The sequence below is a fragment of the Topomyia yanbarensis genome, chromosome 3 (genome assembly GCF_030247195.1).
Source record: "Topomyia yanbarensis strain Yona2022 chromosome 3, ASM3024719v1, whole genome shotgun sequence".
Classification (NCBI taxonomy): domain Eukaryota; kingdom Metazoa; phylum Arthropoda; class Insecta; order Diptera; family Culicidae; genus Topomyia; species Topomyia yanbarensis.
This window is the reverse complement of record NC_080672.1, coordinates 299049825-299268600: the sequence shown is the minus strand read 5'-3', so window position 1 is coordinate 299268600 and position 218776 is coordinate 299049825. Positions and strand designations below refer to the sequence as shown.

Here is a 218776-nt window from a genome sequence, read left to right as displayed (position 1 = left end):
TGCGATGTTAATTTGGAACTATTAATTGAAAAACTATCTTAAAAAGTGATCATCAAGATATTAAAAAAATAAATGTTCTAGACCAACCGAAAGAATATTTCAAAGTAATTCTCAGATGAAAGTGGAGCATCTGATCTTTCGATTACGGAGTACTTGAGTGATAATCATTTTTATGTGAAAATATTGTTCTATCAGAGACACAGTACGTTGAATGAGAAAGTTTACATCGAAACACAATATGCGAATTGACTTAGTGATTTTCACCGTCGATTTTAGTTACTGTTAGTGAACACCAAAATCATATCACAGGTAGATCAAATGTTTTCGGATACTGACATTAAGGCTCTCTCTACAATGCAAGAGTTCTTTATTTTATTAACTCAACTTTCTTACGTCTGTTTATACATCGGTTGCCATTGTTTTTTTTTTCTTTTCAAATAACCAAAGATATTGAACTGATATTTGAAGCGTAAAAATAAAGCATCCTATTCTCCGCGATGTCAGCAATGCGATTCCTTAAATAATTTCCCTTCTTCTAGTACTCTCATTCTAAACAACTTCAATTTATCCTTCGTCTTCTGCAATATTGGGCTTAAATAAAATTTAAATAAAAACGTATTTTTTACAATTTATCACACACAAAACTTTTTGGACATATGTTCTTTTCCTCTACTCTCCGCTTGTCGGTTAAACCAAGAAGTAGTAGCGAGACTTAAGTATTTTTTACATAGTTGGTTGTAAATAATGTTCCTCTTTTTGTCTAAAGTTACAAAACTTTCCGTGTTAAACAGTTTCTGTTGTTTTGTTGCTAAAATTTAAATAGCTGCTTTTGAATTTGATAACGAAGAAAAAGTGCGCAGACACTTTTGCATTCCTACATACGTTTCAAATAAAATAAAATAAATGATATCATCTCTTCTGTTTACTCTTATACGCATACTTAGAATAAATTTTCTTTAGATTAGTCGAATAAAATTGTAGCTTGACTGATTACCTAAAGTATTCATTTCCCACGCATGCTGAAAGATTTCAGAAGGCAACTAAGTCTTCTGAAATGTTTCAAGATCGCCATGCTTTCAATAATTGCATAGCAGTGTGGATGACGATGTGGGATTCAAGTTTCTCTCAGCTACTAGCAGCGCCAAACACTGTGAACTTTACATGCGGTCAACATAATGAAACGCTGAAAGCTTTTATGCTTTCCTGCGGAAAGCATGTTGCGGTGTACCTCTCTCTCTTTCTCTTTCTTCTATTCTCTCCCTTTATGCACACTTTTTTCAACTTTAGTGAATGATGTTGCTCTAAATTGAAAGCTGCGTATCGTTAGTGTTTTTGATGGGGGTTATGATTTTTGTTTATGAATGAGATATTTATCTGGATTCCAATGATGAATGACTGTCAACTGCCAGGACTCGGGTGCGAGCGTGTGCGTGCGTTGTTTTTGTGAAGAATTTTTGGTTTCGAACATGTTAATGATTGATGAAAACTTCTCGCCATTCGCGCTGTGATTCTCGAGTTTTGTTATAAAACTATATAGATATAGCAATCGAAAATAAAGAAGTTATGTGCAACAGATAAAAACTTAAAGGAAAAACAGTTGACCCTTCTTATGCACTTTTGTCAACCATCCGGGAGAGTGGACCCTTTTAGCGAGCGTGGTTTTTACAGAATGGACGTCCACCCTTAGCGAAAAAGCTTTGTCCTTCGAGGTTCTTCTTGCAGCTCTGGAAATAAATGACAAAAAAATAGTTTTGTACTTGATCAACTGATGTTCCGGTAAACAACAAAAGAACTTACGGTGCAGTTGAAGCACTGACTGTGGTAGTTGTTGTTCAGGGCTTCCACCCATTTATCGCCGGCTTCCACGGGGAATCCACAGGCAAAGCACTTGGTCGTGAACAGTTCATTCCAATCGTTCTCACAGTAGGGATCGCCTTCCTCCAGGAAGAACGGACTATTGCCGAACTGTCTACCGCAGTAGGTGCACTTGAAACACTCGGGGTGGAACTGTTTGCCGATCGCGTTCAGACAATCACCCTGAAAATTTGTTAGGAAATATTTCCACTTTTAGTAATTGTTCATTAATTAAGTCTTTGAAGTGAAACAAACCTTCACTCTGATGTTACACTTGCTACACACTGGGGCCAGGAACTCTTCAAAACAGTACTCGCAGTACAGATCGCCCTTCTCCTCGACGAATCCAATATCCGCCAGTGCACGTTTGCAGTTGGCGTTGTGGCAGATGAAGTGGTCCGGGCACCAGATACGGCCAAGAGCGGTGATAAATGGACCCCTGGAGGAAGGTCGGTTATAGATCGGTTAGCTTGCAAATAGTGATAGATTTCTAAGGTGGTTCACAACGAAGGTGGATAAGAAACAGTGTTTGTGCAGTGATTTAAACGGTGTTTGTTCTTTGTACCAGAATATCAATCATTGAGTTTGGAAAATTAAGCAACATATCAATATTTTTTCAAGTTTGGAATTTATGCAGAAATTTTTATGAAATAGAGAATTTTTTATTTTGAGATTTTTAATAAAATAATAATTTTTTAAATAAAATAAGTATTTAACTCAATTTCAGCGTGACGTAGTAGAACCTATAGGATACTTAATTACATTATATCAAATGCACTAAATGGAAGGGAACCTTCAGATTAAAGTCAAATGTTCTGAAAACCATTATTCGTCAACGCAAGTTTATGCGACTTGCGGTACAACATCTGTAACATAGAATAACCAGACGCCTTGGTTTCCCAGCACACGTCCTGGTGTTTAACTGACTGTCTTGGTGTCCTCGTAAATTGAGAAGAAATGGTTGATTTGGCCAAGTTTTTCGCCTCTGCGCCTATTTTTTAACTATTCTTTCGTTTAATACACTCTGATCTTGGCCGCAGTTACGGCAGACCGTAACTCCAATTAACCTTCGTTCCAATATTATTGGTTGCGAGAGGTTCTGGCAGTTCTTTGTCTGCCTCTTTCTGAATGGTCCTTCGAATTTTCAAGTTCATAATACTATTTTATAACAATTGGTTACATTAACATAAACCGATTCAAGTTAAACTTTCTGCATTTGTTTATAATGCACCAAGGTCTCAAAAGAGCAGATATGATCATTACTGCATCTTTTAAAATTGAGGACTACACTAAGACAAAAAGTATGGGTAATTTTTTCCTACTCTACATAATATCATGTACTCTAGGCAGGGAAGCGAATGAGCAACAGAGAATAAAATTCCGGTACTACGGGAAAAAACAATTTCGATGGATTAGAAATGGCATGGTGATAAAGTCGTATTGGACATACAGTGTAGACGAAGTAGAACTAAAAATGAAAATGGGGCATAATCTTAACGTAGTCACCTACATACATCTACATCACGTCCATAATTATGTACTGATAACGTTCAGAAGTTTAACTCAGATAGAAAACTTTATTGCAAAAACAACATGCAGCACAGCGTTGAATCTTTTTTTCCTTGGATTTCATTTGATTAATGAGTCGGAGTAGTGTCGAGTATGACAATGTTGAAACCAAGATCCCTGCCTATATGGATGACGGTAAAGTCAAAGTACGTCCGCATGACCTAGCACAGGTTGGTAAGTTACACAATATTAAAAATGGTGTCGCAATACGGAGAAACGCAATCCGTTACGAAGGGTGCTTGGAGAAAGTTTTTCCTTCTCATTCCCAACGACGCACAGTGGTTTTTTTTCGCCAAAACCGTGCGAAAAATTATTCACGAGAAAACGTTAAAGCTTACAGCAATGATATCTTCTTGTGATGTTTTAGGATGATCCAAGACCTTTATTTTGACGATATAGTTATAGTGATTAATTCCCCTTGAAGTGAGATATTTGCTACAAAGTATTCATAAATGTCGAAGAACTTGTTTTTGCGAGCATCTTTAATGAAGACTAAAAATCTCTATTTATAGTACACTCGAAGTTATTGACCGTTGTTTGTGAATGACCCCATAAAAGCTTTTATTCAACATGATTTCTTAAATATCGTAGATAAAGCTTCAGCGCGTTCAAGAAACTTGTTCATCTTATTAAGATACATATCTTTCCAGAAGATATCATTGGTCATTGATCTCTTGTGAATTAGAAGTTATTGGGTAATTTTTGGAAAAATTACCAAAAGTTTTAAAAGCAATAACTTTTGAACGAAAAAAACGGGCAGCCAGCTCTAACTGCAACTAGAAATGCTATATCAGCACTATAAAATAAATTCACCACAGTTCACTTGTCTCTCGTTGTCTCCTCTGCTGGATTGATGATTTAAAAAAAACTATTTTTTTTCAAAAAATGTCAAATATCTTCGAAAACACTCGAGATCAGAAAAATTATGCGTTAATAAAAATTATACATTTTGACCATTGAAATAACTTTGCAGAATATATGAAACCCGTAGGAATGATAATAGAAAAGATATTTAAAAAAATATTTTTGGGGGTCATCCAAATATAACGAGCCATAACTTCTTAAGTACATAAGATACTTCTTGTATTCTGCAAAGATATTCGTAAAAGCAATCTACACAACTTTTCCAAAGACGTTGGAGCATTTCTTCTTCTTCAAAAAAAAATTGTTGGGAGTATCACTGATAGGAGGATTAATCGCGAAAATCATAGCAGCAAATGACAAACTTTGCTGTTTTTGATGAGTAGTCCGAAAACGCTGTTGACGTAATTTCAGCCGTGTTAGATACAACCCTCTGCTCTAACAGTATAAGGTAAGCTGGTTCGTATACAATAAGCTCGAACCGTCATTATCTGACCATAAGTACATCGTCATTCACCATTTAAACGTCTCACTAGATATCGTAACACATCGTAATCCCAAATATGCGAACTGGGACCTCTACGAAGCAGGATTGGCAATTAGGTTTTATGGGTATTTTCCAACGTTTGAATTTCCATGTGCTTTGATAAGATATAATAAAATAAAACAAACTCACTCATAGTAACATCATACCAAGAGGCTTGTCCGCTTCGAGTTATGCGCGCTTCTAGAGGAACCCTTTTGTAGAATGCCGAACTTGCTGGACTCAAAAAGTTATGCAGAAGAGCTTAGAATCACAGACGCCGAGTTAAGTTGGAGCCATTTCAGTTTCAGTGAAAACATGGAATCATTCCAGTTCCAATTGAATGAGAATATGAACATTTCAAGTATATTTTGAAAATTGACTTGCAGCTTTGCAACAGGATACATTCCATTAGCGTGGCGTAAAATGGTTGTAAAATTCATTCTCAAACGTGGCCACATACCTACTCTTTCCTTCTAAAATCAGCGGATTGTTCAATAGACTACTACATTCGGGATGTTGGTCTGAGTCGTCGACCGCTTCATGTAATACCACATGCATATGAAATGAGGAAGTGTTACCTACTTGTTAAACAATGTTTCCTATAATATTGAAAAGTTTGGCAAAATCACGTTTATTTTTTTGTGACATTGAAGCATTGTTTGATAGCGAATCCATTTTGGAAACTGGACGAGATTATAGAGTACCTGTATATATCACGAACTGAATACACGCAATGCTTAGCAATCGACATCAGCTGTCTTCATCGTTAAGACAGTAGATATTCGGAAACTGGGGATCTGTGGATGCCCTCAAGGTCTACTCATCTATTCAGTACATTTTATATCAAGGATAAGTATACTGAGGAGAAAAATTTTAGGAGCTGTGATCTGGTTGATGGATTGTTGATTACGGTGCATATTATTAGTTTCGAATTAGCAATCGTAATGCTGTCACGACATTTCTTTTGCACAAGTGAACAAAACAACGATGCTTTTATGATCTGTAGCATCCTGCTATATATCGAGAAAAGAAAGGCGACGACTTTTTGGCTTTACTATCCATTGACTGGTCTTACAATTTCTTATATCTCCCGTAATTTCTGCACCTTCCTTCTCATTTTAAAGTTTTTCGCGTTCCGATGGGCTTCAGGTACATGCATAAATAATTCCTCGTGAAAATGACCCAGGTGATGGTAAAATGGAGATTCGTCATTGAAGACTCAGATTTCTTATTGAAGACAGTTGGTCAATATCTGATCTTCTTTCGGTTCAAAAATAATCCGCTAAGTATTCTAAAGAGTTCGAAAGAAAGGTAAACCGTGACAGATATCTCGAAAGTTCGCCCGAATAAGCTCAGCACTGTGATATCGAATCTAAATCAAGCAAATGATATTACTGGTGTCAAGTATTCCGTAAGGGACTACTGCGTCTAAATACCTGCTCACTAACTTGAGATCGACAGCGTCCTCAGCGATTCGAGTTTGTCTGGCATAGATATACTGAAGTACAGGGTTTGCTGTTTTAAGGACATCTCGCACCGGTGTGCAAAGATTTTGAATGGCAAGATCACAGAGTAGCGAGTGCCCAGAGAATATTTTGTATTTTATGTTGAAAAGCGTACCAATTGTTGGGAGAGTTTACATGATCTATTACCATGGCCCGCGCACAAAAAGTGCCAGGAGAATCTGAAGAGTTGCCTTAAAAGACGCTCTCGGTACACTTTGGAAAAAACTGAAGAGTGCTACACCATTAATCACTTTTAAAATTTTATACTCACTTGTTTCAGGAAAAAGGTTCCTTGGCCTTTTGAGAGGCCACCACATATAGTCGCTCGAAACAGCGATGATACAAAACCTAAGCAAATCTTAGAACAATCTGACCGGGGACGTTCCGCCTTGCAGCGATGCTCCCCCGGCGGCTGCTGGTGCTGGAGGCCCGGGCACATCCCGGGTAAGTTCATATCACCATTCTAACCGACAAGAACAATTCAGCGCCACAAAATCTTTTTCAAGGAATGATCGAACTGCCGACGTTTGGCTGACCACACGCTTCAGAAAATGATACCAAAACCTACCCGCAACGCAACGCACAAAAACCACCGACACAACGCCTGCGGACCCCTTGCTCTACCTCCCGCGGTCATTGGAAGGGACGTACGCCAGACCACCCATCAACAACTGCAACAAAAATTACCCCCTCAACACAAAAAAAGCGCACGAAATCGATAGCTTCCTATCAAGGGAGAAAGCCTCTTCCCGGCCCTCACTGACGAGCCTTTGGCGGCTGCTGGTGCAGGGGGTCCGGATCACCACCCGGTAAGTCTAACCACACCCTACTCCCACCAAGACCAGTCGTACGGCTCCGAATCATTTCCAGGTAGCCCACCGCGCAGTCTCAACAGCGTCTCGATGACCAACAGCACCGGCTCAGAATATTCCACGCTAGCCGTCCAGTGGAACATCAACGGCCTAAGGAACAACCTAGAGGACCTACAGAACATAATCGCCGGCACCGAACCACTTTGCCTCGCCATTCAGGAAACCCACTTGCACACCGGCGTTGACCCCACCCCATGGTTCGGAAACAGATACGAATGGGAGACGGCCAGAGGAGACAACAACCACCAAACCATCGGATTGGGCATCAAGGTGGAACTCCTGTCGGTGCACCTCCCCCTCAACACGGAACTAATAGCGGTCGCCAGGAGGATATCAACCACCATCCGCTGCTCCATTGTATCCATCTACCTACCACAAGGGGTTACCAACATACGAAGCCAACTAACCAGCCTGATCAACCAGGTCCCCGCCCCACTCATCGTCATGGGGGACCTCAACACACACCATCCGGCCTGGGGCTCGGACAAGTGCTGCCACCGAGGTAACGAGATCGTCAAACTCATCGAGGAAATCGACGCCGTGATACTAAACGACGGCAGTACCACGTTCATCCGTGGCAACGCCTCCTCCGCCCTCGACGTCACCATCGCCTCCAGTTCCATGGTCCACGTCCAACGATACCGCCGGGAGTGACCACTTCCTCATCGTGCTACGCATAAATCGCCTCCAACTTAAAACCACCCGACGAAGACGTTGGCGATACGAAAACGCCGACTGGGATGCCTACGACGCTGCCATACAGTTCCACCTTGATCGAGACCGTACGTACTCACTGGTCGAACTCTCAGAAACTATTGTCAACGCAGCGAAAGAAACCATACCCCGAACAAGCGGGGTACCACCACACCGTGCCGTGCACTGGTGGAATCCGAAAGTGGCCGCTGCCGTCAAAGCTCGCCAGAAAGCACTCCGCACCTTACAAAAAACACCGCCCAATCACCCCCTTCGGGACCAAAGAGCGGACAACTTTAGAACGCTCCGAAACGCTGCGAGGAAAACAATCCAAGCGGCTAAAGGAACCAGATGGAGAAACTTCGTGGACGGTATCCAACGGTCAACGCGCTCAGTGGCAAACGTCGACAAAATGGATACTCTTTAGCGGTTTACCACCATTATTGATCCCGAGGAAATCGCGAACAAGATAGGCTGCCACTTCGAATCGTTATCCGCCGACAAAGCCCTGCCAGCCGCATTCGCTCAGAAAAAAGCAGACTCGAAGCCTCCCCTACGACCTTCACGCCAGACTCCGCAGCCACCTACAACAGACGTTTTGCCGGAGCTGAACTTGCCGTCGCTCTCACTAACGCACGAGGAAAGTCCGGCGGCCCTGACAGGATTGGTTACCCGATGCGTAGGCATCTTCCGCCCGGATGCGAAAGAGCTTTCCTAGACTCTTTTAACACTATCTGAGAACGCGGGTCCTTCCCAGAGGAATGGAAACTGGCCCACGTAGTCCCTATTCCTAAAAAATGCCAGGGTACCCGTGACCCGAGCGACTTCAGGCCAATCAGCCTGCTGTCATGCACCGCTAAGACACTGGAGAGGATGGTCAACCGGCGACTGACCACGTGGCTGGAAGACGAGAATCTACTCGACCCACGCCAATTCGCTTTCCGGAAGGGATTCGGCATCGGAGCCCACCTGGGCTCACTCGGCGAGGTATTAGACTGAGCAAGGTCCGAAGGCATCCACGCCGATATTGCCATACTCGACATAGCAAAAGTTTACAACACAGTCTGGCGCGAAGGCGTCCTTCAACAACTCCAACGATGGGGCATACAGGGGAACCTAGGCGTCTTCATCCAAAACTTCCTAACCAACCGCGGCTTCCGGGTATGCATAGGTGGCACACTCTCCGACGAATTCCGCGAGGCCAACGGAGTGCCACAAGGATCGATACCAGCCGTGACCCTCTTCTTAGTGAGGATGAATTCGCTCTTCACCGCGCTATCCGGGGGCGTCTATGTCTTCGTGTACGCGGACGACATCATATTGGTGGCCCTCGGGAAGACGATCCCGCGCACAAGAATATCTCTGCAGGCCGCCGTCAACGCAGTCGGCCGATGGGCACTCGCCACTGGATTCAACATCGCCGCCACCAAGTGCGCCATTACACACTGCTGCAGCACATATCACCCAGCCAACGCCCCAGTAATACCGTTCCGAAAGGAACCGGTCGTCCTCGGTATCACCCTCGACCGGAAACTGACAATGATACCACACTTTCGGCGACTGAAAAAAGACTGCCAGAGCAGAAAGCGATTAGTCCAAACCATTTGCGCCCACCACCCAAAAAACAACCGCCGAGCAGCGCTGAACGTCGGACGATCTCTTATCCACAGCAGAACTTTCTACGGGATCGAGATGACTTGCCGGAACCTAGACGGACTCTCCGACATCCTCGGGCCTTTATACCACGGAGCGGTGCGGCTAGCCTCCGGTCTACTACCGAGTACCCCGGCCGAAGCTGCCTGTGTAGAGGCAGGAGTACTACCCTGCCGCTGGGAAACAGCCAGGGTGGCCTTCAGAAGAGCACTAACTTCCTGGAGAAAACTTCGGGCGACGGGTGCCCCCTTCTCACCACCGCCACCACCAGCAACGACCTCCCACCCATCGCTCGTCTACACCGGGTGAGACCGCGGGCCTGGTACGACCCCGGACCCAACACCGACGACAGCCTTGCTCGTACTATAAAAGTTGGCGACCACCCCAGCAGCATACTAGTTAAATATAGACAGCTAATTAACCGAAGATATTCACATCACACTAAAATCTTTACCGACGGTTCGAAAGCGAACGACGGTGTAGGAGCGAGGATCAGCGGCTTGGGGAACGGGATCTCCTTCCGCCTACCGCCCTCCTGCTCAGTTTTCTCGGCGGAAGCGGCCGCCATTGCAGTGGGAATGATCAAAAGACCCACCGATACACCGACGGTCTTCTTTACAGACTCGCTCTCGGTCCTGAGGGACGTTGCTGGCGGGACCTCCAAATATCCCTTCGTTCAGGCCATCGAGACAGTTCGAGACCCACTGGTTACCATCTGCTGGGTTCCGGGTCACAGCGGCATCAAGGGTAACACAGATGCCGACCGATTAGCCCTCATCGGCAGACGGGCCCGGACCCGGCTCCCTAATGAGACTCCAACCATTGACATCATCAGGGAATTCAACACCAGTTTGCAGAACGGATTCACCACCAGCTTGCAGAACGGATTCACCAACCACTGGCGGAGTTCTCGAAATCACACCCAAAAATTCAAAGGCTCAGCCGACACCTGAACCGACCGAGATAGCCAAAGGGGACAAAAAGTACTCTCCCGACTCCGCGTGGGGCACACACGAGTAACCCACGCACACACCGTGTCCAGCGAGCCCGTCCGAGAATGTGCCTCCTGCAACACCCGGCTCACCGTTGAACACCTGCTGTGCAACTGCCGAGAACTGGAGGACCTACGGCGTCAGTACGGCCTGACTGGTCCTATACGGGACACCCTATCCAACGACCCGGTTCGGGAGAAGGCACTCCTCCTCTTCCTAAAGGACGCCGGCCTATACGACAGCATTTAAACAATAAAATGGATAACGCAAACCCTCCGCAAACAAAATGAAATGTAACATTTATTAATTGTAATCCCGCTTTATTTCATGGGCGAATGACCTATAGATTAAAGCCCCAATAAACAATAATAATAATAATAACTTCGCAGACCTCTAGTTACTCACACGCGATGATCTGCTGGTGATATTGGTCATTCAGGATGTCCATCACATCACATAAGCGCAGAAAGTGCGCGAACGCTATAGGAATGTTTCAACTCCCTTTCACTTAGATTGAAATAAACACGAACCTATCAATTGTTGGGGTCAGTATTGAGCAATCTTTTCCCATATAATATATATATATAATATATATATATATATATATATATATATATATATATATATATATATATATATATATATATATATATATATATATATATATATATATATATATATATATATATATATATATATATATATATATATATATATATATATATATATATATATATATATATATATATATATATATATATATATATATATATATATATATATATATATATATATATATATATATATATATATATATATGTAGTATGGTTTATCAATGATCAGTAACCATTTAAGAACCCAGGTTGGTCCTTGATGATGTCAATGGCCACCACCCTGATTGGGACCACAAATACATGGCATAGCTTCCATGCATTATTGCTTTATTACTACAGGGCCGACTTGCAGAAGGTCTACTTTGCTTCGTTGTCTGCTCTCGAAGCCTACGATAGCAATTTCGTACGCCATAACAATGCATCAACAAACTCTTTGGCTATATTTATATGTAAGAGGACGGCATCTCATTAGAAACCAACAAACCTTTCCGGCATGCAGAGGTAAAGCATTATCTGTCGTGGATCACGATGACATTGAGTATGCGATCCCTCTGAGTTGGTTCCACAGCCTAGTGATCCCATATCCCGAAGCGTCACACGACAACTCCTGTCTACCTCGGAAGATTTCCGTCCAATCTCCCCCGTCCCGTCCGTCCAATCTCCCTGTATTGACAAGTTCATGGAGAGAATAATAAATCATCGACTCGTTCATTATCCCGAAGGCAATAAAAACCTAGATCAAGGCCAGCATACTTTTTGACTTGGCTACGGAACCGATACATAGTTTGCAACGCAGGCCCAAGCTCTCCGGCAACAGGAGTGTGACAACGCGGAGAAAGGAACTCATCCCAAATGTATCGGCCTGGGTACATAGTAAGCATGGAGACTTCCATTTGACGCAGTTTTTGTCCGGACACGGGTGCTTCCGGAAGTACTTGCATCGGTTTGGACATGCTTCATCACCCCTTGGCCCGGAGTGTGCGACTGTGTAGGAGACACCGGAACACGTGGTCTTCCAATGCCCTAGATTCGAAGAAGTTCGTAGGGCTATACCTGGTATGACAGTGGACAATAACGTCGAAGAGATGTGCCGTGACGAACATACCTGGGACGCTGTCAACAGAGTGGTCTCGAGAATAATCTCCGAGCTGCAGAGGAAGTGGCGAAGAGACCAACAAGAAGCCGCAAATCGGGTTTCGAGAGAAATTCCGCCGCTGGGGAACTCTCCAACTGTGTAGATTAGGTCCACCGCCGGGGACCAGTTGAGTAGTACGTGACGTAGCACCGAGTTGGGTCGTCGGGGCGCCTGGGAACCAAACGTTAAGTTTCATTGGAATCACTGAACCGACCTCGACATCCTACCGGGTAGCTCGTGAGTAGGCTAGATTCACCGCCGGGGATTAGACCGAGTAGACCGCGTCGCAGAGCTAGCAGTAGGTCGTTGGGGCGCTGGTGAAGCTGAAGTTCCGCTCCAACCAGAATCGCCGGATAGACCTCAGCACCTACTGTATGGCCCGTTGAGTAGGCTAGATCCATCGCCGGGGACTAGATCGAGTAGATCGGGACGACGCGGAGAGCTAAATGGTTCACAAAAACGAACATCGGAATCAGGAGAAATCTACCGCTCGGTTTCAGGAGAATAGGCTAGATCCATTGTTGGGGACTAGACTGAGTAGTTCGCGAACAAGTGAGGGCGGGAGCTGAATGGCTCATCGGGAAAGTAGAGCGAAACGGAACGAGCGGAAGCCAAAGGGCTCAAGAAATTGTGGTGCTAAAACAAAAAAAGAATCGGTATCGGGAGAGCCTCCTTCGCCGGGAAACTCTCCGTCGGCGTAAGCTAGATCCACCACCGAGGACTAGACTGAGTAGACCGCGACGAAATACCTCCAGTCGCAGGTCATTGGGGCATCAGCGAACCGGACGCCCTGCTCCACCGGAATCGCCGAACTGACCTCGACATCTGATTGGTTGGCTCGGTTCCGGGAGAACTTCTCTCACCGGGGAATACTCCGTCGGAGTAGGCTAGGTACATCGTCGGGGACTAGACCGAGTAGTTCGCGAACAAGTCTGGTGCTCAGCGAGTAAACGGCGCTGAATGGTGCGAGAAGGTAGTTGCGGTGCTAACTGGCACAAGGGAGCCGAAGGGCTCGGTGAATTAGACAGTCTGAAGTTTGCCGCCCAGACTGTATTCGTAGGGGAGGAGTACTAAGCCTCGACTCACAGCCAGCTTTCCGACAGCCATGCAGAACTTGCCAGTCTGTGTGGATGGTAGAGAATTGGTGTTGTGTAGAGGAGTGGGGCTGTAACCCTGCGGAAGAAACGAACTAGTAAGTAGTTGAATTAGAGTGTATGCTGTGCACATAAAAACCCCTCCCCGAAGTAATGCCGTATGGTAGTGCCGGGGAGGAATCAGGTTCTGGGCAAGAGCAGTCGTTTTTTAGCGGGTCGGGTGATGGCAGTCCAAACCCGTTCCCTGAGACATTGGGGTTTTTACATTTTCCCTCAGGTCTAGGGTTTTCCTGGAAAGTTTTTTACTGCTCTCAAAAAAAAAAAAAACAAAAAAAAGCCCATGCTCTACACGATGTTAAACATTCCGGTCAGAATACCGAGATTGCTACTCTAGATCTCTCTGAGGCATTAAATCGCACGTTTCTCTTAGACATTCAACTCACCTGGCCATTCCCGGACAGGTCTACAAACAGGCTGTCAGAATCACATCAACTATTTCTACTCCCATCGCCTGCGGCTAACGTGACCTGTGCCGAATCTGGCAAACTTTCTTTAGACTACTTCATGGCAGAAACTCTCACTAAAAGATAAGTAAGCTTCGCTGAGAAGAGTTTCGGGGACGGTAAAGGGATTGCTCGTCTAGAGAAGGCAAAGAATCACTTTCAACCAACAGCTTCTCGTGGTGTCCACGGTATACTAAGACGAGGCCAGCTATTGGATTGTCCCGACTTTCTTTTGGCATGACCATTAAAAATAATTTCAAAGCGGAAGCGAAATCAGTGATCCTTATAACGTCGGTAATAGAACTTTAGAAACCTAATATAGAAGACGTACCCTCCGCGTACAGCGACAGCGACTCCAGAACCCTGGAATGCGTCGGCATCGGAATCACTGACATGGAAACCTGCATGTTTAATCGGTTACCAGTTCTCTGCTTCGTATTCTCCGCCGCAGCAGCTGCAGTTTTCTTAGCTGCCACAAATCCGGCCTTAAAACCTTACGGTATTCGTACCAATTTGGCCAGCGGAATCACATCACTACAACCTACAACTTGTGATATCCTTGGATTCAAGTTATACAGGCCCAAGCTGAACAAAACACCGCCATCATTTGGATTCCGGGACATTGTAGAATCCTCGGAAACGAGTAAGCGGTTCGAGTACCATTGCGACTGAACGGCTCTTTTTACGCAAAGGAAATCCGGGAAACCTATTCTCGGCTTGCCTTACGTACTGAAGTGGCGCTTACACGCTTTAAACATTAATTTTCTTTTGAAATGTAAGACATAATTTTACCAGCTTTTATGAAAACCAGAACAAATTTCAGTCTTCAAATTTAATGGATTGTTTATTTACTTATAGACCATGAAAAGTTTGAAACTTTTCGCATGTTTTGAGATATTCTATATAAAAAAATTCAAACCAAACAAAATTAAAACTGTTTCTTATCCACTATAATAATAACAAACAAACAATAAAAGCAAAAACAATCATTCGGTCAAACGTCAAACAGCAAAATACTTACGTGACAATCTTGTGGTTACACTTGTTACAGACCGGCACTTTGTCGACCAGAGCCAGGGGTTTGGTAGGCTCAGCAGGCGGAACATCCTTCCCATCGCGGACATCCGCGGTCGGCACGGGCTGACAATTGTTATTCTTTTCCACGTAGGAACGTCTATCACGCGCATGCGAGGTTAGTTCGGAACTTACTTTCCGGCGGTTTACCTGCCCAAGGCTTTCGTCCTGGCCGGTGAATCCGTTGAGTCCGGAGTGGTTGTTATTCTTCGGTCGCAAAACAACACTGCTCACATTCACCGTAGGAAGAGGTTGGAGATCTTTCGGAACTGGTTGGACGTACGGTGGGACACTTTTTGGGAGAGGCGGTGGAGTGGGTATCGAAGCATCGCACATGTCGATAATTCTGGACATGGGATGGGATGGGTTGAGGAGGCGTTTGGGCAAGGTGTCTCCGTTATTCAGGAGGTTTTCTTTGTTTTTAGAAAGGATATCCAACGTAGTTGGGGAGGGTTTGCTAGCAGCTTCGTGCTTTTTCAGTCTAGCTTCAAGCATTTCTTTTAGAACACCGGAAGCTTGCTTGCGGTAGTCGCTATTACCGTTAATGGAAGCCAGCTTGCTTACCGAGTTATCCAGTAGGGTTGTTGCCATTCCAGGTTCGTAGTTGGATTGTTTGATCGGAGATTTCTTCTGGTGGATTGATTCTGTAGGGAAAATAAGTTAGTTCGGACACAAACATTCGTTAGTCGATAACGTCAAACTGCATGCAAAACGTGAGTAACAATAGAAACAACACTCAAAAAAGTACAACAATTATACGACTATAGGATTTGTGGTAGGGTGGTTCTCACACCTGATTTGCTGATTGCAGCAGCCACACAGTGGAACTCGGCCGCCAGGTCCGACGGCCTTGTTCAAGACACCACGTCCACGGGTTGGAGCACTGGTAGAACAGGCAGCCCGTCCCTTGTTCAATAAACCGGAACCTGCGCTAGCATCAGATCGATCAGTATTATTGCTTCGACTGCTGCCAAGGTTATTACTGAAGCCCATGCTGCTGTTGTTAATAGAAGGCCTGTGACCATTGAGTGTTGCCGGAGCCACGTGTGCAGGGGCTGATGGCAACGGTGGCTTCATAGAGGACTGCGCTCCGACGGTTGGGTTAGTGTTAGATAGATAGGATGGTAGTTGCGGTGGCCACGACTGGGTTAGTTCTTTGGTACTGTCCTCTCGCTGCGGTGGCAGTGGAAGCAGTGTACCCTCACCAACCATGAACTCATTGAATTGAGCTTTGAATCCGGTACCCTGATTGGAGGTCGGAGTTGGTGATCGCGGTGCTTTTATGGTAGGCAAAAGAATGCTCGCTTTGCGGGAACTTTTAGTTGGGAATTTATCTACCACAGGCTCGGGAAAGAGTGCTACCGACGGAAAGGCGCCAGTCGTTTTTGGGACGCTCGGTGGGAAAGATTGTACGGCCTGCTGTTGTTGTTGATGTTGTACTGGTGCCTCTGGTACGGTAGATTGCTCCTGAAGTTGTGGTGGCACGTTCAATGCATCATCTTGCCCCGAGAACCTTCTGGTTTGCTGGGCTACATATCCTTTCGGAGGGGCCTCATCTTCCTTGATTTTCGTAGAGAATTTAGCGATTTCAACGGTACTGGCCGCTTGGGTATGCTCGTGCTCTTCAACTACTCTAGTGCGCTTTTGGATTAAAGCATTCCCTACCTGACATGCACTTGCTGTTGTTCTTTCGGATGATGCCTGGTCCCTCATTGCGCTCTCCTGGGAACGGGTCTGAACGGTCGTATCGCCATGCTGCTCAGTAAATGTTGTCATCGGTTTGTCCTGATAGCTAACGTTCCTATGCTGACGAGTGACGTCATACCCTCCGCCAAGGCCATGCTGCTGCTGTTGCATCTTTTGCTGAATATCTGCCGGAATATGATCTTTATTGGTGTACCAAGGAACACCGTGTAGCTTACCCATCGATAGATACAATCCCGACTCGACGGGAATGCCTTCGCGCGAAGGAGGCACATATGCCTTCAGCGGATTCGGAGGTGGTCCGAAGGCTGGTGATTTACGAACCACTTGCGGAGTACGACGCCCGTCAAACTCTTTAGATTCTGCAAAGTACTCTTCGAATCCCAGCTGGTGCTGATAGTACGGTATCGTTGTCGGATGTTTCGAAAGAATTAACGACGGAGTAAATGATTGACCACGGTCGACTACTCCCTTGGCTTGGAGCCTTGAGTGGGCATAGTTGTACTGTGCCAACTCGGCATCTTCCTCCAGGGGCGTCTGTATGACTGGGATGGTACGGTTTTGAATGGTTGTGAATGCATGCATTTTTTTCGGCGTAGCTTGATCTTTGATATTTACAGGTTGAGCGATTGGCTTTGCAAGATGGGACCTAGAATGAGTATCTACAAATGCCACCGGGACGTTCTGACGGAGTTCTTCCGGCTCCGGCGTGCGCGGGGGATTTTGAGTCGGAAGGTTGTACCACTTGCGCTGGTAAGTTGGGATTTCTGCTGGATGATTGAGTGGTGACTTGACCTCTCTGCGCGCAGCGAGCGAATAGTGTTCGGATCCAGCGTCTTTCTTCGGGTATGGGGGTTTCTTATTTTTAAGTTTTTCCGGTTTCTGTTCTATGACAGGTTCGGGTTTCGGTTCGGGTTCTGGTTTGGATTCAGGTTCCGGTTCCTGCTGTGGTTGTTCGTTCGGTTCATCACGGATCTCCGATATGATCGGTTTGAACGGTACTGGCGATCGATTTCCTGCTACACTGGCAAACGCCGAATAGTTTTGCCCCGGGTCAACCTGGATCGAAGGTTGCTCGTGTAACAACTTTTGATACATATCCGAACGCTCGAACTGCACTTCGGTAAACGGTGTATAGGGCCGTTCCGGGGCCGTTGACAGAGCATCCGTCATCGATATTCGACCAGTCGGCACCGGCATATTCTCCATTTGTGAAGGTATTTCATGACCAAATTTCTGAAACGGAGTATAAGGGGCTGTAGTCAATGCTTCCAGGAAGGGTGATACGCGCATGGATGATATTTTTTCGCTTCGGATCGGCTCCATCGTGTGTGGTGGTGGGAAGTATGGAGTCGAATCGGCAGGAAGTGGAACGACCGGTGCGGGGAGATATTTAGGAAATCGTTCCGATTTGGTGGTTGAGCTCGCAAGTACTTTGGCCATTATTGAACCTTTTCGTGGGATGTCGAGTGGAGGGTACGGTTGAGGTTCCGGTTCAGGTTCTACTTTATTCTTAGCCATGCGGCGTTCCAAGGCATCGACCTGCCTCTTCAAAGCCTCCAGCTGACGTAACTTATTCTCCTCCTGTTCCCTTGCGTACGCTTCGTTGCGAGATTTCATGAAGTTTGCTTCCTCAATTTGTTCATTGGTAAAGTGTAGCGGCTCATTAGGAGCAGTACACAAGGCCTGTACAAGCTTGCTCTGCCACTGTTTGGGAACTGGGTTTGGAACGATTTTCTTTGGTAAATTGATCATGGGATTGGGTGATTTGATTAATGGTAGTTCGTAATGTGGAATTGTGAATTCTTCGGCGACTTCCTCAATTTCTACCTGACTCTGTTGCTCTGCCGCTCGCTTAGCGTCTTCAGCTCTCAGGTAATTGGCGAGTTCTTTGCTATAATCAAGAAATTCGACACGTTTCTGTTGTTTGGATGAATAGCGCCCTTGAGGAGATTTCGTTCGTTCTATAGTCGGTTCCGGTTCGACAGACGGTTCCATAGATGGTTCAACGGATTCTATTAGCGGAGTGTCGCGGAACACAAAATGAGTGTACGAAGCATCCGACATGGCGCCGGTACTTGCTTGGTTACTTCTCTGACCAGACGAGAATGGGAAGTCCATCTCGATTACGGGGGTGTCGTAGTACGTAACAATTGGTTGCGACGTCTGCGTGGTATACATTCGATACTCTTCCGATGAGGCAGACGTTGATGTGGTAGTCGTGGCGTAGGTCTCGTAACATTCTTCTTCCTGATCCTGTTGTTGATGTTGATAGTGTGCATCACTTTGTCTTCTATTGAGCTCCGGTGCGGATTTGCTTTGAGCCATCGTAGCTTTCGGTGGAGATTTGTTTTTGTCTTTGGACTGCGGCGGCGGTGGTACTACAATCGGTTCTTTTGCGACCACTCGCTGGGTTTCCGGAGGCGGGATGTAAATGGGGGATGCGGTTGGGATAGTTTCATCAACGATGCGCTTCGGAGGCCAGGTGAAACTTGGGACGGGAGATTCGGTTGGTTTCTGTACCTGTTCTTCATCGCATTCCTCCTGGGTTCCGTTTTGCAGCACATCGCCTGATCGGTTTAGTGGTTTTTGGCACAACGCAAGGGTTCGGTGGTTTACGGCAGGATAGATTTGCGCCGTTTTTATTTGGTGGTTAGTTGGTGAAAAAGCGAGAAGCAGAAAAAAGTAAAATGAAGCAATAAAAGCATGATTAAAAGCGTTAACTTGAGACCGTTTAGTTGTGCTTGAGCTAAAAGTGTTGATCGAGTTAATCAATTGCGTGGGACGACGAGAAAAGCGTGTTCAGGTGACATTTAGCGACTAGCTTGTTTTGTTCAGCACAGCTAAATATCGTACCTCTAAAATTAAATTTAGGTGGATGAACGGGCTTTTTATTGTAAAAGTAGTAGTTTCCTGTGAGTGGTGGTTCGATTATGGTACAGTTGCAGTATATCGATGGAAAGAAAACATTTCAGTGTCGGTTTTGGTGTCGAACAGTGTCGTTGATGGGAAAGATATTTTAGGAACCATTCGAAAAAAAGATTAAACAAAATGACATCTTGAAAATGAATAATGAGTATAACTACAAACGAAACAAATCATATTTTTGAGTGTTGTTGGTTGAAGTAAGGTCATAGCAAAACGGATTCGGTTTTAGTACGAGTCGATGGCAAATGAATAACAACCTTGTTGAGTTGGCACAGCAGCAGCTGGAGTCGGAGCGAATGGACTGGCCGCAGCCGGAGCTGGTGCCGGCGAAACCGGTGGATAGGAAGCTGGCAGCGATGCTACAGCAGCGGGAGCCGGAGCCTGACCGGTTATAGCGGCTGCGAATGGAGTTGGTACGCTTCCGGTCACCGGTGGATAAGATGCCGGATGTTGAGCCAGAGAGCTAACCGGCAGCGGTGCCCCGAATGGTTTCGGGGTTATGTTGTTTTGATTCTGGTGGGGGAAAAGAAAAAAAAGAAATACCATTAGAGGACGCTTTTAAAAGTCGTTTGACAAGTATTGATTTTTTGCAGCCGGCACAGGTTGGCGTCATGACGTCCGTTATGTTATTTTCTGAAGAGCTAGCCAGAAATAGAAATTACTGTGATAAGAATTTGTGACGCATCTTTTGCTGACACAGTCAAAGTAGGAAATCATTGTACCCTCTTGTTTACTACGGTTATCGAGTAATAAAACTAATCAAAAAAACTGGCCAGACTGAAGCCCAAAAAGTATTTAACTCAAAGAAACTGCTACTTAAAAAGCGTGAAGTTGATCTTACTGAGGCTTTAAAAATACTGTATTATTTTAATATATCGCAAATAAGAATCGTCATCATAACAATCCGGATAGTGCTTCGATTCATTACCGAACGCATGGCAGACAGAGCTACAAAATATTGGCATCTTCGTTCAAGGTCATGTTCCCGTTGTGTGCAGTTCGGGTGAAATCATACTTCATTTGAGACATCGAAAATAAAAGTCGCATGAACCGATTAAGCTTCGTGAAACCCGCTTAAAAAAGCAGGATCGGAAAATAGGAATTTGGCGTCCCATTTAACCAATAAGCATTGTAACGTAGCCTTATATCTGCTTTACAACTGCATATAGAGCAATATTTATGTGTTGTCAAGCCCTCTATGCAGATTTAATACTTTTATCATGCTGGAAAAGATGAAATATTGTGATTTAAAAGTGCAGAGATTGCCAGCCCGTTTTTTGCAATACTAACGCTATTATAGAGCATGGGTTATGGATCCCACACGGTATTTATAATGTTATACGAATATTATCTTTACAGACCCAATTCGGCTCGGCAATTTCCCAACAACTGTGTAGTCAGCAAATTTAGAAACTGATATATCAGTAAAGTGAGATTAGTTTGCTGATTTTCGGTGAAATGTTTTCCGAGTCTCAGCACTCAAACGTCACTTTTACTGAGATCTCTGCAAAACATAATGTTTGCTGAATCTCAGGTGTTGAGATTTCGACAAAAGATGCAAAAAAGCTGAGATTCGGCAGAAAAAATGAAGTGTGTAGTGAGTCTCGAGTAGAGGTACCTTGCATTGATATTCACGATAAGGGCACTACTGTTGCTGCATAGTATATATTGATTTTGAATGCAATGAAATATGTCGAATATAATCAACCAATAAGCTCTCACAACCTGTACCAAGACAATGGAAAGTTTTGAAAGGATATCAGTTGATTTCAACAACAATACGGCCAATCAATTGATAGGTTATAATGATCAACAAAATTCAAAGAGTTTGACGTGGATCTTATTTTAAGTAGTAGAAACTACTAGTTGAAATCGATTATGGGCTCCACAGAGGATCCGATAGAAACACTGAGTAAATCTGGGATATACGAAATATCGTTTTCTCACTGCGAAAATGACAACACAATACAATATTAACAGAAAATAGTAAACAGGTTGGATTCTTTACTCCAGAATGAATGACGCTCTTTCCCACACTGGGTTAAGAAACAATAACATATATCAGTCTGTTTTCAACCATCAAAGGCATCGGTCACGATACTCAGTGTGCTCCTGCTTCTGTACGAGCCAGTTCAAAGCGAACGAAAAAAAAACAGTTCCTTGTGTGTATTGTCTGAGCAACAAAGGATACCGTTATTTTTTTTCTTACGTGATCTATCCAGCTGACAGAGTCTCATCAACAAAACGTGATTACTCGGCCTAACACAGTGGCCATTGATTTCCAGTCTTTTCGCATAAGACCAAGTATTCGTGAAGTGGAACATCTGATGAAGGTGAAAATGCAGCTTCGGTTTTCGGAAGTCACCTGCATACAGCTTGAACACGTCAGGCATACGGTGCTGATAATCGTCAACAAATTCGCCCATGCGAAAAAAATTCATTTCGCAGAACAACTTAAAACACGTGCTTGTTTGTGACAACACTGAAATCAAGATCCCTATATACATGGATAATGGAAATATTGAAGTTAAATTACATGATTTATCTCCACTTACTTGTATAGCGGCAATCAAAAGATTAATGTCGCATTTCGGAGCAGTGGAATCTATCTTTACACATGGAGAAAATACTTCCCAAGTATTTCAAATGGTGTTTTTGAAGTGAGAATGCGGGTAGACCAACCCATTCCCTCTTACCTTACCCTGCAGTACAACACAGAAGGGGGTGATACAATTACACAGCGAACTCTCTGTACATATCACTACAAACTAATACGTGCCAGTTCTGTGAACAAACGGCACATTACGGACAACCCTGCCCAGAAACAGCTGAGGAAAGATCATCTCCTGAAAGATATGCCAACACACAGGCTCCAATATCCTTTACCTGAACCACAAACGGTTGCCAAATTTGTGGCTGCAGTTAAGGAAATAATGACAACTACAAAAGCTTCAAACTTAACAACTAATACCACCAGTGAAGAAGCTACCGCCAAGGATGGAGTATTCACATTCGTGACCCGCAAGGAAAGAAGCCAGGAAAAACATCTGATAGCGAGTATCATGGCAGTAATCAAGATGATCAACGAGACAGACATGAATAACCCCGAAGTTTGCGAAAGAAGGAACATCTTCCCGATGCGAAAAAGATCTCCGCTCGCAATAGCAAGTTGCGCGCACGGGGTCTTACAGGCTCAAAATAAATTTTTATTTTTATTTTTACTTCATGTAAATATATAAAAGACCCATGGCTCCTCTAAGCTAACGCATTGAGCCGTGTCAAATAAACGAATTTTAAAAAAATAACATATAAGTGAGTTTTAGCTCCCCGCACGTAGGTTCATCTATGTACGGAGAATCAATAATTCGTCTACGCAATTGCATTACTGCAGGGCAGTTACATATCAAATGATGTGGAGCTCCGTAATCGGATTCACAAAGATCACACGAATAATACTCAGCGCACTGAATAGTAGACAGGTGAGTTTGCAATGTCCAGTCAGTACCTAGAATACTGCAATTGTGCTTGAAAAATGCAACAAATTCTTTGATATTTTCAGACTCACGTCCTAGGCAACCGCCCCCCCCCACTCCGAGATGCCCGTGAGCCGGCTAGTTCAACCGCCAGGGACTAGATCTAGTAGGGCTCGTACAGCGGTGCATCGTCGGGACGCCAGAGAACCGAAAGGTACGCTCCGGAATATCCGAACCTACCTCGAAACCTACTGGTTGTAGTCATTAAGTAGAATAGGTCGATCTCTGAGGAATATTCACAAGGATCACATCCAAACTGTGAGCAAACGGTGTATGCAACGGGTATCAGTATCGGGAGAAATTCCGCTACCGAAAGAATTTCAGTCGGAGTAGGGTAGACCCACGGCCGGGCACTATACGAGTAGATCGCGACAAAACTGGGAACTAAATGGCTCACAAAAACAGGAGATGAATGGAACATTGTAATGGGAGCCAATTGGCTCACGAAAGTTCATCGGTCACGCTATCCGAGTATATGTTCAGAGCTAAATGGCTCCAATTTATGCAAAAACTGATGGAGTCGGGCGGAGTGAGTCGAATGGTATATGACACTTGGCACTCCTGGTCTCAGTTGAAAAGTCCAGTTTCAGAATGAATGTATAGTCTTTCCTTATATGAGAAAGACAAAAATGCACTGACGATTCCTATACGCTTCATAATTCGGTAAGATTATCAGATGGCGCGTTTCAATCTATTGCTCGGATCTCTATGAAAATTTGAGAATATGTACAAAAGGAGTTGCACTAAACATTTCTTTTCGATTTTTTATTTGAAAAGGTATGTAACCTCTAAAACTTTAATGGAATTTGAAAGGTTCCTAAACCGCTATTGGACATGGCACTGTTAAAGGGTGTCCAACATCAAATTGCATCACGGAAAACGGTCTAGAAAATTACATAGCGGACTGATACTTTTCAAACTTCCAGACAATAAAATATAACCCATTAGTAAGCTTTTGGCATATTTATTTCATTCAACTTTAATACCAATACCGTACGTTCGCACCATATCCATTAGGTTCTGTACAACATCTGGATGCATGTTCTTCTGTGCGGAAATACACTTTTTATTCATGCCTTCCTCAGATTTGACTCCTTGGGATGCTTCCGTAGTGCCTTCTTCATAATTGCACTGTATTTTTCGATAAGCCTTACTTCCGGTACGTTGGGGGGGGGGGGGGGGGGGTACACAGTATCAACAATACATTCTAAACTATTTCTACCTAAATTTTCAGGAAAAATACCCAATGGTAACCCATTTTCTACAGCGTTTTTCGTGATGCAATTTGGTGTGGGACACCATTTAGGAAAGGTACTAGAAACGAGATGTTTGAGCAGCTCTCTCTTATACAAACTTTTGATTGAGAGGGTATTATTTTGCAAGAATTGCAGTCACTCGGTCAAAGTAATTTATTTTGTTTAACCCTTCATAAGGCAGTGGCAACTATATTGCCACCTTTTCGTTTCGTTTAAAACGCTGGAATATGAAGTGAGAAGTGTTTCAATCTTATGCAATCTACTTGTTAGGAGTCCGGCAACTCTTCTTAATACATTTTATTGAGATACAGTGATAAGTGTCAGATTGGTGAAGTTCCCTGTTAAAATCCATAGTACCTATTATAGTCAAAAAAGTTCTGGCCGAGATTAAATTCACGATTTTCAAATGAAAAAAGCAATGTGTCCATAGAACTAAGTCCAAAAAGTCCCTATTCAAAAAAGAGATTTTTTCTCGAGATTAAATCAAATCTCGATGTTTCATGCATTTTAAAGCCATTTGGCATAAACAATTAATTTAAATTTTGAAATTTTTATAAGTTTTTCATTATTTTAACATCATGGTTGTACCAGTTTATATTGCTGTGTGACCAAACTCTTCAACCCAAAACTCTGGAATCGGGACTCCGATCGACAAAAAATTCAATAGCAGCTGATAGGAAGGTACACTAAAGGTACAACCTTTTATTTGAGACTAAGTTTGTGAAAATCGGTCCAGCCATCTTCCACGTACACACATACATGCACACTCAGGCATTGTCATATAGAGTGAACGCTGAGCCGTGGAAACCGCCGTGAAACTACAAATCGGGTTCGGAAAAATTTCGCCAGGGAACTCTCTACCGGAGTGGACTGGACACTTGAGTAGTACGCGACGCAGCACCCTATTCCGGTCATCGGGGCACCAGCAAACCGGATGCCCGGTTCTACCGGACCGACCTCGACACGCTATCGGGTTACTCTTAAATATTTAAACTAGACTAGATCGACTAGATCGTGTCGAACAGCCACAGTCTGAAGCGGATCGTCGGAAGGCCAGTGAACCGGAAGCTATGGTCAGTACCGTCTTTATGCATGGTTACGCTGGACCCGGGCCTGGGCCCCTGTGTTTTAGTGGCCCCGCGTTGAGGATGGGCGCATAAAATCATACTAGCTGTCTGCACTGCTGGTTGCTTGAAAACTTCAAAAGAAAAGAATTTTGATGAGCATTCTTGGATTATTATTCCGATCCTTCTTGAGTTTCTGATTTCAGTTTTGCTTAAACCGGTTTAACTTCAATTGTAAAGATAAATTATGGGTCACGGCGAGAGACACTAAACCAACCAAAGAATCGTTATTACTTATCCTATTCCTTAGGAAGAAACGCGAGGCTTGAAAATGAATCATCCTGATTCTGAATCATCTGAAGGGGACACAACAACAAAATATTGATTGATTTAACAGCCTTCCAGTTTCATCACATAAGGAACGTAGTACTGCTCACGTTCAATATGTTAATAAAGATCAATTTTTGTGAAATACATTAATTCAAAGACATCTTCGTGATTAGATCGCAACCAAGAAATATTTGGAAAAATTAAATTTTATTGGCATATTGTTACTTGAGTTTCGTCTTAGTGTTAGATCGGTCGTATTATAATCCATGGTCAAATGGAACAAACAAACGAACCATCGATATGCGCACTTCTGATTTTAATTAGCTCAGTCCGAAGTAAAACGCATCAAACTGAGCGGTATTGGTGTAGTTTATTTTATGTGTACTTCTATAGATTAAAAATATTTAGCTTTAGAATGAAAGGTTATCCACGAAATTATTTCTCTACGTAGAATCCGTGGCCAAAAATTTGATCGTTATTCAAATTAAGAAAAGGATTCAGTTTGTCATAAACAATAGTTAAAAACAGTTTTGCACTCGTAAATTTTTACCTAGTAATATATGTAACTTATCTCCCAGTTTTCTTCTACTTTCATTACATTTTCATTTCATTTTTAGTAACATCTGAATTCTTTAGCTGCTGCTTCGTAATTACACAAAATGTATTTTGATAACTCTAGAACTGATTTTGCATAACGGCACGATGTCAAACCAGGCCAAAACATCGAAGAACCACATTCTAGTTCAAAAGAAGTAGTCGACGTTTTTGAAGGCACTTTTTGTGATAAATTCTCTGCCCTGGTTCCCGGTTGTGACCGAAATCTGACTTCGCTTGCTGCAACTGCAGATTGCTTGCCAGACCAAAAACATCCTGGACAATTTCGAATTAATGTTTGTTTGTATTTTTCTCTGGCTGTATATATCAACCACGCTCGAAACTGTGGCGTTTACTACCTCGAGTCGTTTCTAAGTTTGTGATGGGATCTCGAATTTTTGCGATTTCATAGCTTATTTTTTACGTTTATCTAGGTAAATTTTATGGCCATGTTAATATACAGAAAAAAAATCTATTAAAGTTTACCAAACTATGCAATGGAATGTCATCAAATTTACAGAATACGTGTTAAGCTGTATTTCAACAAGATTAGGTAATTCTGCGTCGTTCGGAGAAGAACTTGTGGTGCAATATTTTCGAGGATAGAGTTAAGAGTAAGGAATCCAATAATCTGATGAAAGTAAGAAACAACAGAAATCAAATTCAACAATTATGATTTGTTCCCGAATTCTGTTCGCACTTAATGTTTCAAAAAGGGTTATACTCCAGCAATAAATTCAAAGAGAGAAATATCAGAGCGGGGAGCGAAATGGCTCAATAAACGAGTATCCGTGTCGGGAGAAATTCCTCCGTCGAGGAACTCTCAGTCGAATTAGGGTGAGTTCACTGTCTGAAGCTATCCGAGTAGATCGTAATAAAGCTGGGAGCTGAAATACTCACGGAAACTTAAAGGTTAATGAAATCAGTAGTTAAAAGGCTCACTGAGACGAGATCTTAATCATAACGTAATAGATGGAAAAGATCAGCAGGAGAAGAGTCGAAAGCTAAATGGCTCAAAGGTCGAGCCATTTCATGGATCAGCTGAAGCTGAGGGATAGCTGTGGAAGACTCGCGAGCAAAAGAAAGACAATACCGCCTCCCTCTATGAAGTAATACCTTAATGTAGTTTCGTTGGAAAGAGAGAAAAAAGAGAAGAGTGTTTTTAGTGGTTAGTCACGAAAGAAGGTCGTGAATCCCACACAGTGCCCTATAGGCCAGGTTTTTGAATGTTTTGACATCGTAGATAAAGCTTCAAAATGTTGAGATTGTTTACTTTGCCAAAAATATACACATCTAGAGCTTTTGATTTCAAAACGCCATATCTAACAATGAGAGACTCTCTTGTTTTAAAACAAAGCAATTTCTTCAAACAAAAGTTTGCGATAGAGTTGGGGCAATGAAAATACCGGTGATATAAGCGCACTTGATACATATACAAACATGCATACTTAAATATATGCCAAGTTGGGTTCGAAACCTAAATTAAGTGCAACAAGCGATAACACCAGGTTCGAAACTATCTGCAAATAAACAACAGATAGGTTCAGAACTGAGTCAGCTTCGGCACCCAACAAAAGCAACATTAGTCATTTCATCCGATACACCTGCCAGTAGCACCTGTAGTAAGTCAGCTGATCAAAACCCGTCTCTAGAACTATTCCACAACATCAGCGTTATGTGCTGATTGTGATTAATACCTCCACTGAAAATAGAAATCATTGTTCACTCGAGGAAGAAAGAAAATCACAATTCAATACTCTAGACTTTCAGTGGATCTGTATGTTGGTGGGGGGTCTAATCTAAAACCAATTATATTTTTGCTATTCCACTCGATTGACCCACTATTTACCACTTAAACTCGTTCACGCCCTCATAGTTTGAGTTTCTGACCCGAGTCGCAATTATTTTAGTTTAGTTTGATTATGTTCGACTTGTCAAGCTGTCGCTCGCGATTGTCGCTCCCATTGCGCAGGCTGTAATCAACATGAAGGACGCGTTCGTGCAGTTTCTACATCGGTGTATCTACGCACTTCCTGTACTACCCGTTCGGTTCATGAATTCAGCCCTGACAGTGGTGGATGGACAATGACTCCCAACCGAAGCCGCACTCAACAGAGCTAGAAAAGAAAAAAAACACTACGTCTGAGTCTGAGACACAGCTCTCAGTTGACCAAAATTCCGCTGGCACCCAGCCAGGAGGCGGAGGAAAACTCGTCGACACTTATGTAAAAAGTGCGGAAGATCGAGCCGTTACGTATCCTCTCGAAGGCTCTACTTCAGCAGAATATTAATGCAATCTAACAAAAATCATGCAAGCCATGCACCGGGCACTTACCTTGTATCGCGAGCTGGTTGAAGGCGGAAATACACTCCGGATGACGGATCCACCCATGGTTTTGTAGAAAAATCCGAAGTCGTTTTGCGTAACAGCTCCATTGGTAGCAGCATCCGTTGAATCGGCGGGCTGTTCCTGGGGCACGGCTAGTCCATTGGGACCAAACGAGCTCGGATCGACCACCTCAACTGGAGGCTGCTGCCGCTGAAGCATTTCAACGGGACCATCCGGATTTTCCATCCTACGGTACGGTTTGGCAAGGGCTGCTGCTGCTAGCGGGGGCGGTGGCGGTGGTGGAAAATTTAATTCACACTGCGTTGTATAGATGGTCTTTGCCGGGGTCGTTCCACCGTTGGACGATGGTTCGAGGATCAGTTCGTTCTCACTACTGGTGCGCGAGTGCCTCGGGGACACTTTGTTCGACTGGACCGGCGAAAGGGAACTCGAGTTGCAGTATCCGCTCGACGATGTCGTACTGCTCGATCGGGAGTGTGACGGAGACTGAGCACTGCTGCCACCGCTGCTCGTTGATTGCTGCTGCTGCTGCTGTTATCGTTCGGTCGGTTGGCACACGCAAACACACAAAAACACATAGGCGGGTGGGTGAGCGAGCGAGCGGGTTAGACATGCAAGTATTAAACGCAACACCGACACATGGTAATGATTGATAAAGAAAAGATAAAAATGCATTTTGTGAGACTTTGTGTAGGTGGTTATTTGCCGATTAGGTGTGTGACAGATTCGTGGGTGTAAACAGTTGACGCTTTTTCGTCGAAGTGCATAGAAAGAAAGTTGGGTTGATTTACGAAAAAATGATTTCGTTCGTTAATAAATATTATTGTGACTTTGGCTAAGCAATGTTTTAATTCGTTTCAGTGTTTAAAAGTATACAATGGAATATAAAAATGAACATATATACATTATTTATTGCTTCTACTAACTTATACTGATACACATTTAATAACTAATTTGTTGGAATGTAGTGTTAATGTTAGTCCTTTAAAACAAATTTAAAACAACGAATATCACTAATGGTTGACCATACTTTGAAGGCATAAAGCAAAACTTTGGTAGTATACATAATCTCTTCGCAGAATTTCTGCATTCTCTTCCAACAGATTTTACAGTCTATTGTTTGCGTTCAGGAAAATTACATGGCTTGCACTATAATCTAACTGAGCATCCTTCCTGGTCGAACATACGATTATCGTTCATGAGATCAGCCGCCGAAACAGAGCCCAAATAAAGGTACTGATCACTAAACTGAAAACACTACCATTGCACAAATAATAGTGACCCAAATAACGATAGATCCACACTGAAAGTTTCGAGAATGGCGTGTCTCAGGTCCTCGTTGAATATCCCTCCAATACATCTATAGCAACCATCAAACTTAAAATTGCACGATTGGGTTTCGCAAAAAACCATATGTTTGGGGAAGATGAATGAAAATCAGTCATCTTTACGAACGAAAAGAAGTTTAAACTTGATGGCCTTGGAAGGATATTCCTGATGTATTGGAGGGATGTTAAACGAGAACCAGAGACACGCCATTCACAAAACATTCAGAGTGGCCCTATCGTTGCATATTTGGGCTACATTTGAACGTCGCGGCAAGACTCAAATTTTCATGATATCACAAGATGATTTCAGAAATACATATAAAACTCATTGGAAATGTCCTGATTGATTTTGGCGATAACTCGTTGGATTTGTCTGCATGGTAATAACACATTAATTCAATGTAACAAAGTTTAGCAGAAGGTATTGGAGAGGGATCAATAAAGTGCTAATTTCTCAATTGAAATCTGAGTTTTGAAATAAAGGTTGATTTGGTTTTGTTCGATATAATTATTTTTTATGAATTGTTTTTAAATTTATTCAAGTAAAGATATAAAGCATACCAATATAGTCAGAATGTGATCCGTGTAACATGTTTCGGTCCAAATTACCACACGATTTCACTTTGATTTGGGTCGAAAAACTTTTATTTTAAGATGTTTGTTGACGATGTCTCAATTGGTGGTGTAGACCAAGAGGATCACCACCGGAATCTTGTGAAAGTTCTCCGTCGACTACAAGAATATGGATTCACCATCAAAGCGGAGAAGTGTTCGTTTGGCCAACAGCAAATCAAATACGTTGGTCACCTTATCGATAAACATGGCCTACGCCCGGATCCGGCCAAAATAAAAGCGGTCCGTGACATGCCAGCTCCAACGGACGTTTCAGGAGTGCGTTCTTTCCTAGGGGCAATTAATTATTATGGCAAGTTTGTCACTAGCATGTGAACTCTTAGGTATCCACTCGATGAGCTGCTCAAGAATGGAAAGAAGTTCGTCTGGTCGTCCGATTGTCAACAAGCCTTCGAGAACTTCAAAAATATTTTGTCATCCGATTTGCTACTTACGCACTATAATCCGGCACTCGAAATCATCGTTTCGGCGGATGCATCTTCCATCGGAGTCGGTTCCACGATAAGCCACAAATTCCCGGACGGATCTATCAAAGTTGTCCAGCATGCATCCAGAGCATTAACATCGGTCGAAAATTTACGTTGCAGACGGATCATGCTCCGTTACTTCGGATCTTCTGATCGAAAAAAGGAATTCCCGTCTACACAGCTAATCGATTACAACGCTGGGCGTTACAGTTGCTGATGTATGACTTCAAGATCGTCTACGTCAACACAGATAAATTCGGAAATGCAGATGTATTGTCGCGGCTGATTGAGCACCACGTTAAGCCGGAAGAGGACTTTGTGGTGGCTAGCGTTGTGCTGGAAAAGGACGTCATGGCTCTAGCAATAAGTTCAATCGATGCGCTCCCACTAAGCTTCAAGATGATTCAACATGCAACACATTACGATCCAGACCTCGGGAAAATCTACTGCTGCATCCAAGAAGGTTGGCCCCGATCAAAATCCACTATCACACGCCGAGAGATCAAATGCTTCTACGATCGCCGAGATTCCCTATCGACCGTACAAGGTTGCATCATGTTCGGTGAGCGACTGGTGATCCCATCGAGTTTCCGAAATCGTTGTCTGCATTATCTTCACCGAGGTCATCCAGGAAGCAGCGTATGAAAGCAATTGCGCGTAGCTATGTCTATTGGCCGTCGCTGGATGTGGACATCGTGGCTCACGTCAGTTCCAGCCATCATTGCGCAGCAGTAGCTAAAAGCCCACCAAGGTCCGCACCGCTGTCGTGGCCAAAACCAACATATCCGTGGCAGCGCGTGCACATAGACTATGCTGGACCGATTGAAGGAGAATATTTTCTACTGAGCGTCGATGCCTACTCCAAGTGGGTTGAAATAGTCAAAACCAAATCAACTACTGCTTTTACTACCATCAACATGCTTCGCAGCTTGTTTGCCCGTCTCGGTATGCCTGAAACATTGGTTAGCGACAATGGTCCACAGTTCGCCAGTGCCGAATTCGACAAGTTCTGCTTAGAGAATGGTGTCAACTACATTACTACAGCACCGTATCACCCACAATCAAACGGGCAAGCGGAAAGATTTGTGGACACCTTTAAAAGATCAGTGAAGAAAATTAGAGAGGGGAAAGGAGCCATCCAGGAAGCATTAGACATATTCCTGATAACCTACCGAACAACGCCGAATCCAGCTACACCGGAAGGTAAATCGCCATCGGAAGCAATGTTTGGGCGCGAGATTCGCACCAGACTAGACTTGCTGCGCCCGTCAACCATTCCGGCCGTTGAATCCACTATAGAAGCAAAGATTCACCGGAGATTCAAAAATGGTGATTGTGCATATGCGAAGGTTTACTCTAACAACCAGTGGCGATGGACACCCGGAGTTGTTTTGGAATCGATTAGGCGTGTTATGTTCAACGTGTGGGTGGAAGATAAGCGCATGATTCGTTTACATCTCAACAAACTACGAACTCGTGCCATCGGTGACAAGCCGACAGCGAAGCCATCCTCCAGTTCAAGCTCTGTACCGTCATCGTCATCAGAGTTCCTATCAGCCAATGGAACCCCTACAGCTGTCCGGGAATCTCGTCGCTCTTCTCGCTCTAGAAGACCGCCGATTCGGTTTGATCCCTACCAGTTGTATTGAGGAGGGAGATGTTGTGGAGAAATGGACATCCCTACCAACTACTCACCAACACTACCGCTGAGCTCACTGGTGGCAGTGCAGCTGTCACCCGTCGATGCTAGAACAGCGGAAACACATAACCTGTCAATTAGTTAGTACGAGACCGCGTATAATGCGGTTAGTCTTTAATGTTTAATAAATTTTAATTCGTTATTTTATACATTACGTCGCGTGTTTTATTAGTCAGACATGTATCTCGGTCACCGAAAACCGCGACCGTAAAATTTGTTGTGTTCAGTTTATCTATTTCGCGCGCTCGCTGTATTGGGTTAGGATACTAGGCGCTTATTTGAGGTGCGGAATGCTCGTTGAGGAGCTGAGAGTAAGACGGACAATTTAAGAATATGCTCAAATATAATACAGAAGAAGCATTCAAAAGTTAATATTTTAAATGATTGTTTCACAAATTGTTTTTCGAGTGTGCAGATGAATTATGTTTCGAGAACCTCTACGTATGTATCTTCTATTAAATATATACAGATAGCGAATGTCTATATCTGAACATTTTAGGACTGTGGGTGAAAGGGACTGGTGGTGGGAGTACGCTGGACAAGTTGGAGATATGAAGACCACTCCAATAAATATCACAATTTACTACAGGTGCACGGAAAAAATCCGTTCATAAATTCATGAACAAAAAGTCACGATTTCATGAATTGGACGATTTACGAAAACCGTGACAAAGTTCCTGAAATTATGAATAATAAACCTCGTATTCATGAAACTATTTGTGTTTTCTAAAAACCAGTTCGCCCCGAATATATACATGGCGTTACATTAGAATGTTTGGTTGGGTTACTGTTGTTGTTTAGTTTATGTTGTGATTCATGTTCATGATTTGGGAATACACAGGCGACAGTCAAACGTTGTTCATGATTTCCAGGGCGTATTCGCGATTCTTGTGAATTCTCATGACGTTAGCGGAATTAAAATTCATAATTGCAAGATTTTAGTCGCGATGTTCGTAATTTTCATTCACGTTATCGTTATATTTTAGTCATAGGTAGAGTGATTCATGTTCATGAGTTCATGATCTTTGTCACGATTTTAAATATTTTGTCTTGAGTTGTGTAATTTGTGCTCATGATTTCAGGATCTTAGTCGCGATTTTTGAAACTTCTGTTCATGTTCTCGTGATATTTTAGTCATGAACAGAGCAATTCATGTTCATGATTTCAGGATCTTGGTCACGATTTTAGATATTTTTGTCACTAGTTGTGTGATTTGTGTTCATGATTACAGGATCTTAATCGCGATTTTCGTAATTTCTGTTCATGTTATCATGATATTTTATTTGAGAGCATACTTTCAAAGAGTAATGTAACTAATGTTCATGATATCAGCGGTTTTATCATGGTACTCGTAAATTCTCTTCGCCTTATCGTGATCTATTATTTTTTGGTTACTAATGGTTTTTTTACTCGGAATAACGTGACAATATGAACTAGATGATTAAAATAAGTCTCATTTGCGATATCTGGTTTGTATCTGGTTTTGTGAATTATATCACGCACACTATTTGAGGTTCTCAGTGCAGTTTTTGTTTTCTGTCCGGGCATCACAATGAACCTTATCAAATGAATAACGATGTTCGAGGTTCTAATAATTTTTTATATCTACTGCTCGTACCTATTACTGGTCGCTAGCAACTGGGTATTTCATTAAAAAGTGCATGGAACAAAAATGATTGCACGAATAATACTCCAACTTTTGTGATAGAGTTCACGTAAAAATTTCATTACCATGTTGCGTGAAATTGTAAATGATTAGGGATATTCGTAAATCATGTACTAGGAATCATGAACCAGTTCACGAATACATGAATAATATTTTATGATTTCGTGAACTTTTTCACGAAAACAAATGATAAGTTGTGACTATTGAACTAGCTATCATGAACCAGTTCACGAATTTCACGAATACATGAATAATATTTCATGATTTCGTGAACTATTTCACGAGCACAGATATTGGATCATAACTAACACATTAGAAATCATGAACCAGTTCACGAATACATGAATAATACTTCATGATTTTGTGAACTACTTCATGAGAACAGATATTGTATCGTGACTAGTATGTCAGGAATCATGAACCAGTTCACGAATACATGAATAATATTTTATGATTTGGAGAACTATTTCACGAAGACGAATGGTAAGTTGTGACTATTATACTAGGTATCATGAACCGGTTCACAAATACATGAATAATATTTCATGATGTCGTGAACTATTTTACGAGCACGGATATTGAATCGTAACTAATATATTAGGTATCATGAACCGGTTCACAAATACATGAATAATATTTCATGATGTCGTGAACTATTTTACGAGCACGGATATTGAATCGTAACTAATATATTAGGAATCATGAATTAGTTCACGAGAATTTAATGGGTTCATGAACCAAATTCCGAATTTTGTGAAATAGCTCACGAAAAAATAACTAGAATATTTCGATGTTGTGAACTATTATTCCTATAACTATGAAAAAAATCATGAGTCAATCTTTGGTTTTATGAATAATGTTCATAAAGTTGTGAACTAGTTCTTGGCGGAAACCGTGACTGAAGTTTACAAAACAAAATCAAATATTTCCACAAATGAAAGCGTTATGCGGGCGTTACTGAAGAGAAATTGAACATAATTATAAAAGTCATGATTTTTGGTCATGATCCTGTTTTCGTAACGTAAAAACGTGATTGTTCCAGAATTCATTATTCACGATTTTGGGAACAATTTTTTTTTATAATACTCAAAACATACATTAACATAATCGACGTAATCTATGATCCATGGTAGCGTTTTTGTCCCTTTAAGGAGAAAATTGGATTAATATATTTTTGCACGATGTACACAATACCTTAGTTTAGATTGTTGCTAACATTGCTTCTGTGTCCCTCCTTCATCTACATTAAGCCATTACCGAAGCCGACATCGCTAAACAAACACCTGTGCTTACTAGCAGTCGAATAGTGAACTTGTATCTTGCATCATTATCATGTATTGATTTTCTGTGAAATTCTAGAATGTGTCCAGTCCATCCATAATGAAGTTTTTTTTTTGGAAACCGTCCAACGGAAAAATACACTGAGAAATTCACCTATTTTATTGAATATTGAATATTGCTGTGGAAACCTTCAAAGCTCAATAGGTTCATAAAATGCTATTAATAGATTCTACAATTTTAATTGAGAAAAGGTGATATTTGAATATTTTTTTCAGAAGGTTTCCATCAATACTACAACAGGTTCTGTTTAAAATAATTTGGAAAGTTTAGCAAATAAACGCTGGTTTTTATGACGAAGTGGATTCCAATGTGTTATCCTCTAGTTTTAAGAAATTTAAATTGTAAAACAAACAAATTGGCACCTTCAAGCTAACGCAAACGTATCTCATTAAATAAACGAAATGAATAAATAAAAAAAACTTGCTTTGATTTTTTTTTATATTTTCTAAATAAACCTGATAGTCTTATTCGAGCATTGTGGATCAAGGGTAATTCAGTGTACAGTCCAACAGATAACTATTTTTTACAATAATCCTTATGGGATTTTTATGCTTTAATGGGCAGTGTATCTGGAAATTGAGTTTGTTCCATGGGTAGTACAACGATTCTGGTTGGTTTGGCTGTAGGCCCGTCGCCGCAGCCATTGTTTCATCTTGATCGCCACAAATAAAGAAACAACATGAACATGTGCGCGAGAAAATAATTTATTGATATTCTGTCCAAAACCACTGGTCGTTGTGAGCCGATGCAATCGTTCAATCATTGCCACAGACGGCAGTGATCTTTTCTCCCAAACTGAACCTTCGTTTTCCTTCTATGCAACCATATGACGAGTACGTTTGCACATTCAACCATCACCCGCACCAGTGCTGTTGGCAAATCGATTGCGTCAGTACAAAAAAGACTTAATTTTAGCTAAAACTAAATTCACTTCTAAACTTAATTGTTATTGTTGTTGTTCTTTCAGTGGCACGGGGTTGCCTCCAACTGACACACGTCAGTTCTATCCACTCTCTATCACGCAATGACGACGACGATCGACATTTGCCACAATCAGTGGTTTGGTGGTTGGTCAAATGGCGCACGGTTCGCGGTTTTGTTTGCCAAACTTCGACGACTTTAGCTCGTTCTGTCTACACACCGAAATCATGTCAATTTGGTGAATCTTTTTTTGTTAAAAATAGAGTCACTCAACCACGTAACACACTCACGGAACAAATAGTCGTACGGTACAAATTGAAGAAAAAAAATATCTTGTAATACTTACGTTATTGGCGTACGGCGACAGGGAACGACCGTTCAGATTGGCGTGAGCGTTGAGAGCTGCTGAGATTGCTTGGACTCCAGATTTTTGTCCGCTAATTTGTAGATGCGTAGAAAGGAGATAAAAACAACATTAGTATCGTGAGAATTTGATACTGATAAGAACAAGTGTACACATTACTCGGATAAAAAGGGGGCAACTAAGCGGGAAGAAGAAAATAAGAACACATTCATTTGACATGCTAAAAGTGGTGGCGACAGAAAAATAAAATAAACACGATAGGCCAATCTATCGACCTGTTTGCGATGAGAACGATTCAAATTGTTACTTACAATGTATTGTACGGTAAAGTAGCTAACTTATATGGATGGGTGCTGACTCGAGCACCGGTACTGAGAATTGATGTACAACATCGATTGTCGATTGAGGTAAGCAGGAAATATGGCGGTGTCAGTCTGAACCGGTCAGTGATGACACAGCGAAGGAGTCGCGATCGGTGACTAATATGTTGACTATGAACAATGAATCATTGTTTTGTTAAAATTCCCATTGGGCTCTTTGCTGATAGGCTTGATAAAAGCCATAAGATACTTATGGTAACGCGGAAGCAGTTCCCTTGAACATTTAAAAAAATTTAAAATTATGCAATGCCAAATTTAATTTGGTTTGAATGAATATTGAACAAATATCAGAACAAGATTTTTTGTAAATTTGAAACCAACTCAGAATTACTCCAAAATCAGGAATCAGTTTACAATATCATTATTAAAATTCCAAAAAATAGTATTATAGACCATTTTGTTACTTATTTCCTGATCAAACAGCAAAGTTTAGTTTTCCTCGTTCATACTTTATGTAAAAATTAATGAGCTAAAGACAAAGATGGTATTGCAAGGGGTGAGTCACTTAGAACAACTTGCCATACACACAATATCAACTACGATCACATGATATAAATCATTCAATCTTCACAATCATTTCACTCGTTATTACAATATCTGGAACATTAAAGAACCTCTTCTGTCAACTCAAAACAGTCAACAAAGGGCTGTTAAATAATCATAGTAATCCAAGTCTTTAGACAATTTTGTAACTTGAACTAACTCTACTAAAAATAGTAACCGGCAATAATATAAATATTTAAATTTTCAGTTCTACCTTAACACATCTTAGGCAAATCCCGAGAGTATTAAAATCTTTAAATGCGTTTTTTTAAACCACTTCATTGGATTGGCTGGAAACTCAACTCGGACAAATCCGTCGGTTATAAATTTTCGCTGAGTATTACAAATGGCCTTCTCTTGTAATATACGTAGGATTTTATGTTTTATTGTGTAGATTCTTCGTAGATTACCAAATATCGAAAAAAATCCTAAGTACGTCGCTTGCTATTTTTCAAAAGGGGAAACGAAAAAACTTTGGTTTTTGGCTCTGGGTAAAAAATCAATGAAGATAGATGAATTTCAAGAAAAAACTCAGGAAAATACTGCACAGGTGGAACAATAATTTTTTGTGCTTCTCAATTAATATTGTGATTACTATTTTGCAGCCACGCGATTGGAACACTGAAAACCATTCGATGACGAAAATAACAAAACAAATTTTTGTTTTCCTAATTAGTTGATTTTAACAGAACAATGAAAAACATAACAAAATTTTTCCTTAATTTTGCGAGATTCTCAAATAATAGTTATTGAAAATTATTATTGATTTTGATTCAAGACGCGCATCATACGAGATCACCAGTACACAAATAACAGAAATTCAACTGGCCTCATTTTGGTTTTACCTAGTTTTTCTTTAAAAACATTTCAATAAATAAAAGATTTTGAATGACATTTTTTTTTCAATACATGTATACTGAAAGTTGAAAGTATCGAAAATTGTCAAAATCATTCCATTTCGGATTAAGTCCATTATATAGTCAAATTTCAATTAATAGCAAATTTTGTAATATGCAATATGATAATTATTTTTCATCTTTTGAGATTCCAAACTGTTAGCCATAGAAAAGAAATAAAAATTATACCTTTCATCTGAAATTGAAATCATCAATCAATTACCACCAATTCTCAAATACCTTTGGCAATTTCGTCTTATTTAAGAGTGCAGTTCATAAAAAGATAACATTACGAGAAACATAACACTAAATCATAATTACGTGTGAATTACTGGTATACGGAGTATTTCCACAATTTAATTCCCTACCTTCATCCATCGGTCGGTGTAACAAAACGTTTGAAATATCCTATGTTGTATTTTACGATGAATCAGTTTAATACAACAATGAGATTAGTTGAATCCCAGTCGTTTGTGTCTTGGCTGAAATGGTAGTATAACGGCATATGCAAATTGTGTCTGGACTAAAACAAGCGTTACAAGCTGAGACAAGCGTTTCAAGCTTTAGCTCAGGTAAGCTTTTCAAGATTTGTGCTAGGCTTAAATCTTCTTGTCTAGACTGAAACTGACAGCATCAAACCAACAACGTTGGATTATTGCTTTCAACAAAAATTAAGTTCGCCCAAATATTAACAAGACGAAACCAAAAACTCAACTAATTTTTTAGTTGAAATTGTGATGAGTCGATTTTCCGTGAATGTGTATAGATTAGTGATCATTAGAACCTCCATTTACGAACCAAAACGGTGGTTTGTAAATTAAAATACTCCGTAAAACAGTTTTCGTTATTTAAGATTTATTTCTTAAAAAAACATGTTAACATTTTTATTAAAATTTCTTCCGTCAAAGCAGTTTCCAAAATGGAATAATTGTTTTAACAAATAGGAACGTAGGTATGGTTATATTTACGCATTTTCCAGGTATTTCAAGAACTTCCTGGAGTAAAGGTTTCAAGATCTACAAGCATAACCAAATATCTTTCGGTTGTTTATGAATGCAGTACGGGTTCATAGAGGGTCAAAAAGCAACGTTGAATTCAAAAACTTTCTCTGAAATACAATAATAAGAAATATGATAATAAGATAACTCATGACATCAAGTTCAAAATAGGATAAAATTCAACGGATATCCCAGGTCAATCAAGAACGTCTTTAAGCGCAGGTCTGAAGATCTACCAACGTTGTCACTGTTCAGCAATTGTTTAGTGTGGAAGTTTACCGTGACTTACCTTTTTGTCGGTTCCGACAGCATGAAGCAACAAGTTACTTTACGCTTTTCCGGACATGCCGTAGACTCGGGTGATTCGCATTTCTAATGCCAAAAGAACTTCTACGGTAGCAGACAAAGGGTTAAGCCGCCGGTAAACTCTAAGCTTGTTCATATGACCCTTCCACGCTTTTCTAAACTTTCTCCCTTCAACTCCTTGCTCTCCCTTGAGTACTATGGCTCTTAATATTGAAAAATATACTTAATTTTCCAGTCCCTTGCCAATTAAATGCCGTAGCAACAGTTGACTTTATTTTTTTCCCAAGTGAAAAAAATGGAGTAATAAATTTGCGCATAAAAGCGTAAGACGTAATTTTGAAAAGTTGGATTTTAATGTTGCGTGTTCCACAGTGTTTTAAAACGTCGTTTTCGTGTTTAAAATTAATAGGGTCTAAGCCGTTAAATTTAGAAGTATAGTTTGTTCGGAGTAGTTCTTGCCGTTATGATTGCACATTTACAGGAATATATCGTTCAGTAATTAATTCACCTATAAGTGACATCCGAAATTAGTTTTCTGAATTAAATGCGATAGTTTTATTGTAGTGCGCTTGAATTTTTCATTTTATACCACTGCGATGGCATTTTGTTTTGAATATAACACTTGGGAACATTTGGTTGGACAAACAATTCAGCCATTATATTAAAGTAGAAAACTAGTACTTTCAGTATCTTATAATGTGGTTTGCTCCTAAACCCGTATTTAAGATGAAAGTTATCCTAACAATATCGAAAAGTATTATATTTTCTTTCTTAAAATCCAACAGATAGGAAGTTACTTTGTTTCACAAAAATATGTGTTTCGATATCACAAGCAAATTAGTGAAAGAATTACAAGAACGCAGGAAAATGGCTAAAAAATAATCATGAAATAGCCAATTTCAAGGGGTCATTTATATAAAATGTTCCATAACTTGAAAACTATTAAAGTTAGATATAAAGTCTCTTCAGCAATTTCTTTTGCAGTAATAATTACTACCATTTTACCGAAAACACAAAATCTATATCTATATTAATTAGTATAATTAATAAATAAATATTATATTAATTAGTTCAGTAATTAAATTTCGTGTATCACTTGTAAGTTAATCAATTTCTGAATGATATATTTTTATGAATGCGCCATTACAAAGGCAATAACTGCTCCGAACACTTATACTTCTAAATTTAACGGCTTAGACACTTTTAAGCACGAAAACGACGTTTTAAAACACTGTGCACTCGTCAGTAACTGACACAAACTTGCTACCAGTTATACGATGTATCCAAACCAACACCAAATTGGCGCCAGTCAGACACTAAATCCAAACAGCTCTCACAAGGTGTGTGAAAAAGCAGCTGTCTGGTGATGTCTCGATAGCTATGATGATGGAAACCGACTTTATTTTTCCTCGGACTTAATCAGCCTCGATGCAGTACCACCAGATACTTTACGCATGGGTATACTGCGCTCCGGGATTTTGAGTGACCGCCCTCAGTATTGATTTAAATCAATACTAAAGACTGTTTTCGAAAATTTATCAATGGATCGGTAGCAGAGCTGCTCGGAATAGAACATTGATTCGTATCTCATGTGACCAAATCGTTCGAAGAGCATCAGATAACCAAACGAAACGATAGTAGCGGTAGGAAATGCGGCACAGCAGACCAGGGTGGTATTGACCCAGTACAAGCGTGGATCCAACATTCTGATTCAGTTTCTACTTGAGTTTGAGGTCCCACGAGGGACTGAAACTGTTTTGATCGAATTAAGCATCTTCCGATATGCCAGGACAATCCTAGACTAGTACGGAACCAACAATGTTGTTTTTGGAACTAAGGAATTCCATGAGAAACCGGCTGACCGCAATATATGATCATCGTCGATTCGAACGAAACTTTGCAGTTGCGTTCGGTTCACGAATCTCCATGATTTTCTCTGCCAAATGCAATATTTTGACACAAGAGCAATTTTTCAAAACGTCTGTTCCTATGTGCATTAATTTCTATTTTTTTCTGTTCAATTACTATATTTAGACAGCAAAACCATCCAAGAACGAGTTCCAGAGAATGAATACTTCTGTATGACAAAATATACACTGAAAAAAAATTTGGTCATTTTTCACAAAAACTAAAATTTATGATAAAAATTTAAAGCATAGCATAGCATATACGATTGCACAAATCGTGGGTGGCTGTACAATAAACTAAAAAAAAATTGTAATAAAAATTTAAACTGTAAAAAACCCATTTTTAAGGTTTCGTTTAAAGACGTAACAGAAACTTTTTCAGTATATTGGGATCATGGAAAAGCTTTCAATAATAAAGTTTCCTAACAACTTAATACATATTTTTATAATTCATACTACTTATAGTCAAAAATACGATTCTAAATGCCATTTCAAATAAAAATGCTAACAAAAGATTTCTGATGGTAGTTCTCGAAATATTTTAACTTTTGTTTTAATAACACATATATTTTATTTTATTATGACCTTCTTGTAAGTTATTCGCGTTTCTCCATCTACATTGATTTAAAATGGCATTTGGAATCGTATTCAAAATGAAAACTGTATTTCTGACTGCCAATAGTATGAATTATGAAAATATGTCTAAAGTTGTCAAGAAAACTTTTGTATTAAAAGTTTCTCCATGATTCAAATACACTGAAAAAGTTTCTTTTACGTCTTTAAAACGATAAACATTAGATTGTTGACATTTTATGATGGGGCAACGCGACTAACTTTAAAAAAGGGAATAATTACACGAATTAATTGCTTTTTGTTGGATTAAAATTCCAAATATCTCTAAAAAGCATTTTGATTTAATATGATACTTAGATTTATATTCTGTAATAAAATTACAGTTTTGTATGTCAAATAGTATGAAATAATATGAATAATATGAAATTTAAAAACATGTAGAAAGTTATTGCTAGAAAAACTTTTTTACCGATAAGTTCTCCATCATGCAATTGCATTTAAAATGTTTCTTTTCTTTTTAGGTTTCTGTTGACAAAAGATAAAAAATTAACAAAATGGGTTTTTTTTGCAATTTAAATTTTTAACATAAACTTTTGTTTTTGTGAAAAATGACACAACAATTTTGTCAGTTTATATTATTATTATTTTTATTATGTTTATTAAGGCTTTAACCACTGTGGGTCATTCACCTATGTCAGTTTATACTTTTTTCTTGAAGAAGTATTCATTCCCTGTAACTAGTTCTCAGATAGTTTTGCTGTAGAAAATACAATTTTTTTAAATTATTTCCCTTAGAAACGTCTACGCCCTTTTGAAAAATTGCTCTTGCATTAAAAATTACCAGAGAAAATCATTAGGATTCATAAACCGAACACAACCCGTCGCTGTTGTGCTATCTTATGACAAATGACGCCATTTTGGAGTAAACTGAGTTGGAAATGCCACATGATTTGTCGAAAAATATTCTACAAAGTAGCGTTTTCAGAATTTTGACATTCTGCTTGGTTACTGAGATATAGCGAGAAACGTGCTGAGAAATTTTCAATTTTTTGCTTCAAATCACTGTGTCTGGGGATTGGCTCAATTTATCGTGATGCATAAGATGTTTTTATGTGTAAAACTATCTGAGAAACACAATGGCATAATCATTTTCAAAACAAAAATACACGAAGTGTGAGAAAGATGCTGTTTTAGTTTTACACTGGAAATATAGCGCATGAAAAATCGTTTTTCTCGAAATGTGCTAAGTGCCGCTTGTCATAAGATAGCACAACAGTGACGTGCTGTAAAGTTTCATTCGATTCGGCGAGGGTCATATTTTGAGGTCGACCGGTTTCTCATGGAATTCCTCGTCTTTCTTAAAATGTACGAACTAGCTTTCTTCGTCTCCCCGAACCAGGGAATAGACGAATGTCGGAATATACAACAAAGACTTTCCCCTCCAAAACACGTGCAAAAAGAAAAGAAAGTTCCATTCCTGCGCCAAGGAATAGGGGAGACTGAGGAGACTTGATCCCCTTTTTCATTTTTCACTCCAACTCCGTGAAATGATAAAAAAAGTATTTTTTGTAGTTTTAAATTGTTTCTAGGGATGACTGATAATCATAAAAACACATGGAAATATTACACTGGACAAGAGCTATGAGCATTTCTGGAAAACAACAAAAAATAGTAAATTCTTAGATTAGTGGAGACTCGATTCCTAATTTGTGGACACTTGATTCCACTTTGAAAACGTGTTTTAAAGAGCATGTAGGGTACTAAGCCTATTTTTGCCTGGTTTCTATCATCACCCGTCATCTAAAAACTTTGGTTAGAGCAGCGTCTGCCATATTTGCTCAATGCATTGGCTCAAATGGTATTGCGATCATTGGGGTACTCGATTAGTTTTTGCTGCGCACAAACAGAAGATTTTCATCATTCTCAAGACAATTTTGTTATTATATTGGCTCTTAACAGGAGCGGATCCAGAAAAAAAGTTTCAGGAGGGATCCGAAATTTTGATTTTGGAACGAACATTGCACAATACGTTGTACATCAAAACCTCATTTGACGAAAACCAATTTCGGTGGTCAAATTTGGTTTTAAATAAATTTAAGTTTGAAACTAATACAAAATTAAAGTTAAAATTTCTCAAAAAAATCGGAGGAGGTCTGAACCCCCAGGACCCTTCTCTGGAGCTGCCACTGGCTCTCAATAACAAAGCAAAGAAGCTGAAATAATAAAATTAATAATGAAATAATGTGGTACCCTCTCTAATAGGGAAAAAATAGGTACATTACCCCATTCAAGGTTATAAATGGATTGCGCTATTGATTATACTGTTGTGGTCAGATATTGTTATTTCTGTTGCTACCTATTACGCATATCTCACCTGTTTTTTACGAATCTCCAAATCTCCGTGCAATTATTTGAAAGATGTCAGTTATTATGGTTTAGGAACGTCAAATGTGGGATGCATGAGTGCTACGTATACTGTAGTAAACAATTACAGTTAAGTTTCCGTACGATGGCGCGTATATTTTTGACAAATTGTTTGTTACTTTATGGCAACAATGACTTAAATTGTTCTGGTGTGAATTTGGTTACGTTCAGTGGTATGTATAAAGCATGGCGAAGGGAATCAAATCTCCACGAATTTGAAGGGATCAAGTGAACCCATAGCATCTATTTATGCAAACTTTAGTAAAAATATAGTTGAACGAAAAAATCACTCAAATCATAACGTACAATTGACATTCTCCTGTAATTCTCTGTATGCAAAAGTATAGTATGTAGTGGGTGATTTTATCAATTGTATAAAAGATTGAAAATTTAGAAATTAAATCTTCTTCAGTTCTTCTGAGTTTTTTTTATTTAAATCGGCAAAAATTCGGTTACAAATGCTCAATTTCTTTTTTTGTGTTAAACAAATTTATGTTTAGATAAAACTACGCAACTTTCTAGTATATCCGATTAATGTATTCGGATCCGCCTTTCAGTAACGATGATGGGATCAAGTCTACCCGGGGATCAAATCTCCTCAGTCTCCCCTACAAATATCGAAAACGGACGAATCTCAAGGTGAATCGCGTGCTTAGATTCAGCATAATGTCGATTGCTTTCGAATGGTTGAAATATTCTGTAAATGGAGTGGAATATCGATTTGAAGAAAAAATGTGGCATTTTCTAAAGATGGACATCGGTTTTGTTTAACAGAAGTCGGGCAAGCTTTGGTACGTTTATATTTTTTGTTATACTGAATGGAATAAATCAATTTCTTTACCATTTTGTCGAGAATGTGTTTTGCAATGTTCGATTAAATTTTGGAACATGTATGACATGTATTAATAACGAAAAACTGTGTTTTGAACAATCTTTCGGCTCAAAAAAGATGGGTGGGTAATGTCTGCGACATAACCGGAGAGATGTAGAATACATAAGGAACACGTTCTTCAAATATGTTGATACTCATTAGGATTTTATTGTGACCACGACACCCCATTTCAATATTTCTGAATGAACAGAAGGTCGAGTTTGGAAAGTTTGTAACTTTCATTGTACTTAACCAAATTACACAATGTTCGCACTAATGATTCAGAAATATGATCAGGAATCTTCTGTTAGATTTGTAAGTATGTATAATTTACATGAATAAAGAAAAATTGATTTTCAGGAATCAATTATTATCTGTTCTTCCATTGGCCAGTACTACGCGACTTCCTCATGCTAACAATTAATTTCATCGTTAGCCATCTCCCTCACCAAGGCCAACAACGCCAACAAAACCGGTCCTTTTCAGGACCACCATCATTTTTGTAAAGAATAATTTGAAATATTCCTCGCCCAAATCAGCTTTTGTCCGAAAATCCTAATGAGTATCAACATATTTGAAGAACGTGTTCCTTATGTATTCTACATCTCTCCGGTTATGTCGCAGACATTACCCACCCATCTTTTTTTATTGTGACCACGACACCCCATTTCAATATTTCTGAATGAACAGAAGGTCGAGTTTGGAAAGTTTGTAACTTTCATTGTACTTAACCAAATTACACAATGTTCGCACTAATGATTCAGAAATATGATCAGGAATCTTCTGTTAGATTTGTAAGTATGTATAATTTACATGAATAAAGAAAAATTGATTTTCAGGAATCAATTATTATCTGTTCTTCCATTGGCCAGTACTACGCGACTTCCTCATGCTAACAATTAATTTCATCGTTAGCCATCTCCCTCACCAAGGCCAACAACGCCAACAAAACCGGTCCTTTTCAGGACCACCATCATTTTTGTAAAGAATAATTTGAAATATTCCTCGCCCAAATCACCTTTTGTCCGAAAATTCCAATGAGTATCAACATATTTGAAGAACGTGTTCCTTATGTGTTCTACATCTCTCCGGTTATGTCGCAGACATTACCCACCCATCTTTTTCAATAACAACATTCCAACAATATTTTCAAAGAATGTTGCAGATTTGAAAAGAAGGAAGGAAAAGATTTTCACAAATTTAAATTCTTTTGTCTTATTTGTTAGCGGTGATACTGGCCATGGGATGGTGGGGAACACCCACATTCGTTTGTTATGATAGTATTAGCAGCAGAAAGGAATGGAAAAGCAGTGCACGAAAACGAGCGAGAGAGGATAATTTAAATTCTCTTTCTTTCTTTCCACACATCGTATTTCTTATATAGCTTTCTGAAAATTATTTGTTATACACCATAAAATGTAAATTTCAGTTTAACTCTTATTAGAACACAATTAATTGGTCCTGCAAAGAACCGTTTATTGTTTTATTGCGGGAGCATAATTCAGACGCACTCCCCGCGGACACGGTGAGCCAGTTTAACTCTTATTAGAACACAGATTAGTTTCTCTGTTGCCCTTTAGTTGGGGCGAAATTCTTGCAGGGCGACAGTTCCTGATCGGGTTGTGATGAGTCACCAGTAGCTGGGGCACTTTTTCCGACCGTCGTCATCGCCAACTGCTTTCCTTCGGTGGACTGGCTGCTTGCTAGTGCTTGAACTTGAACGAATACGAATGATGAGAAAAACCGACCGACAGATATTTTTATAATCGCGCTAATATGCACTACTATCGCTTTCGCGCTCGTTCTCGTGCCGTGCATGAGCCTTTCCTTTCCGTCCGGCTTCTAATGGCCTAACCAAAGGAATATGCCGTCTTTCCCCCACCAACTGCTCTCGTCAAGCAACCCAATGCGAATAATCATAGGAACAAACATGTAGTGGACCTATATATAAACTTTTCATTATTTTATTGTTCGGTTGGCCTACCAAAGTGACGGCTGTGTGCGGGATGGGCTGAAAACTTTCACTTTTCCGAGTCGTTTTCGAAAGATTTTTCAACACACAATTTTTTGTTATTAGTGCATGTTATACATACTTCAAATTTTAATACAGCATAGAGGAACATATTTTCAACAAATTGGCCTAAAAATCAAATCATTCTGTTAAGTATAATAAAAGTTATTAACGTTCAAAATCTGACGCGGCGCCGCAGCCGATATTTTGAAACGGGACCCCTATATTGAAAGCTTAAATGTATTCTACATTAAAAAAAGTTAAAATTTCCAGTCCATCTCGGTCCGAGCCGTCAACATGTTGCACCAACTGAATACCAAAATGATGAAAAATTTTAAATATAGGTCTCCAACAGATTTTTTTTTATTATCATTCGTATTGAGCTGCTTTAGGCGAACGTAGCATCTGCTCGAAGGCCTGTACAATACCGAGAAGGAAATAAATGCGATTCTCTTTAAACACCCCTACCGAAGCTCGTAAACCAATCAAAGTGATTGGTTTACGCTAATTTCATGCATCGAGCCGCAAATCTTGAACATACTGTATATCACCACCGAGAGAGAATTCCATTAATAGTAAACGGACGTCTCGATGGACAGTCGTCTTTAGTTTTTCTAGTTCCGTACTAGTGGCAATGCCAATTGGATGAAATCAGGCATGTATTAATAGTTGCTATTTTTATAATTAGGCGGACACAAGAGCCAGTGAATTGGTAGCTCTTATTACAGAAAACTCTGGTATCCCAAGTAAATGTGAAAGCTCTTGCCGAGTACTTTTATTGTTAACATCGTGAGCAAGGTTTTACATGTACGTATAGCGAAATGAAATCGAAGAAATGAGTTTCACGAATATCTCTCGGAGTTATATAAAAATATTCATTATTTTTCATATCTCTATGCTCGATAACACAAGAAAAGAGTAAAATAATTATCATCATAAACGCAATAGGATCTATATAGAAAACGTTATTTGACGTCATGTTCGGTTGACATTTGATATGTTCAATTGGCCCCACTTAGTGTCTCCCTTTAACTATGAATGTAGGAACTATAATCTATACCAGGAGATAAGACGATTGTTTGAATGATTCCGTTGAATATCATTAGAGTTGAGTTAACAGCCCGAAGTGAACTCACGACAATCCGACTATGTCGCAGACAATACCCACAAATGTTTTAAAATAATTTCAACATAGTTTTCTGATTAGGCTCAAATTTGGAATAAAAATACGCTCCGTCATGCTGTAGATCATTTTGCGATCGTCCTACTCTATAGCAGTCTATACTAGTTCATTGCTAATAGTATCCTGGGTCCCCGAATTGTCTTGAGACGGTCCTAAAAGTATGTTGATTAGGTAGGTCAAAGAGTGCTCATTGCTATAGATATTATGGTATTTTAGATAAGCAGTATTAGGTCCACAAAAAGTGTCACTTCCAGAGAAGTTATAGTCATTTGGGAAAAAACTAAGAAAGGCCCAATAAGAGTCAATATTCACTCAAAAAGAACGGTATCCATAACACTAGCTTCCAAAAAACAAAACGGAAAAACGGATTTTCTAGGCTCATTTTGGGTAGTTGAGCACTGAAACAATATTCGTTGTTGCTATTTTCATCAAAAAAGCGCTTTAGAGCTTTCTGAAAACAACTTCTTCTATTAGTTATTTGTCAATATCTCGTGAGAAAATCAACAGATCAATATATTCATATCCATTTAGAAGGGTGTTGGCTCTTTCTGTGTGGATCTGAAATATATTATCAGAGTTACAAGCGACCAAAGTCGAAATAAAAAAAAAGTATTTAAAAAAATTTCGAATCCTATACTTGTTAAACTTTGGTCGCTTGAAACCTCAATAATTTATATTTGAATTACACATATTGCTCATTTTTGAAAAGGGCAGATCATTACCTTTCGAACTGTAAGTTTGTTACGTTGGTTGGATGTTTATACGAGACATTGACAACTTACTAACTGCAAAGAGTATCCAAACCATCTTTTTCAAAAGAATCTCTAATATGCTTCGTTGAAGAAACAAAGTAAGTATTGTTTTCGTGTTTAATGGCGCCTAATTGATTTTGACTTTTTTTAACTAAACGTGATTATCCCAAATTTCATCAAACTCATAGCCTCTTCTTTAAATTATTAGATCTTCAATTTTTTATCACTTTCTTTTAATTTTGAATATGTATTGAGTGTTTAAGTAGTCGAACATATATCTGACATGACAAATAACTGATAATGCTTGAATGCTGCTACGCATGCACGATGATGCTTCACGATCTTAAAGATTTGTAGTAACGATACAATGAACCAAAACATGTTACACTTATTTCATTCCTCAAACTTACTCCATTCCGTCTTCCGGACTAATCATCCAAATATACTAAATATAATTCAAACGATTATGTACAGCATCGAAGTAAAATGGTATCACATTCTTACGAATACTTATTCGTCGAATCACTTATCATTAAACAACTTGAATCGTCATCGTCGCGTGTTTTTTTTTTCTTTTTCATCTTCGGTTCTTACGAGCTATCACTAAACACTACTGTTTTCTTTAGCGTACTGTCAAATGAGTATTTTACAGCTATCTTATCCACTATCAAACACTTTAAAGGTCCTCGCTTTCTAAAACGGTTTTCTGTAATAGACTGGGCGCGCTAACAGGCCGGAGAAACGGCAATGAAGGAAAAGAGAAAAAAGAAAAGAAGAAAGAAAGAAGGATAGCGGGAAATAGCAACGACAGATCATGCGTTCACATAGAATTTTTTTGTATATGTATACATCCTAGGAATCTGGATCTTGTGCCGCAGTCGGACAATGAATAGTAATACGTACGGTTTGATGGTGGTTACCGGAACCATTCCGTTGGTACCGGGCGGGGGGCTCTGGAGTGCCGCCAACCGAGCGTGGATATCGCAATACAGTTTGTTGTTCAGATTGAAATATCCCTGATTTTTGAGTGACGATCCACAGGTGGCGCACTTGAAGCAATCGGCGTGGAGATTTTTGTCCTTGATGCGCACGAACACGCCACTGTGGTTGATCGGGTGGGTGGTGTTTGTGGGTTTTGAGTGGGTGTTTTTTTGGTGATCGATGTTTGATTGGTGTTGTCGGTTGAATTTGGTTTGTTTGACAGGTGTGAATTTTCGTTTGGCACAAAAAATCAAATTCAACACAACAACCGATACGGAATCGGAAAAATAAAACAAAACATTAACGTCATGCAGTTTTTTTATCGCTGGTAACAGTCTGGAAGTAACCATCAAAATAAGAACAGATTTTTCCTCACTCATTCAATTAACAGTTGCACACGCATGCCAGAATAAAACAAGGTCAGCGGTCGTCGATGGAAGGAGCAAAAAAAGGTATGTATAATACAAAAATGAACTTCTCTCTGTGATCGGCGGACCAGAAGACTTGGAAAAAGTTCAAAAGCTGCAAGACGGATTGAGGATAATCTTACTCTTGATGGATCCGGGGTGGAATGCCAGCCCTCGGCATGGTCTGTGGAGCTGGTCGCTGAGCCTGTGGGGCCACTGGTGCTGGAGCTGGAGCTGCATGAGAAGCATGCGCTGGAGCGGCTGCCGGACGTGGATGCTGCTGCAGCAGCTGAGGTGGCACCTGATGCATCTGGGGTGGAACCGGAGACCTCGGTTTGTTCAATGATCCTACCGGGAGGCGACCCGCAGTGGCGTAGCCACCGATTGCGTGACTTTGCGTTGCATAGAAATGTGAAGATGCTGATTCCAGTTTGTGAATTGAATAATTAGTTTTGTTTGAGTAGACGCTTTCTGCTGTTTTCACAAAAGAAGGTAGTCACGGAGCAAAAGTTTTTTTTTTGTTTTGCAAAAATTGTTTATATTTACAGCACAGTGATACCGAACGGCAACGAAGATAGAGAAAAAAAGAATACACGGGGAATTATTATTTACAACTAGGCTGAAATAGAATATCTCTTGATAAATTGGCGTGGCAATAGAGCAAAATGGTGGCGATCCTGTAGCTGCAATTTCGGTGGGTCTGTTGTGGGTTAGTCGAGTCTGTAGCTGAAAGAGAAAATCACATTCATCCTTCACACACACATACACTCCTTTTCAACAACAAATTCCTAATTTTGGTGGTTTTTACCAGGGTCGAGACCATAATTGTATCTCCTAACGGTGGTAGAATCACACTTACACAATAAGACGTTCACACGAGTTGCAAATGTTTTGACCAGCTGGAATACCGTTTGTGGCCACCGGTGGTTTATCAACCGGTGCAGTGACGTGCTTTGTGACGCTGTTGGTTTGTTGGTACTGCTGTTGTTGATGCTGCTGTTGTTGATAATTCTGCTGAACTTGTTGCTGTGGATACTGTTGCTTTTGCTGATGGTTGACTGATGTAGGCGAGGTTGGTGGATCGACTGAAGTGATTAGTATTTGTGATTTTGGAAATATTTTCCACATTAGTGAAGCATTCTAGCTACTGGAGAATTTCTTTGTATTAGTGCGTGATGTGAATGTGTATGTTCATGAACCAATGAAATCAAATGTCAACTGAACAGGTCGTTGAATTACTTAAATTTCGCGCTCTTCACAAAATTCATCATAATAATTAAATATAAAAGTTTAGTTAAAATGATTACATTATTTAATTAATAAAATCAAATATTTTTCAAATTTGATTAAGTTCACGAAAATCATAAAAATTAATAATTAATAGATTGCGATTAACATATAAAAAAATTGCATATATTTAATGTATCAAAGATTGACATGATGAATATTCTTTGCGCAATATAAACATACAACCTATGTCGCCGAAGACCAACCTGACTCACGATTCGTGACATTGTGACATTCGGCCCGTGATGGGGATTTGCAAAAGTCCATGAACGAAATTGAGTGTTAGCCAGGAAAACTACGTCTACATGTGTATTACTAATGCAGGCAGCATTTCCATCCGTGAAGGACATTCAAAACTACCCAAATTTTCGTAGTCGACCTGATAGCCATTGGATTTGGCGAGTTAACTATGTAAACTCGAACAGTGATGTGACGAACGGGTTAGTTACTTGATTAAAAGCCAAACCAATTTCTCATTCACACGAGCAGTAACGAGATTGAGAATAAATGTTTCGGAATGCGCGAACCCGAGCAGCGAGAAATGAATGAAGTTGATTGGGAGGGCAGAAAGGAGAGAGGTTGTGTTTGGGGTACATCTTATAAATAGTTTACTGTAGCTGTCATAGCATTACGAGCGCATGTTTTTGAGTTAAATTTTTAAGGAATGGCAGCGTGCAGTTTCGATGTATGTGCCTACCGAAAGTGTTCTCAGATGAAAATTCTCGTTTTATGAATCATGATTTTGCTAGACCAAATAACAGCAATAGGATGTATAGACTAGATCTAATCTAATCGATCAGCTGATCGGACGCAAAAATGTTTCCACCACCATTCAGTAGCTTCAACATGCAAGCCAGTGTGTAGTAGTGGGAGAACAGATCCTCATTACCTGGTTCTGGTTCGTTGCCCTGCTCATGTAGCAGCTTGTAAACCTCGGAGTTGGCTGGCGAATATACCCGTTCGTTTTTCTTAAAGTTGACACTACAATGTAAGAGCATGGCTTAAGATTTGAACAATTTTGTCTCTCGTCTACTACAAAGTTACCCCAAAACACCACCAGCAAGAACCTCAGCCTGGGAGGAGAGGGTTTCCGCAATAGTTTCGTCACTGTACATGGCGACCGGTGTGTTATACTGCTTATTTACGATGCTCTTGATTGGACCTTCACCACCGTTGACTTGTTGCTGTTGTTGCTGCAAAGAGTGGATGATCAATAGATGTAAATGGGTTGAAAAAAAAAATTGACATATATCTTGACTCACTGGAGCAGGAGAAAGGGCTGTCGCGGGGAACGGTTTGGCGGCTTGGTTGTGTCCACTGCCGATGTGCTGCGCGGGTTGTGGAGTGGCAGCCAGAGATGTTTTCGTAACTGGGGTTATATTGCCGGCAAGCGTTGGCGATGGCGATGGGAGTGAGCCAGTTGGGGTTACCGAGGGTTTCCAGGCGGTCCCTCTGTGGAAGAGATGGAATGGAAAGTGTCATATTAGTAAACTTGTCAAACGTATGAAATCAAATTTAAAAAGTTTTGAAGATGTTTTTTTTAATTTACGGTTGAACAATTTGGTAATTAAGATCGGAACCCGGAAATCGAAAATTTATTTGTGATGCTATAATTGTAATCAAATTATAGTATAACATGTACGAATTTTGCCATGATCAGAGCAGTAGCGTGGTTCTCTGGCACTCTTGGCATTTATTATCGCCTGACTCGTCTTTCAATTTCTTATATCTCTCGTAATTTCTGTCTCACCATTCGTATTCTTCAAGTTCTGCACTTTGCTCCCGACTCTGGACCCGCGTATAAATGAGTTCTCTTGTAAAAGCACCCAGTGGGTGAAATAGATGTCGAACAAGATTCGTCATCGACGACTTCTATTACCATTCAAAATCATACGCATTGAACTCGGTCGGACCAAACCTGATCTTTTTTTAAGATTTTAAAGACTTTGAAAGAAACATTCATCCGTTAAAGATATCACCAAAGAATTGTGATCTCTTGACTAAAGCATGCAAATGACATTACTGGCAACAAGCCTTTTACCAAGGACTACCTTGTTTACATGTCCGTTCACGTAGTTGAGATTAATGGTGTGGTTACCGATTCGATTTGGTCATGCGGGGAGTTTATGGGATTGGCTGTTTCAGGGACCCCTTCTCCAGGGAGTGAACATTTTAAAAGACACAGCGTAGGACATAATCCCTTCAAACTAGTATCGGGTGACCTTTAGCGCGATTGTTCTCCGGCGTCTGCGTGTTTGCATTGCGCGTTATGTTTTTGCACTGAATACAAACAATTGTAGCAATATGATCCGAGTCATGTTTTTTTCCTTTTTCCAAAGTTTTTAGGATTTTAGATCGATGGGTCCATTAGTAAGTATTGGAGCTATGGTGGTGATCGCGATACATTTCGTCCCGATACTGTTTGGAATGTGTGATGACATCATCACAGTTCCTCGAAAGCGGAGTAATTAATGAACCCGACTGAAGACTGAGAGATCGCAGGTTCGATTCCTGCTTGAGGATATATCTTTTCACAGTGTGTCCAATAAAAAGGTCAATTTACACCATATCTTCATTCTCACCGTTCCGGGCATTCTTTCTCAGTATTTTTCACATTGGACACGTTCCAAAAAACATTAAAAAATGGAAAAGAACATGACTCACGTCAAAACAAAGAAAATGGGTTAGTAATGATTTTCGGATATTTTCTTCGTGTTATTGTGATAAGTTATTTGGGAATTCGCTCTTGGATTTTTCGCGTTTCATGTTCACGATTAGTTGAGCTTAGTCGCGATTTTCGTAATTTCTATATACGGTATCGTAATATTTTAGTCTTATCATGAACAAGTGCAGAGTTTCATAAAAGTAAAAATGATCTTCTAAATTTGTGAACATATTCTAAACCACACAAGAACCAGTTCACGAATCCGTGAATAACAGTCTGAGTTCCGTGAAATTAATCAAGTAAAAATATCAAGATCATGCTCAAAATTTCACATTTCATGAACTAAATCAAAATTGTTAAAACGCATTTTATGGTTCTAAGAATTTTTTCACGATCGCAAATCATGGAACAGTTCATGAATAACAGTCCGGGTCTCGTGAAATAGTTCATGGGAAAACATCAACATTGTATAAGTTTTATGCTCTATTTCAAAGCCACGATAAAGATGCCATGAATCAATCACGTCGTGTAGTTAGACCGTAAGCAATGCAGATTTATGAATAAAATCACAAGTTAACATTTGGTTTATGAATAATATTCATAAACTAGTTCACGGACCGAGAAACGATTTGGTAATGACATAGCAGAAACCGTAAATGAAGTTCGCATAAAACCGATAATCTCCACAAGTAGAAGTATTATACAAGCGTTACAGAAGGAAATTGAGCACAATTATAAAGCAAATGAGTTTTGTTAACGGTTCGTTACGTAAAAGTTAATCATAGTTCATGGTACTTTATTCACGAATCTGGGAACATTTTTTTCCAGATGCTGTCTTCAACTTTTTTTTTGTCTATAGAGCTGAAAGTTTTTTTCAAGTTTTTAGTATTTTTACAATCGTTTTATTTTTGTTTTATATGTTTATCTTGTTTATCGGTTGTACGAGTGCATTGAAATTTAGTGGCTTCAAGCACGATATTATCTAGTTGTGCTGATTCGTGAAAGTGCAAGTTTTGCAGGGTTGTTAATACGATACATTTTTCGCGATAATTTATCGGCGCTACTCGTTAACGATAATGTATCGTCATCGAAAAAACCGTTAACGATAATGTATCGTCGCCTTCATCGTCATCGTCGATAATTGTATCGTCGTATTCATCGTCATCGTCGGTTCATCGGTTATCGCGATACATTTTGCGTTACTTTCCCGTTTATTGGAGTTGAAGTTGATGCGGTTAATTTTCAGTTGTTTAGAAATAAATACCTATTGAAGGACATGTTGTTGGCAGTTGAAAATCAATAGTTTTGGACATTTTCTATGCACAGCGGAGATTTTTTTTTTCAACTTTTCGGGAAAGTGTATCATACTGAAGGAAAAGTTGTTGGCAGTTGAAAATCAATAATTTTGGACATTTTCAATACGCAGAAGGGTCCGACGATGTGTCAAAATGGATTTTTTTTTAACTTTTCGAGTAAGTTGGTGCACAGAAGAGTCCCAGGTGCACAGTGCGGCAAAACGGTGATCAAAATTGTTTTGACCATGAAGAAAACAAATTTTGAGCTATTGTGTGATTAGTAATTTTTATCACGCAAAGACATATATTGAAAAAACTACTAAACCACTATTATTAGGCCATTCACAAATTATACTACACATTTAAGTGGTGTGGTGATTAACAGATTTATTATAATTTTAATTTAAACTAGAAGATTTTGAATTTTGAAAAGGATAATATACATATTTCCAATGTATATTTTTTTTCTAGTTGGGAAGCTTTTAGCCCCTCCTTCGTTTCTTCTCTCCACTATGTAACAAGATGCTTCATGCTTCCTTCTTTTACCGTCAAATATGTAGTATAATTTATGAACGGCCTCATAATAGAGTTTCAGTAGTTTTTGAATACAGTGAAGACCCGTTTTTATCAGCCCCTTGGTGAATTGACATTGATAAAATCGGCACATATTTTTTCTGGTTCTGAAGAGACGATGTCGAAACGCAAACACCAAGACCAATATATTTTTTCCTTTCTTTTTAATAAACCGCAGTAGTTAAAATAATCTTCTTTAGTCCCTCGACAAATCCTCATAACCCGTTCTGATTATTTAGTAAAAATTTCCCTTAGGAGGTCCGAGAGGTCTTACAGTACAGTAGTATTATTTTTGCATCTCTCAGATAAGAAATATATGCTAAAGAAGGAATTTACTGGAATTTGACTTGAACGTAGACTAGAGACCACCAAACGGTTTTGATAGTTTGTTTTACAGATTCGCCTTGGTGAAGCTATACCTGCGGAAATTTGTGGCTTCCATATCAAAACATTGCTTTTTGGACACGAAATCATTCGATAACTTCTAAGTTGTAAGAGATACAAATAAACTAACATTACAAAAATTCTGTATTTTCTTATGCTGAACGAAATCTTGGAACATTTTGAAATTCTACAAAATTACCAGGAAAAGTATTTTGAAATAAGCAATTTTTTGGGGTATATCAAAGAAACCTTCACAAACGTATAATTAAATCGACAGATAGACACATAGTCTCTTCAGCGAAGTTAATACTAAAGGTATTCTCAACAACTTTGCCAAAAAAAGTTTTTTTTTATTTTCATAAATGACCAAACAAAAACTTGCTTCTCAGCTTTAGAGGGATTAATCACCCAACTAATACTTTTTAAATGCAAAAAAAAAAATATAAATAAACTTTGCTGAAGACACTATAGCCAAAAATGTTTTTCGTGGTTCAAAGAATTTCTTTCGCCTTTTTGCCATTTTGAAAACACTGTGCACTGGTGGATTCTCCTGTGAATTGAAAATGTCCAAAACTATCGATTTTCAACTGCCAACAACCTGCCCTTCAATATAAAAAGTTTGCAAAAAGTTGAAAAAAATTCTATTTTGACGCACCGACGGTACATGCCCATAACTATTGATTTTCACTTATTAATAACTTCTTCAATATAATAAATTTTCTCTAAAAGTTGAAAAAATCCATTTTGACACATCGTCGAACCGCCTGTGTATTGAAAATGTTCAAAACTATTGATTGTCAACTGCCAATAACTTTCCCTTCAATATAAAACACTCCCGAAAAGTTGACAAAAAATTCCATTTTGACACATCGTCGAACCACCCCTGTGCATAGAAAATGTCCAATACTATTGATTTTCAACTGTCAACAACATGTCCTTTAATAGTTATTTATTTCTAAACAATTGAAAGTTAACCACATCAACTTCAACTCCAATAAACGGGAAAGTAACGCAAAATGTATCGCGATAACCACCGATGAATTATCGACGATGACGATGAATTTGACGATACATTATCGTCAACGGAGTTTCCGATGACGTTGACGGGTGGTTAACGTTATCGACGATGACGATTAATTATCGATTAACAACCCTGAAGTTTTGTTTGCGATTTTTGTTGACGTTATCACTGCGCACTACGTCACACTCAATTTTTCCGCCAAAAGCGACATCTTCTGGTAGATAGCTGAGATCACACATTGCGTGCAAGTTCGCTTGGATTGACGCACGTTATCATACCCGTTAGTTACTTTGCGCATATTGCATGCCCGTTAGGCGTTATTTCTACACCAAAAGCATGGCTTGTACCAACTGCTCGAAAGTGGTTAATGATTCTGATCGAATCACATGTCGTGGCTACTGCGGAAATTCGTTCCACATGATTTGCGTCAAGATGGATTATGATGTTCGTGACGTCCTGGGAACCCACCCACGGAACCTATTCTGGATGTGCAACGGCTGTGCTGACTTATTTTCGAATGATAATTTCCGTAGAATGGCTTCGCGTTGTTGCGGCATAGTAGTCCTTGAAATCTATAAAGAATGACATAGCTGATTTGAAAGATGTCGTCAAAGCTCTCTCGGTTAAAATTGACTCGAAACCGCTATCCCCAATCGTAAGCACGCCTTGGAAAGGGATTGCTGCATATAATCCAGTTTCAAACACGCCCAAGCGCAAACCTGAAGATGATCCGCTCTGTTTTGATCCCTAATATTCGTGGATCCAAAGCTGCGTTTGAAACGATAAAAACAATTTCACCACCTGAGGAGTTGTTATGGGTTTACTTGTCAGCATTCGATCCCAGCACGACGGATGATGAAATTTCTAAGCTTGTAAAAGACTGTCTGGTGGTGAATCTGCAACCGAGAATAGTGCGCCTAGTTCCTAAGGACAAGGATCTCACGTCTCTGATCTTCATAACCTTTAAAGTTGGTGTTAGCAAATCATACAGGGATAAGGCTCTGTCCAAAGACTCTTGGCCGGAGAACATCTACTTCCGTGAATTTGTGACCAATTCAAAAATTCAACGACCTATCATCAGGATTGCTGCGGAGAAGAATCCATCTGGTGGTGGACAGTAGCGCCAAGTTATTCTGGATAAACTCGTCTGTCCAACTTCTTGTACCCCGGCGAGCGATCTCGGTCTACCTGACGAATCGGCGACTTCTTCTGTGTCAGGTAAAGCCAAGAAGGGTATATGTCCTTCCGAAGCACTTCCAGATACTGCACATCCTCAATGTAAATTTCACTTACAGTCTGATGATGAACACAACTTAATGGACTCTACCGCTGCACCGAATCTTCAATGTCAAAATGAAAATTTCGATCGCATCGCATCTGTCCGCTCAGGTAAACATTTGAAGAATATATGTCCTTCCGAAGCTACACGTGATACTGCGCACCCTCAAGTACGCCTCCCATTGCAGTCAGCCGCTGGACACAACAGTCATAACTCGGACATTCCCTCCGCACCGCTGCTTGCTCCCCTTCTGGACAACAGTACATCCTGCTCTCCCCGCGTCACTCGCGGTTATGCTGATCATCGAACTCGCAGTCCTGGTATGCAGCACGACACCTCTCACATGACGCTGATCGTTTGCGGATCTACTATCAGAACGCGAGAGAGCTTAAGACGAAAATTGATGACGTGTATTTAGCTGCTGTGGACGGTGACTACGATGTTTGCGTCTTCACCGAAACATGGCTTGATGCGAGGATAACATCGGTGCAGCTTTTCGGCGATACTTACACCGTGTACCGTGCGGACCGAAATAGTGGCAACAGTATTCGCAGTCGTGGAGGAGGAGTTTTGATTGCTGTTCCACCGCATTTGCCTCATGTGAGATTGATGTAGGTAGTTTAACCAGTATTGAGGCTGTTTGGGTTAGAGTTACAACTCCATCGAGGAACTTTTATATTGGTGCTGTCTATATTCCTCCTGAAAAGCGACTCGACTGCAATGTCATGCTACTTTACATTGATGCTGTGAATAACGCTTCTTCACAAGCTGGCGCGGATGGCGTGATGATTGTCCTTGGTGATTTCAATCAGCCAGGGCTCATTTGGGTTCCGTCACGACACGGATACCTTAACCCTGACCCGATTGCTTCGATAACCAACATCGCCAATCGTATGCTACTGGACAGATTTGCTTTCAACGGATTAAGTCAAGTAAGCATGATTCCCAATCACCAGTCACGCTTTCTGGATCTCGTCTTTGTTAGTGAGACTATTATACCTGTATGTTCCGTCAATGAAGCATCCAGCGTGATTGTTCCACTTGACAACTTTCATCCCGCGCTTGAAATCTCAATTGGCACTATTCGCTCAGTTCAGTACGTAGAAACTGTTTCTGTCGACCGTCTCAACTTTCGCAAAACTGATTTTGTAAAGATACGCAGTTCTCTGTCGCAAATTAATTGGAGTGTACTGTATGCCCAAAGGAGTGTTAATGCTGCAGTTGCCCTCTACAAGCGACTACTACTGAACTGTGTTGAGACCTCAGTGCCTAAATGTCAGCCTCCTAGCAAGCCGCCCTGGTCAAGCAGCACTCTTCGAAAGCTAAAACGTACTTGAGCAAAAACTCTACGTGCGTTCACAAATCTACGGTGTCCTCTTTCTAAGCGCATGTTCACTTTTGCCAGTAATGAGTATCGTTGTTACAACAAGCTTCTGTATAAACACTATGTAAACCGCATGCAGAATAATCTACGCCGAAACCCGAAGGGCTTTTGGTCATTTGTCAACACGAAGCGAAAAGAAACTGGACTTCCATCAAGGATGCTTTACGACGGCGAAGAAGCTACGACAACTGTGGCGAAATGTACGCTGTTTGCCAGATTCTTCTCAAGTGTTTTTTCAGCTGACTCGCCAACCGCAATCGAACTCGAAAATGCTTCTCGTGACGTTCCTGCTTGTGCTGTTGATATGGATGTGTTTACTGTCTCCGAACAAATAGTTATATCTGCAATCCGGAAAACCAAGTCATCTTATGCATCCGGCCTCAGTGCTATACCTTCAACTGTATTGAAAAAATATTCGGACTTACTTGTAACACCACTTGCATATATTTTTAACCTATCGCTTCAGCAGCAAACGTTTCCTGAGGATTGGAAATGCTCAGTTATGTTCCCGGTATTCAAGAAAGGTGACAAACGCAACATAGCGAACTATCGCGGAATCACTTCGCTAGGAGTCGAATCTAAAGTGTTTGAATCAATTATCAACGAGGCGTTATTTTCTGCTTGTCGACACTACATTAGTACATCTCAGCACGGATTTTTCCCAGGACGTTCAGTCGAGACGAATCTCGTCTGCTTCACGTCATTTTGCATGGAAGAATTGTCTAAGAAATTGCAGGTGGATACTATCTACACTGATCTAAAGGCAGCTTTTGATAGAGTTAATCATGAGATACTGATAACAAAGCTTGATAAAGTAGAGTGTTCTACTAGATTCTGCCATTGGCTTCGATCCTACCTTGTACACCGTGAAGTCGTTGTTCAAATTGGCGATATTGTTTCAGAATCCTTTATCAACACTTTCGGAGTTCCTCAAGGTAGTACGCTGGGTCCACTGCTTTTTTCACTGTTCGTGAATGATGCAGTTTTCGTTCTAAGGCGTGGAGGAAAGCTGTTTTTTACCAACGACTTAAATTTTTTTCTTGTTATACGAAATGAAGCCGATTGCCGTGAGCTACAGCATCTTATCGACACCTTTTATAGCTGGTGTGTAAGAAACATGATGGTCCTTAGTGTTGCCAAATGTTTTGTCATCAGCTATTTTCGAACGAGAAATATGCTTACCTTCAACTATAACATCGCAGGAACTCTGCTGCAACGCGTTGACCACGTGAAGGATCTAGGAGTCATTCTTGATGAAAAGCTAACGTATACTCATCACGTCTCTGCGTCCATCGACAAAACCAATCGATTACTGGGATTTATTTTTAAAATTTCTAGTGAATTTCGGGATCCTCTGTGTTTCAAGGCTCTTTATTGCTCATTGGTGTGCCCGCAGTTGGAATTTGCAAACGTCGTTTGGTGCCCCTATCAAGCAACGTGGAGCCTTAGGATCGAAGCAGTCCAGCGTAAATTCATACGATATGCGTTACGTGGATTGCCGTGGAACGATCCATTAAACCTGCCACCGTACGAGGACCGTTGTCGTCTTTTAGGACTTTATACTTTAACGCATCGGAGACATGCAGCGCAGGCTGCTTTCGTGTCAAAGATTCTGCTGGCTGAATATGATGATCCGGAGCTACTAGCGCAAATCAGCCTCTACGCGCCTACCCGTTCTCTTCGCCCACGAGCCCTGCTGCATTCTGAAATGCGCAGCACTAACTACGCTGCCAACAGTCCGATTTTAGCAATGAGTCGTCGCTTCAACGAATTTGCTGAAATTTTCGACTTCGTCGTGAATTATTCGCAGTTTCGTCGTCGTGTATTGTCACTAGTTTAATTGTGTTTAGTTTAACTTAGTTTAGTTTAGTTCATTTAGACAAATGGTCAGTTGGACTTTTTTATACAAATACAAATACAAACATAAATACAAACAGAATAAAAGCAAGTAATCGGAAACAAAGCGAATTTATAAACCTCAAAAAGTTATGTTCGAAATATTGATATTTTATATTTTTAATAAATTTCTTATGTATTGAATGATATATAGTAAAAGTTTTATGATCATTGGATTAGAACAGGATTTTTAACAGCAGTTTTAACGTAGCGATGTCCGGACTTTTTAATGATTTTTATTTCCGAAATCACAATATCTATATTCACTTCAAATGAATGTTGTTTTTTTGGTTAAGGTGCGATATAAGCACAACTAGTTTCATTTTATACGGTAACAAAAGAACTTGGTTTGCGATTACAATATATTTACTAAGTTTGCTTGGAACTATGACTTTTTCGTTTAATTATGTTTGAGGGAGATCAAAAATATTGTACAATCAGACGAAACATTTCGGAACGGTCACATATTATACATTCTGTAGGAAATTACTTCTACTTTTCGAATAGCATGGTCTCCTTTTGCGCCTAGGTGGCAAACGGGTTTAGAGATTTTTAAAAGTTTTGTTGCTGCTTTGGAGATGCATGGTGTTTTGTGCAAGATAATAAGAAAATCTATAGTAAACCAACACGTTACAAAATGGATTTCAAGTTCAAGTTCAATTATACTATATGGAAAAATGCGTTTAATATTTTAGGACTTTTGATATCAAAAATGAATTCGGCACCTCAAAATTAGCTTAAGTTGTGATTTTTAGCCAAATTAGACAACTTTTTAGGTTTTGTCCGTTAGGTTTTGTTTGTTAGAAGATTCGCCACTGTGCGACGGCGGCGTGGCGCAGCAGCACACATGCCGGAAGTTGCCTTCTTGGTTTTCAAAATGGCATCAATGGTCCATTTCTGTCTTTTACTCACCCCCTTTCAAATGACACCCATATTGATGATGCTTTTCACTGTTTTGTGTTAACCGGAAGCCGCCATCTTGGTTTTCAAAATGGTGTCAATCACCAATTTCTGTCTTCTGTTGACCACCCGGTTTACAATGACACGATTATTGATGGTAGTTTTCACTATTTTGAGGTAATTTGATTCCATCTGGAACCGGTGTCGAAATGGCAATACCGAGGTTGAGGGAACTGTGGGATTGTATGATTGGAATAACTTATATTAAATATGAATTCCAAAAGCTAGAGTGATAGAAAAGTATATACAAGGTTTCTGAGGTTTTCCCGGAACAGTTTTTCAGTAGCCAAGATTAGTCTAATTCCTGTTCATTGTGAAGGATCTATGGAAAACAGTGATATGTAGGCCAAGTCAAAAAATTCTACTTACATTTATGAGATGTTTCTTCAAAATCCCACTTGGATGCCGGATATTCCCCGCGGGGTTTCAGAATAATTTCGAAATCGGCCAACGAATTCGAACGCCAGTAGGGACACAGAAACTGGACTTAATTCCAGATCTCTTAAATCCGTTCCATCCAAATCAGTCAAAAATTGACGTAACGAGAATGAAAATAAAATCAAATTTTCAGAAAAGTTATAACCTGGTACTGTAAAGGTTACGATATAAAACATCTATAATTTGACGATCCCCAAAAATTGACGATGGTGTTCGTGTGACGATTAGTAAGGGACCAGTCATAAATTACCAAGTCCCGTTAAGCTTATGCATCGAACCATGTCACAGATGAATAATGAAAAATAAAGAAAAAGTTTTGACCTACTGTCCATTTGAACGAAATTGTATATACCATACCTGGAAACTGTGAGCTCGAACGAATTCCCGGCGGCAATAATCACGTCCTGTGCTTCCTTGTGTCTGAGATTGAATACCTCGGTGTTGTTAACCTTAACTAGTGCATCGCCGGGCAACAGACCAGCCTGATCAGCAACGCTTCCGCCATTTACCTGTAAGTGGAAAAGAAAACGAATTTTAGACTCTTCCGTTAATTTGCCATATATTTATCTGTCAACAATTGGCCTAATTGAACTTTGCTGATCTGCCACATTTGGAACCGAAATTCAATCCACGGTCTATTTTTGGTAACCATCCGGTACGATATTGTTTTTAATTTACCACGTCCGTGCGGCACGACCAGAATTCACCGGTAGGTACTGAGCTAGGTCGGCTGCCGTGGTGGGTCGTGCGCAAATAAATCATTTATCAGAAATAGATTCTATTCCTGGGGTGGCAGCAAATTTCACTTTCTTCCCAAAGCGCGGGGGTCACTTATTTGTTGGGATATGTGTGTAAAATAAATTCCACCCAGGTTTGTGGGGAGATTTAAGCTGAACAGTCGAGCAAACCATCGCCGGTGTCCTCTCGGCACACATAGCTTTAATCCGGATAACCTCCGGGGACACGTTTCCATGCCATTAATTCGTTTTAGTTTTGTCTCGTTCGGGTAGCTCCCCGTATCTTGCCTAGAGCGATTTTCATTGCTAATGAAGCTATTAGCAACGTGACTGTATAGGCGAGTGCCATTTTTTACTTTCGATTTTGTTGTCGTCGTCGTCGTTAAGCACATGGGAAGTTAATCGACGATGGTACAGCTTCAAATCGGGTAAAAAATCGTGTCGGTCATATTTTTAATTATGAAAATTGATTGAATTTCCTGGTTCTATTAATTGGCTGAAAATACAATGTATGCATAACAAATAAAATGTCTCAACTTCGATTAGTTTATGCTGTGCTTCGCAAGTATACGTTTGAAGGGGTAAAATATATTTGTTGTTAGAAGGTGTTGTATGTGGCAATTATCTCATCAGAAACAAATGGAATCTGTTGAACAATTATCAAACTTACTTATGATTCAGTAATTATTGAATATTGAATAAAATAGTTCTGTGTCTAATATTTATTGAGGAGGTGAGCCTTGATAGGTTTGAATTTCGTCGCTTTCTATAAGCCTAATTATATTTCTACAAACAGATTGTAAACATGCACTTTTCTACCGCTGCTAACAACAAAGCACACCTAACTAGCTTCCTGTAGGTCTCCATTTTGCCAGTCGATACAAATTGGCCTGTCAACGAAGTAAGAATAACGCACTGCCCACCAACCACCGTCGGTAGCAATGGCAGCAGACTCGCGGACCTCAGCACGCCAGTTGATTAATTTATGACCCAGGCACGCTGTAGGTACTAAGCCCAAACAAACACGCGTCAGCACTTACCATTTTTCGCGCATGAGTTTGAAAAGTTCGACCATAAGCACTTTTCTAATCGATAGAATTCTTCTACATTTGATAATCCCCTTCTGGGCTTAAGGATCGTTGGTGGTGAGTCATTCCAGGTGGTCGGATGCGATGAAACTGAGAGCGGTCTAAGACCCAATCCATCTCGGGCGCAAAAAAAGCTCTCGAACCGGAATTTTGTAAATGAACGACGTGACCAGTTATTGAACTTTAATACACCGTATACGTATCTACAGCCTGAAAAGTGGTTCTTGATCGATGAAGGCAAGTGATAAATTGCACCAGAAAGCCCGAGAAATATATGACCTAGCAACCCCCTTTGGGGAGTAATATGACATAATCACGAGTTCTAGTTTTTTTTCACTTTCGATCTGTCGATTGTCACCTAGCTCAATAGCTCTGGGTGAGACCTGGTTGTTGGGAAAAGCCGCATTCATAAAGTAGAAAATAAACAACACATCAAAACTTAGAATGCAAACAATAAATTCACTGTCGAACACACCCTGTGCCTCGCTGCAGACTATGGCGGTGAACAATAATTTCATTTCAGATAGCATTACCTGGATAAATTGGTCTATGATTTGTGCAGTGTTCTGGCTTAGATCGGCACTTGCATGTTAGGGTGCGATTGTTGGATGTTTACTCGATACGTCTAACTAGCCGGTCGTCGGTGCCGGGGCGACATTCTCAGAAACTCATGCGCCACGGAACCGTATAGGAAAGTGCAAAACGGTAATTGAGGACCACTTTGAGTGTAGATTGATTGATTTATGCCGCGTGTCAACCGGTCGGGGTTTACACTTTTTTTTTGCAACGGATTCGGTAGGTGAGGCTGTTGTGAGATTTTCAAGCTTTATAAGGGGTTGACGAAAACGATTCAAGCGCCACCAACTTATTGACTATCATGAACGATTGAAGGAGAGTTTCGAGAAAATTCATTTTTTGAACGAAAGTGGGGCTGTAAGAATAGTTACATATATATTGCATAGTTAGCATTTATCGCTGTTTGTCTGAAAAATGGGACCCAACCTCTATAATAGATTCCTTATAGAATATTTCACACGCGATTATAAAGGGTGAGTCGATAATTATTGCGACACTTCAGGTTGATTGCTAAATCAGCTATAATTATCGAAATGGAACAAAGGTTTTACAGTAGTATATGTACGTATTTTAGCTTACATTCGTCAATTAAATATTAGCTAACGTTTTTAGAGAGTGTCGGGTTCCAATTCTTTCGAACACGATCCCAACCCGAATCCGAGAGTTTGAAAATTGAAAAACCCAAACCCGACTCGAGCCCGAGAATGGAAATTTTGTAAAACTGGATCCAAGGCTCATCTAAGAATTATAGAATCACTCGAACCTGAAGTTAGAATTGTATCTCTAGTTTCAAGATAACTGTGAAATTTCTCATAAAAACTTACTTCCCCTTTGTTTATCAAACTATATTTTTAGTTTTAAGATAACTGTGAAATATTTCGTAAAGAACTATTCCTCCCCCTTCTGAATATCAAACTGGATTCCTTGTTTTAAAATTTTGCATAAAAAAATTACTGGCGAGTGGAATTCGCATTTATATATACTATTATTGAATGCCTAATTATTAATGTTCTGAGAAACTTACAAATCATCGATATCTTAACCGAAAAGTAGGATAAACGGGGCGGTAAATGCATGTGGAAACAAAAGGCGTAATGATGACAGATTCAAACAACCTTGCCCGTCGTACTTAACCAAAAACCATTCCTGCAAGAGTAGTTTTGTATAACTTATTACATGTATTAAATAAGGCTATGTCAATTGGTAATTCGTATTCGACAGTTTACACGACGTCACCCACGAAACTGGTTGGTTCGATCAAACTTGTGTCGAAGGGTGTCAATCAAGATTCTCTGACGCGTTCTTGATGTCACATCATTAGCTAGCTCGGTAGAGATGCTTCGAAATTTCTAATGAAGTTCTCGGAACGACTGCAAACTTCTATAGATCCGCTAATTGCTTGAACAGAACGCACAATTTTTACGATCAATCCCTTGAGATCGTGGAAATTCGTGTATTTTCAAGAAGGAATCTGGATCATGCAACGGCCCAGCCAATCTGGCAGAAAGTGCTTGTTTCATATATGTACTTCTGATTTGATAGTGGCGCTAGTATACCATTACCATATGAGTATCGTCGTTGATAAGCTGTCTCTACTTCCCGTAAATTTTAATCTATTATATTCTTACCCTTACAAAGCCAGTATTGAAAAGCATCCTGGAAAACACTGCAGTTATTCTTTAGTGTTTTTCTTGTCAACATGAATATTTGAAGCATATTATAATATATCGCAAATATTAAAACGGCCAGGCCTACTGTGCAGAGTTATGTTTGAAGATGTTTCAATATTATACGGCAATTGAATTATTCACTTAATGAACAATTCAACCAACGAATCGTTTTGAAACTTGAATGAGAAAGAAACGAGGACAACCGTACCGACCGTTTCAGATTATAGGGGGTTAGGATAAAACGTTGGGAGTGACTTGGCTAAGAAGGTTAATGTCACTCCTTTGGTCCTTTGGGATGGGACAGAGGTATTTACACCTTGCCCTGGCTAAAGAGCCTAGGTTAAAGCACCTTTACTCGCTCTAGAAATATTAGCAATAACTACATAATTCCTAAGAATTAGGAAGTCATTGCAAATATTATTATCTTCTGACTAGAGACAGCAATCTACGTACCCTAATCTGTGTGATATTTATTGCCTGCGACAATGCTACTGCTGCTACTGAAAAACTGAATAGTGATCTAGGAAGTTTGAGTTCTTGGCTAAAATTGAAACGGAACGTGACGAAAACAAAATACATATTGATTGAGAAAAACCCAATGAAAATCCCGTAGATTTTTACTCGCTTAAATCAATATTATCCGACAAATTTTATTTGACTTAGATTATTGACGATTATCATGAAAAATAAATCGCGTAGAGATTTTAGACACGAAACACTTATTTTCGAATGCTCTCTCATGAGTGCTTGCTTAACCCTCCGGCACTCGCGCGAATGGCTCCCCGAATAAGAAGCTGCTGGTGCTGAAACAAGATTTCGCTAGAGTTTCTGGTGGTGTTGCACTAAATACAACGGCGCGAGTACCGGAGGGTTCAAAAATAAAATAGTTTAGGCAGTTTGCAAATGTTAAAACCTGAGCCCGACCCGAATCCAAAAATATTTCGTAATAAATTCGTAAAACCCGAACCCGACCCGAACCCGAAAGCTTAAAATTTCAAAAACCCGGACCCGACCCGAAGCCGAGAAATTCAATATCCGTCGGGTCCGGGTTTCGGGTCCAAAATTCCGAACCCGATCATCTCTAGTGTTTTCCACTTGTTAATTATTTGCTTTTCATCTGGCAAGGGATGGTTGGTCTTCCGAAGTCCCAATATAGCTCAATGTGTTTCAATATGGCGGTATTCAGGACAGTTTGGTTGGTTCATATCCATCGGCACAAAATTCACAGATCTAGTCGCATACCACTTCTGCATGGCTTTGGAGTAGTGGCATGGCGCCAAATTGGGCTAAATCAAGGTCTTTTGAGCCTGTCCAATCAAAAACGACAAACGACAATGCATCTGCTTGAAATCTGCTTTGAAGTTAATGTAGGTATTTATTGAGAGCGAAAATGGAGCTTAGGCTTACGATCACCTTTATCCAGCTCCATCATATTAGAATGCAGGGTGCATTGTTCTCATATATATATTCAATGAGCGATGAAATTCAATGGATTCGTCTTTTCATTTCCTCTTTGGATACTAATCACATACAAAACAAAACAATGAAGCCAAAGCCCCTTCTACTTTCGATTATACGAAAACGAGTAGCATAATTAGTGACTTTCTTTTCCTTATGGCAATCCTAATAATCAGTCTTTATTTATTTACACTTACAGTAATTGCAGATTTCAGATTTGAATTTTCATAAAATGAAAATAAGGCAATGCTCATCATAAAACACAACTAGAATGCAGTAAATACGGGAAATATGTACATCTATCATATTTCAGTCTTTCAATACCATCGCTAGCTTAAAAATCCATGAAATCGAACAGCGACAAATAAATATCACTATGTTAGTGTCGCTCTTTCGTCATTTTCGCCTGATAATGGATATCATTTGAAAGGGGGTAATCAGTAGATTTCGAAAATTGATGATAACCGCCATTTTGAAATCCAAGTTTTACCACAAAATAGTATGAACCATCAACAAAATGGATGTCATTTGAAGGGGGTGCTCAGTAGACAACAGTAATTGATGATTAGCGCCATTTTGAAATCCAAGCCGGCGACTTCTGGTTACCACAAAATAGCAAGAGCCATCATCAATATGGATGTCATTTGCAAGGGGGTGGTTCGTAGACATCCGAAATTGATGATTAGTGCCATTTTGAAGTTCAAGATGGCGACTTCCGCTTACCACAAAATGGTTAGAGACATCATCAATATGGATCTCATTTAAAAGGGTAGAATAGTCAATTTGATATCCAAAATGGCGACTTACGGTTGCTATTAAACTATCATAATGAATAATGAATAATGAATCGAATGCGAATAAATTAAAAAAAAAATTGCGGATAACGGAACTAATTTTACGCTAGCTGCATTAGAGTAGCTTGATGTGAAGCAAACAATTTGATACTTGATAATATTGATATTCTTTCAAATTATAAATGGAAAGCTGCCTCGATATTTATATGACCGATTTAAAAAAGAAGTGATATACATAGGTACCATACCAGAAAAACGCATGTCATGCAAGAAAAATACATTTTTAGTTCATCACAAAGTTCCTTGCTGTACGAAGATTAAGTTTTTCAATTCGATGCCTAGATAGATTAAACGTGCGATGCCATTGGCGGAGTTCAAAACACTATTTATTACACACATAAAATCTGTCTTGTAGACAAATTTTTTGGATTTTTATATTTTAAGGTTATTTGAATAGTTATGTAATACCATGATAATTGTAGTTTTTTTAATTGCATCTCGATACGTTACATTTTATTGCATTTTTGTTACTTATTTATTTAAGTTATTAAAACACGTTAAAAAATGTCCACAGAACTTAGAGCCACGCGAGTGAAACTAATCTCAAAATATTTTTTAAGTACCTAGGGCGACGAGGCTATATTTCTACTTATATTTTAATGGCACACACGTTTCATATTTCGGGTATACGTGATGCATTTTTATCACTAAAACATCTGGCAACATGCTCCTGTAGGTATTTCTAAAGAACGGGTAGACTCAAGTGAGTTTTCACCTACTGAAAAGGTGAGGGGTTAATCGGGGTTTTTTGGTGGATGAGAAGATTGGGTAATGTTGGTGAAGTTGCAGTTTTGTTTTGCGATCCTTGTCAGTTAAACAAAACGAAATGCCATCTGACAAAAGAAAAAAATGATTGGTATTAATTTTTATCGCATGTTTGCAAGCAATAATATTTTATATCTACCAAATTCCTCAGGGGATATTCAGTAGCGTAGTATTTTATATAGGAGTACAAATATTTCGAACAGTTTTTATCGAACTTAAGAAATGGTATATGCTGTCATTCTCTTTGTTGTCTCATTCGAAACAGGTTTAAAACTGTGTTTTGAATAAAAAACATTCAGCGCATACACTCAAGTTCGCTCAGGTTATAGATTCATAATTTAAAAAAATTTAAAAATGAGTCAAATAGCGATATTTTTATTTTCGGCATTATTTCCCATTTATTGTTTATAAAAAATTTCTTTTAAATTTTTACAATCGTTGCTGGGTTATTTTTTTACATTTTAACGACATTCAATTAGCTAGAGATTACTGAGTAGGGAAAGTTATGAAAATTAGAGCCATAGTACTCAAGTAAGAGCAAGGATGTGAAGTATACAGATCGGTAAACTAGAAGTGGCAAGCTCATTAAAACAGGCTTAATATCTTACGGGCTCAACTTTTGTCTTCTGCTGATGATGGTCCAGCTTAGGCAGCATAACTAGAATCACTCGAGTTCACCAGCAGGTCTCTTGGCTTAGACAGACTCACTAGAGTAATATGGCTCTAATTCTCATAACTTTCCCTACCCAGTAATCTCTAGTTAAATCAATGTCGTTAAAATGTAAAAAAGAAAATGTGACATAGTCGAAATAAAAAAGGAAAATAGGTTGTTGGGTTATCCACATAGACTTTTGATTTCACATAGCCCTATGGAAGAAAGTCTATAGATGTGATATCCCCCGATCTAGGCAGCGAACTGACAGGTCCACGGAGAGAAATTGAACATTCACCAAATTTCTCACGCAATCATTTCACTACTATATTATTTGTGCGGCACATGGCGTCGTCTTGTTGAAACCAAATGTTGTCAAGACTACTGGAATCGTGATCGGGCAGTAACCAGTCTGTTAACATGCTTTTAAACCAAGACTCTTCTGTAAAATACGCCATGTTGTTACGACAAGCTAAGTTGTCGAATCGATTATTCGCGATCAGCGTGTACACTCTCGGCCAACGCCGCTATGTTTGCTTTACTGCATACTGAATGTGGTCGATTTGGTTGCTATCATCCTATACCGTGAACTGCGACACTAACTTTTCGATTGTTTGGCGATTGGTGAACTCAGGTCGCCGATGTCAACCATAGTATGGCACGAAACACATTGCTCACAGAGCCCTGATTTTGGTAATACCATTGAACAACAATATCATGATAGTTTGTTTTTGTTGTTAATCACTAGAAAACCTCACGTTGAATCATAATATAACATCAAACTGAAAATTTTAACACTTGAACTTATTCTACACAGCAGCGGTTAGAGCTGGTGTTATTGAAAGTTACACAAATGCAAATAAAAAAGATAATATGATTATTAGGATTATTAGGATTATTATTAGGACAGCGAAGTGAAAGAAGATGGGGTTTTTTTATATACGTGACTTTAATTTCTTTTCATTTGTGAATTATGTTTTCGAAAAAGTGGCTATGATATTTTGTCGCACTACCACACTGATCTGGGACACGAAACGTTATCTATTCATATCATATCGTGTCATCATATGACCGAGTCCCAATCAGGGAAGAGCGGTCGTGTTGGTAGGATCGAAACGCTAGCCTTGTAACTTCCTGTATACTAGAAATCGCAACGTACTGACCACCCTATTTCAAATGATTCTTATATTCTCACTATTTTGTGGTAACCGGAAGTCGCTATCTTGGATATCAAAATGACACTAATCATATTCCGATGTCTACTAACCAGCCCTTTTCAAATGGCACCCCTACCGATAATGGTTCCTCACTATTTTGTGATAACCGCAAGTCGCCATCTTAGATTTAAAAATGGTGCTAATCGTCAAGTTTCGATGTCTACTAAGCAGCCCTTTTCTAATGAAACCCCTACCGATTATGGTTCTCACTATTTTTAACTATTTAACCGACATTCGTCATCTTGGATTTCAAAATGGCCCTAAACATCGATTTCCGATGTCCACTGAGCACCCTCTTTCAAAGACATCCATATTAATAATAGTTCTCACATCCATATTAATGATTTTATGGTACCCGGAAGAATTGGCGCTAAGTATCAATTTCAGATGCCTACTGATCACTCCCAATCAAATGACAGCCATATTGCTTATAATTCCCACTATTTTGTGGGAACCGGAAGTCACCATCTTAGATTTAAACTAGTGGTCAATTTTTGATGTCTGCTAACCACTTCTTTTTAAATGACACCCATATTGATGATGGTTCTCACTACTTTGTGATAATCGGAAATAGCCATCTTGAATTTTAACAAATGCGCTTATCATTAATTTCCGATGCCTATTGATCACCCCCTTTCAAATGACATCCATATTAATGATGGTACTCATCAGGGCCGGCGGAAAGCGTGGGTAGTATGGGTAGTACTACCCACTCGAAAATACCCGAGTGGGTAATTACCCACACGAAATTTTGAACCATTCAAAAAATTTAGATGTGCAACGCATGTATCTCGCACTACACACATTTGAAAACATCGATGTGCCACAATTCGATTTGCATAAACGAACGTGAATTAATGTGAATGTAATGTAAGCGTGTGCATTGCGAAAAGGGAAAAATCCTTACTAATGGACCCCTCACCCTATGCTTTCTACTCACTCGGGCGTAAAGTGTTTCGCCGCTCCTGGTTCTCATTATTTTGTGATAATCGGAAGTCGCCATGTTGGTTTTCAAAACGGCGGTGATCATAAATTTTCGATGTCTGCTGACCGCTTCCTTTCAAATAACACCCATATTTTATTTATTTATTTATTTCGTCTTCGGCATATACCGTACAGATAACTCTTAATTGTTAACGTCAATATTAAAAATTTTTAATTGCGAATTTATAACTAGATTTAGTGGTATGGAGGTCGTAAACTAGAGAAGTTTCGTTGAATTTGCTATAACATCTGTTTACCGGATTATTCTGGCCATAAGCTGTACGATATCTAGGAATCCACAAAGGCGGATGATTTCTTATACCACAGCGCGTAGAAATCCACAAAATCAACTGTATTCCGTTTCAGAAAACCCAGTGTTGCAAAGACCTTCGCTGTTGTTTCAGTGATGTAGTCGGCGAAACGAAGTTTTCTGTCGAACAACACTTCCAAGTCACGGATAGAATCCACTCTCTCTATGACACAGGCTAGAAGGGTATATTCGTAATACCTTACTATTGGCGAGCGCCCGAAACTTATCACCTTACATTTATCGACGTTGATCTGTTTAGTAAGCACCATTCCTCTATATTGTCTATATCATCTTGAAGCACAGCAGAGTCGAGTCCTGAGGCAATGGAGCGAAAGATTTTCAGATCATCAGCGTAGAATAGTTTTCCAGACTTGAAGCGGGCGTCGATGAATAAGAGAAAGATAAGTGGCCTTAGGTGGCTTCCTTGAGGCACACCGGTTGGCGTTTTGAACGTGCTTGAACGTGTGGTACTGATTCTAACGAAAGCGGATCGCTCGGAGAGGTAGGAATGTAGCCATCTGGTAACCCATCCAGGAAAACCGAATCGTTCCAGCTTCAAAACAGCAATGTTGTGGGGCACCTTGTCGAATGCTTTTGTCAAATCAAAATATATTGCGTCCACTTGTTGAGGCTTCTCGACAGCTGGAACCAGAAAACTTGTGTACGTCATCAAGTTCGAAGTGGCGGAACGTTTTTTTATAAATCCGTGTTGACGTTCGTCGATTATGTTGGAAGAAGCAGGGCACATCGGATTGTAGATAAATATTTCCAGAACTTTAGCTAGACAGCTCAGCAGCGAGATTCCTCTGTAGTTTTCGATATTGTGGATGTTTCCAGCTTTATGGATGGGAACTATGGCAGCTTCTTTCCATACACTTGGGGAAAATATTTTCCGAGATTGAGAGCTGGAAAATTATGCTTACCGGTGCAGAGAGAGCTTGGGCACAATGTTTTATAAACGCAGGATGCAAGCAATCCGGACCAGGCCCTTTCAACGGATCAAGGCTCAAGACAGTGCGCTGAATACATCCGCATCATTTACGTTAGGACGAGGTAGGTTGACAGTATACGTTGGTTATGTTTCAAGGTACTGTTGCGATGAATAGACAGGAGGCCTGGTAAATACATCTTGGAAGTGCTCTGCAAATAGGTCCGCCGACTGTGAATTTTTGTTTCGAATATAGACATTTTCTGGTATACCCTCGGAACGTTTTCTGGTATTTATAAACGTCCAGAATGTCGAGGGATTGTTACGAAGGTTGCGTTGGACTTGGTGCAGATAGTCAACGAATGCACTGTTACGGGCTATTTCATGTTGCAGTTGCATTTAATGAAGAATAGTTTTTTGTCGTCGGTCCCACGACGCAAGTATCACTTTCGTAGTTTCCGGAGTACGTTGCGTAGGTGACAAAGCTTGGAATTTCACCACGGAAACTTATAATCTGCTTTTCTGCTGATACGTTTTTTAGGAACATAGCGGTGAAGAATCTCATATATTGCTTCGTAGAACGCCGCAACTGCCTGATCCAAATCGTTTTCATCCAGCATATCACGCCAATTGAATGCACCAATGGCCATTGAGACTTCATCGAGGCATCGAGTAAAGTCAGAGTTGAGATCGTCGTTGATTGTATCTAAAGCGTCACTACCATCAGAACGCGTATCAAATCTCAAAACGAAGGGTTTATGGTGAGGGTCTACCTTCAGTATAGATGTTGGAGGCTCAATCAGTTCGAACAGGTCCGTGTCGTTGACGATGGATAAATCGAGGGTCCGTCCATTCACGTTGCTAAGAGAGCAGATTTGACACCAACCACCAGCGACCACAGCGTTTCTGTGATAGCCATCTCTTGTTCCGACGTTGCATTTTCAGGCATGTAGCACTTTAGGTCGTCATCGAAGATCCACCGAAGACGAGAGAGATTGTAAGCGTCTACAACAAGTACATTGTCTTGTCGGTTGGTCCTCTTGAGAATATTCTGGACCGCAGGAGTGAAAGTTATACATGTCAAGATTGCTGTTCGGTCTCAGATAAATGCAGCAAACATATAAAGATCGGCCTGGCAGTGAAACACGTAAAACAACTTGTTCCAAATGTTCACATCCAGGTAACTGTAGTACAGTTTCAGTTGGATTTTTCTCTATCGCTATAAGAGCACCACCTCCTCGGTTTAGATGACTAGTAGAAGAGTTGCGAGAGGGAGTTCGGAAGTTAATTTAGTGTTATAATCGGCTATTGATGTGCTGCTACTTCTGTGATAACATGAAATTGCCATCTTGAATTTCAAAATTACGCTTATCATCTGTTTGTGCCTACTTCTAATCTATCGTCGTTAGAATAATAGGGTTTCACTGTACATATAGCATACGTGCAATCGGCATACCATTAAGATTAGATTCATTTTGTGTAGTTGTAGTGAAGATAATTTACGCTTCTGTTGGCAGTATTGCCAAGTCAGTGCATCGTCGCTGTTGTGCTATCTTATAACAAGCGCCATTTAGCACATTACGAGAAAAACGATTTTTAAATTTTCAATGTCTTAAAACTTATAATTGGTAGAAACAATTCAGAGAGGACAATCTATGCTCCTCTCTGTTCTGTATTAATCTCTCAAATATTTCGAAGATCCGTTGACTATGTTGAGAGTTTTTGCTAAAAAATGTAAACAAAAGTCGCACTCACACGTGTCAGGTGTGTATTGATGACAAAATTTGTATGACGAGTCGTAATTCTGCATGGAAAATTTTTTATTCAAATAAATCAACAATTTTTAACTTTTATTCATATATTCGGCTTAATTCGGTCTAGAAACAATCGGTGAGATGCATTTAAAAGGAAATTGATCAAGGAATCTAGAAAAATAATAGTAAATTTTTGTTTACAGTGTTGCCCAATATGCAATTTTTCAATTTAAAAGTAAAACTATATATTTCTCGCAATACATGAATTTTCATTTTAAAAATCATTATGCCAGCGTGTTCCTTGGACATTTTTACACATAAAGTCATCTGAAACTTCAATATAACTTGAGTCAATCCTAATATACATCTATTTGAAACAAAAAACCATTTATCATCACGTTTCTTACTATATTTCAGTAACAATTTCAGAATTTCAAAAATTCTGAAAACCATTTTGTAGAGATTTTTCTGGCAAGTAATGTGGCATATCTAACTCAGTTTACCCCAAAATGGCGTTTGTCATAAGATAGCACAACTGCGATGAATCATTAAATTGCGATAAATAATTTCAGGAACCATTCTTAGTATAAAAATGAAATATTCTTCCTCTCTTTTTAGCCCATTTTTGCGCAAAGGTTTTTTTTATATCCTATTTTTGCTCTTACAGGTATTTAAACCGGTTTTGTTCTTAATAAAAACGTATACCGTTTGTCTCGCATTGAATTTTCAACCAACTCTTGCTCTCAGCTTTTCATATGTTCATTGGATTCATTTTTTCGGAAGTTAGACTTCACTTCGATGACGCACATTTTCTAACAAAGAAACTAGTGTCGGTCGTGTCAGAATACATTAAATTTATTTCTATAAATATCTTCGCTTATAAATCTTTCGTTTTAGGTCCAGAAGAATCAGATTGAAAAATATTCTGATTGTTTTTATGATTTAGTATTTAATTTGGGGATTGAAATTTTGGTTACAGTCCAAATTATTGTCTAGATCAATCTCAACCGCAACCGATAAATGAAACTCCACATTTGTTCCCACTGTATTTTGAACTCAATTTCCGCTTATATTCTCAGTGATCCATGCTAGCAGTTATTAATTCTCCTAGCCAGTGATTTATAAATTACTTCACGCGCATAAAATGTATCCTCGCTTCAGCCGGATCGTAAAAAAAGATGCATCGATCCCGCACGATGACCTTCACAAAAGCATTCGTATGGACGGGAACGAATTCGATTTATTTACATTTTTTTACTCCTCAGAGTCTGACTGATTGCTGATTGCGCGCACCTCAAGGTTATAAAAGCTGCCATTCCCACCAGGAAACGATATAATGGGCCGGGCATCCGTGCGTCGTTCAATAAAGAGTGTGTGTCGAAAAGGGGTTTTCCTTGTAGCGCAGAAATATGATGGTGGTTCCGGTAGTTATATTTTATGTTGGACATAAATTTGCTAATAATTGTTAATCAGAAATATTTCGTATTCGTCAATAATTTTTAAGCACACGGCGTGTTCGATTTCTTAAGTGATTTCTTTTTTACTGATGATTGATGAGCACCCGGTGTTATCTTAAGCCCTAAAATGTCTCCCTCCGGCAAACACCAAATTTGTTCAACAAATAATCCTCACCCGAAAGCAGCAAAACACACTCAACTAAACCGCTTTTCTGGAAATAACTGATAATTTACTATACAAATTTGACCGATCATCACTTTTCTTGCCTCCGTCGAATGCGTGACGGAGAGATGGTGAATGTATAGACGAAAAAAACCACCAAGTGACGCGATTACATTTTAGCCGGAAAGTGCTGCTCGATTTGACGAAACCCTAAGCCGCTGATCAACGATGACGTCTGGTGCGATAGTGAGTAGCGATCGCCGAGATCTACTAGTGTTTACAAACGCATCTGTGTATCCCCCACCAACCAGCAGCACCATGAATTCCATTCGAAATCGGTTGGTATGCACTACAGTGTCTCCGATCGGCCGACCGAATGGCTGACTGACGGACACGACGACCGAGGCCCCGCCGCGACGGTCGAAATATGGGCATAAACAAATCTGGTAACAGTTTGGTTTCAAATTAATGGGACGCGCGTGTTTGAGTGGTGATTCATATAGTGTTGACATTTTTTTTGGTTGGAAATGTGGTAAAAAAACTACCAATCTCGGTTATAGCCCATAATGGATAAATTTAGGAGAGAGAGAGCACCTGATCGGATGCAACGCCGTGCCAGTGTGATTGAGGGATATACATCTAAAACGAAGTCGTTTCATTGAAATTATCAGAAAATGGTTACCAATTGATACAGGCTTTATTTATTTAAGAGTTAACTTATTTTCTGACGGGAACACCAAGTTACAACACTGCGTTAACTAACTCTCACAAAACAAAAGCTTGAGCTGCCTTCCAGCCAAACTGGAACTTTAGCCTTATCGGCAATTTTCAAGACCATTGAAAAATTTCCAGTTCTAGCGCCTAGGCCCGATAGCACAAAGCGAAGAAGGCAAACTATAGCTACTACCGACAGCGTGACGATGGGAACCCACCGTGTATGCATAAAAACCGATATCGAATGCAAAACCTTCCCGAGGAACGGAGCAGTAATTTATGACCTAGAATAAAATAGCGCGATAAAACACGCGTTCGGTGCAGTCTCAAGTCATGCTCTGGCCTCCGTAGAGTAGGAATCAACCACTTGCAAGTTGAAGCGGACCATGCCTACGCTGCTCCGGTCGGAGAGGGGGACATTCAACTGTTCTGCTTCACAGAGCTCTGCAAACCGGAAAGGCGATCATCGGTGGTTCGCCATTGGCCATAACTTTTTCAGGTTTTTTTTCTGTTCTGCCGTAATCTCGCGAAGTGACGCAAACATACAGGTTTGCGCCAGCTTTTGCGTCACTGTTGCGAAATGGACGTCCCCCCGAGTTCGGTGGTGTAATAGAGGCGATCCAGCACATAAATATGAGATCGAGAGTGAGGGGAAAAAACTGCCCAGCTAAATGAAAATTCAGACAATCAGCTGGTGTAAAAACGCGACATAAATCAAACTTCGTAGATGAAGGTTGGTGCAGAGCGGAAGCTTTAGGACGGAGCGGTATGGACGGAATTTAGTGAAGTTGTTCTTGGCGAGTTCTAATACCACTCCATATGCTGATCTAGAATGCATTGTTGAACTGTTGTGTTACGGAGCTTGATCTTATGTTCGGATCACATTCGATACACAGCGAAAATTGTTATGCCAATGCATATATGCTAGTGGCACTAAGATCGTTTCCGGGTCGTGGTATCATTTTTAAGGCTACGACCATTGATCTGAGGGGTTCCGGCCTAAAATATTCGAATTACTTCTAATAAAAGTATATACACGACTTTCTTTTTTCGTTGGTCTGCTTTAGGATGAATAAAGAAGTTGTTTATCGTGTTTTTAAGTGAAAAAAGATCGAGTTGGACATAATTTTAGATTTAGTTGAGAAAAAACCTACTGACGAATTTACTGAATATTAATTAGATTATACATTTTTTTTGTGTTACTGTATCTGAAACAAGCAGATCCTAACTGTTGCAAACTTTAATACGATTTGCTATTGAAGGGATAGCACATAAGTGGTTTGAAAACTATTTGTGTGATAGAACTCAGAACAGTGTTTTTAACCATTTGTATCTAGTTGTCTCGACAATCTTCCACGTGGACCACAAGGTAGTATCATAGGTCCTATTTTATTCATGATGTACAACCCGCCCTGATTATTGCGAGTAAGAGTTCGGGTTGGGTCCTGGGGTTGAAACACCCGTGCCTGCCCATCTCTACTTTTATTTCAAAATCGTACAGGAGTACGATGCAATTCTATTGAACTATGCAGGAGCGTTAACTTCGAAAGACCAAAGCAGTTGCGAAGGACGAAAAAGAAATGATGCGGAAGTACAAATAAACAGAGAAAACGTACCAGAAATAATTGTACAAGCTTTAATGCAGTGCGTCAATCGCAAATGTCAAGTATTTTACTCAAACTTTTTCTAAAGCTAAACCGATATATGTAAGCTGAAATAAATACCTATACTGAATTACTGTAAACATTTGGTTCTATTTCGATATCTGTGGCCAATTTACCAATCAAACTAAAGTGTCGCAATAATTAACGACTCACCCTTTAGGTTCGTCTATGTGTGGATAACCAAAAATCAGGATACGCAATTTAATTAATGCAGGACACTTACACATCAGATGAAATAAAATTTCATAATAAGATTCGCAAAGATCCAACGAATAATACTCAGCACTCTGAATATTAGCCATGTGATAATTGAGGTTGCAATGTCCAGTCATTGCCGTGACTAGAATGCAGCAATCGCGCTCGGGTAAATGCATCAAATTCTTTAATAAATTCGGACTTAGTTTTTGTTTAAACGCAAGTTTGCCATCTACGCCAACAGTTGGCATGTATCATGTGCTCTGCGCAACGAATCGAATATGGCACAACTGATGCTAGTCCAAAGAAGTCAGCGGAATCGCCTGTTCTACACAATTCGTCCGCCAAGCAACCCAAGCAACCAAATGGGGGCCACAATCTGGTGTTACTAGTGGCGCGATCTATTGAATTACTATTCCAGAGCCTAGTAACCTGAGGACGGTATGCACAAGAAAGTGCTCCTTGTTTCAGAAACACGTACAGTGATCTTATGCTCAAGGGTGCTTTTCAAGAAGCAGTAGATGTTGTCGTCAATGCACCGGTCATCGCCATCCAGAATTTGCCTACATTGTTGGGACATCTCCCTTCTGTCTCAACACAATGCACTCGTATGTCAGTATTGTTCTAACAACTGTTGCCTAAATTCAATGAATGTAGGGAAAACCGAGGAGATATGAAACAGAGGAGAGTTCAAACAAAGCCCATTTCTAGCAAAACCATACCATTAGGAATTCTGCAAAAATGCTTTTGTTAAACATATAGGAAAGATGTACAACAAAAGTACTTTGACCAGATTTTTAACGGCATGGTTTCGCAAGTAATAGGCGTTGTTTGAACTCTCCTCTGTTTCAACTCTCCTTGGTTTCCTCTACTTTGATTTGCAGAAATCTCGTCTGCAATGACCATTGGACATGCAAGTTCTCTAAAGTCTGAAATCGATGTGAGCAGATCAATTAAGTATTTTTTTATGAATTACCCCTAACGTGCTTAGCTTAATCGGCGCCAATAATTTCAAAATCAAAAAGCTGCAGCGGGCAAATTTTTGTTCTAACTCTTCGTTGCATGAAAAGCATAATTGATGTTTTATTTGGATTAACTGATAGTCCAACATGAAGATACCCTTGCTCAACAACACAAAGGGCTTACAGCATCAAATCAAAAAGTATGTTGATTGTGATAATTATACGATAGTCATCGAAGAGACCATATGTCGGAGATCCAAGCTCATTATGTTTCCTCAAAATGCAATCGGCGACATAAAAGTATCCATAAAAGTGGTGACAGCACACCACCTTGAAGACATCCGCCGACACTCAGTTTTAGGGTCTGCGTCAAAATATGGAATGCGACAATAACATGTATAAATAATAAAAACATCATTTTGGCCGCTGTGCCTAGTATATGCATCCTGAACATTTTGAAAACTTTAAACGTGGTTTCGAAACCACTTTATTCAGCTGGCTGGAAATGTAATTATTAATTAATTGTATTTTAAGAATTATTCCTACCTGTGACGTACGTAGGATTTTATTTTTTCATCGCGTAATTTTTTTAATAAGCAGTTTTGTGTCTATTTTTAACACATTTTCAGTTTTTTTTCTATTAAAAAGTGTACTATTTCGTGAAAAATTTAAACATCCAAAAATACGAACTTCGCTTGCTATCATTCTAAGGAATCGAACAAACTTTGGTTTTAGGCTCTAGCTAAAAAATGACTGGAGATAGAATTCCGGCCATGAACCCTTTCCAAAAAAAACTCGGCGGCGGCAAAAAGCTGCACAGCCGCTACCTTGTGATGAAATTACTTGTAAACATCACCTTTTGTACATCACAGCATTATATTATCCCATTTTGAAGGATCTCAATTCATCTCTTCATTGAGTTAAGAAAAAATTTCGACATATGCCGATTTTTCATGGTCTACAGTTGGTGTAACCCCTAATGATGAACAAAGATGTCGCTTGCTAAGCATTGCGTAGATCCAGTTTATGATATATAGATACCTTCGTACAGCGTCCGAAATTGATTGGAAAACACGTTATCAAAAACGTCTTTAATATAAGAAAATACCCTAAACATGAATGCTTTTGCAAACACGTTTTTTCAATGTTATAGAAAACATTGTGTAACAGAGTGGTTATAGATTTCCTACACTTATGTACATATTGCTTTGTATGAAATGAGTGTTTGCCCAAGAGAACATCTCGAATGCAGTGGTAGACCAAACGTTGCACTGAGAAGGAAGAAGATCAGATTGATCGGTCTAAAGCTCTTTGCCTCATCAAAAGTTATGTGGTTGACCCATAGGAATGAATTTAACAATTATTTCACACCATACCAATGAAATGCATCCTGTTTCAAGGCTACAAAACTAAATCTGAGAACAGAATATGCTTGAATTGGAGTAGAACTGGGATGATTCCATCTTTTCCGAGAGATAAATACGGAGCAAAACTTCCTGGTGCCCATTTGACCGGTTCGATTGACAATTAGTACAATTCTACGAGCAAATACCCGAGAATCAAAACTGCATGAGAGGAGCTGAGATGGCAGTCGTTGGAACAGCCGAGAAAGTGTGTACCAAAAAGACAGTTTAGTACTTCATGTAAGTCAGAGGAGTATTCACCATCAGCAGTTCTAATTGAACTAACTTTACATAGATTTCGAAAATAGCTAATTTAATCTACTAACCTTAACGAGACTTGAGAGAATTGTGCAAAGGCTTTCCCAACCAATTCACTCAGAGGAACGATCAATGAGCATTTCTGTACTTAAATGCCTCCGACCCGTCTTTGCGTCTGCGATTCTAAGCGCTTCTACACAATTTTTTGAGTCTAGAAAATGAGACAAGGAATTCTTCTAAAAGTACGCAATACTCGAAGCGGATAAGCTTCTTGGTTAACGATATCCAATGATATGTTTAAATGATTGAATGTAATGATGATGTATCATTGAATAACGGCGGTTCGAACTCGTTCGCTACAAGCTAGTTTGCCAAATCATAATACTTTCAAAGCAAAGAGTTATATCTAACACCTTTTCCCTGCCAGATTATATAAATATTGGCCGATTTATTTCATTGAATGTATAATGATTTGTGCTGCTTAGCTATTCCATGAATTCAGAGCCTTTCGAACTGATATCTGAGCTGCCCCAAATTAGGTGGTGGGCATTCGCATCATTGCCTGTTGTGAGTGGAAACCCATTTCTGTCAATATTATTCATTTGTTTTGATATCTTCAATCAAAGGTAATAATATAATTCATTAAGCGGTAAATATTCCGAACAATAGACGTATTCCCTGTCTATGTTATGACTGTTACAGCACAAAATTTGCGAGTTGTGAGGTAGGATTAAAGTTATGTGTAAATTATATTCGCAAGAGTACATATAAGGCTTTTTACGAACATTTGTCGTGCCATTTTGGCTGAAAGATACGAAAACGAAGTTTATGCAGAAATTCGGCTCAAGAATCAAAGTTATGGAAGCTTTTACGTCCTACCCAAGGCGTGACAGATTCATAGTTACAGTCTATGTTGAAAATTAATTTGTACTACTCTAACGATGGTCGATTAAAGCATTGCACATTTCACCACTACCGCCTGTTCTACAGCAACTAGAAGATATCAAAAATGTTGGCTCATAGTCGCCTATAGTGAACCGAAAAATAGGTATCTAATAAACCTTGACCATTATTTGAAACCCTTTGAAAAATTTGCGAAGATGAAAACGTACACTGCACTGATTTGACACGGCAAGGATAAGGCCCAAGAAACTCCGTGTGCTACTGACACATTTTAGTACAGCCATGCAGTTCTTGGCATGCAGATAAAACTTGACTTAGCGACTTCTGTTTTCAGTCTGCAACTCGACAAATGTCGCTCGGCTTTTAGGCCCGCTTTGTCCTGACAAGGTTAATAGACTGCCTCTTCCACTGCTCTGCGATCAACTCCAATGATTTCGATGTCGTCCGTGAAGCCAAGACACATGTGGTATCTCGTAATAATGTATCCATCCCCTAAACTAACATGCGATCGTTTTAAGGAGGTGTCTGTTTCGCAACTACGAAGCATCTGGGATGTGGAACTGCTTGTGATATATGAATATACCGAGGTAGCAGTACGACGCATCATACACGATTTTCTAACCAATCCGTACCGTCGTTCCACAATGACGGATCCAAGTTTGGCAATACTGTTGGAGCTGGAGTTGTATTTAGCGACAATCACTATGAGTTAAGTTAAGACTTGGCGCACTGCAGTATTCGTTTTGCGGCGCGCATCTGGACCATTAAGTCTACTCTCGATTTCCAATTCCAAATCCCAAACAAATTGATCATAATATCAGACTCGAGTGATTGCTTTTCGGCTTAGAGACCGATAATCCGAAATATATGTGAATTTGTTCAAAATTACGAAACCGACATTTTCTTATAGGACTCAAATAAATTCTTTCAGTGTAAACTGTCGCAAAGAATTAAAAAACTACCGGTAGACTGCCCAGAAAAATAATGAATTTTTGACAACTCAGTCGGCCCACCCCTGTGTCAATTTCTAGTCCCACCAGGAGTACTTGCACCAATTTTGAAGCTAATCGGACAACTCTAGCAACCGGACCAACGGGTCTGAAGTTTGTAAAGGATTTTTCGGCAATTTACATGCATTGTATTATCACTGCAAGTGAAAATAAGAAAGATAATTTAATTGTCCACAACTTTGTCGAAAACTGCTAATCAATCCGGCTTTGTTAAAGGGAGTTATTAAACTTTCAACAAAATGATGTCCGAGTCAGTTTTGCATGGGGCCTAGCAGGGCATGTTTGTGTATCAGTACTCGATTCCCACGAACTACACATTTTTTTCTGAAATAATAAATAGAGTTAGGTCAATAGTATGTTCAGAAGAGTTGTAGTACATAATACGAATTATGCTTTGGTTAAAAGAATTTAGTTCCACCTGTGGTCGCATAGGACGGCACCGGTGGTTGAGTGGTAAGCGTGACCGCTACTAATTTTAATTTGCCTGGGTTCAATTCCAGCCGAGGTCGTTGAGATTTTTCTGAGGTGAAAAAATCTGTGGTCACGTCTTCCTTCGGAAGGAAAGTAAAGCCGTTAGACCCCAGTCTATGAGTTTGGTGGATCGATATCGAGTCCAGATAGTGAAGTCACCTCTCTGGCGTCGGTAAAGAAGAAGTGATCCGACTTCTATACTCTTATTAACAAAAATATCCTCCTCCTGTGATACTTGTGGAGTGCGCAGTAGTATATACGGCCTCTAGCAAAAGCAAGTATCGGACTAACCATTCCTTCCCTTTCCTTCCGCGATCTACGTTCGGGCCTGGCCGGCGCCGGTAGTGATCAATACTTTGGGATTACTAGGAGTTGCACATTGAAAGATGTTTTGCTACTCCCAAGCACAATTATCTACTGATTCCCTGTGCAACTTCAGCTAGTCCCGATCGATAACGGAGTAGCAGCCAGGGATGGTCGCATAAGCTCAAGCTCAAGCTTAGTTCCACCTGTGGTCGCATAGAGGTCGCCAACACAAACTTTTCATAGAAGAGAGATAGAATATCAAAATGTTCAGAAAAATTATTGCAAAATGTCTGATCTACAACTTTGTGGAAAACACCTAATTTCCATCTCTCTCCGTTGAAAAGTTAGTGTACACGGTAACATGTGGAACTAAAATTTTCTAACCAATATATGACTCCTATTATGTACTGCGATTGTTCTACACATACTTTTGAGCTAAACCTAACTATTATTTTTCAAAACCGTTTAGTTCGTGGACATCTAGTACTAATATACAACTATGCACTGCTATGCCCCATGCAAAACAGACTCAGACATCACTTCGCTAAAAGTTAAAAAACTTCTCTTAACAAAGCCGGATTGACTTGCAGTCTTCGACATAGATGTAGACAATTAAATTATCTTTTCACTTACAGTAATAATACGATTCATACAGTGTCACCTAGCAGCGAAAATGCAAGCTAGTGGGTATTCTCCATGTAAATTATTGAAAAATCCCATACAAACTTCAGGCCCGTTGGTCCGGTAGCTAGATTTGTCCGATTTGCTTCAAATTTGTTGCAAGTGCTGCTGTTTGGACCCAGAGGTGGGCCGATAGGGGTCATCTTTTTCTTGTCACTCTAGTGTGCAGTCTGTTTACAGTACCAGCACGTACCAATCTGATTTTCCTACATACACAGTGTGGTCTGAGCATAAGACGTTCCACTATTCAAGATCGTAAAGAGATACTGGGCAAACTGATCGAATTCTCTCATAATTATAAATAATTTTCATATCTGCACTAAACAAGCCTTAGAAACAGTCTTTTTTAAATAAATGTGTTAAAAGCGCATTGCAAGATGGCACTTTAGGTTATGTTTTCTTTTGCGTTTAGTTTTAACATTTTCTGGAATAAATGGCGGAATCATAAAATTAGAAACAAAAATATTATATTGTTTATTTATTTATTTATTTATTTATTTTTTATTTATTTATTTATTTATTTATTTATTTATTTATTTATTTATTTATTTATTTATGTATTTATTTATTTATTTATTTATTTATTTATTTATTTATTTATTTATTTATTTATTTATTTATTTATTTATTTTTCATCTGACCAAGTTGGTCTTAATGAATATGAAGGGATTGAGAAAAGCCAATTTGAGTGAAACATTAAATATACTCAAATTGGCATAAAAACCCCATATATTTTTAAATAAATACACAATTCAGAACTTATCAAAAACTACAGAAATAAATTTAACAAAAACAAACTAATACAATATGTATGTAATGTAAAAAATATAAACAAAAGCAGCAAATAAAAATACAGATTAAAATGTCGTCAGGAAATATCTGATAGGTCAGAAACTACTTAATAGCCCGTTTTTGAAGGTAGTAGATGATACGTTGAAATCGAAATCCGCAAACACTTCGTTGAATGTGGGACACATGAAGCGAATCGGATCATGGCTACCATACAGGGAGTTCCTGTGTTCCAACAGCAAAAAGCTTCGTTGACGGAGTACACATTCCGGTGCATGGATGTGGAGTTGACCCAACAATTCCGGCCTATCTAACTCTCCTAGAAGAATCTTAGCGACGAAAACAGCTTGGGCTACTCTCCTTCTCGCTTCAAGCGTGTGTAGATCAAATAATCTACAGCGGTTTTCGTATGGCGGAAGATTAATAGGGTCCTGCCACGGAAGGCGTCTTAGTGCATAACGAACGAATTTTCTTTGAATTGCTTCAATTCTTGCTATCCATGTTGCTTGATACGAAAACCATATTATGGAGACAGAGAGGGTCATTGAATTCATTAGTAATTTTAAACATGAATCCCATCTGGCGGTTTGCCTTGTTAATAATATAGTCGAAATGAGGTCGGAAAGTGAGTGCTGAATCCAAAGTGACTCCAAGGTCACACACTTGTAGTACACGCTCAAGATTCTGTTCTCCATTACAGTAATCGTATGAAATTGGTTTGTGCTTGCGATGATACGATATTACACTGCAATTATAAATACTAATTGTAAGCGAGTTTCAAGAGCAACAGTCATTGAAAGTGTCCAAGAGCTGTTGTAAAGCTAAGCAATCCCTGATACACTTGGCGATCATGTATAATTTAACATCATCAGCGTAGAATGTACGACAACCCGGTGGTAATACTGTAGCTAGATCGTTGATAAAGAGTATGAATAAGAGGGGGCCCAAATTGCTTCCTTGAGGAACACCCGAGCTGTTCGAAAATGGGGCAGAGAACACACATCCAATTTTTACTACAAGTGTTCGATCTCTCAGATATGATTAGAGCCAATGAATCAGATCAAAAGACACTCCTATTAATTTCAACCGTTCCAGAAGTATTGCGTGATCAACTCTGCCACATGCTGATTTCAAGTCGGTATATACAGTGTCGATGTTTATGCAAATTTATGTATTGAAATGTATTGAAATTAGTTAAAAATCAAATACCCCGGAGCTTGCAGATCTTATTACCGCTAGACAGACAACAACGCTAACAACAACAACATGGCCCCCAAGAATCATGTGATTAAGTACTCATATATTATGAGTATGAGCTGGCACACTACACATCCAAGTAGCCAATAAGCTTTACAACGCTTTAGATCTAATTACAGGGCAGCCTTAAAGAGCCGTTAAGTCTTATGTTCTGATATAATGCTGCTATTACGCCAGAAAAGGCGAAATATTGTGCTATTACCATGCACAGATTGACAGCCCATTTTTGATGATAAGGGCTGTCAGATCAACACACCAGTTAATTGTTTGCTATACGAGACATTTTTTGGTGAATTTTGACATTTTTTGCAAAGGATCTCAGGAAAAACGAAATTGATAATGGAGATGAAATATTACTGTCGCTTCATCAGATGGAAGTCTCAAGGAAGGTTTTAAAGCGCTGGATGTCACTCTGTTCAACTCACTATTACTCTTAAGTTAAAAATGTCAAACGGCTTTCTAAACCCCATCGAGGTCACATTACTACATTACAGTTGACGGAGGTGAGCAACACTGAATCAATTGAGCAAGAAATGCAAAGCAAATCATTTCTGGTACCGAAGGTCAAGAAAATCAAAACCAATCTCAAATTCTCATAATGCTTCTACAATTTTCTTCCCAATTTATTTTACAATCATCAAGACTCATTCGACTTAAATACCTGTCGCCACCAGGGTTGCCCATACACGATCGCTACGGCACATCCTATTGCCTAGCAGACTAGCATGCATGCGATGATCGTAAAACAAAACCCTCAAAGTTAGAACCACAATTTGCGGTAAACGAACATTCTACCCGGAGGAGAAACCTAGGGCAATCCACACCGGCTGGAGAGGAACGGCAGACCACAAAGATTGACCGCGTGCCCCGAGTAGTACCTAGCCAGTCTTGAATTGTAGAAAAAATAGCAGATAAGATAAAGTCAACTTTCTTCTGGCAGTGTGACAAAGGACCAAATAAGCACAACCTGGTCGTCTGTCTGCGCAAGCTCGTTATCCTAGCTATCAACTGCAGGCGGTGGGAGCAACTGAACTCTGTCGGTTTGTAAAAAAATGACATCGCTCAAGACTGTGCTGTTGTGGTGATCCGGTCTGGTAGAGTGATTATTTATGATCTGTCGGAATCTGTTTGATATTTCGTTCTTTCCGACGTGAGTCGCCATTCAATATTGCTGTTGTTGTTTTTGCTGCTTGTCCTCTACAGGGGGTAGAAGTTATTAAAAAGGAGCTTGTTTTACAACAGGGGTACAATTTCCTGTTGCGATCTTAAAAGGACACATGAAATAGCGGAAGTTATGCAATTTTTGGTAAACCTTATTATTATTAAAATATTGTTAGCTTGTATACGTTACACGTTTTTGTTAATTTACTAATTTTGAATTTATAAACAATTTTCAACAACAAAACTACCATTTGACTTCAATTCTCATGGTAATGTCCAGTGCCAACGAATGATGGATTAAATATCTTTTAATCTTCCAAACCACAGGAAGGCCTTTTCCCTTCGGCATGCCGCGCTTGCAAAAGGAAGCCGTACGTTAAACGATCAGTTGCTGTAAATGGCAAAGCCAGTGAAATCGGATTATGACGGACAATAAAACTGAAAGCTCAGCAAAGCGGGATACCGCCTTCTGATGCAACTGCAGCAGCACTTGTGTCTGGGAATGTTTCCCAATGCGGCGTAATACGAATGGCTGGCCAAAGTGGATCAAAATAACCATCTCAAAGTTAAACACGATGTCAGACGATCTTCTTCGTTTTGTAATTGCCTTTATCGGACGGCAGCAGACGAAGGATCTTTCATTTTTGTGCGGCACATGCCTCCGATTTAGAGATTCTTATCGATCGATTGTCTCTGCTGGCAGAGTCGACCCGGGCTCGGAGTCAGTTTATGGTTTCATTGTTTGTGATTAAAATAGACCTGCATGGGCCACGAGTCAGAAATAGTCGTGCCTTACGGGCTACAAAGTCACTTGTCAGATCGTGGTGAACGATCGGTTGTTGGACTACGCCGGGAGTAGGGGGCGGTTCGTAATCATAAAAACTCAATGTCAAGGCACTTGATCACGTGCACCTATATGATCGTAGAATTGAACGGTTAGATTAAATCTCACCCGTTTGTTTCTGTGCGAGTTTAGGTTCATGGGCAGCAAAGAGGTGTGTTTGGTGGTTTTTGGAATTGATGTAACATTGGATTAGTATATTTGGCAATACTTGCTATATCGTCGCTGTTGTGCTATCTTATGACAAACGCCATTTTGGGGTAAACTGAGTTAGATATGCCACATTACTTGTTTGAAAAATCTCTACAAAGTGGCGTTTTCAGAATTTTGAAATTCTGCTTGGTTACTTAGATATTGCGAGAAACGTCATGAGAAATTGTGAGTTTTTTGCTTAAAATCACTGTATCTAGGCATTTGCTCAAGTTATATTGAAGTTTTAGATGTTTTTATGCGTGAAAATGTCTGAACACAATGACATAAACATTTTCAAAAGAAAATTACACGAGTTGTGAGAAAAACACAATTTTAGTTTTAAATTGAAAATAAAGGATATTTGGCAACACTGTAACTAAAAATAACTATTTTTTCTAGATGCCCTGACTCATTCCCTTCAAAATGCATTTCACCGATTGTTTATAGCCCATATGAACGCAAAGATATGAATAAAAGTTAAAAATTGATGATTTTTTTCTATGGAAAATTTTTCATGCACGATTATGATACGTTATACAAATTTTGTCATCAATACACGCCTATGACACGTGTGAGTGCGACTTTTGTTTACATTCATAGTAAAAACTCGCAACATAGTCAAGCGATCTTCGTAATATTTGAGAGATTGATGAAGAATAGATAGAAGCATTAATTGTCTTCTTTGGAATGTTTATACCATTTATAAGTTTCAAGATATTCAATCTCAAACTTTAAAAATCGTTTTTCTCGAAATGTGCTAAATGGCGCTTGTCATAAGATAGCACAACAGCGACGATATGCAAATATTTTGTATACCCTGAGGGGTGTCCAGGGCGAGTAAGCGGTGTTTTCAATTTAACTTAGTTTTGTAAATTTCATCGTTCGTGGTGCCTTTGGCCAAGAATGATTCATTACGTGTTTGCCGCAAGTGGATATGGCCTGCCAAATCAGGTACTTCGAAGTGATTTTTTCGAAAAAATGACGTGTTTACTAGTGCCGGCTAATTGCAGTATCCCGACATATTGGGTATATCACTTCATTGGTTATGAACTTTAGCGAAGATATTTTTAAAAATAAGGATTTTAAGATACAGATAACTGTAAAATTCTATGCTCACTGGCGCTACCTAGGGATAGAATTTTGTACTAGGTCTTCTACGGGCCGAAGCAAACATAATAGTCGAAATAATAGTGCATCAGGAGAATCAGAAAAAAAGTTTGGATGCTTTCGTAGCGCCTGCTTCATAATTGCCTAGTATTTTTCGATGGGCCGTAGCTCCGGTGCGTTGGGGGGGGGGTGTCCTTGTCCTTGGGTGCGAAAGTGACCCCGTTGGCTTCGTACCCCTCCAGGACAACATTTGAATAGTGGCTAGCTTCGTGCCCGGCCAGAAGATCATAGGGTCCTCGTGTTGCTTCAACAGAGTAAGCAGATGCTTCTGTAGACACTACTTGAGGTTTCAAATGGAAGAAGCGTCCAAATTCGCTACGAAGTATCTGATTTGGCTGGCCATATGCACCTGTGGCAAATGTAGTAGTAAACCATTCGTAGCCAAAAGCACCATGGATAGTGGGATTTTCAAAACTGAGTGCATTCATGACAGCTTGATCCAAAACCGTTGTTTTGACTTGATTTGGTGTAATGCCACTATTACAAAACCGTACAGGAGTGGTATGCAGCTAAATCGGTGGATTTGGTTCCGATAGACATGAACCCACCCAACTGTCCTGAGCTACGTCCGATCGAAACCTATTCGGTGACGAAGCACGAATTTCAGAAAACCATAGGAGTGGCGAATGAAATGATGAGGAATTGGAAAAAAAAACTGAGCGGAACATACCGGAAAAGGCTGTAAAAACTGTACTCTACCGGAAAAAGATTACTCAAACTCATCCTAAAGTTAAACCGACGTATGTAAGCTAAAATCCATCTCACTAGTCACGATATACTCACGTTTGAGTGAAGCGAAAAGACGAGTAAAATGTACCCTCAGTCATCCTGTCATTTGAGCTAATGAGTTGAATAAAGATAGCTAACACTGCTCTAACTAATGCGTTCAAATAGGTGGGATGAATAGAGGTACTATGAAGAATTATACGACTTTCAACTAACTTGTATCTATTGGATACTGAAAATTTGCCTCGTATGCATTAATGAATTTAATTTCACGCTCCGTGCGTCAGATCATCAATACCTTGTATTTCTATTCAATGGTCGTTATTATCGCTCGTATACAACCCGACATAAAGAATATGAGATATTTTCCTTGATTCATAACATTTGACGCTATAATAACTATTTGTGTATATTACGTTTTACCATTAGGTTGTTTTCAATCCAATAAATATATCGTAGAGAAGTGAAAACGAATCTGTCTAAGTGCTGTTGCATTATATTGATTCGGTCAATTACGCAGATAAGATTAGCATTCCTAGGCAATATTCACACGGCCGGCTCTTTGGAGTTGAAATTGCCTTTGTTTAACAAACATATGACACTTTCGGTAGCCGGCTACCCAGGGTTTAAAAAAAATCTTAAACTATACAAGATTCTTTCATTTTCGAGTTATAGTGTACTCGAAGATTAACTAAATAACAACATAATAAACTATGCTTAACAGGTAGCATCGATTCCTGCGAATAGGGTTGGGAGTACCGGTTTACCGATACCGAAAACCGGTAAAACCGTCCAAATATTCAATACCGAAATACCGGTTTTGCAACAAATCGTTATTTTCGGTATTTTTGTTAGCAAAAACGCTTTTAATCCACCTAACAGTGTGATGAGACATTTCTTATAACTCTTATCACTCTCTTCGGATATTATATCGTTTGAGAACATTTAGAACTTGATGCTTCGCGATGTCTTTGATAACACATACTACATGGGATTGTGGCAGGACACAGAGAATCGCTCAAATCAGCATAGGACAACATCAGTGCTAGAAGTCTCAAACCAAATCAATGGGAAAGCGAAAAAATGGCCCATAAAATAGACATACAAACGAATTATTGCTAATGCTCTGTTGATAAAATATCCAAATTCCTCAATCAATGCATCAATGTGGTGGGAAAACTGAATTTTCCTAAAGGGGTTATGTATATTGTACTGAGCCAAAAAAATCGATTTTTTTTTTTTAATCGATTTGAAGTTTATACTTTACTCAAATTTCCAACGCGACTGAGAACTAAGAAATCAACGCTTTTTCTTGAAAAAAGCGATACTAGCAGTGACACCATTCAAAGAAAATCAACAGTGAATATTTCCAGACTTGTTTTTATTTCCTATTTAAGAACTATTGTGTTTTTTACATCCTAGATTGCATGATTCAGTGATCGAGACTCAAAACTTCATGAAGTATTTGAAATTATTAAATTAAAATTTGTGTTTGCTATTGAAATTGACAAAATGATAGTATCGCCCCTTTAGCGATTGTTTACTTTTTCGGTCCCACCTATCAGCATTGAAGTATCGCCCTTACGTTTTTTTACAATACCAATTTTACAATTGGTGGGCGTTTGGTGAAAATCGATCTTACTGTCCAAACGGCATAATTCCGAAACCGTAATTTTTGAAGTTTTAAAATTATGCAGAATTAATTTTTCAGAAAATAGTAACAGAGTTCGTATCTTTAGCGAATTTGTTGAGACTTTATTGTAGTCATGAATATTAACCTGAGAAAATTCACCATAAATACTTCTTGGACGATATACCGTCAAAATTATTTTATCAAATGATGCGCTGTTTAACGTTTGTAAAACTCATCGAAGATACTAAACCTCCGAAATTGGCGGTTTCAAAATGATGCTATCTTGACCTTAAATTACTGTTTTTGAACATTTTACCTATACATATAATTGATCATACAACAAATATCAAATGCTCATCAAAATCGATCAGAACCTGCTAGAGTCGAATGGAAATCGTCATTTTTCATAAATTTCTCTCTACATCCGGAAAGTGTTATCCTCGTTATTAATCATATTACGTTTTCGTCTCAACTCGACGCATTCCCAAAATATAAACCTGTTTTAATCCACCTAGTGGTGCAATTGTGCTTGTCTCATTTGTCCAGACTACGATTCCATGGCTGGTTATGTTCAATACAATGGTGCAAATTAATATTACATGTTCAGTACGATATGCACATACATACAATGGATCGACAGCCACGATCTTGAGATACTATGTGATACTGAAACATCGCCTGAAACCAGTGGCGGATCATGGAGAAAGATCCGGGAGGTCCAGGTCCTGCCAAAAATTTTCAACTTGTTAAGAAATTTTAAACTAGTTTTAATTTTAAAGTAGCAACCCCTCACTGCATACTCCCTCCGGGCCGGTATGATTGACGATTTTTGGAGTGATTGCATAACCTTTCTATATGAGAAAGGCAAAAATGTACCAAAGTCCAAAGAAGTCAATTTTTGTCAAACATCTCAATGTTTCATGCATTTTAAAGTCATTTGGCATCAAAAATACAAATTTGATTTTTTTTCATTTCAGTTTATATGGGAATTTGCTGTGTGATTGCACTCTTCAACTCGTAACTCCGGAACCGGAAGTCCAATCAATAAAAAATTCAATTGCAGCCGATGGGAAGGTTGTACCTTTCATTTGAGACCAACTTTGTGCAAATCGATCCAGCCATCTCTGATTAACAGAGGTCATTTTTTTCCACATACACACATACACACACATACATACACACACAGACATTTTCCGATCTCGAAGAACTGAGTCGATTGGCATATGACACTCGGCCCTCCCGGTCGGGATTAGATTGACGAATTTTAGAGTGAATGAGAAAGGCGAAAACATTTTTAGCAAATGTTGAAAGTTATGCATTTTTTTGGTGAGCAGTTCTATGTTTCATAGACATTAAATCAATTTTAACTTCGCTTCCTATTAAATAAAGACCCTTATTACAGTACATTTCTACAAAAACGAGCTCAATTTGAAAATAAATCTGAGGATTATGATTGATTACAGAACTCTGGAATTTTCTATTGGAATGTTTTCAGGCAGGAATTTGATATTGATGCTATTAGACAACTGTGAAATCAAGACCAATAGATCAGTTACATATCAGGAGGACCCCATTCCGACAATTTATCAAAAGTCCTCATGATGTTTACAACAACAGGTTATCAATCTACGGATCAGATAATTGTTATTGTAATATTGAATTTAATCAGTCTGCATCAATAAATTTTCAACTTCAATACAATATTTTTTTTGGGTGTGGTGTGGGCTAGGGTTGTATGGTGTACCCTAAAACCTTCTCTTGGCTACGCCGTTGCTTGTAGTTATTTATTTCGCTTTTCATTTTCCGATATGTTTCAGATCGATCCGATGGTTATAAGTAAGAAATATTGCAGTCAGAAGGTTCGCACAAATGAACATTTTAGTACTGATAAGTTATCAAGTTCCTTCCAGACAACTTGGAAGTGTTCGGTGATTATTTCTAGCGGTTGTAGATAGTAAAATGAAATACAAAATTCATTTTATCGAAATAATGTTTAGCTTATTTCAATGGATTATTACTATATTGAACAATAAATAGGCGACAAAGAGTAAACAACAAACAACAAGCCATAACTTTTAAAGTAATCAAAATAGATATTTAAAGTCTTTAGCAAAGTTATTCGCAAAAGTAAGAGCTACAAATTTGCTGAAGACATCATTTCGATATAATCACTTCCAAGAATATTTGTGAAATTATCTCACTCATAGGGAGATTAATCAGCAAAAGCACAATACCAAAAGAAAGGGCATATTACCTCCATTAAATTCTCCGAAGATACTATTGACCTAAAATAAGCCGTTTTGGCGTTAATAATAGATTACATGTTTTTGGTCATATTTCTGGCAATGGGAAATGATAAAAATCTTTCGTCCGCATTTAATGTTAAATATCTCTTTTGATAATAGTCCGATTTCAACAATCTATAGCTTGTTCGAAAGGTATTCGTTAAAGCTGTCTAAAAACATATAAATTGTTAATCTATATTGTCAATTTCGGCAGATAATTTAAAAAAACTGCAAAAAACGCCATTTTTACGCATTCAAACATTCATATCTTGGAAACTAAACATCAGAATCAAAAACAAATTAATAGCGTTCATACTGTTTTTTAGTTCTTTCATTTAAAATTGGTTTGGATAAGATCGGTTCAGCCATTGCTGAGAAACACGAATGAGAATTTGTCCGTTACATACACACACACACACAGACATTGTCCCAAATCGTCGAGCTGAGTCGATTGGTATATAAGACTCGGCCCTCCGGGCCTCGGAAAAAATCTTGAAAGTTTGAGCGAATTCTATACATTTCTTTTATAAGAAATGTAAAAATGTAAAACTATTTAAATAATTTTTCATTGTTTTTTATAATAGAGTTTTCGAAATACTTTAAAAGTATTTTCACCTACTAGTGTTAGAAGTAAGATCGCCTGTTTTGGGACACTTCAATGTTTTTGTATAAGCAGTGGAATGCAGCTCGATCGAACTTCAGCACTTTGCTGTATTAAATTAGTGAATCAGTTTCCTTCCTTGGATCATTCTTGCTAATAGTAATAATGCTATTAAGCGCGCGAATATTCATTGCATAAAACGCTTTTAATCCACCTGACAGTGTGATGATACATTTCTCATAACTCTTATCGCTTTCTTCGGGGATTATACCGATTGAGAACATTTAGAACTTGATGATTCGCGATGTTTTTGATAACACATATTACATGGGATAGTGGCAGGACTCAGAAAATCGCTCAAATTAGCATAGCAATATCAGCGTAAGAAATCTCAAAGGTTAAACCAATTTAACGGAAAGGCGGAAAATGGCTCATAAAATAGGAATACAAACGAATTATTGCTAATGCTCCGTTAATAACATATATAAAATCTTCAATCAATGCACTGTTTAGGGAAAACTGAATTTTTCTAAAGGGGTTACATATGTTGTGCTGAGTCAAAAATTCGAAAAACAAATTTTCGAATCGATTTGAAGTTCATACTCAATAGCATTTACTCAAATTCCCAACGCGGCTGAGAACTCAGCACTGAAATTTCAGCTCTTGATATCTCGCTACCTCTGAAGTGCATGCGTGCATAGTTCAAACTTTATTTCGATATCAACTTTTTCTAAAAATGACTTCCCAGTAGTATCTTTGATCTGAATTATTATCTCTAATCCTAATGCCAAATAACAAATACCCCATTAGGGAAAATCATTATCATTACTGGAATTTTCTTTTTCATGAAACTTTTCGATAACCTTCCGTCACTTCTGTTAAAAAATTTCAAATACTTTATAATTTACATAATCTTTTTAGGAACAGTTGCTTTAACAACTGCTTTTGTAATATTGTGTAGGAAACATATAAACCCTTAAGTATACCAATTAATTTAGGGTACCCTTTTAACATAAACTATCTCACGAATGAGAATAGGTTCGCTGAAATTTGGAAAAAATCGATAAAATAACCCCTTGAAAACTACCTAAAATTAGTGTAGTTCGATGCAATTGAAAGAAAACATGCTCAGAAAATGGGATGTACCTATTACTGTGAATAATAAATACAGTAAAGACCCGTTCTTATCATCTCCATGGTGTATTTTCGGCTGACAAAAGGGGGACATTGACTTAATCGTGAGATTTTTTTTCTTCATAATAAACTGAAGCTGTTGAAATATTCTTCCCTTCCTTTGATGTAGTCTAATTATTTCTGTTTATTTAATAGTCTTCTAGCGCAAAAATTAAAAAAAAATGATTTTTTTTTGCATATTTGCATCTTTAAGATAAGGAAAACGTGTTCAAGAAATGTTTTACTCAAATTCGGCCTTGTTTGTCTGCTAGAGCCCATCAAACATATTTTCATATGAGGCTGATAAAATTGAGGGCTGATCAAATCGGGTTTTCAATGCATTATAATAGGAAGTATTCGAAGAAGTTTCTTGTGGACGAGTGTAGAACGACTTTGTTCCTACTTACTTGGAATCAGCGGCATTGTCAGAAATTCGGTTTGGTAGGGTTTTGGTGAAAATCTAACTTACTGTCCAAATGGCGAAATTACGAAACCACCATCTTTGAAGTTTTAAAATTATGGAGAATCATATTTTCAAAAAATTGCAACAGACTTCCCGTCTTTAGCGAATTTGTTGAGACTTTTATTTAAAACAACTTTATTGTAGGCATGAATACTACTAATATAATATATCGAGTTATAAAATGATATTTACAAAGTGTTCCTTAATCTAGTTTTTTTATAAAATAACTTCTATTCTGAGCTTCACAATCTCAAGCTTTGGATAAAATGTAAATTTTATCGTTTATAAACAATCGAAGAGATTTATCATAATCAGTAAAATCATAGTAATTTAATTTAAAATTAAATTGAAATATCCTAAAATATGTTAATACCTTGAACACATGGAACCATCATGTCTTCAACAAAGTGGTTTGTAATAGCCCTCCCCAAAATTTTGCTGAAGACATTAAGTCTGGAACTAAATTTGTTTGAAGAGTAAATTCGCCACTAGTACTTCTTGGAGGATATAACGCCAAATTTATTTTATCAAATGATGTGCAGTTTAACGTTTGTAAAATTCATCGAAGATACTAAACCTGCGAAATTGGCGGAACGGAAAATGCCATTTTTCATAAATTTCCCTACTTCTGAAGGTGGTTTTCTCGTTATTAAATCTATCACGTTTTCGTCTTAACTCGACGCATTCCCAAAATAAAAACATTTTCAGCAAATGTTGGAAGTTATCCAATTTTTCGGTGAGCAGTTCTAAGTTTCATAGACATTAAAGCAATTCCAGTTTTGCTTCCTATTAAAAAATACCCTAATCCATATTACAGTACACCCCTTCAAAACTGAACTCAATATGATAGGAAATTATGATTATGTTTATGATTGATTTCAGAACTCTGGAATGAGTTTCTATTGGAATGGTTTTAGACAAGTATTTGATATTGCTGTTATTAGACAACTGTGAGATCAAGACCAATAGAAAAGTTACAGATCAGGACCGCATTCGCACAATTTTTCAAAGGTCCTTATGATGTTTCAAACAATAGGTTATCAATGTACTGATCAGATAGTTATCATTGTAATATTAAATTAAATCAGTCAGCATCAATAAATTTTTAACTTCAATCCATTTTTTTGGGAGAGGGGGGGGGTTTGGTTAAACCCCAAAGCATCCTCTTGGTTACACCACTGCTTAGTGTTATTCATTTCGTTTTTCATTTCACGAGATATGTTTCAGATCGATCCGATAGTTATAAGTCAGAAAATTTGCGCAAATGAAAATTTTTGCATCGATAAGTGACCAAGTTCCGTCTAGACAACTTGGAATTTTTTGGTGGTTATTTTAGCGGTTGTAGATAGAAAAATGAAATTCGTTTTATCGAAATAATATTTGGCTCATTTAAATAGATTATTACTATATTGAACAATAAATAGGCGTCAAAGGGTAATTCACAAACAACAAGCCATAACTTTAAAAGTTAAAAGTATTCGAAATATGTATTTAATATCTTCAGTAAAGTTATTCGCAAAAGTAAGAGCTACAAATTTGCTGAAGGTATTATTTCAATACAATCACTTCCAAGAAAATTTATGAAAATATCTCACTCTTAGGGAGATTAATCAGTAAAAGCATAATACCAAAAGAAAGGGCATATTGTATGCTTTAAATTCTCCGAAAATACTATTGACCTAAAATTATCCTTTTTGGCTCTAATAATACATTGAATGTTTTGGTCTTATTTCTGGCTATGGGAAATGATAAAAATCTTTCGTCCGCATTTAATGTTAAATATCTCTTTTGGTAATGGTTCAACAATTTATAGTTCTTTCGAAAGGTATTCGTCTAAGGTTTCCAAAAATATATAAATTGTTTAGTTGCGTCGTCAATTTCGGCAGCAAATTTCAAAAAAACTGCGAAAAGCGCCATTTTTGCACCTTCAAACATTCCTATCTTGGAAACTAAAAATCAGAATCAAAAACCATTTAATAGCGTTCTGTATGGATAGTTCTTTCATTTAAAATTGGTTTGGATAAGATCGGTTCAGTCATTGCTGAGGAACACGAATGAGAGTTTGTCCGTTACATACACACACAGACCTTGTCCCAAATCGTCGAGCTGAGTCGATTGGTATATAAGACTCGGCCCTCCGGGCCTCGGAAAGAATCTTTAAAGTTTGAGCGAATTCTATACATTTATTTTCTAATAAATGTAACAATCTGCATCATATTCAATCGTTTGTGGAGAGAAAATCAACTCATAGTTGTCGCTTCATTGGTTATAATAACACGATGCACATTATTCATATTTCGAAATCTTCAATTATACAGCTATTAGCATATTAAGCAGTCACATGTCGCTTGAATCAACTACACAACACTCTCGACAATCAGTTGTCCGGAGTTGAAGTTGCATTTTACCCAATCTGAGAATCTGTTATAAATTCTCGGTAGCTAGCTGCCCAGAGGAATAAACACATGATAATACTTCTCCAAGTTGCATAGACTTGTGCAATTATTTACCCCACTCCACTTACAAAATTTCTGCCCGTGGCAAACGTGGAGATGCAGAGGTATACACGGTCTCCATAACAACATTTGTTACGCTAACATTTCGTTCCTTCCCAGATGGCTGTAAGGACGCGGCAGACATCGTCATTGGCATTATAATGTACAGAACTTTTGATTGAGGATGGATAGCTAATCCCAGGTTCCATTCGCAAATTTTCTGTGCAATTTTGCTTGTTCTGTTCAATCAAGGACTAGCAACTGCGAGTTGTACGGTCATCCTGCTCATCCTCAATTGGAAAAGGAAGCAAATAAACGCTGGTTTTCAAGACGAGGTGGAATTGATGCTCAAGCGGTTTCATATACGAAGTAGGACTGTTATAATGGGTATTTTGAATACTGGTGACAAAATAGACAGAGATTAACCTAACCTATAACAATTCAAAAACGTTTTTGATGCGCTGGAGCTTGGTTCAAACATTTTGGAACACTATTTTCAGTATATGTTGAAGCATTTGTATAAGAAGAAAACAGCAATTTTATGTCTGTTTTCGAAGTAATGGTTTGTTAAATCTCTAAACGTCTACTGCATCTAGCTAATCTGCTATGATTTTTGGTACAATAAGCAAGTTAGACAACATGACGACATGCACACTTTTCATGCTGCGATGCAGAAACAAGCTACCGAATCACATCAGGGGTTCTCAAGTAACGTCTGTCGAGCGATTACTTTGTTAATAAAGTATGAATTGGCATAGAACCAAGTTAAATGCGACTGCTTTGTAAATTCAATTTAATACCAATGAAATACAATACAATTTAATAATACCGAAAATACCGGTTTCTCAAAATGCCTCGGTTTTCACAACCCTACTTCCAAACCACCAACCCAGCGACACAATTTGATGAATCCTCGTTTTTCCGTTAAGTAGGTGAAGCATCTATACTATCGTCTACCTTATCCTCTATCCTTCCTCCTGAGCGATGGAGATGAGGGCGGCCGGCAATGGTGGCTATCATGCTGTTGAGGTTTTAATATGGGTTGGATTGGTATGAAGTCCTGCTTGCCATTTCCTAAGCAACTCTTATTAGATAATCAACAGTCAAGCATGATGAAATCAGTGTGTAATCCGCCAATGTCATCATCACAACGCAACGCAACGCAACCTGAAAACGTCACGACTTTCCCATGGTATCAAACTAACTATCAACTCTACGATGATTGCCTTCAATGCCTTTTCGTTTAACCAAATCAAATCTTGGCTTGCACAATCACCCACTTAATAGCAAACTGAGAGCTCTTTGTTGGCAGCAACAGGTGGAATGTAACTTTTGTTCTTAATGATACAAAACATTGTTTTTATTTATATCTAAACCAACATAATCAATCAAAAACAAATCCAATAAAAGTTTACAGGTGTGCACGATGATCTTACATAACACGTTATGGAGAATATTTTCTGAATAATTCGGAAATTCCGAATCGAGATCAGAATGTATGACAGACCTTTAGGTTGCTCGATATTGGGCCACTAGTCTCCAGCCATATTGTACACCCGTCATCTTCGATTGCACACAGCCAGCGAGTGCGGGGATTGTCCCGAACTAAACTGTCTCTTCTAGATTCTCTACTCTATATAACTGCCGTACGTTATTTCAACACAGTGTTGAATTGTGAAGCCGAAGGGTTACAAGCAGCGTGTTAAGTAAAAATCTGTTCGAGCAAACAACCAAACCAAAGTGATAGCGGTGAATTTCTTCATCCAATATTATTCGCAAAGTTCGCAATTAGTTGCAAACTGTTCTTCATATATTGCGCCGTTCAATGCTGATGAAAATATAGGTACATTTCAGATCAAAGATCAAACAGGTGCTAGGCAAATAAAATGCAGAACCTGGCGCCTTGGGCCCTCATCCTTTGCCAGAGTGTACACCTACAAGCACGCCGGCATAAATCAATCATAATTACCGCCAGCTCGGATCGGTTACGAGGTAAATTAATTAATTCAGTCACCACGAGTAGTGACGGTACGCTAATCTCGTGTCGGATCTAATTCACGGTAACTCCAAAGAAGCAGCCTTAAGGTATCACCATAGCAGCAGCGATACCAGTATAACGTAAAGTCTGTTACTGGTCACCTAATTGCTCGGATTCGTTTTTTTTTCGCGACTGATTCCGTAGGATTATTATTGCAACGAACTGGACACCACGAGATCACCGACACTAATAAATTTTGAATTCCACGCCTGTCTCGGATGGAAATTTTCTTTCGGCTGCTGTTGCAATAAATTCAGTAATCAGCTAAACACACTGAAATATTTGTCAACACCATTTGATTGGGAGGATTATTTATTCATCACGTCGTCGGCGTTGGCCGGTTCTCGTCTATTGCTTTGCTCCCAATTGCTCGTGTGTGTGTTGAGAAATCTAGTCTTTAGCCGGTGGTCAGTAACCTGGCGACAAATCGGTATACCACACGCATGCCGGTAAATGAGCTTTTCAATCAAGCCTACGCGAGCACGGCGTTTCGATGGAGGACAGTTTTCTGGAAAATAGTTTCGCGCGTCGAATGCATGTTATCGAAAAGACGAACAGTTCCCTACCGCCGCGCAACCAATTAGGGACCCTGTTTGAGCCGTGTTTGTCTACGTGTAAAATTCCAGAGCAACTGAAAGCGGTTGATACTTGTATTTATTGCTGGTGATAATTAATATTCTTTAACCTCGCTTTCCCTACAGCTCCACACACACCGGCATGGACGAGAACGGTAGGGTTCCGGCATTTCCATTAGCCCGTGCTCCAGCAGTCCCGTGGCGAGTGGAAATCGAAGGCTAGCTTTATCTCACCCAAATGGTGGTCCAGTTTGGTGCCGATATGCAGCGTAGTATTTCTTTCCGGCCCGTTCAAGGCTCTCGCAAAAACTTATATCGAGGTGAATTGCCCACCCATGGTTTGCATAGGCGCGAGCACGGCGTCGGCGGCAGCGGCACGAGGCCTCGAGTTACTAATTCTGTTTATTGATTAATAAAGATTACTGACCATTTTGCATGGCAATCGGCAATAATTGTTGGTTTTAGTAGGTGAGCCCCCCAGTATTAGAGAGTGCTTTGCGGGGTGTATACGAATGGCAATGAGCTGTTTGGTGAATAGCAGCATATACAAAGGTAAGTTTAAATTCTATGATTTTAGTCAATTTCTATAATACAAAAAACTTGATTGACAAATTAAAAAAAATCCCATCAATTTGAAATGTCAGCTAATAAAAATTAAACGTAAATACCACAAAAATGACTCCGATTTCGATAGCGAATCAGCCTCGGAATTTCCACAAAACATGGTTTGATGACCAAAGCGGCTATGCAAATTTCATTCGACAATGGCATTATTGATTCATCGTTACCGTCCGATCACGTGTGTGTGTATGTGTGAATGAGTAAACTCAGCTGTTGTCTCACGGTTATCCTTGAAGCCGATCGATGATAGCAGCGGATGATGTAAGTCACCTCTTCGCGCATCGACTCGGTCGCATGTTTGTCTGATGTGCACCCAAGGAATCATGTCGAATAATAATAGCGGTCGCGAAAAAATGAGAGGTCACCACCGAAGGTGTCAGCCGTTTATTACCTGTAAGCCTATTAAACGAATGTTTAATGGCTTTAAGTCAATTATCCTCTGTTTGAACCCGACCGTGGTGGTCGTGTTGATTTTTTGCTCGTTCGATCAACTTCATACGAATTATCTGCGTGTACAAAAAGAATGCAAAACTCCGTTTTGAAACGGAAAAGCCTCGAAATCCTTGTCGGAGAGTGAACCTGTGAACGGTATAGATAGACATGTGCTTTGTTCCTGGTCGCAGCTCCTGCATCGGTCGCGATTGCTACGGCGGCGGTGGGTAATTTGTATCATTCCGACATTCCGAGTGCTCGAGAAATGCGTTCCCTTTCAGGCAGACCGTCATGGGATGGAATGAGAATGGAAACATAAAGACGCACAAATTGATAAAAAACGAGGCTATAAAAGAAAAGGGAAAAGAATTTGATCAATGAATCATGCTGCATTCCTCGAATGCAAGCGTCGGTTGAACCTTAGGTGGGCTGATGATGTCAAGGTTCCGTGTGCTGAACTGAGTCGGGGAAAAAAACTTTGAAAAATGTACGATTTCTAAGGTGACATAATTTCATAAAAGCTACCAATCGACTGAATGAAATTGTAAAATATCGGCTAACCTAACAGCTGAAAACTGAACTGACACCAATGACTATATTCGCTACTAACCGGGTGACTCATTGAGACAGGGTTACTTAACATGTTTTCAGTTTCGTCACGCATCGATTGGTCATTCAAAAGGATAGTCGAAAAAGGTGCAGATAATTTCCTTTTCATTTGTCGCGTTTGTTAAAATGCAACAAAGAGTCTCGTTTCTCGTGTAGATTTACGTAATATTTGATACTAAATGGATAGTTCATTGGAACCTATACAACATATCTTGTAGACTTGTGAAATTTCCTCTTCGAATGTAGATTAACGATGTGCGCTGCACATACTCACCATTTTTCTACGCGTACGTAAAGTTCAAGGGATCAGATGTGTTTCTCCTGACGGTCAGTTGGTCATCCTCCAATATTTGCAAACATGATACAAACCAATAGCATTGTTTGTACTTCACACATTCCTAATGTTTGCCATAAATTAGCTGAATATTTATGTTACATTGCTCTCACACCTGACCCACCAACAAGCAACAGGAATAAGGGAACACTTGCGTAGGTAAACACGTGTACAGTATCTCGAAACATCGCAGTCAAGCCGCTCTCTGCATTCTTATTAGGAAACAAGTTGCCAACTGTCTGCCGCGCCACACACCCGTGCCTCGGCCGACGCTTTCGAAGAATGGGACAAGCTTTTAGCATCCAGGTAGCCTGTGGCGATCGAATGAGTTGGTACCGAGAGCTAGAACCCAGGAGATAAACCCCGTTGCGGAGAGGAAAAAAAACAGAACACAAAGGCATTTTATGGTGTGGTTAAGGCATTTTATTGCACCATTATCGACGTTCTGCAACCGACGACCGACGTCGCCTCCTCGGTGCGGCCTGCTCCAGAAAGGGGTTGATGGGGACCGGAAGTTGGGCGACAAGGTAGGAAATGTTGAAAAGAGCAGTTGTAAAAAGCATCATCCTATTGTTAAAGTTGAATATTAAATGTTCTGCTAGAAACACAATGGAAAAAGATATTTAAAACTTTTGCTTTAAAACGTTCTGTTAAAATATTAGTACAATTTCCATAAGCTAAAAACGGTAGAAATTGAATAGAGTACTGTTCCGTTTTTATAAACAAACACTAAGTGTCTAACATAGATTGGGACAATAGAAAACATGAATCCTGGTCACCAATTGGTGCCAAAATCTTTCATTATCAACACCTTTTTTGTAACGGATTGCCTAGTTTAGAATCGTCGGATTGATCTACAACTTTTCACACTACAAAAACGTGTTACAAATTACATAACAGGATTCGAATTCCGAAACAGTTGCATTTTTTACATTTCTGAACCAAACCGAGAACAAAAATATTGTATTTTTCAACTGTGCACGGAAAAAAATCTATTCGCAAATTCATGAAATGAAAATACGATTTTGTGAGCTGAATCGTTTACGAAAAACGTTACCAAGTTCCTGAAATCATTACTAATAAACTTCGTTCTCACGAAACTGTCTTATGCCAAAAATATACATGGAGCATTTTTTGTTTGATTACTGTGGTTCTTCTCTGAACATGTTTAGTTTTTGGTATGATTCTTGTTCATCATTTGGGGATACACTAGTGTGTTAAAATATGTTCATGTCGCTTAATCGCGATGTTCGTAATTCCTTTTCACGTTATCACATTACAGCGAAGTGTGTGTGTATTTTATATTGACTCAAATGACACGTTCTCCATATGCAGTCGGGGATCTGTGCCTTACCGAGTCTTCTTATCATTTCCCTGATCGGAAAGAAAGGAGGAGGAGGAAGAAGTAAGAAGAATTGGAAGGAAAATAGTAGCAACGAAAACAAATGACGTAACATTTTTCAGCGATTTTTGACCCCTCCTTCACCCCTCGTAGTATTTTGTCACAAAATGCGGCCGTTGATGAAAAATATTAAATATGTTACACAATTCTTTCAAATTCCGTTTATCAACATTTCCATTATAATAGCAAATTGCGTACAAAATAGACCCATTTCATGGCGAATATAGTGTTGATAGTTTTGTTTTGAATTTTATACATCATGGAGTATGAAGAGATTGGTTATAAGAAGCATACGTTCAAGTCATCTGCGAGAAAACCTAAAGCTCTTTACCGCATTGCAAAATAAATTTAAGTATGTTTCTGATTTTCAGTCGTCCAAACACGGTGTCGTCTATATAAGAAATGCCGAAAACTCGAAATCGCAATTACGTTACTGCTGGACAGTAGCGTATCAGATGATGGGAGGTTCCGAAGTCGGATTCACAAAGATCACATGAAAACAACTCAGCGCACAGAATAGTTACTAAGTGATAATTGAGTTTGCAGAGGCCGATTAAAGCCCTGGTCAGTGGTATTTCGAAAAATGTAGTATATTTTTCGAAAACCCACAGCACGGTTGTTCCAGAAAAACCTTTGTTTGGCGACACGTTTGTATATTTCTCTAATAATTGCGGTGCTCGGACAAATCTGAGGAACCCATTTTTTTTCTCTCATCTAACTAGTCGAAATCAGCAGGTCGGGCTCATGGGCTAACGAAGTCAACTACTGCTCCTGGCCTGGTCAATTCATCAGCCCATTCATTTCCAGTAATACCGGAATGTCCAGGCACCCAGACAAGGTAAATAGTGTTGACAATGCTTCTGCGATTTGGTTTTGGTATCCCGAGTAAAGTCGAACATCAAAATTAAAACAAGTAGAATTAATTTTTTGATAATAGCATCAAATTGAAACCTTCTTTTGCTATCAGTTTTGGATTTTGTAAATATGACATCAAATATTGATCTCAATGTAACGTCAGTCCCAATTTTTCGTTTAAACATAAGCTAGGGTGGTTCTAATTTTAGCAAGATTTGCAATTGAACTTTTTAACGGTTTGAGAATAAGCTTGACTGTCCTCGATGAAATTGTAGAACAACACATTTTAGAAAAAATCTGAAGATACGTAATCTCTATCTTGGGGAGTGTGCGTAGCGTATTGGTAAATCGATTGCCTTGTACGCAGCGCACCTGGGTTCGAGTCCCGACCCCGCACATAGGATTAGAAATTTTTCCTAAGAGATTTTTCTAACCCGAAGAGGCGAATGACCTTAAGGTTAAAACCTCTATCATTGAAATAAAAAAAAATCTCTATCTTTTATACTTTCCTTTGCACGACTTATCCAAATGTAAGTTTAAGGGTGTTACTTAAAAAACGGTTTGAGTTCTATAAGTTTTGCAGTTTTTATTTTACACTAAAGTAACCTGTGGACAAATTGAAGATTGTTTTAGGGTGGCATACAAACATGTAGCTTTCAAATGGGTTAAAATATCACCTTGATGTCAAAGGAGAAGTTACAGGAAATATTGTGGTACTTTTGAAAAACCTATTGTTGTTGATGGAGAAACGCAAGTAACTTGAAAAGGTTGTAATAAAACAAAATAATTGTGTTGTTAAAACAAAATTTAAAATATCTCGAGAACTACCACGTGTCAAAAATGTTTTGTTAGTAGCATTTTGATATAAAATAGCATTTAGAATCATATTTAAAAAAATTGTGTTTTTGACTGCAAATAGTATGAATTATGAAAATATGTCAAAAGTAGTTGTTAGGCAAACTTTTTCATTGAAAGCTCTCCATGATTCAAATACACTGAAAAAGTTTCTTTGACGTCTTTGAAAAGATAAACTTTAAATTTTTGAACAAAATTCCAAATATCTCGAAAACTATCGCATTTTGGAAGATTTTTGTTAAATTCATTTTGATTTAAAATGATACTTATAATAATATTTTGTAATAAAATTACAGTTTTGTAGGTCGATTAGTATTAAATTTAAAAACATGTATAAAGTTATTGTCAGAAAAACTTTTTTGTTGATAAGTTCTCCATCATTCATTCAAAGTGATTATTTTCTCTTTAGGTTTTTGTTGACAAAGTATAAAAAATTAGAAAAAAATGTTTTTTTTGCAATTTAAATTTTGAACACAAACTTTTGTTTTATGAAAAATAACATAGAAACATTGTGTCTTCGGCAAAGTTGTAGAAAATATTACCACAAAGCAAATTTCTTAAGACACCATAAACAATTAGAAAAAATGTTTTTTTTGCATTTTTTTTTTTAACACATATTTTTGTTTTGTGAAAAATAAGCATAAGCATAGCCATAAGAGATCGCCCGTGGTTGCTACTGCGCAATTGACCAGAACCACTTGAGATTGCAAAATGTTCATTGGAACAACATGCTTGGGAATAACATGATGAGCCACATTGTACAGTCTATATTGATCCCTGCATGCTGATCAATACCGACGCCGGCCACGTCCGAATGCAGATCTTCTGAGAAAACAAGGAATATTAGTCCGATACATGTCGCTGGTAGAGACCGAGAAATCCTCTGTATGTCCACATTAGAGTGACAGAAAAAAAAATGACCCCCATCGGCCCACCCCTGAGTCGATTCCTAGTCCCACCAGGAGTACTTGCTCCAAATTTGAAGCAAATCGAACAAGTCTTGCTACCGGACCAACGTGCTTGAAGTTTGTATGGGATTTTTCGACAATTTACATGGAGAAAACCCTCTTGCTCATATTTTCGCCGCTAGGTGGCACTGTATACATCAGATTATTACCAAAAGTGAAACTTAAGAAGATAATTTTATTATCTACAACTTTGTTGAAGACTGAAAAGCGAACCGACTCCAATAGGAAAAGTTATTAAACTTTTAACGAAGTGATGTCTGAGTCAGTTTTGCATGGGGCCTAGCAGTGCATGGTAGTGTATCAGTACTAGGTTCTAACAAACTAAACATTTTCATGGAATAATGGTTAGATCTAGCTGAATAGTATGTTCGGAAGAATTGTAGTACATAATACGAGTTATGTTTTGGTTAGAAAATTGTAGTTCCACATCTGACTGCATAGATGGCGCCAACACTAACTTTTCAACTAAGACAGATAGAAATTAGGTGTCTTCTACAAAGTTGTAGAACAAGAATATTGCAGTAATTCTTCCAAACATTTCGATATTCTATCTCTCTCCGTTGAAAAGTTAGTGATGGCGCCATCTATGCGGTCACATATTGCACTAAAATTTTCTAACCAAAACATAGCTCGTATTATGTACTGCAATTCTTCCGAACATACTATTTAGCTAAATCTAACCATTAATCCACAAAAATGTTTAGTTTGTTAGAACCTAGTACTGATACACTACCATGCACTGCTAGGCCCCATGCAAAACTGACTCAGACATCACTTCGTTAAAAGTTTAATAACTTTTTTTATTGGAGTCGGATCGCTTTGCAGTCTTCAACAGAGTTGTAGATAATAAAATTATCTTCTTAAGCTTCACTTTTGGTGATAATCTGATGTATACAGTGCCACCTAGCGGCGAAAATGTGAGCAAGAGGGTTTTCTCCATGTAAATTGTCGAAAAATCCCATACAAACTTCAAGCACGTTGGTCCGGTAGCAAGACTTGTTCGATTTGCTTCAAATTTGGAGCAAGTACTCCTGGTGGGACTAGGAATCGACTCAGGGGTGGGCCGATTGTGTTTTCGAAAATTCATTATTTTTCTGGGCAGTCTAGTCCACATGTATCACAGGAAGAGGTAAGTTGTTAGTAAGTGTGTCAATAGCGTTATCATGTAATAATTGCTCTGGGCAGCCGGCTGCCGAGAATTTTGGACACTTATCGTTTGTCGTATTAATACGATTGGCCAAATAATCAACTTGTACTCCAGATAGCCGACTGTGAGGAGCATTGCTTATATTTTAATAAATCGGTAACGTTCACTTTTCTATCACGCGACGAATTATTCGTGATTTCTATCGTGTCGGTTATAATTTTACCCGGCGCTCGTTTGAATAAAATATGGAATTTTGTGTCAGGTACTATTCTTATAGATAGTTGGAATTGCACATGTGGAATGGTTTCGTAGAAAGAGGGGTTTTTATTAATATTAACCTGCAAAAATAATATGAAACAAGGATGGAAAACTGAGTTATTTCCGTAGCAATAGTATATCAGAATACCAATTCTAAGCAAACAATAGAATGCCGATTCTAAACAATCACTCCCGCTCGCTATTTATTCATTGTTATGATAATTACTGGTTATTCCAAGTAAGTTTTAATTATGTAGAAAAAACATAAGGTATTTGGCAGTACTATACTGCCGTGATACGCATAACTGTCCCATCTGCATAGGAAACCCATAGCAAATGGGACTGTTATGCGGATCACGGCAGTATAGTTCTGAATGAAGATATAGAATATAGTGAATTCAAATATTATTTTTACTGAAGACAAACTGCCAAAAGGAAAAACAACAAAATAAATGGAATACAAAAAAATAAGAGTGAAAACGAACAATGGCTACGTCTAAACAATATCGAGTGTTTTCGCGACGAGGATACGAAAATTTTTGCTTCATGTTGATATGACTGAGGAAAACAGGTAATCCCTCTCCTAGTCGATTCATCAGACAATCACAACTCAAACTACGCAAAATATCCTTCGGAATAAACTACCAACACAGCCCAATGGTGTCCCTGAAAAAGTAGCCGCAACTTTTGGGAAACTACCCAGTGGTAGTACCACACGCAATACATCTGCGTAACGAAAAAAACACAGCCACATCCTGAAAGGCACATACCCAGTCCGGTCGATAGTTCCCCCAGCAACTACTCTGCACAACTCGATGAATGATCATCCAATAAATCGACCGATGCTCCTCCTCCAGGGTCCAACACAGATTCTATATGGATAAACCGGTGGCAACTCTGAAAAAACTCCATTCCGCGCACCACACCAAGCTTTATGCTGCCAGCCTTACTATACGTGACAAATACATAAAATTATAATATCTAACATTTTTAATTTGGTTAAGTCCTAAACTTGCAGTTTTGTCAAATATGGCCTGCAGAGTTTTGTTATCCCCAACGACTGGAAGTAGGCCGCTTTCATTTTCAGTGTCTGGAAAGAAGTCAATGCTTCGTTTTTTAAACATATGAATGTCTCGGTCAGCTCTAAACACACTGTAGACCTCTTCAAATTAGTTTTTTTATGATAACTTTTTTAGTTGTTCTCCAACGTTCTTGAAATCTTCCACAAAGTTGCTTGCGTTATCGAATCACATATTTCTACGGAACAAAGTAACTTCCTATCTGTTGCATTTAAAAAAGATATCCCAAATTTTGCGATATTTTTATGATAACTTCCACCTTAAATAACCCGTTAAAGAGCAAAAAGGAGAAAACAACATCATAAGATGCTGAAAGTACTAGCTTTTACTTTCATATAGTGGCTGACTTGTTTGTCGACTCGATTCTCTCCGAGCCACTATATGAAAATAAAAAGCTAGTACTTTCAGCATCTTACGACGTTATTTGCTTCGTTTGCTCCTTAACGGGTTATTTAAGGTGGAAGTTACCATAAATATATCGCAAAATTTGGAATATCTTTTTAAATGCTACAGATAGGAAGTTAGTTTGCTCTGCAAAATTATGAGATTCGACACTGCACATTACTTTGTGGAAGATTCCAAAAACGTGGGAGAATGACTAAAAAAGTTATCACGAAAAAAACAAATTTAAGGGGTCCTCCATGTAAAATGTTTCATAACTCGAAAGCCGTTAAAGTTAGATATATAGTTCCTTCAGCAATTTGTTTTGAAGTAATATTTTCTAGAACTTTGCCGAAGACACAAAGTTTCAATCTTAATTAACCCAATTCTTGTAGATGCGCAATCATAAAGGCAAAAACTTCTCCGAACAAACTATACTCCGGTTTAGACGTTATTAGTTTTGAGCACAAAAACAACCTTTTAAAACACTGATATGGCTCTATCTGGAATGATTACACAGTTAAATTTTTCATCTTGGTAAAATTAGAACCAGCCTAACTAACACAAACTACAAAAAAAAAATCCAAAGGCATAATAAGGCTGTGTAGCTTAGTTTTACTAAAATCTCAAAGTTCCTGCTAAATGTGCATTCTGGACCAAGGTGCAATAATCAAATTAGCAATTTAAACTATCCTCCTAGTTGAAAAAATTATTGGTTTTCGAAACATTCTAATAATCGATAACCATATCACGTAAACTATAGAAATTAAAAGTCACAACATATGAACACAAAATATTTTGAATTAGAAACGTTATGTTAACTAAAAAGATTTAAAAAACGAAACACGAATTAATCTTTTTTTGTTTCAAAAATAAATATCACTATCAACGAATCGTTACGATTCCTGCAACCTTGAAGTGGCTCAACCTTTTCTCAGTTAGTAAGGGCTACATCCCTTTTTCCACCAAATATGCACTCTTCTGTCTAATTCTTACAGGTAGTTCAGCAGTTTGCTGGACTTTGTGAAGAAAACCATACTGACTGCGCAATTTACACGGTTGTGACACAGTTGGAACTTACCCGCTGCAGTACCAGTGGTGAAGAAAAATCCTTGCCCCCTTGGAGACGGAATCCCCAGGCCTGTCCTTCGCCACGCTGTAGACGAACTGTCATCAAATTTGCCATATCTGCAAACAAGAAAAACAAAGAGAAAACAAGCAAATTAATGGAATATAAACGGCAGCGGTACGATTAACAAGCGCTTAAATAGGGTTGGATCTCTACAAATCATTTCGCGTTCATTCTCATTCTCTTGCGAATTACAAATTAAATCCCTATTTCCCGGACAACAAAAGTGAGATTATTGCATCCTGATGCGGGCAGTAGGAGAGATGGTAGGCAGGTAGGTAGCTGCACGTCGAGACGTTCCCGCCGTCGGACGTCGTGAACGAACTTAACCTTGAATGCCAGGCGTTGAAAACTTTCCGCAATTATTACTTTCTCGTGCACGCCCATGCGATGTCTAGTTCTACCCATTTGCTTGGAATATGCAAATTCATCTTCGCGGCTTTCCATAGCGGCGGCGGCGGCGGTTCTCGGTCCTTGAACAACAACCGCCGCATCTCAGAGTAGGTAATGTATATCGCAAACAGCACCACACAATTCTTCTTCATGCGGATGCATTCTCTCCCGTCGCGGGAGTCTGAGTTCTGTTTCGCCATCGAAATGCTCGACAAAAGTTCGCTAATGAGAGGCTCTTTATTATTTATAACCGCATCGGTTTTTTTTCTTCCGCTGATAATTTATATTTATATTTACTTTTCAATTTATTCAATCATGCTTACCGCCACTTCATAATAAATCTGATTAGGGGTTAACCATCGGGGCAGCAAATGATTGAAGCGCTGCGTTTGCAATGCGAGCTTTGAAGTGGCCGCGCGAAGGTACAGAACGAGGAATGGTGATCACTTTATCAGCTTCGAGCTGAGCTGTGGTGTTATTAATGAGCAATAGCGAACGGGGTGCAACGATGATCGACTTATTGACAAATTTGTGGCTAATGGTTAAACAGGTTTGTTAGAGTGATTCACTCTATCTATAATTCATTGGCTCCTCATATAAATATTTGCAGCCAAGTTTAAAGTAAGGCCAAAACATTTTTCTCCAGCGGCGACTAATTTCTAGTTAGGACTGCTATACTGAAAAATGGACAACGAATGCAAGAAGCAACGAAAAGAAACCTTACTGCAGTAAACAACTGAAGCAGGTAACTTCCAGTCCCGCGGTCCAAATAACTTACGTTGATTCTAGCTCATCAATCATAACTCCATATTTATTTGCGGAGACCGCATCGGAATCTCGTTCAGGGCCAATCTGCTATCCTTCCCGCTGCGATCCAGCTGTGCCAATCAAAGGGCTGTTTTGCACACCATAAATATTACCTAGCTTGGAAGATTGCTTCCTCATGGCGAGAGCGTGGTCGTTCAACCTGCCGGCCCTTTCTAGAGTCCCCGATGGCCATCGAGGTGACAAGGAAGTGTCAGCGCTTAGGAAAAACATTGTCATTTTTCTTTCCCTTCCGAACTGAACCAACGCCACGAGTGTCGTCGAGCAATCAAGAAATCATCAGACGAGGCCGGTTACGTGAAAGTGCGAACGCATCTATTAATTCAATTTAATCGCGATGTGTATCTAAATATTTTGCATGTTCAGTGGACTAATGAGCACGGGTAGTCGCAGCGGACGTCGACTAATCGTGAGACAGCGCGTCTCGGTGACTTTCAACACCTCGCCGATGCTGTTGGTCCCGACAGTTTTACATGTATTCCAAAGCCGCTATTCACGCAGTGCTGAGGAAAGTCCAAATTACCATCAGGGAAGTTTGTCTGACAGTGAATAATATCTCTGGACCGCCGTTGCGATCAGGACGATTCTCCAACACTTGGCTGATATAATTTGTGGTGAAGGGTAAGTGTTAGCAATTTTCGCCACGGGACTATGTTGAATATGTGCTGTATTATATGATTTATGGTTCGTTAGACGTCCTTTATCGACGTTCGGCGTATGTTTCAGTCAACTAAAACAACTAAACAGTAGTCTACTTTATACTTCTGCCTGAGTCAGACGTATAATCGAGCCAAGTAAACGACAGATAGCCGCTTCTCGATCTAGTGTGCATTGTTTCGAGAACAAAAGAAACATTGTACCTATTTTTGCCATCATGAGTAAAGTAGATGAAAAATTCCTGCTTCAGTCCAACGCTGCCATCGTTATATTTAATTTTGTTCAATACGACCGAGTTTTTGTGAAGTGGAATACCTTCTTAAAGTGAGAATGCAACTTAGGCTTAAGGAAGACGCTTATCTTCAGTACCATCATCTTCGAAATGCAGTATTGATATCACTCATCAAGTGAGCGCAGGCCGGACGTTTCGTTTTGTGGAACAACATAAAGCACGTGGAAGTAGCAACGTTAAAATTAAGATTCTTGTGTATACAGGAAATGACTATATAGAGGTGAGGCTACATGACCTATCAGCGCGTACTCCTCCTTAGCTAATTGCAAAATGCATGTCGAAATACGAAGAAGTAGAACCCATTACACCTGATGCTTGGAGAAACTTCTTCCAGCGTATTCCTAACGGTTTTCTTGTGGTGGGAAGGCGGATATAAAGACTTATTCCATTCTGCTTGACTATACTATTCAAATCCGCGGACCTACTATAAAACTAACAAGGGATGCAAACGGTACCGGTAACCTACCTCTTTTCCGGTACATTAACATTTGCACAAGCCGTACAGTCCGCTACAGTGACGCATCACTGCTCTTGCCAGAACGGTAGCTAAACCGAGTACACTTTTCCGTACAACAGTAAAATACATTTCTGTTTTGCTGCTGTACTACGACTGCTCGGTGAGAGTGTGGCGTAGTAAAGTTTGTTCTGTCGCTTTGTATACTTTTCTCTGCATGGTCAAAGGGAGAGGACCGCACACGAAAACGTTGATGCCGGTCGTGACGTAAATGAACCGCATTCATTGTCGTCGTTTGTGATTAAAAATGTTAAATAGATTAAAAATATTAAAAAGTGTAAAATAAGGAAAGAGAAGCTGTACCGCTCGCATCTAGTGGCTGTACTGGGGGCAGTATTTTTGTTGTCATGTTACTGCTTTGCTTACAGGCTACCGTACAGCGCTGCGCGTCCTGCACTAACGAACGACAGCAGCGTCGTATGAAAAAGGAAAGTGTAGGCAGAAAAACTACAACCGTAGAAAAGGTAGGCATTTTGCATCCTTTCTTGGAACTAACTACGCTATGCACTCATGATAGGAAAACTACTTGCGAGTTCTGTAATCAGACAGCGCACCATGAACAACCTTTTTTCATTGTTAATACTGTTATTTTTAGCTTTATATAGGTTTTCGGGGTCGCTGATTCTGATTCTGACTTGGAAAATGAAAAATTTATGATTCCCATCATTTTAATTTCGACCAAACACTAGCGCGCATGAAATAGTTCACTAAATCATAAAGTATTATTCATGAATTGGCTAAATTGACCGTGATTCCTGGTATATTATTCACGATCTATCTTGTATGCTTGTGAAATCTAAAAGATGGATATCTTGCTAATGAATTCCTCTTTTCAGCAAACCTGTAATTGGTTTACAGTTTTCACGTGAGATATTGTACAAAATTTTAAATTTTCTGTTTGATGAAATATAACATAGTTTAGTTCAGCTGCCAACAACCAGCCATAGGCACGACCATTAGATATAAGAAAACTATTAAAAGCTCGAACATTTGATAAGGTACAGTGTGATTTCCAGAAAGATAACCGAAACTGTGCTGGGCACCCATGGTATACTACAGAGTCACAAATCGTGTTCGTCGAAAATGTATGTAATTAGTAGAAAGCTTCCATCAGATCAAGGCATTACCAGTGGATGCAGTAAACTTAATGTGTTTATCAGATAACTTTCATATTATTGCTCTTAACGAAGGGCCAAATAGGATCGGCCGAACCCGTAAACAGAAGCGCTTACGCGCAGTCCGCTAGAGCAAAGAATCTCCTTCCAACAATAACATCCGGTCACATAATAAAGAATTTCGTTTCCCAGCTTTGATCCGCCTGATGGTTTGTTTACTAGAAAGGCGCGTCGCACTCATTTCAAACCTTCAGGAGGTTTTCTCCAAGTGAATCTGATTGGCAATCCACTCCTTCATCTAGTCTTCCAATCGTAAGATGCCATGATGCCTGGTAGACTGGTACACTTCACGGTAGACGGTAGACCTCCCTTCCCAAGTAGTTGCATACAGTCAGATCAATTTTGTATATGATATGCTAATATGATTAAGAATATAAATTTGAGTACAAAATTAAATATGATAAGTGCAACTAATGTATTGAAAATTACGATTACAATACATATAATGATCAGTTTGATAATTCGCACATATATTTTAACATAATAAAAATAATATCATGGATATGATGGAAGTAAAGAACCGTGAATAGTGCAATAAACCCCTTCATGCCCATGTTGTTTGTGGACAGCAACGTTTTTAATCAGCTATAACATTTGATTTAGGTAAGATTTGCTCACAAAAACTAGTAAGGCTCAATAATGTGACTATTACGTTTAATTTAACAGTTACAAGGATCAGCTCTAGAACTGAAGATATTGCAATTAGTCTGATTGGATTCCGATAGAGCAGTGCTGACAGGGACAGTTTACGTTGACGACGGAAAATGAATATTTCATATATCTTCGTTATGGTGCAATATTATTGAGAACTGATAAAACTTATCAATTTAGACGTAATTGGACTACTGTAATTATTCTCTAGGAGAATTGTATTAAGCATTGGAAGGTAAAAATTGAGCAGCTTCTAGCACTGCGAGGGAAACACCTATCCGTATGAAAATAGGCGTTTTGTGTTCCTTGACTCCACCGTTTTCAAGGAAAAATAGTTTTGAAACCCTATATGCACTAGAAAAAAGTTGGGCATGAAAGGGTTAATGATTAATGATTGAAGTCAACGATTATGTAGAATTTAGCAACTCGGATGTAATGTAGAGTTCGCAGTGAAATATTGCGAATTATTGCGACGGCTATGATGCAGTTAATGTAAATAACGAATTAAATACAGTGTGTACACCGCTCATACGAAATATAACCTCAATTTGCTTTGGAATATTCTGAGAAACTTAGTCAAAACAACAAAGATTAGCATAAAAATCCAAGATGATGGTGATGATATAGGAACTAACCTTCAGGGCATAGAATACCCCGGTGATTGCTGCTTAAAGGACAAATTAAGGGGGGGGGGCGTCGGGTGTAGTGAGCCAAAAAAAATACATAGCCTTCTTTTTTATTCTCTTAATTGTGAGTATTGAACCTCTAGAATAGTTTCCCGCAATCTCGGTGGGCACGCTGAACTTCTTTTGTTTTAAAAAGCCATGCATTCCTCCTATTCCATTCCTTCGATGTATTACTTCATGGTGGAGAAGGGGGGGGGCTCGTTTTGCTTTCGTCGCACCTTTTTCTTCTGCTCTATCTCGAAGCCTTACTTGGTCCATGAAATGGCTCGATCTTTGAATCTTGATTTAACCCTCTACTCCTCTCTTGCTTCTTGTCTCTATCTATTACGTCAGTCGTTTAGATACTGGTTCCATGGGCCATTTACTCCTGTTTCCATGAGTCATTCAGTTCCCATCCTGAGCTGACCTTACTCCGACTGAGAGTTCCCCGACGGATGAATTTCTCCCAACACCGATACTCGCTTTCTTGAGCCATTTAGCTCCCTGCTTTACCGAGATCAACTCGGATATTATCTAGCGGTGAGTTCCCTAGCAGCGGAATTTTTCTCGGTACAGGTGTTTGATTCGAGAGCCAATTAGCGCCCATTTTCGTCACGATTCTGTCGGGTAGTCCACGGCGGCGGTTCTACGCTACCGTGAATTCCTTGGCGGTAGATTTCACACGATGGCAATGTTTGTTCCCTTGAGTCATTTAGCTCCCTGCCTCGTCCCCGGCGGTGGACCTGACCTACTCAACGGGCCAGCCATTAGGTGCTGCGGTCCATCCAGTTATTCCGGGTGAAGCGTAGCTTCCGGTTCACTGGCACTGCTAGCTATTCGACGCGATCTACTCGGTCAAATCCCCGGCGGTAGATCTAGCCTACTCATGAGCTATCCGGTAGGGTGTCGAGGACGGTCCAGCGATTCCGGTAAAGCCTGATGTCCGGTTCACTGGTGCCCCGACGACCCGAACCGGGTGCTGTGTCGCGTAGAACTAAACCAGTCCCTGGCGGTGGACCCATTCCACACCGTCGGAGAGTTCCCCGGCGCCGAAATTTCTCCCGAAACCCGATTTTCGGTTTCACAGCGGCGTTCTAGCCAATGGAGCTACTTTGTTGATTCCTTCGCCATTTCCTTTGCAGCACGGAGAGTAACCACCATGTTGACAGCGTCCCAGATATGCTCGTCGAGGCACATCTCTTCAACTATATTGTCCACTATCACACCAGGCATACCCCTACGGAATTCTTCGAACATTCTAAGACCACGTGTTCTGGTGTCTCCTGAACGCAGTCCGGGCAAAGGGGTGACGAAGCGTGTCCAAACCGATGCAACCCAAGTAGCAATTTTTGTTTCAGTAACTATTTCACAACCAGTTGGCAACAAAAAATAGGTGCTGTTGTGACTGACATCTAACTTCCTGTGCGACCTAAAAAGTGCAGTTTTAGGCCGATTTTCAACATGATTATGATTGAGCAAAACAGTAAAAACTTGTTCCCGTTTCGTTGGAATAACCATGCGAGAATAACTAAATGAAATCATATTGTTGTCAACATGTTGAATGCAGGTCGCAACAAGATTACTTAATCATACCACTTTTTCGTTCACCTAGACTGTCAATCACAACTGAAAAGTTACTTATTTTCTTATAAATATGTTAAGATTATGTTACCAGTGGAAATGAAAATGAAGACCAAGTTAAAATATATGTTGATAATTTAAATTTGAACAGTAGTGTCATTCTTCATATCAAAAATTGCCAATGAAGCATCAAATTTTACTGCGCATCAGGGGCTATCGAGTGATATTTTATTCCACTTCATATTATTTCACGCGCTCTTGGTGAAACCAAATTATCAACAAAATAAAACTCATTTTTTCAAGGAGAAAACCGAATCATATCAGAAATCCAACATTATTCAATGAAATCACACATTTATCATAAATCAGGAACATAAATCGCTTTACCACTAGACTTTTATGTATATTCGTGTGCCGGTTGAGGTTTTATTTCCAATACATTAGAAAATGATGCATATAAGAAACATGGCTTTCTAGTCATCCAGGGCCAAATTTAGGATGTGATTTTGGTGAATACGAAACAATTCGCTTTTCGAGCAAATTTATATCAATGAGCAAAGATTTTGATTTGTGAACAACTGCATTCCAGCGTAAGGTTTGGCTCCATCGAACAATTTTTAGTTCACATCCAAATATACCTTTCCTTAATATGACCCTGTACTATACTATTCTTACTGAAAACGTTCTAGTTACAAAGTCATATTCTTGTCATACGCGCGTATCAGGCACATATCATCATTATACCTTGAATCACAAACTCACACGTATTGATGAATAGCATTTGCAACACAGAATTGACCAATTCATAACTAAAGGTCAGCAAGACAATAATTAAGTTGAATTTTTGTTTCCATTACGTTGACAAAATTCACCTGTCACACTTCATGCACTCCACTTCATACTATAGAGTACTTGACAATCTATAACTGTATTAGTGTGTTAAACGGTTTGTTTTCCTCCACCTGTCATAGATGGAGGAAAACAAATCGAAAATTACTTTTCGGTCGGATTATTTTCATGATGGAATATGACCAACCGGAATTGTACGTCCCCCGAATAAGTTTTACAGCGACATAGAGCATTTCAACACTATTATAAATACTTTACGAGAGCTAATTCAAATGTTTAAATTGGCTGACAGTTTTATATATGACAGCTGGAGGAAAACAAACCCCCAAGTAGTGTGAGTGAAATCGTTTGCATAGAACTCTATAGAAGCATTGAACTGTACGGTGGCGCCAACTATAAGATGTTCGGTGTATCGGAAAAATGTAAACATGTATGACTGTAACGAGAAATTTTACAAGGAAATTTTGTTTTTACCACAGTAGTAGCATTAATACTTAATAGTTGAACTATTGGGTCATATTTCTATGAGAAGCACAGGGAAATATTATTACAGGACGCAATAAAAATAAACAACTTCCACTAAAATAGGAGCTATTTTAAACCAACGGTAAATCATATGTATTTATACTTGTGCATCTTATAACAAATGAATGGATAGGAATAAGGACTCAATGGTTACAGGAACTGAAATTGGAAATAACGCAACCAGTGGTACACATATGTTCCGCGAGTGAACCACGAGATTACAAATTGAAAAATAAATTTACTTGCAACTTTGATATTTTTCGAAAAAATAGGAACTGAGAGTATTTGATTGCCGACAATACAGTTTTGTTTGTTTTTTATACCTATTTAACCAAAAATTAGCCTCATAATAAGGTAATTTTTTTCATAAATTATAAAAAAAATCAAAACGTAATTCAAGCGTAGGTTTTTTTCATGAAGGCTGCAACAATTAAAAAAAGTTAAGGATTCTATATCAACTCAGTTGGCAAATAATCCCAATCGTCAAATAAATGCTACAAAATACCCATTAAAAATGTGGCAGTGGAACATTTTTAAAGACTTTTTTGTTAGGAAAAGCCTACTTGAGTCTACGAGTGGGGAGTGGGTCCAAAATGCCGGTATTTTGTCTACGTGCTTTGTAAACGGTCCCTTTTCGGGTGGAATTCTCAAGAATTTTTTTGAATTATTAGACAAAATGCCATTCAGCAAAATTACAAAAAAAAAAATCTATTTTCAAAATTTGCATATCATGGGCTAGTATTTTCAGACGCTTCAATTATTAAACAAGAAATTTGCTAAATAGGAGTACTCCTTAGATCACGTTAACTTTTCTATTGTTTCCGGAAGGTACTCCAAGTAAGCGATATATCTCAAATTCATACTACTCATTCCGATCTATCTACTATCTTTCTTGTTCTTAGTTCCGAAATTATTTTCAAATATATCAATTATATAATCAGTGTTGAAGGAATTTAATCACTTCGTTTAAAATCAGCAATAGCATACATGCCATTTGTTCATATTTTTCCGATACACCGAACATATTATAGTTGCCGCCACCGTACAGCTCAATGCTTCTATAATATCAAGTGGAGCGCACGAAGTGTCATCGGTGAATTTTCGCAATGTAATGCCAACAAAAATATAACTTATTTTTTGTTTTGCTAAGCATCAATTGTGAACTAGTGGATTCAATGTTGCGAAAGCATTTTATTAATACGTGTGAGTTTGTGCTGAAAGGCGTAATGATGATATGTGACGGATACATTCGTATAACACGAATACGACTTTGTAAACTGAAACGTTTTCAGTAAGAATCTTGGTGTTTGACAACTGTGCAAGTGTCAAAATACATACAACAAAATCAAAATCACAACTAAATTTCAACAAGCTCTGCAGCATCAGCAACCAGTTCGGAACATTAATAAACATGTTCTAGCTGGCAACATAAATGTCTATTTGGTGACAAAATATGTTATTAAATAACCTTGATGTTATCTATGTTCAACCAGTGCAACAAAAATAACTGTATTGTTCTCTCGTTGCAACATAGTTTGTACTTAGACAATTAAAACTAGTTGCGATTTGCTACTTGGGAAGTACTTTCGAAAGCGTCCGTGCCCGGACAAAAACTGCGTTAAATTGAAGTTCTCCTCTCCATGCTTTCAATGTACCCAAGCAGACACATTTGGAATGAGTCGGTGGGTCCACCTTCCTTTCTCCCCATTGTTCCACTCTTGCTGCCACTTAGTCAACGAGTCAATTCGTATTAGTCTCCCTTGCATTACGTGCATTTCTTCGCTGGTAACATTCCATGTCCTCAGCAAGAGTGATGCAGATAGGAATCATCCCGGCGATAACGCATACTGCCTCCGACGATATCGTTCTGTACGCACTCGCGATACGAATTGCAATTAGGGCGAAACGTACTTGTCAACTTCGTACGGTTTCGTTTTGAGTTCAGCGCTGCAGCCCAGGCCGGTACGCCATTCCTCAGTATTAAGGACGAGACACTCGCCAGGAGAGGTCTCGTGTTGCATCTTGCTTTTTCGACATTCGGCATGATCCTTGCCAATACGCTAGTTGTCCTCGCAGCCTTCTCACATACATAGTCGACCTGGCTGTTGTAATTTAACCGATTGTCAGCTATCACTATATGTGTATGTCAGTGCTTCCATAAGCTGCTATTTAATTTTTAGTTGATTGGACTTCCAGTTCCAGAGTTACAGGCTGAATGATGTCCAAATGATGTATTCGGTTATTCGGTGTTGACTGAACCGATTGTCACAAACCAAGTGTCAAATAGCAGATATAAAATGTGGTTAGCTGCACCTTTCAGCAACCCTCATTTCCCCTCTAATGCTTTTTCAAAGTGGCCCATGATAATATAAGTGTCCCACAACCGGAAATGGACGCTTTACTAATAACATCTCATTTTTATTTTCCTCATTAATTTTTCAAAAATCCGATTCGGAGTGAACTTAAAAACTAACTTTAGTTAAGATGCGATGCTGCGCAAAATCTCACAGCTCTGGAAAAACGTACATGCTAACTAAAAATTGTGGGTGGCCCACAACCGCGGACGCTCTGCTATGTTTACTTTCGACTACAGTATCACAGGAACTCAAGTGCAACGCGTTGATGACCTAAAAGATTTTGGCATCGTTTTAGATGAAAAGTTGACGTATAACTTCTTAGTGGCCTTTGCCACATCAAAGTAGACGATTTGATTAATATTGTACTAAATTCCGATGTTGCTAGCTTTCTCAGTCTTAACTGCCTGGAAATGCGGCCATTTAGAAGATATTTTGTTGCTCATTTTTTAGCTCGTCCGGATGCTCAATGAAACACAATCTTAGATATGATAATTCAAACATAAAATTGTTTCATCTGGGTAGTCAAATCTGCCCATGTTCACTCAGTTAGAGATTTCCGCAATAGTTCAGTTGCACTTCTGTCGTACCAACACCGCCGTCTCGAGTTTGAATGATCCTCCCGCAAAGTCCCACTATAAAAGAAAGCAAAAACCATTTCATCAGCCGTAGCTTGCCAAACTGTACTAACTGCACCTCTTTATTCGGTTCAATTTTCCGTGAAGTGAATGAAAAAGTGCATCTCAACCAGCGCGTCTGAACAAAATGAAAGAGATATCAAATGTTGGCGAGGGAGAAAATTAAAAGCACAATAAGATTCATTTAGAAACCATATTTGCATTAAGTTGGTTCGGTTTTCGCAACTTCCACACAATTTACACACTAGTGTGGATTTGAGAGTCTGCGATCATCACCGCCAGGCGAGTTTCTTTGAAGAGCACATCTTAAGTAATTATTTAAGCAGTTGGCACACTGTTGGTGATATTTGAATGAGGCCACCAACGTCAAAGTGAAGTCATCTGTTGCATGAGGCACCGCGCAGAGGAAAGCGATATCGTTCGAAAGGAATGACTTACATAAGTTCGTTGTCCTCTTGAACATTCAAAGTCAAAAAAACGAAAAGAACTTGAACTGTCCAGGTTGCAAAAAATAAATTTAAATAAGTAATTTTCACCTTAACGCCATTCAACTGTGACCACAGAAGGGTTCGCCACTTGTACCGGCTCGAAAGACCTCTCGCTAGTCAACCAACTGGGAAACATACAATTACCAGCAAATGAACTCCGATATCATTCATCCTCATCAGTTTGACCAGACAGTAAATCCCGCCGCGTTTCGTGTTAAGAAGCTCTTCAAGTGCCGGCGAATCAATTTGAATTTGAAACAAACTTCTTCGAGCCGGCGATCGTGTGCCACTCGAGGATTTCCTGTGCAGATACTTTCATTTTCCACTGCTCAGCCCGCGTTTAATTCTTTTCCTCCGATCTCAATCCGAGCACGCTCGCACGCTAGTCGAATGCCCATGGACATGGGCATAAGAACTAGGCATAAGGTACCTAAACTGAGCACGACTCCCCCAAGTGTTTTTCACCAACCTGTGACCGAGACCGAGGCTGCTTTGGCGGCGATTGCTCCGATGAACTTGCCGGCTTTGTACAAGTGATGTACGGAAAATGCAAGCGCAACAATAAAGGAAGAGACGAACAATCCGTAAAATGCAAATCTTACCTCGTTAAGACGCGAGTTTGCACCTTTCCAGCCAGCAGGGAGAAATAGACATATTGAACGGTGCAACAGTGTGGCTGCATGGCATCAATCCTGCCTGCGGAACCTATAGGCTGAGTAAATAGCGATTTGGTTGAAGTAGAAATTTTCCTAGTGACTTCCTGAAGAGGTGAAAGCTGGTTTTTAAAGTGTGCCGACGGACTGCGACGACGGTAATAGAGATATTTATTCGCTTGATTCTTGATTTTAATGCGTAATTGTGGTATCAAAAAGCAATCAATTTGTATGAGTTACAATTCAGAATAAAATCGCCAATGGCCATATCCACGCCACGGTTTCATGTATAGCCTTTCGACAATGGGGAATTTTTTGTAGCAAACTTCTCTTTATTCATAAAGATTTGGCAAGCTTCAACGACCTTTTTTAAAATGGTTTTTTAACGAACCATTGTTGTAGATGGTTCCTGCTCTGACTTATTGTGCTTTTTTCTATCATTTTTTCCTTTCTCATATAAAGAAAGGCTATGCAATCACTGTAAAAATCGACTTTTTAACCGAGGCCCGGAGGGCCGAGTATCATACACCATTCGATTCAGTTCGTCGAGATCGGCAAATGTCTGTGTGTGTGTATGTATGTGTGTGTGTGTGTGTATGTGTGTGTGTGTCATTTAAACTCACACAATTTTCTCAGAGATGGCTGAACCGATATTCGCAAACTTAGTTTCATCTGAAAGGTATAACGCTCCCATAAGCTGCTATTGAATTTTTAGTTGATCCGACTTCCGGTTCCGGAGTTACGGGTTGAAGAGTGCGGTCACACAGCAAATTCGCATATAAACTGGTACCACCATAATGTTCAAATGATGTAAAACATATTAAAATTGATGTAACATTACTCTAGTTTGCGGGTCTGGATCACTAATGATCAATCAAAGCAGCTTTGACCACATTGGCCACCTATGACGGTTCATGACGCCCTCGGGGAACCCGCCAAGTTCCTAAGCTAATATCACACCCATTCCACAAGAATTCTCTACCGATTTTTACGAACTTAATTTCAAATGAAAGATACAGTAATGCCATTGACTGCTGCTGGATTTCATTCGGTTCTGACTCTTGCTTCCGGAGTTACAGGGGTGTTAGTAAGGATACACTGGAATTTCCCATATAAATCGGTACAATCGTAATACCTCAGAGGCTAAAAACTATTGAAATGGTCACCAAATTACTTCTAATCGTAGATCTAGATCACTGATTGCCAATCAAACATTCTTTGAATATATTGTCCACTATCGACGATTCCGGAAGTCCGGAATTCCGGGCATATTCCACAATTAAAGTCACATCGGTTCATCGGTGATGACTGAACCGATTTTCTCAAACCAAGTCTCAAATGGAAGGCAAAATATGCAGTTGAGTATTGCGTAGCTCCCCCTCCCCCCCCCCTACTCCCCACCTTGCCCTTACACCTCCCTCCTTCATCACTCCCCTCTTCTTGGATCACCCTCACGCCCAGATTTCCTTCATATACCCCGTATACCGAAATAAGATGAAGGATTTCTGACGCATCCGCCACACCCACTCTACTAACCCCCCATTCCCTCCACTTTCAAACGCATTCCACCAACCTTTGCAAATTATAATCACATGAAGATAACATTGAACTCATGCTTATTAAGCTAATTAAATATTATTCTTTTGCCTTTCTTATATAGAAAGGTTATGCAATTGCTCCCAAAACCGACTTTCTAACCGAGGCCCGGAGGGCCGAGTCTCATATAACATTCGACTCAGTTCGCCGAGATCGCAAAATATCTGTGTGTATGTATGTGTGTATGTATGTATGTGTGTATGTGTATGTGTGTATGTATGTGTGTGTATGTGCGGATTTGTTAACAAAATGTCCACATCGGTTACTCGGAGATGGCTGAACCGATTTTTACAAACTAAGATTCAAATGAAAGGTATAATATTCCCATAGGTTGCTATTGAATTTCATTTTCAACCGACATCTTGTTCCGAATTACGAGTTGAAGAGTATGGTTACAAAACAAAATTTGTTGATTTTTCCAAATCGGTTTCTCGGAATTTTCTGAACCGATTTTGACAAACTTAATTTTAAATGAAAGGTCCATCAGCTGCTGTTGAATTTTGTGTGGATCCGAGTTCTGGTTCCTGAATTACAGGGTGATACGTACGATCACGCAGCAAATCCCGATTCTAACGAATTCTGCGATGAATGTAAAAAGGTGAAATTTTTTCCAAAATGTAAACACAACTGTTGAATTTGTAGATTTAGGTCCCCAACAGTCATTCAAAGTCTCTTTGGCCACACTGGCCACCATCGACGGATCCGGAAGCATCCAAAGTCAGAATAACGGTTATATTGGTTTCTCGAAAATGGCTAGATTTGCTCAACTTAGTCTCAAATGAAAGGTGTTGCGTCCCCAGAAACTGATATTAAATTCCATCTCCATCCGACTTCCAGCACCGGAGTTACGGGTTGTGGAGGTCGATCACATAGAAAACTCCGATTCAAACCGATACCGCGATGAATGCAAAAAGGTGCTCTTATATATACTTACCAAGTGTAATAAGAATGAAAGACATTTCCATAAAGTTATATTGTACGAACCAGCTATTAAATCATAGTTTGGAGAAATGAGAAAGGCACAATTGCACCTCTAGGTGGATTAAAACAGGTTTTTGCATGAGAATTGCCTAACACACATTTTGTAAAACTTTTCCTTGAAACAACACAAGGGCTTTCGGAAAATTGCGGAAACCTGTCAGTCTTAGAACTGATGTTTCAATGGCATACTAGAATAAAACCGCGTCCAATTTGGTAATAATAGAACTTAGAGCATATTGAGCAGTGTTTCATTTTGTAATTTTGAACAGTTTCATAGTTAAACTGTCATACACTGCCGTTCTTTTAGTTATCTGGTTTAAACACGTTTAGAACTGTGTTTTAAATACATAGATAGTATTAAGCACTAGGGTATTGTAAAAAAAAAATTTTTTTTTGAGTTCTCAAAGGCCCCCCCTCTCATATTGTGACAAATGTCAAAGTAAGCTCAGATGCCAAATTTCACATCATTTGGACAATTTTAGACCCCCGCCCACCTCGTTTGAAATTTTTTGAAATTGGTACTATGGGAAAATATGGAGGAAAAACACATTAAATGCAATAACTTTGGAAGTAGCAATCAGAAAATTACAATTTATACCTCTTTTGAAAGGAAACAATTTTAGTATTTGAATAAAGATATACTTGCTTCTAGAAAAATACGGGAAAGTGGGGTACTGGGTCATTTTGGCCCCAAAATCCCCTATTTTTAATGATTTTTCTGCTCCGTGATGCAAATCATGCATATATTGTAGTTTTTCTAATGTGAAAAAATCTCAGAAATCGAACGGAACCCTTTTGATCTTAGTCCGAATACGAGAAGTTGGGGTTATAGGGCTTTTTGTCAGTCATATTAAATTTTATCATTTTCTCATGCATATATCTCTATTATTCTTCAATCAATTTTCATAAAATGTAACTTATTGAACGTGTAAAATTCTGAGGAATAAAACAAAAATAAAAACGTTAATGGTAAAATTCAGAAACATCAAAATTTTTGATATTTACTCTACAAATCTCATTTTTTTCATTATTTGTCCTAATACCTCAACTTCCCTTATTTTACCAGGAATGAAACTTTTCTCATGTGATCCCTAAGCATATTTTACACTAAAAATAGTAAATTAAATAAGAATTTTGTTGTTAAATGGAGTTAATATGTGCGATTTTATGATAAAAATGTGAAATCGACACTATATGTCAGATAATTTGATGTTCCCGAATTTTACCGGTAACGAATCTATTTTTGTTATAATCCTAAGGATTTTCCACGTTCAACAAGGTATAGTTTATGAAAAATGAGTAAAGAATAATAGAGATATATTCACGAGAAAATGATGAAGTTTAATATGAATGACAAAAGGCCATTTAACCCCAACTTCTCGTATTCGGACTAAAGTGAAAAGGGTTCCGTTCGATTTCTAAGATTTTTTCACATTAGAAAAATTACAAAATATGTATGATTTGCATCACGGAGCAGAAAAATCATAAAAATAGGGGATTTTGGGGCCAAAATGACCCAGTACCCCACTTTCCCGTATTTTCCTAGAAACAAATATATCTTCATTCAAATACTAAGATTATTTCCTTCCAAAAGAGGTATAAATTGTAATTTTCTGATTGCTACTTCAAAAGTTATTGCATTTAATGTATTTTTCCTCCATATTTTCCCATAGCACCCATTTCAAAAAATTTCAAGCGAAGTGGGCGGGGGTCTAAAATTGTCCAAATGATATGAAATTTGGCATCTGAGCTTACTTTGACATTTGTCACAATATGAGAGGGGGGCCTTCGAGAATTCAAAAAAAAAATTTTTTTACAATGCCCTATTAAGCACAGACATTTGGCTCCGATAGAGTGGGGAAAAAAGTTTGAGATCAGTAACGCTGAAGACATGCCGAGGCTTGAATTCTACACTAACACTCGCTAAAACTGCTGCTGTGCATAGCATGTTCTAGTTTTGAAATTTTCTGCTTTATACAGTTTTTATCGCCCCTTGTCGAATTTTAGGCTGATAAAACGGGAATATTGACAAAACCGGGACATATATTTTTCTTTCTTTTTAAAAACCGAAACTTTTAGGAGTTTTTATTTATTCTCTAGATATAGCTTCATAACCTTATTACGGATTATTTTGAACCTTGAATAAGGAAGAAACGTGGACAACCGTACGCAACCGTTTCAATTTGATGGGGGTTTGATAAATCGTTGGGAGTGATTTTGGGTTAATGTCACTCATTTGGTCCCAGGTTCTTGGGATGGGACAGAAGTATTTAGCCCAGCCCTGGCTAATGAGCCTAGGTTATAGCGCCTTTACTCGCTCTCTGAAACAATAGAGAAAATTGGCGAAATCGGTTAATCCATACAGGACTTCTATGTCCTAATAGGCGGTACAGGATAATGAAAACAGAAACCTTCCGCGTTTTTCAGGTGCCAGTTTAACTTGTACCCGTTTCCTTGCTGTGTGCAAAGCTTATCGCGTGCTCTTCACCATGCTGTTCGATGTGAAACTTTACGTACATGAATGATTTCGTCTACTCAACATGCCAACACTGCCGAAAACTCATGGCGTGCCTTAGTTATCGCACTGTTCGGACGTTATTGTCGAGGTGTTGCTCGTTCGGAAAGCGAGAAACGACTGGTACAAACGGACCCGCTGTACCTGTATAAATAACCTTCCCGTATCTGATTGAGTTACTATGGTGCTTCCTATTGACAGCTCTGTCCGGAATATTGACTCAGTTTTCGCGTTTTATCGAGATCATTTTATTTTTATTTGTTTTTGAATGGTGTGTTATTTAAATACAAAATCTTTATAACAATAAACACAATTTCTGTTAATTCCGAATTGATGGGAATCCATCCATAAATAACCAAGTTAATAGCGTACATCATAGTGACGCAAAAACGTGACATCGATAGATTTTAGAGTGACACGCAGCCCCGGTTAATGCAAAAAGACATTTTCAATGTCAAGAATGTGGTTTGGCTCCGCGGTCACCTGCAGCTGGTTTCATCATGTAGTAAAAGCTGTATCGATTCCATTACGGTGGTTACCGCAGAAACCTTCATTTGCCGAAAAAAATTTAAACGCTACACTATGTAAGAAGGCGTTCAAATCAAACTCTCCTTAATTTTACACTCTGGTATGGCGGTGCAGAGGGTAAGACGCTGGTGTGGTTATAGCCTGTCCTCGTATGTTCGATACTCACCCAGGACGGATTCGAAATTTATTGACGTAGAAAAATTTTATAAATTATTTTTTTTTTCGAGAGCTACCTCTCGGAAGGGCTCTCCGTCAGAATCGCTCACTACATTTGCAGACGAGACGGGAAATGTCACCCGGTAAACACTGCTTAAGGTCAATTGCAGTGGACCGTGATTCTGAATCCATTGTACGGTTCAGATATGTGAGGGCGTAGGGATTTCACGATCGCGTGTATCATCGCGAAGAGCTCGAGCGTTTCTACGTTAACGTGTTCGACTATGTGGGCGTTTGTATGTCGCGTGTGTTAACGAGTATGTACATTCGCATTTATGACCGTGTTTTCCTTCGCAAATTCGCGTGTGTTCTTAGATGATCGCGCGCGGACCATGAATTTGATACTTAATTTTCGGTGTACGGTTCAGATGCTAAAAGAGAGTAAGTTTTCCCATATCACTAGCGTTCCCGGTTATGTCGCCATTGAAAGGAACATGAGCGTCATTATTTTTTTTTGTTCAACCGAAGGCATAAGGCTTGGCTGCTATGTAGGTGTTACTCCATTGATTTCAGCTGCCGTTGCAGGTACGTATACACGACACTCCTGCGTAAAATGCTTGCAACAGGCAAGCTTATTTGCTTGATCAGGATCATAGTTTCTCTCAGTGTACCTGGTCGAATCTTATGTATATCGGTGTTGTCAAACCTCACGATATCTTGATGATGTTGAATGCTCTATTTTTGGGGCGGAAAGGACCGCACGAGTTGTTTGGATATTCCTTGTATCGGATGGCGCTGTCTATCTTACTTGCGCCATTCGGTTGATCATTTGTGGAAGGGGGAGGGGTAAACTCCTCCAATAAATAGCCACCATCTTACTGGTCTGCCTCTCCCGGAAATAAGGACTTATCAGGACAGTCAATAAACTAAATAAATGTCTCTTGGTGTTGCGAAATGTTTTGTTGGTAGCAATCATCGCAGGAGAGTGTCCCCGGTTGTAGGCCGGGCTTTGTTGTCTGCCTACAAAATTCGCTGCAATCAAAGCTCATTACTGCAATTTGAAACGACCCCCGTCCCCAAAAGTCAACGAAGACTTTTCAATTTTTTGCCTTTCTCATAGCCCGCATATCCTCTCTAATACAACTGACTGGACAAGCAAAGTTTGTAACTACAAATGGATAACACGCTAATACAAAATAAAAACAATTGAATGCACTTTTAAAGTGGTCTGTTAAAGGTTGTAGATCTCGTCAAATACTACAAAAAACCACGTTTGATCAATTTAACATTTTTCAGGATTTTCAGCACGAAAAAAGTTTCTACGCGGTTATTTTACAACAGATTTTAAATTCACTTAGTGTTTTGAAAAAAAAAAAAAAGGAAATTATCTTTCCAACGGTATGCTATGTTATGTACTTTTGTTAAAAGTACTATGCGGTTTTGGGACAACAATATGAAAGTAAGTATTGTTTAGTGATTTTTTTCATTAAAATATAAAAATTGCTCTACATTTTTATAAGGAAACGTCTTTGTTTAAATACAAATTCAGGAAAAAAACATTTAATCCCGCATCCAACGATCTATTTTTGATCGAAATCGGTTGGAAATGGCAGAGTTTAATTAATATTAACTTTTTTCCAAATTAGAAACTTGCTCGCATGAACTTTTAAGAGGACAGTCTCAAATAAAATTTTCAAAAAATAGATTTTTTTTGCTCGATTACGTAAACATTCAAAAGTTCGTGTGTGAACTTTGAGCTTGAAATTGGAAAAAGTAACAGAAGATATAATTATAGCATCTTATAGCGCGAGACAGTACCACATCATCCCCTTAACAAGGTGTCTTTGTCGAACAACTTTATTTAAAAAAATCGGCATCTATAAAACTACGGGATATGAAAGAATGAACTTTTCCCTTTCATTTGAAAGTAAAATTAAAATATTCTATCGGGGGGTCTAGAACAACTTTTTATTTTAAAGTTTTTGATTGAAAACTTTAGTTTTTTAATAAAATTACTTCGCATTTTTGCTACTAATTAGTGCTATATATATTCAAAAAATACTAAAAGTGAGAATCTGATGAACAATCCTACTGTCTACAACTTCGTAGAATGCTATAAATCGATATAAAATCACCCGAGAAAGTTATTAAAATTTTATCAGTTTTTAGGTGTGCGCGGGGCCTATGGATTAAGAAATCGATTAATAAGGATTAATAAGGATTACAAAAAAATTTTGGGTTTAAATGAACAGTAAATTCAGATAAATTTCAATGTATACAAAGTCCCATTCTCAGCAGAAAAAATATATTTTCAGATTTCTCCGGGTCTTGGGCGAAAATGACACTTTATGAACAAAGAGAAGTGGAAAAGTTTATTCGATAATCTTATACCTTTTCAAGATGTTGATTAATGTAGAAACGGATTTTATCATGCCTTTTTCATTTCTTTTCTCGCTCTAGAGGATAGCTAATGTGAACTAGAATAATCCTTCTTCCTTATCCTATCCTGCCTGGTAAAATTCAATTGGCTTAAATTCAAAGCTTTATATTTGAATGAACTAATGTAGACAGTTCGAGTCATTGTAATAAACGACGTATTTTATTGCAATTTTGGGTTGAGAACCCTGTTTGTCATTATCAATATTAAAATAAAGATTATTGAAAAAGAAAAATCCATGGATCCATTTCCATTTGGATCCATGTTTGCTATCTTTTGGGGTAGATTCATTTCATCAGAATTTATAAATGCAGATTTTTGCTTGTCCTCAAATTTTATTTCCAAATCTAACACACTTCACATAATCTTAAAAAAAACAAACAAAACAAAGTTTCATATTTTCCTTTAAGAAGAAATTTCGGAGTCGTCACTCGTTGTACACGGATCACAACAGAAAACGCACAAGAAAATATCAGGCTGGACCATACATTCAGTAAATTCTCAAAGTAATACAAGTCTGTTTATTGAAGTTCTCCCTCATAATATGGGATAAGAGCAAAGACAACATATCAAGAAGACAGAGTTGCCAGTTCAGTTCTGAATCTGGAGACATTAACAGCAATACGTCTTTCGGGTAAAGGTGATACTTTCTATATCCACTTTTATATTGAGATCGCTATCTTCGTACAATAGACAAAACCTTTATTTCTCATTTACTATTGCATTTTCTGTTCAATGTACAGCGACTCCCAAAAGTTAACAAACTTGAACATAAATCTCATCGAGTTATTTTTCTATCCTTCATGAAATTGTCAATCAGGATTCTCAATTGAAATAAAATCAATTGACTAAACACCTAATCGAGTTTGATCATATATAAAGTTAAAATTTAGGCCAAATATATCCCACAAGATGCTAACGAGCAAAAAGGTTGATTCAAGATTACATCAAGCATACTCCAGAATGAGTGAAGAAAAAAAGAAGAAACAAATATATCTGTGACAGAAAAAAAACTGTTTCATTTTGCTGCATTACCCAGCATCTTTCAAAAGAGTCTTAATTTTGTTCAAATTTTATCTACTCTTCTCTATATCTCCATGCTCCTAAAATAACATTGATGCGCAAAAAACGGTGGAATCTGGAATTATTTTTTTTACGCTTAAAGGTGGGACTTTGCTAGTATTCAGGTTCCTCTGAGCACACTGTTAAAATAAGGCAATCCATTTTTACAAATAAAAACGGTTTTGGAATAAAGCTTTTTAACCAATAGGCCCCGTGCGAATCTAGAAACTTTGATAATAATTTAATAGCTCTCTCTTGCGATTTTAGATCGTAATGTAGTTTTCTACAAAGTTGTACACAATGAAATTGTCCATCAGATTCTCGCTTTTGGTAATATTTGAATGTCTAAAGTACTACCTAGGGGCAAAAATGTGAACCAGTTCCATTGAAAAACCTAAATTTTCAAACAAAAAAAAACTTTAAAATAAAAAGTTGTTCTGGAGCCCCCGACAGAATATTTTAATTTTACTTTCAAATGAAAGGAAAAAGCCCATTCTATCACATGCTGAAGTTTTAACGATGCCGATTTTTTTCGAATAAGATTGTTCTACCAAACGCACCGTGCTTAAGAGTTCATTCAAGCACGTTTCTAATTTTGAAAAAAATCAATAACTCTGTCATTTTTCAACCGATTTTCATGATAAATAGGTCGTTGGATGGAAAATTGAACGCTCTCTCTAAAATCTTATTAAGACAAAGACGCTTTTTTAGAAGAATGTTTAGTAATTTTCATCATTTACATTTCTTCTTTCCAAAATTGAAAATAGTTTTTTTGCTATAAATCAAGATTTTGAGGGCATATAACATTTTTCAAACATTGTCTTGTGTTGAATTTGACGAGATCTACAACCGATACTAGGTTACTTGAAAAATACAAAATCACTGTAGCACCGGGTAACCTTACAAGCAGGAGTGCCTCCAGAAGAGAATTGTGATATTCATTTAATCATACAAAGTTCCGGTGATGTTCTGATCTGACATAGTCAACTGTCATTACAGCGAAAGCGTCATAAAATGGTATTAGCAGAAGATTTTATTTTTAAAAAGGGTCATTTCATTAAATTGTCCCGATTTTCGTTATCAAAATTGTATGGGCAATCGTCAAGTGTAAACTAAAGAAATATGGTAAAGTGATAAATAAACGCCATCAAAAATTAGAACTTGTATAATATGGTAACCGATATGATTGACAGTACCATGTACTCAGCAAAAAAAAAATTAAAATGCATCCGAAAAACCGACGAATATTTCTTCTCTTATTTTCATTTTAAAGGTTTACAGAAAACATAGAAGATGATTTCCTTAGCATTTTAACGCTACTTGCGATTAAATCCATGACCCCCCCCCCCTTAAAGCAAACTTATTGGTGTAAGTTCGCTTGATTTTTATATAAGGGGTGACCGGAGCTGGTTGGCCGAAGGGGCAGGTTGGTCGAGTGCCTTTTATGAAAAGGCTATTATGCGCAGTAGCGACATTTATTGTGATTTTGGTGGGGTATTAGGTCACCAATGTACCGATGTAATTTCAGGTGTTTTAGTGGTGTTGTTTGTACAGGAGCACGTTTATTCTTTTTTCGGCACTGGTCAGTATATTTCTGTTTCTGAAAAATAATATGCTGGAAAGGGTATTCAAAACCCAACAATATGGTGTAACGGTTACCAGTGTAACCTTATATTTGTTTGTGTAAATCGTGATTGTTCTAGAAAATATACATTGGGGTAGGTTGGCCGAGTTCTGTACGGAGCTGGTTGGCTGAGTTGTAAATTTAGTACATAGTAATGTGCACTTTGATATTTGTGAAATACCAACCTTTTTCAAAGCAAAATTTGATATTATGCTAATATTGATGATTATAAGGAAAAATATACACGAGAAATAAATAATAAAAATAATTTAAAATGATTAACAAATAGAAAGAAGAGATTAGAATCATTAAAAGTCGGAAATTGTTTATAAAAAAGTTGATTCCGATATTTTATGAATTAAATGCCAAGCTGGTTTCAGAGTCTTTGGCGTGGACCCCTTCAATCCTGAAATGTTTCCTCCTACGGAGTTTATAGCAGGATTTGTCACAGATCGACCTAACCCCGAACAAAACTCGTCCAGCAGCATCGAATCTGCTGCAGATGTAAGCCTCTCTGAAGACGTCAGACCTCTTCCCAAGGCGAGTGCAAGATCTGATTCAAAGAAGTGGCAAGGTCGTAAACGCCGATCGCCTCAAATTTTGACCGATTCCCCAATAAAAGCAGTATTGGAGGAGCAGAAAAATGAAATCAAACGTAAGCGTACGCTGGCGAAAGAAAAAATAGCGATAGCTGGTAAAAAATTCACTAAAGCTGCCAAAACTAGGTACAAAACGTTTTTAATCCACCTAACAGTGTGATGAGACATTTCTCATAACTCTTATCACTCTCTTCGGATATTATATCCTTTGAGAACATTTAGAACTTGATGCTTCGCGATGTTTTTGATAGTGGCAGGACTCAGAAAATCGCTCAAATCAGCATAGGACAACATCAGTGCTAGAAATCTCAAACCAAATCAATGGGAAAGAGAAAAAATCGACTTTTTCTAAAGGTGACTTTCCAGTAGTATCCTTGATTTGAATTATTATCGCTAATCCTAATGCCAAAGAGAACAAATAAAAACCTCACGAAAACGAACCGTTTGGGAAAATCATCCTCATTACTGGAATTTTCAACTTTTCGATAACCTTCCGTCCTTTGCGTTAATGCAATGCGTGCACAGTGCTCTGAAAATCTAGCGAAATCGTCTTAGGGTACCAGCGGGTCTGTAAAGAATACTAAAAATTAATTTCTATTCCATAATTTTCAGTTCAGCAATTCAGGAGATTGTGTTCACCGCAAGCCATGAAAAATAGACTACGTTGTGAAGCGATGGTCACTATTTATTAAAAAATCACGGTTAAATAAAAAATAAAACTATTAAAAAATTTCAAATAGTTTATAATTTTCACAAACTTATTAGGAAAAATTGTTTAATAAGCTTTCGTAATATTGTGTAGGAAAAAAGCTGAAAATTTCAGTATTTTTTCTATCTGCAACATATAAACACTTAAGTATACCAATTAATTAATATACGAATTGGAATAGGTTCGCCAAATTTTGGAAGAAGTCTATAAAATAACCCCTTGAAAACTACCTAAACATTGTTGTAGTTCGATGCAATAAAAAAATCTCCAAAAAAGAAATGTACCTATTAATGTGAAACACAGCGAATAATACATACAATAAAGACCCATTTTTATCAGTCTCATGGCGTATTTTAGGCTGACAAAATGGGGACATTGACTAAATCGGGCAATTTTTTTTCTTTTTAATAAACTGAAGCTGTTAAAATATGCTTCCCGTTCCTTGATGTAGTCTGATAACTATTTCTGATTATGATGAGCTTTTTATTTTCGCATATCTTCATGATAAGGAAAACATGCTCAAGAAAGGATTTAATCGAATTCAGTCTTGTTCGTCTACTAGAGCCCATCAAACATATGTTCATATTTGGCTGATAAAATTCGGGTTTCAATGTGTTATATTAGATATTCAGCATTCGAAGAAGTTTCTTTTGAACGAGTGTAGAACGACTTTGTTTCTACTTACTTGAAATCAGCAGCGTAGCCAGAAATTCGGTTTGGTGGGGGTTTGGTGAAAATCGATCATACTGTCCAAACGGCATAATTCCGAAACCGTAATTTTTGAAGTTTTAAAATTATGCAGAATTAATTTTTCAGAAAATAGTAACAGAGTTCGTGTCTTTAGTGAATTTGTTGAGACTTTATTGTAGTCATGAATATTAACCTGAGAAAATTCACCATAAATACTGCTTGGACGATATACCGTCAAAATTATTTTATCAAATGAATGTTTGTAAAACTCATCGAAGATACTAAACCTCCGAAATTGGCGGTTTCAAAATGATGCTATCTTGACCTTAAATTACTGTTTTTAAACATTTAACCTTTACATATAATTGGTCATACAACAAAAATCAAATGCTCATCAAAATCGATCAGGACCTGCTAGAGTCGAATGGAAATCGTAATTTTTCATGAATTTCTCTCTACATTCGGAAAGTGTTATCCTCGTTATTAATCATATTACGTTTTCGTCTCAACTCGACGCATTCCCAAAATAAAAACCTGTTTTAATCCACCTAGTGGTGCAATTGTGCTTGTCTCATTTGTCCAGACTACGATTCCATGGCTGGTTATGTTCAATACAATGGTGGAAATGAATATTACATGTTCAGTACAATTTGCACATACATACAACGGATCGACAGCCACGATCTTGAGATACTATGTGATACTGAAACATCGCTTGAAACCAGCGGCGGATCATGGAGAATGAGGTCTAGGTCCTGCCGAAAATTTTCAACTTGTTAAGAAATTTTAAACTAGTTTTAATTTTAAAGTAGCGACCCCTCACTGCATACTCCCTCCGGGCCGGTATGATTGACGATTTTTAGAGTGATTGCATAGCCTTTCTATATTAGAAAGGCAAAAATGTACCAAAGTCCAAAGAAGTCAATTTTTGTCAAACATCTCAATGTTTCATGCATTTTAAAGTCATTTGGCATCAAAAATACAAATTTGATTTTGAAAATTTTTCATTTCAGTTTATATGGGAATTTGCTGTGTGATTGCACTCTTCAACTCGTAACTCCGGAACCGGAAGTTCAATCAATAAAAAAATTCAATAGCAGCCGATGGGAAGGTTATACCTTTCATTTGAGACTAACTTTGTGCAAATCGGTCCAGCCATCTCTGAGAAACAGAGGTCACATTTTTTCTACATACACACATACACACACATACATACACACACAGACATTTTTCGATCTCGACGAATTCAGTCGATTGGCATATGACACTCGGCCCTCCGGGTCGGGATTAGATTGACGAATTTTAGAGTGAATGAGAAAGGCAAAAACATTTTTAGCAAATGTTGAAAGTTATGCATTTTTCTTGGTGAGCTGTTCTATGTTTCATAGACATTAAATCAATTTTAACTTCGCTTCCTATTAAATAAAGACCCTTATTACAGTACATCTCTACAAAAGCGAGCTCAATTTGAAAAGAAATCTGAGAAATATTGAATTAAATCAGTCAGCATCAATAAATTTTCAACGTCATTCCAACATTTTTTTTGTGTGGTGGAGGGGGTTGTATGGTGTTATACCCCAAAACCTTCTCTTGGCTACGCCGTTGCTTGGAGTTATTTATTTTGCTTTTCATTTTCCAATATGTTTCAGATCGAACCGATGGTTATAAGTTAACAAAATTGCAGTCAGAAGGTTCGCACAAATGAACATTTTTGTACTGATAAGTTATCAAGTTCCTTCCAGACAACTTGGAAGTGTTCGGTGATTATTTCTAGCGGTTGTAGATAGTAAAATGAAATACAAAATTCGTTTTATCGAAATAATGTTTAGCTTATTTCAATGGATTATTACTATATTGAACAATAAATAGGCGACAAAGAGTAATCAACAAACAACAAGCCATAACTTTTAAAGTATTCAAAATAGATATTTAAAGTCTTTAGTAAAGTTATTCGCAAAAGTAAGAGCTACAAATTTGCTGAAGACATCTTTTCGATATAATCACTTCCAAGAAAATTTGTGAAAATATCTCACTCATAGGGGGATTAATCAGCAAAAGCACAATATCAAAAGAAAGGGCATATTACCTCCATTAAATTCTCCGAAGATACTATTGACCTAAAATAAGCCGTTTTGGCGTTAATAATAGATTACATGTTTTTGGTCATATTTCTGGCAATGGGAAATGATAAAAATCTTTCGTCCGCATTTAATGTTAAATATCTCTTTTGATAATAGTCCGATTTCAACAATCTATAGCTTGTTCGAAAGGTATTCGTTAAAGCTGTCTAAAAACATATAAAATGTTAATCTATATTGTCAATTTCGGTAGATAATTCAAAAAAACTGCAAAAAACGCCATTTTTACACATTCAAACATTCATATCTTGGAAACTAAACATCAGAATCAAAAACAAATTAATAGCGTTCATACTGTTTTTGAGTTCTTTCATTTAAAATTGGTTTGGATAAGATCGGTTCAGCCATTGCTGAGAAACACGAATGAGAATTTGTCCGTTACATACACACACACACACACACACAGACATTGTCCCAAATCGTCGAGTTGAGTCGATTGGTATATAAGACTCGGCCCTCCGGGCCTCGGAAAAATTTTTGAAAAAGTTTGAGCGAATTCTATACATTTCTTTTATAAGAAATGTAAAAAGGTTAAAAAGACTGAAGTGAAGTGTAGATTTTATTTTCCTTACCTATATACGAAAAACGATATTATTTTACCAAACTCGGCCAACGTACCCCAGCCCTGGGGTTGGTTGGCCGATTTTTTTCCGCATTTGTTTGCTAATAACCTTTTTCCTGATTTCTTTTCATGAATGAAAAAAAATACATATGGGCTCAAGGGTTGTATCTTCATGACAGCGCAAACCGGTTTTCAAAAAGTCTAATCAGAGTACAGAAATTCCGAAAGCAAAACTCAGCCAACTAGCCCCGGTCTCCCCTATTTTCGTTTGAAAGTAGTTTTAGCTCCCAAACATCCATGCAACTGAAGCCAGTTGAATGATTGTTAATTTCTGATGATTGAAATTTAGATTACATACCTTTTGTTTGTGAGATGTGTGGCCCAGTTTCAAGAACTAAACTCACCCCAAACTAGCTCACAACAACCTACCTGCGCCATTGAAAAATACCGCAAACAAAAAGACGCACTCCCCTTGACATCTGCGCCGCATTTCACAGCCGTGTAGCGTCGCATGATGACAGCAGTAGCTATGTATATTTGGATGCATCACAACAAGCATACGTGAGGTCCCATATGGAATATGCCCGCAGATGTGAGCACTGCTTACCTTCCCCAACAAATACCTACTCCGTTGATGAAGACAAACCGTGCGGTGGCAGCAGCAGCACTCCAATGAACGTAGCTACTAGGGGGATGGTACGCGGAATGTTTGTTACCTACCTACCACCAACTAATGAGACGCATCCAGCGACCAACAGCTCCCGTTACTACCGCGTCTTCTTCCAACCACGACACTGACTGTGTTGGTTGCGGTCGGCAGCTCATTATGAAAAGCTGTACAAGATAAATATATATATGATCACCATGCGCAACTCCAACCTCACCGGGACAGGGGAATAGATCGGTAGCTGGGGTGGTTCAAGGTTGTTTTTTTCGACATCGGAATTCGGTTAAGACTCTGAACTAAATGCAGAGGTGGGTGGAAAGGTTGAACATTTTTGGTACACCCTAGGATGTTCTGTGAAAAGCATAAAACTCGCGTAGAGAGCGCCAAAATAGACGTGCGAGTGCTTATAAATAGCAGGAAGGAATATGAGGTGTGAAGTTAGGAATGGTCAAGGGAACAGGTGGGTGGTTTTGAATGGGAAGGTGGGTACCAGGTTGTATCGTGACACACAGGAGGACAACTGTAACAACCGTATGCCGGGACGGTGATATGATGGGTGGCCCATACTGGGTGCACGATTCAATGTCAATGTTAGTAGAAGAATTTGCGTTGCATTATCTTGTTTATCTAAATAGGTATGTGCTGAATACGAAAATAACTCGTGTTATTTTCTGTTTTATCATAGAACCTCACTAGACAGACAGTGGATGACCAATCGGCACGATGATATCAACTAAGATAAATTGAATAGCGTAGTTTTCCACTTAAAACTAAGCGAAACCATTTACTGGTGAAATTTAAAAAGCGACAGTGCAAAAAACACTCATCTAAAGATTCTTTGTAAAAGTTCGCCGACCTGCCGCGTTCAACCTGGCAATTTAAATTGCTGAAATACCTTCTGCCTGATTATCGCCTAATCTATTTTCCCATGAAGGAACTATTCCCACCTGGCGCTTCACGCGTCCCCCACCAATCCGAAGAAGAACCGTCCGAGGATGGGACGAGCAAAGTGACGCTAATTTCATCTTGGTAACATCAAGTTAATTTGCACCAAACCGTGAAAATAGACGCTGGCCACCGGCTGGCTGGAGAAGGTGGCGACAGAAAAAAGCAACGTGCAAAATCAACAACAGACATCTCCCGGCCCTTGGGGCCACAACAAAATACAGCGCCCGCCTCCGTGCATGGTACGGAGCAATGGGCTAAACAATTGTTTCACATCCTGTCCGACGACGGTCGCTGTATGGACATTTCACGGGGCGAGACGGGTCCGTCGTACTACCTAGGACGACGGCGAGGGAAGGCGGAAATGTTACATTCACTCTTAGTTTTTTTGTTGTTGCTACTTTGTCAGCCAGGCTGCAACCAGAACATTTTAATCGCTCCATTCAATCTTGCGCCTCACTCGCATTTTATCGCGGTACGGAAATCGCGTCTGGAACTTGGCAGTTGGCTCAAACTAAGCAACGATGGTGGAGGTTCTTTGGCGAGCGATGCGAAAAATGGACTGGATATAGAAAGCAAAAGCTTTTGTTGATCGAAAGATATATGCAATATTGATAATAGGGGAACATGAGGAGACTATTTTTGAATATGGTGTCTTCTACTCGATTCTAAAACTTTTTAAATAATAAATGTAACTTTTTCCTCAAAATGATTCCGTCATCCGTTTCTGCATCGTTTACGTTTACGTTTAAGTTTCTGCATCGGTAGTATCACATTTATGTTTGGCAATAGAAGACCAAAATCGTAGCTAGGGTCAGGGCCGTCGAGAGCCGCGCCTGGTCCCGGGGTTTAAATTACTAACGGGCCCTACTCTGGACGACTTCTTATTTGAATGTAACTTGTATATATTTACAAGAAGAAAAACAAAATAAGTATAAGAAAGCGAATATAAGATACTGTCAGAATATCTTACGCGCGACATGCTGTTGCGAATTATGACCTCTTTTAGCGGCGTTGTAGAACAAGTCCACGGCATTGTTAATGCTGCCTTGATGACGGTCAACAGATGTAGTTCCTTGCTTCGACTGTGAATCCGTCGAGTTTCGCAATTGCTTCCTAGTTGATGGTCTTTGCTGATGATTTTGACGCAGCGGATGAAGCAGCCACAAATTTGGTTACAAATTGGTGATTCAACTAATGATAATTATTTGTGTTCGGTATAGATTCTTAATATAATCCACAAAGTAACGGACTTAGCACCGTGACATTTATGATTATGAGTCTATATATCTATATATTTAAACGTGCTATATGTTTATAAATATTGGTTACTTCGGTTTATTCTTTAAAGTGTTAGGTACTAACTTTCGTGAAAGCATTAATTTGCATTGATGTCAATTTTGGTTTAAAAACGAAAATTTCAACGAAATAATGCTATCTAAGTGTATAAGTTTATTATACGGAGAAACCGCTAAAAAACAAAGATACCTAAAATCATCGTGCAAGAATAAACGTTCTTTAAAAAATAACACAAATATTACTGTTTTTGTCGTTCGCTTTACGCTGGCTCGAGTCTACGCATAAAGTAGACTGAGAAGCGTTGTCTTTGTTGGAAAGAAACAGACTGTATAGCGAACCTTGTTGGGTCAGTTCGCTTCAAATATTGGTGAAGCCCAATTCTTGTGCTAGTGAATAAAAAATTATGCGAGCCCAAGTTGAAGATTGAACTTCTCTAATAAAAACATAAAATGACCAGTTTCTTATTTGCTACATAGCATACATAGCATCTTAGTTTAATTGGAAACTCTATCTTCGTTTATTAAATGGTTCATGCAGATTCATTCTTGATTATATCTACCAAGGACATCACCAAGCTCAATCGCAATGTATAAACATTTACCGTGAAGTTGCTTAAAGTTAAATTTTACGTAGGTTTCTTCTTCAAAATACACTTATTGAAATGCGTCGTAGCACAAACGAAGCCTTAGACACTTTTTGACCACTAAATTCTTCTTCAAGTGCCGGTTGCGATATTTACTGGCACTGTATTTGGTATCGTGCATTTTGGCCATATCATCGATGGAATGGATGTAACGCACCTTCCTCCTTAGTTCTCGGTATCTTGCTCAGGGTTCTTGAACATCCGTGGACGCAATTCCACGTTTATGTTCTCCTTGTAGCATTGACAGTATTTTGGCTCAGAACTTGGAGCCGGACCATTCAGAATTAGTGTGCACTGCAAGGCGAGAATTTATCTTTATGAATATTGGATTGTTGTTAGACAGCAACTACAAAGCGGTCCAGCGGATACAGATCACCGTCGAAGGATACGTCATTGCATCGAAGCGTGCGCTGAAGCAATTGGGAGTGATAATCGACGACCGATTGAGCTTTAACAACCACGTTGATTACGCCTGCGAAAAGTCGGTCTGCTATCTAGTGTTTCGTCAGCGATACTGCATATGGGGTTCCAACCTGGGGTACGGCGCTAAAACCAAGCGGAACCTCGAAAAACTGAACAGGACGTTTCGGCTGGTTGCCGTATGATTGCGTACAGAATACTATCTTCGGAGGCAGTATCGTCGAGGTGATCCCCATCTGCATCACCCTGGCGGTGGATATCAAATGCTACAATTATTGAAACACAAGAAAGGTGAGGAAAATGATGAGAATCGATTCGATGTTGAAATGGCAGCAGGAATGGGACAATACGGTGAAAAGAAAATGGACCTACCGGCTCATCTCAAACGTGTCGATGTTGGTCAATAGAAAGCACGGATTGTGCCATTGTGCCTGGAGTGTGAGAACGTCGAGGAGACACCGGAGAATGTGGTCTTCGAATGTCCAAGGTTTGAAGCGACGTGCAGGGGGCTACTTAAAACTGGAGGACCGAGCATCAACCCGGATAATACAGCCTACAGAATGACAAGCGATGTAAAGACGTGGAACGCAGTGAATAGAGCTATGATGAAGATCATGATCGTCTTAGAGCGGAAACGGCGTGATGAACGTCGAGCAACGGTTTCGGGAGAGCAATCACCGCCAGGGAACTCTTCGCAGGAATAAGCAAGATTCACCTCCGAGAACTAGCCGAGTAGACTGCAACAGAGTACCGAGTAGGGGTCGTCGAATCGCCAGCGAACCGAACGCAACGCTCCACGCGGAATCGCCAGACCAACCACGGACCCCATCGGTTATTCCGATAGAAATATAGCGAAAACCAAAGAAGAATCGGTATTGGGAGAACTTCTTTCGTGGGGGTGGTCGTAGCGTAGTTGGTAAATTGATTGCCTTGTACGCAGCGCACCTGGGTTCGAGTCCCGACCCCACACATAGGGTTAGAAATTTTTCATAAGAGATTTTTCTAACCCGAAGAGGCGAATGACCTTACGGTTAAAACCTCTATAATCGAAATAAAAAAAAAAAAAAAAAAAAACTTCTTTCGTCAGTGAACTTTCCGTCAGCGTAAACTAGATTCACCGCTGGGGACTAGACTTATTAGACCGCGACGAGACACCACCACTTGCGCCGGGGCTCCAGTAAACCAAACGATCTGCTTCATCGGAATCGCCGAACTGACCTCGGCACCTAGCTGATTGGCTCGGTTTCGGGAGAACTTCCCTTGCCGGGGAACTATCGTCGGGGACTAGACCGAGAAGTTCACGAACAAGTCGGGGAACTGAATGGCTCATCAAGAAAGTAGTGCTAAATGGCACAAGAAGGGAACTGAAGGGCATAAAGAAGTTGCGGTGCTAAATGGCACCGGTTTCATTCGCCGGGGAACTCTCCGTCAGCGTACAGTCAGATTCACCGCCAGGAACTAGACTGAGTAGACCGCGACAAGATACCACCAGTTGCGCCGGGGCTCCAGTAAACCGGACACTCTACTCCACCGGAATCGCCGACCCCGGCACCCGGCAAACACGCTCACAACTTTACAGCAAACGGGATATTACTGCCAGGACACCATGAGCTTGCGGCTCCGGTCTGTCCTTTTTGGATCCATAGGGAATTATTTTGGGTCATGTTTCCAGCCGCGGTCAGTACCGTACTTCCAGTTATGAAGAGTTAGGTTTCCGGACATTCATGTCGCAGAGCCGAAGGCTTCGCTGTTCATGCAAGTTTAGCAACGGCTGGCATCTAGGGCAGATGATGGAGATAAAGAGCTTCGGAAAAAGAGAAAGAGAGAGAAGAGATTTAAGCGTGGAAATCAACTGACTTCAAGAACCGGTAGATAAGAGACATATAGGGGATATCACTACATGCCAGAATGTCTCGTACTGACAGACCTTTACTCGATGCATGCCCAGACAATAGGTTCGATATCGTGCGAGCCGTCGCTACAAGCGCAGATACCACTATCCACGAATAAGACTACGACCCCCATCCATCCCCTTAAAGGAAAGTTTCGTCGGTACCTTCGGGTTTTTCGAATGTAGCCATCTTCCTAGTTTCCGATTGCTCCATGTAGTTTGTAAACTTTCAAGAGTCCTCCAGTGAACAATACTAAAAAAATCTTTGGGACAAATTGGTCCATCAAAAATGTCACCTAGATGGCTCCCTAAAGAGCTACTAAAGAATCAATCCCGGGATGGAGAAGGGAGCCAAACCTGGTGATCTGGAAGGATTTTTCAGTTAAAGCACTAAGGGATTCCTGTATTTTCCCCCCGAAAATGCGGAGAATGCTAACCATGTTTCATTGAACGAATCGCCTCTATGGAACTGAGGCTATCCGAAACGCCGAAGTGATGTGGTGTGTGGTCCGGTATTCCACGGATCTCTGATTTCACGAATGTGTCGAAGAAAACAGTAGATTTAAAAGTATCTCTGGAATGAGCACGGTTGGCATTGTAAGAAGAAGGGTTAATATTCTGTGCCATGTAGTAAAATTACAGTGACCTAAAACCGGTGTGAGAAATGAACACGACCAGACTTTGGAAGTTTTCAATCACCAATGGGTTCAAAATATAGCATCGAATGACCATTCGATGCGAGAGTTCTCAAAATCTATGTTTCCTTCGAGATTCATCGTATGGGTCGAGTGCATGTACCCTAAGGCGATACGCAAATAACAAGACTCCCATCTTTCGAGTTTGATGAAATGTGTCTTCGCAGCGGAGCGAAAGCAGAAGAATCCGTATTCCATTACCGACAGTATCGTCGTTTGGATACAACCTAATTAGGTCTTTCGAGTGGGCACCTCATCATATTCCGGTTATTGTGCGAAGAAAATTGATCCATTGTTGGTATTTCTGTTTCAGGATTCGAAACATAGCCTGAGATATGGTACTGTGAAGTCCTGACCCATTAATAGGAGCTTTAGTTTTGGTGGTTGTAAATGTGGTTGAAAATCAAACCACTTGAGCAAAATAATCACAGCTGCTGTGAGCAGATGCATGCAAAGGTAAATTAAGTAATTGGAGGAATTTTTCTAATTCAATTTTTTTTTACATATGTTCGTCCTAAGAAGGATAATTTTGTTGCTTCGGTTATCGATATGGCTCAGACGCACGATAATAGCGACATCCTTCCCCTATTAGCAGTGTATCTAACATATGTAGCCGCAATACACACCGGTCTCTTGAGACGATTCTCTAAAAACACTTGATAGAACTACTAACGTTGTACACGCTCAATTTAACTCGGTAATTTCCGAACAGCCAGTCAGCAAATTTGAAAACTAATACTTTCCGAGTCTCAGCTATCAAATGTCATTTTTATTGAAAGCTCAGCAATTTTTTTTTGAGAAGATCGCAGCTGTTGAGATCTCGATAAGAGATGCAAAACAGCTGAGATACGGCAGAAGAAAATAAGTGTGTAGTAGAAGTCGCACTTCAACCTATGTATATTCTAAGCAGTCATAACGCCTAATAATACAGACCAGTACAAATTGTTTTAAATTCCAGCAGCTTCATTCTTACAACATTAGTGCAATACTTCCCGATACTAAATTCCATTTGCCGCATCAACACGTACCGAACGCATTGTTTAGCATAATTAGTTATCGATAACACCACGGCCAACTTACGCATCGCCTGCTGCGTCTACCCAATAAATCCGAAAGGCATCCCACAGACGAAAAAAAAGTCCTCACATCGAACGTGCTTCAATGCAATTTTTGCACTACAAGCGACATTCTGTTTTTTTTTTTGCTTCCCTTCTTAATCTTCGTACCAACTTTTTTTTCGGGTGTGCCATCGACCGACTCCGATCCCATTCGATCCTTGCCGATATACATTCATTTATAAATTTGGGTCAGTCAGACTTTTATTACACCCGGGGGACAACCAATAGTAACAACAAATCAGGTACGAACGTGATGTTTAACTCGAACCGGATATCGGCCCGCCAACCAAGCCCAAGTCCCAGTGTGCAACGCGTCCAGAGTGCCTATACCGAAGTGCAGTTCCGTTCCATAGGACCGCGTCGCCGTAGCCGTGGCGATTGCGATCTTGGCGATGGTTTGGTTTGTTTTGTTTTGTTCGCGTTTTTTTTGCTACTTTTTTTTCTTTCCTTAGTTGTGACCAACTGGACTGGAACCTTAATTTGGGTTTAGCATGACATGCCGCTGCGTGCTGGATGTGCGAGTAGGGTAAGCTGATAATGAATTATAGGCATTACCCCGGGGGAAAGGGAATAATATGACCTTTCAGATGAGTTGTACTAAGAAAAGGAACTGTTTTTTCTTTTGGAAAGTTGTGTCACGCGATGAAGCGGACCTGGAAGTTATCCGGTTTGCTGCATCAAGGATCTCTAATAGCACTATTACAAATGGATTTTGCTGAGGTTTTATTTTCAACCCAATTATTGTGAAGGTCTGAATGGGATAGAAAACTGGTTAATGTTTAGTGAATTAGGTGTGAGCAAAAATCATCAAAATTTGAATAGTGAATTAGCAATTCCGAACCAAGTACGTACTGCAATGCATCCGAAATTCGACAACCCAAGACACAGTCATAAACCTGTTAAAACTAATTATGCAAATGTGGGTGTAAAATTTGCGCTTACTTTCGCATCGTGGGAACTGAAACCATTTATAGAAAAGTAAGGGGAAGTGAGAGTCTTTTAAGGGGTTAAGATTGTTTATGGGACCAATTTTTCTCAGTAAAGATGATTTACAACCCGGATGAAATTCGAGATGCTTTGTTCAAGACACAGCCAGTGCCATTGGAGAGGTATTATTTTTGGAGTCTGTTTCTGTGCCTACTCTGGTGAGAAATTTGTCCTGACCTGCACCGAGAACGACCTTTATCCATGCAATTACAAGGAGGATACCAAAAAAAAGTGCAGCTCCGGTAGGAGGTTAAAATTTCTTCTCCACTGGTTTCTGCGTGCCAAAACTTGATTACTCACCAGTTTGTCGACCGATGTTCGTATATTTATTTTCGGTTGTCCTGCTGTTGAAAAGAACACGTACACTCGATTTGTTGGCTGCTAGCTATGTGAAAATGGCAGGTTACAGCCGTCATGAATGAATAACAAATTACGTAACGAGAACGGTTAGCAGACTGCTGCTGTGTGCCATATTTTTGTTTATTTTCTTACGACAAGAATTTAATTTGTGGTACGAGAAAACGACTGTTCTCACTGTATGTGTAGGGGAGTGTTGAGATATATCCTAACAATGTCGCATAAACTTATGATATAAAGTTAATAGTTATATATTTGGAAGGTTTGGAAGGAAATACAGATTGCTGGGTCTGAATGGTTCCAGAAATACTCGTTGAATTGTACGGTCCCATATGGAATTCCTAAATAAGCAGAAACTGAATCATTCATGCATGAAATTTAAAAAAAAATCTATTTATGATTCAAGATGTCTCTGAAATACTCGAAACTTCGAGACTTCATGTAATCTCGAAAACTATTTTTTGACAAATATCGACTTTCTGGAACATAACTAATTCACCTTTTCCCAGTTATTGATTTATTAAGAGGGAAAAGCTTGAGGAAATTGGTTTTCAAAATTCCATATCCAGTAGGCGCAGAACATTTTTCTTTACAAAGTATCAACAGTTAACAAACAAATGAAGTAAAACTACAATTAACATTCAATCTTGCTTAAGTTTAACACTAGATTGCTTTTATTATATGGTAGTACCTTCAGAATAATAATAAAATCTTAGACTAGCACTATTTGAAATGAGAAAACATATTCTTCAGAGTAGCGCAAGACAAATCAATGTTTAACACGTTACAGCATTGATTAAGGTTCAACTGAGCATGCCTCGAAAAGTGGTCATCCTTTTTCATTTTTGGCACAATTAGTACGAGATACGGGAAGACGGACAAAGGAGTCGGAACGAAGGTTATGTAGACAAATGCTATGCGAGACAATAACAAGTCGGATAAAAATGACGCTTTGACTACATCCCGATGCGCAGTGGGGCAGGATGCTACTTTCGACGAAAAAACCTCTAGCGCTCTGGGTATATATCCTGGAGGTTTGATGTCTTTGGTAAAGTTAGTTGAATTGAGCATTATTTTGACGTCTTCGATTTTTATCTAGATCAGTTTTATCTTTTAAGGAATACTTATGAAAGTAGCCTTCTTCTGCAAAGTTGTTTATTTCAAAATTTTTGACATATTGCTAGAAGGTATATATAAAGTAGAAGGGGGCAATGTTGTCAGTCAGTCAGATTTTTTGACTATAGGAATAAAATGATTAACTATCTGTAAGGTAGGTGCCTTGTGACCAACAGAGATTTTGCATACAAAAATAGCCTTCATTTTGAATTCGAGAGGTTTTCCGTTTGTTTTCGGATTTCTTTTTGTTCTTTTATCGAGTTGTCGAAGTTAACCTGACAAAATGACCGGTGGGGTAAGGTCGTGTACTTCTTTTTTATATCTACAGCAACACTAACAAAAATGTCGTTTCACATTATTGTTATAAAGGGAAAATGAAAAGTAAACATTTTTAAGATCAATTTTAGGTGAAAAACTACAAGGGAGAGCGCTATGGGGTTCCACGAACTGTGAACGTAGGACTACACTACTTAGTGTGAAATATTTAATTTCTTAATACATTTGGATTGATAATAAATCAAGCATATTTCATTCGTACAGTTCAAATATAACCAATTAAGAAGAATGTTACATATTGAACCAAGCCTTCAGCTATTTTATTTGTAGTAGGCGATCGGTTCCGATTAAAATTACTTGAGAAGACATGAAGAAAAAAGACAGAAAATTGCGGCTGACAACCGAACTAATAGCTGGAAGTGTTGTATATCTTAATGGATCAATCTAAATCTTGAAAAATTGTAAAAACTTTTCGATTATGATAATTTTCCTAAAGTAGACATTTAAATGTACCGAATGCACTGCATTGTCTGCATGTCTTATTCATATATCGAAGCACATGTAATATTGTATTAGTACAATAACAGTAGATAGGCTAACTGGAAATAAATCACGTGGAATCAGTGAACGTAAATAATAAACCTTCGTTGCGCTTTCCATCGGTTGGCGTAAATTTATTGCTAAGAAAGTTTTCATCTGTGCGCAACGAAAGCACAGAATGTTATCACGGACGCATGCAACCGCGTACATATACACATTTGCCTAAAGCATTGAACCCAAGCGAACGGTGTACAGTTGTATAATGCTTGAATCAAACAGCTGTGTGAGTGATGCGTGTCCGTACACGAATGGAAGATACGTACCAAGCAAAATTAGTCAACGCTAGTGACGAAGGGGGAGTGAAAGAGACAACTAGTACCACGATGCTATGTTAACAGTGTTTGCATGTGTAGCTCGACTGTACAAGCGATTATGTTCACGTGTTTCATACGAATTAATGCGTTCGTGATTGTACATAAAATGTGTGCTTGAAGTGAACGCAGCACAAGAGAAAGCGTGACGTTTGATCGGACAAACTCAATCGCCTGTTGCACGACACCTTCAGAAAGCACACAACGAAGTGCTCTGCCTGGAGTTCAACAGGCAACTGAGCTTGTCCGACCAATTCTGTTCCTTAAATAGTCGATGATGACGTCATTCATGGCAGCGTAGCGCGCTATGTACCTAAATGTGTCGTGCCAGACTTGGGAAGCGATACTATTTGTGTGAAAATGCGTAGTATTTTGACTATGTTATACATTATTTAATTTTTTAATGCCTTGATATCAAATATCTATGCGTTTATCCATTGGAATCTGTTCGTAGAAATATTTCTGAGCGATATGTCTAAAAATTCCGAAAATATATCGTGGGATGGCTGAAATATAACCGTTGAAAGTCTGCCCACTTTTCGTTACATACCATTTTTGTTGAATATGCAACACGCACCTCCATATCAAAAACAAAGACGTAGTCCTACGTCAAAACACGGCTACACGACTACGTCAAAAAGTGCACGACAGTATCCTCTTTTAGTCAGCTCTGAAATCGTTGTATGCTGCTAAAATAAATTCTGCAATTCTGGGAATTCAAATTTCATTTTTGGGTTTTTCGTTCTTCGTAGCTTACAATAAAAATGGCATGACAAATCCACGTGAAATGCCTCGTGCATGTATAGTTGCGAATATTAGAAAGGTTTGTCAGAAGATAAAACTGATCTTGATCAGTTTAACCCTTTATAAGGCCCAGAGTGCGGGGCTATTAATGAATGTTACATTAATAGAAACATGATTCTCTCACTTAGATTAGAATACATTTACTTTTATTTCGTAAAAAATGTTTTGAAAATATACTGCTACCGCCCGTTAGAAAACATCAGTCTTTGTAATGTTTGATGTATTTCCAACGAGATTGGTGCAAATATATAGACAAATCGAGCTGGGTTAGAAATTCATAAAGAAATTAAGGTGGGTTACTGGTTTTTACCTGATTACCAGTAAATAACCCCTGAATTATGAGGATAAGTTGAAAAATGAGACCACAGATAACAGATGTCCATTTATTCATTTTAATTTTTGCTTTGCAATTTTTATCACTCATAAACCAAATTTTCGGATTAAAATAGTTGTTTTTACAAATTTGCATCACCAACTTATAGGGTTTAGAGTATTTTTTTCAAAATCGAGGTAACTTTATTGTCCAAAAGGAAATCGCCGTACTCTTTTTTTCAAAAAACTTTTCAGCAATCTGATACTTTTCACGGCATCTCAATAAATAAGTAATAAGAGGAGTTGCCAGACTCCATACAAGTAAATTTAATAAGATTGGAACATTTCTCACTTCATATTCCTTCGTTATGAACGAAACGAAAAGGTGGCAATATAGTTGCCACCGCCTTATAAAGGGTTAAAATTATCTAGATCAAAGCCAAAGGTTTAAATATAGCCCAATTTTATCCAAGAAACGTCGCCGATGACACCAAAGCTCCATAGTACATACTCAGAGTGTTTCTTCGTAGAACGTAGCATTACTTTTCCTGTGTGCGCCATATATACACATGTAATGGAAACTTTGGTGAATATACCAAAAATGCATGAATAAATTAATTTGCTAATGAAAAGCTATTTTGTCGCGACTAGCGACTTACCGGTCAATATAGGGTCCCTTTCCGAAATTTCGAAGGAAAAGTATTGTGGGCTTTGAAATGTTTATATCTTCAAATGCACTGAGTAGAATAAATCAATTTATTCGCCATTTTGTCGAAAATATGTTTAGCAACGCTGTACTAAATTTCGACGCATGTCTGACATGCATCAATAAAGAAAAAACTGTCAAAACATCTTTCAAAAACGGCTCGAAAAAAGTGAATATATCCAGCCCATCTCAGTCAGTCAGAGCCGTGGTGCACCAACAGAACACTAAAATGTTAAAAAAAAAATTAAATATAGGTCCGCTATACATTTGATTCTTTTTTTATTCATTTTAAACTGTTCGTACACACTTAGTAAAAATGAAAATTACATTTGGCGTAAACAACGTAGCAACGTATTTTTCTCTTTGATAATAGGATTTTACATGTTATGATATGTAAAACCAAATATTGTGATTCTTTTGATGTAAACTCAGACTGATTGACCTAGTAAAAGTCGAGCAGCTCACATTTTCACATGTCACTAAATGTAAATTTATGTGAATTGGGAGGCTTCTTTTATGTGCATCTAGCAAGATGTAAAGTTACAAGATTTTGCTGTGTAGTGATCGGAGCATCTCTGTACTGTTCAATACCGAGTAAAAATATTAGTAAGCTGTGCATGGCTGGTGGATTGCAATTCAATTAGTTTGTGTATTTCCGTGCTACTAGCGGAGACCACTTTTTACTTTTATTTCCGATGGTACACACAACTAAAAACGTTTTTAAAATATCTTGCCAAGGCTCATTCGTGTCTTTGGTTCTCACTAGTTTCATGCATTCAGTCGCAAATTTTGAACTGAATAATTGCGAAATCAGTGGAATGTTGCTGTTCAAATCCGTCGGATTAACCCACTTTTCGGGAGCCTGCCTATCAGCTCTGGGTGGAAAGATGAAGATGCCGCCGTCTCGGTGGACTGATTATTCAATATTTCCGTGCTAGTTGCCTGGGCCCGTTGGAAAAAATATCTCCCATGCAGAGAATCTTTTCTTTGCCAAACAAAATAGACCTTATCAGAGCGCCAACACATCAGTCGGAGGAATTGATATTTGGAAATCTTTCGCTTCACCAACTATTATTAAAACTATAATAATACCTGGGAGTAACGAATCATCATTCAATGTACAACTCCTGGTAATCCAAAGTTGTTTATTGGTCAATACCAACGTCGGCCAGGCCCGTGCGTAGATCACAGTAGAAATAGAGGAATGTTAGTCCGACGCCATAGGTGTCATGGGAGGAGGAAGATTAAGAGTAGAAATAGGTATTCGATTAATTGTGCTGTACCTCGCACGCGAGTATCTTGGCGACCGGCCACCTGGAGACTCATTAGGTGTTTCAGGAATAACATAACATCGAAGAGCAATAAAATGTCTAGCAAATTTACTCACTTCTAATAATACTTTTAACAAACAAACAAGTCAAAAATGATATACCAAATAATCTAGAACAAATAATCAAAAATAATTCGCGAAGAAAATATGAAATAATTCTGAGCGGCTCGAAATAGGCGTTAACTGTAAGTGAAAACATTATTTTTTATGACGCACATACTAGCTATCGGATGGACATACCAGCTACCAGATAGAGAAGTAACCAGGTTTATTAGGAATAAGAAAAAAAAAATACTAATTTAGTACACAAAATTAGAATGTTTGAAAGATACAGAAAATGAAGAAGTTGTTCTGTTTTTGTCGCTTACTACGACATGGGAATAGAAACGCAGTGGATCAAACCTTGGTTCCTGCCGCCGGATGTAACACGGTCTCTAGACTTGGTTTGTCCACAGCCGGACAAGGGACCATTCATAAATTACGTAACGCAGGAATTGCCTCTCCCATGTAACAAATTGTCACAAATTTCTCCTTCTCCCCTCTCTATTAAGTAATAAATTCCTTGAAAATTTTTTTTCTTCGGTGAAAACTGAAAACATGTTACATAACGATCTAGCTTACTTCCATCTCTCCTATGCCACAACATGTCACAACTTGTCGTACCCCCTCCCCTCCTAAAAGCGTTACGTAATTTATGAATGGTCCCTAATTGTGATATGAACCTCCCAGTGGATACTAGCCCCTCTACGAGTACCGGATATCTGAAAAATGTTATATGATTATCCAAAGATTTATTGTATTTTGGGAAAATTGTATCAAAATAGAATTGTTGATGAAAATTTCATGTCACGAGCCATTCGTGGAAAGCTACTCGTGCTGAGAAGGGATAAAACAAAAACAATTGATTTGCTTCTTTATTTGTTGTTTTTTTGGCTTAGGTGCGTTCTCTGCGTCAGGCTGCTTTGCTTCATTTTCTATGCAAACAAAACGTTTAATAGTAGAAGAAAGGTTTCATGTCAATGGCGAACGAATGCGATGTTTCGCGTGATTGCTAGCATAGAAATTGGCCCGTCCATTCTCGAGTGAGCATGAGAAGAAGCTACTGGATTATTCCAAAAAAAGGTCTGACTAGAGTGATTAAAAAGCAGAATGAAAATCTCAAAGCTGCCCACAAAGTGCAATTGAAGCATCGGAGTGGAATCATTTATTGTCGACACCTTCGAAGAACAACTCAAGGTCATTTGGAAAATCAAGGTTGATCCCAATATCGGTGAATTTTCACCGTTTCTTCATTCTCACCGTTCCTTCTTTGTCTGTTTTTCAGTGAATACGTTCCAAAAATCCGCGAAAAAGGAAAGAAACAAGACTTACGTTAAAACGACGAATACATATGAATACTAACCATTGTACTGTCGGTGAATTCGTCTCCGGGAATGCTACAACTGTTACGGATAAAATAAACAACCCAACCATAGTCCCAAAGAACAAACAGTGGTAGAAATCCAAGTCAGTATGCAGTACGGTCAGGTTCTGACGAATCTTGGATGAGTCTAGATCGACGACACATTCCAAGATCTCGGTTTTGAACAAATCATCGAGATCAAATTCTACAAGGCTCCTGCTCGCGTTAAGTTATTTTGAGAAATTCGTGATTGTTTTCACGCAAAAAACACGTTTAGCAAGGGATCCGTTTCTGTGGTATGAAACGCAGCGTTTTTGTGTTCAAAATAAGGTGTCATAACAAATAGATTTCCAGCCAGTTGCTATTGACGCAATGACGTGCGACAATGGTTCAACGCCAATGCAGAGCAGCACATCCTAAGAGAGCTGAATCCCCCAAATTATACTCAATTTCGTCCTATGGCCAAGCAAATCACCATCGTCATATTGGTCGGGCATAAGAATTAGTCTAATCAGCTACTAAAGAACGAACTAAAAAGACGATCGCCAGCTAAGTAGCGGTATGCGGTATCATTGGAAAAGAGTAAAAAATTTCTTTGAAATAACAATAAAGGTTTCTGTTATTCTTATGAAAAATATGTTATTACCCCTGTTTCACAATTTTTAAATGCAGAAAAGGTATACGCATTTGAAAGGTTTTATGAAAAACATATATTAACACGAATAAAATGAATGATCGAAAAAAAAACAAAATAAAATAAATTAAATGAATCAAACGAATAAAACTAATAAACATAAAAATATGCAAAACTATTGAAATGGAATGAATGGATTAATGGACTAGTTTAAATCAATTTTTGAATTTTTTTATAAAACTAAATAAAATAAATCAAGTAGAATAAACGAATAAATCTGATAAATTTTCGAAGAAAATATAATACATAAAACAAAATTAATATTATCAAATTTCTAAAAATTTAACTTCTTAAGCCTGTGAATTTATATAAATGTCGGTTTACATGGTCCCCCTTTGCAATGATTGGCAGAAACTCTGTCTGAGCTCAACTTCTACCACCAGAGGATAAAAGATTAGTCCGTGGGATATTCTGCCTGTGCTTACTGATCCTGTAACTTCTAGGTTTTCGATCTATATATTTCAAATCCTTGCTCTCGTCTGAATACTATTACTCAAAGCTTTTGTTAACTATCCCTCCTGATCTATAAATCTCTAGTAAATTGTATGTAGTTAAACGAAAAATGAGGAAAAATAATATAATGATTTAAATTGAAATAGTTGATAAATTGGGTAAAACCAGGATGATCACCGTAATCAGCATTGGATGAAAAGAACATCATTTCTCGAGCAAAGTCAAACATTTTTTAAATTAAAGTTAGTAGAATTCCAGCAACAAATTGAAATTTAATTTAGATCTAAGTTAAATTTTTTTGACATATGGCCTAAAATTTTGAATTCATTTTGCTATCCCAACATATTTCGCGATTCTTAAAAGATAAATGTTATTTTATATTAAATCCAATAGTTTTATAAAACTATTGGATTTAATATCATCAATAGCAAAAAATTTATTTTGCATTTGAGTGTATGTGTATACAATCTACTATCCCTGAACATTATCAATATTTTATTGAAAACACTTCCATCGTCAATTGTTTTAGAGTTGTCCTACTGGAGCTGTAGAGCTAGGGCAGACGAGATGGGAAAAGACACCCACTAATACATCTCCTAAGGGGAGGTTCTCATTCAAATGAACAAAAAGTAAGCAAAATTTGGATTTTTTTGTGGCCCAATGCAAAAACTTGGAGGGTAACAGTTTTAGTTTAAAGTTTCGAGAGCACTTTCGATGATTTATTCGTGGTAGAATGTTAATATTTTGTGGCAATTGCATGGAATTGTGGGTTTTGGAGATCGCTGATTACAAACCTGAGATCAGTTTTTCGGAATTCAAAATGGCCGATCCAATATGGCGGACCCACTCTAAAAATAAGTAGCATTTTATCGAAAATTTTAAAAAAGGTTTTGTAATTTATATACACGAATTTGAGTTAACATGTATCAAAATAAAAAAAATGGCGATTCCAATATGATGGACTAAATTGTGTTTTAACCAATTTTGACCATTTTTTTCGTTTTTCGCCGTTTTCTGTGGTTGTTTGATAATTCTCGACTAGTCTGTAGAGATCAGATCGTGAAATACGTTCTCGAGACCTGCACATATGTACAGTGCAACGCGAAGAATTCTAAGAACGTGCATAATGACATGAAAAGGTTTCTACCTGAGACGCGCGTTTCGAGTCGATTGCGTCCCATGGCGGCCAGGACGGTGCTTCGAACAATGGCCTGTAGAAACTTTTTTGATGCGCAGATTGAAAAACCCGTTTCACACAATATAGTAAACACTTATACCCTTCAAAAAATGCAAAGAAAGAAATCAAACTTTTTAAAATTTTGAATGAGAACCTCCCCTTAAGGTCAATTACAGCGGACCGTGATCTAAAATGTGATATTCATCATACGGTTCAGATATGTGCGAGCGATTTACAATCGCGTGTATCATCGCGAAGGAATTGAGTGCTTGTACGTTAACGTGTTCGATAGCGTGGTCGCGTGTGCTAGCGTGTATGTAACTTCGCGTGTATAAATTTGATTTTATAACCGTGTGTCCATTCGCATGTGTTCTTGAACGATTGCGTGGACTTAATTTTCGGTGTTCGGTTCAAATACTAGAATAGAGTTACTGCTTACATATCACTACAGTTCCCGCTCATGTCACCATGGACCATGTTGTCTAGTGGATATGAGCGTCATTTTTTATTGATCCAACTGAAGGTAAGGACCTAGACTGCTAGGACCGAGATTTGGGATTGCCGGACGTAACCGATTAATGATCGCGCGAACTCGAGTGTTTGTAGGTTCACTCTTGATACCGAATTTGTAAATTAATAAGTGTTACAATATTCATTAGATGTGAAGTAACATGTACATACAAATTTTGGTTTAAAACTTTACCATGTTCCAATTTTTGAAAATAGCTTCACCAGTTTTTTAGGGACCCTAAGCATCAGGAAGTTTCCGTTCTCATTCGGATTCCAAAATTACAATTTGCTTTCGAGGGGCGGAAAATTCCTTTGGGTTCAATGACTGGCTACGTTCATGGTTATGTGTACCATAACGGCTGGACAATTCAGACGGCTTTGCAGAGTGTATCCTCTTATAAGGTGATTGTCATTGAAATTGCCAAAAAAGGATTGTTTTTTATTGCCTGTCGAATCCAATCAACGATGTGTATACGCGAGATGTTGCGAGTATATTAAAAACCATCACTTTATTAACCCCGAAAATATTCTTTTGAACTTTTTATCTATTGAAAAGAGCTGATATGTTGGTGGTGCGATAAGCAGTAGAAGTTGTTTCGTACTGATATAATATTGCTAAGCTTGGTAACTTCCGAAATGACATCAAGATCATATTTCGTCCAACAAGGTGGTTCTTAACATAAAATATAAATTTACATATCCGCCACTCAATGAATTTTACGCTATAAAACAACTTTTTGTATATTGTGATATCAAACATATGAACGGATAAACAAAGTAGACCAAGTATACCCGCTCTCCCCTAACCCGATCAGTGAGTTGACTAAAGAGAGCAAATCTATTTCGGTACTTGCTGGCACATTTTTTGACACCGACGGTCACCGGATATAAATGTGGCAATTGTTTGCTGACTGTTGATAGAATCAAACTGTAGATCGACCAGTTTGCAACGATTTTAATTTTAACCTTCAATTAATGAAGGTCACTAACTTGGACCCTTAGTTGCAAATAGAATTCTACGAAACGCGCCCGTAGTTGAATACCTTGCAACCCAGGTACACACCAGCATTCTCGGTTCCATTCGACTGACTTGCGATGAATTGGTGCATGATGCACTCGGTCGGCAATCATTGTGCCATTTGGTTCCCATTTGAAGAAATATTTTCCACGCCGTCGTCTTTTTTATGTTGCAAGGGGAAAAGCGGAGAGCCGGTTTTTTGACTTATCGTGCCATTTTCTGCAAACTGATGCAAGAATGAGAGAAAAAAAACTCCTCAACGGATTTTGCGTGTTTGGTCTCGGTTCTCGGTTCGATATTTATTCAGACGCCCGGGGGAAGCAAATGGTGTGCATCCTCTACTTGTGGTAAATTGGTATGCCGGTAATTTGTGACGTGACGATGAATCAGACTGCTGCATGCCACATAGCATGTGATTTGCTGTAGATTCGAGTGCAAGGTAGTTGTAGTTGCGCTCTTTGCAGAATTGGGTAAATGAGTTTTGGGTTCAATACTAGCTCGTTTCTATCGAGAAATTCTGCTAAAAAACCGTGACCTGCAAAATATTTTTTTAAGATTTTATAAGGTTCAAAGTACATTAAAAATTAAATAAAATGACTGCTTCCCACAGTTGTTATTTATAATAATATCATTCTTAATTATTATTTGTTTCAACACTATCAAATACCACCAAAATAAATACTGAATATCTCCTACTATGTTCGCGTGATCACTCTATAACAAAAGCGTTGTTGGAAAGTTTAAGAGTCGATTTAATTTACCTAAGAGTGAGATCGAGATTGACATCATCAAAATTTGTGACATGTGACTTGATAGCTGCAAACATTTTTGAGTCCAAATTTTTTCTTAGATTATGATTTCGAGAGCTCTTCGTGAGTATAGTTTTCATGGCGTTATTTGTAAATTAGTCAATCGATGCTGCTTCAAATTATGGGATCGAAACTAGCAATAGTCTCTAATCACTATATTGATCACAAAACAAATATGTTTGTAATGAATTCAAGTCAAAAGATACATTTTGTCATTTTTCCTAACAGAACCGTAAAAGAACCGATCCATGGCTGGTTCTTATGAACCAAATGTTTACATAAGCCGGTAAAAGCGATCGTTGGGTCGTTCAAATAATTTTCTTATTCAGCAGAAATCGAAAGAGAAAATCCGGTAGGATGTTTACGTACATGTACACGAAAATGCGAAATCAAAACTGCACCAATATCCGTATCCAATGAAGCATCCATTGAGGGCCGGGGTTGTTTCTCGCATTTTCAATCAAAACATTGAAAATATACTCAGCTCGAAATCAATCTACCATGCAGTGAAGTGGCTAGGGTTTAATCGTGATACTGCACTGATGGGATGCATTAATAAAGACCACCCGACAACCGAACCTGCCACGCTACTGCTATACCACCGAATAGTTTATTTAATCTGTCGAACTTACCAAATCCTAACTGCACGGAGAGTTTGCTGCCCGCTACCGGAGAACGACTCGCTGGCATTAAAACATAAGCACAGCTTGACCTAGTTAATAATATAATTCACCATCAGACGTTTGGACGACCCATCAACGGCGGCGGCTTGCAGCGGGTCGTTAGTTTCAAAGCCTAGACGTGTCCGAACCCGCGCGCCGAATCGGAGTCATTCATTTTTAGTATATTGCTCTTTTTTTTGGCGACCACTGTGGAGCACAGAAAACATTCAAGAGGTTGAGGTAGTCTTGCTTAATATTTCGCAACAACTGCTCTGGCAGCAGTCAAGATGATTCCTAAGGGAGCTAAAGCAATGTTGACGTACACAGCTTCATTCCTAATCGCAGTTGATGGGGGGGCCGGAGGCGACACGAGCATAATTACGACCGAGTTTTAACTAGAAAATCACCGGTGCCATTGACATATTGCCCGCTCGTTAGAAGTTGTCAAGGGAAGTGGTAGTTTGTCTGTGTTACGGGAGATGAGGGAGGAGATTAGGTTTGGGGTATATTCCGCAGTGTTTTTAGAAAAATTCAGTCGATTTCCGTTTGTACCTACATATTGTTGGAATTATTTGGCACTACAGCTCCCGAATGTGGGATTTATGTACCATTAAAACTTACATAACATTTCTAAGCAAATAACCCAGTCCAAGTCGATATTGCAACACAAATATTTTTCTTTCCCGACTCTCCTTGCTTCCCTCAGCTCCGGTCTTACGTAAACGACATAGACACACCACTGTTGGTCTATTTTCGGCACATTCAACTCGCACTGACCATCCTACCCATCTCCTACTAGGTGGATGAAACACGGACCATTCGAGCGCGCGACTCGGTTGTTTTGTTCAAAACACCATCCCATCGTAGTAGCCTCCCACGGTCGGCTCCCGTGTACGACACATGGGGGGATCCGCGCGCCAGCGAAAATGCGATGACAATCTGTTGACCCATCATCAGCAGCAGGCGTCGTCGGTCGTTCGCAGGAATCTTCTGTGTTTCTGCGACCTTCCAAGGGAATTCTACGTCGTCGTGTGCCATATGCCAAGTAGGTAGGTACGCCAAGTGCACCTTGATGGATTAGATCGAATCACGTTTCAGGGGATCCGAAACCGTTGCGGTATTCAAGATCAATGTGATCTTGATCAGCGCCACAACACACGCAACCCCGGCAGCATGTTGGCACCGAAACCGTAGCAGTCTAATAAAGCTTTTAATATACAGACAAATCGTTGGAAGGAGGTGCACGCTGGTTCCGTAAGATGATATAACTTGAACGGCACCAATGAGATATAGCTAAATGTGACAAGTGTAAAAAAAACATCAAAAGATGCGCTCATTCTAGTGGCACCATCGTCAGCGAGGAGAGTTTTCACGATCTGTGGTTTGCACGTACGGAACAAATTCGAGTGATCTGTACTCGACATTCTAAGTGACGCTGTGCGGTTGCTGTTTACTGAGCTGTAGATAATTAATTTGACGGTGAAGTGGAAATTGATACACCTTCAGGAATTAAAGCGTGTGTTTTGTTCTTCACTCGAAGATAGAATCGGGTCACTTGTGAGTGAGCAGTCAAGTTGCCGTAACATGCACAATGGTCTAATTTTTTCTTCAATCGTACTTTATGAAATCTTGAAATTTTTTACAACCTTGGAAAACTGTAAATAAAATCTAATAAATTCAAGAACAAGATACTTTAAAACAAGCCAATCCTGGAAGTGCTTTCACTTTATGAAACAGGGTGTCATAGCGAAATTTACCAATATATCAGCATCACAAAATTGCAGAATGTTTTAAAATAAGTAAAGCTTCGTTGTTGACAGATTTTTTTATTTAACCTACGGACGCCGCGTTAATGGATTATAATTAGGGACCATTCATAAATTACGTAACGCTTTTAGGAGGGGAGGGGGTACAACAAGTTGTGACATGTTGTAACATAGGGGGAGGGGGAGTTAGCTAGATCGTTACGTAACATGTTTTCACCGAAGAATAAATTTTTTTTCTTGGAATTTGTTATGTAATAGGGGAGGGGGGGATGGAGAAATTTGTGACAATTTGTTACATGGGGGGAGGGGGGAGTCAATTTTGGGCAATTTTTGCGTTACGTAATTTATGAATGGTCCCTTAGTTTAGAGACCTAGAAACTCTTGTGGCATTTGGGAACTGAGTGCTTATCACTACCGCCAGAGAGGCGACTTCACCATCTGGTATCGGCCCAGATGTGAACTAGGACCAATGGTTTTACTTCTCTTCCGAAGGAAGACGTGGTCAGAGATTGTTCACCTCAGAAAATTCCAACGACCTCGGCTGAGATTTGGTATCAAAAATATGAATTAATTTGTTTTCCAGCAAAGAGCATCTATACACTGATAATATAAATTCGTAGATATTATGAAATTGAACCTGAAATACACGAATTCATTCGTGGTTTTCTGCAACGAAGTATTTTCGTGCATTGTAAATAGTAGGTTTCGTTCATTTCATAAACAAGAATGGCCGCTTGGTGAACGAAAGCTTTCGTAAATTTTACATATCTGGCATACACTGCCCATAATCGCAAGTCAGTCCCATGTTATATGGGATTCCCTATCTACATGGGACTGACTTGCGATTATGGGCAGTACACTGCACGAGTGTCATTGTTGATATCGACATTATTTTTCGTGAATGAAACGAAATGTTTTGTTTATTTTAATAAACGTGTGTGTATATTACGAACGATTTCGTTGGTCGCACGAATTCATTCCGTTTATCTTAGAAAAGTTATCGTATTTATTAGCATATTATTTTTGTCATTCGATCTTTGGGATCGAAATTTGACAACACCGTTTTTTTTTATTTAAAAAAATCGATCTGGCCAAATCGATTTTATTGTGGTATGAAGAAATAGTCGTTTGATGAACGAAAGTTTTCGTAAATGCTACTTATTTAGTGTACATTGAACGAATGTTATCGTTGATAGCGACATTATTTTTCGTGAATGAAGCGAATAGTTTCGTTTATGTATATTAAGAAAGATTTCGTTGGTAACACGAATTCTTTTCGTTCGTTTTAGAAAAGTTTTCGTATTCGTTGGAATATTTTTTTTTCAATCGATCTTTTAGGATCGATTTATGACAACAACGATTTTTTAAACTAAAAGGATCGATCTGGCAAAATCGATTTTATTTCAACCTGCTCGCCTATATAGAGGACTAGAATGTTTGTGGTGTGAAGTAATGGCCGCTTGATGAACGAAAGCTTTCGTAAATTTTACATATTTAGTGTACATTGCACGAATGTTATTGTTGAAAACGGCAATATTTTTCTGGAATGAAACGAAATGTTTCGTTTATTTTAATAAACGGTCATTTCGTTCATCTTAGAAAAGTTTTCGTATTAGCATATTATTTTTACATTGCTCCAGCAGAGAAAAAGTCAAACCTTTTCATACAAAACCAACGAGCAGTTTGCGATGGCTCAACTGGATCCGTACTGCTCCGGATTATGGATCAACTGGAAGCAAAAGAGGTTCAGAAAATCTTCCTGAAACCGGAGGACACGCATACGGTTACTTAATAGTCAGACCGAGATCGCCGTGATGATCAACAATTATTGACCTATATTCTAAATAATACGAAATATTACGAAGTCTTTCGTATATAGCAGTGAACAATTCGTTTGCCTAATGAAGCCGTTTCGTAATAAGCCAACGAAAGTCGTTTCGTGGTTTTCACGAAAAACTCGTAATAAAAAATAAGTGTTTCAATTGAACTACGAATTATTTATGATATGTACGAAAAAATTCGTATATTTTATGAAAATTGTCTGTAGGAATCTAATTCGCAGCGATTTACGAATATATTCCATCAGTGTATCAATTGGACTGAATTAAAATTGTTGAGTTTCTAGTTTCTAATTTAGTGAAATGTTTCGAATTTTCCGCAGCATGCGCGAAGCATAGTGGGGCAGAATGCTACTTTCGATTAACAGAACCTCTAGTGCTCTGAGTAAACAATCTGGGATAGCATTCCGCATCTTGATTCGATCAAAATTGTAACGTCATAACTCTCCGAGCTCTCGATCGAAGCAGTTCGTTTTCTGGTGCTGTGCATAAAGTGAACAAGAATATATATTGTCAGTGAAGGTCAACTATTGTTTGAGGCAGTCTTTGTTCGCCGGTGCCCAGGCTGGTGAAGTGAATACCAGAATTGCCGGACACGCCGCTATATAAGCTAAGTATTATTTTTCTTTCTTTCGTTTCCCTTTCCCCGATCGGTCTATTTTTCCCTTTCCCCTGAATACAAGTTTCATCTCTCGTTTACACCACGTGCTATCCTCGTGCCTAAATGGCCGAGGGCGAAGGAACATTGGATGGGAATGATATTCCCATGGATTTACCGGATAAACCCGATATTACTCCCTCCCCTGATTCCCCCAGTCCTCCCCGTATTAAAACATACCCAGCCAGTTCAAATGGACCCTGGGTGGTGTATTTCCGGCCCAACACGAAATCGCCCAATATTCTAGAAATATCACGGGAGCTGACTGCTAACTACCCGGCCGTAGCTCAGATAACACGTGTTCGAGCTAATAAGATACGCGTTATAGTAAATGACCTCGATCAGGCAAACCAGATTGCTCGCAGCGAGCGTTTTACGAAACAATTCAGAGTGTATGTGCCTTGTAGGGCAGTGGAGATCGATGGAATAGTCGCCGAACCGGGTCTAAAGTGCGAAGACCTGTTGAAGTACGGGGTTGGCTGCTTTAAGGACCCTTCACTTCAAAAGGTGAAGATTCTGGAATGCAAGCAATTGTATTCCGCAAAAACAGAAAATGATAAGACAACTTATTCTCCGTCAGACTCGATTCGGGTGACTTTCTCCGGGTCTGCTCTTCCCAACTATGTCCTCCTGGATAGGGTTCGCTTACCCGTTCGCCTGTTTGTACCGCGGGTAATGAACTGCAGCAATTGCAAGCAACTGGGCCACACAGCCACTTATTGTGGCAATAAAAAACGGTGCGGCAAATGCGAGGGAGAGCATGAGGATGACGCTTGCGGTGGAGAAACTGAGAAGTGTATTTACTGCGGGGGCCCTCCGCATGCTCTTAAGTCATGCCCGGTGTACAAGCAGCGCGGGGATAAAATTAAGCGCTCCCTTAAGGATCGCTCGAGGCACTCTTATGCAGAAATGCTAAAGAATGCTTCGCCATCTGTCCCTTCCGAAAATTCCTTTGCTCTTTTGGCTGGCGTTGAGCAAGAATCTGACGACCCACAAGAGGGAACATCATTGGTTAACCCAGGGGAATCCAGGAAGAGGAGAAATCTAGCCTCCCCTACATTGCCTCGTAAGGGTGCCAAGGTGTCGTCCACTCAGAGTGCGCCATCTACAACCAATAAATCCAACGGAAGTGATGCACGAAAGCCGAAGCAATTTGCTCCAGGACTTGGAAATATTAATTCTAACAAGGAGTACCCACCACTTCCAGGGACACCAAAAACCCCAAGTGTCCCCGTTTTTCAAACAGATACTCAGTCCAGTAACGGACTAATGAAATTTTCTGACATAGTGGACTTAATTTTCACAGCTTTCAATGTTACTGATCCTCTTAAAAGCCTTCTGATACGTTTTCTCCCTATAGTGCAAACATTTTTGAAGCAGTTGACTACTAAATGGCCCCTCCTTGCAGCGATCGTATCCTTCGATGGCTAAGTCATCGAACGAGGTCACCGATTCGATCACTGTTCTACAGTGGAACAGCAGAAGTATCCTCCCGAAAATCGATTCCTTTAAATTTTTACTAAATAGTTTAAAATGTGATGCTTTCGCATTATGTGAAACTTGGTTAACTTCCGATATAAATCTCAACTTCCACGACTTTAATATAATTCGTCTGGATCGAGAAAACCCCTATGGAGGAGTACTTTTGGGGATCAAAAAGTGCTATTCTTTCAACCGAATTAACCTCCCTTCGACACCAGGCATTGAAATTGTCGCTTGTCAAGTTCTGGGAGACTTTAACTCGCACGGTACGGTATGGGGTTGTCTTCATGATGATAATAGATCAACATTAATCCAAGATCTTTGCGACAATTTCAACATGACCATCTTAAACACGGGAGAAATGACGCGGATTCCTACACCACCAGCACGCGCAAGCGCGTTGGATTTATCGCTTTGCTCGACATCGCTACAGTTAGATTGCATGTGGAAGGTGATCCCTGATCCCCACGGTAGCGATCATTTGGCTATCGTGATTTCAATTGCTAACGGTTCAAGACCATCGAAAACAATCAATGCCTCGTATGACCTCACACGGAACATTGATTGGAAGAGTTACGCGACCGCGATATCCGTTAAAATCGAATCCACTCAAGAACTTCCTCCGGAGGAAGAGTACAGGTTTTTGGCTGGCTTGATTCTCGACAGTGCGAATCAAGCTCAGACTAAACCAGTACCCAGCGCGAATACCCATGGACGGTCTCCCACACTGTGGTGGGATAAAGAGTGCTCAGAGCTGTACGCGGAGAAGTCCACTACATATAAGGCCTTCCGGGAAGACGGGTTACCCGCTAGCTATCAACAGTACGCGTCGCTAGAAAGGCGAATGAAGAGTTTAATGAAAGCCAAAAAACGCAGTTATTGGCGCCGGTTCGTCGACGGGTTAACGAGAGAAACAGCGATGAGCACTCTTTGGGGTACGGCTCGACGTATGCGTAACCGTAATAGTACCAACGAGAACGTGGAATATTCAAACCGTTGGATATTCGCTTTCGCCAAAAAGATCTGTCCGGACTCTGTCCCGGTACAGAAAACGTGCCGCGCCGCGTCTCCTCGCGATACCGCGAACGAAACACCGTTTTCGATGGTGGAGTTTTCACTTGCTCTCTTGTCATGCAACAATAACGCCCCAGGGTTAGACAGAATCAAATTCAACTTGCTGAAGAATCTGCCTGACACTGCAAAAAGGCGCTTGTTGAATTTATTTAACAAGTTTCTTGAGGGTAACATTGTCCCTCATGACTGGAGGCAAGTGAAGGTCATCGCCATTCAAAAACCAGGAAAACCAGCCTCCGACCACAACTCGTATCGGCCGATTGCAATGCTGTCATGTATTCGGAAGTTGTTCGAGAAAATGATCTTGTTTCGCCTCGACAATTGGGTTGAAGCAAATGGCTTACTGTCAGATACACAATTTGGCTTCCGCAAAGGCAAAGGGACGAACGATTGCCTTGCGTTGCTTTCTACAGAAATCCAAATGGCCTATGCTAACAAAGAGCAGATGGCATCAGTCTTCTTGGATATTAAGGGGGCTTTTGACTCAGTTTCTATCAACATTCTGTCAGAGAAGCTGCACCAGCATGGTCTTTCACCAATTTTAAATAACTTTTTGCTAAACCTGTTGTCTGAAAAGCACATGCACTTTTCGCATGGCGATTTAACAACATCGCGATTTAGCTACATGGGTCTTCCCCAGGGCTCATGTCTAAGTCCCCTGCTCTACAATTTTTACGTGAATGACATTGACGATTGTCTTGCCAATTCATGCACGCTAAGGCAACTTGCAGACGACGGGGTGGTCTCTGTTACAGGGCCCAAAGCTGCCGACTTGCAAGGACCATTACAAAATACCTTGGACAATTTGTCTGCTTGGGCTCTTCAGCTGGGTATTGAGTTCTCTACGGAGAAAACTGAGTTGGTTGTTTTTTCTAGGAAGCGTGAGCCGGCGCAACTCCAGCTCCTATTAATGGGTGCAACGATCAACCAGGTTTTCACATTTAAATATCTCGGGGTCTGGTTCGACTCTAAAGGTACCTGGGGATGTCACATTAGGTATCTGAAACAGAAATGCCAACAAAGGATCAATTTTCTCCGAACAATAACTGGAACATGGTGGGGTGCTCACCCAGGAGACCTGATCAGGTTGTACAAAACAACGATATTGTCGGTGATGGAGTACGGGTGTTTCTGTTTCCGCTCCGCTGCGAACATACACTTCATCAAACTGGAGAGAATCCAGTATCGTTGCTTGCGCATTGCCTTGGGTTGCATGCATTCGACCCATACGATGAGTCTCGAAGTGCTGGCGGGCGTTCTTCCGCTAAAAAATCGATTTTGGGAACTCTCATATCGATTGCTCATCCGATGCGACATTCTGAACCCGTTGGTGATTGAAAACTTCGAGAGGCTCGTCGAGCTTAATTCTCAAACCCGATTTATGTCCTTGTACTTCGACTACATGGCACAGAGCATTAATCCTTCTACGTATACTCCCAACCGTGTTCGTTTCCTAGATACTTCTGATTCTACTGTATTCTTCGACACATCCATGAAGGAAGAGATTCGTGGAATCCCGGACCATATACGCCCTCAAGTGATCCCCAATATATTTTATAATAAATTCCGAGAAGTCGACTGTGACAAAATGTTCTACACTGACGGATCAAATCTCGATAGGTCCACTGGCTTCGGTATCTTCAACAATACTATCACCGCTTCATTCAAGCTCAATGATCCTGCTTCAGTTTACGTCGCAGAGTTAGCTGCAATTCAGTACACCCTTGGGATCATCGACACTCTGCCCACAGATCACTACTTCATCATTTCGGACAGCCTCAGCTCTATCGAGGCTCTTCGTGCGGTGAAGCCTAAAAAGCAATTCCCGTATTTTCTGGGGAAGATACAGGAGTCCTTGTGTACGTTATCTGAAAAATCTTATCAGATTACCTTTGTTTGGGTCCCCTCTCATTGTTCTATCCCGGGCAATGAAAAGGCCGACTCATTAGCAAAGGTGGGCGCATTAAATGGTGACATATACGAAAGACCAATCTGCTTCAATGAATTTTTTAGTATTTGTCGTCAGAGGACGCTCAACAGTTGGCAAACCTCGTGGAGCAATGGGGAACTTGGACGATGGCTACATTCGATTATCCCAAAGGTATCAACGAAGCCTTGGTTCGGGGGGATGGATGTGGGTCGGGATTTTATTCGTGTAATGTCCCGACTTATGTCCAACCACTACACCTTAGATGCACATTTGCGGCGTATTGGGTTTGCGGAGAGTAGTCTGTGCGCTTGTGACGAGGGCTATCATGACATCGAGCACGTTGTCTGGGTATGCGCCGGGTATTTGGACGCCCGGTCTCAGTTAAAGGATTCCCTTCGGGCCCGAGGTAGACCACCCAATGTCCCAGTCCGAGATATGCTGGCAAATCGTGATTTCCCCTATATGTCCCTTATTTATACTTTCATAAAAACGATAAATATCCCAATTTAGCCCCTCTTTTTATTTCTCGTTTTTAGAAGTTTCCTCTTGCCGTGTGGAACCGATAAGCTTCAGACTGCCACTATGTAACCGCCGTCGCCCTTATCACTACGGAATCTGAAGCGAGAGCGACTCGAGGTCCGAAGGATTCCCTTTGAAGGATTCCCCGCGGGTCCGAAGAATACCATCCGCCAATCCGACCTACTAGACTGAGGCGCAAATTTGTTTCGCTGATCTCCCTTTGCCCGAAAGTTGCAAGTTTTGCTCTTCTCCACCGGTCACCATCTACGCCTTCTCTCCCCTGTCCTTGATACAACTACTTCTACACCGATTTTGGAAATGACCAAGCATAAGTATCCGATAAAAAATCAAATTTGTATTCCGTATTCCTAGTTTTAAGATAGTTGTAATTTCTACTCTTTGTTAAAACTATTGTCCCCCATCTTGTAAATAGAATTGTATCCCTAGTTTTAAAACATCTGTGAAATTATTCATAAATATTTGTTCCCCCTTTTGTGTACCAAACTATATTGTTAGTTTTAAGATAACTGTAAATATTTCCTAAAAAACTATTACTATTGAATTCCTTGTTTTAAAATTTTTCATAAAAAAAAATCTTTTGCCCCCTCTCTTATATATAGAATTTTTTTTTTTCTAGTCTTAAGATAGCTGTAATTTTTTTCTCTTTTATAAAAAAAATATTTCAACATTGTAACCTCCTAGTTTTAAAATATTCAAAATGTAAAAACAAAAGAATTCGGCACCGCCAAGCTAACGCATTTGTGCCTATCAAATAAACGAAATGAATAAAAAAAAATTGTAACGAATCGACCTTGTTACGCATTATGAGGAATTCCACGAAGATCCGTCCGAAAATATTTATAATCGTGACCGACCATCTTAGATTCTTATGAAACTTTACACGTTTCACCGGCATGGAAGACTAAACATTTTCCACAATCAGTAAGATTATTTCGACCCAGAAGTATTATTTCAAAAGGGCGTAAACATTTCTACGTGCATTAATTTCAAAAATTTTTTTGTTCGATTACTGTATTTTATTCCTCAAAAGTTTCTGAGAACTATTTTCAGGTAATAAATATTTATGTACAAAAAAGAATATATACAGAAAAAATGTTGTCATTTTTCACAAAAACAAACATTTGTTTGAAGATTTTAATTGCGAAAAAACCAATTTTTCTATTTTTTTATATTTTGTCAACAAAAACTATAAGAGAAAGGAAACATTTTGAATGCGATTGTATGATGGAGAACTTATCGGTAAAAAAGTTTTTCTAACAAAAACTTTTTACATGAGTTTTTTAATTCATTTATTTGACACGGTTCAATGCGTTAGTTTAGAGGAGCCATGGGTCTTTTATATATTTACAAGATGTAAAAATAAAAACTATTTTCCGTTTGTCCACAGAACTTTAGTTTGTCCTTGATATGTATAAAGAGTTCGCTGTGTAATGATATCACCCCCTTCTGTTTTGTACTGCTTTTCTCACCACAAAGACACCATTTGAAATACCTGGGACATGAATCTTTTACTTGCCAATTTGCAAGTAAGTGGAGATAAATCATGTAATTTATGTTCAATATTTCCATTATCCATATATATAGGAATCTTGATTTCAGCGTTGTCACAAACAAGCACGTGTTTTAAATTGTTCTGCGAAATGAATATTTTCGCCTGGGCGAATTTGGTGAAGGTTATTAGCGCCGCATGCCTGACATGCTCAAGATGTATGAAGGTGACTTCCGAAAACCGAAGCTTCATTTTCACTGTCAGCAGATGTTTCACATCACAAATACTTGGTCTTATGCGAAAAGACCAGAAGTAAATGCTGGCCACTGTGTTAGGTCCAATGATCACGTTTTGTTGATGAGACTCAGTCATCTTGATAGATCACGCAAGAATAAAAATAACGGTATCCTTTGTTCTTCAGACAATGCACACAAGTAACCTTTTTTTTTCGTTCGCTTTGCACTGGCTCGGACAGAAGCAGGAGCACACTGAGTATCGTGACCAATGCCTTTGATGGTTGAAAATAGACTGTTTTACATGTTTTTAAATTTCATACTAATTGACATACAAAACTGTAATTTTATTACAGAATATAATTCTAAGTATCATTTTAAATCAAAATACATTTAACAAAAATCTTCCAAACTGTGATATTTTTCGAGATATTTGAAATTTTGTTCCAACAAAAACAGTTAATTCGTGTGATTATGCCCTTTCTAAAAGTTATTCGCGTTACCCTATCATAAAATGTCAAAAATGAAATGTTTATCGTTTTAAAGACGTAAAAGAAACTTTTTAAGTGTATTTGGATCATGGAGAAGCTTTCAGTAAAAAAATTCCTAGCAACAACTTTTGACATATTTTTATAATTCATGCTATTTGCAGTCAAAAACACAATTTTCTTTTTGAATATGATTCTTAACGCGATTTTCAATCAAAATGATCTTAACATACATTTTCTGAAACGTGGTGGTTGTCGATATATTTTAAATTTTGTTTTAACAACACAATTCAATTTGAAATTAATGCACGTAGAAATGTTTACGCCCTTTTCAAAAATTGCTCTTGTGTCAAAATATTGCATTGAACACAACTTCAAAGTTTCGTTCGAATCGACGATGGTCATATTGTGTGGTCAAAATAAGTTTATTTTGTAGTTCGGTGTATTCGTTTCATGGCATTTCTTAAATAGTCGTTTTGGTTAACAATCGGAAAAATTGAACAACACAAAGTTACCAAAACTATTTTTTCTCTATTAGAGAGAACATTTTTTAAAACCATCTTTGCACATGAAGAGCATAAAACCTATAAATAAATTAGTTATGGAATTTACGTTTCGAGTTCGTCTCATCAAAATCCGACACTAACTTAGTGACAGCCCTAGTACCAATTAAGGTTTTATGGTGGTTTTATAGTCACTCATAAAACTTAGATTGCACTGGTAGCGTGCTATAAAATTTCAATTGTTACTTGGGAGGACTATGCTAGCGCCGGATTGACACTAGCTTGCGGGACAACCCGCTTGACCAGGGCTTGACTGCTCAGCAACACAAATCGTGTCTCCATTTTTGGAGCTAGTGTCAATCCGGCATTAGCTTAGTCCTGTCACTAAGTTAAGTATCGGATTCTGATGAGACGAACTCGAAATGCAAATTCCATAACTCGGAGTTTTCGGCGAACGTCTGATTTCTCGCCGTGGATCTGTCAATCGGTCACCTAGATCGTACGATATCACACTTCTAGACTTTTTTCTATGGGGCTATATGAATCAGGAATCAGTAGCGTCTGGCTCAAATGGCACATTCTCCATGTTGATCGGAGATTTGTGCCTTGTCAAGAATCGTTTATTCACCATTTCTCTGATAGGAAGGATTAGGGAAGTGGTAAGGTTAGGGATAAGGAAAATAACGACACAGCACAATTAAAATAGAGCAAGCATTGTGCACCTTCGGAGAGAGGCTAAACGATCTGCAGGTGCTACAATAGCAGGAATTATACTTCTAACCCCCGGAGGGATAAAGTATTTTTACTTAAGCAGTGAGCGAATCTATCAACACCCCCGAAGGGATATGAGATAACAGAATGACAACACCCCCGAAGAGATATTGTCATTCAATTACAGCTAAAACTATAGCTCTATACCACACTGGGTTAGAAAACAATAACATATCCTTCAGTTTCAGCTCTCTGTACATAGGTTCATCTATGTGTGGAGAACCAAAAATCCGGATACGTAATTGCATTGCTACAAGGCAGTTGCATATTAAATTATATGATGTTCCGTAATCGGATTCACAAAGATCACTTGAATAATACTCAGCGCGCTGAATAGTAGAGATGTGATAATTGAGTTTGCAGTGTCCAGTCAGTGCACTTACTAGAATACTGCAGTTGTGCTTGGAAAAATGCAACAAAGTTCATATTTGGCATAAGGCTTCACCTTGCGATCGAACGGCTTACCGAAAATGGTATATTTTTGTACCCGTCTAATAGTTTATGTGAAAAATACCAAAACTAACAGCAGAAGATTTTTTTTTGCTTGAACCTTAAAAGATAGAACTGAAATAGATCAGTTACTATATATCTAGTTAAAATCCGAAGTTATCGAAATAATGCTACCCAATGGCCAAAGACGCTTTAACCGCAGAATATATACCCAGAGCGCTGTTCATCGAAAGTAGAATTCTTCCCACCGTAGACTGGTTCCAAACAGCATATGATCATCAAAAACTTGCCAGGTCGACGAGTACTGAACAGTTTTGAGACGTTGGACAAAACATTGATTCTTCATTTTCAATATTCTCAGTTTACTTCCCGGTTGTCTTGAGATTAGAGAATGTGAAAACATTAAATTGTTTTCTAATATCAACACATTTTGGCAACTGTCACTTCCTGGATTAAAACCAACTTTCGTCACAACATCAGATTTTCTCCCCACACCTCACTACCCTCCTAGAAGATAAATTATTTATGCACGACCCCGTATGTCTCTAGTGATTGTTGGTAACTGTAACTGAGTTTCTATTTCGATTTTAAGTTTTTGGGATATTTTAAGCATCAGGATGCTTTGCATCTGACGTTCTCGGTTGTTTTCTGTCCAATATTTCCACTCGATTGAAATCAAAGTCGTAGTCTTTCTCTGCGTAGTGGTCTAAGCGTACCGTTTTTTTCTTTCAGTCTAGACACTTGCCTCCCCATTTGTTTTAAAACCAGCATTGCATAGCGCTAACAACTTCTTCACATCCGATCGATGGTTTGATTTTCTCGTTTTAGTTGGTTCGATGTCATACCCACACAGCAAGCCTTGCAATTATTACACGGTATTTTGAAAACATTGCATCTTCCTCTCAATTCAAATATGTATTTAACTGCGGGAAATATATTTGTAACCGTTCGATATTGCTTCATACTAGTAACAAAATTTAGTTAGTCTTTTTTGAATTGTTGACAGTTCACCTAAATTATTCATCGACCTGTAGTGTATGGTTTCAGATGACCAGTTCTGCTGGGTAGGAGTTTTGCTTTGATTCTATCTGTTCAACAATCGGTAATAAGAGCAACATGGTACTCGTTTAGTTGTAGCTGTTATTTTTATGATCGCATAAACTTGTAAGAATGCTGACAGGTATTCATTCGGCGACTCCAACCGATAAGTCGATCGTCCCAGTCCACGCAATTAAGAATAGTACTAATCCGTTTTCAAAGTTATCTTGCGCGTTTTTTGTCTGTTCGAGGTTTCGGATTTTTTTCTTCTTTTGTGTGTGCGCGCTAACCATTATTCGGCAAGCAAAGCAGTGAACAGGCCGTATTTCTTTTCTTATAAACCGCCTGGATGCCGTTACATTTACAACTTAAATACCGCTTTTATATTACATTTTCCATTATTCGAAAAACGCTCCTGTGAAAATAACTTCTGACAGCGTTACGCCTCAGAGATGAGATGGATAACGAAATAAAATTGGCTCTTCGACTAAAATTGTATCAACCTCCGCAACCGTTCGAAATCTTTTTGCGGATCAAACAAAAAATAAATAAATCTGTTGACGATTTCTCTAGTTCTGACGGAAAGATATTCGACCGCGACAGAAATATCGAAATCGCCCTCATAGGCTTCGGATGGTGGCAAATAGCTAAAAGTAGGCAAATGATATTACTGGTTACGGGCCTTCTACGTAGAACTACAGAGTATATGTACCAGTAAATCGGGTTGAAATTGACGGGGTTGTATCTGTTTTGAGTTTAAATTGCCGCGGATCTCCTGAAATTGGCTGTTTTAAAGACCCTCATGCCTCAGCCAGTGAAGATACTGGATTGCAAACGATTGCAATCAGCATCAGCCACCTTCGAGCGACCTTCTACCCTACCTAATCACCTACTCATGAACTATACCAATCACAAACAACTGGAACACACAGCTTCCCATTGTATCAATAAGGCTCGTTGAGGGAATTGCGGTGGGAATTATGTGGAGGATTCATATGGAATGGATGTTAAAAAGTGCCTCTACTGCGGGGAAATCCACACAATCTTTTGATATTTCCCGCGTACAAGCAGTGCGAGGAGAAATTGAAACGTTCCCTTTAGATACGCTTTAAGCGATCTTTTGCAGAAATGCTACGCTGCCGGTCTCTACAAATATCTACACTAACTTGTGTACTCACGAATGCGACTCTGATGAACCCCAGGAAGGAACATCTTCTGTTGCGTCCAGAAACAATAGAAAAAGGAGACAAATATTTTCTCATCAAAGCTTCGTCGTATAGGCCAGACGGTGTCCTTTCAAGGCCCTCCAAAAATAATATCTCGAAAAAGTACTGTTGCAAATCAAAGCAAGCAGCTCCTGTTTTCAGAAATCTTACCTCAGAAAAAGACTTCCCAGTATATCCTGGGACATCGAAAACCCCAAATGTCTCCATATCTCAACCAGAGCAGGAGATCAGCGAAGGCTTAATGAATATCTCTGATATTGTGAACCATATTTTTACCCCTTAAAATATTTCTGAGCCTCTTAAAAGTATCTTGATAAGCTTCCTCCCCGCAATAAAACACTCTTTGAATATTTTAACTCAAGAGAATTTTTTTAAAAGGGCGTAAATGTTTTTACATACAGAATTTTCAAAAAAATAGTTTTCGATTGCAGCATTTTATACAGAAAACCTTTTATAATTTTTTATCCCTTGTCAAGAAAAATCTTTAAAAAACTAAACGTTCTAAATGTAATTGCATTTTAAAGAAACTATTGATAAAAAAGTTTGAGCAATAGCTTTAAACATATTTTTAAATTTCATACAAATTGACCAACAGAATTATAATTTAAACATAAAATATGATTTCATACAAAACGCTTTTAAGTGAAGTGAACTATCAACAATCAAATTTTGGTCATTATAAACACGAAAGCAGAATTTTTTCTAGGGTATTTGGAAGCTATCACAAACAAAGTTTTCCTAACAACAACTTCAAGCACATTTTTTAAATCATACTATTTGCAGTCGGAAATACTATTTTCTTATTTAATATGATTCTAAATTCCATTTCAAATCTAAACCTGTACCTACAACAATTTAAAATTTAAAAAATTTGCGGTTTTCAAAATTTTTCGAATTTTATTTCAATTAAAACGATTGTTTTGTTTTATTGCGACTTTTTAATAGGATGTTCGCGTTTCGCCATCAACTAATAAAACTAAATAAATGTTCTCGTTGGAGCAAAATTTAAAATGTCTCGAAAACTATTACATTTTCGATTTGTTTATAATTATCATTTTGATTTGAAATGGCTTTTAAAATCATATTCAATAAGAAATAGTTATTTTTTGGGTAATAATAGTGAAAAAGCCCTATTTCATGTTTGAAATGATGAGTATTTTATTATTGAGAGCTCGCGATGGAGAAACGCGAATAACTAAGTGTTTTGTTGGAACAAAATTTCAATGGTCTCGAAACCAAGCTGGTTTTGTAACATTTTGGTTAAATTTATTTTGATATATGATGATATTTAGAATCATATTTCATAGTAAAATTATAGTTTTGTCTGTCAATTTATATGAAATTTAAAAACAAGTTTAAAATTATTGTAAGAAAAACAAAAGTAAGAAACTTAAAAAATGGGTTTTCCTGTAATTTAATTTTTAGCATAAATTTTTGTTTTTATGGAAAATACCACAGCCTTTTTTTCAGCGCATATTTTTTTCATGTAGAAGTTTTCATTCCCAGTAACTCTTTATCAGATTGTTTTGTTGTATAAAAGACGGTAAACGAACATTTTTTCGAAAATGTTGCATGCAAAAAGAGGTATACGCTCTTTTGAAAAATTGCTCTTGTGTCAAAATATTCCAATTGCCAGAGGAAATCATGGAGATTTATAAACCCAACTGCAAAAGTTTGTTCGAATCGGCGATGGTCATATTTTATGGTCAGCCACTTTTTCGTGGAATCCCTCACTTTGATGTGTAAGCTTCAATGTACACTCAGATGTTTTTACGCTGGGGATACGTGCACGTAAAAAACGCGTTATTTGAAAAATTCGCGTAAAAAAAAGACTTAGTATACGTTTCAATTATTTAAATTAGGCTCATTCAAAATTGTTTTAATAAATTAATTAATTTCCAATCTACTGAAAATAGTTACTATTAATAAAAATGGTTTGAAATAATAGTCCATCCATTGGTAAATAATTCGTCATTTTCATATGTAACAATGAACTACACAGGAGTAGTCGGTGCCACATTCATTCAAACTTACGGGTAATCAATGTCATTTTTGCTCTACACCGTTGTAGAGCCAAGTATAAACTAAAATGCTATTAGATATATTGTAATTTATTGCGCATTTCACACCAAATGCAGGACTATCACACAAGTGTTCACCTTTTTTCATAGTGTGATAAAAGTGCACATTCTCGTCGGATCGCTTAGAAGTGTTTGGTGCACCTATTCGTTGGTTTGTGGTAAATAAGCGGACTGAGGAATCCCAAGCGATCCGACGTGAACGTGCACTTTTATCACACTTTGTAGAAAAGTGCACACTTGTGTTATAGTCCAATTTGGTGCGAAATACGAAATATTGAAAGTTTCGCCTACTTCGACTAGCAAAAGAAAAATAAACATGTTAAATGACATTTCTTTTTTGTCCATTTTTTGCGACAATGCAGCATCTGATCTCATCTTTTTGCGGTCTACTATAGTGCGATATTATCGCGCTTGAATTAAAAACGTGAAGTAACTAGTGTGTTCGCAGAGATCACACCAGTCAGTGGGTGGAAACCAATTAATAGAATCAAAAATACTGTAGGAATATGGAGAAATATTTTATTTTTCCCTGCAACGAGGTTTAAAAGCATGAAATTATTAAGCTTCCATACAGCATTGTCAGTATAATTTCTCAAATTCTTGAAAGGTGAAAAGTTAGTTCGCTGTCTATAATTTCTAACTTGGACTCTAACTCTAACAAAATTTCGCGAAATATATTTTAATTGGAAATATTTTTAAAATTCGGCGAATACTTGCGTGTTTGAAGGAGGTTGTACACATGGTAACACTGAAGCGACAAAACCTTTGACCGAATGGAAGATGAACTCATCAACCCCCACAGAGAAGAATGATGACCATGCCAACGCAGTGTGCCACAATAAAAACCACACAACTCTAAAAATACCACAATGAAAATCGAATTTGTTTAAATTGCCTCTAGTTGTAGTCAAAACAATCGATTGTGGCTTTCCCGGAGGAGTAAAAATGATAACAACAACAACAAACAGCAGGATAAAGATACTTTTACATCCCACACAGCCCGAGCGCGTACCTAGAACCGAGCAATAAATTGTGTCGAATAAATGTTTGCATTTCTTGAAATCGAAGTAGAAAGTTATGAATGAATCCCTCCGCTTTTTTTTCTTTCTCTGTTGAAACACTCCGATCACGACCGACCGATCGCATTTGGTTGGAAGCCGTGGAACTAGATAATTTCCTCATCTCTGTCGATCACACCCTGAGCTAGCATGAGATCATTTTGGCAAATTAAGGGGATTAAGAAATTGGGGGCGGCTGCTGTTGCTGCTACTGCGGCTGAGACTGCCGGAATCTGTTTGCTATTCCGCGATTTCGTTAAACAGTACAATGTAGCACACCACGCTCCACGTTTGAGTGCAGTGCCAGTTCTTTGTGATTGTTGGGATATCTATTTTCGAATACGCCCAACTCGATGATGAAGACGATGACACGCGGATCTATCGAAACCAATCAGCTGAGTATAATGGATGCTGACGGATCAATTTGGCATCTGAATGGGGAAGTGACGTGACGATGGCGATGCTGCTTCAAAAGTTCGACGTAGTTGTGACGAACTCTTGGTAACTTACCTGTATAGATTTAAATGCTCCTAGAGTTGTTGAAGATCTGGAAAAAATGAGAAAAAAATAAAACGTTTATTGTTCCGTATAATAACTTAATCATATTACACTCTTTTGTTTTCAAAGGACCAGAATTATTTACGGTGTTGGTTTGTAGTATACAACTTTTCTATTGAAAATAAGTACTCATACAGACTAATTTGTAAGAAATATGCAATAGAAGTCGATGAAACAGACATGAAACGTATCCAACTGTACAACACAATTAGAACTGGTGACTAATAATCAGAAACGTTATTTAAAGAAATTCGACAATTTTCTATTTTTATGTTCTGTTTCCGATCATCTCGAGAAAAAAAAACATTCCAATACTTCTACAGCCCTCCTCACAGTCTGTCCGCATTCAACCACAGCAACTCGACTTACCCAATCATTTGAAAGGAATTTCAAGTTTAAACAAATTATCTGCACATAGAACAAGTTCACCAAAAGTGCGAGGTAAAATATCGCGCCATTCTCGACCAACAGATCAACCGCTCGTCGTTGCGTCGTCGGAGTACAGTCTCGGTACGGTACGGGTTAGTATTTAGGTGTAACCCTCCTACGTACGGTGTATGTACCGGTCGGGGCACCGGCGTCGCACGGCAGCCTCTTTTTGCATTTTACTGTGGTTTAGCATTCTTTGATAAACACACGCCATTGGCGTTGGCAGAGCGAGTTATTAGTGCAAATAAACTGACGAGTACAGGACTCGGCGGTCATTCCGGTGGTGCGGTAACGTGATGGAGGTGACACCACGCATAAGATGAACTACATTTCCAACTGAAGGAGAAAAGTCTGGTGGGGGAGGGGGGGGGGGGGTGCCGCGCCAATTAATCCTACCGCCCTCTCAAACGAGGCAAAAAATGTCCCAATTTAAAAATAAATCATGAAGAATTGTCGCAGGAGTTATTTTTGGCATCAGGCTGACGCCTGCTCAGGCCACACGGAGAGGAGATATTACAGATTCATTCGAACGGTTGCTGGTGACGGTGAGTTTGATGATTGCCGGTGTGGAATTCGGCTGTGATTCAAGGTTCCGATTTTGAAGGGAACAAAAATAAACGATCACTGAACTGCAAACAGAGCACAATTCGTCATTGGGGTCTTTTCATGATTTTTTTCAAAACCTTATTATGAAGTTAAATAATTGTGATAAACATATTTTGAAAGGGCTACACACGGGACAAAGTTGTTGAGGTGCGATAAAAATAGGTTCTGATCTTGATCTCGTTTGAAGGGATTACTGACTGAGTCCGAGACACCGGGAAAGAAAGTGTGAAAGAAATGTGCGGAGCATGTAATAAAAACAGATGGCGTCTGTGACCTAGAGATTGTTCGTACGATATTCAGTGTGAGCTTCGTGTAAAGAAATTATGAAATGAGCAAATCAAATAATTATATTCTGACGTGAATGATAATTGCTATCAAAATTCTCGAGTTGTTCACGGCTCAGAAAACGTCCAAGTTTAGACAAAAACACCACTGATTTAACAATTGGATAAGATGGAATCGAAATATAAAATCGAACAATTAAAATAGTTCTGCAGTGAAAGCGTTAAAGCGGAATCCTAATGCTTCGGTTAGAGATGTGGCCAAAAAGTTGTGCGGTGGGAAAGTCACGTGCCCGAATACTGTACATCCAGATGCTGACTAAGCCACATTGTCTCATCATGGATGATGAGACTTACATCAAGGCGGAATTCCGGCCGCTTTCCGGGGGTACTTTTCTTTTACCATCCAGCACAATATTCCGGAGAAAGCAAGGAAGCAGAAACTTTCAAAGTTTGCCAATAGATACATGGTTTAGCAAGCAATCCTCTCATGTGGCAAATGCGCCGTTCGTGACTGCCGGTACTGTGAAGGGGAAATCTACTTCAAGGAGTATCTAAAGAAGCGTTTGCTATCTCTGTTGAAGCAACACTAGGGCCCTACGATCTTCTGGCCGGATCTAGCTTTGTGCCACTATTCAAATATTGTCTTGGAGTGGTACGAAGCCAACAGGGTCACTTTCGTACTCAAAGACATGAACCCCTCTTCTGAATTCATATTCATGTAATCCGACATAACAACGGTATATTTGCCACAGTATCAGATCATTTTCCAAACTATAATTTCTTTCACGAACCTATCAGAGATAACAAATCGACCAGCAAGCTTGCTGCAAGCAGGAACGTTATACGAAATGAATCCCTGGATTTGACTAAAATGGGTGCACCCCATTAGGCTTGCGTACATAGGGCATAATAGACGTTAGGCATAACAAAATAAGGTATAATCGAAGGTAGGCGTAATATACGTTAGGTATAATGCACGTTAGGCATAATAGATCATTGGCATAACCGAAAAAATTTGACTTTTGCGCTTTTTCGGTCTTATAGAAAACTGCTTAAGGGAGTGGGCGTAGCGTAATGGTAAATCGATTGCCTTGTACGCAGCGCACCTGGGTTCGAGTGCCGACCCCGCACATAGGGTTAGAAATTTTTCCTAAGAGATTTTTCTAACCCGAAGAGGCGAATGACCCTAAGGTTAAAACCTCTATAATTGAAAAAAAAACTGCTTAAATTAAATCGTGTGGCTTGCGGCGGGCTAAAAAGATTTTAGCCCGCCGCACTATTTCAGCTAACCACTGGGAATCTGCTCCCATGTCGTAAGAGGCGACTAACAACACGCTAGAAGTTCCTAGGTCAAGGTATACCGTACCGAAGACTTAATCTGGACGGACCTTAACGTTTTACATCATAGCCCTTATCCATTCTGTGTTGAGTGGATCACTGATATATGGTTGTGTACCAACGATTCAGCTTTCTTCTGGCGGTTGTACAACAGCCGTAAAGGATGAAGTCTATTTCTACCAGTGGTGCAAATTTTCATTTTCAAATGCCAACTTTCAGCTCAATCAAACCCAACCATGATTCAAATTCAAAGCCTCCCTTAATCATTCACTTTCAAGTTGGCGGGATTTTCATAACCAAACCGTACGCCTTCATTTCAAATTGATGCTTTTTCATTCACCAACCAAAGTTGTCATCTGCTCTGTAGAAGCCAGTTTAGGTTAAATGTTGACATATTTTACGTTTTCAAGCATAAATGAACAGTAAGAAGTATGTTCAGAGTAGTTTTGCTTGAAAAATCTAGTCAATATCCCAGTACAGAGATATTCACTGGGTAAATGAAAGGAAAATGATTGAGCAGCTCGACTGTTTGAATGAATGATGTAAACGAATAACTGCGAATTGAACATAGTAGGGCATGATTTGAGATTTGTTCTTCCTTCAAGTTCAAAACAACAAAAAAAAAAAAATTTGCAGCTCTGATTTCTACACAGCATATCTTAGTATACGGACTCTTCCACGCCAAAGTATAACTTTCAAAGCTTTGATTTAAAAACCACTTTAAAAAAGCAAAACTTTATGCTAGTAAATTTATTGAATTGGCCTAAGATGGCGCTGTCGAATTGCACAAATTTTTTTGTGTGCCAATCGATCTGTAGATGTGTCAAATAAGATAGTTTTTTTTTACTAAATCTGAAACCGTCTACCGACAAATCTACATTGACGAATACCTCCAAAAGTAACTTCTTGAGGTCTCATGAAGGTCTGACACTAGCTGTGTACTACTTTTGCTTTCCTAAACAGTAGTGGTCAACTTTTCAACACTCCAGAACTTCACTCTGTCAGAAAATGAAGGGATATCGGAAGCGAAAACTTCGTAAAATCGCACTTCTGGTCCTTTCTTCAAAATCATCCAGTTCAGTACTCTGCGTCACTCTTTCGTGTTTGAACCGCTCATATGGTAGTCGGTCTATGCTAATTTTGCTCTTCTCTCGTCCATTCTTCTTCTGGGCCGCTGATGGATCAAGAGCTCTTGTCGTTGTGTTTATTATATTTATTGCACATAATAAACATGTCGTTTGCAATTGGGCATTTAATCCAATTATGGAAACGTGTCTGATAGGGAGAGTAGGGATGCCAACTTGTTATTAACATTTCGCAGTGAATTTCTTCACATTTATTTGGGATATCTTTTATACTTTTTGTTCGCTTGCTTTGTACTGCAAATTTTGGAAATAATAACAGTAATGTTTCAATTTTATCACGCCTAGTTATATACATAGAGATGGATGTATATATGTATAAAAAACCTGTTTTTATCCACCTAGTGGTGCAATTGTGCCTTTCTCATTTGTCCAAACTACGATTCTATGGTTCATTATGTTCAATACATTGGTGGACATGTATATTACATATTCAGTACGATTTGCACATATTACAATGGATCGACAGCCACGATTTTGAGAAACTATATGTTGACACTGAAACATCGCTTGCACCAAGCGGCGAATAAAGGAGGAAGATCCGTTAATAAATTTTAAACTAGTATAATTTTAAAGTAGCAACCCCTTACTGCACACTCCTACCAAAGCCTATACAAGCCAAAAAATTTTTTTTCCGGGATTAGGTTGACGATTTTTAGAGCGATGGCGTAACCTTTTTATATGAGAAAGACAAAAATGTGCCAATGTCAAAAAAGTCAATTTTCGTTTTTCGAGATTTAATCAAATCTCAATGTTTTATGCATTTTAAAGTCATTTGGAATTTGCTGTGTAGCCGCACTCTTCAACCCGTGACTCCGGAACCAGAACAAAAAATTCAATAGCAGCCGATGGGAAGGTTGTACCTTTTGAGAAACAGAGGTGACATTTTTTTCTTCATACACACATACATACACACACAGACATTTTCCGATCTCGACGAACTGAGTCGAATGGCATATGACATTCGGCCCTCCGGATTTTTAGAGCGATTGCATAACCTTTCTATATGAGAAAGGCAAAAATATAATAAGGTACATACATATATAGTCATTTAAATATATACATACTGATTTACTCCGAGTAACTTTTTGGGTCCCATTTAGATCCCAGAACAACTTTGCAAATGTTTAGCTCGATAGGTGAAACTGTATTTTTGCGACCGCGTTTTAAAGTTTACATGGGATTTCGTGTGGGGAAATAGTCTTTTGCAAATTAATTCTTCCAAGAGTCGCCCGTTACCTCCTAAAAATAAATAGATGTCTGATTTTTATAGCAAATTTGTCAAGGAAACAAAGTCTAGAGGACTGCAAAACGATCTGATACTTGTGGAAAAAGTTATTAAGTAAAAACCGATTGATGCCCGGAAGATTGATGAAAATTTCACTTTTCATTTACACCAAAAAATAATGAAAATTAAAAGGCATGTAAATCAATACGAATGAAAACATACAAAGCTTGAATAAAAAATTTTATTGAAAATTAAGTTGAATTCGATACACTCAATGAGAGCATCAGAAAGCATGTGATTTTACACTTTCGGTCATGTAATATTACATGTCATTTATTTTACAGCAATACGGGATTAAAAATACATTCAAGAGCATTGGTTTGCCGTTTAATGAAACTGTAATTTCCAATAAACGTGTAAAATTACATTAAATATCGCTGAAAAAAGTACGACAAGTTATGTATATTTGTGCTGGAACTTAATTTTACATTTATATTTATGCTCCAAATAGGTCCATGAAAATAAATTTAAAATCACAAAATATTTTTTTCTGTGTAGCATCACTGCTTCTTACGGTCTAATTATACACACATTTTTTAACTTTCTCTTATTATGTACAAAAGAAGCCTCAATTTATCCTTCAAAACCTTGCAAAGTGGCCAAATAGTGTAGATAAACGATTTAAACACATTAAGAGAGGATTGAAATAAAATTTCTTATAATTGGACAACCAACAGTAGTGGTGCTAGAAAAAATGATTATTTTGTCAATCGTCAGAGCATCAATCGGTTTCTGCTTAATAACTTTTTTCTCAAGTGTCAGCTCGTTTTGTGGTTTTCGATACTTTGTTTCTTTGTTGAATTTCCTATAAAAGTCACATAACGATTTATTTTTAGCAAGTAATGGGCGCCTCCTGAAGGAATTATTTTGTAAAAGTTAATTTTCACATGCAAAATCCCATGTAAACTTTAAACAGTGGGCGCAAAAATATAGTTTCACCGATCGAGCTAAGAATTTGCACAGTTGTTCTAGGACCCAAATGGTACCTAAAAAGTTGCTCGGAGCTGGAATCTAATTTTTGTCCCACCCTTATGTATATACACAGATACCTGTATACATATATGGATATATAAGCGTGATATAATCGAAACATTACTGTATTGAAGTGTTAATAAGAAGAAATACTCCCGCTGGCCAGCTGTTCGAAGTTCAAATTGCTCGTTTCGAATTCTCGGAAATTGTTCGTGAACGACCTTCGTACATATTGCTAAGATATTGTCCTTAAATGAATAGATCCCTCTGTTATATTCCACGCGGCTTTATCCTTTTATGTAACAGTCCGCGGAAGAATAATTATTAAAATGCCTATTCGAACGTTGAATTAAGGGTGTGAGTATTTAGCTAAATCACTATGTCTACCAAGATACATTCTGACCCTGACTACTAACATTAATCCTTGTGGATGATGCAGAGAATCCCTCGGTCATAACAGTCACAAGTGTTGAACTAACATCCCAGCATGGGCGTGGCCATCTACGTTATTGATCATACAATAATATTAGTCTCTTTAGGTGACATGTTGAGTATGATGTACTACTTCCAAGTATCGCGGTAAACTCACGGGCGGTCAACTAAGATAAGCTTATAGAAAACTGCTTTAATTTAACAAACATTTTATTTTGCCATAAATTTCAAAAAATCTTTGTTCAAATATAAGAAGCAGACTGAACATTTAGTATTGAGAAGTCATTTGTATTTAATGCTTACATACATGCTTGATGCAAGGCAAGCCTCTAAGAACACATTTCTCCTTTAAGGGGGGAGTCTGGTGTTGTGGGTAAAACATTCTTTGCTTTTATGCGCTTAATTGTTGGTCTTGAACCTCTAGAATAGCCTCGTGCAATCTCAGTGGACTATAACTTAAGGGGGGCACTACCTCTTTCGGCCGAAAAAGTACTTTTTTGACATTTTATTTTTACAAAATTACGATAATACGAACCAATTTGGTATAATATACATTTAGGGCAATGTTTGAGGATGAAAAAATTTACTACAATATGTGAAATTGAAAATTATTAATGTTCTGGTCGATATTGTAAATCAACGTAGGTGTTTATTACATAGAATATGTATGCAAAATTTGAAATAAATCGGTTACGTAGCTTTTGAATGGCAGTTAACACCGCAAATCGGGTTTTTTTTTAAAGACGTTCTACAAAAAGCTTCATCACCGAGTCGCTTGTCGATATTTTTGCATGAAAAAATTAATTAATATTATTGAAATGTGTCATATAATACACACATTTTTTGATCAATTCGCTTCACCCAGAGTTCTAAAAAAATTCGCAAAAAATATTTTTTTATTCTTGCTTAAATCCTTACCCCCCTAAGCCAGCTGGAACTTTGCAAAATACGGAGAAAAATACAAAAAAAAATTGTATATAAGGGTCTTGCATAGTTTGTTGACTTTGCAGTTTTTTCGTTTAAGCTTAAACTCGATGGGATGGTGCAGCATAGCATAGATTTTTCTTATTCGACGAGCCAAAGGTTAAAATCTACAGTAAATTAAGTCATATATGCCAATTGTCCGGTATACCTAACATACATTATGCCAACATATATTATGCCAAACTTATTTTTGCCAAACGTATGTATGCCTAACGTATTTATGGTGCGCACCCGTTTAAAACCACTTTTCGCATACGATTCATTGTCAATCAAGGCCCTTTAATCGCGTTTCATCAGCTACCATGTTGTTTATTTACTTGGTTACATTTGTTACAGTCTTCTTGGAGATGGATTCGTTGCATGCTACAGCGCCACATCACATGCTGCTTTAAGCTATTCGTCAGTTTTCACGTCGCCACTCGCGATATGGTTAGTAAAGCAAAACTGGCAAACTAGTGACAAAAGGGAACCATTAAAGCTTGTCTAACATGTTCTTGGTGGTCACGTAATTAGTATTTCGGGCATGATTATTCGACTAAAGAGTTTGTTTGTAATGTGGTATATAATTTCTTTTTTGTTTCACATAGTATAAGCGCCAGTAGAGTTCCCTCGATTTCTCAAATGGCGTTTTCGAATCGACTCCAAAATCCACATCAGGTATACTCCACATCGTGGGGCGCTGCAAGATTATGACTCAATGAGCAAACGGCGATGAGTGTGGTACGGTGTCAACCGGTCACTGCACTGGTTTCTGGATCCAGTAATCACTAAACCAGAGAGACGAATGATCTGAAATACCTTTGAGTAGGAGGATGGCGAGGATTCCTTGCAAAAGATTACCACTTATAGGAAAACATTAGAATTGGCCAGCTGAGGTGTTTCAATGTGTAGTGGCAGTTCCCCAACCAACGACTAATTAAGTAGGCGAAAAAAACATATTTTTCTCAGCATTTAATACATCACAATTCGTTCAACTATCATGTCGTAAACATATAGTTTACGACATGATAGTTGAACGAATTGTGATGTATTAAACATAGAAAAACAGCTTAATGTATACTGTGTTCATCAAGTACAAAATTTGAACATGTTCGAGTAAGCTATTAGTATAAAATTGCGCGAGTCATGTCTGGTGATGGCATATGGAATCACGCGCGGGATTTAGGATCGTTACTTCTTGTTCTATTGTTTACGTACAAAAATGTGTTGCAGTTTCCACATATGAGGAAAGCGTTGGGATCAGAGTTAAGGACATGCTAATAGCTTATTTTGCAAGTAAAATTATTTGTGAATATTTTGAGTGCCAGTTGTATGTTAGAGCTCAGGATGCACCATAAGATCTGAAGACAAATGCGCGTAATAAAGTGTGACATATTTCGGATCCTTTGCCATACATGTTGTGCGTTTCAATATTTCGACCGTCGTGTGACTGGTGACTGGTTGCGATATTATGCGTCAAATTTTGACGCAATGGTTCCATCCGTTTAAAATCGTGCATAGTTTTCAGATGTGGAAATAGCATCATACAAATTCATCATTTTTATTCTGTTACCTACTCCTAGTTTAAACAAAATCGGCTACATCCAAAAATTGCATTCGAAAACAATTTAGAGCATAAAATGTCAAAAACTTTTAACCGTACAAATCATAATAACTAAAACATTCTCTGAAAATATTTTAGAATGGCTAGAATAATTTTAGCCACAGCGAAAACTTTGGTGGATCGTATCTAATGGATTGGATAAATTTTATTGGATTGCTGAAAATTCTCCTATCTCTTATTCAACCCTGCCATATATGATGACATTATTGAAGAAGTATCCAATAATGTAACTGAAAGTTGGTAGCAGTAGAAAATGTCATCCTGTGGATTTAAAGCAGACTAAAATGTCATAACACGAGTTCGAGCACCATCCAAATGTATCTATTCGAGATACTGCAAAAAAGTTGAACATAACAGTTAATTTTGTTCAGAACACAACGAAACGTTCTGCTCTACACTAACTGCCCACCAAACCATTATTGCATCGTTAAAAACGATGAGAATCATTACGTTGCTCCTTCTAAGGTGATAGTTCCAGAATTTATTAGCAGTAAGAAATTGACAAAATGTGTCAAAAAATTCTAATTTAGCAAGCAATTTGTTGAAATGGCAAAAAAGCGTACCTTTCATCACATTCTATACTAATAACTGGCAAACCGACAAGGAAGGGTGTCTTCAGAAGCGTATCTGCCTTTCTTATAGTCATATGAAAATCATACGCTGTCATTAGCAGTGCCATCTTTTCGCTTTAAATTCTGTTATTTTTAAACGAAGCGAGAAAGGAAGGAAGATTTAAAAGAATTGCTGATAATAGACTATTCTATGTCTTTGTAAAAACAATCGAATTTCCACACATATCCGTTTGAAATACAACTAACTTGCTAACCAGTGAAATCTGGAACTAAATCTTTTTAGTCAAATGATGGGGCTGTGGTCCAGTAAGAAGACTTGATCGGTTTCATCGATTCAGAAAAAACTCATTCCTTGTGAAACCGTCAATCGAATCAGACTAGTCGTTGAGTTTCGATTCTGTATATTCAAATCGGTCGATTTGTGTTGAAATTATCGTCTTAGTTCCAGACTGAATGATTTTAAAAGTGTTGCTTCTACTACAAACCAATAATCAATTTGCACATTGCTTGTGTCAGTTGTGTGAAATTAGACATCACACAACCGAATCAGAGAAGATTTATCCACATGTATAACGATCTTTTCAAAATATTTTCCTTCCGTTGGCACAATTCGATCACCTGTTTTCCCTTTCACTTTGTTTACCTTTCCAAGTTCTCGATTGCAACAGTCTCGGTGCCGTTAATAACCCTAACCTATTTCAAGTCAAAATTTTGTAATGCACGAACATGAAGGTAAACATTATTTATATTTTCCACCCAGGTCTGCCCGCATGCGGTTCTAGCGTGAAATGAGTAAATGCCCTGTGATAAAAAAAATATGTAGACACCTAATTGATCGTAAACCACGAGACTATGGGTACGCGGTGGTATCGTTCGGGGTTCTACGCAAGCAAAAAGAAAAGCCCGTAATGACACAAGTAGGTGCAGTCTTGGTACCAACCCGTCATCCGAGTGTTTGACAGGTGGTACCGTTGTTGTTGATACCTTCCAAGATCACCACCCACTTGGCACGAAGTGTCGGTAGATCAGACAAACAGCAGTTTTCCAACCGTTCGTGGTAGTTTGTGTTGGTATGAGTGAACTTGTACCGTACGATGTGTATTTCCTCCGCATGGTGGGATAATCCGTTTGTGTTTGAGGCAGGGTCTATTTTTAGGACCAATCTGGCAGCCACTGAGCGTGGACTCGTTTTTCACCGTCTGTTTTCGTGGTTGATTTTCATTTCCGACGAGCGGGATGCTGGCGAGAAAGCGGGAGCGATTTGCATGTGTTTTTTTGTTGGGCGGTACAGATTTGCTGAATAAATTTTCTCGCACACGGTACCACTGATGTACGGTAGAATGCTGGGTGTTTTCGGTAGAATAATATTTCGGGGTCGTCGTAAATGTTGGGTGATTTTTTTCTGTCAGGGGGAAACGCCGCTCATGATGTTGACGACGGGTATTACTGGATGTGTCACTTGCAATATCCTACCGAATTTTACTGATGCTGCTTGCTAGATGCTCTTAATTGTTAAGTGCGTAATGAATAACTTTCACATGTTCATGTTGCTTATGAATAATCTTATCTTCTACCTTTCGTCTATATTTCAACAAAGTTTCAAGCCATTTTAGAGTTCGCTCTAGGCGATTAAAATCCACCATGTTTGGTATCTTCTAGTAGCTGTATATAGTGTTACCACAACCGCACGGAAATTACCGAATCCAGTAAGGTGATTTTTACTGAAATAGCGGTGCAGGACATAGGCATTTGCCGTGTGATGTTACTGCAACCTCACTTAACTGTAAAGGTTTTCTTACATTTTAAAAATTGATATAAATCAATGGCATCGAATCGAAAGGATTCGGTGGCCAATTGACATAACATTTTTTCAATATGATTTGTTTATTGAGCATCGTTAACGTGGTAACGGCCGTTTAACTTGTTACCCTATCTTAAAGAGATCACAGATTTTGCATATATTGTATGAAACTATTTGGAAATAGCTCTCTAGCATGTCTCGATATCGCTCATCAGTGATGTTGGCGTTAACTTCAGCATCATTTTTGAAGAAAATTTTGCCAAGTGTGATATTCGCATGCAAACTGCACAGCACAGCAAAGTTGCTTTAACATGGAATGCGAAGTGGCGAAAAAACACGCGGTCCGAGTTCACATCAATTCCGGCAGAAACGTGTTTAACGAAGCTCGATAACGTCAATACCGGTAGTAAAGTGAATCAAGAAGATGCGTGTTTTATAACATCGTGACATACTATACCGAATACGACAAAACTGGTCGAAAAGCTGGGTAAGAGAACACAAACCGACCGCAGAATTAAATTCCGGTCGAATATAGGTGTGGTTTGTGCACTGCCTACGATCGCAAATCAATCCCATAAGGATTGGGAATCTCACAAAAAAATTCAAATATGAGATCTTTGGTAGTGCAGGGGAATTAATTCGGACATCAAGTTTGATCAACGAGTCCCAAAGTGCTACGGGTGGTTGGTCAACTAATGATCGGGGAATCAGAGAGAAACACAACGAAGACCGACGGCATCCTTTCCGGCCGCGAGAATCTTGTACCGAATAGGCAAATAGTGTGGAGTACAGAACGAGCGAGCAGTAAAGGAAGGAGATCAACGGTTGCAGATGACCCTAACGGAAGTGAACGTGCTAGCTAGACTATGAAGCGAAGAAGAATAAAACTATGTTTAAAAAATAATTGGATTGTGAATTTTTGTAATGTTAAATAATATTTGGGTTATTGTAGTTCCAGGTACGATCAGAGAGACGAACAAAAATTTATAGTTATAATATGTATGACGAGAATAATTAAGACAACCGGTACCAAAACTTCACTTTTTCGGTTATAATTTTTTTCATGACTAGTTTCCGTTCAACATAATATTTGAATAATAATAATACAAACAGTACAGCAACTATGAATCTATCCCGCCTTGTGCAGGAAGGAAAAGTTTCCATAGTTTTGATTCAAGAATCGTATTTCCACAAACAAAACTCGTCGCTATTGTACTATCTTATAACAAGCGCCAATTTGCACATTTCGAGAAAAGCGATTTTTAAAGTTTAAGATTGAATATCTTGAAAATTATAAATAATAGAAACAATTCAGAGAAGACAATTGATGCTTCTACCTATTCTGTACTAATCTCTCGAAAATCGGTTGACTATCTTGCGAGTTTTCACTAAAAATGTAAACAAAAGTTGCACTCACACGTGTCATGGGTGTGTATTGATGAAAAAATTTGTATGACGTGTTATAATCGTGCATGAAAAATTTTCCATAGAAAAAAATCATTAATTATGAACTTTAATTCATATCTTTGGCTTCATTTGGTCTATAAACAATCGGTTGGATGCATTTTGAAGGAAATAAGTCAGGGAATCTAGAAAAAATAGTTATTTTTAGTTACAGTGTTGCCAAATAGGCAATAATTCCAGTTTAAAGCTAAAACTGCGTTTTTCTCCCAATACATGCATTTTTCTTTTGAAAATTATTATGCCATTGTGTTCCTACGACATTTTTACACATAAAAGCAACTAAAACTTTATTATAACTTGAGCCAATCCTAAGATATTATGATTTGAAGCAAAAAACTCACAATGTCTTATCATTTTTCTCGCTATATTTCAGTAACCAAGCAAAATTTCAAAATTCTGGAACGCCATCTTGTAGAGATTCGTTAGACGAGTAATGTGGCATATCTAACTCAGTCTACCCCAAAATGGCGTTTGTCATAAGATAGCACAACAGCGACGAACTTCTGTTGGAAATCTACTTAACCCGTTTAGTAGATATCAACAAAAATTGCATGAAAAATCCACGTGGAATGCCTCGTGCCTGTATATTTGCGAATAGTGCTATTTACGCATGTCTTACATCCGAACTCACAACTCGCGATATTTGTACTATCGCAGTCAATATGGCTGCAAAAAATAGACAGGAAACACGTCCGTTATTGGGATTATTTGACGCATAAAAATTATCGTCTTCTGATGATTTCAAAAAGGTTGTATCATGCTGTGACAAAATGGGATTACACTAGTAATCAGCAGTTATGCAAATCCCTAGGAGAGTGAGGAGATATTTGATGTAAAGCTCTACTCCGACAGTACTACGCAAACTAGCTCATGCCCGACTAACTCGACTCGCTAGATATCGTTACATATCCTAATCCCAAAAGTAAGAACTGGGATCTGGCCTGACTTGGAGGAGGTCTTGAATAAAATATACTCACTAATAGTAGCAGCAAATCAATAGGCTTGTTAGCTTCGAGTGATGCGTGCTTCTACAACCCCTCTAGGAAGACCTTGGTAGAATACTAAACTTTCTGGACTTAAAAAGTTATGTAGGAGAGCTTGGAATCGCTGATGCAGAAACTGGTCGGAGGCATTTAAGTCGGCTCGCCAGATGATGAAACAAGTAGCTTTCGAAATCGACAGTGTTTCATTTTAGTTTAACTAAAATTGCTAATGGTGAATATTCATCTGACGAAAATGAAGTACTCAACTGTCTTTTTGATGCACACTTTCCTGGATGTACGGTGCGTACCGTCGACTGTCTCTGAAATCTTCTCATGTATTTATGATTCTTGATCATTTGCTCGTAGAATTGTTTCAACCGAAGCGATCAAATGGGTAATTGAAAGTTTAGCTCCGTATAAGTCTCGGGAAATATGAAATTATTTCTATTCTACTTCAAAAAGGATATGGATAGTTCAAGCATATTTTGAAAAAAGTTCCCACATGTAGTCTTGCAACAGGATATATTCCATTAGCGTAGTGGGAAAAAATTGTGATATTCATTCACAAAGGTGGCTGCGAAACGTAAGGGGAGGCAAAACTCTTCGATCAGTCTGTCCTCCTTCCTTCTCGAACCAGTGGAACATTTAATCGCCATTTTTTTCGGGTAACAGCTTAAGAAAGCATCCACTTCAATGCAATGCAATGCGCATATCAGCTGGGGAAGTCTATTACCACCTTGTTGCAGAATGTTGATTATAACAGTGAAAAGGCTGTTTCGCATAAACATATTCTGAGAATTCTTCTTGCCATTGAAGACACTTTTGACAACGTGTCTTTCGAATCCATTTTGGAAGCAGGCCCTGGTCTTGTAGTAGCATTATATATCACGAACTGCATACACGTAATGCTTAGCAACCGACATTTGTGGTTATCGTTAAGACAACTATAGATAAGAAACTGAGTGCAGATATTCTTAAGGTGGTGTGTTATAACCACCTCTAAGGAACCTGGTTGCTGATGGCTTGGTAAGGATCCTTAATGAATTTGGGATTCCGACATATGGTTTCACCGATGATTTTAATCTAATAATCATCGGTATTTGCGTTAACATACAACTTTCCAATTTGATGCAGCAAGCCTTGTGTGTTGTTGAGCAATGGTGTCTTTATGTTGGAGTATCAGTTAGTCCAATTAAAACATGCCAAGGATTCGGTCTGTTTCCTTTATTTGAGAAAAAGTTTGTTCAAACATATACACCAGAATAAAATGTTGATCGAATTTGATTAGCTCTAGCTCTAGCTTAGCTCTGATTAATTCTGCAACATTAAAAAAGTTCAAACATTCACGCTCTTACCCCCTGAGCCCATCTAGAAAAATATATTCCGTTAAGTGATATTTCAATATGATCCATTATGCCAATCTTCCAATATACCCAACCTGTATTATGCTTAACGTCCATCACGCCAACGCTTCTCTAACTACTTTATAGTTAGTTCCTTCGATAGAGCACTTCTCGACACACCACCAGTTTTCAATCATCAACACAAAGTAGGCCATTTCTAAATGACAATATGGAAACTAGCTGTGGGTCAAGAAGTAGTGCTCTTCCCCTACGAGGATAATCTGGGCGGCAAACTAAACATTGACTAATTTACTGCACCCAGTGCTATTCAGTATCGCAACTTCTTTAAGCTCCTTGACTGACCTCTCGTGCCTTTTAGCATTCAACTCCCAACTTGTTCGCGAACTACTAAGTCTAGTCCCTGGCAAAGGACCTAGCTTACTACGACGGAGAATTCCCCAGCGAGAGAAGTGCTCTCGAAACTGAGCCAAGCAGCCAGGTTCCGAGGTTGGTCCGGCGATACCAGTGGGTTCGGCTCGCTGGTGTTCCGATGACCCGTAACTGGTGCTATCTCGTCGCAATCTACTCAGTCTAGTCCTAGACGTTGAATACTGCTTATGCCGATGGAAGATTCTTCTTCTGTTTTTGCTATATTTCTCACGGACCTAGCGGAAGAGTGCCGTGGTCACTCCGGCGATTCCGGGTGGTGTCCGGTTCACTGGCGACCCGGCGCGACCCATACTCGGTCGCGGTCTACTCAATTAATCCCCAGTGGTAGATCTAGCCTAATCCGGCGCAGAGTTTTCCGGTGGTCATTGCTCTCACACATGACCTGCGTCACAAGTCTGACGACCGCGTTCCATGTGATTACTTATCATTTTTTGGACGACATTTTCCGGGCTTTGTCCGACTCTCCCATTTCAAGCATTTTCTGGCCTGTCGCTTCGTACCTCGGACATTCGAAAACCACGTACTCCGGTGTCTCCTTAATGTTCTTACACTCCGGGCACAACAATGACATTGTATGCTCGAATCGACGAAGATATTTCCTGATGCGGCTATGGCTCGAAGAGAGCTGTGTCTGGAAGAAGTTTACCTCTCCGTGTTCTCTATTGAACCACGTCAACGGGTTTAGTATGAGCCGGTAGAGTCACCTTTCTTTTTCCGTATTGTTTCATTCCTGCAGACACCTTCCTATCGATCCATTCTAACCATCTTGCTCACGTTTCTGATGTTTTTCTTCCGATTGTAGCACTCGATATCTTCCGCCAGGATGATGCAGATGGGGATCATTCATCAGTCAGAACGTTCCGTTCAGCTCTTCGCGACTCCGTTTGGTTTTCAGCGGAGCACCCCAGGCCGTGACCCCATATCGCAGTATCGATGACGAAACACTAGCTAGCAGATGTCTCGCGCTGTTTCTCGAATCGCCGACATTTGGCATGATCCTCGCTATTCTGTTCGTTACCTTCGCCGACCTTTTGCAGGTGTAGTCGACGTAGTTGTTGAAGCTCAACCGGTCGTCGTTTAGTTTTTCGAGTGTATCCAGTAGACATGTAGGCCTATACGAGGCTGAATCGCCCGGTGACTTCCTTGGCTTTTGCAGCAACACCAACTTCTGTACCTTCCACATTTCCGTGAAGTTGCTATAATCTAAACACTTCTGCGGTGCTGCAGAAGCACCTGAGCATGTTCGGATATACCAAGATCACAGCTTTCAGTGCGGCATTTGGTCTTCCATCAGGACCGGAGTCCTTAGTCGCATGGACGCTTCTCTCAGCTCGTCGTTAGTCACTTGGTAATCGTCCGTCTTTGCTTTGTCTTCTTCGCACAGTGTCTGTAGCAAGTAAGTTGCATCGAGCTTCGGGAAGAGACTCTCAAGGGTTATCTTTAGCTAAGCACTGTACATATCAACTGGCGACGGGCCCTTCACCTTCGCCATCACTACTCGGTACACGTTCCCCAGGGATTGGCGTCTACTTCTCGGCACAACTCCTTGTGGCAATCTGACTTGCTAAGCTTGATCCCCCGTCTTAAAGCGGGTAAAGCCCGAAACGCAGCCTTGCGCTACTCTCTTCTTCTCCGATCCCGCTCTCTGAGCCGCCCTTCTGGCTCTGTGAGAAGTAGACATTATGAACGTCTCATTCCACTAGTAAGCTGGACGCCGTCTACTGCGTGGCTCCAGATTTCACGGCATTGTCATTGAGGTCTTTGTTGCAGGCTTTCGTGTTCCGCTTTCGCTCGTCGATTGTCGTTCTCCGTGCTGCAGCAGGGTTTCGTTAGCCGATGTGGTAGTGAATCGCCTGGTGGTCGCTATACTTCTCGCATACTCTCCAGTCCATGTTCGCCGTCAGTGAAGGACTCTAGAACGTGACGTCCACGATAGACTTCCTCCCGACTCTCCTAAATGTTCTAACGGAACCTTCATTGAAAAATTGTACGTCTAACTTCACTGGAGCTTCTTGCAGGATACACCTTCTTGTGTTGGTTACTCTACTGCCCCACTCCACAGCCCAAGAATGGAAGTCACCACCTATGAATACTGACTTTTGGTCGATCAACGGATAACTGTTCCAACATTAAGCTGAACTGATCCTCTAACCACCTTGAAGGTGCGTAACAGCTGCACATGAAGACGCGATTGATTTTGGCGATCACGAAGTATTTTGCTCACGAGTTTTCTGCAGTTAACTCGGAGCCTCGCTTGATCCATTGAATGGTTCGACCTTTCATCCATTTAGTTTCCGACATTCCTTTTGCTTTCCGTCATTCTCTCCATCTATTACGCTATATAGATCCTCTGCGTACTTGAGCCATTTGGCCCCGAACTCCACTCGGATATTACCAATCGGTAAGATAGCGCAAGCCATTCAGTTCTGATTTCGGTGAGACGTTTAGCTCCCGTTTTCGTGAGCTGTTTAGCTTTCGTCTTAATGATCCATTTATCTTCTCATAGCATGAGCCATTTAGCTCCGGTTTTCATTATTTCCCAGCTTTACCGCGATTTACTCGAATAATCCCCGGCGGTACACTTATTTTAATCTGACTGAGAGTTTTTCGGCAGTGGAATTTCTCCCGAAACCGATACCCGTTTCCTTAAGCCAGTTAGCTCCCAGGCGACGAATTTATCTTACCCCGAATGAGAGTCCCATTGCGGAAGAATTTCTGTCGGTACCGATGTTCGTTTCGTGAATTAAATAACTCCCAGTTTTCTTTAATTTCAGTCATCCATTTAGCTCCGGTTTCTGTGAGACATTTAGTTCCCAGCTTTGTCGCAATCAACTCGGTTAGTCCCTAGCGGTAAACTCAGTTTAATCCGTCTGAGTGTTCGCTGGCAGCGGAATTTCCCCCGAAATTGATTCCCGTTTCCATGATCCATTTAGCTCCCAGGCAGTGAAACTACCCTACTGCGGCTAAGAGTTCCCCGGAGGGCGGAATTTCTCTCGGTGCCGAATTCCGTTTCGTGAATCAATTTGATCCTAGTTTTGTTACGATACAAGTGAGTTATTTAACTCTCCGCTTCGTCGCAATCTACTCGATGTAGTCCTCGACAACATCCACAACGAGCCAACCAGTACGTGCCGAGATCTGCAGCCAATTTTAACTACAAACAAATAACTTTTGCAAAATATACTTAGATATTCCCATTTAAAATAATAGGATTATTTTTGTCAAATATATGCAATTTGTCAAATTTCAAAAAAAATTGGAGAAGGGGGGTTGTCCTCAAACCCCTCCTTCCCAGCTACTACGCTACTGATTCATTTTGGGCGAATTTCAAACCACTGACTAAATCCAACCAATCTATGCTTATTATTTTAACCCTAGAACGTTGCACTGGGGTACAAATGTACCCCACTCCTTCTTTGGAGCCGTGTGAAGACGAGAATTCGGCATTCACCGACCTGGGATTCTAACCATAATTCAATTTAGAGTGCCTAGTAAGAGTAGGAAAAGGTGGTATAGCCAGTTTGTTTACAGCCTTCGTGGAATCAGGTGTCAAAGTTGGCGAGGGGTACATTTGTACCCCAGTGTACGGTTGCCGTCAGCGTTTCGTCAGGTTTCGTGCTGTCAGTGAAAATGTGACAATACCAGTTTCAATACTGGTTGTTTTACTACATAAGTACAATTAGTATTGTAAAATCGTTTTCAATCATTTATTCAATTAATTTAATTTAATTTTGAAGTAGATGAAAAATCGTTCTCATTTTTGTTCATTTTTATTGATGTATTGTTAATTTTTAATAGTTTTTCAAAACATTGGGTCGCAAGTATAATTTGCGCACAGTTACTGCTGTAACAGTAACGTTGCAGTAATGTATTACTGTTCAGAAATATTTTTTTTTTCATTCCAATTTTCACCCCATTTCGTTATATTTTACAAAACCCGATTTTTAAACTTTAACTTTTTCAAAAATATTGATATTTCATTTTAGACGGTTTCTACACCAATCTTTCAACTTTTGGAATCATTTGGTTTTTTTCAAATCGGTTGAAAATTCGCAATATTATAGTAATTTTTGTTAAAAAAGTGAAAACCGCGATTTTGTCTTTTTTTTGTTCAAAACAATTTATGTACCATCTATTCTATAAATTCCGTACTTTCACTTGCACAGTTGTTTTCGCAATAAAAAAAAACGAAGAAAATGATGTATTATATTTTTTTTTTATTTTTACCTGCGAAAATTGCGATCAAACGCGTGGGGTACATTTGTACCCCAGTGCAACGTTCTAGGGTAAAAAACGCAAGTGTAACGTTCTAGGGTTAATAAGCGAATTCGACCACTTGACCATACAAGCATGTCGAAAGGAGGACCATTGGTAGAGATAATGAATGGTTAAGTTAAATAATGGAAAAGATAGTTGGTAGTTTGATGGGCTCTAGCAGACGAACCAAGTTGAATTCGAGTAAATGCTTTCTTGAGCATATTTTTTTATCTTAGAGATCCAAAATATACAAAAAAAAATTTCTGTTGATTTTTTAAATTTTGCACTGTTAGACCCTTAAGTTAAGGAAGTTTAAGCTAAATAATCAGAAAAGGTTATGAGGCTATATCTAGGGAGCAAAGAAGAATATTTTAAATGTTTTTTTCCTAAAAAGAAAGAAAAATATATATTCCGATTTTATCAATGTCCCCATTCTATCAGCCTAAAATTCACCATGGGGCTGATAAAAACGGGTCTTCACTGTATTTCCTTTTAACACTTTTTCTTTCGAGACTAAACTTTGAATCGTTACTCACGGTATAAAAAATTGGAATGAACAGTTTAAAACTTTCACAAATCAAGTTCGGAAGGACAACAAAATAGGGTCATTTTCACAGAAATGCTACCTTATCAGTTCTAGTTGACACTCATTTATCAACTGTTGGAATAGCTGTGTTTTCTTATCGCACCCTGCCTTGGTTAAAAAGGTAACATACGGCTTTTCGCGAAACTGGCTGGATGTTAACTATTTACCAAAAGATCAGAGAAGAATTCATCAAGATAACTTGAGAGAAAAACATTCTTCAGACGATTCTTTCGGAGTGAGATCACACGCGCAATGAATGGCTTTGTTTCTTCCGATAAAATGGGTGAAACGATGCGGGTCACAAACCACGCCACTCTCAGGGACAAAATAATGACACCATAACCATTGTCGATGCAAATAACTCGATCTGTGTCAATTTTCAGGTCATTTATCGAATCGCACATTGCCGAGAGTGGCGCAAAACCCGGGAATCGAATTAAGTAATAACCCCACGCACACCCCGACAACTGCGCAATCGAATTAGCACCATTAGCACTTTCACTGTCCCTGGCTGGGGAATAGCGCGCGGTCGGTAATGTGCATGCGAAGGAAGTTTTACGAGTGTTATGATGTCACCAAGTGTCGTTGGTTGTGGATTTAAGCAAATTTGTAAGGTTTTTTCCCCTCTTTTCATGAGCGTCCGACGGTCGGCTAGTGTGGCATCGCTTCATTTCGCGGTCTAGCAGCGCTGCATATTATCTATCAAAACCAGTGATTCAGAGTTGAACAGGAGCAGCTTTCTTTGCTGTGGTTGCGAATCGATATCAATTCAGAACTGATAAGGTAAATTGATAACATAATCGAATGCATACACTCAAGAAGCTTATAACGTTTTAGGCAGCATTCGGGCATACGCTTTGAGAGTTCTTAGCTTTTGCTAAAGGCAGGATTGCAAACAAAACAACGAACGATTCATCAGGTTAAGGAACTTTATGTTTCCTGATGCGGCAGTTTCACACCTCGGACCTTGCGATCGTGAGAAGGACGATCTCACATCTATAGGTCGATTACGATCGCTCCCCATGCCAAACCGTCAAGGTATTGATATCTTTTCAATGTACCTTCTACAATCACACACCGACAGATCTATTAAACTGCACAGTAATTAGAAACAAATTAATTTCAATTAGCAGATCACAATCAATACGATGCAAGAGTTCTAACCGAAATGCGCAGTAGTTATCAGATCCCAGGATAAACAGGTATCGCGGAAATCGATACCATGTTTCGCTGACAACGACTACACGTGACCCTCCAAAACCGCAATCATCTCAAAAGTAACAAGGCCATAAAACCAGCTATCAGCCAAGCCGGCTGCCAACTTCTCGTCCAACTGCTCACCGGCACACCCACAACCAGATCTAGCGACTTATCACTCATCTTCTCTGTTATCGCAAGGGCACATGCTAAACCCACGGCTGGCGTAAGATGCAAAGCGAAGCTCAGTTCACCAAATCTACCTTGTGTGGGTGTTGTTTGCGCAGTTGTTATCCGAACCATTCTCACCCGGGGGTGAATTCCTATGCAACTTTCAGCCACCAACAACGTAGACACGACGACAGGCCTGTTCTATGAGGCACGGACACGGGGCGAAAGATGGAACAGTCTCACTTTCATAGTTGCGCGTCCAGGTTTCGATTTCTATGTAGAATTCGCTAGCTGGCACGGACGCCGAGAGTCACGGATCATTGGTATGATCGAGAACGAGTTTGGTGTTTTTATATCTGCACTCCAGGAAGAAGATGACCAACAACTTTGCGAAACGAAGCTGTTCAATTCTACTTGGGACGCGAGGTGAAGTTTGAATTGAAATTGCGCACGTAGGGTACCTACGCCGGGATCGAACACAACCGGTATAAGCGTGTTTTTGCGCGAAATAGTTTTGGTCGCAAATGATAAAAACGAATAGCAGGGGTGGCTTCGATTGAGGACTCATAAAATGAGATGTTTTTAAAGCAAAGAGTTCAGAAATTCTGTAGATTGCAGGGAAGTACATACTTACTTCGTTCTACATCTTTGGATAATGTCCATCGCAGAAAAAAATTGAGAAAAGTTATGCTGAAATGACGAAAATTTTAACAGTTACTGAAATTGCTGAGAAAAGTTATGTCCTGATGCAGATCTCGAATGGATTAAAGGGTTATATACAAAGTTGGAACTCAAAAAATCGAAATAAAATTTATTGAATATTCTGAAAATATATACTTTTGAAAATATTTGTGCGAAATTTCATCCAGATCGGAGCACTAAATTTCAAACTACAGCCGTTCGCAGCGCGTTCTTACGCGTATGAAGTTAACACAAATCTTTAAATGCAATTATTTCGAAACTAAGTTATTTGAAAAGTACCGTTGCGGTTAATGTGATGTCGCAAAAACTATTCATCCGATCTTCATCATTTTTTTTAATTGTTTGTATTTACATTCTATTTATTTATTTATTTATTTATTTATTTATTTATTTATTTTATTTATTCAGTGAACTTAAGACCTATGCCTTTTATGTTCTAGTTATAAATGATAGGAACATAAGAAGCGTTTCTAAAAATATTATTAATAACCAAAAAATTAAATTAAATGAAAAACTAATATTTACACACAATTTAGATGCTCCATATATTCCCTTTCTAGTGTACTTGAACGGTTTATTTTTATCCAAAAATTTCTGATTCTTTGCGATGAATTTTTGTTTAAAATTTTGAACCTCTGCCAAAAAAATCGCCACGGGGGATAAGCCAACCATCAATATTATTTTTAATTCAACTTGTTTTTTCGAACTTCGATAGCACTACCAACGAGCTGTATTTTGCTTTCTCAAAAAAATGCATAAAATGCTTTAAAAAAACACGAACTTAGGTCTCTTTTTCGTCACAACTTTGTATATAACCCACCACCGCAGAATTTTTGAAAAATCGATTTTTTATTTATTTATCTAAAATGTGCTTTAGGATGTTAAAAATGGTATCCCAAAACATGGAAGATGAAAATAATACATATATATTCAAATTTTCAATTCTGACGCAGCGCTTTTTATGTATACACCTACTTAAAATTTTAACCGCGTTTTTCTCGAAACCACTTTTTTTGAGCTGGCCGGAAATGTAACTCGAACAAATGATTTTTGATCGCTTTGAAATTTTCACAGAATATTCGAAATTGATTTCTCCAGCGACATACATAGGATTTATTTTATTTTGCAATTTTTTTTTTAATTATCAATTTTGTGTCGAATTTTATAACATTTTTGGCGTTTTTTCACTCAAAAATGCGCCATTTCGCGTAAAATCAAAATGTCGAAAAAAATCCTACGCTTCTTATTGACATAAGGAATCAGAAATTTGTTTTTGGCTCTAGGTAAACAGTTACGAGAGATAAATTTCGGGTCGTGGACCCCTTCCAAAAAAAACACGCATGTGAAAAGATGTTGCAGAGCCGCCATCTTGTGATAAAATTGCTCGAAAAAAATATCTTGTGTGATTTATTACTTTTGTTATAAATCCCATTTAACAAGATCTCGATTCATCTCTTCATTGCCTCGAGAAAAATTCCCGAAATATGCCTATTTTTTCGTGCTCTACAGTAGTGTAACTTTTTAAGATGTTGGAAACAATGGTCGTGTGCTGCAGACTAAGGTGATTCACATTTGATTCAAATGCTTTTTTTAGTTTGTTTTACTCTTGAATAGAACTATTAGAGAAAGGAAAACTAATATTTTTATTGAAACAATAACTATGTTTTATTGAATTTAATAAATTAAATAATTAGCTTCGAACCAATCATTTTATTGATAATATCAAATCCACATTTTTATAACATTTTCAAATTTGTTTTGCTTATAGGATAGATTGCGATTTCCAAAATGTCCCCCAAAGCTGAAAACACTCTACTCCAATGCCTTCCAAATTTGCTAATTTCCTTGGATTAGGGTTTTCATTACTGTTGGTCAGTGAAGCTAAATTTCATATTATCACTCATCACCAAATAAAACTTGATAATAATCTATAGTTTCATTGAAGGAATGAACAGACAAAAACCTTCACTAGTAACGCATTTTTATGTTGCATGCAATAAAAAATGTAACATAATTCATTCCACTGTATTTTCGAGATTGATGCATTCGGAATTGAGATAAGCGCTGCAAAGTATTTTCCTCGTTCAATCAAAGTGCTTGAGACAGTTTGAAACTCTAATGCCTATGAGCGGCAATTGAAAGTTACAGTTTCCGGGACTTATGGAGACCAGAATGTTGGTGCTTGATTATCTTCATTTTCAGTCCAAAAAAGTGTGCAGCGACTACTATTTGATTCAATCAACAAGCGTCGAAAGCTGTCGATTGCGATGAGAGCATAAAGGGATTGTCGTATAGGTTGGGACAGCTTATCCTATGCAGTGTTGCCATCTGTTATTTTTAGCACATACCAAACTCAGTTGTAGCTCACTTTTTATGCCAAGTTGAAGTTATAGTTCATTCTTGTCACAGCTGCACTGAGCGGTGTCAAAAAACGAGCAAAGAATCTTTTGTTGTGCTGATTTTTGGGCCATCTTAAATTGAATATTTTTCATCGAAATTGAAACGTAAATAATTTTAAAGTGAAGTTTAAAGTTAAGTGTTTTTTCTTCGAAAAATGGGTTGGGACAAGCGTGTCTTATAGGTTGGGACACTATGCACTTACGCATACGAATAAGATTGCGTACAAGTTTGACATGTAAAAACTGTGAGTCAGATTAACATTGTCAAATGGAAGTAAATAAGTCTTTCAGTTACTTATTCTAATTCTAAAATACGAATTAATAAATAAATAATGACCAAAAAAATAAGTATAATGCATTAAAGTTTAAATTGCCTTTAATTTTTTAAATTGTTTGAAAAGTCCCAACCTACACGACACAATTTTTTTTTGGCCATTTGACCGTCATGCAGAAAATTGATCCTGAGTCTTATTTAAAATTGCAAGTAAACATCTTACATTTTCAGACATTAAGCCACATAATTTATCTACAAAATGGTGTACTACAAGCTAAAAAATATTGTCATGGAAACAAGATATCAGCTTCTAAACAAACCCGTCCCAACCTAGACTACATTCCCTTACTGACGTTGGCACAAATGTGTTAAGGCCGGAATCTTTGATTGGAAAATTGCAATACCCGAAACTATCGCCGCGATACAGGTACATTCTTCTAATCCGTGGCATGACAAATAGTACTAACGAGAGCGATTTTTATTCAAATAGAAGACTTACCGTGCCGCTCCCCTCACGATATCGCGAACGAAACACCGTTATCGATTATGTAGTTCTCACTAACTCTCTTATCAAGTAAGAATAACGAAAACTAAGACCAGAAATACTTTTATTGAATAAATTCAATATGTTCCTTGAGGGCAACATTGTCCTACACGTTTGGAGACAAGGTGGAGGTAATCGCCATCCAAAAACCAATAACACCAGTCTCCGATCACTACTCGTATCGGCCAATTGAAAGGTTCTCATTTGGTCGCAAATTACTCCAGAAAATAATTCTGTCTAGATGATTTGGTTGAATCAAATAGGGACACTAGGCGGTGGTAGTGAATGTGTCATTCTTTCGACCTACTGTACCTCAAGTTCCTGATTCACTAGAAGGTTGTTCTCTTTTTTCTTCGAATTGAATTCGAACTTAATTAGAAAATGATGAAAGTCTCGAACCAATTTTGAACTAAACTGAGTAATTATGTTGATGCATAGTACATGAAATCATGTGTGTTCATGCTTATGGAACATACACACAGAGAAATTTAGATTTGGAAGTCATAAAACCCCTGTGGAACCTTTGTGCAACACAGCTCTCCACTCAACCTCTCACGATGACGATCGCTTAAAAAGATTACTTGCAAATTGCCGAGAAACTGAAAACTGACACAATACAGCAAAATGTTCCACAATCGATTTTCCAATTTATTATCTCCTGGTTCATTTCGTCAACGTGTATCGTGCTCATCTATGGGAGAAATTTTTGTATGTGAAGATCGGAAAATTATGCGTATTTTTTATATTTTTCCATGAGGATGACCTACCCCATTCTGATATTTACTAAAAAGCCCCCCAGACGTTCGAAATCTTTTATTCAAATAAGTATGAAATATTTCGAAATATCCAGAGCGGGAACAACTTGACAGCTCCCATACATGTTGAAACCACTCTTTTGGGTCTATGCGTCTAAAATGATGGATCAATATTTATTCCAATTTCTAAAAAGTGTAAATTTGTTCACAGCGAAAATTTTCTCATTCAGATTTTTTGACTTTCGATAATTAATTTTTGAAGGCTTTTAGGGGGTTTGATGTTATTTTGTTATAAAAATAATGCAGCTGTACTCCGATCATTTTTTGGAATCATCGGCATACAAATAAGCGATGCGCATACTAGTTAGTGAATACCTTTAATTTGGTTTTATGATATTATGGTGGTAATATTTGTATTGCAATGTGAACACTCTCCTATATAAAACGAGTTATCATTACTTATGAAATTCGTGGTAATCTTCGCATCGTAAATGCCACAGCGTCTATCAGTTAGATGATATGCTGTCAGAAATAAACAAACAACATCAATCCCGCCTTTGTTAGACTCGAAGTGAAAATGAGATTAACGATAAACTTTCGAAAGTTGTCATATGCGAAAGATGTTTCAAGCGCGACCGGAGAACAAAAGGCTCACTAGAAGCGCACACAAATCAAAACATGCATTTTGACTTCTATATTCGGCACTATTTGTAATAATTTTATGAAACACCGAAATTACGAAGGAGGTGGTCAACTATTCTTATCCGTGTCCCCTATCACCTATTTTATAAGGTGATTCATCAACACACACAATTGCACATATTTTGTCGTATGTAATTTGAAATGTTCTTCGAATTGATGGTATTATAAGGAGCACGTATCCGCCGGTTGATGCCAATCCAGCTGACATTTCGTTGGATTGCACAGTGGCTCAAAACAGCGTTTTGAGGTACTTAATTGATTGGAGTAAAAACTTTTTTTTATTTCGATTATATAGGTTTTAACCTTAAGGTCATTCGCCTCTTCGGGTTAGAAAAATCTCTTATAAAAAATTTCTAACCCTATGTGCAGGGTCTGGACTCGAACCCAGGTGCGCTGCATACAAGGCCATCGGTTTACCATCTACGCTGCGCTCATCCCCGGAGTAAAAACTGTCCATATTAGCGATTTCACATATTCTACAATGTTTGTGTGTGTGTAAAAAGCGGCAATATTATTTTTTTTTAATTGATCATAGTAGGCTACCGAAAATTGAACTTTTGAACCGAAAAAATAGCGCTTCACACCAAAAAATAATGAAATTTAAACTACATGTAAATCAATACGAATGTAAACCTACAAAGATTGAATCAAAAATTTTATTGAAGATTACGTTAAAATCAATTGGAGCATCAAACAGCATACAATTTTACACTTTCATTACATGTCATTCATTTTACAGCAGTATTCGAGTAAAAATACATTGAAGTGCATTGGTTTTCCGTTTAAAGTAACTGTAATTTTCAATCCACGTGTAAAATTATAATAAAATTCGTTGAAGAAAGAACAAGTCGTGTGTATTTGTGATGGAACTTAATTTTACATTTATATTCATGCTCCAAATATGTGCATGAAAATAAACTTAAAATTACAAAATATTTTTTTCTGTGTTGGCTTTCTTCGACAAAGTTGTAGAGGAGAGTATTTTTAATAAATTTTGCAGAAAACATGTTGTCTCTGTCAGTCATAGTAATCGAGTTATGAGATGTTCTCTATAACGCACAACTTCATTTCCCATTTACCTTATAACTTTCTGTTTCTGATTTTTCGCGTTGACTATATTCGAGGGTATTTTTATCATCATAAAACACATTTTTTTCCGAAGAGATCAGAAAGCTGTGAATGCTGTGTAATAACTTATAGCCAATTTTGATTTAATTTTGGCCTGTTTTCGAACTCGTGTAACTTCACTATCGGCAAAAATTGTAATTATACTGTTAATTATTCTGATAGGTCTGGGTTTCACCTACAAAATGAAGGTAAAATTGTTTGTCCATAAGCACCCGTTCAAAATTTATACATTGTTGAAATCTTTATGGACCCTGCCGAAAATTTCAACTTGTTAACCTACGCCTATATAAGTCAATAAAAAAAATTGGTCTCCCGTTTAGGTTTTTGGCCGGGATTCGGTTGACGATTTTTAGAGTGATTGCATAACCTTTCTATATGAGAAAATTTTTAATGAAAAAAAATTAATTTCCGCTAAATTTGTTTTTCGAGCTTACATCAAATTTTGACGTTTTATGCATGTTAAAGACATTTGGCATCAAAAATACAAATTCGATTTTGAAATTTTCCTTTCCCTTTGAGCATTTTTCAGTTCAGTTTATATGGGAATTTTCTGTGTGGCCGCACTCTTCAACCCGTAACTCCGGAACCGGAAGTCTAATCAATAAAAAATTCAATAGCAGCGGATGGGAAGGTTGTACCTTTCATTTGAGACTATGTTTTGTGCAAATCGGTCCAGCCATTTTCGAGAAACAGAGGTGACATTTTTCTCCACATACACATATACACACAGACATTTTCCGATCTCGACGAATTGAGTCGAATGGCATATGATGCTCGGCTGGGATTAGGTTGACGATTTTTAAAGTGATTGCATAACCTTTCTATATGAGAAAGACAAAAATGGTTCGGTTTAGCTAAATACTAGACTTTCCACCCCCCTCTGGCTACGTGGACTTCTGTCTGATTTGTAAGAAGCTTTAGTCACTGCCTGTAACTCACTCAATTGCAATAAATGCGATCAGTCAGTGCAATAGCAGTGTGTAATATTCGCACCAGTTTTTCTTATACACATACTGTGTTTCTGAAGAAGAGTGGTGCTCATAATGCCTTTGATGGTTTTTAAAATGAATAAATTTCCGTTTTCTTTTGAATCTTATTTTTTAATTTTTATTTACATTTTTCCATTTTTAGTAAATTTTCTTAGAGTGCTGACAACCGACCAAATTTTTGCAAATGGCAAAAATAAGTTCATTCATTAAAATTGTTAGCAAAATTTTTAATGTTGACAGAATCTTTCGTCAGTTATTAGTTAAGGCTTCTAGCTTTCCATTGGTATGCTGTTGTCCCAATATTTGGCAATTGGAGCAATGTTGTGAGCAAAAAACAAAAGTGTGCCGACAACCGACCATATTCCTCTATATTTGGTAGCATCAGAGGGAAAAATGAAACAAAATATTCCGTATATGGATGTTCGCTTCACACTCGTCATTACGGATTCGTTTATGGCAGTGGCGTAGCCAGGAATTTACATTAAATCTTGAACTAAATTTGTTTGAAGTGTAAATTTTTTTATATTATACCTCTAGGAGGATTGAACGTCAGCATTACTTCATTAGATGGGGTGCCGCTTTACGCTGTAATATTCTTCAAAGTTATACCGCGAATCTCTAGCACGGTTGTCAGAATTTGCTTCCCTTTCAGACATTGAATTAACTCCTCCTGTAATTATAACGAATTTCGAGAAATCGGGGCCAAATGCATTCGTGCAAGAATTTCCGGAAGCCAAAAAAGTCGGTTGCTTTTTCCATTTTTCTAAAAATGCATGAAAAAAATATAAACATCCGATCTTGTTCCGTTATTTGAAAAGTACGGAAATGAAATGTATGAAGCATACAAGCGGATTCCAGCTTTGGCCTTTTCCCAGGCTCAGCCTCTTTCTGAAATGTCGAGCCAGGATTGACTTCAAGTTTGTCTTATACGAAAAATTTCATGGTTTTATTCATTACATTTAATGAAGCCTTAAAGTAGGAAAAGGGCTAAAAAATCGGTCTCAATGTTTGAGATCGCAACGTTACGTCAAATTTGATTACCCGTTCCAAGATCTTTCCTCTAATAAATTAAGTTTACTTTAGAGCCTTATTAAAAGTTTCAGATCGATCCTGAGGCAGCAGACTATACACAGTTTTGGAATTCCACGCGCCACTAACCATAGACCTTCATTTGTAAATGAAGACGAAAATAATATTTGCTAATGAACTTATACTAATATTTCCAATGAACTTAAAATCCCAAATCCTACCGAAAAATTGAATCTTCCATGGAAATTATAATTTTAGCTAACTTGGATGGCATTTTGAGAAATTTTGTTTCTATTCAAAGCAAATCACATTTATGAGGTACCCTTATAGCACTAAAGAATCAGTGTTTGTAAATTCTATTGATACTTACATGTAAAATTCTGATTAATCATGTGTGTAAAAAGTGTTAACAAATCTTTATGTTCAGTTAAAGGATAACGTGACAACATAAATAGGCCCACGCAAACACCACAAAATGCGTGAGTATTTGCGTAAAATTTGTGATTCAAAACAGTCATTTACTAAGTCAATTGGTTTACTCCGCAAACAAACACTGCGGTACCTTGACAGTTGGATGATTCACTGGACTACGGTTTTTGTTTCTTCTTATAATCGTTTGTGAACTTCTCGAAATCATGCAGCTGACCAGCCTCATCGAACACTTCTGAGTCATTGGGTAAATTGTTTGTTGTATCCAATAATGACCATCAGAGAGTGCACTAAGTTTACTTTCATTGAATGAAGCAAAGTTTTGAAGTTATCGGTCGAAAGTATTCTATTTTATATGAGTTTATTTTTTATATCCTATACCTTGGTAGGATATAAGATCTTTTTTCATCTCATTAATCAGTAGTACCTATGACATCTATTCCCATTGATGTCTCTACGACAATCAATGGATTGCGCTTGAATTGATTGTAACCTGGTTCTTCTTCCACCCTACTGTTTAAGCTAACGCGGATGGACATGAATGTGTGACACTGTTATAACTATTGTACTCAAATAAATAGGATGGATTGAGGAGCCAAAATAAATTGCGGCATTTTGACTTATGACATAAGAGGCTATGCTCTCAACCCGTGCGAATTTAAAAAGTATAGGATGCTCTACTTTTGATTACCTTGGAATCATCAGGCCAGAATGCAGTTCTCTCTATTTATTTTGTTTGTGAAGGCAAGCTAAAATCCTAACATTACAGGGCATGCCGGGCCTCTCAGGCCCGTCTAAATTCAAACTCCTTTTTGCCGTTCTCATATAGAAAGGTTATGCAATCGGTCGAAATTTCGACTTTTAACCGACACCCAAAGGGCCAAATCTCTTATACCATTCGACTCAGTTCGTCGAGATCGTAAAATGTCTGTATGTGTGTATGTATGTAGATGTATGTGTGTGGCAAACAATCTCACCGATTTTTCTCAGAGGTGGCTGGACCGATTTGTACAAATTTAGTCTCAAATGAAGGGTACAGCCTTCCCATCGGTCGCTATTGATTTTTTTTTATTGATCCGACTTTCGGTTCTGGAGTTACGTGTTGAAGAGTACAATCACACAGCAAATTTCCATATAAACTGATACCACCATGATGTCCATATGTTGCAATATATATTAAAATATGTGCAACATTACTTGGATTTGCATGTCTAGATCATTAATGACCCACCGAAGGCACTTCGACCACATTGGCCAGCGGTTCTTGATGCCGGTTCTTGATGCCCCGGGGGAATTTACCAAGTTCCTAAGATAATGTCACACCTATTTCTCGGCGAATTCTTTACCGATTTTTACAAACTTGATTTCAAATGAAAGGTACAGCATTCCCATTGGCTGATGTTGAATTTCTAATTGATCCGACTTCCGGTTCCGGAATTACAGGATGATGAGTACGAACACGCAGCAAATTCCGATTTCAGCGTATAAGGCGATGGATGTAAAAAGGTCAATTTTTCCAAAAGGTGAGTACACGGAAGATCACGCTGTCTGTCGATTGGTTCTGAGCTCCATTTCGTTTGAACACGACCAATAAATGTTTCTGGGTTGCTATTAATTTTTTCTGGTGCATAACCGGAGTACATATTCAGATTTTTCTTCTTTCTTTTTCTTTTTCTGCATCAGATTTATCGACCGAAGCAATATCATTCACATCTTCTTCCTCGATTTGCAAATCAGTTTCGGAATCGTCTGCTGTTGAATTTGCTCGAATTTATTCCATTATTTCATATGTTTTGAGAGGATTGGGCACATCGTCTTATAGCCATTTCAATTTTTTGTTGCTTTTAGATAATTACGACAACTATAACACAAAGAATAGACAACAAAAATAGACAAGAACGACAGAGTTAGGTTATGTTGTATCCAAATAATTGTCAAGTAGACCACAGTGGGTGAAATAAAAGTATTTACCCACAAAAATATGACACACGTCATTATCGTATGCTATTTTTACAAACTTTCAAGATTTTTTTTTTGATAAGGATAGGTAAAAAGATAAAATTAATCAAAACATAAAAAAAATTCCTGCTAATATGAAAATAAACTCATCAAAATGTTTTTTTCAGATAAATATTAATGTATAAAACTCGTGGTATTCCTAGTAAATATTGCATGCACACCGGGCCTGGCAGGCCCGGCTTGCCTTTTTGTGCATGTAAAAAATTCAAACATAGCTGCGCATCACTCCATAGATGAAAATTTCACAATTCTTTATTTTTGTTATAGATTTCAAAGCCACTTATCAAAATTTCCATGCCCAAGCTTATACTGCATACACATTTTTTGTAACTAAAAAATTGTAACGCGCCGGGCCTCTAAGATCCGCTTGCCTTTTTGAGGGTTAACTTTGCAGCAAATACGAATAGTTATTTGAAGTGGTCGTTGCTGCAATGATATAATTTTGCAAAGCAATATCGTACAAACGAAATAATTGGTGAATACACGTCCCAAACCGTTCGAATACCTAAAGTATAGAATGCTTTACGTGCGATGCGAATTCATAAAATAATGAATGAATAAGAGCTGAAATTAGTGATACATTGACGCGATCCATAATTTGACGCCGAATATATTGGTTTCAAAATGGTAAGTTAAATCAACTTAATTACATCATAGTCAAACATGATGTTAAGTTAATCAAACTTTAGTGACCATTTACTATTCGGGTTCAACCCTGGGACGTTACTTTTTTACGACCGACGTCGTACTGATTAAACTGGTTCTGGATCCTGATTCTTGAATCGTCGTCTCATGCTCTCCGAGCCTGCGCCTACGAATGAGGGAAACCACGTGCCTTAAAAGACCCCCTCCCCCCATTCTCCTTTCCGTGTTAGACGTCGCCCAAAAATCTTGGCGCTCTTTAAGCTGCCAACAGTGCTAACACACATTTCCAATTGCGGAGAGTTTTTAATATGCATATTCGCAAATCTTTAAATCGAAAATACTCGTCCCTGCGTGCAGCCAGGAGAAGATCGTCGAGTGGCCGGGTGTGAAGGGTATTTGTTTGAAAATCTGCGAATAAAAGTTTGTTCACCTCTGCAGGCTGCGATTCCACGCAGTTATTGGATCGCAAGGCTCGGTTTTATGCTGCACGTATGTCTGAAACTGGTGGACAAAGAGCATAGCCCACCTCCGCCCACCACCACCACCACTACCGCAACCCATCACTGTATGTACTAGTGCGGAAGGCAGAGGGGAGGAAGCAACCAAAATTTGCATGCATAACTTTGATTCTCACCTTGAAAACAGAACTTCGTGCTCCGCTCGGCGACCGTTGGTTTGCTGACTGCTTCGGGACTGAGCTGACTGCGCTAATTTATGTCTTCGGATTCGTTTCAGTCGCGCTGCTCTACACAACAGGGCTTTTAATTCGAGCTGCGTCCAGAACTGGATTTCGCGCTGTCTTCGAGTCACAAGATTACACTTTAGGAATTTTTATCCTTTTTTTTACTGCGGGGGAACACACTTCGCTTCAGACTGCAGGATCTACACTTAAAATTTCACAAATGGCACGAAAACGATACAGCTAAAAGAAGGAGAAAAAAAGCACTGATAATCCGTAGCGAAAAGAATTGAAATTATTCGAGAAAATTGTTGAATTTTCGCGCTTTTCACCGCACTCGATCGTTTCTTGCCGTCGAAGGAAGGAAAAAAAGTCGAATAAATTTGCTAATTTTTATTTTTAGCCAGTCAAAAACCACGAAACCTGAGCTGCCCCGTTCTGCTTGTTCCTGTGTGCTCGGCTGCGGCTGCGTGACGTAACCCGCACTCGTTCACTTGCGCGTTACACAGTTACAAAGTGCCTCTGTTCCCTTTTCCCCTCACCGACGGCCAACGAATGAAATAATCGATAGAGAAAATAAAATAAGCTAGTCACAACTTTTTCCACCCAACAAACCTCACACTCACGGTACAATTTTGATTTTTCACGACCAGCTCGCTAGACTGTCAAACTTCGAATGTCGCCTCGGCCGTGCGCGCAACTCGTCGTGCTAGCGCGAGTCGAATTTTCCCATTTTCCTCTTTGCTCCGTGCTACCGCGTCGCAACCGCGGATATAGGTAATGTCCTTAGTTTTCCCCGAACTACCCACCCAGCTTGTTTGTGTTTGAACGTTCAAATTTTCACCACCGGCACCGGTCTTAGTTTTGCTGACTGGTGGTGAACATTCGGTGATCTGAAAATATTCACACAGACACACACGTTCACGGAACAAACTGAATTGGCGGAGTGGATTCTGCGCTCGATGGATGTGAGTTTTCACTGCTAATGATTCGTGTTGATAAGAGTAGCATGCGTCAGCTTCAACTCACCACAGGACTGTGGGCTGGCTAGGGAAATTCAGTTTGTTGTTTTATCGTTTCAGTATCATATCGTATTAAGGCTTTCAAAAAAATTTGCTTGCTGAGAATCTCAGCACTATTTCATACACTGATCAA

The 218776-nt window shown here is 38.8% G+C and overlaps 1 protein-coding gene across 8 annotated transcripts; it reads right to left on the bottom strand.

Annotated features, from left to right (window-relative positions):
- Positions 1–350: 350 nt before the first annotated feature.
- LOC131688868 (PDZ and LIM domain protein Zasp-like) lies at positions 351–218351 on the bottom strand. 8 transcript variants are annotated; one of them, XM_058973454.1, is made up of 18 exons: positions 218237–218351; positions 217577–217864; positions 183378–183414; positions 115136–115242; positions 64895–65046; positions 53905–54094; positions 53687–53835; positions 53532–53623; positions 52215–52461; positions 50871–51068; positions 37106–37196; positions 28690–29235; positions 19835–20090; positions 16868–19219; positions 15739–16816; positions 2110–2293; positions 1798–2037; positions 351–1724 (listed from the first exon to the last, which is right to left on the bottom strand). In XM_058973454.1, the coding sequence occupies exons 4-18, from the start codon at positions 115238–115240 to the stop codon at positions 1647–1649; spliced, it is 5958 nt and encodes a 1985-aa protein (XP_058829437.1). In that variant the 5' UTR covers positions 115241–115242; positions 183378–183414; positions 217577–217864; positions 218237–218351; the 3' UTR covers positions 351–1646. The 8 variants fall into 8 exon arrangements, with proteins under 8 accessions (XP_058829437.1, XP_058829435.1, XP_058829436.1 ...); XM_058973452.1 differs by having other exon boundaries at positions 15739–19219; positions 52215–52440; XM_058973453.1 differs by having other exon boundaries at positions 15739–19219; positions 52215–52413.
- Between the last annotated feature and the right edge of the window lie 425 nt (positions 218352–218776).

Coding starts and splice junctions, on each gene's coding strand:
- LOC131688868 (XM_058973452.1), bottom strand. CDS start 115,240: ATGGCAAATTTGATGACAGTTCGTCTACAGCGTGGCGAAGGACAGGCC. Junction 19,220..19,834: donor TGCTGTGCCAACTCAACAAG/GTTGTTATTCAT, acceptor TAAACCGATCAG/GCGATGTGCTGCAAAACGGA. Junction 1,725..1,797: donor GTCAGTGCTTCAACTGCACC/GTAAGTTCTTTT, acceptor ATTTATTTCCAG/AGCTGCAAGAAGAACCTCGA.